This window comes from Triturus cristatus, chromosome 7, assembly GCF_964204655.1.
Source record: "Triturus cristatus chromosome 7, aTriCri1.1, whole genome shotgun sequence".
In the NCBI taxonomy this organism is placed as follows: domain Eukaryota; kingdom Metazoa; phylum Chordata; class Amphibia; order Caudata; family Salamandridae; genus Triturus; species Triturus cristatus.
In genome coordinates, this window is record NC_140590.1 from 1127188482 (window position 1) to 1127476839 (window position 288358).

Here is a 288358-nt window from a genome sequence, read left to right on the forward strand (position 1 = left end):
TCTCAACATGCCCTCCAGACACACATGCAGTTTTTACACATGCCCCCTGACACACATGCAGTCTTTACACATGCCCCCGACACACACGCAGTCTTCATGCATGCCCCCTGACACATGCAATCTTCACACATGCCCCCTGATACACCTGCAGTCTTCACACATGCCCCCCTGACACACATGCAGTCTTCACTCATGCCCCCTAACACATATGCAGTCTTCACACATGCACCCTCTTGATTTGAGCATGCTGAGCATTTCAGATCTCACACTCCATACTGTCAGCAGAGTAACACACAATGAGAGCAAACCCTGCAGAATGCGAAGAAGGCCCACTTAGTCTCCCATATCGCACAGATAATCATTGGCCTTGGCTGAATGAGGGCCACTGAAGGATCTGGAGGCTCCTGGAAGCTGTGCCCTTTGTACACTCCAGTCTCTTACACACATTTACACATGCTCCTCACAACTGCTGTTTCTGCAGATGTCCCACACACTTTCCCACATTATCTCCATACATACCCTAAGCACCACTACCTACACTGCCTCTACTCGTGCTTCTCTCTGTATACCCTTGTCACACACCCTTGTACTGCCTCTACCTGCCCCTAACTCCTTAAACACACTGCCTCTATACCTCCCTCATACTGCATGCACCTGCCCCTCACACACCTGTTCACACTGCCTCTACACCTCCCTCACACTGCATGCACCTGCCCATTGCACACCTGCTCACACTGCCTCTACACCTCCCTCACACTGCATGCACCTGCCCCTCGCACACCTGCTCACACTGCCTCCACATCTCCCTCACACTGCATGTACCTGCCCTCGCACACCAGCTCACACTGCCTTTACATCTCCCTCACACTGCATGCAACTGCCCTCACACACCTGCCACAAACAGCCTTTATGTTTCCCTCACACTGCATGCACCTGCCCCTCGCACACCTGCCACAAACTGCCTCTACGTTTCCCTCACACTGCATGCACCTGCCCCTCGCACACTGCCTCTACACCTGCTCACACTCCATGCACCGGCCCCTAACACTGCCGCTACACGTCCCTCATACTCCTCACTCTGTACGCACCTTCAACTCACACTCTTACTCATAATACCTCTACACGTCCCTCATGCCCCTGCACATTCTGCCATGGCAAGCACCAGAAGCTTGCAAGCTCGGGTGACATTACCCCTCAACACTGCTCGCAGACTCTGGGTTATGGTAAAGCCTGTTCACATCAATCTGTACAGATAGAAGGGCGCAAACATAAAGTCATCTCCAGACAGAGGGGCGCTTCTGAGAAGAAGAAGGGAGCGCTGCTGCGAGCAGTCACGGTAGCCTCTGCTGCCCACCCACAGCTGTGTGCCCCACACTGCCCGCCGCCCCGCAGCCAACCCTGCCCCAGGATTTACCTGCACACTGTGATCAGGTTCTTCCACTCCACTGTCGCATTCCTGCTGATGCTCTTTTTGCGGAAGAAGCTGAGGCTCAGGGAAGCCATCTCGGACCGCAGCCTTTGTTTCTGGCGCTGGTGCGCTACCTCCTCCCTGGCTGGTGGAAGGGCGTGATACCTCAGCGCTGAGAGGCAATGGCTAGCACGAGGCGGGGGCTGGAGTGGTTCACTGGTGTTTGGAGGAGCCCCTGCCGAGCACTGCTTTGTGCGGGCTCCCACCCGCAGGGCAACACAGACAGGTTCTTCTCTGATGCTCCCCCTACACACCAGCTAATCCCCGGGACTTGTCAGGTGTCCCTCCTCAGCACTCAAGTGCTTTTTTTACTGTTATTACATCCAAGCAGCAGGGTTGAAACACAGTTTTGAGTGAGCTACCTTTCAACAGCATTAGTGATGCACTAACCGCTCAACACATTCAATGTCTACCATAAGCAGCCCAGGATCCTACTGCGGACAGGTCATCTTCGCTATACTGATCAGTTGGCAGTTATTGAGTACTGTGCTTGCTCTGCAAGGGTCCAAATACTGAGGTTGCTTTTTCATTCTGGGATTGCCCCCGGGACATGGCCCGCCTGGGGGCCTCATTAAAATGAAGCACGGGAGTCTGCACTTCATTTAAAAAAAATGTTTAGTGGGATTCGCAACCCCCAACGTCAATTCTGCCGAAACTATTTAAAAAATCTATATTTTTGGCCCTAGGGGTCCTTGTGGGACCCCCTGAGCAGGCCTAGGGGGTCAGGGTGTTTCTACCCTGCTTCATTTTCTTCTTTTTTAACTTCTTTTTCACTGTTTTCTTGTAACTCAGGTCTACTTCCTGGTTTGGAGTGTTAGCAGCCAATCAGAGAGAAGCTTGTGCCTGGGAGGGTTCGTGAACCCTCCACGGTGCTCAGATATATAAATGTTTTCTTTCTTTAATTTTTCAGCAACTACTCAACGGATCTACACCATTTAACAAAAAGGGCTCTTTCTGAACGAAGGACTAACTTTTCGCCAAATTTGGTGTAATTCTGTTTAGCAGTTTGGGCTCTAGCTTTGTCTAAAGTATCCTATGGAAATTTACATTGGGAAAACGTGTTTTGGGACCCCCTTTTTTCTCGGCCCCCACTTGAAGAATCACCCCAAAACGTTCAAGACAGGAGCTGACCGGAACGCTACACTAGTTTTGAAAAATTCGCAAAGCTTCGTGAAACGACGCAAAAGTTATTTGGGAAAAAAAAACGCTTTTTGAATAGCAACAAGGTCCTAATTAAAACTACCTACTGGTGACTGCCAGTAGGTACTATATATAAATATATATATATATTCACTTAAAATACCATAGGTTTCACACATTTTATAGTTAGCTGGACATTTCCCTCATAAAAAAACTATGAAATTCCCCCGTTATAGTTAGTGCAGGCAACTATAACTCACGCGACCGCAATCCTCTGCTGATGACGTCAGATATTACATCACTGTATTTAGACACCTATTTACCCATGTCTTCTTCCATTAATCTTTAGCTATACATATATTACAAATATTTATTTTTCAGAAAGACACATATGTAATCAGTGATGTAATATCTGACGTCATCAGCAGAGGATTGCGGTCGCGTGAGTTATAGTTGCCTGCACTAACTATAACGGGGGAATTTCATTGTTTTTTTACGAGGGAAATGTCCAGCTAACTATAACATGTGTGAAACCTATGGTTTTTCAAGTGAATTTGCAAGGTTTTTTAAATGCTAATTCCTAACTATAACGTGTGTGAAACCTATGGTTTTTTAAGTGAATTTGTACGGTTTTTTAAATGCTAAGTTATTTATTTATTATTATTATTTTTTTTTCAGGTTTTTCACCGTGTGCGCTTCGCGCACTGTGCGTGCGCTGTGGGCGCTCGGTGCGCTTCGCGCACCGAGCACCCACAATGCGTTGTGCGTGCCGTGCGCACACGGTGCGCGTACCCCGCGCTTTTTGTCAAAAAAATAAATGTTTTTTTCACCCTTGGGGGTCCTTCAGTGACCCCCTGACACAGGCTAGGGGGTCAGGAACTGTCCACCCTACCCCCTTTTCACATTCTCCACCTTTGTTTTTCACTGCCTCAGACTGCGAGAGACAAAATGGCGGCCGACACTTCCTGATTTCGATCGATTCGAATGTTTACTGACATCTAACAACCAATCAGAATTGCGCTCGCGCCCGTCACTGTGCGCGCACCTTGCGCGCACGGTGCGCGCCTATAGATATATATGTACTTTTAACTGAAATTTTCTCAGGAACTACTGAACAGATTGACTCCAGATATTCAAAAGGCACATCCCTGACCTGAGGACTACCTCTCTGCCAAATTTCAAGTAATTCTGTTCAGCCGTTCGGGCTGTACCTTGGACTAAAGGTCCCTATGGAAAAATGCATGGGGAAAACGCGTTTAGGGACCCCCTTTTTTCTCGGCCCCCGCTTGACTAATCACCCCGAGACTTTCAGGGTAGGAGCGGAGCAGAGCGCCCCACCTATTTTGAAAAATTCGCGAGGATTCGTCAACCGGCGCCAAAGTTATTCAAAATAGAATTTTCAGATTTCCTATGGAAACACGGTCCTAACTATAACTATCTACTGGCGACCGCCTAGTAGATAATATATATATATATATATATATATATATATATATATATATAGTACTATAGTATTTATATGTATTACCTACGGGGGACTCGGGGTCATCCGTAAGTAGTTATAGTTAGGACATAGAGCCTGATTATAAGTTTGGCTGTTTTACCACCATACTGCCACCGCTGCAGTCTCCTGCCCGCCGTATCAGGATGTTCTTGCTGGGCCAGCAGCTGTGTTTTTGATGGCAGGGAATATTTTTTCATATGTGTTGATGTATTTGGGTATATTTTGGTTGCACAAGTGTTAAATGTACACAAATGCATGACATATGAAAAAATACCTACTACCACTACTTTCCTATTGCTGTGGTCCGGATCATATGTGCCCAGTCCAGTCAATGGATACATACTGAAAAACTGACTTACCTGGACTTCGGCACCAACAGGGTCATTTTCTTTGGGGTGAAGATGCTGCTGTGAAAGGGAGCCCTGGAGGAAGGGAGCCGTGTGGGAGAATGAAGAGAAGAAAATGAAATGGGTGAGTATGCACCCCAATTCCTTCGATTCTGCCAACTCAAAGCAGGCAGTCTTCCTGCCATGGTCGGCTCGACAGAAAACCAACTCGTAATTCCGATGGTGGTGAGCTTGTCAAAACCACCCTCAAACAGCTGCTTTCACCCTACCGCCGGCAAGGCAGACGATGAATGGCTGGTGGTGGCAGCAGTGCTCTGGCAGTCCTTCGTTCTACAAACCGCCAACATCTTAATATGGGGGCAGACCGCCAACTAGGTAGCGGGGTTTCTGGGTTCAATGGCAGTTCCCTTACAGTCAAACTCAAAATGAGACCCTTAGTTTCCATAAGAAAAGCGCTTTTTGACTTGCCTATATATTTAGTGCCATTTGATGAATATTCACGATTTGTTTTTAAAGTCCACCAGTGATTCTCGTTGGGTATGGTAAGTTTGGGGGTGATCTGTCAAGCGGAGGCTGAGAGAAAGTAGGGGTCACAAAAGTGCACTTCACATGTTAATTCCAATAGGTATTTTGACCACGACTACAACCCAAACCACTGAACGGAATTACACCAACTTTGGCAGAAAGGTATCTCTTGGTCAATAAGGGGCCTTTTTGTTTTTTTGTGTAAATCTGTTCAGTAGATTACTTGAAAGGAAACCAAATTTGTATCTCTAGGGAAGCGACCGCTCAGCGAATCCCCCTATCTCGTGCAGAGATCTGATTGGGTGCCACCACTTCCATCAGAAAGTGCTGGCAGCCATCTTAGGACTCGTAATTAGCCAAGTCCCAAGCAAAGAGCTTACAAAAAGAGAAGGGGCTGGGTAGGAATACCCATATACCCTAGGTCTGATGCTGGGGCCCGTCAGGAATAAATAACTTCATTTCTTTACATTTTTGCAGTGAAACTTGTGATAGATTCATGAATTAACAGGATAGTGCTCCGGGCAGGCCAGTTCCTGGTAGTTAGTGGCAATGCAAAATTAAAAGGAGGGGGGCAAATGGGGGCCTCCTCCTAAGGCTCCTTTGTGCCCCAGAGGCCACCATCTCCGCTGTTTTTTTTATAACAAGTACACTGGCTAGATGCGGCCCATGTGGGTGGCTACTGTACGTGTATGCACCCCTTTTATTCTTCCATGTAGGCTGTTTGCTGTGCATATGAATATACTCCTTTCTCTCCCGTGAATGGCATCAGTGTGCGTGCTTTGCTTGTAATCCTTTCTCCCAAAGGAAGTTTTAGCTGTGCTAGCCATTTTTTTTCCTCCCAAGTAAGTTGTTACTGTGTGTGCCCATGAATTCCTTTCTCTCTCACAAAATGAGGCTTCATATTACCTTCATTGCACTGACGCACAACGGTGATTGGCAGTGTAGCTAAGGACCCAGCACAGCCTCTCTTGCAGACCCATACTGTGAGGGAGCACAGGGCCTGGGGACGGAGAAACAACATTTTTGGAAATAGTCTCTGATTGAGAACGGTGCCTCATCTCATGCTGTTACCCCAGATAGCCTACAGGCTGAAGCTTCTGCCTCCAGATACAAAGAGAAGGATCTTATGCTGTAAGGTAGGACATTTATCGCTTTTCTTTTCTGTGCTCCACCTTTGTTAACACATAGACAAAGGCATGTTACAAGTCAACATGCAAAAAGATAAAGAAGGGAACTCCTTTAAGAACAGTGCATCCCACTGGAGTCTTTCAGAGGCAGGTAAGTGGGGTTGTAAAATTCTTTCCCATAGGCTACACAAGGACCTTCCCAGAAAGACCCGTTTTTGTTATTTGTTTCTTGGAGTCCTTAGTAAAAAATTGGTGATGGCACCACAGACATCCATACTTTGTTCATGCCCAGGAAACATTTCTTACTTCCAACTTCATTCAGACTGTCTAAGAATGCAGAGCCTGCTCATCTCCCATAAGACACCGACAGCTGAGGCTCCAGTCTGCAGTGTCCAGTGTCTAACTTCACCCCTCCCCCACCAAACTGTGCAAGTTAAGAGGGTTCATGGGGCTCATAATAATGGTGCATTTGAGATAGTGAAGCTCATTTACATTCAGCGCACATTACAGACTGAATGGTCTTTGGTGCCTTAGCAAAATGTTTTAGTATGACAAAACAGGTCACGTTCTATCACTTCAGAAGAGCAGAGATTATAGGATACTGGAGATAATAAATGGTGGGTAGCCGCAGCGCTTGCAAGATGTTTTATGGCCTTGAGGCACTGAACACAGAAGGTTTTATTGTCATCAATTTCAAATCTAGTCAGTTCATTGGCTTCCGAAGCTTACTTGGCTTTTTGGGATTAGTCCTGAAACTGTAGATTGGACATGGGTTTGGGCACCCAATCCGCAACCCAATGACATGCCTCCTGATCTAAGAAGGCTTCAGAAAAGTAGCCACTGCAAATGGCACGGGTGTTTGTGCTAATACAATGTATTCATCTGATTCTGTAAATGTTCTGCTTTGAGCTATTTTTAGCAAAAGGGCCTTTGTGTTGATGTCTAGTTTCCCAAGTGAAAGATCGGAACATACACATAGTTTCAGATTTTTGAGGTAGGATTAAAAGGAGACTCTCTGGGGAATTGAAGGCTGTAACTCCACTACAGGTCAGGCGGGAGACGAGGATGGGCAGACGCAGACTGCCCCTCCTAATGAGATTCAGGATGGCTGCCTTCATGACTGCAAATGGAATTGTCAGCGACAGGTAGGACACGCACTGCAGTGGGAGGGTTCCATCCAGCGGCTAAATTGTAAGAAACAATAGAAGTACAGACGTACTTTCACACAGGATGCTGTACAAACACACACCTACATGCCGTCGAAGCAAATTCACAATTATTTTCCTGCCATTAAAATTGCCCATACCTGCAAAAACAGGAGGACTGTGGCAGCTACTTTTCCTGATAAGGAAAGGGAAATTTCACTACATTTACATTTCAAATGTCTTCCAGGCTGCGCTTCAGAACCAGCATTTGTGTAGTGATGCCCCTCACAGCAGGGCAGTCTCCAGACTGGATTGCTCACAATAGAGGCACAAAGAGGTGTGGCGGCTCTGCACTGAAGTGTAATTAAGGTAGACAAAGGCTTGGGGGCGTGGCCGGCCGAGCAGCAAGATGGACGCTCTTTGAGAGTCTCTGCTGGCCGCAAAATAATTCTTCACAATCCTAATAAACTGGGAGCCTAAAACTGCCCTGGATGTAAAGCTTACATCAGCAACAAAGGCCGGAACCGGCTGCGGCACGTATAATTGAGGAGCAACTGCACAATTGTCTGTAATCAGAGCGCAACCCCCGACCGGCCTACGCAGTCAGAAGAAATAGGCAGATGCGTTGCCGCTATGACGCCAAATTCGAAAGGGTAAATTTGCCAACAAGGGATTTTGTTTAGAGCGAACAAATTATTTGAAAATTTCAGAGAACTAAATCAATGAGGGTGTTAAGATAAAGTAACACCACTATGGAATCAATCGACTGATCTAAACATCAGTAATTAATAATAACAACACACACGGGGGTTCTTTCTGTGATTTAAACACAATGATCTTTATATTTTCATCAAGAATAAAAAGGAGTACAAATGAAACATAGGTTAGAGCAATATTCCATGAAAACAGGGGACGAGATTAAGTCCACATTTCATCAAACAAACACATCTATTCCTACTTAGTTTGAACAGAGACAGAACTCTTTGTTGAGCATATGGTCTACTGTACATAACAAATAAACTGGAAGTAGATGGTAAAGTCGACGTTTCGCCAAATGCTGAAATAAGCAGAGATAACCCATGCTCTTCTGTACCCGGCAAAACTAAAAATAATGCACAAGGGTTCAGTGCACCATTTTAAAGACGCAAAATCATCCATGAAGTACGCAAAACATGTTGGGGGCCAGAAGAAAGTGACCAGAGCAGCTGTGGCTGCATCACCTGATGTCAGAATTAGTGATAATGACTGAATCGTGTAGCCTGGCACCGCCAGGTATTGCTAAATTGTCACTAACTTGCTATAAATCTAATTCTGCTATTGCTCAGTTGCAAATATCTCTAAAATGTTAGAATAATGTATAGTCGGCCACTAGCCGGTACTGCCATTTACATTTTGCGTTGTTATATTGCAGGTAGGCTCTCAAACACCTGTGCAGCCACCCCGCTGCAATGCGGGGTTGTACGCTGGTGCATCTATACCTCAAGGGAGATCTCCCATTGAAGTTCGCAGGGCCCTTGATTGGGGATCCTACTTTAGTTTAAAAGATGGGGGGTCGTATACTCAACCTGTTTGGGGGGTTGTTGTTTGCAGACGTAGGGATGGTAATGTTAATAAAGTTATACAGGACAGTAAGAAAATGATAATTAAATCTAGAGTAGGAATCCAGTAGAGGATAAATACAAGCTTGAATTTTACACTGGGTTCACCGTTTCATATACCACTAGGTCACATCAACAAGAATCGTTATTGTAACTACCCAGAGACAATAGGCACACTAGATTCTTCACCTAATGCTAAAGCCGCTCATCCATGACGACCCTTAATCTACTTACTTGGAACATCAGAGGAGTAAATAACCACGGTAAAATCAGACTGGTACCCGCTTACGTGACAAGACACAACATAGATATATGCTTTATACAAGAAACGCACTTAAGCAGCATTACGCAAACTAAGCTAGATAACAAGTGCTGGAGCTCAATCAACTCTTCTATCTATTCTAACTTTGCTAGAGGGATGTCCATATTGATCCGACTTGGCAAATATTGGACACATACAGACCCAGAGGGCAGATATGTGGTCCTGGGTGGGAGGCTACGTGTGACAAAAGTTACACTCACTGCTATATATGGCCCAAATGTTGCCTCGCCAGATTTCTTTCAAACTGTGTGGGCTAAAATCACCCTGGTAGGACATGACACAGTCATATGGGGCAGAGACTTCAACGCTCTAATAGATAACCATATGGACAGGAGGGGAGGGGCTCGCAGACTACACCCAAGATCTAACGAGACACTTAACGCCATAATAACAGAGGGACATTTATTAGATATTTAGAGACTCAGGCATCCGGATACATCTAAGGGCACATGTATATCAGCACATCATAATGCCTGGTCATGCTTAGACTACTGGTTGGTGTCACCAGACATAGCAGCTTGGACGACAGAGGTCAGACACCTATCCCGAACCTTGTCGGATCACGCTCCTGTCTTGTTGCGACTGACCATGCGCGAGGGTCTCCCTAAGGATAATAATTGGAGATTCCCTTCTCATGCGCTAACTGATACCATCTTCAGGGAACAAATCATAGGGGATATAGAAGATTATTTCGACACAAACGCAGGAACGGTGCAATTCCAAGCTCCTTTATGGGAGGCCTTCAAGCGGTTATACGAGGGCAGTGTATTTCCAGACAGGCTGGGATATTGAAATCAATTAGGCTGACCATCCAAAAACTAGAATCTAACATAAGAATGCTGGAACTACAGTATTACAGAACGGGAGAACTAAAACTCCTGAGAGACATTAGGGAGCTAATTTCTGAATACAAAGAGGAGGCACCCAGAGAGGTGAAATTTTGGGGGAAATATGCACAGGCTAGATGATATGGCGAGGGAGACAGACCCAGTAAAACTCTAGCTCATATGCTGTGCCCACCTGGTAATGCTATGTTCATATCCGAGATACTGGATGATAACCACAATGAGGTCAGAGGCCCGCAAAAATTTGAGACCAAGTTACAAAATTCGACACCACATTATATTCCTCCGCCTCACGTACAATACCGGTGGAGGTGCTGACCTATTTAGATTCAATTGAGCTTCTGTGGTTGAGCAAGCGGCACTGGGCCTACCTGGATGAGCCTTACACTGTACAAGATGTAAAACAAGTAATAAACAGCCTGCCCTCGGATAAAGCCCCGGGGTCGGACAGCCTCACAGCTGCATTCTATAAAAGCTACGTAGACCTGTTAGCCCCCCAGCTCCTGACGCTGTAGGGACAAGTGCAGGAAACTAGGATTCTACCCCCCACAATTAGAGAAGCAATCATATTATTACTACTCAAGCCAAGGAAACCGCCCAATGAAAGAGCCTCATATCACCCTCTATCTTTAATTAATACCAATACCAAAATGTATGCTAAATTATTGGCAAACAGAATGCAGCCCCTACCTCCCTGGATCTTCAGTCCCGATCAATCGGGCTTCATCCCAGGTAGATCTACAGATCACAATCTACGCACCTTTTTCTCAGTACTGCATTATTTAAATCCCCAAACACAAGCCTTGGTGGTGCTTTTAGATGCCACCAAGGCCTTTGACTCGCTAGAGTGGCAATATATTTTTACTATATTAGCAAGATTAGGATTTAGCCCAACATACATTAACCAGATCAAATTACTGTATACAAGTCCCTCTGCTAGACTTAGATTAAATGGATTGGTCGCTTCGAAGATACCAATCACCCGAGGTACACAACAGGGCTGCCCCTTGTCCCCCCTGTTGTTTGCAACCGCTATGGAGCAATTAGCTGCTAGATTGACGCAGCACCACGAGGACAGGGGACTGGGTTTCTCCACCAGGGGAATCATCGTATCACTATACTCAGATGATATCACAATGTTTATTATTGACCTGCAGACAATTTAAACCCAGTGCTGTGGAAAATCCTAAAATTTGGGGGACTAGCAGGTATACAAATAAATTGGACAAAGTCGGTTCTATTCACACTCACGAGAAACACCAAGCCCTGTCAAACGGAGTACCCTCTGAAATGGGCTGAAGGACCTGTTTGATATTTGGGAATATGGCTGAGCAGCGATATTCAAGAACAGTGTGTCATGAACTATGGCAGGGCAGTGACATGGCTAGAGGGCTTACTTGGAATAGACTACCTTTGTCTTTGGCCGGCCGTATAGCAATAGCTAAAATTGTTATTTTGCCTACATTTTTATATCTATTTATAAATATTCCACTTACACTAACACAGGCTTTCTTCAAGACACTTTAGTCCCTATTAACGTCATTGATCTGAGTTGGAAAACAAGCTTGGGTCTCATGTGAACTACTGATGCTTCCCCTGACACAGGGAGGTCTGAAGGCATCAACCATTCCGTCATATACATAGTGCGCCCAAGCTCAGTTCCTCCATTATTGGGTCCACCCTGTACCGTTTCAGCCTAATTTTGCAGTTGAGCAAGATAAAGCTGCACCCACGCCACTATCAGTTGCTATATGCCAGCCATATAGAAGACCACATAATTAGATTGACACAGTTGAGTCACTAAGATGGGGCTGGGAAGGTCTGGGAAACAGAGCCAAATTAGAGGTCCTATATGCACCCTTTATACCGGTGGTGCATAACCGATGTATCCCCCCAGTGGAGGACCAGTAAGTGTGGTGCTGGGGTGTGGGCTAGGGATAAACACACATTTGCAGATCTATATCCTGAGAATACATTTCACCCCTTACTGGCAAAACAAGAATAGTTATTTCTATATCATCTAATATACAAGGCCTGCCAACAAGCAAACACCACCTTCCTAAGGCCCCCACCTCAGCTACATGCACTTGAACATTTGCTGACTGGCCCAACTCCACTCAAACTTATCACAAGATTTTATAGCAACATGCAAAACACTGCTCTGGTACTGTTTCCAAAAGCACTGATGGAATGGAACATTGAAATAAATCCTCCAAACTCAGAAGAGCAGTGGAAGTTCTGCTGCTCCCAACTACATGTGCTCTCTCTCAATTACAGGCTAAAGCTAATAAATTTTAAGTTCCTACATAGATTCTGTAGGACACCGATGGAGCTAAACTGCATGGGACTTAGGCCTGATGCTAGCTGTTGGAGATGCAGGGCTGAGTCGGTGTCTTTTCTGCATCTGGCCTGGATTTGCCCACCTGTAGCAAAATACTGGGTTGATATCTACGGCATGATTGGGGAATCACTAGGAACTCTAATAGACCCTACACCTTTCACAGGCTTACTGGGATACGTGAAATATACTCCGGTGAGCACACGGAAACTACATGTAATGCTCCTACTCCTGGCAAGGAGACGAGTGGCTATGCACTGGGGGAAGACCAAGGCACCATCGATTAAAGCCTGGTTGCAGGACATTGCCTACTGCCAGACCCAACATGCCCTATATTGGGAACTTATGCCCCCTGCCTCAAGGCCAAAAGATATATTGGGTCCAATCCTGGAATGGATATGCACATAACAAACTGAAGATACTGATAGTACTGGTCCTGATATGGTGGAGTCAAGTACCTAAATTATCATTACTCTACACAAAAGGTCCTAAAATGCAAAATACACAAATGTTGCTTTTGTTGTGGTAGTTAAATAAAGCAAAATGTGTAAAAGCATAATCGTATAGACATGTATAATGTAAAGTGCAATAAAACTCGCTGGCTCGATCTCTTCTTCGACTTTCTGTCCTGTAAGTTAGTTGTTCTGTTGTTGTAAAGTTGTATCACATGCAGGTCACCTACTGACATTGATCAATATGTATGTTATCATTGTGTGTGCAAAAATGTGAATAAACAAATGTAAAACAAACTAAAGGTAGACAAATGCTTGGTTTCACCTAATCAATCAATCAAGAAATATGTAAATTGCACTACTCACCCTTGAGATGCTGGGGGGAGGGGTGATGCTACTGCTCGAATAGCCAGGTCTTGAGTAGCCTCCTGAAGGTTACTAGGTCCTGGGTCTGCCGTAGGAGGATGGGGAGGGTGTTCCAGGTTTTGGCGGCGAGGTGGGAGAACGATCTGCCGCTGGTGGTCGCTCTTTGGATGCGGGGGACGGTGGTGAGGGCAAGGTCGGCGGAGCGGAGCTGGCGGTTAGGGGTGTAGAAGGTGAGTCGTCTGTTGAGGTATGCTGGTCAGGTGTTGTGGAGTGCCTTGTGTGCGTGGGTGAGGAGCTTGAAGGTGATCCTCTTGTTGACAGGAAGCCAGTGCAGGTCTATCAGCTGGGGTGCAATGTGGAAGTGGCGAGGGATGTCAAGGATCAGGTGTGCAGAGGCGTTCTGTATGCGTTGTAGTCATTTCAGGAGTTTATCCGAGGCTCCTGCATAGAGGGCGTTTCTGTAGTCCAGCCTGCTGCTGACGAGGGCCTGGGTGACCGTTCTTCTTGTTTCGGTGGGGATCCACATGTAGATCTTGCAGAGCATGCAGAGGGTGTTGAAGCAGGAGGATGAGACGGCGTTGACTTGCTTGGCCATGGAGAGTGTTGAGTCGAGGATAAACCCCAGGTTGCGTGCCTGGTCGGTGGGTCTTGGTGCTGCTCCCAGTGCGGTCAGCCACCAGGAGTCGTCCCAGGCTGAGGGGGTGGGGCCGAGGATGAGGACCTCCGTTTTGTCCGAGTTCACCTTCAGGGCCCCATTCAACCTGCAGCTCCACCCCTACTCACCTACAGCATCTTCAAAAAGGACAGTGCTTCAGAAGTTTAACCAGCAGCCATTTGCTAACAAAAGTGTTCATTAAATTTGTAAAGGGAGCCGTTTCATCGCCCCCTCACTCATACCAGTATTTGCATTCCCTGCCCTCCAGCCATTGTAATGCAGGTAATACACTTCCACTCTTTGGGAAGCTATTCTCATCTTCCATCTCGTGCCAATGCAAATCAGAGGTATTTAAATGTATCCAACTCTGCTGTATAATTAATACTCTGATTCGAACCTGTGGATGAAAGGAAGGATGTCTTTTTCAATGTGTACATTATTTCCAAGGTATTTTCTCGAAATATGCATCCAGCCATTATCTTTCACTTTTCAATTTCAGCCCTTGAGCTCATAAACTGACCTGGCTGGATCATTTGTCTAGCAGTAGTGTAGCAACAAAGAGATGGTTTTACCTGCTTCTAGTACCTATTAAAAATTTCTGATATAGCACAATCTTCACAAGTAAATAATGTTGCTTCTTTATACATCCTTGCATCCTCAAACAGCATGCTGTCTCAAAAATATTCACTACAGTCCTTGAATCCGGCATTTAAAAACTTCCTTTGATTAAAATTCTGTTTGCCGCCTCTCCTTTTTTATTCTCTCTTTCAAATGTCTCTCTTCATCCCTTCCAGGCTCTGCATGCCTCCTCTGTCTCAGGACAACCTACTATGACAAATGCATGTTTGACTATTCTCTATTTCATCAAATTCCTCCCAACTCATTTACACGATCACAATCTTCCCTCCTTCTGCTGAAAGTCATACCTCTGCAACCTAATCATAATTAATCTCTTCTAACTCCTGCATTTAATCCCATCAACCATGTGCCACAGACCCATACAGCCATCACATACCTAATCACCGACCTATACAGCCACTCACACACACATACTCTCAAATGTTACAGAATACTGTTAGGAAATACATTTTTTTTTAAACCTTTGAAATTCCGTTGAAAAACAATGTTTACAGGGACATTATGGATAGGAAATAACATTTAACAATGCTTCAAAATTCACTTATAAAATCAAAGATTACAGTGTTGTTATAGTTAGAAAATAGAATTTAAAAAACCTTAGAAATTCAGTAAAAGAAAAAAGTTACTGGGACTTTATACTTAGGCTCAGATGTTACACGCAAAACACCATGGATATTCAGCATTTATAGTTACCTGAGCTAACTATAACGTATGCCCCCGCACTGCACTTCTTATGATCTCGCCTAGTACATCACTCATGACATGATCAGTGACATCACTGATGACATCTCAAATGACATCACTGCTGGCATCATCTAGTGAGTGTAAGTGTTTTGTTAACATTTCTGAAACTTAAAGATAAATACTAATCTACCCTATACGTTAAATTACTATACTCTCTCTACTACTGATGAGTAATACTATTTCTAAAGTGTCATCTGAGTGGCTGTGTGACTGTATCACTGTGTGAGTGGATGTCTGAGTGGCTGTATAGGCATGTGAGTGGGTGTGTACCTGGCTGCATGGCTCTGTCAGTTGATGTGTGAGTGGTATCCATTGTTGTTTTAAAATATGTTCCTACAGTGATGCTACATTTCCTAGGGTGTCCTTATGAGAAAAACAGTTGGAACACAGCGGCCTCAGCCACGTGTGTTCTGACATTGCAAGGGTCCCAAAACGCGTTTTTCCCATGCATTTTCCCATAGGACCTTTAGACACAGCTACAGCCCGAACGGCTGAACAGAATTACTAGAAATTTGGCAGAGAGGTAGTCCTCAGGTCAAGGAAGTGCCTTTTGTAGGTTTGGTGTAAATCTGTTCAGTAGATTCTGAGAAAATAGCCTTTAAATCAATATATATATCTGAGCCAGCTTACGGTGCGCTTACGGTGCGCTTACCGTACGCGTACGGTGGCGTGCGCGAGCGCGATTCTGATTGGCTCTTAGATCTTAGTAAACATTCGAATCGGCCGAAACCAGGAAGCGGCGGCCGCCATTTCCTCTCTCGCACTGAGAGTGTGGATTAAAAAACCACGGACAAAAACATGTAAAGGGGCTGTTTGGACAGCTCCAAAGCACCTAGCCATGATGAGGGAGTCCCCAAAGATCTCCCAAGGCCAAAAACGGAATTTTAATTTTTTCGCTAATTTCGCCGATTACGCTTACCGTACGCGTACGGTAAAAAAATATTTTAAAAAAAAAATTATCCACTCTCCCCACCCCGTGTGCAAATGGTGCCCGAAGGGCACCAATTGTGCATGGCTTATAACTTGTGCTAAAAATTAAAATATTACCTTTCAAAACGAAGTGCATCATATGTCCTCCATGTGCGCACGGTGCGCGAAGCGCATCGTGCGTACATGGCCCATCTAGCGTAACGTGGGCACGCGGTGCGCGTAGCGCACCGCGTGCCCACCGTGCGTGCACGGCACTAACTGCGTAAAGTGGGCGCACGGTGCGCGAAGCGCACCGCGTGCTCACCGTGCGCGCACGGAACGAACTGCGTTAAGTGGGCGTGCACGCCACGAATGGCGTAAAGTAACTTAGCACTTAAAAAACCGTACTAATTCACTGAAAAAACCATAGGTTTCACACACGTTATAGTTAGGAATTAGCATTTAAAAAACCTTGCAAATTCACTGAAAAAACCATAGGTTTCACACATGTTATAGTTAGCGGAAATTTTACTGATAAAAAACCAATGAAATTCCCCCGTTATAGTTAGTGCAGGCAACTATAACTCACACGACCGCAATCTTCTGCTGATGACATATGTGTCTTTATGAAAAAAAAATATTTGTAATATATGTATAGCTAAAAATTTATGGAAGAAGACATGGGCAAATAAGTGTCTAAATACAGTATTAGCATCAGCAGAGGATTGCGGTCGCGTGAGTTATAGTTGCCTGCACTAACTATAACGGGGGAATTTCATTGGTTTTTTATCAGTAAAATTTCCGCTAACTATAACATGTGTGAAACCTATGGTTTTTTCAGTGAATATATATATATTCACTGAAAAAACCATAGGTTTCACACATGTTATAGTTAGGAATTAGCATTTAAAAAACCTTGCAAATTCAGTGAAAAAACCATAGGTTTCACACACGTTATAGTTAGGAATTAGCATTTAAAAAACCTTGCAAATTCAGTGAAAAAACCATAGGTTTCACACACGTTATAGTTAGCTGGACATTTCACTCGTAAAAAAACAATGAAATTTCCCCGTTATAGTTAGTTAAGCTAACTATAACTCGCGCGCCCGCAATGCACTGCTGATGACGTCACATATTACATCACTCATGACATGGTCAGTGACATCACTCATGACATCACTGATGACATCTCAAATGACATCACTGATGACATCACTGATGACATCATCCAGTGAATGTGTGTTTTTCTGAAAATTAAATATGTTTTATATATCTCAAGGTCGATGGAAGAATAAATGAGTATATAAGTGTCTAAATGGATGATTTGTTTTTGAAAAATTGATTGTATTACTGACTGATTAAGTGTATCTTATTGAATACATGGCTAAGTGAGCAATGTTTAAATGTGTAAATACCTGTATCAGTCTCTCACTTTGTGTATAAGTGGCTGCATGGGTTGGTGAGCAGCAACATGAGTGTCTATATAGGTTATTAGTTGGTTTTTTGAGTATCAGTATGAGTGTCTGAGTGTCTGTATGGTTCAGTGGGGGGTATTACGTAGTGCATAAGTGCATGAATGAGTGACTCACTGTTTGTATGTGTTGAAGACAGCATATGTGCAGGACTGTATGGGTGGAAGAGTGTGTGTATGGGTGTGTTAGTGAGTGAATGGCTGTCTCAATAGTGTCTCTATGAGTAACTACATATGTTTTAAACTAGTATATGTGACTATTGGTGTATATAAGTGAGTGTATGTGAGAGTGAGAGATGAAAGAGTTCCTGTATGAATAAGTATGTGTTTCTATAAGTGATTGTTTAAAAGACTAAGTATGTGTAAGTTTCCGTAGAAGTAAGTGTGGTGGTGTGTGTATAACTGTATATGCATGTAAATGGATGTTTGATTCTTTATTAGCATGAGTAACTATGTGTGTGAGTAACTCTATGGATGAGTGGCATTGTGTTACAGGATGTATAGGTGTATGAGTACATATGATGTGTGAGTACACGAATGAGTGACTGTACAGGACTGTTGGTGAATAAGTGGATGTTTATGTGGATCTTAGAATTATTGAAGAGGTTGTTGTAATTGGTATTGGTATGTCCATTTTTTTGAAAATTTCAGTCTCTATCTTTGAATGTGTGTATCAAAGGTTATATTAGGGTGAGAGGAGGTCTGCCACTCTATCACATGGATGATGTCATCAGTGATGTCATCAGTGATGTCATTTGAGATGTCATCAGTGATGTCATGAGTGATGTCACTGACCATGTCATGAGTGATGTAATATGTGACGTCATCAGCAGTGCATTGCGGGCGCGCGAGTTATAGTTAGCTTAACTAACTATAACGGGGAAATTTCATTGGTTTTTTACGAGTGAAATGTCCAGCTAACTATAACGTGTGTGAAACCTATGGTTTTTTCACTGAATTTGCAAGGTTTTTTAAATGCTAATTCCTAACTATAACGTGTGTGAAACCTATGGTTTTTTCACTGAATTTGCAAGGTTTTTTAAATGCTAATTCCTAACTATAACATGTGTGAAACCTATGGTTTTTTCAGTGAATATATATATACTTAACATTTCTTTGTATGAAACATTCCACTCCACCGACACTCTAAAATATGTTCTTTTAGCAGAGTGTTTAAGCATAGGATTATCATAGTGCAATTCATACTGAGCTAGAAAATGACTAAAGCCTTTCACAAACGTATTACAATTTTGGATTTGTAAAATACCATCCAATCCAATCTGGAATGAAAAAATGAAGTCCCTGACATGTGTTCCGCACTTAGAACTTGTCACAAAGACATAGCTTTGTCCAGCCACCCATTATAAGTCACCCAGCAGAAGTCGAACCAATACCGATTCAAGCCTAGAGTGCTGAGTAATTTATGCAAAAAAAACAGAAGTAGGGAGATCTGAGTAGTTCCCAAGTTTTAGTTGGCAATCACCAACAGTCTAAAACCACTCACTCAAATGCCTCTTTTTTTAGTATATAACTTTTAACAAAGTTTACTAAATAATACATTAAATAATATTTTAGTGAGGATGATTAAAAAAATATTTAAAATTCATCTTTACTAATGAAATTCATATAAGTAATTATGTTAAATATTTAATACTTATTTAATTTGATGGATTAGTTTGAGGTCAAAATAATTTTACTATTTCCAGGATAAAAAAACAAATTTTACATAAACTTTCACTAATATCAATTACAATTTTTTATATAATATAATTCAATTATTTCCCCTATAATTTCCCATAGTGATATCTGCAACTCAGTGGCAGAGATTCCCACCAGTAGCTGAAAATGTATTAGTAGTAAATTTACACTTTTAAATTCAGTCATAAAAGTCGTCATCGCCTCATTTGAGAGGGTGAAAAATGTAAGTCTACACGTAGGTGTAAATCTCCACCCTGAAATAGTGATAAAACAAATGTGGAAAGTTACCCATGGGTGTAGAAGCAAATATATATACATGAGTTTATACCCTATTACTACACTAGCTACCGATGAGATGTAATTGCAGAGAGTCATGGTGTGATCTGTTAGATCATTGAATTACTATAGCATTCATGCTGGGTTCCTCTAAAATCTTGTAGAAATTCTATGTTGATAGAGGAACTTTGACTAGAATGCAAAATGGCCTCTGACTAGCTGATCGTTACCTCTGAACTCCTACCCCCTCTCACCTTCCAACTGATCACGGCAACTTCTGGAGCATTTTTGAGCAGTGGTGCGATGCTGGAATGCAGGGGAGTGAAGCTGGAGGGTCAGTGGCTTTTTTGAAGTTGCTTTGAGATCCACGGACCGTCTCAACAGTGCTGGCTGGAGACGCCTTATGGCATTGACTGTTGTTGCTACAGTGCCCCTGGAGAGATGATGAGACAGGCTTGCCTTGCGACTGCTGCTGGGCAGGTCTCGCCAATAGCCGGTAGAGGGTCAAAGACCTCCAAGGCAAGACTCCCAAATGCAATAGCCACAGTTGCTGGACCGACCTCTGCCGGGACTACCAAACCCAGCATGCACCCTGAGAATTCTAAGGAGGCTGGTAGGGAATTGAGGAACAAGAAGAGAGGGGATAAATCCATCGCAATTATTGGCAAGAGATCGACTCAAGAGAATAGTTTGGCGACCACTGTGGAAGGCCAACCAGAAATTTCCAAAACTTTTCCAATAAAACTCCCCAGGTCCCTAAAAAATCAGGACATGGTTACTGCACCCCCTTACCAGTCACAGCATCTCTTTCCACCGATGTGCCGGAGGTGGCGCCTGAGACTGTGGTGCCTGAGAATGTGGCAGACTCTTTCGGAAATCCAAAATTAGGCGAGGAGGGAAATTTTGCCGCCACCCCAATAGTGGATACAGGGGAGAAACTGCAGCCCAATCAGAATTTGCCCATCTCTGGAACACTTGAGACTGTTGATCTCGAGGGCCACGGATCTCCCCTTCCTCTTAACTAACTAAAGCGGGCTCAATCTTGTTAGGCTGTGGTTCTCTGGGGGACCCTAGGCAGCTGGCCTCACCTGATCTTATGGGGGGGAGAGAAATTGTTCTCTCTAACTGATGAATCTGACTCCTCATTGCCCAAATTTGGCTCCTCATCTTCCACGCTGTCCATTTCATGTAGCAGTAGCTTGCTGAATGAATCGTTTGTCTTAGCTAGCCAAAGAAGAGATCGGGAGGATCGAAAAGCAAGAAAAAATCTACAAGTTTAAAAAAGAAACAGATGGCAAATGACAAAAAAAAATCAAGTAAAAAAACGCAAAGATTCTCCAAGGTAAGAGACCCACAGGCTCAGATGGGATTATTCTGCCGTCCAACTCCTCGACAATTCAGAACGGGGCACGGAAGATGCCCCCCCCCGGATCAGCCTGGAACTACAGCAGCACTGGAGCCCCCCTCCCTGATTTTGGCCACGATCAAGCAAATGTAGGGGGAGAACCGGACGGCTAACCGAAGGACTCGACGGGCTTCTAAGAAACTGCAGGGTGCAGTCAGGAAAATAAGCAAAACCTGTACTGAGATCTCTGACAGGATGACAAGCGTGGAGGCAAGAACGGAAACCCTCAAACTGGAGGTTGCAGAACAAAAAAGTTTGAGTGCCTCCCAAGACCCCAAGCCTATGAAGATGATGTGGAAGCTGGAGGAGCATGAGAACAGACAAAGGAGAAACAATATGAAAATATTAGGTATTCCAGAAGGGGCAGAGGGAGAAAATCCCAGGGACTATGTAATCAAACTCCTAAGGGGGGCATTTCCTGAACTCACGGGTTGTACTGGGAAAAGGAAATACAGAGGGTACACCGATTCTCCTCACCCTCAAGAAGTAGTTGACAGTAATGCATACCCTGGGGCTATATTGGTCAATTTGGAAACTTTTAAAACAAAGCATCTTTGATCTTGCACGTCTTATTCTAAAAGGTAGTTTGAGGGAGTGTCCTTCTTTGCACGGCCAGACTTCGCCCACGCTATAGTGGAGCGAAGATGGCGGCTAAGACAGATGTTCGATCCTTTTCAGAAGTTGGGTGCTGAAGTGTTTTTACAAAACCCTGCGAGATTGAAAGTGATCGTTAAGGGACGCACCCGTAGCTTTTTTTCTGATCTTATGGGAGTAGTGTTTTAAAAAACACAATACAAAGGTGGTTAATTGGAATTAAAACGTGAGCAAAAACTGTGAGAGATGCATTAATGATGGAAAGGTGGGGAGAAATGAAAAGGGGGGAGGGAAAAACACTGAAGAAAATGTAGGGGACTGGAAGGAGGGGGAAAAATACAGGTTTGGGTCTCATACAATTTCTTTTTTTTAAAGGGGAGAAAGAGAGGGGGAAATATATTTAGTTGATGTGCCAAAACATGGTGTTTTTCGAAGGGGGCTGGTGGTGGGGGCTTGGGAGAGCAAGATCCGCTCTGTCAGATGGCCTCATTCAGGCTAGGCATGGTTGCTCATCGGAGGGGTGTGGGTAGAGGTAAGGAGGTGATGGGGGTCGTGTGTCAAGGAGGGGAAGGGAGGGTAGGCAGGGGTTCTGAAACCCTACACGATCAGGGCGAAAAGGGAGAGAATTTGAGAGACTGGGTGATGGTCCCGCTAATGCAATACTGAAGGAGTGGTGCCAAGGATGCAGTGTAAAATAAGGCAATGAGTGATAATCAAACGACTTGAATTGCTTCAATTAATATATGTGGCTTAAACAATCCCAAAAAAAGAACTAGAACTTCCCTAGGCCTGAAAATCCTGAGGGCGGACATTGTTTGCCTACAGGAGACACATATTGAAGCTTTATAGAGGGATACTCTAAATTCCCTGGGCTATAGACTCATAGCTGGCACCTCAAAAGGCGTTCATGCGGGGGTGTGGCAGTTCTGGTCCGAGGTAGTTGGCTTAAGTTTACTCAAATAGGGGCTGATACTAAAGGGAGATGGGTAGCTGCAGTTTGCCTCTCTCCATATGGAGGTACATTTACGCTGTGCTCAGTTTTCAGCAGTATACTTGATGATCCCTCCATTATCAATTAGGTATCTAAAGAGCTAGTGCACCGCCCTTTACCTATAGTGATATGTGGTGGCTTTAATATCAATCTCCCAGGAAATTCCAATATAGGGGGGCAGTTATTGTATACCGGGAGGACACCAAAGGTGTTTCAAACCCTTAAAGGGGTGTGTAAAGATCATGGTCTGGTAGATGTGTGGCATAAAAAGAATCAGATGGGCATGGGTATACTTATTTTTTGGCTCCACATTTCCCACATGCTCGCCTTGATTATTTCTTTGTGTCCAACAAGTTCATCATGTCCTGTCAAATTGTTTGATATCCACGGTTCCTCTCTGATCACAATCCCCTTGTATGAGAATTGCACGGAATAGGAGGGAAACCACCAAGTTTGTGGAGCTTAGAGCGTGCCCTCCTTACTAATGAGGATTATTGTACACATATTACATTGGTAGGTGGATCCCAATATTCTTTGAAGAGAATAATGGTAGAGCCTCCTTGTGTACTGTCTGGGATACATCCAATGCCTGCCTAAGGGGGGAAACGTTAAGGTTCTTATTGAAGAAAGGGAAGCAGGATAGACAGTTGATGCAAGCTAAACAAGATAACCTAGTAGCAGCAGAGGGAAATTTAGTAAAAGCAATTCAACAAGCGGGAGATATAAGGGAAGCTCAAACAAAGGTAACATTCGCAAGGGCAGAACTAGATGGGATATTCACAAATAAGGCAGCAGAAAGGTACGTTACCAGGAAGGAAAGAACTTATGAGTGTAGTGAGCAGGTTTAACACCATCTGGCAGTAAGAGCAAGTCAGAGGTGTACAAAGAGCGAGATAATTGAAATTCGCGATCCTGTTCTTGGGGGTGTCAATGATGCCAAATAAATCAGAGAGGAATTTCAAGTATATTATCAAACCTTGTATACAGAAGAAAACACGGATTTTCCTAGGCAAATTGAAGAGTTTCTCGAAACAGCGCCCGTAAACAAATTATCTTTTATACAAGCAAGGAAATCTAGAAGAGGAGCTATTATGGGTAGAGATCTTACTGCAATCTCCAGTCTCCTTTCGGGTAAAGCTGCTGGTGTGGATGCAATCCCTTTAGATTTTTATAAATGCTTTGCCCCCCAGATGAAAGCTCTGATGCTTGCACATTTTACCATATATTTAATGAAGCCCCACCACCAGACTCCTGGTCAGTGGCCAAAATAGCTGTTTTTTAAGAAAGATAAGCCACCAGCCAAACTTGGTTCATACCCACCAATAACACTGAAAAATGAAGACTCAAAAATGTATTCTAAGGTGTTAGCAGTACGCCTAGCTCAGGGGATAAAAAAATCTGATCATAAACCAACAGCATGGTTTTATCGCAGGAAGAGACACACCGCTCACATTTGGCGAGTGATTGCACTATTTGATGCCGTGGCAGTGTCAGGAGACCCTAGGGCTCTAATTTTGCTAGATGCTGAAAAAGCATTTGAGAGGGTCTCCTGGCAGTTCTTATGGCATGTAATGTACTCAAGGGACTTTGGTCCAATATTCATTCATGGAATTAAGGCCTTATATTTTAAGCCTTCTGCTGAAGTCTTTACCTTAAGAAGTATGACAGGACCAGTGATGATCACTCGTGATCCCGACAGGGGTCTCCTTGTTCTCCATTCCTGTTCGCACTATAATCGACCTATTTTTAAGAAAAATAGCACAAAGTATTGCTATTACTCCAATAATTATGCATGGTTATCAAAATCTTGGCATATGCAGATGATGTGGCAGTTTTGTCTTATAACCCAGAAGCTACTATAGAGGCAATAGAGACAGAATCATCTGTATTTGGGGCTATCTCCGGTTTCTCGCTAAACAAGGAGAACACACATATTATCATCAATGACAATATTGTTTTGATCGATAAAAGAGAAGTTAAAAAAAGCACTTTATTTAGGTGTTTTTATCTTTTCGGATGTGGAGACTATTGTGAATTTAAATCTAGAACCTCTGTTAGAGAAAACCATGAAAGGGTTAGCAAGGTTAAATAATGTTCACCTTACAATGATAGGCTGCTGTACCCTTATAAAGATGATTATTTTTCCTTCAATGTTGTACTTTTTTAGAGCAATTCCTTTAGATTTCCCTAATGAATGTCTTACAAGCTTTGATGTTGTGTTTACTAGATTTTTATGGGCCTACTCTAAGCCAAGAAGAGCGCTGAGGTATCTCTTGCTTCCAAAAGAGAGAGGTGGGTGGACTCTCCCAAATCTTAAACTAAATTATTGGGCCTCAATGCTGCAATATAACCAGATTTTATTAATGAGACCTTCTCTAATGACTTCCAAAATCTAACCCCTTCCATACAAGAACTATTGCTAGGGAAAGAGGCTTGGGGTGCTTGTTGAGGCGAGTTGAATATAGTTACTACAAAAATGTATGATTTAAGTGTCTTCTGAATGCGTATAAAGATTGGGTCGGTTTACAGAACTACTGGGTTTGGGGAGACTGAACTTTATACTCCAGTTTTGAATAATTCAAACCTACCTGAAATTTTCAACGACGGCTATATGCAAGTTTGGTCCTTGGCAGGTATGGATAAACTAGGTACCCTTTTATCTCATTTCAGCCTTGTCTTGTTTGACGAGCTAAAGTTAAAGTTTGGTATTAACAACAAAGAGTTTTTTTAATTACCTACAAGTTAGGGCATTACCTTTAACAGATAGTAGGGGGGTCCCAGTGGTTTTGAAAAAAATCTTTGGGTTGATAGTTTGATAACACAGATTTCAATTCGTATTGGGACAATTTATTAGTGATTGAATAATTAAATGAAAGACGATCTTGATAGACAGTGTTTTAAGTGGCAGAATAAAGTGACAATCTCTGAAAATGAATTTGCAAAGGCTCTTAGCTTATCCCAAACTGTTTTAGTGTCAGCCAATCTACAAGTGCAGTTTTTAAAACCTGTTTTATGCTATATTAAACACCTGCAAGAATCGCAAAGTGGGGTTCGGGGCAGGGAACCAATTGTCCTCGCTGTTCCACTTTTTGTACTGATATTGTTCATATAGATTTGCAACCTGTCCCTCTCTAAATTCTGTTAAGAATGAAATACAAAATTGTTTGGTTGGAAAACTGGATATTAAAGTCTCATTGACTCCAAAACTAATCCTATTAGGGGTTTTCGAAGAAAAACAGACCCCTGATATAGACTATTTTCTTGCTGTTGCAATGACAATTTTTAGACTTCTAATTGCCACATCGTGGCTTGATCCACAGCCTCCTCAGTTTCAACACTGGCTTACCCACCTATTATCCATCTCCAATATGGAAAAGGCGATTTGTTGTAGGAAAGGATCCAAAGCAAGAAAAAAAGGACAGCTAATAAATAAGGGCACCCTTATCTAGGTTGGATAATTGAAGGCGTGTGTAAGGACAGGGTTGATTGCGAAATCTTATTCATTTTAAGCCCCGTCTTTACTGCTCGCTGCACTCAGCACTTAAAATAACAGTTTGATGTTTACATCTGTTTTATCTGGATTTATGTAATGAGGAATTTTTACAGGATGTTTATCGCTGACCATTTTACTCCAGTATCTCACTTGTACTACTACTATGATGATTATTATGTGAAGTTCTTCTGATCTTATTTATTCCCTGATCGTGGAAGGTGGGGTGGGTGGGATGGGGGGTGGTAAGGGAATATTGCAATGGTGGAAAATGCTCAATAAAGATGTATTTAAAAAAAAAAGAAATTCTATGATGATTGCCAAATCAGGCAGGCAAAGTGAAGAGGCAGGATCACTTAAAAGGCACCTAAAAAGTCCTGTTTTAGTTCCTAATAAAGGTTAGACTTAAATTACTAAGCCCTCTCCATCATGCACAAGTACAAAGGCAGAAAGAAATGGTTTACATAAGATGTGTTTTATCTGCATGCTAATCAGACCACTCATGCAAGCTACCTTTTAGAGTCATTTAGACCCCTGCAATTGGCCTGCCACCGTATCAGGTAGAAGACTCTGGCCTCCACTTTCCTAACAGAGGACCTTGTCACATGTGAAATGCTTTTTCTATATGGTTGATAATGTTACATGAGTCAAAGACCTAGATGCATGTTGACATGGTCCATGATTTTGCACGAAATGGATTAAAGTGTGTAACAATAGTGATGTTCTTAACGTTTAGGCATTCAGTAACTTGGACTTCTTAGCTTCTGGTCAATTATGTTTAGTGCTCAAGTGGCGAAAGGTATTCCCAGATGTGGGTCCCTTGCTCGCTGAGCCACTGGAATCAAGCTAGCATGGCTGATGAGGGGTGAAACCCCAAAACTGGCCCCAGGATACTTGTTTCCGGTGCAGGGATGACCTGGCCTGGCAGTTCAGGCTTGACTGTTCCCATGAGGAACAGGTTCAAGACTGATTTGCATATAGCTGGGTCCAAGCTAGGGTGGTATAGTGATCAAAAGAGTGATGGATTAAACCCAGATCTCTTGACTGGGAATGAGTGGTTGAAAAGTTTCAGCACTCCGTCCATCACATCTTGTTGGGTTTGCTATGTTTGCTCTGCTCGCTGTGCCACTGGAATCAAGCTAGCCTGGATAATGACCTTAACCTGATTCAAATCTGTGACAGCCCCACTCACATCTTTGGTTCGATCCTGGACCTAATCATTGCTAAACCCAATTCCATTCAACAGGAATCGTTTGTCCCTAATGACTGGACTGGTCATCACTACATCTCCTTCCGCATCATTCAACTTTGGACTAAGAAAAGATCTCAACCAAAGAAGCTTAGGCATTGAAAACGATCTGCCTGAAATGCAAACCTGATGAAATTATATTCCTTAGCACTAAGACCTTTCCTCTACCTATTGACATGACTGAGGTACATGACCTCAATGAGCATTGCAACAATTCCATATTTACCATTCTAGATTCTATTGCCCCCTTAAAACTAAAAAGAAGGTCAACCAAAGACTACAACCCTTGGTTCAACAACAGTTTAAATACCCATAGACGCAATCTGAGACTAGCCAAATGATCCTGGAGAGGCTCTCCATCCCTTGAACAACTTATGCTCCAGAGAGCTAGGAGGAGCACTTACAATAATCATATCAGAATACAAAAGCGAAAGGGAACTTCTTCAGAAGCCAACTATATAATGCCAGAAACAGGCCCCAAAAACTTTTTGAATTAATCAAACTCCAATCAAACAATCTTCCAATCTTTTGCCAACGGTCTCCAGTACACAGCCTAATTGTGATGATTTTGCCTCCTTCTTCCATGAAAAGATTAATAAGATTGAAACTTATCTCCAGACAGAGATGAACCTACTGACATTCCCATCCTGTATCATTCCCTCATCCCCTCTTCCCCCACAACCTCTACCTCCACCAGGGTTCAACCCCAAAAATAGGGATTTCTGGAGTGAATTCACACCCTTTGATGAAATCACAATACTCAACATGCTTACAAGACTGAAACCTTCAAACCACTTCAGTGACCCTTTACCCTCAAGTTTCTTCAGTGAGATGAAGAAGCCCTTAGTCTCACTCTGGACCAAGATAGTAAATGCCTCCCTACTGTGTGATTCCAGATTGATTAAAGTCAGGGCAGGTTACACCCATTCTTAAAAAACCCACTGCGGATCACAATTACCTTAATTACCTCCATCCAACCACTAACATTCCAACTCTGTCAAAGCTCCTAGAGAAATGTGTCCATGTCCAAATATATAGCTAATTAATCAATTCCAGCTTCTAGATCCATTCCAATCTGGTTTTCGTCGGCCATGGCACTGAAAAGTCCCTTACTGACATAATGGATGACGCCGTAAAATTCTTCTTTATCTCTCCACCTAAACAGGCTCCTAGTATTGTCGAATACATGAAACACCTAACGGATCTCAACTGTATACCACACATCATTGACTCCACATGATTTCTTGGAATAATACTTAAGACCTTGAACATACAGGAGCACATCAGGTCTGCCACCAAAGGAGCGAGCTTCCAAATGAGCATCCTAAGAAAGATAAAACCCTTCCTCCCCCGGATGACTTCAAGTCTGCTGTTCAGTTCCAGGTTGGAGTATGGTAGTGCAACTCTTTGTGGTCTACCTAGCTACAAGTTGGCACTGCTTACTGCCTCTTTAAATTCAGCTGCAAGGCTTATCACAGGGTCCAAAAAAAATACTCACATCACGCAGGCTCTGAAATACCTAAACTGGCTTCAATTTGAGGCTAGGATACATCTTAACATTGCTTGCATGACCCAGAAAGGCCTTCACCTTAACACTCCTTTGTACCTCTCCCGAAAAGTGGAACTCTCTGGTGGTTGCAGATCTTCTAGGAGTTCCAACACCTTGCTGCTCAAACCACAAAAATGCAAAAGAAAGAAAACCTGTAACCAAGCCTTCTCTGGTATTGCCCTGAGAATCTGGAATTCCTTGTCTCCAGAAACTAGACTGAAACCGTCAACGGGGTCTTTAAAAAAAAAATGGAAAGCACTACTGATGAATACTTTCGGAACTTGAAATGTATCTACTTCGCCCTTGGGACCTTGTTATGATGCTTCCTCCTCACACTTGGTTTTCCTCCTTTTATGGACATTGTCTCCCAGACAGGCGCTGCTACATCCTGTTTCATTCCTGAATGTATGGTTGTTTCAACAATCTTATTGCTTATTGCTATTATATGCTCATGTTTATTGTCTTGCAGTGTTGCAATTTATCGGTCCTCTTGTGTACTCCTGTATCTTGAATACTATGTTGTTGTTCTGACCAACTTGTCTCCCTCTCTTTTGTCCCTGATCTTTTGTAAAGAGCTCTTATACCCTCTTGGGTCATGTGCGCACTATATAAAACTCTATGAGTAAATGAATGAACAAATGAATAAGTATGGGAAACCATGCTGGAGTATCGAAATTTGAACCTTACGACCGGATGAGCAACCACATTGGCCACTGACCATTATGGTGTGATGAATGAATGAATGAATGAATGAATGAATGAATGAATGAATGAATGGATGGATGAATGAATGAAATGGCATTTGTATAGCACATGGCTACCCAGGAGCATCCCAGCACTGAACAGGGAATAGAGGAAACAGAACCCTAAGGAAAGAGCAAGGTCTTTAGCTGTTTTCGGAAGGCAAGATGGTTAGATTTCCTGTGAAGATACAGCGTTAGAGTGTTCCAGAGCTTGGCGGCATTATACGAAAAAATCCGACCCCCACTTTAGGTTTTCTTGAGCCTGGGGACCACTATTAGATGGAGCTCGTCAGAGCGCAATTTTCTGTTTGCCTTATAGGGGTGAATCATGGCTGAATTGATCGGTTGCCTATTCCCTTGCAGGGACTTATCGACAACGCAGAGGGCCTCAAAGCTTATTCTCTCCTGCACCGGAAGCCAATGGAGGTAGTGTAGCAAGGGCTTTGCTGAACAGCGATTGGGGACTCCCATCAGCAGTCCAGCTGCACAATCTGGTAAGTCTGAAGTTTCATGACCACTGAGTTTGGGGAGCTTAAATATAGAGCGTTGCCAAAATCTATCCTTGAGAGTATTAGTGTTTGGACTAGCAGTTTTTTTGCTTGAAAGGGTAGGAGGGGAAGCACTTTGAGGGACATTCTGAGCAGTCCATAGCATGTAGCAGCAGTCTTCCTAGCTTGAGCTTTGAAGGTGAGGTTCTGGTCTACCCAGATGCCCAGGCTCTTTATCTGAGTGAAAAGTCTTTCCTCCAGCTCCTTTCCAATTTTTTACAATGCCGTTTTAGAGCGCGTAGTTCAAAGGAGAACCAAGGAGAACCATGGGGACTCTTTAGGTCCACCTATCTTTTGGATCAATATTTTGGGGAGCACCAAGTTCAGTGATTCCTCTATCCAGTTACAAAAGCTTTCATTGGCTCCGACTGGGTTAGGGTCGGGATTTAGTCTGGTCTTTCCCAGTTCTTGAGCCCAAATGTCTAGGGGGAGCTGAGACCAAGGACGAATTATGGTACGTATAGATTGGGTTTGTGATGTGATAGTTAGGGGGGACCAGAGAAAGGAGATTAGGAAATGATCCGACCATGGGAGGAGGATGTGATCTTTCCCTTTTAAGTCCCCTAGATGAGAGAAAATGGGGTCAAGGAGGCGCCCTTTGACATGATTCACTTGCGTGATCTTCTGTGGGAGTTTAAAGGCTGTGAGGTCTTGCACTAGTTTGGATGCGGTGAGTGCTGAGGGGTCGTCAAAGTGCAAATTAAAATCTCCAAGGAGAGAAAAATTTGCAGCAGTACTGGCAAGATTAACAACTGCTTATAGCAAATTTTTACATAATAGGCCCATTAACCCAGGAGGGCGGTAGATGAGAATGCCTGAAAAGGAAAGGTGGGTGAGAATTCTATTGAAAAGTGGGCATTCTCGCAGTCTAAGAGTGGGCTGCCTAGCAGGCGACAGATTAAATGGTCTTTATAGATAATAGCGATACCACCGCCCTTGCCTGTCATTCTGTCCACCCCCTGCATTGAGTACCCCGGGGAAGTGCTTGGACGATGTCCAGCTCCGAGCTGGAATTAAGCCAGGTTTCAGTAAGAAACAAGATTTCTGGGTTTGAGTCTTTTAGGAACATCGAGATCTCTGTTGTGTGTTTGGGCAGAGATCTGCAATTAAGCAGGAATCATTTATACAATTTTCTGGACAGTGAGGGGGAGGTGGTGGCAGGAGAGAATTCATATCTGCAGTGAAGGCACCTCTCAGGAAACTTATCGGGCGAGATGGAGTGGGCACATATTGCCCCTGGAGTGCTATTTAGCTGTTTAAGCTGCAGGCTAGTGTCAGTAAAGATCTTGGGAAGAAGACATAGGGGTTCTGGCCCCTGGGCCCGTTCGGGCGCAGATGGGCGCAGACGGGCTCGGCTTAGGAGCACCACTGACGCGCCAGCAGCGCGCCCGCTGTGTGGTTGCGTCATCTGGTGCCTTTATGGGTGCTGCCCGTGAATCGGTTTCAGCAACTAGAGCACTGACCCGGCGTCTAAAGTGCATGTGCAAATTGGAATAGGGGTGCCCCACTACCCCTGAGCATTGAACACAGCTCCCCAAGGTTCACAACAACACGGTAAAATCAATTTAAAAACTGTTAATGCTGTTAGCAACAGGAATTATTTAAAAACAGGTCGAAGTGGCAGGTAGAACCACTCTGGCTTCCATGAGTGTTCTGCCTCTAATTAGCGCTGCGCGGTCGCGTCATCTGGCGCCCTTATGGGTGTTGGGCGTGCGTCAGGTTCAGCAACATGAGCTCTGACCCGGCGTCTAAAATGCGTGTGCAAATTGGAAAAGGGGTGCCCCACTACCCCTGAGCATTGAACACAGTTCCCCAGGTTCACAACAACATGGTAAAATCAATTTAAAAACTGTTAAAACTGTTAGAAGCAGGAATTATTTAAAAACAGGGCAAAGCGGCAGGTTGAACCACTCTGGCTTCCGCGAGTGTTCTGCCTCTAATTAGCGCAAGGAGCATTGCAAAGACTATAAAAGAAGAGACCCCAAAGGAGGGGCAGCAACATACTCTCTTTTTTGCCTTTTTGTGAGGGGACTTTATGCTTTTTCTGTGATTATGAACCCTCCTCTTGGCTCTTACCTATTGTACTACCTTTGCTGATGCTGCTGCTCTTAGCAGACTGATTAAAATTCTTCTTTGCTGAAAGCCGATTTTCTATGCCCCTTGCCAATGATCTTGCCTGCTGAACTCTCTTGAACTGTCTGGTGAGTTACCAGTTTTTGCCCCATTACCCTCATTTTGCCCATGCTCATGGACTCACCCTTTGTGGACTTTAAGTTGATCCCTTTGTCTCTTGTCATAGAACCTTTGAATGATTGTTGGAGGAAACCATCCTTCTTCCTTTCGATGGTGGTAGGAGTCTGTAACTTGTAACCATCCACTGCTGGATTAGAACGTTGTGTGGTTTTGTACTATATGCAGTAAGATCCTTGACTGAAATTGAGAATGGTACCTATATTAATTGATTTTGGATCATTAATACAATAACCACATTTTCATAAATTGCCTAAGTCTGTTATTGTATCCTGATGGTCTTTCTTTAAACTGTGCTATTTGAACTTAGACTCTAAATGTGTAATAAGGAGAATAATAGATTGTTTTTTGGAGATCGAGGTCTGCTGCTTTTATTTTGTATTGAGACTGCAGAACTCTTAGCGTGTTTATAATGCTGGTTAGACTGAACTTCTTCAAGAGGTTGGGTTTCCCCATCGTAATACTCTATTTCTATAGCATGGTCTTGAGTGTAGTGCATTTGAACCATATCTTGAACTTGTGAGTTGACTACTAATTAACTGTCCTCATTGAGTAGCCAGTGTTTTTTGGACATTCTATTTCCCACCCCTCACTTTCTGCGGAAAAAGATTAATCTATGGTAAAATGCAGTGACGCAAGTTGTCTAATCGTAAAGGGCCCAGTATGGTTAGGGTAAGGAGTACGTTTGTAAAAACGTTTTCGCTGGATCAGCAGTGAAAAAAATTGTTTACTAGTGGAGTTTGCACCACTGTGACTGGTGGCCTGTGGTGAACTGACCTAGTGGTTTCCCAAACTCTAAATGTGACAGGGCACAATGAGGTGGCGAGCAGTGCCCAATTCTGCCAGCCTCTAAATGGCTCCCTTAGATATTCTCCTTATGACGTAGTGGACGTGGTAAGTAAACAAAGGTTGTCCCTTGAAGTGTAAGATTCAAGGTCTTGGGTATTCTCAATCCAGCCCTGAGCTAGAATCTAACAGCTGCTCTTCCAAAAACTCCTGCACACCGAATTGTTCCAGCAAGCCTTGATCTGAGAATAAGCATTACAGGGCAGGGAAACAAGGGAACCAAAGGCAAAGATCTTCCATAAATTCTTGAACAATGAGACATGACACATCTGTTCCTCAAGCCAGATGTGCTTCAGAAAACAATCATCTAATAATTATAGTGTCACCCTCCAGCCTCACTCTAACAGCATTCAAACAGCAGCACACATGTTGATGGTACCAGACAACTCATCTGATTTTTGGGCCGGCCTATATCCATGGCTTCTCACTCGTCACTTAAGCCTCATACATTTTAACTTTCAGCTCATTGATTCAACCCCAAAAGTTGTATAAGACAACACATTACCAGGGCAGCATTTATGTCCAAATATAAACTCTGTAACAAATCTTGTAAGGAAGTTCATAAACGTATACAATATCTAAAGTTTCACCTCATTAGTACCTCTTTGGCACCCAAATATAGAAATAAGCAGCAGAAAGGTGGTTGGTCAACCATTGCGATGGGTCTTCCATTGCGTGACAACACATGTCACTGCGCTTTTTGTAACTTTGATCTGTCAAACATAAACATAGGGCCCGATTCACAGAACTAAATTAAGACAAAATCCTAAACTTACTACCATTTTGGTATTCGCAGAAGGCCATCTGTGAATACCAAAATGAGTAAGTTTAGGATTTTGTCTTAAGTCAGTTCAATGAATCAGGCCAAAATCACACAAATCAAGTAACATTGTCTACAACCAAATGTTTTGCAGTGGTTTGAATATAACTTATGGCATATACAAAAACACATTAAATAGTTGACTATGTTAGTAATATATTTTAAGAGTAATACCAGATGAATTTATGTCACTCTTTGTCATGCACATTATCAACAATTCATTTCCCAGTATAATTTTTATTTTCGCTGTTCAGTACTAATATTAAATTAGAAATGTTTCATTTGATTATGAAAGTATAGCAAGACACATATCATATCCAATTAGTAGACTATTCAGCACTCTGTATATGCTTTTTTTCCTACTGAATGGTTGATGATAAGTGGCCTCACACCTCCTTGCAGGCATACATATAACAGTCTCCCTTGCAACCTATTAGTGAAGCTCGTTCTCCTGTACTACCTTGCTTCTCATTGAAACCCATGGTATGTATTTCACGTAGCGATCAAGTGCAGGCTTGGAAGACCATCAGGAAAAACAATCCCAGGCATAGTTAACGCCTTCGCTGCTAGGCCTTTTCCCCTCCTGTGCTAAGCCTTTTTTGGGCTATTTGGGGTAGTGCGCGCTTAGGCCCCTGTAACTTTTTGACCACAGTAGGTATCCACGCCAAATTTGCGTCCTTTTCTTCCAACATCATGGGGATTCTAAAGATACCTTGGGTGTGTGGATTCACCTAGAGGGTTCCCAGAAATTAGTCAAAATACAGCAAAATTTTGTTTTTTTTGTGAAAAATTGGGAAAAGTGGCTGCAAATGAAAGCATCTGGGTTTTTCTCTACAAATGATATCAAAAAAGGGTTTGTGGGGCTGAAATCACCATTTCTCCAGCTTTTAGGGAATGAAAGATTTTTGTCAGAAATCCAACATTTTTTACACAGTTTTGACATTTTTCTGGGACATACGCTATTTTTGCTATTTTTTGTGCTTTCAACCTCCTTCCAGATAATGGTAGAAATGGGTAGAAAAGCAATAATGGATCCTTGAAAGCTATACATTTTTGAAGTTAGACAAAATTCTGAATTAAGCAAGGGGTCATTTGTATAGATCCATCAAGGTTTCTTTATAGAAACTAACAGGTAAATATAGGAAAAATTAAACCTTTGTTGAAAAAAGCAGCCTTTTGAGTCAACGTTTTCACCTGTAACTTCTTCTAATTATGACATCTCTTTGAAATCAATGTACCGTTACATCCGGTGGACCTTCCTGGTTGTGGGGATATATAGGACTTGTAGGTTCACCAAGAGCCCAACGAACCCAGAGTAAAAAACTGAGCAGCATTTTGTAATGTTTTTTTTTTTGTTCCGGGTATATAGCAAATATTGTGGGAAAATGTATACATGGAAAAATCGGTATGAAAGACACCTATGTATTTCTGAAATGGGAACAAATTACAGAGTTTAGAAACAGTGCATATTTGCACATTTTCGAAATTGGGAATACTAATACTTGCATGACAATTATCGGTCATTTTTCAAAATGACTTTTTTTTACACAATGTCTTTCATTTGGAAGGTCGAAATGCAACAAAAATCAATAGGTAATAACAGTTGCTTTACAAATCTGAACTACCCTAAGTCTCCCGATAAAAATGGTACCTCACTTGTGTGGGTAGGCATAGTGCCCACGGCAGGAAGTGGCTCAAAACCTAAGGTGAACACACCACATTTTCACACTGAAAATTTACAAATTTTTTGCGAAGAGTCTAGCTGTAGTTCTTGAACCCTAGGCCTGCCGGCACCTAGGGAAACCTAGCAAACCTATACATTTTTAAAACTAGACACCCAGGGGAATCCAGGATGGGGTGATTTGACTGCCTCCCACCATGGTCTGTTACCCAGAATCCCTTGCAAAGGTAAAAAAGTGACAAAAAAAACACATTTTCCCCACATTTCTGTGATGGAAAGTTCTGGAATCTGCGTGGATCCACAAATTTCCACCCACCCCGCGTTCCCCAAAGTCCTACGAGAAAAATGGTACCTCACTTGTGCGGGTCGGCCTAGTGCCCATGACAGGAAACGGCGCAAAACGCAACGTGGTCACACCTCAATTTTGCAGTGAAAACTGACCCTTTTTTGGCAAAGTGACTAGCTGCAGTTTTTGAACCCTAGCCCTGCCGGCACCTGGGGAAACCTAGCAAACCTATACATTTTTGAAAACTAGACACCCAGGGGAATCCAGGATGGGGTGACTTGACTGCCTCCCACCATGGTCTGTTACCCAGAATCCCTTGCAAATGTAAAGAATTGACAAAAAAAACACATTTTCCCCACATTTCTGTGATGGAAAGTTCTGGAATCTGCGTGGATCCACAAATTTCCACCCACCCCACGTTCCCCAAAGTCCTACGAGAAAAATGGTACCTCACTTGTGCGGGTCGGCCTAGTGCCCATGACAAGAAACGGCGCAAAACGCAACGTGGTCACACCTCAATTTTGCAGTGAAAAATGACCCTTTTTTGGCAAAGTGACTAGCTGTAGTTTTTGAACCCTACCAAACCCACACATTTCTGAAAACTAGACACCCGGCGGCTTTCAGGGAGGTATGGCTTGCGTGGATCTCCAAACGTTTCCTTAAACAGAATCCCCTGCAAACACCAAAATGTGTGAAAAAAGTGATTTTTTCAGCTAAAATTGAGGTTTGCAGGGGATTCTGGGTATGGAAACGTTGGGGGATCCACGCAAGCCATACCTCCCTGGAAGTCGCCGGGTGTCTACTTTTCATAAATGCATGAGTTTGGTAGGTTTCCCTAGATGGCCGCCGAGCACCGGGCCAAAAAGCCAAGTGACCCCCCTTGCAAAACCAGGTGGTTTTGCGATAGGCCATTTTGATGTCGCCTCACTACATTTTGGGCCCTTGCCTGCCGCGGGTACTTGGGCCTCCCACACAAGTGATGCACCATTTTTACCGGGAGACCTGGGGAAATGCTGGGTGGCGGTAAATTTGTGTGAGCCCGGTGATGCCACAACTTTCCCACACCAAAATGTGTGAAAAAAGTGATTTTTTTCAGCTAAAATTGTGGTTTGCTGGGGATTCTGGGTAAGGAAACGTTGAGGGATCCACGCAAGCCATACCTCCCTGGAAGCCGCCGGGTGTCTAGTTTTCAGAAATGTGTGGGTTTGGTAGGTTTCCCTAGATGGCCGCTGAGCACCGGGCCAAAAACCAAAGTGACCCCCCTTGCAAAACCAGATTAACTATTGTTCCTACAGCGTGAGAATTTTGGAATAATATTGCAATGAAAATGTGGCAGACATTTTGAGGTTTGCAGGACATTGGGGATAAAAAAACTTTTTGAATTCACAAGAGAGACATCACCATGAACTCCCATGGGTTTTCGACAATATCTACAGTTGGTGGGTTATTCTTACATGGAAAGTGTACCTTGGCAGAGAAACTAAAGACAAAGATTCCTGCACGACCATCTATTCCTCAAACACACACACATACTGGTTGGATTTGGCACGAGGGCGAGTCATGGTTCAGAGTATCCAATTTTATTAACAAGAGATTTCCCAAAAATGAAATGCACTGTCAATAATTAAATTCACAAAAAACCAAACCAATGACTCGCAGCTCGTGAACTGTAAAGCCACGTCAAGGCACCAACCACTTTACAGGCCAATCACACACCTTTCATACGTGATACAAACAAGACCATTCGCACCACCAGGCACAAAAGCAACACATTACATAATTCACAAAAAGGGACAAGGTACACCCTGCTTCAGAAAGACAAATATTACTGCACAGACATCTAATCCGCAAGCACACACACATACTGGTTGGATTTGGCACAAGGGTGAGTGATGGTTCAGTAGATACAATTGTATTAGCAAGTTATTTCACAAAAATGAAATGCACTGGTAATAATTGAAAGGGAGAGAAACTGAACCATTGACTCCCAGCTCGTGAGCTGTAAAGCCACGACAAGGCACCAACCTTTTTACAGGCCATTCATACACCTTTCATACGTGTGAGACATACAAAACCATTCACACCGCCAGCCGCAGGCCCATCACATAACAAAACTCACACCAGCACACAGCGCCATTCAAGGGCCCATCACTTTCACACGCCCACAATCCTGACACAGCAACTACACAGGCTGATGGATTGCGTGGAGTGGCACTCAGATAGCAGTGTGTGTAGTGACCAGCAGAAAGTCACTACTCACACACAGCCAGCAGAGCGCCAGTCCACACACACCGCTAGCAGTGCACCAGTCCACGCACACTGCTAGCCAAACACCAGTCCACGCACACCGCTAGCCAAGCGCCAGTCCAGGCACACCGCTAGCCAATCGCCAGTCCAGGCACACCGGCAGCCAATCGCCAATCCACGCACACCACCAGCCAAGCTCCAGTCCACGGACACCACCAGCCAAGCACCAGTCCGCACACATCACCAGTCCACGCACACCACCAGCCAAGTACCAGTCCACGCACACCACCAGCCAAGCACCATTTCACGCACACTGCCAGCCAAGCTCCAGTCCACGCACACCACCAGCCAAGCACCAGTCCACGCACACCGCCAGTCCATGAACACCGCCAGTCCACGCACACCGCCAGCCAAGCACCATTCCACGCACACCACCAACCAAGTGCCAGTCCACACACACCAACAGCCAAGCACCAGCCTACACACACCGCCATCACATTTAGGATTTTTTTAGAAAAAAACTAAAACACAAACAAATCGCAAATAGATACAAATCTGCAAACACAAAAACAGCAACTAAATACATTGCACTAACACCAACCTTGAAACAGAATCAAATTATCCAAAGAATACAGACCAGGCAGTTCACTTTACCACTCATGAATGCTCCCAAAAATTATTTCGCGTGTGGTACGCTCTAAAACAAGCAGGGACACACAGTGCAGGTTGAGAAGGACAGTCGGGGCAGTACATACGACTCTCCTTCCGCGTACCTCTTCGCCAACAGACTCTACATCTCCTACTGGGAAAATCTTTTGAGGGTGTGGGAGGAATGTGATCAGGAAAGTGGCGATCTTTCAATCTAGCAACATCCTCCACCACTCCAACTCTAGGAACACTTGCCTGTTCCACTACAACAAGGCTGCCTATTACAGACTCCTGAAAATTAACAAAAGTCATCTTTGACTCAGGGCAAGAATCCTGGAACACAACAAAAGCATTAAACATTGCCAAGTGGAAAAGATGGATAGCCAACTTCTCGTACCAAATGTAAGCCTTACGAAGAGCAGTGTAAGGTTCCAACCTCTGATCTACTCTGTCAACACCACCCATGTGCCTATTATAGTCTAAAATGCACACAGGTTTGCGTGCTTCAGCGACCTGACCCCAAACAGTCACAGGTGCAGTGCTTTCATCATGGATGGTAGTCAGCATGTAGACATCTCTCCTGTCTGAAAACTTCACAGCAAGAAGCTCCTGGCAACGCTACGCACTGCACTGTCCCCGCACAAGCTTTTGACAAACAAGTTCTTTCGGGAAACCTTTACGGTTAGAGCGGATTGTGCCACAAGCAAGAGTGTCCACTTTGGCCAATTCCCTGAACAACCGCACACCAGTGTAGAAGTTATCTACATATAAATGGTGGCCTTTGTTAAAAAATCCTCTACCAAGTTCCCAAACAATTTTCTCAGTCACTCCAAAAGTGGACGGACAACCAGGGAGGTTAATCCTGGATTCCTTACCGGTGTACACCCTGAAATTAGAGACATATCCAGTCCTACTGTCACACAGCATATACAGCTTTATTCCATAGCGTGCCCTCTTACTAGGAATGTATTGCCTAAAAATCAAGCGGCCCTTGAACAACACCAAAGACTCATCCACTGCAATTTCTTTCCCAGGAGCAAAAATCTTAGAAAAGTGATCAAGGACAGGCCTAATCTTAAAAAGACGGTCACACTCAGTGTGATCCCGTGGCAACGCTAAACCATTATCAACAAAATGCATCATCCGAAGCAGAAGCAAATACCTGTCACGACTCATGACTGCCGGAAAAATAGACGTTGCCATCAAGGGACTGCTAGACCAATATGTAGACATTGATGGCTTCCTTAGCAAGCCCATCAACAAAGTTAAACCCAAGAACTTCTTCATCTCTTCAAGATTTGTGGGAGTCCACCGGGTAGCTCTAAAGTGTGGCTTAAGACTGACACTGTTGTCCCTCAAAAACTGTTCGGCATACAAATTAGTCTGCTCAACAATCTCTGCCAAAAACACATCCTCCATAAACAACTGAAAAAAATTTACCGGCAAAATGTTTTCAGTATTCACTCTAGACCCTGGAACACCAGTAAACTCTGACAATGCCGGCTGCACCATGCCAGGGGCAACCCAGAGGTCATCACTTTCAAAGGGAAGCCTTGCAGCCCCAGCCTGCAGCCCAGATGCCTCTTGCCTCACTACACCAACGGGAAGCTTTGCAGCCCCAGGCTGCAGCCCAGATGCATCTTGCCGCACTATCGGCACATCAGTCTCCTCCTCTAACACAGGCACTTCATCCGCACTAAGAGTATCTTCATCATCCGATGACTCCATACGGAGAGAAAACTCACTGCCAGAATCGTCCCCTGCCTCCTCTCCCTCAGATGCAGAGTCAGTCTCTGAACCATGGTCAGAGGAAGACTCAAACAGCAAACCAACAACCTGCTGAGCAGTAATCCTGCGGCTAGCCATTATACTTACTAAGATAGAAGACTGCACAAACAAGTCAACAACAACCAACAATGTGCAAACCAAGTAAGTAAAGAAATGTGTACCTTTATCACAAAGATCAATGTACTCAAAAACTATACAATTCAATTACAAGAGACAGCTGCACTCACCAGAAACCAACTCTGCAGTGACACAGCAAAAAACAACGATATCCAACTAGAAAGAAGAAAAAAAAACAAATTACTCACAAGACAACAAAATACACATCGAGCACCAATGCAAAAAGTTTTTGACACTCAAAAACCAAACATACTGCTATTATTACACCATTTGCAAAATAAAATTCATGCAGAGAAATCAAACACATTTACATTGTACAAAAAAAAGTCTCTTACCAAACTACACAAACAGCAGAACCACCAGTAACAAAACGGTAAACTGAAAAGAGCAAAAGCCTTCACCTAGAACAAAAAAGTAAAAATAAAAACATTACAATTGCAATTCACAAAAAATATAACAATAAACATTATAACATGCTATGTTACTACCCAAATGGTCAATCGGGTTGTGTGCCAGGTGGGGCAGAAAACAGCAGGAAAAAAAAGGCTACTCTGTCCCAGGGCGGGTGGGCCAAATACACATTATAAAAATTTCACCCTGGAAGCGACCCTTGCCCAAGGGGTCACTTCCATTTTTATTTACACTAATTCCCTGGTGTCTAGTGGGCTTTTCTGCCAACCCCTGGGACCAGAAACGGCTACACAAAAGACCGATCTGCCCCCAGGGGGGGCAGAAAAGTCTTGAAAAATATTTGGGCCCCCAGGAAGCGACCCTTGCCCAAGGGGCAGCTTCCTTTACTCAAAAAAACACATCCCTGGTGTCTAGTGGGCTTTTCTGCCCCCCCGGGAGTGGATACAGCAATAAAATGAAACCGATCTGCCCCCAGAGGGGGCAGAAAAGTCTGACTAAAAAAATGGGGGCCCAGGAAGCGACCCTTGCCCAAGGGGTCGCTTCCTACAACAAACACACACATCCTTGGTGTCTAGTGGGCTTTTCTGCCCCCCCTGGGAGCAGATGCGGCAAAAAAACGAAACCGATCTGCCCCCAGAGGGGGCAGAAAAGTCTTTTCACAGTAATGGGGGCCCAGGAAGCGACCCTTGCCCAAGGGGTCACTTCCTATAGCAACAAACACATCCCTGGTGTCTAGTGGGCTTTTCTGCCCCCCCTGGGAGCAGATGCGGCAAAAAAACAAAACCGATCTGCCCCCAGAGGGGGCAGAAAAGTCTGACTAAACAAATGGGGGCCCAGGAAGCGACCCTTGCCCAAGGGGTCGCTTCCTACAACAAACACACACATCCCTGGTGTCTAGTGGGCTTTTCTGCCCCCCCTGGGAGCAGATGCAGCAAAAAAACTAAACCGATCTGCCCCCAGAGGGGGCAGAAAAGTCTTTACATTGTAATGGGGGCCCAGAAAGCGACCCTTGCCGAAGGGGTCGCTTCCTTTTCAACTAAAAGCATCCCTGGTGCCTAGTGGTGGCATTCCTGCTGCACGATCGCGACGCTGTGCGCGATCGTGCTGCAGGAATGCACTGTATTGAGACATCAGGGGAGAGGAAATACTCTTTCCTCCCCCCAATGCCTCAATCACAAAGAAAATCCCCCCCGCGGCCCCACCGGAGCACAAAACTCACCGCTCCTTGCTGGGACGCCTGGAATCCCAGCGCTTCCTGATGACGTCGGCGCGCGCTGTGTGCGCTGACGTCATGGGGAAGCGTGGGGGGGCTCGGGGGTGGCAGCAGAAACTCTTCCGCTGCCATCCCCCTCTGTGGGGGCACGATCGATGCCCCAGGGGGGGAGCGCCAGCGCTTCCCCCAGGGGCTGTGCTCATGACGGAGCGGTTCCGTCATAAGCACAGCCCAACCGATGCTCATGACGGAACCGCTCCGTCATGAGCATCGAAGCGGTTAAAAGACTCACTTTTGTACGAGAAAGGCTTGCAAACTAAATTACGAATCTACGCAGAAACAAAATTGTTCGATCAAATAAAAACAGGCGTTACAATTTTATGAGTTTCTACTCAACATCGCTGAGAAAGAAATTCACATGCATTATATAATTAGCAGTTTGGCCCCAGGGAGTTTACACAGTCAAGACTTTTCTTATGATATATGATTTCATTAAAGAAGCAGAAATTGCTTTCAGAGCTCCATGTGTTAAAACAAATTCATTTTTTGCACTCAGTTATTTTGGATTCTTTTTTCGGTTGTTATTGTAGGGTGCAAAATCTATTATGCCGTTTCCTATTAATGTTGACATTTTATTCTTGTTTCAATGAATACTATTGACACTTTCATTCCTCTCACATTCTCCATTTTCTTTAACAGTGAGAAGTCCCAGCACCTCTGTCAAGAAATGGCAAGCTGTCAACCTCCTCTTCGCCTTCTTGAAATTCTTGAAGGTTCCCAGGATTTTTCATGGAACTACTTTCTGGGCATGCATTGTTGCACTTCGAAGGGTTCCTTGATTCCTGCTGTCTACAAAGTTTATAGTTTGAGTCAATGTACTCCTTGTTGACTGCCTAAAATCATTGCAATATCACAAGGCTTCCAAATAAAGCAAATAATATGAATCATGATATATGACCTCTAAATACAGAAACTAAAGAAGATGATAAAAAAATCTATAATTCCGCCCACACTAGACTTACATTGCTCAGTAAACCATTTCCTAATACTACACATATTTAGGGCACATACATTCATCTATCTCATTTATTACTGCTAAACCTGACAACCTTTGGTGCGGCATCCCCCTAACCTTTTGCCTTCTCCCCTCCTGCTTTCTAAAATTAGTTTTGTTAGCATTAGGAGTCCGGACACTTTACCACTGCTAACCAGTGCTAAAGTGGTTGTGCTCTCTCCTTTAAATATGGCAAACTTATCTTACATCCAATTGGCACATTTTATTTACGTATAAGTCCCTAGTTAAGCAGTACTACATGAACCCATGGTGTATAAATTAAATTTAAACTGCCAATTTGACCTGTTAAGATAAACCTGTTGGCAGAAGTAAACATCCCTTTTTGTATATATTGTCACCCTTTTGGTAGGCCCTAAACAGCCCATAGGGAAGGGTGCATTGTATTTAAAAGGTAGGGACATGTTTTTTTCAGTTTTACAGTTCCTGGTAGTGAAAATCCCAAACCTCACTCCTAAGATAATAACTGGTTACCTTATTGCATTTAATATGTGCTACCCTTTGATTGGGAACAGGTAGAAATATCATGTTTGGTCTCAAAATAATTGTAATTTAAAATATCCTCTTTAATGGTAAAGGGTGATTTCAAGTCACAATTCTGAATATGCCAATTTTAGAAAGTTGGCATTTTCTTGTCCCAATCTTTTGGTGCTTGCACATTGCTGTGTCACATGATTGTAAATAGTTGGAAGTTGGCCTTTGTACATCCTTCTCTCACAGTGAGACAAAGGGGGACTTGGTGTTGGCAGGATGGGTGATCCTGCCAGGAAGCGTGGGGCATAGCTGTTCCCTGCCACACTTACATTTCAATCCGCTGCCTCCAGCCCAATCACACAGAAACTTGACACCAGCCTTTTTCACCCTGGACCACTTGGAGCCTGGCCAGTGGAAGGAAGGACATTTCCAGAACCAGATATAGCAGATAGCCTAGAGGTTTCTCCCACTTCAAATGATGGCAAATATTGGACCCTCAAAGCAACTCTTCAGTATACTCCTGGACCTGCTGACATTACAGAAGAAGCACTGCGTTGTTCCGAAGAAGACTGTCCTGCTGCTTGAGGCCTGCCTTGTTTCCAAGAGGGACTGCTATCGGACGTGGTGCTGGGAGGAATGAAAAAAAAGAAAAAATTACTTACCTGAAATGGCCGGCTGCCGCCTCTCCTCCATCCTCGTCCTCTTCCTTTTTTCTGTCCTGGCCGACTGCAGGAAGCACGCAGGCTCCCCTGAGCAAATCACAACTCTGCAATGCAGCGTTGTGATTGATGTGAGTGCCGTGGTTCAGATCTCAGATGGGGATATGGAGCCTGTGCATGTTTCTCACCAGGCTGTAATGCAGCCTGGTGGGGAACATGCAAAGTGAGCATGAACTGTTTGGTCGGCCCAAGCGGCCCGGCCAAACAGTTCCTGCACACTTAGAGATTGCACACTACTCCTCGCCCTGTGCTGGCCAGCTGCGGCCTGCCACTGACTGCAATAAGAAAAACAAAATGATAATAGCGATTAGTTATTATCATTTTATTTTTTCTTTTGAGCAGTGGGCGAGGCTCTTCTGCCTTAATGGAGGAGCCGCTACTGCTTGTTTACCAGAGAACTGCCCTGCTGCTTGACACCTGCCCTGCTCTCTGTGAAGGAAGACTGGACCTGCTTCCTACATCCCAGGGTACCTGAGGGACTCCAAGGGTCAGTTGGCTCACCTCCTGCTCTGAGCATCAGGAACACAGCATGCTTTGGAGGCCTCCCTGCAACTTCCCAGTTGTCCCGCCATAAGTGGACCTGCCTGGAACTGCAATTGGACCTTCCTGATCACTGCTAGCCTCTGCTAAAGTGAGCATTTGATCCCCAAGAGGTGCCACCCCAGCTCCTGGATGCATGGCTGGCATCCAAGTGCACTCCTTTACAAGAAAAGGAGAAACCCTGAAGTTCTGGAGCTGTTACGCCATCTTTAAGAAGGTAAATTTGTTCAGTGGGACTAACCTGCTCCCTATATTTGGCCCATGATCTATTGTGGTTGGCCTGTACGTGTGACTTTACCCTAATCTACCACAACCAAATGACCACAAATGGTGCTTTGTTCTGTTAGTCTGTTTCATATCTCTTTCTCTATTGATTGGATTTTTGTTGTTTTGGTGTCATTGTATTTATTCAAATTGACTCTAATTTGATATGACAGTTTTTCTTGTGTTGTATTTTCACTTTATAGCTGTTTCTGAGCCACATAAATACGTAAAACAGTGTCTCAAAGTTAAGCCTGACTGATTTTGTGCTAAGCTCCTGGAACATTAAGCACAGATTAATTTATTGAGTTTTGTAGTTGCAACTGGAATAGTAGGTTTTGTGTCCTTGATTTATGCACTTTTACCAATGTTTGTATGACTGGAGCCATATTAGTAAATCTCATCTCTTTGATTTGTGTATTTTCTTCAATTTTAGTTGGAATGGAGTCAGAATTGTACATCTAACCCTGTAGTTATGCATTATCTGTGCACTTCACCACTGCTGAGCAGTGCTAAAGTGCTTCTGCTCTCTGCTTAAAAAATTTTAGATTGCGGATAACCAATGGACATATTATTTTTCCTTATAAGTCCCTAGTAAAGTGCCACGACCTGTGCTCATGGGCCTGTAACTTAAATTCTACTAATGGGCCTGCAGCACTGATTGTGCCACCCACTATTTAAGTTGCCTTCTAAACATGTCTCAGGCCTGCAACTGAAGCCTGTATGTGTGTAGTTTAAACTGCCCTTCGACCTGGGAAAAGCAAGCCTTTTAGCAGGCACAAATCAACCTTTTAGGACAAGTACTTTTCAGTTTTACATGCCCTGGTTGTGAAAAACTCTTACATTCGTTTTTCACTATTGCAAGGCCTACCTCTCTCATAGGAGAAAATTGAAGTTACCTTATTACATTTTAGAAGTGTCATTTTCAAATTGGAACAGATTACCACTTCATATTTAGTGTCTCCGGAATTGCAATGGAAAAACCTTATGGTGAAGTTGGATTTTATGTTACAATTTTGAAAATGCCACTTTTAGATAGTCAACATTTTCTTGCCTTAGCCATTGGCACCTGCAGCCTGTCTCTAGGTCACATCACTGGGTGTAGTTGACAGTTGTGCTTTGTTTCTTCCCACTATATTGCCAGATACAATGGGATGTTGAAGTGTGACTGGATGAGCTATCACTAGCAGGATGGGAGGTAGGAGCTGAGCCCAGCAACACTTACACTTCAATAGGCTGTGCCCTGTCTCCACACAAAGGGCTGCATACCCCCTGTAGTTAGTCTGAAGCGAGGGCCAGGAAGTCTCTCAAAGCTTCTTACCACGTCAAAGGCACAGCTAGGCTAGGGTATACATACTGGACCTCAGACAACATCTCTTCAATACATTTCTGGACCTGTGGATACTCTGCCAGGAATAAAAACTGCTGTTTTGCTTAGAGACCTGCCAATATACTAGACGGCAGACCTCTTGCCCTGGTGAGAAGAGATGGACCTGCATCTCTTGAATCCAGAGTGACTCCAAGGGCTAGCTGGCTGGCCTCCTGATCTGATGTCTCAGGGACACAAAAGACAACTGGCAACCTTGCACCTGCATCTAGACTCTACCATCTGCAAGTCTACCCATCCAAGTGGTTCCATTGCAGTTCTGCACCCTTGGAAGTGGGTTTAAGGTGCTCTACCAGCATCTGAGGATCCAATGGAACTGATGCATTTCCTCTGCTGCACGGCGCAAACCTGAGTGGAACTAATGTATCTCCGCTACTGCATGGATTGGACCAGTCACAAAGAACTGCATCGCAGCCCATCGGAATCGCTAATGTGCAACACATTCTCAGTGATCACATCCCTCGTCAACAAGAGGCTTCTCGATGATGCCGGACTCTGCATCGCAGACTCGCAGCTCCTCGGAACCGACCCATTGCCCCAACTGCGCACCCAATGCCGGACCAGCCATACCAACCATTGGTATTTTCCCTGGGAGGCTGGAGTGATTAAAGCCAGTTTTATAAGGGTAGAGGCTGTTTTTACTGGGGGCCAGGATTACAGCAGTGCTGCAATATCAGTTGAGTAACAGAATCAGCAGGTGAGATTAATCTACTCTCTTTCATTTCCAGTCACCTGGCGACAGCAAGCACTTCTCACGTGGGCTCAATTGGTGGCAGTCTGGCTGTAGTATTTTGCCACTAGCTCAAGGTAAGAGGGATCCTTCCTAGTCGGACTAAGCCTGGGAAAGGGGCAGCAGCTACTCATATGTTCGAAAACAGATTGTGTATTAAGAAACATAATCCTCCTGGTTTTTTCAAAAGTCTAAAAGGCACCCATATCCTTGTGGAGAAAAAACATGTTTAAAAAGTACAGAATGCTCCCACCCTTAAACCTACAGCACGTTTAACCGTAGACAATCTAGCTGGCAAAGGGTTATGGGTGTTGTTTTCCAGAAAGTCTATAAAAATCATAGATTGCGAGGATGTATGCGTGGCCCAGTGTGGATAATGTCAAGCAGTCTCACAAACCTACTGATGCTCTAATAAAGTTGGGTTGAGTTCACTTTGTATAAAAACTGCAGAAAAATTAATAAAGACTATAAAAATAAACCATTAACATAAAAACAAGAGAAAAATGTATACCCATTTAGTGGCTAATTTGTACAAAGTGAAACCAGAAAACTCAGATAAATTACACCTTCTCCACTTAAACTGTGTGATCTTAGGCAAATGCTTTATTTCACCAAAACTCCTTGTTCTTTATTATCACATATGAAATCCCTTTCAAATATGTGAGTTTGATTTAATACCCAATTATATGGTTACTAAATAATCTGAGCCAAGTACAGAGTTTACATGACAACAGTCTAGCCTTGTTTGTTAGTTCACTAATGGCTCATATATAAAAACTATCATATTTAATAAGTACTTCTTGCCACAGTGCGATAATGTGACAAACTAATGTCAGAGATTCCACATGTTAACTAAGTGCACTTTTTCTGAATTTTGAAGAGACTTTATAATTTTTTATATGATGATTGTTGTATGGTTTGCACAGCAAAGTGCATGGGCTCGAAGAGCCATGCCAGAATCTTGCTCTGCTCTGGCTTGGCTCTCCCTGTTAATTTGATGGCTCACCCACCTCTATCCATAATGGTCTTCCCAGCCTTTGTTGCACCCCCCTACACATGTAAAGGATTATGCGTCCTTCTCCAGGCTCAAGGGACATTTTATCTCCTCGCTGTGGTAGGGGCTTAGAGCGAATGCAGGAATGGAAAGGTTGCCTAGGCTGTTGAGATTAGAAAGAGGTTTTACTTTTTTGTTCTCTTTTCTAAACTTCCAGGGATCCCTGGGAAGAGTTAGAGGAAAGTGCACCAATTTAACAGCAGATTGTCCCATTCGTTGGTCATCTTTCTGGGGTAATGAAGCATGTTTTAGAATATGACACTTGGCTGGACCATACTATAAGGCTCTATTACCTCCTCAGTCTACTTTCCTCAGGAATACGATTATATCATTTTGGGTGGTGCCTTCTGCTCAATTGCCATTTGGTAATTTTCTCTGTGGTAGCATTCTTGTTTGAAAGAGTCCTCTCTTGGTGCCTTGATTCTTGTCTCAGAGTGTACTTGTCCGTCTCTGTGGGTGCTTCTTGGTGGTGGTGTTTGCATTATTTAGCCATTGACTCTGAAATCAGTCTGTGTGCTGGGTCTGTGTGCTATCTCATTGTTGTACTTTCTTCCAGGCACTGCCTCGCCATGAGTTTAGGTAGGGCTTCCTGTTTCAGAGGTGTGTCGGCTTGTGCTCAACTCATGCAGCCACTGTGGGATACAATCGAATATATAATGAAACATGTGTTGTAGAATTAAACATTTTTGCAATTTTCCCAAAGTTTTCTTGGGGAGAGAATCATCCCAACCCCTCCTTGTAGTAGTCAGACTCTCAAGTTGTTCTCACTCGCTGCACACTGTATGGGGTCTGGTCTTGCAAACTTTGTCTGGCCTGCTTTGGGTTCCCCGTCTGGCCCAGTGAAAACCACATCCCTGATGCTAGACTTCACAACGCAAGCCCCGTCAATGGGGTCCTCGATGACAGTGCAGGCCCTCGCATTGCAGCCTCGCCGCATCTCTTAATTGAATCATCGCTAAGGCTCTGCAATCCATCGACGCAGATCCTTGCAATGCTCCGCAAACCAGGATGTAAGGTACCTTGTTCAATGAGCATAACTGTGTCCCTTTAGCAGACCCATGCTCCATCATGGTCAGCCTGGACCTGTTACTTTGTCCTGGTCTAGCGTTACCAGATATTCACAGTTGGCGTTTTGTGATTTTTGGTACTATTTTCACTAAGATCTTTAAAATTGCATATCTCTGATTCTACTGTTCGTAGTTTTTGTCTTTTAGGTATTGTTTTATTCATTAAAGAAAGTTCCATTTTGTGTGTGGTGTTTTCACTTTATTACTGTCTGCAGCATTGCACAATTACTTTACACAGTACCTCAAAGTTAAGCCTAACTGATCCGTGCTAAGCTACCAGAGGGATGAGCACAGGTTAATTTGGGCTTGTGCCTCGCCCTGACAAGGGTTGTGGTTGGTGCATTACCAGGGCTCACACCCTAGTCAACCAACAACCCTATTTCTTTCATTGTCCAATTTTAGTTGAGTTGAAGTTAGAATTTTAACTTTCACGCTCAAAGAATGCACTCATCCCAATGTTTGTCACACTGTAGTTAGAATCGTAAATCTCACTCATTTCATGTATGTATTTTCCTTTATTTTAGTTGGATTGGAGTTAGAATTGTAAATCTCACCCACTTTATTTTATGCACATTCTCATTTTTGGACTGGAGTAAGAATAGTGCATTTCACACATTTTAATGATGTGCTTGCCCCAATTTTAGCTGGTTTGGAATTTGAATACTAAAGTTCGCCCCTTGAGCTGTGCACTTTCCCCACTATTTGTAAATTGTAGTTAGAATAATAAATCTCAGCATTTCATTATGCTCTTTCACCAGTTATAGGAAGATTCAGGTTAGAATAGTGAATCAGTCACCCATTTATATAGTTTCCTTAATGTTTGAATGAATAGAGTTATAGCACAAAATCTCACCCTCTTTTATTTACGCTTTTTCCCAAATTTGAGTTGTGTTAGAGTAAGAATATAGTAAATCTCATCCCCTCTGGTTAATGCACTTTCCTTAATGTGTGGGAGATGGGAGACTGCTCAGTAAATACTTGCCTTTTATTTACTTTCTCAGTTTATTGTTAGGCTTTTGGGAGAATAGTAAATCTCATCCCTTTTATTCGTGTACTTCCCAAATGTTAAAATATTTGTACATTTATTTTAACATTTCATAGTATTAACTGGAGCTATTTTTGTACACTATATTTTTGTAGCAGATCATTTGGTTAAGTATATTGTTAATTTTTTAATACAATGTTATTGTAGTAGAAAAAATTGGTAGCAGGTATTTTTATTATTACTGTATTTTTAGGATTTATATTTTTGTAGCAGTTATTTTTGTAATTTACATTATAGGCATGGAAATTCAATGTTTTGGCTGTGTATATTTTTACGTAGATATTGTTGCACCTCAGTTTTTGTGATCGACATTGTGACATGCAACCTGATTGAAGTCTATGAAACAGGTATAGTGAGAGCTCCTTGTTTCCTTATTTGATGGTGAGTTAATAAGGAGCAAGAATAAAATGTAATATAGGCTTCCACACCTTCAAAAGAGACGTATGTGGTAAGACGGTAAAAAAGCATTAAATTATCCCCCTTAAACCATCCTTGCCTGTTATTAAAAATACACATGTAAAACACTTTGCATCCACATCTAGTTGGGCGACTAAATGATAGTTTTCCAGCCAGGCATGTTTACCCTTTTTAAAATCAGGATGTAGAACTGAGCGCCTCTATGATTCAGGAATTGCACATTTCTCAATGTAAGAGCTGTATATAATGGTCAGCGGTTGAAACCAAAAATGAGAATCTTAAACAGGGCTGCCATGTATCCTTTTTGGATAAGGGTACCACTTGCTCAACCTTTCACTTTGAGCTAATCCACTCTGAGAGGAAACTTTCTCAATTTGCGACTTCGCAGGACGCGGCTTTACCAATTTTTGCAACAAACTAGAGTTGCACACTATGCTACTCAAACGCTCGAATGCTTGTGTAGAAACCCCCATATCACTGCTCCATACAGAGCTTTGGCTCGGTACACTTCTAGTGCTAAAGTCAGTGATGGAGTATAAGACTGCCTGTGGTATCTCAGGATTGATTTTGACCTGTGACAGAGGGTCAGGTGGCTCTTTTCCAGTTGTTGCTCCCAGCCAAGTGTGCTGCTTAGTCTTATCCCCAGATAATCAAAGTTTTTCACGCGCTCTAAAGGTTCCAGTGCAATACTAACCTCTCTCGATTTGCCCATAGCTTTCCTAAACACCATGAATTTGGTTTTGGCAACATTAAGTTCCAAACTCCTGCTCTTACAGAAGTCTAAAAACGTATCCACTAAAATTTGCAAGCCCATTGGGGTTGTGGAAATCGGTAAAGAATCGTCTGCAAAGACCAAGATTGGGACTTTCTTGCCGTTCATGACAGGAGAGTCATTCCTACAATCCAATTGGCTACTAGCCACATCGTTAATAAACAAAGAAAATAGTGTTGGAGCAAGCACGCACCCCTGACGCATCCTACGCTGTATGGGTATTTTGTCAATTAATTCGCCACTTGTTCCCCATCTAACCTGGGCATAGTTGTCCTCGTGGAGTCTGGCTATCAAAGTCACCAGGTCCCTAAATCAAGCATTATTTTCCACAGCATTTCGTGTGGCACTAGGTCGAACGCAGCTCTTAGGTCGACAAATGCTATGTAGAGTTTTTGTTTTTTCAGTAGCACATATTTCCAGGTTAACAGGATGAATCCGAAATCCTGATCCCACGTACTAATTCTGGAACAGAAACCTGCTTGATAAGGGGACAGTATCACCTTCTCATCCATCCAGTTTAGGAGTTTATCCAAGACTTGACGTGCAAAGATCTTTTGCATGTTATCTATCAAACTGATGGAAGGGGACAGAAGCATCACCCTTTTTTTCTATGGTGATTATCTCTTCTCCCCTCCAGGTTGGTGGAATAGCCCCGCCAGCCGTTAAACAGTTTGTTAGGAGGTTTATATATGGAGCACATACCATTGGGTCTGATTTATATAGATCTCCTGGCACCTTTACTGCCTTGAGTCTGTTCATAGCTGACATGGTCTCCTCCGGGCTAAAAGCTAATGCTGTACCAGTCGTGGGTATGATAAAAGAGTGTTAAAAGTGATTTGTTTGGTTCTTATGTTGTGTGTGCAATCAGCATCTGGGTTCCTAGAGTATAGTGTGGTAAAATTCTCAACCCAGACCTCTGGCTGGATGTGATAGCTAGGGGTTTTTGTGCTTTCCATCTTACCCTTTGCAAGGATGTGCCAGAACAAGCGAGTATCTTTACATCTGACTGCTAGTACCAAGTCCTGCCAGTTTTTGTCTGCAAAATCACGTTTTGCTTTTCTGAGCGCAGTTTTGTAGTTATTGCGTGCCTGCCATACCCCAGACTGACTACGGTCTTTGATTGCTAGCTGCAGGGCTGCCTTTGCTGATTTGCATTCACCATCAAACCATCTGGTGTCCATTTTGCTAGCCGGCCTGCTACCAGAGCTATTTTTGGTGAATACAGTGTGTAATGCTCCGTATAATTAATTGTGCACAGATAATATTGAGGTTGACCCCGGGGGGTATACACAATACAAGCTGCTGCACAATCCAGACAGGAGGTGTGCAAATAATCCATAGATCCTAGCATAAAAAGTGCGGATCTGCCAGGACTTTGGGCCAGGTGACTCTTCTGCGGTTGTTAGTTACGAGAGGTTTGTCCGCCCTGGTTAGACAGCTGGGTAGCTGCCTGAAAAAATGCAGGACCCTTAATTTTTAGCAGCAAGGGGTTGTGATCGCTGTCAAATCTCGGAGCAATTAGCATGTCCTCAACTAATGCCCAAATTCTAATGTCAACAAGGATGTAATCAACAACACTTGTACTGGCACCCTGTTTAAAAGTGGTTTGCCTACTCATGTCTGATACGGTCCTCCTATTGCATGCCCTCAAGCTCCTTCCTACAACCAATGATGCAGTCGGCAGGGACACGGCGGATGATCGATAACGACTTTTGATGGTTGCCACATTGGGTATATCCCCGATCTCATTCTCCTCTTCCAATAAGATACTTAGTAAGGGGGAGGGTTCAAAAATGGCATTAAAGTCTCCCGCAACTATGATCTTAGACTTGCTTTGGTATGCCCCCGCCAGATCATCTAGGTGTGTTAATACTGCGGACTCATCATTATAAGGTTCAGACCTAGCATAGATATTAAATGGTTAGGTTTAAAACTGTTGGAAAGGTAAACTGGATCCCCAATATATCTTGAGATTTTATTGTCAGCTACAGTAATCCTCACTAAAATTATCTGCCACCCCCAATAACGCCGGACTGGCAGTAGTGGGCACCGGGCTTTCCCCCGGTAGGCCACAAGGGTGGGGGCCGGTTTTAGGCCCGGGGGGGCTGTTTATGTTACCAGGCCAGCAATATTGGCCCCCTGTAACAAAATCAGCCGAAATCGGCCGTAGCAAACAGCTCGGCCGCACCCCCTGCTCACCCCCAGGGGAGCCAGCTGAGCAGTTTGCCAGGGCCGGTTTTGGCTCCCAGTCCGGCCCTGCACCCCACTGGCTCTTCCCATTTTTGGGGGGATTTTGCTTCCACACTGTAAGTCATGTAGCCATTTATGTGTACCTTATCCAGTGCCCAAGTCTCCTGAAAGATACAAATATCATTAGAACCTATAAAGGAGTGCCATTCTGGATCTTGTAGTTTTGAATATATCCCCGCCAGGTTCTAGGAGATTATGTTTAGGCTGTTGTTTGCCTCATTACTAGGTATAAGTAGGCATCTATGGATCTCTGTAGCGGTAGGCTGCATGATGTCAGTTTTGAATTGGTTGATCCGGTACAGGGGGAAATTGGCAATGGGCACACAACCTTAACTACACCAGGTATACTAATAGATGATACATATATTTTCACTTTGAGATGCAAGTTCGCAGTGGGTGACTTAACAGAATAGCTAGCTTCTAGAGCTTTTATGCTTAAGGGTGCACATAAGAGAGGAGTAAAATTATTAATGTTACTGAGTCAATCCACATCTTGCAATGGGGATGAAGCCCCCGCCCATAGAGTGGAACACTGCAATAAGTCAGATCCTGATCAGCAGTACTTAAATCTAATGTGAGAATTGTTTAAAGGGTTTGTCCTAATGTCTAGTGCCACTAAGTCGTCCACCATTCTTGCTTCTTTTAGGGATAATTCCATCACGTCAAACATAGAATTCTTGGGGAACTCCTTCGGGCACAAAGAATATCTTCTCTGCCGATCGAAAGTTTGTCTGATCCAATGAGTGGTTTTATTCATAAGGGAATCTTCAGATTCAAACGTTACATGAGGCGGTAGTATTGGTACCTTTATCATGACAACTTTATTTCTCAGGTCAGTAGGCCTGTTTCTGAAATTGGTGCGGACCTTAAGATTCCACCCTCTACTGGTAGAAGTGTGCAGGGGGTTAGCAGTCAACAGGGAATATGATGACTGTATCTGATGGTAATTAAGCAAACTAGAACTGTTCAGGGAGCTTGGATTGTACTGAGAGTACAAGTGATACTGAGGGTTAGACTGGTTACATAGGGATCTGCTATTCCTGCTTCCTACCTCCTTTGCACCATGTATCCCCTGTTGGTAGTGAGCAAGGGGGGGGGATACAGACTGTTGTGTGTGTTGAGTGGTTTGTGTACACTGGCTGTTTAAAGTGATGGATGAATATATATTTTTTACGCACTTTAATTTACTTATTGTAAGGACCAATTTAGAGATGGACATTTTTTATTCTCCCACTTCAGTTTTTAATTCATTAATTAGAGTTGTACATTCCCTGTTTGTTTGGGGCAGGAACTGGGATTGTGTGATCCCCATGGGAGGATTAGGAGGGGAGAGGCAGAGGATACCATATCATCTATGATCCCATCGGTTATGTCCACTAGTGGTGAGAATCGATTACTGCAATGGACAACGTCTGTTAGGGTGCAGAAAGGTTATTGAAAAGCACTCACACATTACATATATAGGCTTCATCTAGATAAGCCATCTTAAGTGTTATAAGGAGATATGCACTTTAGACCCTCTCAAATGTATTCTGCAGGGAAAGGGCTATTGATATCTGTAAGGTTCTTTGGTGAGCCAGATCAAGTGAGACAATGTTCAGAGACTAATCCTAAGTGATTGTCCAGGAACAAATCTCACTAGGGTTGGTTGGATGAGGCTTGGTATAATCTTCCTGAGACTATTTGACAGTACCTTCATCCAGATTTTCATATCAAGGTTTAGAAACTGGATTTCTGATTGGCAGAGGTATGCACCTTATCCAAACAGGAACTACAATCCTAGTCAAGGTAAATAAGATGCACACTAACTGTTAACCTGTGCTCACCCTCTGGTAGCTTGGCACAGAGCAGTCAGGCTAAACTTAAGAGGCAATGTGTAAAGTATTTGTGCAACACACAAATACAGTAACACAATGAAAACAAAAAAAGACTCCACACTGGTTTAGGAGTCTCAGCACTATAGGATATGGAGAGTTTTGTGCTCATTATTTATTAAAGAACCAGGTTTTGAGAAGTTTTCTGAAGGTAAGTAAGTCTGGTGCAGACTTGATATGCAGAGGGAGGGAGTTCCAAGGTTTTTCAACCCCTACTATGAAACTTCCGCCACCCCAAGAAGACAGCCTAAAGGTAGGAGCGACGATCTTCAAGGCAGTGCTAGAAGGTAACCGTTTTACTGGCTGATACCAACTGAAACTTTCTTTGAGGAATTTGGAGCCTGAATCTTGTAAGGCCCTATAGGTGATACAAAAGGCCTTAAATTACATCCTATGTTTTACTAGGAGCCAATGAAGCTCCTGTAAGGCGTGTTTGACTGACTGGGCTTTAGGAATTCCCAGTAACAGTCTTGCTGCTGCATTTTGGATAACCCGAAGCTTGTTGACTTATTGAGAACATGTAATCCGTTACCGTAATCTAGTTTGGCTAAAATGAGAGCTGTTATTACAATTGCTCAAAGAGTGGTGGGGATAAATGGCAGGATTTTTTTGTAATTATCTTGAGAGTGTAAAAAGATATTGATGTGGTTGCACTCACTTGATCATGGTAAGTAGTTTTGTTGTCAATGAGGGTGCTTAGGTTCTTAACTTTTGTAGCAGGAACAGGTAAAGCTCTGAACTCGGGAGGCCAGCAAGAAGGTGACCAGAAGGAAGTATCCTTCCTGAAAAGCAATACCTCTGTCTTTAAGACAGTTGTGATCTATACAATCAGTAATGGCTAACATGTAGGTATTACATTTCAGGTGTCGCTCAGTGGATCATCAAACGCCACAACTATCTGGTTGTCATCAGTGTACTAGGTCAGGGAAACAACAAATGATTTAATCAAGGCTGCAAAGGGAGTCACATATATGTTAAAAAGTGTTGGACTGGGGGGACATGGTCTCGCCGAGCAGCAAGATGGGCGCTCGTTGAGTGTGCTCTGCCGGCCGAGACAGAATCTGAATAAAATCCTGTCACATATGCGTTGAAAACCGGAGATTGATATACTGCGTGAAGTGCACATTGACCATGGGACCTGGTGGGTCCAAGAACATTTGCACCGGCGGTCCCGGATGGGATGTGGGGTGCTGCGGAGGAGCGAGCTTAGGCATGGTCTGCGTGAGGGCCGAAGCCCCACTGCTGGAGTTGCTGTTTTGGCTGGGGTGGAGCGGCGCAGTGTCGATCACACAATGGAGCCCTGGGAAGGTGCTCAATATCCTGGTGGACATCGCAGCTACCAACAAGTAAGGAGTGGAAGCGGGGGTCGGCCTGCAGTGGCCTCCCCTCGATCAGCTGTGGGTCTAACCCAGGCGTGCCCGGGCAGGCTGTGGGGCCTGTCCTGCACAGGAAGGTTGTTGGGTGTTGAGTCGAGAACTGAGGCCCCCGTGACTCCCAAACACTTGCTGTGGCAGCTGAACACTGGGACGCCCATACAGGGGCCCGCGGCAGTGGTGTTTGTCGACCGATCCCCTGTGATCCCCGGGGCCCAAAACTGGAGAATGGCCGCGCAGGGAGCGGGGGGCCTATAGACCAGCTGTTGGCACCGCCGGTGCTGGCCTAGCTGGAGCCTAGCACCCGAGATCTGCAAAAACTAATGTGCTGTGGGACAGCGTGAGGCACTTACCAGGTGTCCTGTCGCCCCGAAGGTAGACGCGGCTGGAAAGAAGCAGCGGGGTGTGCGACTCTGCTACATCACATTCAACTGGGGGGCATGAGCATGAGCCTGCGGCTACGGGGCCTGATGGCCATCCCCTGTGATCCTTGAGGCCCTTGCCTTGCGCCCGGTGACTGCCGATGACAACGTGCTGGGGAATAGCGTGCCCCACCTAACGAGTAAATTGCTGCCCTGATGGTGGAAATACGGCATAGACGTTGCCGGGCGCAAGCCCTGTCCCTATTGAAAAGTACAGATCGCACACAGTACATGAGGCTGAGGTGGTGCGGGCGACAAAGACCTCATCGTCCTGCTGGGCAGACGGAGGGTGGCCCTCCCCTTATCATGGACGACAGTGCCTCCTGGGCACCACGCGCCTTGTGCACGCGGTGCTGCATCAGTCGGGTGACTGAAGTCGGGTGTGCAGCTGTGTTGGTCAGGTGCGGGCGCAGTGTGTCCCCCCCCTGGAGGGCCAGAAGGAAGCGATGCGCTACATCGCCGGGGTGTGTGACTGGTGACATCCGCAGCCTCACCCCCGGCGGGCGAAGACCCTATCAGAACCATAAAATGGGGGAAAATGATGCAAAACAACCCAAACTGACCTTGGAGAGCAAGCGGCAAACTCGACAGCTGGAAACCGATCCAGACACAGAAACTGATCAGGCGACGCCAGAGGCAACAGGTGGTCTAGAAAACATTGATACCAAACTCTACGTTCTCACTGCCCAACTAGACCAGGTTAAAAAACAGGTGGCTAGGCACAAACTGCGGCTATATCAACTCAAAAACCAGCAGGAGGAGGCACACGAATTCCAAGTTGAAACAAAGGAACACTTGCTCAATATGGACAAAGTGCTTACTGCTATCAGAGACAAGAATGAAGATTTGGAGGCAAGTTCCCGTAGGAACAACGTACGTATTATAGGAATCCCTGAGACCACAGTCACAGGAAAGATGGAGCTATTTGTGGAAGAACTTCTAAAAGACATCTTTGGCTCTGAGCTGTCTCAAATGTTCATAGTTGAGCGTGCCCATTGCTCGCAGGGGCGGTAATCCTAGGCCGATCCTGGGAAAAATCTTGAACTACATGGATAGAGACGCTATTCTCAGGGGTTCCAGAAAACGCGGCCAGATCTCCTACAAAGGGAACAATATTTCCTTTTACCCGGACTTTACACCTGGGTTCCAGGCGGCCCGCTGTGAGATATCTTCAGTCCAAGCGGTTGCTACAACAAGCTGGCATAACATATGCTCTGCTGTATCCTGCCAAGTTAAAGGTCAAGCACGACAACAACACACACTTCTTCACGGACGCAAAATCAGCCTTGAAATATGCCAAACACGTTGGGGGTACCAAGAAATTACCATCTGGGACTAGCAAAAAGCAACCTATGTACCATGCCTAAGTGATAATGACTGATCTTTAGCGCTGAATGTAACTTTGTAATGGCTGCGCACCGGGTGCACCGGGTCCATTTCCATACTACTGAAATAATATTGTACTTTCTCCGTTGGAGTGGGACACTGCCACACTTCGCATTGTAAACGTTGTATTGCATTGGTTTATCATAGTTCTCAGCCAACCAGTTTCTCAACTGGGCAGTTCGCTGGTGCCTCCACCCCCCGAGGGAGAACTCCCAAATGTTCTACTGCTTTGTTTTGGTGTTTAACTTCACTTATGACTGCTTTGTTATGTGAATTTGTGGGTAGGTTTATCATTCTCAACCTGCTTGGGGGGTTTGAGTGGGTGGGGATGGGACTATGGGGAAGGGATTTCATAGTTTTGCAGTAAAAAAGGCAGCAATAGATGTGCTTAGACCACTTGCACCACACCATTGATGACACAACTGTGTACGAGATACATGACAAGGCGAGCCACTGACTGCTTCGAGAGACAAGGGGACGGGGGAGATTCTAACACCGTACTGCTCTTACGCTCTGGACACACACTCACCCACAGCATGACTTTGTATAACTGTCTTACTTGGAACATACGTGGGCTTAACGATAATCGGAAGGTTAGACTAGTACAAGCATATTTAACCAGATATAAAGAAGACATATGCTTTCTTCAGGAAACGCCCCTTTCGAGCGCTGTGGGCGCCAGGCTCCAACATAGGTACTGGGGTTCTATGCATCTGGTGACGTACTCCAGTTACGCCAGGGGCACTGCGATTCTTATTCGTAGGGGCATGCAGTGGACTCAGATGCTATTGGACCCAGAGGGCAGATATATAGAACGGAAGGCATGCTTGGTGCGGTGCGGTTGGTGCTGGTGTACGGCCCCAATTCGGACTCGCCTGACTTTTTAAATGAACTTTGGGGTGGGTAGCACAAATAGGATGTGCAACCGTATTGTGGGGTGGGGTCTTATTTCCATTCTGGACGACGTCCTTGACCGAAGGGGTGCATCTCGTAGACTGCATCCCAACGCCACCACTGCATTGAACACTATAATACAAGAGGGCGGACTAGTGGACATATGGCGACAATGGCATTCAGACGAGATGGAGGGCACCTGTGTAACAACACAACACTTGGCCTGGTTACGCATTGACTTTTGGCTTTTGTCCAGGGACGCCGCCTCATGGACCACAGACATTAAACACCTCCCCAGAACCCTCTCAGACCATGCACCCTGCCTCCTTTGAATACTAATTACAGCTACACCTGCCCAAGCATTTAAATGGAAACTTCCACCCAGAGCACTGGTGGACGCTGCGTTTAAAGAGGAAATAAGAAGAGACATTCTAGAGTACTTCTTACAGAATGTGGGCGCAGTATCATCCCCATCATCCCTATGGGAGACATTCAAGGTGGTCATCCACAGTAGATGCATAGCCAGGCAAACTGGTGTCCTCAAAGCACTTAGGCAAACATTGGGTAATCTAGAAACGCAAATCAGTACGCTTAAAACAGAATACATTCAATCTGGTGACCCAGTGCTCTTGGCTCAATTCAGAAATAAATTAGATGAGTATACGGAGGAGGCGCAGAGAGAGGTTTGTTTTCTGGGCAAGCACACACAGGCTAGAAGATATGGCGAGGGCGACAGGCCTGGGAAAACACTAGCATCACTGCTTAAACCTCCCCGCACCATAGACTATATTACAGAATTTAAAGATGATACGCAAAGGGCTAACAGAGGCCCACAGGAGATAATGGACCACATCACACAGTTTTACTCTGATCTATACACAACATAACACAACACACTGGCCTGCCCGAACATATCCTGTCATACTTTGAGTCAATCGAGCTGTTGTGGTTGGTCAGAGCACACAGAATGTACCTAGACGAACCCTACACGGAGGAAGATATAATCCAGGGTATCAATAGTCTGCCACCTGACAAGGCCCCCAGGCTGGACAGGCTCCCTGCCTCCTTCTATAAATGCTACGTATCGATCCTTGCACCCCACCGTCTGGCTATGTACCAAGAATCCCTTGAAAACGGCAGACTCCCTTCCACACTTTGGGAAGCGAAAATACTGTTATTACTCAAACCGGACAAGGATCCAACTCACTGTGACTCGTATCGACCGCTTTGCCTAATAAACACAGATAACAAAATATACGGGAAGCTCCTGGCCAACAGAGTTCAGCTGCTAATGCTGCTCATAGCCAGGGCCGACCAATCAGGCTTCATCCCGGGGAGGTCGATCACACATAACCTGCACACATCCTTCACTATACTACACTACTTAGACCCCCGGTACCCAGTGGTGGCGGCACTACTCGATGCCCCCAAGACGTTCGATTCATTGGAGTGGGCATTCCTTTTTGCGGTGCAGACTAGAATGGGTTTCAGACCCCCGTTCAGACAACAAATTAAATTATTATACACTGACCCGTCAGCGCATCTGTGTGTGATGGTCAGATATCTGAACCATTTGCCATCACCCGTGGAACCTGACAGGGGTGCCCCTTTTCCCCACTACTCTTCACGATCGCGATGGAGCGCCATGCAGCACGGTTGAGGCAGCATCATGAGGCTAGGGGACTGGGGTTCTCCACCCGCGGAATAATAATATCACAATATGCGGATGATATTACTCTGTACATTAATGACCACCAGGTAAACTTGCTCCCGGTCTTCTGGGAAATTACACACTTTGGTGGCTTGTCAGGTATCTGGATCAATTGGAAGAAATCTACGTTGTTTTCGTTGTCAAACGGCGCCACTCCTTTTAAACTTGATTACCCGCTCCGCTGGGCAGACAGCCCTGTTAAATATTTGGGCATCTGGCTTAGCAGAGATACCCAAGAACTCCGGAACTTTAACCTGGGCTGTGCCGTAACCTGGCTCAAGGGCAATGTCAAATTATGGGCCTCTCTGCCGCTGTCTCTCACGTGACGGATAGCAATCACCAAAATTGTGGTCCTTCCCAAGTTTTTATATATTTTTGTAAACGTCCCACTCATATTCACCCAGGCATTCTCAGCACTATGTGCTCGTTGATGATTTCTTTGGTCTGGGCGGGCGGCCCAGCCATAATTGCCTAGGAAACACTCACACTTCCACAGAACCAAGGAGGACTGGGTGCGTAGGATTTTTCCCTATACACATACTGTGCATAAGCGCAATTCCTTTACTATTGGGCTCCTCCGATCCCCTTTCAGCAACATGTGGCGGTGGAACTAGACATAGCTGCACCTACACCTCTACCTGTAGCACTATACTGGCCATACAGATGCCCTCGTCATGCTATTGACACCACTGAAACGCTAAGATGGGCTTGGAATGGTTTGTGTGACAGAGCCTACATAGAAATATTGTACGCCCCATCAATACTCTTGGCTAGGAACCCACAGATGCCTCCGTTAGATGACAAAGGCACAATAGACAGAGAGCGGAGGCTAGGCATCACCAGCTATGCAGATTTATATCAGGAGGAGGGGTTTATGGGGCTGCAGGCTACCACTGACACACACCCCCAACTTTTGGGACACTCTGCTGTACCACCGAATATGTGCCACTTGCCAACAGCTGCATGCCACGTTTCCGAGACCTCCCCCCATTCTGCTTTAGAAAACATCCTCACCACTTCCTCAGCGGGTAAACTCTTCAGTAGGATCTACACATCCATGCAGGCCCACAGCCCAATACACACGCCACACTGCAGGTAACAGTGGAACACCGATAATGCCCTCTGGTCACAGAGGAGCAGTGGCGCTTCTGTTGTGCACAGCTGGAGCAACTCTCCCCAAATTATAAGCTCAGACTAATTCATTTCAAGTTCTTAAACCGATTCTACTGAATGCCAACACGGCTATTTCGCATGGGCGCCAAACCTACTGCGGAATGCTGGAGATGCCACTCAGACCAAGCTACATTCTTACACTTATCGTGGGACTTCCCACAGATAGCTCTATTCTGGAGAGCGGTGCTCCAAACAATTAGTGAAATACTCATGACACATATAGAGCCCAGGGCTGTAGCGGGGCTTTTGGGACACGTCAAGGATGCCCCGGTAGAGATCCGTAGATTACTGGCTATGCTGTTGCTGTTGGCTAAGCGCAGAATTGCTATGAGATGGGGCAGACTGAGGCCTCCTTTGATTAAAGATTGGATTCTTGATATCACATTTTGTCAGGAACAACTTACTGCTTTCTGGAAGATGGTGTCCGCCGCGTCTCGACCCAAAGACGTTTGGGGCCCTTTCCTCACATGGTTGAGAGCGAGTGAACCGAACATCCACAACCCATCCACACCACCCAATAATACAGAATAAATCCCACAGGTTATACATGTGCTCGTCATGTAATAAGATAGAACACAGCTGTCATGTATACAACCCACGGCTTGTTTGATGTATGTGCTACATGGAATACGAACTGCCGTAAAGAGTGTGCATGGCCCTCCCCCTATGTAAAAACTGTGTACCGTAAGTTGTTGTAATGGTAATAATCAATACCATCAATATGTAACTATGTCGACTATGTGTGTGCTGAAATGCCAATAAAAATACAATTTTAAAAAAAACAGAGTTGGACTAAGGGAGGGCCCCTGGGATACTCCACATGGCAGCGTAAAAGCTTTTGACTCCACTTCCTCAAGATAAGCTGTTTGCTCCCTCCCTGTTAGGAAAGAGCAGAGAGGGAGAGAGGTCTGGTCCCTTCACCCCGATATTATTAAGGCGATCATCCAATGAACTGTGGTTGACTGTATCAAAGGCAGCAGACAGATCCAGCAAAATAAGCATGGACTGGCCACCTTTGTCCAAGGTCTGTCCTATTTCCTCCATAGCCTTTATCAGCACAGTTTCTGTACTGTGGCAGCTCCTAAAACAACATTATGTATGTGTGTGTGTGTGTGTGGATATAGGCCATCAATTGCTTATTTAAACCTTTTTTGATTAGTTTGGCAGCAAAAGTCTGGATATGAGCCAATAGTTGTTTAGGTCACCGGGGGTCAAGGCTAGGTTTCTTTAAGAGGGAAAGAATAGATGCCTTTTTCACATCGTGTTAGGAACTGCCTTGTCAAGATCATTTTATTGAAAATTGCAGTGAGATGGTGAGCAATAACATCTGGAGCCAATTGCTCAATGAGGAGGAGCAAGGATCATGTGTGGGCCTGATTTAGTACCTTTAATTAGAGTAATGACTTGGTCATTCCTCTAAGGTGGAATTTACTCCCTTAAAGCAGAAGGAGACTGAAATGACGAGAACTTATTAAAAGTTAGTTCCACTTTATTATGAAAATTGGAAGACAGATTATTGCAGAAGGAAGGATTAACTTCTAAGGAATTGCTAGAAGGTGCTTTAGTGAGCTTCTTTACTGTCAAGAAAAGGTCTCTAATGACATTTTTGGCTGTCTCTATTTCCTGGGTAAAACTGAGGGTTTTCTATTCTCTATCAAGACTTTATAGACTGCAATCTCCGTTTTATAATTAGTTTTTTCACAGTGATTGCAGCCTATCCTTCAAAGCCTTTCATATTTCCTACATTTCAGTTTTTTTCTTTCAGTCTTTCGGAAAACCATGGGGCTGATGGTTTACAGCAGTAGGATGAGATAGTTTTCACAGATAATAATTTAATTAATAAATCATGACCAAAACTGGAAAAATTCAATAATTAGAAGTCGAGTTATGAATTTTTAAGAATAAAAGTGTTTTTAGCTCTTAGAAGCAATAAGCGCTTATGTAGGTAATCTAGTCATGCTTGACTGGGAAAAACTCAAGAGTTGAGGACACCTGTAATGAAGAACAGGATGGCTGCCAGACCCATACTGGGCCCCGCTGAGCAAAGTACCTTAATACTTGTTGTAGCACGAGATGCATTGATAATCCCCTTGCAGTGGGGGTGTTGTGCCAGCTTTCTTCACGCAGCTCCATCGATGCGTCGGGTGAATTGAGTGAAGCGCTGGTTCCAAGTGTGACAGTTCTGAAGACAATGTACTGGGTCAATCCATGCTGGAGGGGCGATTCGCGGATCTTCTCTACGCAGTGGCAACAATGTAATAGTTACGAAGCGGTGCTTACGGGTGTGATGCAGCAGTTCCGAGGGCGATACACCGATTCTACTCCCTCAACAGGGTCAATACGCCGGTTCTGTTACAAGCAGGCTGGAAATACATTGATTTATCTGGTGCAAGTATATGGGCCAACTTCCAGTGAATGAGGCACAGGAGCAGGGGTAGAGACTTTGATATCCCTCCCATATTGTCTCAAGCAACCAGAGGCAAACCAACAAGCCCTTGGAGATCACTTTGGCTGCAAGGAAGAGTCCAGCTCTCCCGCAGCAGGGACAGAGAGCAGGAGGCAGCAGGGCAGAACAGCAGAAAGGCAGATCTTCCACACTTCCACAACAGAAGTCCAGCAGAGTGACATTCCTTGTAGCAACACAGTATTCCTTCTAACAGAGGCTCTTTCCAGGTCCTGAAATATCTAAGTTGGTGGGGTCAGAGACACAGTACTTATACCCAGTTGTGTCTTTGAAGTGGGGATGAATTCTAAGCAGGGTCTTTGAAGTGCACAAGCCCCTTTATTCCTAGCCCTGGCTCCAGACAACCTGTGGGGGGTAATCAGTCCTTTTGTGTGGTGACAGAACACTGCCTATTCAGCTATAAGTGTTAGACCCTCCTACCAAGAAAGAGTCATCAGAATGCATATGAGTGCTCAGACACATCTAACATTCCTGTGTTTGTAGCTGTCTAGAAGGAATGCACAAAGTGTAGCTGTCATCCAACCCAAACGTTTATTGGAAACAGGCTGCAGGCACATAGAGGTGTAAGAGCAGAGAAATGTCCACTTTCTAAAAGTTGCACTTCTAAAACAAAATCTTAAACCCAGCTTCACTAGTAAATAGGATTTGTCATTACTATTCCACAGATATAAAACATGACACAGCACTCCATTCTACTTAGGAATTAAAAGTGTATTAAGGAATTCCCTTTTTTAATCTATGAGAGGAGTAGGCTTCACAGTAGTGAAAAACAAATGCAGCTTAGGGGTGACTTGTGTGTAATAAAAGGGGAGTTTACGGCTTGACAAGAGGTTTTCAATGCCAAGTCGAAGTGGCAGCAGACTGCACACATAAGCCTTGCAATGACAGGCCTGAGACAGGTTTGAAAGGTTAAGTAGGTGGGTGACATAACCAGTACTGCAAGACCACTAGTAGAATTTAGATTACAGGCCCTGGGTATACAGTATACCACTTTACAAGTGGCTTGTAAGTAAACTACATATCTCAGTCATGTATACACCAATGTCACCATGTTTAGGAGAGAAGCATGTGCACATTAGCACTGCTTAGCAGTGGTAACATGCTCAGAATCATAAGGCAAACAAAAAGAGTCACCAAAAAGAGGAGGTAAGCAGGAAGAAAATCTGGGGGAAGACCACCCTAAGGCTGACAAGTCTAAAACCGTTCAATCAATGAAACTAATAAATGTCACAGAGCAAGTGGTCCTTGCCTGGATTTGGTAGAACTGAAATAAGTGCTGTATTGTAGTGGTTCTCCCACCTGTGGTCAAGGGACTCCTGTGAGTCTGCAAAGCATACTCAGTGGGTCCGCGGCTGCCTTTACAATAAAATAATAATAACAGACTAGTAGAATGTCTATAAATAGAGAAGCAAAATGTAAAACTGAAAATTTTAAACCATTCTGAGAATCTGAAGGAATTTGAGATTGGAGGCTAAAATAAGTTAGTATCCTCAGAGTGATTTATGGGACCAGTGCAAGTGCATGAAAAGAATATAGTACGGAAAATGAGTGGCTTCAATTGAATTAAGAGAACTGTGAGAAAGTAAGTTACTGCCTGAGAGGGGTGAAACATTACTAAAGCAGCAACCGCAATCCTTGTCATGGTGATGTCACAAGCAAACACCATATTAACCTGTGCACAACCCTCTGGTAGCTTGGCACAGAGAGTTAGGCTTAACTTATAGGCAATGTCTAAAGTATTTATGCCGTAAATCACATAGTAATAAGTTGAAACACAACACAAAAAAATCCCACCCCGATTTATAAAAATAGAGTACAAATTATTAAAGAATTTAAGACCAAAAAACAAAAATCCAATCAGTAGAATTGGAAATAAGCAATTTTAAAGATTTAAGTGGAAACAGCACCAAAAAGCACAGAGCGCCGACTGTGGTTATCTGGTCATGCCAGACCGGGACATAGTCTCAAGGTCAGGCTGACCATAATGGAACACGAGCTGGTACAGGGAACAAGTTAGGTCTGCTGAAAAAGGGTACCTTCAGTCCTTGTTGAGTAGTGCTGGAAGGTCCCACATCAAGGTTGTGTCGCCCAGAGGGAGCATTGTAAGGTCATTGTAAGGCCTTGGTCCGGAGATGCGTTATGGGCAGCTGTGAGGCTGCGATGCGAGGTCCTGTGTCATCGATGAGGATAGCATCTTGCAAAGCAGTTCCCGGAAGCTGTGAGGCTTCCAATGCAAAGTCCTGCATACCAGCTGGTTCTGAAGAAATTGTAGGCTTGTGATGTGGAGACCTAAGTTGTTGTCAAGGATGGCATCGATGAGGGAATTGCAATGCAAAGACATGCATTGAGGAAGCATCATTCAACAGCAGTATCAAGGAGGCTATGGGCTGCAATGCGAAGTCCTGCATCGGGAATGCATCACGCAGTAGTTCGGATGTGGAGTTATGTAAGGGGATGTGTCGCGTTGCTGTTCCGATATAGAATTTAGGAGACAGTGCGTCACATTGCATTGGTTCTGCAGGGATTACAGTTGGGCTGGCATAGCACCGTCAGGCCCAATTCTAAGGGTCCAGGACTGCGGTGGCATATCGTGCAAGGACAGGACTCACAGCTGGTAGAGTCCAGGTACTTGGTTCCAAGTTACTGTCCTGTCGATGGGGCCCTGATCAGGAGGCCATCCAACCAGCCCTTGGAGTCACTCAGGTGGTCCTGGGTTGAAGATGCAGGAACAGTTCTTCTCATTCAGTCAGGAGGCCAGCAGGGCAGAACAACAGGGTGGCAGAGTGGCAATACGTTTTGCAGCAAAGCAGCACAGCAATCCTTCTTTTGGTTCTTCCAAAGGTCAAGATGGCGTCTCTGGATTCTAACAATTAATCAGTGGGGGGGGGGGGGGGGTACCCAGGTTCCAGTGATGATCAATTGGGGGTCTTAAGAAGTCAATAGGTTAAGAAACAGTGCTGTATTGAAAAGGAGGATAACGTGGCAATAGTTCCACACTCTTCAAGGCCTCATATAGGACAATATAGGACAATTACAGATTGTTTATTGTCCAGTATTTTATTCTCCAGGAAAGCCATCTTCTTATGGAGCATTGTTGGAAGGGGAGTCAGACATGTCAGAAGCATTTACATATTTCATTATATTCCCACTGAATAGGCTTCAGTATTTTAGATTGTAGGCATTGTCAATAAAGATAAGAAGTGCTCTCTTCAAATGTATTATCTTGACAATCAGACAAATATGTCTTGGCAAACCTTTTAACAATCTCTGAAGTGTGCACGTGCAGTGTCCCCAGGTCATCATAAATGGATGGAATTGCCACTTGTGCCTCAATCTTAATGAGCTGTTGCAAAATATGTCTGCTTGATTTTTCTCCATGTATATAATTGCAACACAATCATTTTGATAACCCATTTTGCCTTTGTCATGATGGAGCAGTAAAGGCAAGGTTTGCGTCTTCCACTTCTCTTCTATATGTGCACCTGGCCAACAGAGATATTGACATGACAAATGAACAACTTGAAGTAATGTTATTTGAGATTGACTTTCATAGACTGGAAATTGACAATTTCACACTCACCTCCCCTCTGGTTCAGTCCATATCCAACATGCATCAGGTTCCTTTGTGTATGCTGTTGACCTTTTGAAGTGTAATCAGGGCAGGGTACAGCTCATCAGCAGCCTTCCTGTTAGGAAACCCTCTCCCATCACACCCAAGATTTGTTTGTCTAGATGTATGGAAGCAATAGACAACCCACAGCAAGCAGGCCCATTCACAGTCATGTGAACCAGGACAATAGCAGAAAGGCACAGTTTGTTGGGCAGGAAAATGCAAATGTTCTAAAAGTGCCATTTTCAAAACTGTAACTTAAAATCTGACCTTATCATTAAAGAGGATTTTAAGTTACAATTCATTTGAGCAGAAACATCATCTTTTAATTTGCTCACAATCCATTTGAAGTTAGCACTTTTTAAGAGTAATAAGGCTACCTCGTGTTATATCCTCACAGCAGGTGAAAAACAGCTTATGTAGCTTTTCACTGCCAGGACATTTAAGTTTTAATCTACATGTCCTACTTTTTAAATACCGTCAACCTTGCCCTAAGATCCTTTAGAGTCTAAATTAGAGATGACATAAGAATTAAAAAAGAAAGTTTTAGGCTTGGCAAAGAATTATTTTGCCAGGTAGAAATAGCACATTTAAAACTGGACTACAGGCCTGAGATGTGTTTTACAGGACTACTTTGAAGAATTGCACAAGGAATGTTACTTTCAACTGGTAGATTTTCTTTAGAGGCTCTGGGTACACATGATACCATTTGCTAGGGACTTACAAGTAAATTAAATGTGCCAGTTAGGTTTGGTCTCATTTTACATTTTTTTAAGGGAAGAGTACAAGCACTTTAGCCCTAGTGAGCAGGGGTAAAATGTACACAACCCAAAATTCCAACAAAAAAGAGTTAATTCAGCAAAGTAAGGGGGTGAAAGCAAAGCGTTTGGGGGAATACCAAACAAGGATGTCAGGTCTAACAGCGTGAGAACAGGAGATAGGTTTCTCTCTAAAGTCAAATGGCTATGCTCAAACCCTATAGCAATAGTGTCATGTAATGGCTTTATATCCCCCTTATTGGAGATGAAGGGAGGAAAAAGGCAAGTATGTCCCTCGTCAACACGACTTTTATTGTAGCACTTGAACTGCTTGCTACAGCGATTTGGCACAGTTAAGAAAATAAAGGAATATTAAGGCCTGGGGGGGACAGAAAGCAAATTTTTTTATACAGATGTGACATTGTCCAAACCAAAACACTCAATCGTGGCTCTCAAAAAAATAATCTCAGACTTGTCCTTTTTTTCCGGTTACCATGTCGGTTGGGAAAAGTGTGAGGCGTTACCAGTGCCACCCAATTTTAACTGTTGCATTGTTAGGACACTTCCAATTTACATGGAGTGAGACCAACATGAAATATCTTGGTTTGTCGCTAATAGAGCGATACAGAATGCACTGCAGCATATTTTCAACCAGTTATTTAATAAACTACATAGACATATAAGAGGTATTCTCTGCTTTTGGGGTAAGAATCAAACTAATAAAAAATAACATTATGCTACAGCTGAATTATAGTTTTGCTATGTTACCACACCAGCAACTAAATTATGGAAAATACTTCTGTGGGAAGGCAGACAACCTAGTCTTAAATTACCTAAACTACCCACCTCCACGGCATGTGGAGGTTCCAGATGACCACACTTATTATCTCACTGGCTCTCCTTCCAATTGGCCTACCTTCAGTAGCCCTTACATGTTACAATCAAAAAACGAAATGGGTCAAAATCGAATATGATATAGTTGGTAAATATAGGGGTTTGAATTGGCATATACTAAAGGAGATATTTATTGATATGTCACACTGCGCAGCAGATCACCTTGCTGCGCTGTGCTGCATGACAGGGAAAGGGCAGAAGTCCACTGTATTCATGCCTTTTTCTAGCGCAGGCACACAATGTGCTGCCTAGCACCAATGCAGGCACTCTTCCACATTGGTGCAAGGGCCCTGCGTTTTAACCCCTTGCGTGCGCATGACGGAACCACGCCATCATGAGCCAGGGGCGGCGTGTGCTCATGAAGCCGTGGTCCCGGAATGCTGTGGCCGCTCCGCCCACGCGTCGCTGATTCCCCGCCTGTGCGGGCGAAATAAAGAGTGGGCGGAGTCATGACGGAACCACGCCGTCATGAGCACAGCTCGCCCGTGACTCATGACGGCGTGGTTCCGTCACGCGCATTTCGGCGCCGCGCTCACCCCGCACCTCCCCAGCGCCGCGGCGGAATTTGCGCCGCTGCGAAGGGGTTAAGCAGGATTGTTTTTGTGCAAACAGGGAAAAAAACAAGGAGAAACAAACATATTTCTTCTCACTATGCCTCATCTGGGAAGGAGCAGCATTTTAGCGCATTCCCAGGTCTACCAGTAATGGGAAATCTGTGAATGCGTCAAAATCTATGGCCCACGCACCGGTGCACAGACAGAATATCGAATTTTAAATGTCGACATACACAAATATTGAGTTGGAAATGTTGTGATGCAGAAATATCGAAACCAAGAATATCGTGGTCAAGTATATCGACTTGGAGTTATGAAATATCGTTTTTGAAAATATCGACGCCAATAATATGTATGTATTTAGTATGTATTTTAAAAGTATGTGAACTTTTTTTGTATAAGTATTGCTTTTGTTTTTTAATATATGTGTTAAATTTTAAGTAGTTATTATTTTTATAAACTGTAGTGTTTTTAGTTCTGTAGCGGTTTGTGGATTTATAGAGGAATAGGGTGGGAAGTAATTTATTTATAATAAATTAATTATTACGTTTTATTTATTAGTATTTATTTAATTTAGATTGTGAAGTGTTAATTGTGGGGATTAATTTATTATTAATGAATTATTAATTGGTTGTTAATTATTATTAATTGATTAATTGGTAATTATGTTAATTGTGTCATTTTTTTAGGAGCAGGTTGTGGGTTTATAGGGGAATTGGGTGGGAAGTAATTTAAATATCCAGTAAACTGCCCCTCTTTCCGCAGTGACTGATTTCCTGTTTCCTGTTTTCTGTTTCCTGTGAACTCTCTGGTGGAAGCAGTCGTGGCGCCGGGTGCTGGAGTTTGAATTGGAGGCGGAGGTGCCTAGCGAAGCTGAGCTAAGCAGAGCCGAAATCGGCATCCGGCGCCCGGAGTACCCGGAGATCTGAACCCGGAGTGTGAGGCGTGAAGCAAGCCGGGCTCGGTGTGCGCTGCATGCCTCCTGCTATCTCCACGCACGTTAGGCATGCCAGGCATCCCTGCAAGTCCGGCACCTGTAGCGGGCTGTCACGAAAAGAGCATGCCCGGGTGACCGCGGAGGCAGCTAAGTTAGACCGAGTACGGTTTGCGATCCCCCCAGGAGTCCCCCACTTGCCTGCCAGCTACAAGGCCCCCCCGACTCTTGCTCCTGCATTCTGGCAGCTGCTTAGAAGACGGGGCCAATCCAGTGATTCCCCATTGTTCCAACCGAAGCCAGCACCTTCCTGTAACATAAGTAGCCTAAGGCTCAAGGCTTAAGATCAAGGCTCCAAGTCCCCGGTGAGTGTGTGTACTCAATACTACAGCTTGCTCCAGTCGCCCAGACTGTCCCAGGGCGGGGAGGTATTTGATCAGCGAGTGCCTCTGAGGCACTACAGGGGCACCGCCGCATATTGCCACATTTTGCCGCAACCGAAAAGACCTGAAGAGACCTGTTTCCCTCTCAATTAATCACTTTCTATCCCCGGGCCAGGAAGCAGCTAAGGCAGATAGTAGCTGTCCTCCACCCTTTCCTCCTGGTGGAGCGTAACACCGTTCACAGCCAAGTGCATTCAACCCTGCAAAGAGGTCAGGGAAAACTAGGAAATTGCATACTAAACCCCTACCCAAAAACTACAAGGCGAAAGTCCTTGTGCGACAACTTGGACATGGCGGAAGCCCCACCCTTGGACACACCTTAGACCAATGTGACACACGCCCAGCTATCATTAATTTCTCTTCTGATCCCCCTGACATTTCTGCTCCACATACACCGTTGGGGTCGTTATCCTCTGTCTGTCCCAATCTTCCTGATCGAAAATCTAGTACGACAGACTCTGTGGCTACCCTCCCCAAAAGGGGGACATTGAGGGACTTCTTAAAAAATGCTGCAGCATCAAAAAAGTCAGGTCTAACCTCAAATACCTCGTATTGTACTGTGCTGGAAACTACCCAGGCACCCCAGCCTTCAGACTGGAACTTAAAACAAGTAGAGGCCATGATTCACGATGGCCCCTACAGGTTGGGCCTTGGTCCACCTCAATCTGCATCCTCATTAAGAATGCCAACGATGGAGGAATACTCTGCTCTAAACGCTTTTGAGTGCTGTTCACCACCACCATCACAGGGATCAGATGTGTTCCACCACGAGCAGCTATCAGCTAACGTAGAGACAACTTTAGTCTTGCTCCTAAACACTTCTTTAAGGGAGGATGACCAGCCCTTAATCAACACAAGCTCGCCACCACCTTTAACACCACATGTACAGATCACGACCACGGATACGGACAAGCAGGTTGGGAGCAAACCAGCATTAATCGCCCACACTGAACAACAAATAGGGTCAACTCTACACAACGTCCAACTATCACCTACAAAAATTATACCGGACACATTCGACCAGTGTAACAACAAGGGCTGCTCAATTGGCACCCTGATCATCAAAAACTCATTTGACCTATCCTTTTTCGTAATAAGCCACCTGCCCTTGAGAGCTGCTGTTTGAATAATGAGAACATTCTTTTGTCTCAACTTTTGCAAACCCTCCAATCAAAAGTCTCAGCCTTAAATTATCATTCTGACAAACTGGACTTGCAGATGGATCTTTTAAACACAGTTGCCATGTTCACAGCTGGGATTAACCAAAAACTAGAGGGTCTTAACACTCTGATCACAAAAGCACAATCTAAAACACACTTAGTACAGGGGGTATGCTGTTGCTCTACGATAATCGACAGCCTCTCCTCGTTACCCGAATTTCTCTTGTCAGTTTCAACCGAAGTCAAGAAACTCCCGTTATCAGGGCAGACCCGTATTCCATCTCAGGATCATCATACACCCGTGGTATCTGACTTAGCCGCTCAAAAGTCAAACAGGAACTAAGGCCTCAATAGCAACAAAGCTATATTAGAAAGTTCAATGACAGTCAAACAAACACCCTCTGGCGCCGTCAATCCTACAATTGAATCTTAAAACGTTAACACAACAAGCCCCTTAATCTGCCAATCTTCAACAGCTAATGTGAATCCAAACATCTTAAAAGCAGACTAAGCAATCCCACTAAAGAGCACATCCTCAACTGGCAACAAGGCACCCGAGTGTTCCGGCACGGTTGCCGGCAGAGTAGTCAACGTGGTACAAACCCACAGGATGAGCAAGCGGGGAAAAAAAAAGACTTTGGAAAAATCTCAACAGACAAGTAGCTGAAATCCGAAACACAATAAACCATTACTTTAAAAAAAATAATTCCACTTTATCACTGGGCTCGATAAGTACAACTGGTGCCATTACCAGCCAGTCTGCAGCTCAACAATCAACCCTGTATAAAAATAAAAAATCAACAAATGACCTACAACTTGCATCAAACACTTGGTCCAAGCGAATTGAAGTTCTTAAGCCTACTCCCCAAACAACGCCAAAGAAAGGCCAACCTCCATCTAACGTGGAGTTTGAAGTAGACCAGGTGCGACTGTCATTCACAAACCATAATGGCTACTTCCGGCGTAAGTACATCTACCCTAATAACAGCAGGCAAGCTGAGATCAGGGAAGAATTCGGAGGGTTTAGCTCACACTGCAGGTAACCTCAGCCACGATGTAGAGGAAAGGCTTCTATCAATTCCAACTATGATACCGATCCTGCCACCAAGTGTAAAACCACCTGTAATAAAGCAACTCAAAACCCTTTCAGCAGTAAAACCATCTTTAATAAAGTGACTCTAAACCCTCCTAGCGATCATACAGGCCTCTTGCAAAGATCCTTTGGAAACCAATGGAGACCAGACAACACCGCAAAGTCACCAGAGCCCACCGTCGCTCCCATAGAGAGCCACTTGCCCAACGAAGGGACACAGACCAAACCGTTGTTAGTCCCGGAGTACATTTCCCAAGGCCCGCACAACATTTTAAATCGTGGGAACATTCTTAGACCCTTTAAATCAATTCCAGAATTAAGCAAACTGAATTGGATTTAAACCTAGTAACATCAACCGATCAATCAACACAACTTTGATAACCCTGGCAACCGAAGCAATAAAGGAACTGGTACAATCACAGACATAGCAATTTAACAGCTGGGGTATAAACTTAGTAATACCCAGCGACCACCGGTACGCTTCAATCCTAGCTAGCACTTCGGCTCCTTCTATTCAATCAGCAAATTCACCATTTTCGATATTAAGATCGACTCGAAGTAGCTCTCCAACAGAGCGTGGTGAGCTGGCCACAGAGAGACAATCCACTGTAAAGCCCGATTGGGCCTGGCTGTCAGGGGCCCTGTTCCGAGGCTATCAAGATTGAAATATTATTCACTCTAGTCTGTCAAGATGCTCCTGGAACATCAATGGCCTTTACATGAAACTTCAACAGTCTAGACAGTCTAGAATTCCGGAAAAATATAACATCATACTTCTCCAGGAAACCTGGTCTGTAACAAGTTCCCCTATAGAAGGTTATCTTGAATTTAGGTCATCAGCAACGAGAGTGCACAAGCACGGCCGGCAACGAGGCGGCCTTTCGATCTATGTTGCCTGTAAATTATCCTTGAATATCAATGTGTTAGAATTTATTGAAGATTGCCTCACCGGTATTAGAATCGGTAGCTCCTTTTCACTTAGTTCAACGAGTTACCCATGGCCCAGGGAAGGACAATGGGGGGGTACCCCCGGGGGAAATAGCAAGATCATGGACTGGAGGTTTAAGAACAGATATGCTCCCCTGTCTGACCTTGATGCTTGTGACTGACTATACCCAGCACTCACAATTTCACAGCCATGTAATGAAGGGCAATGTTCACTTAGTCAGGTTAATAGTCCACAATCATCCCTCACAAAAAAGGAGAGTAAAAGAAATGTCTTTAATATAGCCTCATGGAATGTGGCTGGTATCAGACATAAGTTGAGTGATACCAATTGGTTAAAGACATGGCAGGATAAGGAAATAGCATGTTTCCAGGAAACATTGGCCACGGAACATGTATTTATAAATGGCTACCGATCCTTCCAGACCCAGGCAATCCCATCCATCACAGGGAGGGCAAAGGGGGAAATCTTGACCCTAATAAGGAACGATGTACAGATAAAGGTAAAGACAAAATCATATCCCAATCAAAATTTTCAGATTTTGACACTGGAGATATACCAGGAAGGGGTATTGGTTCTGATAAATTTTTATAATAACAGATTTGGACCAAAGATGCATACGAGGGAAGTCGACAAAGCAATCTCAGAGATTATGAGTAAAAGCAAGACTTCTAATGTTGACATAATATGGTTAGGTGACTTTAACATTCACCCCTGTAATTACAAAAATGTGCCAGTATGCGGGGTAGAGGACATGATGGGGAATCCTATATATCACTTCTTACATAGCGAATATGGTAACGGTCTAAATAGGCTAATGGCCTCATTAAACCTAGAAATAATCTTTGATCCAGATCCTAAAACAGATAGTCTCCTAAGTTCCTTTTTACGTAATGGGGCAGAATCCACGATATATTACATACTTATGACCATGCTATGGTTTCTATGGAGCTCAGGGTATGAACATCTGAGGGACAACCTCGTAGAAACATTGAAACGCCAATTGTGTCCAGGAAAAACGGGATACGGCTTAAATGGGCCCATATCAATGCAACAAAGCTCGTCCCTGAACCTATATGTAACACACAAGATGACATCCAATTATGTCTAGACCTGGAAGCAGAGGCAGGGACAGTGGTCCCAGCCTTTTGTAATATCCTAACAAAAATAAAATCGGCCATAACTAAAATTAAAACCTCAAATAGTGGGAAAGGCAGGGGCTGGTTTAATTCCCCTTGCACAAAAGCTAGAAAGGCACTGCTGTCTGCCTTAAAAGTGAAGCCTAGGAACTATGATCATATAAGAACGCTCTGGGCTTCATACAAAATGGCAAGGAAAATACGAGAAAAAGAAATTAGGGATGACCTATGGGCTGATTTGGAAAAAGCAGCCTGTTCTGGGAACAGCTGTGAATTCTGGAAAATAGTTAATGCACCTTATTTTAAAACCCCTACTGACCCTACTACGGATGGAAACGTTGATGAGGAGTCGTGGGTCACTCATTATGAGAACATTTTCTCCTCAAATCTTGATATTAATAACCACCATGTGACCACCGAGGATACGTCTTATGTTCCAATATCTTTCTCACTAAGGGCCTCATGTAGGTAGCTAAATACCGGTCGGTAACGGCCGAAATTCGGTAAATATCCCGTTACCGACCGGTATTTAGCTATTTGGGTTGTAGGAGGCATCATTCAGGATTCGGTAAATTACCGAATCGGTAAATTACCGAATCGGTAAATACCGAATCCCGAATGTAGGGAGCACTCTAAAGAGTGCAAATTAGAATTAAGAATTCGTTATTTACCACCAAATACAGGTTGGTGATAAATAACGAATACCTTGCAAAACGCAATATTTTGCAGATGCAAGAGTGCCATGTGGCAGACATACATGCCCTTAGGGCATGTATGTGCGCCACATGTGCACACATGCAAGAATCAGGGGTGCAACAGGGTGTCAATGTGACACCCTGCCACCCTTGTATATGCTCCCCCCATTACCGAATCGGTATTTACCGAATCGGTAATGGTGACTGGCTTCCCATTGATTCCTATGGGCCTTCAGGCCCATAGGAATCAATGGGAAGGTATGCCCCATTACCGAATCGGTAAATACCGATTCATATTTACCGAATTTTTCCGATTCAGTAAAATTTACCGAATCATTACCTACATCACATTTACCGATTCATAAATACCGAATCGGTAAAATTCGGTATTTATGAATCGGTAAATGTGTTGCCACCTACATAGGGCCCTAAATGAAGTAAAGATGGCACTGAACTCATGTAGTGCAGGAAAGGCCCCAGGTCCGGATGGAGTTCCAATCGATTTCTTCCAAACTAACCCCGACCTGTGGATCCCACTCTTAACTAATGTCCTAAATAGCATAGCTTTGATAGGCCCACCCCCTCATGGCCTTCGGCGGTTATTGTACTGTCCCTAAAAATTACAGACCAATAACCCTGCTGGATACAACATCAGAGCTTATGGGCCGTCTCCTCCTCTCTAGATTAGAGAGCTGGGCCTCAGCAAATAAGATCTTGATCCAGGCACAGTATGGCTTCCAGCAGGGGAGGGGCACTGTGGATCAATGCTTGAATTTAGCATTGACCAGTGAAAAATACACCAGTATGAAAGATGGCAAACTATATATCGCGTTCATGGACCTGAGCGCTGCTTTCGACTGCGTGGCCCATGATAAATAATGGGACATAATGGAGATGATGGGGGTTGAACCCGCTATTTTAAATTTCATTAGGCAATCGTATGTAAATGCAATGGCCCCAGTGCATTACACTAAATCGGGAGATTGTACACGTCTTTTTTAAAATTTCCAAAGGAGTAAGACAGGGCTGCGTACTGGCCCCATTTCTCTTCTCCCTATATACAAATGGAGTGGAGAAGGCGCTCACAGTGGCTACTAGAGACATTCCCCTCTATGAAAACCAAATGCTACCGATACTGTCCTATGCAGATGATGCGGTCATGGGCAAAACTGATGGAAGGAAGGAGGTTGGTGATGGAGAGGGGTATCACTGCTGTAAATTCTTTTGCAAAGAAATTGGGCTCCAAACCCCTATTGCCAATAAAAAACATATATCAGGCTAGAGTAAAAGCACCCGTGACCTATGGAGCTGGGGTGTGGGGTACGGTCGCACCTACACCACTACAAATTATTGAAAATAAATTCTTCAAATCTGTAGTGGGTCTTCCTCTCTCCTTTACAAATGTGATCTTACATACAGAACTGACCATCCCTCACATATCAGATTCTATACAACTAGCCCCACTTCTCCTATGGCATTCTATTTGGAGGAGAGATAAATTACCTTTGACCCAAATGATAATCAAGAGCTGCATAGAGATGGATAAATGGAAAAGATCTAAGTGGCTAAGTTATGTGGAGAGAGTCTTAAAAGAGATAGGCCTTCACAAACTTTTTAAAGATCCTCTGGTCTGTAAGAGGGTGTCCAAGCAAGTTATTGCCATGTTTATGTTGATGGCTGAATATAGGCGTAGGGAATACTATACAGAGAAACATGTAGCACAGGTTTATTACCTTAACCCACCACTAATGGTGCGAGATTTCTCCTACCTAGTCAACATAAACAGTGCGCAACATAGATTCATATTGTTAAGATTCCGCACCAATTTGATTCCTCTAATGCTTGGTTATCCTGAAAAAACGTATAAACACTCACATCTAAGCATGTGCCAGTGTGATAATGTGTCACCTCAAACTGAACTGCATTTGGTTTTATTCTGCGGGCTCTACGAGAGTGAAAGGAAGGTCTATCTAAAACCAATCTGAAAGAAAATGGGTTTTAAGCAGTGTCGGGTAGCACTATTCTTTTTAAAAACACTGCCCGAACATTTGATTTGATTCTCTGTAGCAACATTCTTATGGGCCTGCATGAGGAAAAGGAAGGGGAAGACATGCAGCCCATTGAGTTTGTCTAGCAATCTCAATGTAACCTGACCTGCGAAATGAAATGTTTTATCTATTTTTATCTTTTATGTATTCTCATCTCAGTCTAGGATTGCGAAGAAATATTTGGAATTGTAAATGATAATTTTTTGTAATAATATCTTTTTATAGATGTATTTACATGTGCTTTTATAGTTATTTTTTAATATGACCGAATAAAGATGATGATGATGAATCGGTAGCTCAAACCCAGCCAGACAATTGCTCTTGCTTAACATTTACGTTGCAACTCACTCCAGCGAGAAAAAGTCAAATTCGACCGACTGATTGAAATTACGTCCAACCTGATAAGAGACCATGGTACAGCCCCATGCTTAATCTCTGGAGACTGTAATACTAAGCTATATTCAGGCATTCCAGCGGAGTCAATTAAATACTCCCTGCCGCACCATCGTATCTAGCGCCCCCTTTTAAACCAGTAGGCATTAGACCGAGCAAACTGGGCGAATATGCTGTCTTACAACTTAACAGTCTGGGTTACACCGTATTGAATGGGAGGTTTTCTATGGATTCTCCACCAGCCTGGAAATGAACTAATGGTCACTCCTACTCATTTCTTGATTACACGCTAGGAAACTTCGAAATGCTCCCATTAATAGAGAACTTCCATATTGCATCACTGGGCGTTAGCGATCACCGCTCTCAAATAATACGACTATGCTTCAATGTTGCCCATCACTCGGCAGTCACTCACATTACAATCGGCACATGCACAGAGAACCTTAAAAGATTGAAATGGACTGATCATCTAACCCCCGCAATAATGGAAAAATGCAGAACTCTCCTAGGCGAATGGTTCACAGCGGAAGTTGTCCCAATTAAAGTATGGCAGCTTCTTGTTCAACAATCACTGAGCCAATTTCCGTCTTCAGTACATACATTTCCAATGCCTGAACAAACAACTATTACAGCTGAGACAAAACAACTAAAGACAAAACCCAATTCTGCACTACGTCTCGCTAGGAAACGTCAGGGAGATGTTCATGCATTTTCCAACTACAAGCAAGCTCAGAAAGCATTTAGAATATCCATTAACAGGGATAAACAAAAAGCAGGCGACCAGTTCTGGTTGAAATTAGTCCATGCCAGTAAAAACTCCAATCCTAAACCTTTTTGGTCACAGGTGAACAGGACAACATTGGGCGGAACTGGCCAATGCAGTGCAAATATAAGTAAAGCTGAATGGGACCTTTTTTTAACAGAGCACTTTAAAGACCACAACAATAGAAGGGATCAATTGAATATCATCTCACCATTGGAAACAACGAGTAATGGCACATTAACCCCACATGATAAACCTGACACTCCATTTTAATTATCAATACCGTGGAAACTGCGATTCAGCAAGACTCTCTGTTTTCAAAGTCCCGGCTCGTCTATGAAGACATGAGACAAAATATCGCTCGCTGTATCAGTAACGTCTGACGGGGCTCCAGGTCCTAACGGGCTTCCGCAGGCACTGTTTAAAGCCAATCCCGTGCTTTAGTCTGAGCATCCGGCCCCTCTATTTTTGCATTGCCGATACACTTATACCAGAATAGTGAAAAGGAGCAATAATTCACCCTATTTTTAAAGGAGGCAGAAGAGCCGATCCAAAAAACTACAGGATGATAGCACTCCTAGATGTAGACTCCAAATACTATGCCAGCCTCCTGTTTTAAGATCTGTCATCCTGGGCGTTAAAAACTCAGCGGCTGCCATTTTATCAGACTGGCTTTGTGGCCAAATCAGGCACCACTAGCAACCTATTGGCCCTATCCGTACTCACCATGAAAGCAGCATCCTCAAAAATGTCACTACACTGCTGCTTCGTTGATTTTAAAGCGGCCTTTGACCGGGTGCCCAGGGACCTGTTATGGCACAAATTACAAAGATGGAGAATTCCAAGTGATCTGTTAAAATCTATAATTCAACTCCATTCAAACACTTGGATTCACATCAAGCTGGGTGAGGGGTCACACGTTTCAAGAAAAATACAAACTTCCTGTGGGGTCAAACAAGGGTGTGTGTTGGCCCCCCTCCTATTCAACCTTTTCATTTATGATTTATCCCATCCATTAGACAAAGTCAACTCTCATCACCCCCAACTTGGTGGATCCCGAATTAGTAATTTGCTTTATGCCGACGATCTTGTTTTATTTAGCCATACGAGGGTCGGTTTACAGAGACTCCTTGACCAGCTGCTTTCTTTTACATCAAGTAATGCTCTGGAACTAAATCTTTCAAAAACAAAAGCTAACACCTTTGGGAATTGGAAGCAGCAAAATGGTGGATGGTTCTTCAATGGTAAAAAAATTGAAACTATGACATCGTACAAATATTTGGGCATTTATATGGATTCCAAGGGCTCCTTTCTAAAACAGAAAGAAGTGGTTGGTCAAAGCAAAAGCATTGTCTCTCAAAGCAGCATCAATGAAACTTTCCACACAGCTACTTGGCCCTAGCTTATCTCCCCTCCTGACAGTCATGAAGGCAAAGGTTACAAATGATCTAACCTACGGTCAAGAAATTATGTTGGGGGGCAATTCTTTAATGCTGAATAAAATAACAACTAGAATTTTTAAACGAGCCTGGCACCTCCCGAAATCAGTATCACCAGCTCAGATCAGGCTCGAGTTAGGCCTTTTGAACCATGAGGGTGTTGGAGAAGGCGCATTCATCAAGTTGTGTCATAGATTGCGCAACTCAAGGGAAGGAAGCCTGGAGGCCGTGTTGTGGCAAGAAACATCAGTCGGCCAATCCAGTCAAAAACATTCACGTTACCTTGATTACTCCTTGAGACTGCTTGACGTCATGGATTACTGTGGTACTAATCCGCCCCAGCAGGCACTAAAACTGCCTATTAAAAGAAGTGTTTGACTCTGGTCTTTCCATCGGGACAGGGCACAATTATCTAAAAGAAAACACACCTGGTTCATAATCGCGGAGCTCAAACCTAGATCAGAGGCCCCCTATCTTTCAAGTACATATGCAGCCGTCTGGAAGAAAAGATTTATGGTACTGAGGATGGGCAAATGGCCCTTTTTAAAACATCTGCCAACATGGCGCAGCTCAAATGATGATATTAAATGTAGGGGCTGCGGTCATCACTCAGAAACAATTGAGCACGTGGTGTGTGTTTGCCCCGCATTTTTTACTGACAGAAGGAGGTTGATGCGGGGCGAAGGGATCAAACACTGAGTTCGATCATGCCGGCAAGCTATCATAGCAGCAATGAATCCCAACAATACGATGCTTAACGTCAGGTTCACGAAATTAGTCATCAAAACTGCAAAAAAACGTACATCTGCAGGTTTACAAAAATAATCGTCATAATTTGTACATCTATGACCAAACCGGGACTCACGTGTTCTTTATTATATCTCGAGACACTTATCGATGGTGCGTTCGTTTGTTTTACTGAAGGTTAGGGCCGGGTTGCACACCCATCAACAAGGTTATTATGTTTTAAGCGTATTTTTAGCTTGTTTCTTGCTTAATTTTTGAAAATATTTTGTACCACTGTATCCTTTTAATACTTTTAACTTGTTTCTGTTGCATTTAAGATGAATTGTGTTTTCTTGCTAATTTTTATTCTAATTGTCATGATTTTAAGTAATCAAACAATAAACAATACTCCATTTTACAATAATTTAATTATAATACACTTATTAATATTTGTTATTTCTTAATATTTATTTAATTTATATGTGATGCTGTTAATTGTGGGAATTAATGTATTATTAATTATTTATTAATTGCTTTATAATTATTAATAATTCGTTAATTGGTAATTAATTATGTTAATTGTGTTATATTTTAGGAGCGGGTGGTGGGGTTTATAGGGGATTAGGGTGGAAAGTAATGTATTTATAATTAGTTAATAATTATTTGTTAATTAATGCTAATTAATTAATTAAAATTTAAATATGGCAATTGTGTAATTAATATTAGATGTGAGTTGTGGGGGTTATAGTGGTAAAGGGTGTGAAGTAAAATCTTTTAAATTAATTAATACGTTGTTGGCAATTGATATTAATGTAAAATTAGTTATGGAAATTGTGTAATGATTTTTAGGTGTGGGTTGTGGTGTTTATTGGGGTAGAGGGTGGTAAGTAATTTATGTTTAATTAATTAATAATTAGTTGATCATTAATATTAATTCATCAATTCATAAATATTTATGGTAATTGTTTATTTTTATTTTGTTTGTAGGATTTGGTTTTATAGGGATAATGTTTAGGGACTAAATACATTTTTATCTGTTTTATTTTGTATTTTACTTAATATATTTCTTCAATTGATAAGTAATTATGCTAGGGTAGGAAATAAAAAAGATTACATTTATGTAATAATTGATGTTTTTGAATATAAATTATTTCTATCAAAAATAGTTATTTGTCTGTAAATTATTTTAAAACAAATCTTCCTAGGTATTTGTTAGATCTTTTTAACAATATAATATGTTTTTATCTTTCGTAAATTTGTAATATTTTATATATGTTTTCTTTTTTTCTTTTTTAGAATCTTTTGTGTTGTAGTTGACATTTTGTTTGTTCTTTTGCACCCTGTTGGTTGGTGCAAAAGCGACGCAACTACATGGTAAATATGGCCCATAGAACTTCTGAAAGTCTGAAAAGCCAAATCCTGTTCTGAAAGCAATGGTCTATGCATGCGACAACGTACAGAGGGGATCATACAGGCACAATGGACACATTTGTATGGGCCACTCAGAGCAGTTAGGGAAAGACTCTAAATCCCACAGAATTTTAAAGAAAGCTCACGTAATAAATGGAGACAGACTCAAGACATTTGTAGAAATGCATTCTGATGTTGGTCTCCTTTGGGTCCAGTTCTAGAACTTTTAGTTTCCAAGGCAGAGCATGAGAAAACCTTTTGGCCCAAACCTGTAACCCTCCAAGAATCCCCATTTCTAAAATACACACATAAATAGGCAGTCTACAGAATCGATAAAATAATAGGAGATCTCACATTCTCATGACTTATAGTCGAACAGTTGGTAGTCTCATAGAATTATGTTTGAAGATTCGGAAGAGAACTGGTTTGACATACAGCAGTCGCACGAGGAAAACCCACAAGAAGCCCAACTGCAGTTCAAATATTACAACATTCTCAATAGGTGGCACAGGTCCCCAAAGAAATTGGGAGCAGCAGACCTTTGTAACAACACAAGATGTTGAAGACTGTGATATAGTACGCATGCTATGTAAATGTTCATCACTGGAAAGGTATTGGCAAGATATATGGTACATAATTAAACAATCCCTAGCTATAGCTTTACATTAGCTACTGTATGATGCTTCTTCGTACCCTGAAATCCCGCCACGAAGAAGTAAATGGTTTGGGACGGCACTTGCAATGGCCAAAATGTGCATATTAAGGCTGTGGAAGTCGGATCATTATCCAACAGCTGAGACCTGGTTAGAAAAGATGGACAGCATGGCATCATATGTGCAGATAATCTCCTGGATGAAGGACCAGAGCGATAAATTCAAGGGATTTGGGCAGATTTTCTGACCACTTGTGAAACAAATGATAAACTACTGCAGATCCAGAAGTCTTGACAAAGGGATGTTGATTACATGTAGTATTTTACTCTCTTTCTATTATTTGCCATTTCACCTTTTCAAATGTTTTGACATACTTGTTGAAGAATCTTCTTGATCCAGTGGATTACCAACCTCAAGTACTAAACTACCATATACTCACCTGGGCCCATAAACACACACTCATTCATATAGGCTAGTAGATACCGCTGGGGTCAATTTATTGTACTAATACCTCTAGGACGAATTTATCTAATAATTTCTTACTAAACCTCTTGATCCAATATACTTTCCTCTGGTCAATGGAACTTTTAGTTAACTGAATAGGTGAAAATTACATACAATCAACCCTATTTAAATAACCACAGATTCAGGAGAGTTTTAAAAGTTTATCTAGTAAATTCATGTGAGCCAAGAACCAAAAATACAGTTAGAACACCATCTTCTCCATGGAGAGGAAGGGAATGAAATGCTATTAGAATAATTGTTAAACAAAATTATTACGATGACAGAACCTGAATAGGGAGGAAACAGAGAGAGAAGTACAATGACATACTACACAGAATTATAGTTAACTAGAATGGTGTGTAAACCAACCCCTTGGCCAAGGAAATGGAAAGGGTCCCCTGGGACAGATCAGTTGACAAAGGCTCAGGACAGGATTCAGGGACAGGATAGATGACCTCTTCTAGATACGACATCTGCGTCGCACCCCTCTCTGACACTAACTTCCTCCTCGATTCTTCCACGATCTTCTGCTATTGTGTGCCTCCTCGATTCTTCTGCGATCTTCTTCTAATTAAATGGCTCAAAAGTTCTAAGTCTGAGATTGGATCTTATTCAGTATTCTTCTTAATTCTTGGACAGCATCTCAGTCTCTCAGCATTCTCCGTCTCGCTGTGGTGGTCTGACTAACTAAACTACCTCAATTATACCCTTCTAATGGCATGTACCACCCCTAAATGTTTAACATTTATGAAACGTCTAACTCTGATTGGACAGGAAAAGGGGAGATGATCATCACACCATGCTAAGTTTAACATTTTTCTTTAAGCTCATTGTTCTATGTTCCCGCCCCTTAATTTGCTTTCCCATGCTTTATTTCCCACCCGAGTTTACATTTTTATCGATCAAAATTATACATTTTAATAACTTCTCCATTCAGCGACCAGGAAGATGATTCTGTTCACAGGACAAACAGAGCTCGTGCCCTTGGATGAGTTTCTATTAATTCGTCATGGTTCCTGGCAGGTTACAAATACGCATGCGGGGCATGGACATCTGTCATCCTTTGAGGCCCACAATACGAACTAATAAAGAAGTCAGAATGAGATATATTAAATTCAAAATAAATTGATTTCACTGTATACCACCTTTCTCTACTCTAACTCCCTTTACTTATATAAATCTTTCGCATTAGCATTTTAGTAAAATTGCAGGGTTTAGTTTCAGCATAAGCATGCGCATTAACATGTGAGTACCAAGCGGCCATTTTAAAAGCGATTGCGCAGCTGCAAAGATTTCCCTCCAGAGCATAGGTACGTGATTACTACGTAGATGTAGTTGACGAATGCGCAGTAAAGATTCCTGCGCTAGCAGGCATTTTAATCACTCTCTGGTTACTTGTTAGTACGACACATAGGCAAGCTTCCCCTAAGCTTAAGTGTACAAATGTTATCGTGCATTATTAGTTTTTAATGAACACAATTATTACAGTATTACGAGCTATGTGAAAAGACTGCTTCCGAGCAAGTCTCTTTTATACGAGAACTTGCTCCATCATCCTTACTAGTTGGCTTCTGGGATAGTCAGATTGACTCATTAGGCAGGAAGGGGCCAGGGACCACCTTAATATTTAAAAGGTTTAAACAGATACATATAAGGAGGCTTAAAATCTGGGAAGGTGTAGGGACAAAAGATTACCTGCTACGTTGCAGGAGTTGAAATTATCCTCCACTGTAACCTTGCAATTTAGACATGTTTTTAGATGAAATATGAATGTGGTATAGTGTAAGACTTTGGGTTATTAGTTGAGTGGGTGAGAGCCCCACTCAAGTAATAAACATAATCTTTTACAGTGTGAACCACAAAAGTCACTAAATGTACCTGTGCTTAACCCTCTGATAGTATGGCAAAAAGCATTCAGGCTTGACATAGAGGCAATGTGTAGAATATTTATGCAGCACACAAACAGTAATAAAGTGAAAACGCAGCAGAGGGAAAATCCCAAACCAATTTAGAAAATGAAGACAATTTTTATAAAGAAAATGACATTAAATCGTTCAAAATCCAATCAGTAGAACCAGAGATATAAGCTTTTAAAGTTTCTGGTGAAAATAGCCCCAAGAAACATAAAGTGCCACTTGTGATCATCTGGTTGCGCTGGACGTGTGAAAAGTCACACATTCAGGTAAAATGCAATGAAGCATGGGTCACATTGGGGGACCAGGTTAGTCCCTCTGGAAAGTTACCTTCTTAAGTTCAAGCAAAGAGTTCTAGTCCATTGCGAGGAGCCCAAAACCAATGGCCTATCACCTGGCAGTCAGGAGGAGTACACTCGGATGCAAGCCAAGGGTCCAGGACCCCAGGAAGGCACTTCTTGGAGATCAGGACTCTCTTCTGCAAAGGACATCAGCCAGGCTCAAGCAGGCCCAGTCAGTTCCAGTTGCTGCTGGTCAGCTGGGGAGGCCTCTGTTGTGTCACTGTAGCTCAAACTGTAGGTCAGCCAACAGAAATTTGAAGTCACTTCTGGGAACCTTGAGTTCAAGACAATCAAACAAAAAGGGAATTTCCAATACCCCCTTGTGACCTTGGGTATCTAATACTAGAAGGGGAAGCTGCTGACAAGGGGAACATTTACATACATATGAACAACATAAAATTAAACTCAGGATGCCCAATTAGTCGCATCTAGAGTCAAAATAAGTCATTCAAATCCAAGTTGTTTTTTTTTTTAAAAGGGGGTAATGAAGCCAGTGATTTCTTTTTTTAAATATAATAATGGCACCAATAGATTAAATCATAAAGAAAACTGTATTTATAAATAAAACAGCACAAGTTTGATATAAAATAATATCTGAATACACAGTGACAGTCCACTATACATGTTGTATTTTGCATTCTATGATTTCATTTGTCAATGTATAGTCACCCACTCTCCAAAGTATCAATATCAAATGTCCTTCCATCATGAAGAATACAATCAATGTAGATGATGGAATCAAAAGTTGGAACAGAGAAGTGGGCTTAGCGTTGATGTTTAGGTCTCAAGTGGTATCAATCTGCAAGATCATCCTCAGAACCAGTTTGATTTAAGCAGATAATCCCATAAAAGCTGATCAAAATTCCAAACACAAGAATGTTATAAAGAAGAAAAAATGGCATGTCTCAAGCATCAAAGTCTATTATGAAGAAATAGGAAACACCATCATTGAAAAATAAACCAATTCATTACAAATGCCACCAAGAGCAAACTTAGGAGCATATTTACCACTAAAGTGGCGCATCATGGCATTAAGCCAAGAAGGCTACACCACGCTCTGTCACTTTAGAAACGCAGGGCTGCACTGTATTTACAACAATACGATGCAGCCCTGCATTTCTCCCTGCGCTGGAGCTAGTTTCAGCTGCCTAGCACCAACGCAGACACCCTGGCACCATAGTGCAAGGGTGCCTGCATTGAGGTAAATGATTGTTTATGTGCAGGAAGGGACACCTCCCTGCAAATAAACAATCAATGGTGTTTTGCTGTTTTTATCTGTGCTGCACAACGCAGCACACAAAGAAACAGCAAAAACGAGGAGAAATAAATAATTTCTCCATGTTGCGCCATGCTAAGACCAGGTTTTCCCTAGAATTAATTTTGGAGCTGCTCCATATTCACCCCACCCTTGTAAATATGGGGTATAGTCAAAATCCATGGGTGTTGCGGTGGCACGTCCAACACAACGCCCATTGCCCATCCCTTTCACTCGAAGTATATCATGAAAAGGTGCCTTATTTACAAGGCAGCATTAAGCCACGTTAAGTGTCTGAACGCTGCATTCTAAATATGGCAAAGCCCGTATCGCCACCATGACGTCAAATAAAGTGACGTTCTGGTGGTGATAGGGGCTTGTAAATATGCCGCTTAGACTCTTAAGAAAACGTAAGAAAAACAGAGTCAAAAAGTTAGTGCAGTAGTCCTTTTAAATATTCTGAAGTAAGTCCTGTATGGCAATGTGTGTCGAAACTATGGTATCTCAGCTCTAGATTAGATTCCATTGTGACTGACTTTATGATTATGTTTTTCTTTGAGCATTTTTGCATTAGCGATGTGTTTTGGTTGATTCATTCAGGCGAAGTTATCTCATGCTCTCATAAAGATTAATTCCTATATATAATGCGGCCCAACAATATCTTTCAACATAGGATGTTGTTTGTAGCTCAAACCACTATTAATCATTTGAATTGACAGTGATTTACTCAACTGTGCAGAGCCCAGGGCAATTTCAGAGTCAGTAACCACTAGCGTCGGTCAAAAAATGAAGGTGACCAGGGCAAAAAGGATGGCTTTCCTGTAACTGTTCCACAAAAAGCGTAAATGGCATGTTGTAAAGTCACCTGTTACTTTAAAATGCAGTTTATGAAAAATCATTGCTAGTAACAATGGTTGTTAGTTATGTTGACAGTTGTATTGCTTTGTTTTTATTTAGAAATCTGTTTATTGAGTTTTAGATGGTATACAGCACATCATGGAGCAGAATAACATACAGCTATAGATAACGTTTAGTGAAACATTCATATCCGTGTACAATTCACTGCAGCAATGGGTACATCTCTTAAGTCCCTTCCACACTGAAGGCCCCCATGGCCAGGACCTCAACTGCTGAACCGCTGTATATTCTGAAGTCTTACCCTATGTGGGGAACTATAAGGTAAAGGCATTACTGCTGTGTGACAGTTGTATTGCATTGTTGATATTATTAATTAATTTAAGTAAAAGTCCACATAATTTTGGCAGCAAGTTAGTCAGATGATATATTTTGTACCACACAATTCATTTTGTAATATTGCTCATACAGATGAGCAAACAAGCCCAAAGAGGTGACTATTATTTGGATAGCAAAGTGCATAATACATAAATGAATTACATTGCAAATAACAATCAGCTTCATTCTCACTGGCAACTGTGTAGCAGTCTTGTGATCCCATCTGTGATTATGTAACTAAGGCATTTAACCAGGTCTCACAAACATCAATAGCTTACACTCATACACATACATGCATGCATCGAAGAACATATATGTGCCAGAGAATACCCCCCACACACATAAATATGAAGCAACAGTAACCAGCAGTAGAACTGCAAGGTCCAGGACGGTATGCATGTGCTACCTCAATTCAGTGTCTCTGACAGGAGTAGATGTTTTTTGCTCAGGGAAAAGTGGTTCACCATCAAAGTATTCAATCACCTGGAAATGGGGATATCATAAACTGAACCACCCTTTTAACATTGATGACTACAGGCCCTCCATGTCTCGGTCAAGGCAATGCTTTCTAGGTGCAGTAGCTCTTTCTTATTTGACGCTCCTGTCGGTAACTTTGTAAAGCAGCAACAACCCTGCAGGTGGCTTCTGTACTTGTTCCTAAGCCCATCTGCTGGATGCGGGAACTCCTCTGCCATGGTGACCACCCCAACAGTCACTGTGGCCGCAATGTGTGCAGCAATGCAGGTGATAGTCATGATCAGTTAGGATCCTGCTGTGACAGCCCCAATGGTCACCGTGGCCTGCTGTTGGAGCATGGGGGTCACAGACATGGGCGACAGCCCCAATGAGATCAGTGCTAGGGAGCGACAGCTCACAATGTCATGGCAGCCTTGCCAGGGTTGCTGAATCCTTAAAGAGTAGATGGCTCTCTTCCAACACCGGTCCAAACTGGAATGGGTGCCTCGCACACTGCTCACTGGGTTTATCATTACAAATACCAACCATACTAAACATAATAAAGCTACTCCTCTCTGATCAGGAATTCTCACTTAAAAGTATAGAAAAGAAATTCCCAATTCTGGCCTATGGGAAGAGTAGGCCTCACAGCAGAGAAAATCAAATGTAGCTGTTTGTCATTGCTAGGACATATACAACTTAAATGTACATGTCCTGCCTTTTAGTTACACAGCACCCTGCCTATAGGGTCATTTAGGGCCTACCTTAGGGGTGACGTATGTGCAATAAAAGGGAATTCAAGGCTTGACAAGTAGTTTTAAATTCCAAGTCTCAGTAGCAGTAAACTGCCCTGCAATGGCCTGCGTGCATTTAAAAGGCTATGTGTGTGGGTGACACAACCAGCGCTACAGGGCCACTGGTAGAATTTAGATTACAGGCTCTGGGTACATGTAAACTAAATATGCCAATCAGGTATACACCAATGTCAACATGTTTAGGAAAGAAGCACATGCACTTTAGCACTGGTTAGCAGTGGAAAAGTACTCAGAGTTCTAAATCCAACAAGAATATTTCAGCAAAAAAAAGGAGGACGGCAAAATATTTGGGGTAGCCTTGCCAGGGGGTCTAAAAAATGGAATACTGGACCGTGTTCTTGAGGAAAGTTCCGGAAAAGATATTAGTCTGACAGGTCAACATATAGGATGTTTTAATGGCTGTTTGTGTGACTGTTTTATGGTCTGGTTGACTGCTTTTACTGTTGATCTCCCTAATATTATCATAGACATTTTCAAAACTGCCACAATTTGCAGATGGGAGACCCTCTTTTAGCTATCTGATTCACTAATGGGGGAGGACATTTATTTTGGTGCCCAGCCTATTTTATCACCCAGTCCAACTTTGCCGGTGTCTATAAGAAGCCAAAATCCATACATTTGGAAGGTAAAGGCAGCTTGAAACATGAAACAAAGTCTGTTGATGAGCTGCAATAATTACCTTTTTCACCCCTCCTTGCCTCCCACCATTTTAGATTGCATTAGGTGAATTGCCAGTATTGAGGAGTATTTAATGTTCTTAGTGTACTAAATGCTGCAATAGGAGGTATGCTGTTTTCAAGTGAGGATAGATGTAAATTGGAACAGTTGAATGTGTATACGAATAATTATTAAAATAATAACAGTGATATATGTTGAAATGGGTGCAGTGCCAAGGATGTGTGCTGTAGCAGAGATTCCGAGTTTCAGAATTAAAGAACTCTGGTCTTAAGATTGAAATCTGTTTGGCTCAGATGATAGGAGGGCATGTGTGTGTACACGCGCGCACAGGGGTCTGTGTGTGCATGTATATGTGTGTGTGCCTTTCTTCTGTGATAACAGGATGTAGGCACCAGTAGTGCAGGAGAAGGGGCATTTTAAGTCAGACTATGTACTGCCACAGCTTCGGGTAGCATTGTGTGCTGGCACAACTCTCTAGTGTCCCCATAGCAATTAAATATGATTTCTTTAGAATTATGGAAAAAGAACAAGGACGTCATGGAAGAAACCAGTGGGTACCTTTTCTAAGAAAGTAACACATGAACAGACTGATTGCATAATGAAATTATTAAAAATAAAAAAATCCAGAATTTAATAATAAATAAAAAAGCAAACATTTTTCAGGTACATGTAACAACACTTACAAGTCAAAAAAACAGGTAGGGTATAAACAGGCTCTGATATGCTACATCCATATCTAAAATATATGAAAGTCTAAGGTGGAACAGAAATATATGATTGAAGTATGACTGTTGCTGAGAAGTGATTCCTTGCCATGTGGGTCATTTTAAGTCAGAGTAACCTCAAAATAAGTGGGTTGCCTAACCAAAACAAATGAGGGTGAGCCCACCCTTTTAACATTGATGACTATGTCTCGGTCAAGGCATGATCTATTAGCTGCTGCATAATCTATTTACCTGAACCCCAAAATTGAATGGCAACCTGCTTCACGTCTATGGTAACTCATCATAGTCTGTTATAAGTAGAGTCTCTACTTTGCCCAGAAGATTGTAGTGTCCGACTTTTTTTCAAACCAGGTGCTATTGTTCCCAGCCATGGGGGTTCTGGCCTTTTATTCCTGATGTCTCGGGCCCGATCCACTGTGGGTGCCAACTAAGTTGGCCAAGTACCACTCTTTCAGCACTTACCTCTCAGTGATAGCACAGGTGGAGCACTCCAAGGCTCTTCAGGGGCAGGTACTGGGCACTGGGTACCGCACCTACACCCACGTACCACGCACGCAACATGGGATTCATCCTGGACTCCTCCCTCACGATGACCAAGCAAGTCAACGCCATCTCGTCCGCATGCTTCAACACCCAGCAAATGCTCCAAAAGATCTTCCGGTGGATCCCCACCGAAACCAGAAAGACTGTCACCCAAGCCCTCGTCACCAGCCGTCTGGACTACGGGAACGCCCTATACGCAGGAACCACAGCCAAACTCTAGAAACGTCTCCAGCGCATACAGAACGCCTCCGCACGGCTCATCCTCGACATCCCTCGCAACAGCCACATATCTGCCCACCTGAGGAACCTGCACTGGCTCCCCGTCAACAAGAGGATCACATTCAGGCTGCTCACCCACGCACACAAAGCACTCCACAACATGGGCCCAGAATACCTCAACAACCGCCTCTCGTTCTACACCCCCACCCGCCAGCTCCGCTCCGCCAGCCTCGCCCTCACCACCGTCCCACGGATTCAGAGAACCCCCACCGGAGGAAGATCGTTCTCCTACCTGGCAGCCAAGACATGGAACTCCCTGCCCGCACACCTACGACTGACCCAGGACCATCTCACTTTCAGAAAACACCTCAAGACCTGGCTTTTCGAGCAGTAGCAGCACCCCCCCTCCCTTCAGCGCCTTGAGACCCTCACGGGTGAGTAGCGCGCTCTATAAATGTGATTGATTGATTGATTGATTGATTGATTGATTGATAGGTGCAGGGTTTGTGAGAGTGCATATCTCAAAACTCCCTCAATGAACCACATGAGTAGATTGTCAAGTCCAAAACTGATCATTAATCTAAGAAGCAGTATTTATTGCACACACTAAACACACCACACTAAATAACGCACACAGTTGTCCTTTAAGGCTAGCACTCTAGCCCTTCTCAGGGCTGTGCTTTCCACCAGCAGGTCCTCTCCCCCCAATGCTATATTCTGCGTCCCTGGAGAATTCTAAGAGGTGATACCAGGGATTGCCCACACTAGAGATGTGCATTAAAGTCTGACTTTGGCCTTGAAAGTTTCTCAAGTCTCACATGGGCGTATAGCCCTCCTTCTACCTTCCCAACCACAGCTTACAGAAGAGTCCAGAAACCAGGGGGCTTTTCTTCTCCACACTCCGCGTTGAGCAGCTCATACTGTGCCCTTTGGGCTCAACATACTGGAGCGATTGCAGAAGGCAATGCTTTCTAGGTGCAGTAGCTCTTTCTTATTTGCCGCTCCTGTCGGTAAGTTTGTGAAGCAGCAACAACCCTGCAGGTGGCTTCTGTACTTGTTCCTAAGCCCATCTGCTGGATGCGGGAACTCCTCTGCCATGGTGACCGCCCCAACAGTCACTGTGGCCGCAATGTGTGCTGCAATGCAGGTGATAGTCATGATCAGTTAGGATCCTGCTGTGACAACCCCAATGGTCACCGTGGCCTGCTGTTGGAGCATGGGGGTCACAGACATGGGCGACAGCCCCAATGAGATCAGTGCTATGGAGCGACAGCTCACAATGTCATGGCAGCCTTGCCAGGGTTGCTGAATACTGAAAGAGTAGATGGCTCTCTTGCAACACCGGTCCAAACTGGAATGGGTGCCTCGCACACTGCTCACTGGGTTTATCATTACAAATACCAACCATACTAAACATAATAAAGCTACTCCTCTCTGATCAGGAATTCTCACTTAAAAGTATAGAAAAGAAATTTCCAATTCTGGCCTATGGGAAGAGTAGGCCTCACAGCAGACAAAAACAAATTCAGCTGTTTGTCATTGCTAGGACATATACAACTTAAAAGTACATGTCCTGCCTTTTAGTTACACAGCACCCTGCCTATAGGGTCATTTAGGGCCTACCTTAGGGGTGACGTATGTGCAATAAAAGGGAATTCAAGGCTTGACAAGTAGTTTTAAATTCCAAGTCTCAGTAGCAGTAAACTGCCCTGCAATGGCCTGTGTGCATTTAAAAGGCTACTTGTGTGGGTGACACAACCAGCGCTACAGGGCCACTGGCAGAATTTAGATTACAGGCTCTGGGTATATGTAAACTAAATATGCCAATCAGGTATACACCAATGTCAACATGTTTAGGAAAGAAGCACATGCACTTTAGCACTGGTTAGCAGTGGAAAAGTACTCAGAGTTCTAAATCCAACAAGAATATTTCAGCAAAAAAAAGGAGGACGGCAAAATATTTGGGGTAGCCTTGGCAGGGGGACTAAAAAATGGAATGCTGGACCGTGTTCTTGAGGAATGTTCCGGAAAACATATTAGTCTGACAGGTCAACATATAGGATGTTTTTATGGCTGTTTGTGTGACTGTTTTAGGGTCTGTTTGACTGCTTTTACTGTTGATCTCCCTAATATTACCATAGACATTTTCAAAACTGCCCCAATTTGCAGATGGGAGACCCTCTTTTAGCTATCTGATTCACTAATGGGGGAGGACATTTATTTTGGTGCCCAGCCTATTTTATCACCCAGTCCAACTTTGCCGGTGTCTATAAGAAGCCAAATTTTATACATTTTGAAGGTAAAGGCAGCTTGAAACATGAAACAAAGTCTGTTGATGAGCTGCAAATACTTACCTTTTTCACCCCTCCTTGCCTCCCACCAGTTTAGATTGCATTAGGTGGATTGCCAGTATTGAGGAGTATTTAATGTTCATAGGTGCACATTCATCAACAAATCCAATAGCGATTCCTTAATAGCGAAAAATAAGGAATCGTTATTAAGGAATCGCTTTTCAGGATGCATCAACAGATTCGGCAAAAATTAGCGATTCCCTAAAAATCGCTAATATTTTCCGAAACAACAATAGCGACTACAGCAAACACCGAAGTAGCTATTTGCGATATCGGTATTTCCGAAATCGCTAATACCGATTCCGGTCATAGCGAAATCGGTATTAGCGAAATCGGTAATTGCGATTTCGCAAAAAACGGGTCGCTCTGGGAACGGTCTAATGACATCACAACCAGAAAGTACAGCAGCCCCACCCTCATTCACTCGGCAGAGGAGCAAACAGGAGCAGGAACTGGAGACAGCCTGAGCCCAGTGATACACCACTGACAGGACTACCACTCTAACCAACCAGGATGGAGAAAGATGCACCAGCCAGCGCTGAATCTGCAAGAAAGAGAAAGCGCAAGTTCTCCGACCGGGAACTGGAGCACCTGATCGGGGGGGTGAGCAGCAAACACGATCGGCTGTTCGAGAAGCTGTCCCTAAAGGTGCCAGAGGGTGAAAAGCGTCGCATATGGCTGCGCATCAGAGAGAGGGTCAATTCGGTGGGTGTGACGCCCCGCAACATTGACGATTTAAAAAAGAGGTGGTACGACCTCAGGAAGCGGGCAAAGGAGAGGATCGCTGAAAGGCTCCGGGAGGCTGCTAGAACAGGAGGGGGACCATCTACAGTGCCAGAAAACACTGCCCTGGAGGAGCTGGTAGAAGGGACCATCGAGCCAGAGGCCGTCGTGGGAGTCACACAGATGGACACCTCCGGCGCAGCCACAAGTGCCCAAGGTAAGATGCATGTCTGTGCCCATACTCAGCATTGCGTACAACCATTCCCAATCCCCCAGCACGATCACAGTGTGCATGCAGAATTGGCCCACACATCCTCACTCATAACAATAGTGCATCATGGGAGTCGTAGTGATGTCAGTCCGGTGTGCATGTACAGGGAGAAAAAATATACCTTAGTCAAGACATCTGTAGAAGCTAGTAATAGACTTCAGTTCAGTGAATCATAGTAGGACATGTCTGTAGTAAAATACACCTTAGTAGTAACAATCCCACTAACCATGCACTGTTTCACACACAGATGCATCTCCTGGCGACTCCGACGACAGCGGCTGGCTTATCATATCAGAGACACCAGCCGAATCGGACGTCGATACTCCGGCAGAGCCGCACTCACCACCTCCACCGCCACCTCCACCATCTGCTGATGCGCCAACTGCAACGAGACAGCGGAGACGCAGGTCACAAGTCCCACCCATGCAGGTGATGGATGCATGTCAGACACCTGCCACACCATCGGGCCACAGTCCAGCATTCGTCCCACCGCCTGCAGCACCATCTGCACGTGTCCGACTCCCACTGCGCCGCAGGTCTCTGCGCAGTACACCATATGTAGGCCAAGATGCAAGATGCAAGCTCCCCAAATGGTGGCATTGAAGAACAGATGCTGCGGGTCCAGCGCCTACAGGGGAGACACATGGCTACCATCAACAGTCACATAGCGCGCCTAGCAAAAGAAATGCGCACCCTGACTGCGGCAGTGAGGGACATGACCACTGTGGTGGCAGAGTGTAATGGGAACCTGAGGGAGGACATACAGGAACTCACCCATGCCATGAAAGCAGGGCATGACAGCGAGAGAAGGAGGCACCGGTAGAACTTTCTCCGGTCCGCAGCCTCTACAAAGGCCATCACTAGGCTGTGCAACAGCAGAGCTGTTTTGTCACGCCGCTCGGTGTCACTGCAGGTGGACCTGGGCCATTATTGCGGTGATGTTGCCAAGACCTTAGGCCAGGGGACCGCTGCAGTGGAACACCTGCAGAGCGGTACTTTCAGTGCCAGCGCATTGGGAGGGGAGGACGGCAGTGAGGCTGCCTCAAGTGTGAGCAGTGTTTCCGTGGCATAGGCCAGCACCAGGAGGCACAGTTCACGTAGCTCAACAGCCACAGGGACAGGCCGTGGTGAGGTAGAGGAGACACCTGAAAGGAGGCTGGGCGTTTGTGGCAAGCGCCACTAGACTGACTGACGGCCATCCATGACACTTGCACACCCGTGACTACAACGGGCATGTTTTGTTACACTTGTTTTGGGGAGCTCTTATTTTGTATCATGTCTGCCCGCACATGCCTCAGTGCTCCTGTGCATTAAACAGTGGCACCACAAATGCAATCGTCATGGTTCATTCTTACCTGGATCAGAAATGATGTTGCGTGATGTATGTGCGCCTCCTTTGCCCCTCAGCTGTGTAAGGGACGTGTGCCTGTCGGTGTTGTGCGGGTGGTTGGTCATCCCGGTATACGTCATTCCTGTCCACCTCTATGGGTATCCCCCTTCTGGTGGCGATGTTGTGCAGCATGGCAGATACAGCTACAATCCTGCAGCAGGTGTCAGGTTTGTATTGCATGGCACCGCCAGTCTTGTGTAAGATTCTACAGCGAGTCTTCAGAATCCCAAAGGTCCTCTCTATTACGTTCCTGGTGCTTATGTGGGCCGCGTTGTATCGTTGCTCTTGTCGTGTTGCTGGATTGATGTAGGGGGGGAGTATATATTCCCGCAGGGCGTATGCACTGTCACCTAAGAGATGGAAGCAAAGGATTAGCAACGGTGATGTATATACATGTGTGATGCTCATGTTTGGAAGAGGTATGTATACGTGCCAAGCAGAAGTCCCTCTCCAAATTCTCCGTTCAGTAGGTGCCTGTGGATGCCACTGTGACGGAATATGTAGGAGTCGTGTGGGCTCCCCGGAAACTGGGCCACTAGGTCCGTGATTATGTGCTTGGCATCACACACAACCTGCACGTTGATTGAGTGGTATGACTTCCGGTTCCGGAATATGTACTCATTGGCAGAGGGTGGACAGATGGGAACATGCGTGCAGTCGATGCATCCAATGACATGGGGGAAATGGGCCACCTGGTAGAATGCCTGTTTGTTGCGGTCCAACTGCCGTGGGGTTGTGGGGAAGCTGATGTGAGTGTGTATCATTGTCAGCATGGCATCTATGAATTTGTGGAAGAAGCGTGAGAGTGCGCTTTGCGATACGCCTCCGGCTACGGCGATGACCCCCTGGAAACTTCCTGAGGCCAGTAGGTGCAGGCTGCATAGGACCTGGACGTGCGCAGGAATTGCATTTGTCCGATGGGTCTGGTGCTGCAGTAGTGGTTGGAGGTCTGCAATTAGGCGCATGATCATGGCACGATTCAGTCGGTACTGGTCGTACACCTCATCCTCATTCTGTCCTAGCAATGTGATACGCACTCTGAAGACTCTCTCCTGGACCCTTCTCCTGCGCTGTCCTGCTGCATTGATTCGCATCCTCCTTGCTAGCACGTAGAGGGCTGCCATTTTGTGCAAGCCAACAGGGTCTCCAGGGCCACTTTTAAGGGCTTACTGATTGGTACCATCTGTGGCACATGTGTATTTTTTTTACACAACATTTTTTTTTTGTAACTTTACCTCCAGGTTCTGATTTCCCTTAATCTGCTCATGCAAAATAGCGAATTTTGGGATTTTCGCTATTTGATGCATCGAGTAGCGATTCGTTATTAGCCATTGGCACTTGCCGGTAGCTAATAGTGATTTCGGTGATAGCGAGTTCGGTAGTTAGCGATTCTTTATTAGCGATTCTTTATTTTGCGGGTTGGGTATTAGCGATTCTTTAATTTTACGGATTCTTACTTTGCGATTCCTTATTTTATCCCGAGTCGTGTTGATGCATTGGGATTCGGTTTTTGACACTCGCTAACGGCTGATTTTACCGATTCGGTATTTTACCGACTGGATTTTTGCTTGATGCATGTGCCAGTTAGTGTACTAAATGCTGCAATAGGACGTATGCTGTTTTCAAGTGAGGATAGATGTAAATTGGAACCGTTGAATGTGTATACAAATAATTATTAAAATATTAACAGTGATATATGTTGAAATGGGTGCAGTGCCAAGGATGTGTGCTGTAGCAGAGACGCTGAGTTTCAGAATTAAGGAACTCTGGTCTTAAGAAGATTGAAATCTGTTTGGCTCAGCTGATAGGAGGGTGTGTGTGTGTACACGTGCGCACAGGGGCCTGTGCGTGCATGTATATGTGTGTGTGCCTTTCTTCTGTGATAACAGGATGTAGGCACCAGTAGTGCAGGAGAAGGGGCATTTTAAGTCAGACAATGTACTGCCACAGCTTCGGGTAGTATTGTGTGCTGGCACAACTCTCTAGTGTCCCCTTAGCAATTAAAGATGATTTCTTTAGAATTATGGAAAAGGAACAAGGATGTCATGGAAGAAACCAGTGGGTACCTTTTCTAAGAAAGTAACACATGAACAGACTGATTGCATAATGAAATTATTAAAAATAACAAAATCCAGAATTTAATAATAAATAAAAAAGCAAACATTTTTCAGGTACATGTAACAACGCTTACAAGTCAAAAAAACAGGTAGAGTATAAACATGCTCTGATATGCTACATAAATATCTAAAATATATGAAAATATAAGGTAGAACAGAAATATATGATTAAAGTATGACTGTTGCTGAGAAGTGATTCCTTGTCATGTGGGTCATATTAAGTCAGAGTAACCACAAAAGAAGTGGGTTGCCTAACCAAAACAAATGAGGGAGAGCCCAAGATTGGGTTCAGATCCTACATACTACAGGTCACGTGGGACCCTTCAAATCAATGAGAACATCCTTAGTGGAAGAGGATGCATCCTCGAGAGAGAGAGAGAAGATGGCGGCCGGCGGAAAAGCCTGGTCGGGAGCTCCGAGCTCCCCAGGCAAAATCACAATTGACACGAATGGAAAATAAAATGAGCACCCACTACGCAAAAAAGGAGTAAGAATGCAATGACAATGCAATGAGGCTGAGGCAGAGGTAATCGCTCGCTTACCAGGGACAGGACATGGAGAGCAGAGCGATGGCTACGAGCAGAGGGGATGAAGCTGCAGCGAGATTCTGCACCGACTGGGTGGCCCACCTGGAGTGTGGGTGGAAGCGGCTGTGGCTTGCCACAGCAACCTGAGGACCGCCGCTGGGGCAGGACGACAGCTGCTGGCGTGTTGGGCAGAGAAGCACCAAGGCTCTCTGAAATGTGGAAAGATGGTGCCGAGGTCAGCATGGCAGCAGGGGGGCGGTGGAATGGCCACATGAGCAGGGTAAGTGATGTTGAGGGGGCACAGCAGTATCCCGACCTCCCCATGACATAAGTAAAGGCAGCAGGGAGGGAGACCTCAGGGATAAAATTGAATCCCTTGTAACCCAAGTTAGAAGAAATAATCCAGGAGTCCTAAATGTACCCGAAGGCTTGGAAGGAGACGATATCAAAAAATTTACGATCACTCTACTAGAAGAGAGCCTCCCCTGGTTGAAATCAGTTGCCCTAGCTGAGGATATACAAAGGATACATTGAGATCCATTCGGGAAGGGTAAAGTGTGAAAGAACCCTAGGAAAATCCTGATTAACTTTAAGACTTATGTTCTCAAGGAAGACATCTTGAATGAAGCCCTCAAGGCTGGTATCTACACTAAGGATGACTGGTTATGCAGAATCCGGTCAGACATTTCTAAGGTGACCCAAGAGAAGCAGTGGGAGCTAGGCCAGTTGATGCAACAACTAAGATCCGTCGGAGCAACTGTTCAGATGTGCTTCCCTGCATCGCTAAAAATCATGTGGAAGAACAAAATGTACAATATAAAAGGGAAAACAACCTTTACAGCAAGGTAAATACATCACATGCCTTTGGCTTGCATTTTTTAGCATTAACATTTTTATCGCATTTACAACGCATGTCGACACCACTTATTTAAGGTAAGTTGGGGGGGTCTCTCCCCACAAATACATTGTTTTTAAATCTAAAAATAATACGTGGTATTGGCATGCAATGTAAATGCATGATCGCGGTAAAAACATGCCTGCAAAAAAATGCAAGGCTAAGGCATGCGATGTATTTACCAGTGTTGTACCGTCGTACAACCAATATAGAAGAACTGGGGTGCTTCATCGTGCAAATGCAATCGCAACAAAGTGAGTACAGCTGAGGCCTGTGAGCAAAGAGCTCAAAAAGGCAGAATGTACCGCCCAGAGAAGATAAAAGGGCCGCTCCTCCCGGGGGGGGGGGGAGGAGAGGAAGAAAAAGATGTAGTTCACAAATAAAACCGCAAAAAATGTGCACTGGTTGGGGGAGCATAAGAGGAATCCCCCACCCAAAAAAAGTCCTAGTTGCGCAAAATTGAGTAGGTGGGGACCCAGTGAGCACCAGGGAATGCAGAGGCCCACGTAAAAAAAATCTAATGCTAGTTAATATTCTCTCATGGAATGTGAATGGCATTAGAATCAAGAGTCAGTGAAATAATAATACTACAGGAAACACAACTTCTAAAGAACGAATGGGTTGACATCATTAAAAACAAAGATGGGTGGATACCTCAATGTGCACAAATCAAGACTCCTTTCAAGGAGGTGGCGATTCTCTTCAAAACATCACAGAGCAAGAATAGAAACTATAGAGATGGACACGAAAGGGAGATGGGCAATAGCGAAAGTTAGAATACATAATAAATGATATACTATAGTGGGGTACTATGGCCCCAATGTTGATGATACCGCACCACTACTGAAAGTTTAACCCCTTCAGTGCCCATGACGAGATAGTCTCGTCATGGAGCGCGGTTGCGCTGTGCCCATGACGAGACTATCTCGTCATGAACCCCGCCCGCTAATTCAACGCCCGGCACAGGGCGGAGAAAGGGCGGGGCACAGAAGGGGTTAAACAGAGCTACTAGAAATTCTGGCCCCTATAATTATGGGAGGAGATTTCAATATAGTTATAAACCCTAGAAAAGATAGACTTCCCATCAGAAAGACACCTAATCTTCTTAGAATGAGGGAATGGATTATACTTTATAGCAAGGACTTGGGGCTAGCAGACGTCTGGGAGGCGAAGGGAGACAAGGTCCACCTTTTCAAATTTCAAAATAAAACACATGGGCATGCCTTCAGAATAGACTTAGCTTGATTAAGAATACACAGAAGGTGGAGCACCTACCGGCGCATCTGTCTGACCACTCCGCATTGCTGTTACAAATCCAGTCTTAAGTCTTGGGGTATATATAAGCACAAGAATACAAAGAGCAAAACTAGTCAACTAGAAAAAGAAAAATAACTTTAGAAATGGAAATTGGGAAATGGATGAACTCACAAGGAATAGCTAGGTTGGAGGAGGAAAGTAAAGTAAAGAAAGAGGCTTTATCAGACACCTTAGAGGCCCTAATAAAATGCAATTGGGAAGCAAGTAGAGTGTCCCACTATGAATATGGGGAGGGCTGTGAAAAGATGCTCGCTTTGAAAACCAAAAAGGATCAGACACGGAACTCATATGGAATTCATCAATCAATACGATCTACTTCTTTTCCAAGAAACATGGCAGACAAATTTCTTACCAATAGTAGGATTCAAAGAACATCTAACCCCGGCTAAGAGAAGAGCAAAAGGAGGACTCTCCACCTTTGTTTCGACCGACATCCCATGGCACGTTGCCATCATAGATCTTGACTCAACCTGGATGTTATGTATTAAAATAGTTGTGTCGCCCTCTTACAGCTTGTTAATATTGAATGTTTATATGCATCCCGCATCTAAACAAAAGAGGTCAAGAGTTGAGAAATTATGTGCTTCACTAGCTACTCTCAAACTTGCTCACCCGCATGCTAATATCATATTGTCGGGAGACTTCAATATGAACCTACTATATGGAAGGGATAAAAGTTTAATAGGCCGCCTTAAAACCATCAAACAACGTGATTCACATGGCAATAGATGTGCGGCACTTTTGGAAGAACTCTCAATGTGGGTGCTAAACACACACAAGGTCTGCCCAACAATCCTCCAGTCTGTACAAGGGTCACACAAAAAACAGGCTCACTCATCGACTACACCTTTACGAATCACCATATTTTACCACAAATCTCGAATTTTCAAATACAAGATAGACAAGAAAGTGATCACTTACCACAAACCTTCAAACCACTCATAAATATGCCACGATCAATAACAAATAAGGTGATGTCTTCACAATCTCAATGTTTTAACTTAAAACGCCTCATCTGGAAAAAGGAAACTATTGGTGATATAATGGTTATATGCACCACCCTCTTGGAGAGTTTCGAAAATGAATCATCATGTATAGAGGCCTGGGAATCCTTCGCTTTCAAATTAGACAAAGAATTCTCAAGACAGGGCACTGCGAACAAAGTAGGATGCTCATCTGGGGCAGCATGGTTCACAAACAGCCTAAGGAAACAAAAAAAACAACTGAATACATACTTAAGACATTTAAGAGCCTGTAGTCAAGAATCCTCCCAAGACACCTTATCCTTAATAGCAAAAACCAGAAAGGACCTCAAAAGGAACATCAAGGTGGCCAAGCGTGATCACAAAGAACTCATGTGGGCGAAACCCCTCCAAGCCAGCAAGAAAGGAGACTCCAGACTCTTTTGGGGTACAAATAACCAGCTGTCAAATGGCCAGAACCAACACTTCAACTCGGATATAATGGAGGACAGCTGGAGAGCCCACATTGATCAAACGTATAATGCAACCTCCACCCCAGGTCCCACAATCTATGGAATGCAACCTGGGAATAGAGACCTCCAAGCAGGAACAGCTGTGGATTCACCTAAGCAATGCTCACAGGAACGTGTTAACCAGTTTTTGCAAGATCAGGTCCATAAGACCATAAACAATCGAAGGTCTGAGGGAGCCTCGGGGCCCAATGGTCTGCCAAATGCCCTATTTCGGCAGGACCCATCATTTTGGAGCGGTATTCTCACCCCGCTTTTTACACATGCTCTTGCAACTGGCTCAATTCCAGACTCATGGCGAGGAAGCATCAGAAACCCCACATACAAACCAGGCCCTCGCTCCGACCCTTCCAACTACTGAATGATAGCACTAATTGATGTTGAGGCTAAAATATATGCATCAAATCTGTTGCGAGACCTAGAGGATTGGGTTGATCAAATAAGCTTGATGCCAAACACACAAACGGGATTTCTGGCAGGAATGGGCAGACTTACAAACATCTCCGCGGTAACTCTTCTAGCCAATCAAGCCTATGCAAAATCCTGCACGTTGTATGCATGCTTTATCGACCTCAAAGCAGCATTTGACAACGTTCCGAGGGCAACGTTATGGGCTAAAATGCAAAGTTGGGTGGCACCCACCAAATAATTGGAGGCCATAATCAACTTGTACTCTCACACGTGGGTCCAAATAAAGAAAGGTGACGGGCGCACTATAACCAAAAAGATTCAAACATCCAATGGACTAAAACAGGGGTGCGTTCTTGCTCCCTGCCTATTTAACATCTATACTGCAGACCTTGAGAAGTACCTCCAACTCACACAAACTGACCCTCCAAAACTGGGCAAAACATCGATACCTAGTCTCCAATACGCGAATGACATAGTCCTCCTAGCCCAAACACCTATAGCCCTACAGGGATCGATATCTCAATTAGGTGCCTATATTTCTTCCGCCCAACTTTCAATCAATCATCAAAAAACTAAGGTGCTATGCTTTTCAAAACATTATAAAAACAGGAAAAAAGGTAAATGTACCTGGAAGCTAGATGCGAAACCAGGTGGACTCGTATAAATACCTGGGGTTTCATCTTGACCATAATCTTAATTTTTAAATTACAACTGGATCATGGAAAAACAAAATCGAAACAACTCCTCTTCGCCTTTAAAACTGTTCAAAAGAAGCTAACAAGTTGCTCAACAGGACATCTCCTTAAAGTAATCGCTGCTAAAATCCTCCCCTCTATATCCTACGGGTCGCAAATCTTGAACACAAAATATGCCACTGTCCTAAATCTAGCACAATCCAGTCTTTTTAAGAGACTGTTTTCAATTCCCCAATATATCTCTCAGGCTCAAATTCGATTGGAATACGTTCTCAAAAATCAGATACCTTCTAGACAAGGGGCAATGGCTAAATATTACTGGCGGATGAGGGAGGCTGAAGACAACATTCTGGCCCACTTCTGCTGGGAAGAGATAGAAAAACAAGCCAGGCTAAAGAATTACATTTTTTCCATTTTAAAAGAATCTCTCCTGGCCTTACAGCTCGAGGAGGCATGTCTCACAATCACTACATATCCCGTATTCAAAACCACACCGAATAACGCAATTAAGCGGGTTTCGTTGCTAAAGGACAAAACCACCTTTGCCAAGAAAAGTCACGCATGGGGAGTGATACAATCGTATCAGTCGCTGAAGCCCCAAAGCGAACTTATCAGAACACTTTCCACAGCACAATAAGCACTACCTGACGTTGCTGTGGCTGGGTTCTTTCCCTACGAAAGACCTAACTCCAAAATGGAAATTTAGCTGGCCGACCAAAGAATGCCGCATCTGCGGACAAGGAGAAGAGTCACTGCTACACCTTCTATGCATTTTCCCCTCATTACTACAAATCAGAAAAACACTGCTCCGTGAGTTATTGAGGAAGGCACAAATAAGGACATGTAGAGGGGCAAGTTTAGAATGTCTCGGAGGCTTGTCAATTGAACTACCTTGTAGAGCTATAACCTTCTGGAAAATGGCGCCAAAAGAACTGGACAAAAAAATACAAACAAACTATCTGTAGAAGTCCAGAACAGAACTGCCTGCTCAAATTTTCAAATGCACAGCTATCTTTTATTTTATTGTTCGTAAATTTTTACAATAATATTTTATTGTACAATCTGATACTTTTAAATCTAATCATCAACAACTGTTCAAGTATTTGATTGTGTCATGTATGTACTTCTTGTATTGTTAAGAATTCCTAACTTAATTTACAATGTATTATGGTGGTTCGCATACCCTTTTATGATTTTTAATGAAATCAAATAAAAGTATTATGACAGACAAGGAACAAGATAATGAGAAATCAGGTTGAGAACCAACCTGCACCCAGGGCTGAAGATTCCGTGATTGAGAAATCATTCATTAACTTCTTTGAAGATCTCTATACTGAGAAGATAGCCCTCCCAACCCTGACACAGGAACAAAGGGATGATCTCAACGGAGAAATCACAATGGGTGAGGTGGCCGAGACAATCAGAAATCTAAAAAAAGGGTAAGGCCACAGGCCCTGATTCACTCCCTAATGAGGTATATGCCACATTAAGGGAAGTCTTGGCCCCCCCACTGACGGAGCAATTAAACAACATTTTCCTAGCAAGACAGGACCTCCCGGACTCATGGAATGAAGCAATAATTAGCATATTGCTGAAACCTTGGAAAGGTCCAGAAAATGTGACTTGTACAGACCCATATCACTTTTGAAAAGTGACTACAAGATTCACACACAGATCATGGCCAAAAGATTGGGACGGGTAGCCGGGCATTTAATACATATAAATCAGAAAGGCTTCATCAGAGGGAGACAGATCCAAGAGCTGACGCATCAATTGATCGGTGCGACTGATGTAGCAATGCACAAGAATCTCCCCCACTCGCTCATCACCTATGACGCAGCCAACGCATTTGATAAAGTTAGCTGGCCATTTCTGAACGCAGTATTAAGGAAATATAGGGGAAATCTTCCAGGGAGCCATAAAACCACTATACAAAAATCCAACAGCTAGGGTCCTGGTCAATGGCAGTCTGACTGAGAAGATAATCAAGAGAGGAACTAGGCAGGGCTCCCCCCTCTCCCCCCTGCTCTTTAACTTATATATCGAACCAGTGGTGAGCGTGTTTAGGAGTAACCAAGAGATTGCCTACTTCAACTACCGAGGGTGAGAACAAAAACTGGCCCTTCACGCAGATGATTCAATGATATTCACCAATAATCTGAAATGGTCACTACCGGCAAGGAAACACTTGATCAATTTGGGAAGGTCTCAGGCTAGCTGGTCAACCTATCAAAGTCTGAAATCATGGAGTGGAATAGTCACACCAATAACCCATTAGTAAAAGAAAAAATACGGTGTTTGGGTGTGGAAATAGTAAATTATATTAATAAAACAGCTCATATAATTTTCAACAAAATACTGGGTGAAGTCAGGAAACTCCTTAAGGTCTGGGGGGGGCTCTTATTAACTTTTATGGAGCATTCAAATATATTGAAAATAAGAATCTTACCTAAATGTTTACATATATTTAGCTCCATACCACTGGAATTGAAAAAGGAGTGGATAAAAAAGTTGCATGGGGTGCTGAGCAGATTTATATGGGCCTCGAAGAGGACAAGGATAGCTTGGAGGAAAATGAGAAGGAGAAAGGAGCAAGGAGGGTTAGCAAGCCCAGATGTATTACAGTATTGTAGAGCATTTCAATGTAAGAGTATGAGGGTTTTGTTAAATGAATTTGAAACCTATCCCTCATATTTACAAGCAATGGTTAAAGACGAAGGTAGTCATTCCTTGAATACATTGGGACATCCAAAGTACTTTAAAAAGGTATAACTGAAAATCTTATGGTCATCTTCTAGATTATGGTATCAAATAAGAAGAACTTGAAAAATAACTTATTATAGTGAAGTCGCCCCAATGTGGGATTCCCCAGGAACTCCTGAATGCCTGAAGGATAGGCTTGCCATCCCGCTGAGGAAAGAAGGAATAACCAGATGATGCCAACTTATAAAGGGAAATACTCTAATATACTGCTGCCACCCACTCCCCGCTTTAGCTAAGCGGTTGGATGGGCGTGTGTACCTAAGCTACTAGCCAGGGACAGATGTGGTACAGTACCTGACTTTTGCAGGTTCTACCAATGAATCTACTTAACGGTGGCAGACAGTGTCGAACGCTGCGGAGAGGTCTAGGAGGATGAGGGCCGCTGTTTCCCTGTTGTCAAGCAGGGCTTGGATGTCGTCAGTGGCTGCAATGAGGGCGGTCTCGGTGCTGTGGTTGGCTCGGAAGCCGGACTGCGAGTGGTCGAGGGATCCGTTCGTCTCGAGGAAGGCGGCAAGCTGTCTGTTGACGGTCTTCTCGATGACTTTGGCCGGAAACGGGAGGAGCGAGATGGGGCGGTAGTTCTCATACACCTTAACTTCTCTGATGCCTTTGACACAGTACATCCTTTGACCCTCCAATATCCCCTTTATGAAGCTTTCTTTCACTCCAACAACATACAAATTGTCTCCACCTCACCTTTCATCATAATATTCTACTCCGCTGTTCAGCTTTTACCTTGGGCCAATCCCATATCTCAATAAATCTTTAGGACAAACCTTCTATAATTATGTATATGATACAGAGATACTGGCAAAACTGAAACCACATTCAGATGTTGGCTGCACCGTGCTTAGATCCATTGAATCAATGATCATAAGCTATGTCAGAACAAATAGCCACAAAGCAAAGGTCACAACCTTATGGTGACCTTCCCAGCTGAGGAGCACTTAAGACAGAATTGCTGTGATGGGCAGCCCATTATCAATGACTGCAGATTGCGACCGAGCTGGTGGATGCATCACTGCTGAAAGATCTATGGTTTCCCACCTTAAAATGGGGCTTGGAAACTTTGAATTTGGCAGGGTGAGTCCCAACAAGTTACACAGGAGTTCCTATTCTGCCGCTATCGAAGCACAGGATGTTCTTTAGGATTAACTCATTGCATGTCCACATATATACAGATTACAGAGACACTAAATCCAGCTTGGTTTATTCAATTGGCCTCAGTCGCAGAAGTATTTCTCTTCGGAAGAGGAACATCAAGGTTTTCAGCATGGCATTAACAAAGAAGGATAACTTTTGCAGGCTGCATAGCATTCATGGATATCCTTTGGGTGTACTCTCACAATATTGACATTGTTGATTATTGTCTCATGGTGCTCAAGATAATATTAATAGAATTATTGCAATGTCTATAATAAAGTTGTACACAGTGTAATACTGATTTTCTTTATAGTAAGCGTGCCCTATTCAAAAAGGTACTTTTGCTCATTGGAGTAAGCTTACAGCTAAATTAAATTTTTTATGACAGTCAAGAATCCAGAAAGGGACTATTGGCAGGAGTAAATTCATTTTCAAGGGCACATTTCTGCATCACAAGTACACAGAAATCTGTAGTCATAAATCACACTCAAGGGTAGGAAGTGGGCATTCCAAGGCACAGTTTGCCTTAAAAGTGTGTGAGTACCCACAAACGTATTCCTTCTTTTATAGCAACTTTTACAGGATCTACGTTTTTCATTAATCCCACATCTTCTCCTGTGAAATCCCAGACCTCCGCCTTTACTGCCTTTTTCAACTCTTGGGGCAGTTCTTCAGGGTTAAATACAGCAAATGCCTCGGTAATCTCAGGTTCCATATTAGCCATAGTCATTTTATACAGTACTTCTTCATCTGGAGTTTCAAATGCTATACCATCTGGAGTACAAAATATAGTGCAATTCATCTTGCACAGTAAATCTCTCCCTAACAAATTTACAGGGCTTGAATCGCACACGACAAAGCGGTGCATTTCAGAAAATTTCCCTATGTTAACTTTTACTGGATCAGTGAGATACGTTTTTATCTGTCTGTTGGATACTCCAACTACTTGGATTGTTTCGTCGGAGAGAGGAAGATTTTTACCATCAGCTGACCTAACAGTTGAGCGAGTAGCACCAGTATCAACTAGGAAAGTAATGTTTTCGTCATTTACCTTTCCATCCACGAATGGGCCTGTCTGGTCTACTTCTAGAGTTGCGCCAAGTACGCACTCCTCTTCCTCCCCTCGGCACCATCAATAACCTTCTTCTAAATCACTCTCTTTGTGTTGTAGCCAATACTGCGTAACAGAACTAGCACGCTGCAGCTTAGTTACCTGTTCTTCATTGTAGAATCCTGTCTCATTACTGTATTTCTGATGATTTACGCTCTGTGGAAAAGGCGGTTTTGGCGCCTGATTCTTTTGGGGAACAACCTGCTGCTGTTGCTGCGGTTGACAACTCACCTCTTTCTGCACCTGCGGATTCAATGATGCATTATCACAATTAGCATTTGGGGGAAATGTACACTCGGATTACCAATGTCCCATTCTTCCGCAATTATGACGTGGCCATTTCTTTTTGGCTTCATCTATATTGAATTGTCCTTTCCCTTTTCCATTATTAAATGTTTGTTTCATACCTGTACCAGTCGCTTGTTCAATTAATTGAACTTCCTGTCTTTCTGCTACCTTTACCTGAGCCCACATGGCTTTTTCTTTTAGTTTACGCTGCTTTGCTTCAATTTCATCACTAAAATATTTTGCATGTCTAAGTACTTCGTCTATCTTTTTGTTCTGCCAATCAACTGTATGCTATTTAATCATTTTGCTTACTTCAAGTCATAATCCATACACAAATCTATATACAAAATTACTCAAATCCTTTTCACTCAAGTTTTCATCACCACTATACTGCTTAAAGGCAAGAATCAGCCTTTCATAGTAAGCATGTACCGATTCTTTTGCTTCTTGATGAGTTCTATCAATGTTTACCCAATCAGTTTCTTTAGGAGGTACTTTATTTTCCCAAAAGGTAATTACTTGTTCAGATTTTCTCATTACTTCTGGATCAGGGGCACCTGTTTTTGGATCTCTAGGGTATTCTTGTGTAGGCCAGCTAATCATTACTTTGCACTCTGTGCACAAATCTGCAGGTACTATTATGTCAAAAAGACTGTTCAAATCAATCCATAGGACTTTTGATAATTTCACAAACCTGTCTACTTGCCTATACCACTCAACTGGCTTTTCGCGCAGTCGAGGAAAATCATTGGTAAATGACAAAATATCTTGTCTAGTCCAGGGGACATGTACATAGCCTCCACCTGGAATCTCTCTCATGGGACATTCAGTCACTACCTTTTCCTTTTCTCTTACTGGGTAAGCTGCAAACATTGTGTCTGTTGCATCATCTAGTTTTCAAAACCATCTACTCTTCCATTTGTCTACATCGCCCCATTTTCTCAGTAATATGATTAAATCTTTAATCTGAATCATTCATCCTGTCGTGTTTAAGTTTTCAATGTCTTTTTCAGAAAAATCTACTCTATATGGTTTTTGTAATGACTTTAGCTTTTCAAAATCAATCCCCATTTCATTTGCCACCTCTTCTAGCCTTTCATGTAAATTTCTGGCTCTCCATGTTATGCTTTTAAATAGAAACAATTATTCTTCATCCTGATAGCGCTTTAATTTTTCTGTAGGAATATTCCCTACTATTAATTCCTCTAATACTATTTTTAATTTGGACACATCCAAAGGTCTAGGCTCAGTATCTTTTTGTTGTAAACTTCTTAGCCAATCACTTAATTCATCAGACGTAGGACCTACAGGAATCATCTAATTTCGTGTTTGTTCTATTCCTTTTGGTGATCCTGGTACTGACTCTGTCATCATTATTTCTCTATTTACTAAACTCTGATTTACTGTCAAATTTTTGGGAGTACTTTGTTCAGAAATTCCCACCGTTTGTCCTCACAAATTATCTCTTGTATCTCATCTTTGTATTTCATTTTCTCTGTTTCTATTATAAGGAATCATCAGACAATGCTCACTATCCGTCTGTTTATCAAAAAATGGCATTACAGGTCCTATTGTTACTGGAACAGTTACTGCTTCCATATGTTTAGTTAATTCTCTAATCTTCTCAGTCAATTCTAAAGTGGTTCTAGCCAATTCAGCTGAATTTTGATTACGCATTTTACTAACTTTAGTATTTTCTGTTTCTCTAAAAGGATTATTTCTTCCTGCCTCATGAGGTACTGTTTCAAATTTTATATTCGGTGGTGATTCTTTTATTGGGGCACTCGGTGTCAATGTGGAATTTGGTTGATATGGGGGTGGATTTTTATAAAACATGTCCTCAAGCACATCATCATCCATCTCATGCACACCATACTTATGACCTTCTGATCCTGTATTATTTCTCTTTTCTGTACATTTTCTACTAGTAGTTTCTTCCACATTTCTTATAGGAAACAACCCATCAGTCATATTCGCACTTCGCCATCTCTTCATTCTATCATCATGATTCTCTTGTCCATACGATTTTCCAAACACATATCTATACCTTCCGCCACTTCGCTGTTGTTCCCTGTCATAAGTCTCATCTTCCCATTCTGTCAATGCTTCAAACTGTGTCGGTCTAGGTCTCGGTTCTAATTTCATCATTCTTTCTCTCAGATTTCTCAAAACCGCTAAATTAAATGAACCATGTTCCGGAAATGCCAAAACTCCATCATCTTTTGTATACTTCGCCCAATTGTCTAACCAAATACATGTATGATAACCATATTTCGTAATCATAAAAGATGCAGGTGATTTCGCTGGAGGGAGCAACTGTCCCCCTCTAGTCACAATCGGTTTGTCCTTTTTAAATATGTTCTTGATTTTACCGAACCAGGACCTTTTCTCCTTTTCGGTGGATCGTAATACATCATTTTACTCTTCTCTGTATCACTAGTTTTCTTCTATGACTATTTTGTTTGTTCTATCCAATCGTAGCGCGACTCACACTAATGCACCAATCCTGAGCGTTTATGTCACTTTTGCAACCTCCAATCCCAGCGCGACTCTCACTAACGCACCAATCCGGGGCGCCTACGTCACCCTGTAATTTTCCACTCCGAGCGCGACTCTCACTAACGCACCAATCTGGAGCGTCTACGTCTCTTACTGACTGACCAATCTCAGCGTGGTCTTTCTGACGTCAGCTTTTCTCGCTGCTGCTGCTTCTGCCCCTGCTGACCGCTCCTTTACAAAATTTATCGGTAAACTCTTTACATTCACTTTTTACTAAATTCTGTTAGTAACGACATAAAAGCGCAACCATTGTCTGTTTCGCTAACAAAGGATAGTCCTGACCTTTCTCACAAGAATTCAAGAATTCCGTCTTTCCCAAGAACAGCATTTACCTCTGCCCTACGACGGAATTATTACATTCGCTGATAAAGTAGCACTTCCCTCTACCTTACCCTTCTAGCAAGCATTAGCTAACTGTTTCTCCAGAAATAAAACACCTGTTGGAGACCCAATGCTCCTGAGAATTAAAACCAGAGTTTCACAATTAACCTGAATGCTATTTCATTTACACACATTCATACGGAAAATGTAGTTCATTCACACAGAATCCTGTCTTTCCCGAGAGCAGCGCTTACCTCTGCCCTACTACAGAATTATTTCATTTGTTAATAAAGTAGCACTTCCCTCTACTTTATCCTCCTAACAAGCTTATGGAACACCTATTACCTTTCCAGTGATAAGCGTAATCAGAGTTCCTTTTGGACTCCTTGTATTTAAGACCAAAATTTCACAGATGACCTTTCGCTACCATACATTTCTTTCAAACAGAAAGTGTCCCTAATGGCAACACACGACGATGTTACCAATCGAACCCAGACAATGCGTTGTGCAACTTCAATCGTTACGCGTTTTCCCCGTGTACCTACAGGGCAACAACAACAATTCCGTCTTTCCCGAGAGCAGCGCTTACCTCTGCCCTACTATGGAATCGTTACAAACTTCAGACTTCCTACATCCCAGAAGTCGTCAAACAACATGGAATGCAACGTGAATCAACATAGAGTGTTAATACATAAACCAATACTTATCCACAATCAATAATCAATAAGCAATCTACAAGCAATAATCACCAAACCAATGCAATAAAACCATCATTCTGCTACCAGAAAAGCTGATCCAGCGCAAACAACAATTCGGGGAAAAAGTGAGAGCACACCTATCCTCCATACGTCGCAGACCCGCCGTCACACTAACTCATTCACTTACGCATTCATTGGTGGGGCCCATAACACCAACACTCATATGTTTCTCTTTCACAGGTCTGCACACAGGAGGGGGGATGATGCGCCGGACATGTGGGTGGAGTGCCTTATAACCTATAGGGTAAGAAAAGTTATCTTACATCATATACATTAACATTCCCCACCTATAGATTCCTAATCCTAAACATCAAGGCACTCCGCCAACTTGGTCGATCGGACCAAATAGTTGGATTGGTTGATGGTGATTTAGAACCAGCTAAAACACATTTAAGACTCAGAATCCTCTATTCTCTTTCCAAAAGAACCACAAACTCATAATTCTGCTTATCAATATTTGTTTATCTAAATTATCATTAAATTAGCATTTGTCTCTTCAAATTTTAGAATTTCTAGATCAATTTATTTAAATCACAGAACACCATATTTACCTATTCTGGCTATCTGGGGTTTTCTCTAATTCATTGGCTCAGCATAACCGAATTTTGTTGTTAAATTTTCAAAGGCTCAGGCCAGATCTCAGAGTCCGAAAGTCCTTTGCTCAGCACGTTACAGTCTCAAAGATCATGAAAGGACCAGAAATCGTGCCAGCATCGGTCATCGAAAAGGTCTTGAATAACGTAGCGATCATCTCCCTCTCATCTTTTTTTTTTCTTCCTCCCTATTCTACTACTCTTTTATAGTAAATTTCGGGATAACATGAAACATTTTTGGGCGGAGAGAGTCTGTGATTGGTCAGGGGAAAAACATCCGATTTGTAGAGTCCAGGTTCACATGGATTTTGCTGATTTATTTTCAGTTGTGACCAAATCCTGATAGTTGCAATATTTAGACTTCTAGTTTAATGAGACCATTGTTCATTTATACCACTTTCTATCTTCTGGGGTCGTTGGCAGTCCACCAATAACCTATCCTTGACAGGAACGGCGGGTACTGAGGTCGTTAGGAAGTTCACGGTACCATCCGATTCTGCGCACTAGGCTTCGCGCATCGCGAGATGGAGGCCACTTCTGAATCCGTACTCTGCCGCCATCTTTTGTTACGCCAAGATGTCAACTTAAGTGAAACAAACACAAAAGAATAATTAATACCAAGAAATGATGCTGCTAATGTTATACCCTCACTAATCCCTTTATGTATTAGTATTTTCCTAGCATATAGCAACGTTTAAAGCAGTATATTCACCTTTACTGTCCCCCATGAAGGTGCAAACGTCACAAAAGCAGCATAAAGCATGCAATATCTAATTATCACATATACTACTGTTAATATGCGTTCGTAGTTTAGTTACTAAAGTTATTTTGCCATGCAAATAGCAAGTTCCCACATGTAGGTAGGTTGGTTAATATTAATATATCACAGCACACAATTAGTATTATAATGAATAGGTTATTAAATTAATACTTTCATGCAGAATAGAGGAGGTATACAAAATTTTGCACTACCTGCTCCATCAGCCTCATTGTATTTCTTCTTCCCCATACTTCTGTCTCAGTGCCCTTTCGTTTTTCCAACTTTTCTATTTTTCACAATTCTCTCCATTCCTATTGTTTTCTCAACATTCCTTTCCTCTCTTTCTCTTGTTTATCGTCCACAATCAATGGCTATCTTGTTTCCATCCCCTCTTCAGTCAGTTTGTCTCTCTCCATCTGAAGTTCTCTGCTAAGCCCCATGTATCCTCCTACTCATCCTTTTCACCAGCGTAGACTCTCTTCCTATCTTCACTCTTGCCCTCTATATTCCTTACTGTTTTAATATCTCCTCATTTTTCTCACAATCTCATCTTCTACCACTCACTATATCGCTCACTCTCCACCTGTCCTCTCTTTATCTTCATTACTCTCAAACTCCGCCTGTGGTATCCTGGTTACATGTAACCTAGTAACAGGATGCCACATGTCTCTCCTCTCTAGCTTCAAAGCACTAGCCCTCTTTTCACTCATACGCTACTCTTCTCCCCTGACTCTCATTGATCGCCTTTCTCTTTCTTGAACTTTCTCATCTTCCTCTCCCTTCCCATGCTCCCTGCTAGAGTTCCCATTTTCTTTCTCCGTGCCCTCTCTTCTCTCTCAGCCTCTCCCTCTCCCTCTCCTCTGTCCGCCATTTTCTTTCTTTGCTCTCATGATAAATCTCTCTCTCCCCGCTGAACCGCTTCTGTCTCGACCTTGTCCCACCTTTGCTATTAGCCTAGGGTAGAGAAGGTGTGCCAACAAACAGTAATCCAAAACAGTTTATTTTTGTAAACTCAGCTTAAGCCAGGAACATCCAAGCCCTTAGGATCTGAATTTATAATGATGGAATTATTTCTTAGTCTGCAAAGCTAATACCATGTGCTAATTCGTAAAAAAGGACTCACAAGCATCTTCTTGCTATAACGTTGCGCCCCATCACCGCTCAAAGGCATACCTTGGGGCCCCTGACACGCCACCTAAAACCAACAGATATTTCATGAGAACTGATTGTTCACAATATGTTCAAACCCCGGTTTTGCTTCTCATTAGTGAATCTAGTAGAGACAATTCCTTTTGCAAGGGCACGCACTCTGAGGTGAAGAGACCGGTCATGGAGAAGGGGCCTGGCTCAGTGTGCCCCGCTGCACTGGCACCTGCTCTTTTGAGCAGTGAGGCTTTGAGAGACTGCTAAGGCACAAACATGGCCACGCAGAGCATCAGCTCTGGGTTGGTACTCACGGGCAGAACTCTACCATGCTCTGGTAAAAGCTGTCAGTCCGCACAATTTTCAAGTATGATGTGACCTGCCAGACTGCAACCGGTGGAGAGGGTGTGCGAAATGAAATTCCTCGGGATCATGAAGGGGAGGTAAAGGGTGTGGTAACAAAAGAGGCCTGTAAGAGGTGGGCAAGAAAGATGACATTTTCTTCAGGTTGAATGGAAAAAAGTAATAGTTGTTATTATCTCTGTTATTGATTAATAATCTCATCATTCCTTTCACCTACGTTCTGTTATTTCTTACTCCATATGGAGTCACTCTTTCTTAAAATCCCTCCTGCCCATTGCAATGGCAGCGCATTGCCCTGTCGAGCCTGGGACCCCACTGACAAACATGCAACACAATTGTTACCAGCCCCGTCTGGTGACAAACACATCACTGAATTGCTGCCAATAACTGCATGTTTGACTCAGGTGGGCGTATATTTTATTTTATTTATTTATTTACTCATTTGTAGGACACAACGAATCATCCCCAGGGGGATCTCTCGGCGCCTGAGAGAGGAGCACGCTATTGGAGAGGAATCATTACAATAACCAGGGCTTAAGAAGCTTTTTGAAATGGCGGAAATTGGTAGAAGCGCGGATCTCATCTAGCAAGGTATTCCAAAGAGTGGGGGCTAGGTACGAAAATGCCCGTCCACCCATCCTAGCTTTCCTGATTCTCCGTACACAGAGCAGATTACGGCTGCTGGATCTCAACAGTCGTGTGGGTTGATACCGTTCGATCTTCTTCATCAGGTAGACTGGCCCCATCCCATGAAGGGATTTAAAAAACAGACATAGCAGTTTAAAAATGGACCTCTTTTTGATGGGGAGCCAATGCAATTTGCGCAGGAGGGATAAAGAGGAGGTCCGTGCCAGCTTGTTAAGGGCAAGACGGGCTGCCGTGTTTTGGACCACTTGTAATTTAGAGGCCAAATCCTCCCTCATCCCGACCAGCAGTGAGTTGCCATAATCCAGTCGACTGACCAAGAGCGACTGGATAAGAGTCTCTCTGGCCATAAGCAGAATCCACGGAAAGATTCTTCTGAGCATCTGCATGGTTCCAAAGCAGGTGCCTGCCACGACTTTACCTGCTCTTCCATTGATAAATTGATATAAATTTTTATGCCCAGATTCTTGGCCCATCCTCTAGGGGCGGGCGCGTCTCCTAGCTCTGGTGGCCACCAATCTGGGGTCCACATCTCCTCCGCTTTACCGAATAGCACTATCTCAGTCTTAGAGGAGTTGAGCTGGAGAAAGTTCTTGTTCATCCACCTCGCTATGCTGGTCATACAGTGTCTAAATTTAAGTTTGGTGACCGTAGGACTCTTCTCAATAGGGACTATCACCTGGGTGTCATCAGCATAGGATATGGTTTCAAACCCACAATTCCTAATAATTGAGGATAGGGGGGCCACATATATGTTAAACAAGGTGGGGCTCAAAACCGAGCCCTGTGGTACCCCCTTATCCACACTAGTGGTTTGAGAGACAAAGGACCCCAACTGGACACATTGTGGTCCGTCCACCAGGAAGCTCTGGATCCATTTGAAGGCTCCGCCCCTGACACCAATCTCTCGCAACTGGTCCAAAAGGATCTGATGAGAGATGGTGTCAAAGGCAGCCAACAGATCCAACAGCACCAACATGACAGGGATGTCCCTATCCAGGGACATCCTTAGAGTGTCTGTAACCTCTGACAGTGCCGCCTCGGTGCTGTGTAAGGCACGGAAGCCCAACTGGGAAGTATCCAATATGTTATTCTGCTCCAAATAGTGGGAGAGATGCCGATTGACTAATGCCTCCATGATTTATGCACAACAAGGAAGAAGAGAGATGGGTCTAAAATTCTGAAGATAGGTGGGGTCAGCTAGAACCATTTTGTGCTCTTAGTCCCCAGTACTATGGGGCATATGTAAAAAGAAGTGGTGGAGCGTGTCGTTAGCCTCCTTGGCTTAACAAGATGCTCCGCCACTTCTCAAACGCAGGTGTGCACCATATTTACAAGAAAATGGTGCAGCCCTGTGCTTTCCCCTGTGCTGGTGCTAAGTTTAGCAGCCTAGTGACAACCCAGGCACCCTTGCACCATAGTGCAAGGGTGTCTGCGTTCAGGGGAAGATTGTTTATGTACAGGAAGGTCCCCCTTCCCGCACATAAACAATATTTGTAAGCAGCTTTGTAACTTCTATGTGTGCTGCTTAATGCACCACACACAGAAGTTGCAAAACATTTTTTTTTTTTAAAGATTGTTTATGTGCAGGAAGGGGGACCTTTCTGTACATAAACAATCATTATCCACAATGCAGCACACATGAAAACAGCAAAAACAAGGAGAAATTAACAATTTCTCCTCATTGCGCCAGGGTAAGACCAGGTTTTCCCTGGTCTTAATTCTGGCGCTGCCTCCTGTTTACGCCTCCCTTGTAAATAGGAGGCAGAGTTAGAATTAATGGGTGTTGTGGTGGAACGCCCACAGCAACACCCATTGCCCTACCCTTTCATGCTAAGCATAGCGTTTAAGGGGGCCTTATTTACAACGCAGCATTAAGTTAAAGGTGCCTTTTAAATAAGGTGAGACCCTATCGCCATCACAACGTCACTGAGAGTGACATTGTTATGTTCCCCGAGAGTGACATTGTGATGGCGATAAGGGATTGAAATATACACCTATTCTTCTTGTCCTGGTCAGGTAACATTGTGAGTGCTTGCCACTCTACTCCCAACTTGCTGGAACCCCAGTTTATGTCATGGACATTGGCTCAGCTGGGCTGGCAAACTTGGCTATTACCAGTACGGACATGCACTTGTGCATCCATTCTGATGTCCCAGCACCCCTATGGCAGGCAAAGCATCAGGATTAATAAAGGTGGTCTGCGTGCAAGGGTAAGACTACATGCGTGCACCAATTTTGTCTCTGTGTTCTTTTTGCAGGTACCCCTTGTGAGCATCATATTGGTGATAGGCTGGGTAGTCTGATACTCACTCTGATCCATGTTTCCTGGCCCCTTCAGAACCTTCTAGGGTCATGCAAAAGTGTTCTCCCAATCCGCAGAGGCACAAAGAGAACTGAGGCCTCTTCAGTAGACATGCGCATGTCAGTGTAGGGCTGCATCTTGTCACTTCTTTCACTGCACATGAAGCACCAACAACACACCCACAGTCTCCCGAGTCGAGATGTAGGGGCAGGGCTGCATGTGCACAGGCGAAGTGGCCACTGGTTTAAGTAAGCATCCTGTTACCTGGCTTTGGATGAGCGCGACAGAACCTCCCTCATCCCCCTGCAGGAACCAACAGTAACCGGATAACAAGCACTCTGAATCAATCAATCAATCCATCAATAAATCAATTCATCTTTATTTGGGGACAAAAGTATCCACAAAACTACAAATATACACAATAAAAACACATAAAACATATGAATTAATAATACAATTCATAAAAAGAAATAGTTACATTTCATATCAGATCAACCATGCATGGGACAATACTGCAGGATTATATATTCAAGTTTAGTCAGTATTCATTGAAATACGTGCTGGCACAGCAGTTCTCAGGAAAGCACCTGTGTGAGCAATTACTTCATCATCATTGAGTTGAAGCAGCATACTAAATGCTATCTTAAAGTCTGTAATGCTGCACCTCTTTACTAAGGGGAGCAAACTAACCTTTTTGTACATGGAATAAAAACCACAGAAAAATAAAAAGTGCAGTGAGGGTTGACCCGAACTCCCATTACACAGACAAGGCAAGGAATTAAGATTGGCTTGAAAGCCTGAGGGGAAGCATAACAAATACTTGAGAGTGCCAGCTCTATAGTGGAACAGTGAGCTACGCCCCCAGTGGCCCTATGGTTTAGTAAGGTTCACTGCAGAATCAATGAGCGGTGTGTTTTTCAGTGTCAACTCACACACTAGCCCTGTATGATATCCCAAATCCAAGAATGAGAGACAAATAGCCCAGCCCCTGCAATGTCTCAAAACAATGGAGGGAGGCCGCAGAATCACCTCATCCATTGCATGGGCATCAACAACCGTTTCTGGCCTTAAAGAAGCTGATTCCACCACTGCACTACGATGGCAAGTATGGATTGTGCACCTCAAAAATATTTTAAACCCACTATAGAGACTGATGGTAAGGTGAACCTGTTGCTGATACTGCATTATACAGGGAAGGAAATCTTCTAACTCTTCTAAAACTGCCCCAATACTGCTGACAAACACAATTACTAGTGTTGGAGTCTGCCCTGGATGAGCATTTCAAACCCCAGCTCAACCCAGACTTGGATTGCTTTAATGAGATGGGCACAACATAATGCTGATTGTTGGTCTCTATGCAGGCTCAGTGAAAAAGTGAGCACCTGCAACAATGTAACCCATAAAAGGAGGTAAGAGCACAACTAATACAAGGATGCTGGCCTGCCTTAGTATGCAGGCCACTACTCAGCCGGCCGGACATGTCACTGGACACCATACTGACCCTTTTGAGTTTACATGAGTTATCACCTGAACATGTAGAGCAGATGAAGTCAGCATTTCTAAACTCGCAACCATGGAAACACAAGAGGAACAGTGCCCATTAAGACAGGGAAGATTAAAGTAATCAGCAGCAACAGACCGACCAAGGGCAAAACAGGCAACACAAAAGATGCCTCTGTCAGGGAAAAATCCTTTAAGCAGTGCAAATCATTTAATCACCACATCTGCAACAAAAGGAGTACAAAAAGGTTTATTTCATATGCCAGGCTAGTACAGCTGGGAGAGTGACGTGCTATAAGAAAAGCACAAGTCAGTCTCAACTTACACACACTTCGAGTCTAATCTTATAATACTAATTTTGGCTATCTTCCATAACTCTAATACAATCTGAGCAATAGAAAAAGCTTCCTGCTTTTCCGTTATGTCCCACCTAGATTACATACATCTCCTGCAGCTTATCCCTGTGTTCGTGACTTCTCACGCCACACTTACATACTACAATTAGAACATTCTTGCTGCTCTGAATTTCATGTTACATATTCAAGACAGAAAGTTTCTCAGCCAGAATACAATGGGAAGAAAAAACACTTAAGTCAGACGCATTTAGACCTTTTTTTGAAAGCAGGCTGTAGGTTATTTCCAGATACAAATGTGCAACTTAACATGCACGTTTAACCACACATTTAAACCATATTATACTGATTTTCTTTCTTTACATGAAAAAGATTCTCAGTTTGGGGGCAAGTGACAGGTAAAACAGAATAATGAACACAATAATAAGGGCCAGAATCTGAATTAGGGTTTTGATTCCTTTCACCCCCACCAATGAATTAATCCATGGCTACTTTAAGATGGTATCTCATCTTGCAGTGGAATGACTTTGCTCAATTTATGCAAAAGAAACAATTGATGGAAGGAATGTTGAACAATGCAAACATTCACTCCCACTCACAAATATCTGGGGTTAATCCATTGCTCTTTTGCTCGCAAGGCTACCCCAATTTTGACCCAGCCATATGCAAATCACTCTTGACCCTGTTCCTAATGGGAACAGTCCAGCCCAAACTGCCAAACCAGGTTCTCCCTGGACTGGAAACAAGCACACTGGGACCAGTTTTGGGGCATCACCCCTAATCAGCCAGGCTAGCTTGAATCCAGTGATACTGTGAGCACGGGACCCACCTCTGGGCATTCCCTTCCACTTAGGGTGACAAAAGCAAAAAAATAAGTTAATGGATGGAATGTTGAACAATGCAAACATCCACCCCTAGTTACAAAGATCTGGGTTTAATCCATTGTTCTTTTTTTCACCAGCCCACCTGAGTTTGGACCCAGCTATATGCAAACCAGTCTTGACCCTGTTCCTCATGGGAACAGTCCAGCCCGAACTGCAAAGCCAGGTCCTCCCTGGACTGGAAACAAACACCCTGGACCAGTTTCGGGGCATCACCCTTCATCAGTCAGGCTAGCTAAAAAACAATGACATGTGATGCTACCTGAGTGATTGCCAGTGGCTGAGATTAACTTGTACATTCCATCTATCACATTGTTGTTTTTGCATTTGACGCCCTAAGTGCACCAAGTATGCCCAGATGTGGGTCCCAGACTCACTGTGCCACTGGATCCAAGCTATACGTGGTCGAAGAACCTGAACTCGGGTGAAACTGGTCCTAATTTGCTTGTGTACAAGTTCTGGGAGGACCTGGCCTGGCAGTTTGGGCTGGACTGTTCCCATTATGAGTAGTATTAAGACTGATGTGCATATGGCTGAGTCAAAACTGAGGTGGCATGGTGCACAAAAAACAAGGGTTTGGAGTGCAGCCCGAGTGATTACCATAGGGTCAGATTAATTTGAGCATTCTATCCATCAAAGTTTTGCATTTGAAGTCCTAAGTACGCTGAGTATGGCCTGACGTGGGTTCCGGAGTTTACTGTGCCACTGGAACCAAGATATACCTGGCTGAAGAGCCCAAACTAGGGTGAAACCAGTCCTAGGTTGCTTGTGTTCTGGTTCAGGGAGGACTTGGCCTGGCAGTTTGGCCTGGACTGTTCCCATGAGAAGCAGGGTCAACATTGATTTGATATGGCTGGTTCAAAACTGAGATTGCATGTTGGGCAAAAAAACTATGGATTGGGATGCGGCCCCAGTGATTGCCAGTGGCTGAGATTAATTTGAGAATTCCAACCCTCACCTTGCTGTTTTTTATATAAAGAAGGTACTGGTTGGGCAGAAAACATAATTGATAGACAAAAGCTAATCAATTACTCGTGGCCTGGCAACTAATTCTCCCTGAAAGTCAGTAAGTAATTAAAAAGAAAAAAACTTAAAACGTCTATTATGTATCAAAAATAATCCATAATCTACCAAATGTTAGATTTTAGTCATTTCTTGCATAGTGAAGTAATCAGTGAGAGTGAAGGAGCATAAAGAGTCAGCAAATAGTAATATTAACAAAGAAATATTGTGGCTGAGACTGAACCCCGGTGTTTGAGAAGATCTCCAAACTCACTTCAGGTTTGACCACCATACGGTGAGGCCAATAATCCCTTATCAAATTGGCAACTTTAAATTTTACACTTGTAAACAAATTGATCCTGGAATGGGATAGAACTTTATCCTGCATCTGCCTCTGACGGGCTCATCCACATTGAAGAATATCCTTTATCCATTGTCTGAAATAGGTTCATAATACTAAGCCATATATCTATTTTTTGTATGTTGGAATGTTTTTAGATAAAGTCAATTCCACTGTTATTAAGCAACAGACTTCAGACACCTTAACAGAAAAGAAGGAGATACACTGTATGTCACCACCTTCCTATAAATAATCAAGGGACACAAGTTGATAAAGACAAAAAATACTAATGAACCTTTTGGTCTGAGATGATTGACCAATCCTAGTCTGGGCACAAACAGAAATTAAATATAGCACAATGAAATATGTACATGATCAAGTTTGAATCCTAAAACTCAATATGGAAGTGCACTACATGAGGGAAACATCTTCGAAAATGTTTTAGTTGACACAATAATAATGATCAGTATTCAATTTAAGCTGATGAGAATATTTACATTATTGAATGTTGATATGTGAGAGTTAAAGTACAAACAGAACCATCACTTTTAACCTCTCGCACTTCATCATACAATTGTTTGGTTTTGAGAAAGTCTAGCAAATCCCCATTCTATTTTTTACTTACAAGAAATCTGAATATTAATTTGGGAGAGATGACCCAACTATCCTAATCACATACAACATTTTTAGGTTAAAATAAGGTTCACAAATAAAATTAGTTGTGAACCTAAGACACAAGCAGCAGGTGCTTAAATGTGTAATAGGTTCCAAATACAATTAAAGTCAAGAGCTAAGCACAATAAAATTCCCAAAGAGATTCAGAAAAATCATGAGATATTTAGCAATTGAATAAAATAGTATACAGGGAACTGGAAATATGGATGTTTAAAGTTCTTACAAAAAAAAGTGCCAGATAAAGATCATGGTGGTGGTTGATTGAGTATATCTTAATCAAAAGAAAGTGAACTTACAAGTTTTCATGTACCAGTGATCTTCCCGAAACCCTCAACCAATATTTGCCACTTGTGGCAACATCCAGTTTCACACCTAGGTTTTCTCTGGGTTTCGCATCTAGGTAGTCGCTTCCCAAGGTGAGTACTGCCTCTTTTTGAGGGAATATACTGGTGTGATCTGCGTGGTGAAAAATGCTAAAATTACCTCCTGTATCTAAAAAATCTAATTTAATGAGGGTGTGGTAAAGAGGAGTAACATTAAAAAGTGAGTTGGTGATGTTGTTCAGATGTGTAAATTGTCCTTAGCAGCACACATGTACAGTTCAACATTTTTTGGCCATTACTGCCCATATGGGTCTAAGCCTTCGTCAGGAAAGATTTCTGACTTTGACAGATCCCTTGATATGACTAAGTTGACGCATACATGTCTTCTCACCAATCCATTTATCATGAGTATCGAAGGCTTGCACTCAGCCTATCATTTGTTGAGAAAAAAAGAGAATTGTTAAAAACCTGTTGTGGCTTATTTTCATTTTACACATAGCATGTGGCCTCGAAAAAGCAAGCCAACTTTAATTTGTATAAGATTATCGTCTCGGGTCAAACATATTACTGAGTTTCATCTCATGTAAGGGGCCATTTATTATTGACCATCGTATGTTCTGTGAGGTACTTGCAAATGATAGTGAAGAAGAACTGTAAAAAAAAATCCTGTTTAGGATGTGACGGGCTTTGTTATATGGTGTGGGAGGAAGGGGGGAAAATTAGGCAAATAAGTTCCTTAACTACTCGTCAAGCATCTGGTAAAATAGTATATGCATTCGGCAGAGAAATCATATACATTTTTTCCAGAAAATAATTAATTGTAATGGCTATGTAATAGAAGTAAAAAATGTTACCTCTTCATGATTCTCTATTCACCTCATTAGTCATAGATGAGTTGAGGGCGTTGTGATTATCTGAAAAAATATAAAACCACAGATGCTCTGTTTCGCTTAGTGTCTTACAGCCTCTATAATTATGTTTTCACCTTTTGGAGAGCTTTTTTTGGCTGCTGAAATGTTAAAACTTCTTTTTTGTTTCTGCATAAAATGTAAAGTAAAATAAAAGGGGGTGCCTTCATTCAGTTGGTATATTTTTGTCTGTTCTGGTGATGAGGTTCATCTCGGGGGTGAGGTTCATTATGCTTTATTGAGGCTCCCACTGAGAGCTGGCCTTGGGATGATCATGATGTCCCTCTGTGTGGTAGATTGAGACCTATGCCTGAATTCAGGCTGAGCTTGATGACGCAGAGATCAGATAAGCCTTGTATAAGCCTGGGATGGTCTCACTGGTCAAAACCCTTACCTTTGGACTTTGTCACTTTTTTGGGTCTCTGGTGCTTCCAGCAGGGCAAGGCGGAATGTTAAAGCCGACTTAGTTAGATGCATCAAGTATCACTAAAACTATCAATTTGGACAGGTAGTTGGATACCAAAATCTCTGAGCAGGAAATAACTGGATTCTATAGTAACCGATGTCTGTTCGCTCTATGGTAGGTTACCGTCTTGCCCAAGTTCTGCTATCAGACTAAGTCAGTATTTTGGTTCCAAAAATCATCTAGTGCAGTAAGCCTGAATACTGCTGTTGTGGAGACCCAGGTCCTAATGCCCTGCCTTTTTTGCAGCGCAATAACTCTCACACTCTTGATGGGGTTGTCTTAACACCTTGTCCAAGTTTTTCAGGGGGTCCAACATTTTACATTGCATGCAGTCCATCTCAGAGCTCCTATACTTGCAAAGAAAGCTCTATGCCCTGGATCCATCTCTAGCAAGGGTTCCCACAGGGTCTAGGGCAGTTCAGTACCAATGGCCATAAGATGGAGCCCATCTTCAGCTTTTTGTGTTGCCAAAGCAGTACAGGTGCCAGCCAACAGATCCTCAACCTTGGAGAACACTTCCCGTCTCTGGATTCAAGTGACAAGCAGGAGACTCCTCTGGCTTCTTGTGAGTTGGATCAGGCAGGAGTATTCCTTTTTTGGTGGTTTCTTTCAGGTCCAGAGGTGTTCTGAGGAGCTGGTGGAGGGATGCCATTTTTATTCAGTGCACTACCCAGTGAATTGTGACTTTCTAGTCGAGTTAATGCAGACAGTCCACCCAATTCCACTCAATTTTTCAAAATGTCCTGTCTTAAATGACTGAAAACCTTTTCAGGGACCTTTATCCAACTTAGCAATACTCAGGCATTCCACTTAGGAGCTCCAAGTCCCTTCCAAATCCAGCCCTACAAAAATGAAGAAAGATCCTCTCTTCCTGATCTGGGAGCAGGTTCCTTTCCTGCTGTAGGAAGAGATGAATATTGGAGATAACTCTTTGGAGGAAATACTTCCGTCATTTGAACCTCCCAATGGGATCTTAGGCTTTCATTATAAGTCAGGCAGAGGGATGTCCCGCCTGGGATCACAACTGACCCAGTATTCTCACTCCCATTTTTGAAAGAATATGTTAACATAGACCCAATTTTAGCAGCCAGTAATTGTGGCTGGTGGAATCCTATAAGCCATGCGTCTGTCTCTGCCCAAGGCCCGAGGTTTTTTTATTAGTAAAGAGGGGGTAGGGTGGAGGGGCATGTAATGCTCAGAGCAGATAGTCAATGTGAGTGTTAAACCCTCAGAACTAGAAAAACTGTGCAGAATTCCACCTCGTAAGACTGGGTCAGCAAAGTTATTAACAATACGATTTATTAACTCGTAATTGCACAGTTCTGGTTGGGTGTTAGTCTACAGTAAAATTAATTTCACTTGCTGAGTTTGCACCCTAGCTGTACTGTGCAACTCCTAATGAGGGTCCTAATGTCAAAAGTAGGATTCACTCTAGACCTTTGTGTAACTCTTTCTGTTTATTCACAAATCACAGGTAAGTGGTCAGTGATTGTCCCTCTCTAGTCAGCTTTTCTTCAGAATCTTGTTGATTGTTTTTGGAAAGAGCATATTTTTATTCCTAATCAGAATGCTAATTATTGACACTGCGTGCATTAAAGCTGATAGCATTTGCTCACTAGGCTTACTGACAGCACAAAGTTAAATTTCTAATGTAGTTATCGAAAATCTACCTTCACTATTGACCTAGGTTTTGGTTGAGGAATGAAAGAGAAATCAGTCCCAAGTTTTTAGCATTATCGTGGCCAAAATTAGAAAAGTAGACTTTTATTCCTTACTAGGAGCCCATATAAAATGAGAGGAAACAATGTATTTTGCAGCTGTATGATAAAATGGTGCACTCTTCTGTTTTTTATCAGGCAGGTTCCACTTACATACACCTGTATCAATTAAGGGCCATATTACTAGTTTGGCAGTCTGTGGACTGCTGTACCGCTAGTGGCATTCCGATTTCGTCGAGCTCAATGGTCCGACCGATGTATTACAAATTTGCCGGGTAGCATTTGCAAAGACCAAGGCTGAACTGCTGACACCGTCAGCACAACACCGACTGCCAGGGTTTTGGCCGGGGGGAAGCTGCTGTTATAGGGTGGTACAGAGGAGCTTCACCACCGTCCATATTGCAAGTTGGCTTTCCGACCTGCACACCGCAGCTGTGGGACCGTCAGCTTCTAGTTGGCGGAAGTGAAGGATTTTGGGCGCACACTCACCTCTCTCCTGTTCCTTCAGGCGGGGTTAAACATAGATCCCTCACCCCAAAGAATATGACCCTGTTTGCGGTGATTTAGAGGTAAGTCCTTTTTGTGCCATATAACCATTGCCTAATCTGCCAACATAAGGGCTGGTTTCCGGCTATCGATCATATGTGTACATTCAACACACCTGCAGTCGACATGTACACACATGAATAGATAGATATGAAAAACCATTGCCCACTACTGCAACACCACCACAGCAACACCACGGACCTTGCTGTCAACTCGTAATATGGCAATCTAAAGACCACCAGCACTGCTGCGAGCGGTCGGACTGCCAAAGTCATAATAAGCCCTGCGCATCTAACTCTATAATTTATACAGTAAGTCAAGGGGTGATTCAGCTATTGTATAAGAATATATTTTTTTATGTGCAGAGCACATTTCCCTGACACATCTTACTGCAATTGCTACATTGCAAAACTACAGCAGTGAACCCGGAGCCGTACTTTTCAGTTAATGATGTAGGTAGAGTAGACGTAGCCTGCAACCTTCATGTGACATTAAACTTTCACACCACTGGTATATTTACTGTACCAACCTACCATGTCCTTACTGGAAAGTTAAATATGCCAATTGAGTGAAGCAATTTCACATTATGGTATAGGGACAAAATGCACACAGTGGCACTGACAGTGTCAAAGTATACAGAGGCAAAACTCCAGCAAAAATCAATTGATACAAAAGTGGAAAACCTAATAGTAGTAGTAAGTAGAAAATGTGATATTGCTGCACAATTGACCTCAGATTCCCATACTGAGTTCTCAACAAAACTTAGGGGCTGATTAACTGTTGCAAGGTCTGGGTACTCGGTCAGAAATGTGACGGAGTACCCTGTCCACCAAGCCCTTGGCTGTCTACCTCATTTAGAGAAGGGCAGATCTTAAGCTTTCGATCAACAAAAACCTGTGTGATCTGTTGACGGAAAACTTCCTCCAGCCTGACAGAGTATGGTCCATTAGGGAAGGGACATTACACCCCCCCCCCCCCTATTTATGGTGGGCAGCGTAATGTCTTCTTTTCCTGTCCTTCATTGCCAGAAATAATCAAGCTGTCAGGAACAGAAAAAAATTACCCCACACCCTTGGAGAAAACTTCTAGGGTGTAGGGTTCATAATTTCTTTGTTTTTCAGAAACAAATCCCAAAACCAGAGTTTGTTTCTGAAAAACAAAACAGAAAGTTAAAAGATTGGTGAGCGATAATCAAAAATGATGACAGATATCCACCACTCTTTTTGTAACTTGAAGGGAACCGCCTTGACAAAATGTATGGGAGGAATGTACATAGATCACCAATGGCTGGTGGTAATCTTTAACTGTAGTGGAGAGTAGTCCATCAGGGTGGTGGAAGAAATGTCCTTCACCACACTGACTGCCGGGACTACCATCCACCAATCTGTACCTCAGGGCAATAGCTTGCAATTGAAAGATATTATAAACTAAATATCCTGAACAGTAAATTGCATCAAAGAACGTGTAGGCCGTGTGCTAAGTTTATCCTTGACAAAGCATTTCTGAAATTGCTACTTATTTCTGTAAGTAATCCAGGTCTGAAATCTGATGATTTGTATGTAATTGACCTGCATGTCATTTTCTAAACATAATCAGCATTTTTCACCTCTTCTGAAATTGGCGGAGAATCAGACAACATTTAAATGAATTCCATTGTAAGAAGGTCATTGTTACCCCCAAAATTGTTGAGAATGTAGCACATTATGAAAAGTGAACGTTTGCAAATATTATACCAAATGCGAAAAGTCCACTGAAAAATTATAATTTAATTAAATTTTTTTAAATGCAGGATTTTTCCATTTTGTAAAATAGGCATCACATTGTATTCGATTAATGAGATAAATAAAGAACAACATTAATGAGCAAAGCATCTTTGAGTGAAAATACGATGTAGACCGGCAGTCCAAAAATAATTTGAAAAATCTGGGTGCACAGCATCAGCCTCTTCTACTCAGAGAATGTTTTTTTTCCTGGAGGTTGGTGAAACTTTAGTATGCCAAAAATATGTACATGTTTACCTTAATAATAATAATCTTCTGAATGTACACAAGGAGGTGCCAGTAATAAATATATTCATTTTTGTATGGCCAAAATCTTCATATGAGAAACGCAAACTAATTGGGAGATAGGAAGGTTTTTATATCCAAAACCTGTTTACTTTTGCCCATTGAATGAGGTACTTCCTCAGAAATATACTGTTTTCTTACAATTATTGCCCCCAAGGTATGAGGTAATGTAGTTAGCTGGGATATGTCAAGGTATCATGTCAGTATTGACAATGTACACCTTGTACTAAGATAATTCACTACATTTCGCAAGAATCCACATACAAATGTAAACTTCTTGAGGGTTAGAATATAAATAACAGCAGTTGTCCCGAAATATTTTCACTTTTTGAAAGTGGGTCCTTACAACTGTATGTTTATAGTAACTCAGAATACAGGAAGCGTCATTTTTGTATATATGCTTTGAGAAGTTAAACCCTTCCTGTATTATATTCCTGTAATTCTATGTAATACACTGTTAATGCCCATCTATATAAACCAGAATATACTAATATGTTTTTAATCAAATATGGGTCTTATTCATAGTAGTGTGAAGCTTTTTGTGACATTTAATGGATTATCATTGATCAAGTAGCAGCAGTGTTTTATTCATTAGGGTCGGGGGTGCGTGAATTGCCATTTATTTTTCACTATGGAGCGCCGCAGCTGCCAGCCTGCCTGAGCCAGGAGAAAAGTGGGAGTGCACTCTGCTGCTGTGACTGACTGGACGCTCCAAAGTACGCATGTCCGTTTGGCCGGCCGTCTTAAGCCAGTCAAACAGACATGCCCGCTTCTATTTGTCCAACACAGCTGTGTTGCACACCTGGGTTAGAGGAAAGCCACAGGCTCCCTATGCCTGAGCGAGCATCAGGTCAGCCCGCTCTGGCCAATCCAGGTGTCTCTCTTATACTAGCATGCAAGCAGCGTCTGAAATGGGTGGGGAGCCTGTGCTGAGGTCAAAGGAATGATGGGAGGTTAGATGAGAGCTAGAGAGGAGGGGTGAGGTAGAGTTAGTGCAGGTAAGTCTTTATTTATTTATTTATTTGTATTCCCCTAACCCAACCCCTATCCCATCAGCCACCCCATCACTTTAGATTGGTGGTGGCGCCCCCGTGTAGTAGGCCCTGAAGCCAGAAGTCTCAGGATTGCTCAATTTCTAGAGCAGCAGCCTCGCTTTTGATCTTGGTGAGTGAAAGCAGAATTCATAAGCACAGTGAGCCTGGTACTGTATGAATGATATCTGCTCCTCAAGGACATCCAGTCCTTACTCGGGGAGAAGATCCAGACACCTGCTCATTAGATAAGTTTTTACTGAGAGTAACAAGTGTGAAAGCTGAACATATTTAGGAAATATTTTCCACATTGTAATTTAGAAAGGGACTTTAGAAAATGCATATCAGATCAAAAGTTAGAAAAATGTGCCTTCATTAAATGTATAAAAAGTGAAAATTCTGCTTATTTCTGCAGAAAGCTTTCATTTCTATCCTTCTCTCACAGCTAGGTTTCAATATTTACTTTATTTTCCTCTATCCCTTTAAGAAAATAAATGTATTTTTGAATAATAATGATTTAACGTTATAACTGAACTGTAGAACTTGACATCTTTGAGAAATGTGCTGTTTCCTGCAAAAAATGCATTCCTTTCTTCCTCACACCATATGACTTCATTGTATTTTAGATTGTTACCTCTGCCACATGCTTATAATAAACTTATTATTGAAAGAAAAGGCTTGCTGTAGTTTAAATTTTGTGATCTAACCAGGACATACCAGGTTTTAATGTTTCATTTCACAGAGCAGTTCATTGCTACAAGATGGGACACCAAACAGCTGATAGAGTAGGTTTGCAAAAGGTTCTCATGAGAACCTTTCTAGATGTATCTTCTTGTAATACGCCGTAGCTACATGTGAATAACTTTCTTCTTGACATGGCCATCAGAAGATCTTTCCTCATTGGGTAAAGATGACATATTCACCTGTGTTTTTGCTACATGTTTTGCGTTTTCTATATAGTACGTGTTCCTAACTAAAGAGCCAAGTCAATCTATGACCCCCCTACCCTGTTATGTCCCTCAACACTTTATTGTGCCATTCCGAATTGCCAATTGCAACTGCTAACAGGGATTTGTTTTAGTGTCCTTGGGCTTAGTGAGGAGACGTTCTATATTGTGATCATAGCTATTGCTGTGGTTCTTTCCTTTTACCTTCTTAACAAATGATACTGCAGCTGTTTGGGTAACTCAGCTGAGTTTCCAGAACAACTCTTTATGAGGATTTCAATCTTTTTGTAGTTAGTCTTTTGCTCCAAAAATTACTTGCTATTTTCAATAGGATACTATAGATTAGAATTGGGACTAAATTCTAAATGAAACACGCTGTTATTTTCTATGCTTGTTCTAACTAAACATTTTGAATATTTCTGTAAATGGATTTATTTGACTAATCTAAATACAATTAACACAAATACCAACTAATCTCTTAAAGCAAAAACAAAAAATGTGAAAATTCACCAAACGTCTCTTTATTGACTGAACATCAAATGCTAAAAATTATGTCTATTTTGTATGATGCTCCATTCTAATACTGTGGCAACGATTCACCAAATTGGAAATGAATGGAAAATTTGAGTTTTTTTTGGTAAGTTTTAAAGTGTTTTTAAAGTGTCGCTACTTGTGAAAGTTTTATGAGATTTCCGCACTTGCACAAGTTTCTGTCACATGATTAAGCTCCATTAGCTTGCATTGATAGAAAATACATATACACTGGCTTCATTTTTATCTCTATGCTCCACCTGGCCATTTCCTAGTTAGAGCCTTGGTCAGAGTAAGGAGCAGGCCATCCGCGCCTTGGTATGATGATGATCTGCGACTGCTAAGACAGCTCTGTAGGCAGGCCGAAAGAAAATGGAGGAAGGGGTTAATTGCCAGGGACAAGATGGCGCTGAGGTCTGCACAGAGCAGGTACAAGCTGCTCATCATGGATCATAAAGCTAGTTATTATGCCAACTCCATAGTGCACGCCCCAAACGGGGCTAGGGAACTGTTCAGAATTGTGAAATCCTTATCGGCCCCAAGCTGCCTTGAAAATAAAGTTGTACCATCAAAGAGGCTATGTGACGAGATTGCCACCTATTTCAAGGACAAGGTGACGAAGATAACCGATCTCTTCAGGGGTACTGACAGAGCGGCTGAGGAATCTGGTAAGGAGATGGCCCTTGAGAGACTAGGTAGGGCTTGTTCTCTGACCATCTTCCCACCTTTCTCGGAAGTGTCGTTTGTGAAAACGGCACATAGCATATCGTCTGGCTCTCCTCTTGACCCTCTGCCCCAGAGAGCTTGGAAGTTATATGGCCATCCGACCTTCCCCTGGTTGCGCCAGATCTGCAATCAGTCGCTGGAAGAGGGCCTGGTCCCGGATAGCTGGAAACAGGCTGTTGTCTCCCCCCTCATTAAAAAACCAACTCTGGACCCAACTGTTCCTGCCAGTTTTCGGCCTATCTCTCTCCTCCCGTTCCCTATCAAAATCTTAGAGAAGGCGGTGAGCAGGTCCCTCTCGAACTACCTAGAGGCCAATTCTCTGTTGGACAAGGACCAGTTTGGCTTCCGCCCATGCCATGGAACCGAGTCAGCATTAGTCACCATGCTGGACTCGATGCGTGTGCGGGCTGACACAGGGAGCACCGCCGTCCTGGTGCTCCTGGGTTTGTCAGCCGCGTTCGATACCGTAACTCATAAAATTCTGCTGGGACGGTTGATGGAGTTTGGGGTGGGAGGTCAGGCATTACAGTGGCTTCGCTGCTATCTAGCGGGAAGACACCAAATGGTGACTATGGGTCCCTTTGCCTCAGAGAATACCCCCTGGACTGTGGAGTTCCACAGGGTTCCAGCATCAGCCCCATCCTGTTCAATATATATTTGCAGCCGCTATTTTCTATCATCAAGGCGTTCGGGGTGGAGCTGATTAATTATGCAGACGACACTCAACTGGCCTTCTCTCTGGAGGGTAAACAGGCAGTTCCTCTGGAGCAGTTCCAAAGCTGCATGAGGCAGACCACGGACTGGCTACAGAGAAACTGCCTGCAGTTCAATGGAGACAAAACCGAGCTGCTGTTCGATGCGCCAACGAAACAGATTCAACATCTACCAGTGGATTTTAGGCTCGCTCCGGACGCGGCCCCACTGATACCAGCTGGCACAGCACGGAATCTCGGGGTTCTATTCGATAATAATCTCCAGCTGGACTCACAGGCGAGTAAAACATCCAGCACCTGTTTTGGTTTGCTGCGACTTCTACGCCGTATTCTTCCGCTGCTGCCTGCCGACTCTCGTAACACGGTCGTCAGGAGCACCATACTTAGCAGATTGGATTATTTTAACTTGCTGTATCTCGGAGCCCCCCAATACACTCTGCAGGGGCTACAGAGAGTTCAGTCAGCCGCTGCCAAGTTGGCACTTGGTCGCAAGTTCGACTCGTCCTCCACTCAGGCACTAAGAGAACTACACTGGTTGCCTGTCAGAGAGAGGGTCCTTTTCAAGTCCCTCTGCCTGGTTCATAAGGCAATCCACGGAATAGGTCCGGTCCCACTCCAGGAAAGATTCTCAAGGTACTCCCCCATAAGGCAGCTGCGGTCATCCAAGGCCAACTTGTTGGCACAGCCCAGGTTCAAACGGGCAAGGCTGGGGGGGAGGGCCTTTAGTGTGGTTGGAGCCCGAAGCTGGAACGCGCTCCCACCTGAACTTAGGCAGACGCAGTCGCTGATGGAATTCAGAAAGAGCCTTAAGACCTGGCTCTTTCCAGCAGCATGATGTCCCCGATTTTGCCCCCCTCAGCGTTAAAACATCTCGTTTGGTCAGAGCGCCTGGATACCCGTAGGGTCACAGTTCTTATGCGCTATATAAATACTCATACAATACAGTTGAAATGGCAATTGTCTCTGATCTTTTATGGTGCTGCCTGCTACTTTGCATGAAACTCTAATTAAACTTTAGGCTTACCGACTTTTTCTGTTTTATTTTTAACAATTTAGTACACTATAGTTGAGGAGCATTAAAAACATGCAGAACACTTGTCAGGGGAGTCCTGACACAAATCACTTGCCCAGGAAAAAGGGCTTATTCTGAGTCAGTCAGAAAAAATAAACTAGGAACATGATGGTACACGGTAAAACACCCGTGCATTTTCTTGAGCATGATGGATAGTTTTCAAGATTATCAAAAAATACATTATAACCGGGTCAGAGAAGGAGCCCCAGATCATTGTAAGAAGAACATCACCCACACTAGTAATATTGGTTGTGGTCTCCTATACAATTCTGCACCCAGATTTGGTAAAATCACAGATATTGTCTGCCTTGATAGAGAGTTATAGAAAGAGTTTGACAATTTGCAATACCATATGTTTAAAAACAGGGAGATTGGAATATTGGAAATCCAGCAACAGTTTGTACCTTGTATATTGGAAGTGGTGATCATGTAGATGCTTTCAATGAGGTAGACAAGAATAAGAATAGGATGATGTGCCCTAAAGAATCCCTAAACTTCAGTCACTTACATGTGTCAGTTTAAACTAAGTTAAGGACACAGCTCCTTGTTGTGCCCAGCGAAATTCCCATGGGAATTATATGTACCAAGATTGCAGATGAAATTCGAACCTGCAGATTCATCATGATCATAATATCAACCACCAAATATAGTCAAGGTAAGTGTAGAGTTATTAATATTAACTATCACCCCTTATAAAAATAATTTGGTAGTCAATATTACAGGCAGATGATCAGGGAGCAAGTGACCAACAAAAAAACCAAAGATGAATTGATGGGTAGATGAATGAGGAGGTAGTTCAAATTAAAGTTTGGAAGTTATGCAGAGTAAAAGGCAGAATTGAGCAACAAAGTGTATAGATTACTAAAGGATCAGGGGAGAGTATGGGTAGGTGTGTTTGGATAGACATAGAGGAGGCTAACTAGACATTAGGGAAAGTACCATCTGGTAAATGCTAAAGGTGAGCAATCCTTCCTGGTTTGAATGGGTCAGGCAGAAAACCCTGTGATTATGACAAAAGGAGCAAGAGTGGTTTATTTTCAGTCACTGTACCGGAAGGTTTATGAACGCCAGTACAAAGGGAAGGAGGGGGCTTGAGCATCTTTCGTGTGGTTAAAGAAGACCCTATGAGGACATTTGTTGTATGGATGTCTTGGACGATGGGGAAGTTATTAGCACAAAGATGTCTATTTGGGACAGATAGGGTTGGATTATATTGAAAATAATGGACTATGGGGAGAATGGCACTGTCGTAGGTCGGGTGGAGTTTAGGGAAGAAGAAGTTGAGTAGAGATGATCAGAGAGTATGCTGGAGAGGTGAATGAAGATTAATAATGTAGGTAGGACTTTTGCCGCATTTCAGAAACTAAAACAGTGAAAAGGAGGATAGAAAGCAAAGAACAAAAAAAACAGAGCATTTGGGTCGTGGTGCAGAGCCTGAAGGACAATTACATCCAGGTATGACATTTTGGTGGTTGGCTTGTGGAGCAGGAGGTGTGGGTCAGGGTAAATAGGTTGTAGGCATATGATCAGTTGGTTTTAAGGAACCCCCTGGTAAGGGAGAAACAGGTGATTGCTAACAGTGGTAGGTCCATTAAAAGGGGATAGGGACAGATAGGAAATGAGAGTGACTAAAAAAGTAAGATAATAAGAAAAAAGAAGGGGTGGAGAAAGAAGAAAATACATAAATAGTGTTGGGGGAAGTCCAAGAATGAAAAAAAGGAATGGGAATGGTTGGCTGATGTTAAGAAGAAATTGTCTTATGTATGGACGATGATACCTTTGAGGTCTCATTTAACATCAAACACAAAAGAGGAAATATGGAAAGAGCAGTTCATAGATATTTACAAGCTGTTGCGCAGAGAGTTTCAAGCAAAATAAGAGTCAAAGGCAGATAAAAGAAAATTGATGAAGAGACAAATCTCCCAGTGGCATTAGAAACATACACTCCTACATTTTTGACATCCTCAAGTCTGTATTGTGACCGTCATCCAGAGCATGGTGTATTTAATTATGAGGATTCCATTAGAAAGGCACGTCAGATTTTTCGGGTATGGCTGGGTTCAGGTACAGTGAAGAGCTTAGCAGGAGATTGACAGTAAACAATGACATTGCGTTTTGGGAGGGAGATAGTAAATTTAGGCTGCGGTGGTGGACTTTTAATAGACCCGTGCCAGTGGTTCATATAATGAGTGACTTTTCATTCCCTTGTCTTCCCATTCTGGGGTGTCCCAGCAAGTTTGGGGTGCAAAAATGTGCACTGGGACAGCTGCCAGCAGGCGGGGCATGCCTGTTTTTTTAATACGGGCCAGAGCATCAATGAATTTTGGAAGTTTAGGCACAAGTGAGCAAAATGTGGTGGAATGCATCCTGTGGTTTAATGATTCTTACAATTTTGCCTTGGGAAAGTAGAGAAGGGCACAGCAGCTAATTGAAGGAAAGGGCAACTACTCCAGTTATCACATATGAACCATGTAAGTAGCTAACTGTGCATCCATATATGAAAGCAAAAAGAATTTGGAATGGTGCTTTAAGTAGAGTTTTTGTTTGGGGTACCCAGGTTTAAGGGAAATACTTTTGGCAAAAAGTGCTCACCCAGAGGTACTGAGTAACAAATTATTCAAAGAAGTGGGAAAGGTGAAAGTTGTGGGCACTTTTATTGCTGGTATCTGCCTAATCTGATTATGTCACCTTTGGGGGTAATCCCCTAAAATAGAGTGAAGGTAGTTTCTCCTTGTTCATCATTTGTCTTGACTAGGGTGGAAATTTGGTTAATAATGTAATTGCTCCCGAAGACACACCAGCTCATTATTCTAATGTCGGTGATGCCAGTCACTTGGTTATGGATACTGGAGTGTGATGGGGCTGAAAAAAAGATGTGAAGTCAGCTTTTCATGCGTTACAGGTTCACTAAAGTGATTACTGCTTGTTAGGCGTCCACTTTGATGGGGTTCTATATATGTAAACAAAGTTTTATCCATGAGTTGTTCTGTATCATGTTCTTTCTATGAGTTTTTTGGCTCCTTATTGTAGTGGGTTTTTATATTGTAGACACATTTTCAACTCATTATGGCCAAGATTTAGAAAGGTTTTGCATCAGGTTTGAGTTGCGTTTCTAACACAACCCTGATGCAAAACTGTTTTGGGGATTTACAAACCAACACAAATTGCTGTTTGTGTTGCTTTGTAAGGAGGAGTAACTTAAAAAGTGCTGCTTTGCCTTGTTTTGCACCATTGAGGTTTCTCTTAGGTGGTATATGGGCATTCTGCGCTGGTACTAGGGAGAGGGGATGAGAGTGGTATATCTCTGTAGATATGGTGCTCTCCTGCTCCCTCCTTGTCATGCAACACAGCACATGAGCTTTGGGTGCTGCACTGTGTTGAGTGACACCTTTGTAATTCTGGACCTACATATTACCTTGACAAATTCATTTTTGTAGTTTGGGTTGGCTCAGTATAATGTTTAATTCTCATGGTATTATGTCACAATTAATGGGAATGGCCAAGTCAATATTTGAACTTTTTGGGAGTTCAGTTGAACATAGTGAAAATGGAGGCAAGATTGCCACAAGAGAAAGTGCAGGTATGTATTCAACTGTTGGTGGAGGTGTTAGTATGAGGAAGTTGCATTTAAGTAAAATTAAAGTATCCTTACATTTTTAGTATTATTGTCCTGTAGTGCTTTTGGTGAAGGGAGGCAGAACATGTTGTAAGAGAGAGGGTTTTTTCATTGCTGAAGCTGTTTTGATGCATCACAAGAGATGATAAGGTGTGAAGGAGAGGGCTGTTTGGAGAGTATGGATGTCAGACCATGTTGAGGGGGACTCGATGTAGACAGGAGATAATGGGCCTTAACAGTGTATATTAAGGTATGTGTCAATGATGTACAGAGGACTTCCTACTATGGCTTTGTAACCAGGCCAAAACAAAACAATCCGCACTTCAGCATCTGAGTAGTAAGAGCGAGCAGTCATACATAACATACACAATGAATTTCCATGTCCAGTCCAGTGCTTATATTTTCAAGAAAGAAAGTACTTCAATCACACAGATGTAACAAATACTACACAATCTAATCAGACAGGTCAGTGTCCTTGAGTGTGATTCTTCATCAAGGCACTTCACCATCCTTGCTCTCTCTACTACTCTCCCTGCAGGGCCCCTGGCTCTGACCCCCCCCCCCCACCCTTCCGAAATTGTGACTATATTGTGGGCTGTCTCCAATCTGTAGCACCCACAATGGAGGCACAAAGAGGCATGAGACTTCTGCACCTGGCTGTTAACTGCCTATCTGTGGGAATAATCAAGAACAGACAAAACGGCAGGCCTCCCCTAGACACTTCCTCACCTCTGACAGTAGAAACTGCAGCTCCACTCCTCACTCCTGCTATCCACCAAATAACAGCGATCAAGAAGACTAATTAGTAGTTTGTTGTTTACAAAAGGCATCATAGAATTTCTAATGATAATCCTACAGAAATGCACTCAATACCCTTACACTGTTTGGGCAGACAGTCCTCAGCCTCCATCTCCTGCTATGCCAGGCTTGGGCCACCCACAATGGATCCCACTTGCCTTCATTGTTCAGGCTCCCTCAAACATGCATACATTCTACACATGTACACATGCTGGACACATGCATGGAATGTCAGCACAAAAATACACATAATATTAGAACTTTACACCATTGGCAAGTTGTCCTCCCTCTCAGTGACACAAATAAAAAGGTCACAGTGTCAATCTTTTCTCTAAAGAAAATGCAGGATTAGTCTTGAAGATAACTTTAATTTGTGAATACATTTACCTGTTCAATTTACGCTTACACTATTGAGTACTTCACTACTTTTGCCTATTGATTGAAAAAATCTGTGTGTAAAGTTACCCAAAAGTGAAGACTTACTTGTCTACACCCTCTCAGTTTAGGTACTGGAGTCAGAATAATCATAATTTACAACTACATGCAACTTACAACTGTATTTAACATCTACTGGAATCTCCGCATTCATGACAAAGACTCTGAGTGTGCAGATTCTTTGTGGTTGTGAATAGGAGATCGCTGCACATTGAGTGGAATCTCCACTCAGGGGGCAGAGACCTCAGCATGACAGTGAATAACTGACCTCTCCACAGCAGTTAATAGGAAAATGATATGCACCTGAAAGACGTCACACACATTCCATAACAAAAACATGAATACTGCCCACACCATAGGTTCTACTTTTTCCCTCTTCAATTTTGAGATTGTGCAGCCACCACTGCATCTCTGAAAAGCCACAATACTGCCTGTGTTGAGAAGGAAGAGAAAGTCCACTGAGGAAAAGACAGACCTTGCAGTTAAACTTTTAGTTACAACCTACAAGCAATTACATGGGCTGTTTCCTTAGTCACTAATGGAACCCCAGGGCAATCTATGGCCGGAAGTAAATAAATCAGGCAATACATAAAGAGGGAGAGCAAGAGTATAGGGGGACATTAGGAAAAAATACTAGATGAGAGGAGGAGTGTGAAGGAGCTGGCTAAAGGTCTTCCAGAGAGCCAACTGGTGCCTGTCTCCGTGTCACCGCTTTGAGAGGACGTCTTTTCCACCATACACTCAAACCTGCTATCTGGGCTGCCACTTCAAGTCAATACAAATGTGGTGCCGGGAAAGAGCATAACCCCACCATAGCTGGCAAGTTTCAATATTTTCTTTGAATTATGGAACTTGTAGTCCTGGGATTTTATGGGTTTATAACAAGTCCCAGAATTTTAAGGAAAAAAACAGGCACTGGCCTATCTAGTCACCCATGAACCTGGAAAACCTGGCATCTCTGATTCTCTTTATCACTACAAAAACAAACCTTCAAACACTCATCCATATCTGCCTTTCCTTCACGCCTGTATTGCTAGCTGTACATCACATGTATACTCCTTCTAAACACCCTGTAACATAAGCTATAAACATTTGTATATGTTGTGTTAATGTTTACTTTACTACTATTTTTCATACAGCTCGATTGAATGCCTCTGATGGAGCAGAAGTCAATGTCACTATGACAGGGCAACGCACAGTGTAAGTCTAAAAATGCAAACCACCTACACAGATAGATATGTCCCTCTTTAAACATGTTGTCTGACACACTTTAGAGGATTGCTGTGATATGTTTTTGGTATCCAAATCAAAAATATCAAAATGGGGTTTGCTATGCCTTTTAATAACATCCTGTAGAGGATTGTTGTGACATGTTTTTGTAGCCAAATCAGAAACGTCAATATGTGTTTTGCCATGTCTTTTAATAACAGACTATGGAGGATTGTTCTGACTTGTTTTTTAGTATCCAAATCAGAAATCTTAAAATGACTAGTGAAATTTTTTTATAATTTACAATGACTTCCTCTATGCATGTCTCCCTCCTCTGTCAGCTCCTGTCATGAAGCATCCCCTGGTGTCAACCAACAAAACATCCTAAACTAAGGCACTAGGTAACATCCTGGCAGCAGTATTCAGGCCCTTTACCATCCGTCTGTCCGGTAAGTCTGGGAACATATGATCTTACCTTCTACATATCATCAATTGTACTTTCATTAACTCTTTTGTCTCTTATTTTGTGAGTATAATAAATGACTACTGATTAAGTTAATTGAAGTGGATAAGCTCATGTATGTCTCTCTAATGTATCTGAATTTGTGGTCATGATGCCTTCTATAGATTAACAATACCAATTGAACCTGCATCATATCTGTATAGTTTCTGGAAATGGACATACTTAGTTAATAGAATCTAGCAGAAGCCAGGTTTAGCAGTTGACCTAACAAAGCTCGGTAAAACAGTCATCTCTGTGACTGGGCATGTGAGTTTACATTGTTGATATATACTAAGCTCATCCATGGATCATGGATCAACCGTCAATGCATACATTTTATTAGTCTCTCATGATACTATTTTTATTCTTTAATTGCAGAACACATTTTTATTATAGTAGTGTGTTGAACATCTTAGATAAAATGATGTGATGTTCTTCATCTGTTGGAATTTTCTTTCAGGTAGTGGGGACATTGAGTTGGACAATGATGTTGAACCTTCTACAAGTAGAGGACAGCAGTCAATCTGAAGAGGAAGAGGACCTGTAGGAATAGGAGGGCATTGTTGTCCCAACACATAAAACCTTAAAGGCCACTTCACGGTCAGGCAGCAGTGCTATTCCAAATTTTTAGCTGAGGATTGCCAGTCCCTGTCCATTAGTCAAGCAGCCACAGATGCTACATATGCCTACACAGCAATCACCTCCACACATCCCTCACATCACAGGTTTCCATGTACAATCTCCAACACTCTCCTTCCATGAAGCTACATCTCCTGGTTCACTCAAAATCATCTGAGGGATACTTCAACCCTGCTAAGGAGAACGTACCCCTATTCATGAATCTCCTCCCCACAGTTCCTTAGGTGCCACTCCTCTCCATGTTGGTCAACCTGCTGGCCATTTGAGAAAGCCATGTATGCTAGGGAGGGGGGTGCAATGGCCTAATGCCAGCCACTGGGTGGATCAGTATTTCTAGCAAAGCAATGTGTGGCAGAATATTCATGCGATGGGTCTATTCTGAGTGAGGTTGGAGACTCACATATAGGATCCTTCAGATGATTGAAAAGCAGACCTGTGCCTTGCATAATGTTGTGAAATGGTAGCAAGACCATCTAAGATTTGAAGCAAGATACTATGCCATGGCCATAAAGATGGTAGATGCAACCAGCAAAAAATGCCAGTTAATCTTTACAGTAAATGTATGCAGGAGAATTTACACCGAGACCACCCAGAACTTGAGCAGTCTCAACAATTCTCACCACCAGCATTGTGTTGGTAGAGTAATATAAAAAAGCCAAAGCGACAAGTATATTCATTTCGTAGTCTCACCATTTTTATAACACATCCATGTAAACTTTTTGACACCACAAACCTGTGTCCTGCATTCATCTGTGTTGAATATTTTCTGTAATAACTTGCCCCACAGGATAGTGGTATGCATGTTATCTTTTTTTATTAATTTTCAAAAGGTAAGTCATTTTAAAATTGGACTTATATATATGTAGCTTCCTACTAGCCAAGGTACTCACCAGCAATCACACTACACACAGTGAGAACTCAATATTCTAAGCCTGCCTTCAACTCATCTCTTCAATGCTTATGTCATAGTACTATGGTGTACAGTGGGAACCAAAAAAGTTCCAGCATTCTTTTATTCACATCTAACTAAATCAGTATATGAATAAATACATGAATCAACACACACATATAGAGGCAACCATAATTCTTCAATTATGTGTCGTGGCACCTGAATCACACGTCCTGATCGGGTCACTAAAAACCAGGATCTGGCAGTGAAAGTGTCAGGTATCTGTACAGGTGAGGTGGAAACATCAGCAGACACAAAGTCATCAACAGTTTGTCTGCACCCAGTCTCTACATTGACATTGATGTTTGATGCATGATGCGTCACATGTCGAAAATGAGAGGAATTATGCTCGGCAGTTGCCATGTGTCCTTTGGTGTTAGTGATGGTAAAAGGCTCAGCCTCAAAAGGAGCATCAGAGTTCCTTTTTCTGTGTTGCCTGCAAGCAATCAAATCTCCTTTGGCACAGGTAACATATTTTTTATGATTCGTCTGTCAGCATATGTTTTCATCTGTTTGTGACCAAAGCTCGTATTATGAATGTCTTTCTTATTCTTGGATCTGTGTTTAGTTCATTGGGGCAGCTTGGTCATCATGGCTCATCCAGACATGAGAGTTGCCGGGCTTCCCCCGTCGTTGAGTGTGCTACCGACTGATAAGCGCAAAGAGTAGTGTTCAAAATAAGTTTGAGTTTGAGCTTCTCCACTGCAGCATGCTAAACAGCTTTCTTTAGAGTACTCATGAACAGTTCCATCAGACCGTTGGCCTGGGGCCAAAGAGGAGTGCTTATTTGATGCTTTATATTAAGGTGATTTAGAAAGTCTTTGAATTCTCAACTATTAAAAGGTGGGCCATTGTCAGATTTTAAGATTGTAGGTACACCCAATGTCGCCAAGTTGCCATCTAATTTTTGATTAACCTTTTCATGTGTACTGGATGAAAGGTCTTTTACCAATAGAAAACAAACGTATTCATCAACAATGACTAGAAGATGGTTTTCATTCTCAAGAGGATCAAAGAAATCAATAGCAATTCTCTCCCAAGCATGATGTGCCAATTCTGAAGTGTTTAGAGGGTGCTGAATAACTTGAATGAAAGACAGTTGCATATATGACAAGTTTGCAATACTATTTTAACCCTTTTATTGAGGTAAGGAAACAAGACAGGGTCATGAAGAGCTATCTTGTTGGGAACTATTCCTTGATGTCCCTCATGTGCGATGTGGATCACGTGTTGTAGGCTCTGGGGAATAACAAATTGTGTAACTCACAGTATGAGGCCTTCCTGAGTCACTGAAAGTTTATCTCTTTCAAATTTGAACTTCATTAGTGAGAGGTCTAAAGTGTTGGTTCCCAACTTGATGAGCAATTATGTCTTTTAACTTCAAACATGCACTATCTAGGGTTATGGCAGTGACAATTTGTTCTAAAGACATGGCAGTTGGTTGGCTCGATTTCACAATAAAATTGTTGTAACCGTCTGCTGCCTTAGATGGGGTACCAGCGCACAAAAATGGCACTCTTGGAACCTCAAACCCCAATGTTCAATTTGAGGAGGCATTTTGGCTTTGGGATTTCCAAATATTGTCAACAGTGCTTGATGATAAGCCACTACTGGGAAAGGCTTTCCATACAAGACTACATGGAAATATTCACAAACCCAAACCACTGCCAATCTTTATTTCTCAGGGTGCGAGTAAACACATTCAGTTTGTGACAGGCTTTTACTGGTATACGCCACGATATGTATCCTGGCATTTGGCTTTCTGTTGTGCTATACAAGGATTGCACGTTACTCAAAAGGGCTAGCATTAACTACAACCTCTGTATGAAGTTTGGAATCAAAGTAGGCCATTTCACTTCCACTCTCAATAGATTGCTTCATTTTTTGGAAGCTCTTCTCACATTCACGTTACTAAAGAAAAGACACATTCTTTTTCGTACATTGACCATAGCAAAGTCTTGTATTTATCTAGAACAGTAACTGGTCCTTCCAAGATATGATCTTAACATAAAAATGTCTTATGGAGGATTTGCAGTAGACAAAACTTGCACTTTAGCTGGATCAGGTTTCATGTTCCTGTCAGAAAAGACATGTGCTAAGAATTTCAAGAATTTCTTGTGGAATTCACATTTGTCAGCATTCAAAGTTAACCCTGAATCGTTCAGCCAACAGCATACTTGCATCAGAGCTTTGTCATACTCTTTCTGTGTGGCTCCACAAACCAATATGACATCAGTATAGTTAAATCCATTTACTACAGGCTGTATGCTATGTTGAATGATGTCTTGGAAAAGTTCTGCAGCAGAGGATACACCAAAACTCAACCACTTACAGCGTAACAGACTAATATGCTTAGAAAATATCATAAAGTACTTGGATTTTTCTTTGAGTTCCAATTAGTGATATCCTTTATTTAAGTCGAGTCAAGAGAAGAACTTGGCACCATTCTAAAGAGCTATAAGCAAATTATGGACCATTATGTCTCTCTAACTCAAATGTGCCTTGCTGGCCTAAGGCATACAACTCCTTCACTGTCATTTTTAGGCACTACTACAATGGGAGATACACATGGTGTTGGACCAGTGGAGTGGTCAATGATGTAATGTTTAGGCAACACATTATGTTCCTTTTAAGCAGCTTCTCGCAGGTGAAAAGCAATTTGTCTGTGTCTTTGAAAACAGAACAAACATCCTTATTTATATGTAACTTTACTGTCGTTGTTTAGAGTTTTCCGAACTCACGAAATAATGAAGGAAATCGGTTTACAATTTCATGATGAGCATTCATATGGTAGTTCACTGATATCAGTCCCATAGCAGCAGCAATGTTGAAACTCCGCAAACAGGCATTTGAAGCTGTTCCTTGAAGTACACGAATAGGTGCATATACCACATACTCATGTTTTATTGTGACTGCAAATGAACCTTGACTCCTTAAGGGCATTGGAGAAGCCCATGTGCATACTTTAGTTTTTGATTTTGTAATTTTTTGAAACAGACAATTCTTGATATTTCTCTTCAGGCATTATATTTATCGATGCACTGCTGTCAATTATGAATGAAATTGAACACACATTTATCTTTAGTGTGATCTTTGCACAATGTTGGAATATTTTTGGTGCTTTTCCGGGTAGATTTTTTTCACTTTGGATTTTTCCTCACATTCAACTAGTACCACGTGTGCATGCATTTTTGAAGTAAACATCAACATTGCACAGTTTTCATTGTCACTTTCACTGGAAACTGATGCTGAGAAACTCTTTGTTGATGATTTAGAAGATGATTAACTTTGTTTGGTGTCGATGTGCCTCAGTTGATGTGACTGCTTGGCTTGTGGGAACACGGCAAAAACCTCAGCAGTAATGTTCGGTCAGCCATTTTGTCTTCTTGCTGTCATGCACTTTTCTCTTCACCTTGTAAGTTATCATGAAATGGTTCGCTTTGCCACAGCCAATGCATATCTGACCAATGGTGGGACATTTACCTTTGTGTGGAAATGACAGTCCACATCTTTTCTGTAGAGACACCACCTTGTGTCCCACGGTTGTACCTTGGCTTACTTTTCACGTTCATGACTGACGCACTGTGGGCGCCTCCGGCCTCCATGTCAGTCGATTGATGGTGAAGATGCTCCACAGCTTGAGCAGCCTTGAGGGCTTGTTCCAAGCTCATATATATTTTCAGAATTTGTCGTCTAAAGAAATCTGACAGTCATCCATAGATCGCACAGAGGCGGTAAGCTTCCTCATCAGTAAATTAATAGAATTTACAGTGCTTCACCAGAACATCCAGTCTCTCAAAAAACGTATTGATGCTTTTGCTTGGTTTCTGGCATTTGTGACTAAATATTTATCTTTCATAATCTCCATTTGGCACTGAATTAAACTTGATATTCAAGGCTGTTTTGATTTGATCATGTGTCACTTCACCTTCTTGTGGTATCTTTTTGATGGCTTCTTTCACTTGTTCACAAGCCGTGTTCCTCAGATACTTTAAAATATATGTATCATCTTTTTTATCAATTGCATCTATGAAATCTTCAAAAGTCTCTATCCATGCAATGCATCTGTCAACAACATTGTGCTTTTTGGCAGTATCAAATGCAGTTGGCGGTTTTAAGAATGTGGCAGCCGTATATACATTGGTGGACAGTAGTGGTCTCTCAGGCATTTCTTGTGGAATTTGATCAGGCAGAGCTTCTTAAGTGCCTTGTGATATGCTGGTTTCGAGATCAGCCTTAATGACTTTTGGGGCTGGTATCTCGCCCTGGCTCTCCAATGGAGCTCTCTATTTGATGGCTGTCTACAGAGTTGTTCTGTGTGAAATGCGGCAGCTTTGGTAGTGGGCTGCACAGCTGTCAAACAAAACCCCTTTGACCCTCTTCTGTGGTCTCTGCAGCACGTTGTGGAACAATTATTTTTTAATGGTTTTGGTAAGTAGATAAATCTTTGTGTACTACAAGTCCATGAAAGCAGATAACATTGGTCGGCTTTGTGCTTAAGTGTTTCTTCACAAACACCTGGTTAATCTTTGCTTCATAGCACATGAATTTCAGTTTAATTCATGCTGTGCGCTGCTTTTGTAACCTGGTTGCATCTGCTTTAAACGTTGTTACAGCATATGTCATTAATTTGCGTAATGGGGCAGTACATTTTATTTGAGGCTGTATCATTCAGTTCATGACCGGTGACATGTAGAATTTCAATGTCACTTTCTTTATCTTCAAGCATTTTTATGCAGGCTGGTATTGCACTGAGACTCCAGCAGTGGCAGTGCTGATCCTGCACTTTGACTGTGGCACACATAGCATGCATAAGCAGTTTGCTGGACCACAGCAAACACTCTGGAAGAGTGCTTTCAATGTTCGGGATTTGTACCCCCTATCTCTTCGCCAGTTGTAGCTTCCTACCAGCCCAGGCACTCACCAATAACCACACCACACATGGAGAGTAGTTCCACATGTCTTTATTCTGCTACATGAAAATCAGACCTCAACATTCTAAGCCTGCCTTCAACTCATCTCTCCGACGCTTATGTCACAGACCTACGGTGTACAGTGGGAACCAAAACAGTTCCAGCTTTCTTTTATTTACAGGACACTTCAAAGCATCTTCTGTTTGATTTTTTTCATTTTCTATGGCTGACATATAATGAATTATAAATTATGATTTGTAAATACTAGAAATGGCTTTTTGCTAGAGTCGACATGATAGGAAATAGATTCTTCAACCCATAAGGTGGTTGGAGAGAAACCGATGGACGATTTCTGCTCGAGTAGGGTGAGGGAGGGTTATGGAAAGAGAACAACGGGTTGAGATGTCTGTAGGACGATTTAGATTTAATGAGAAATCGGACCTGTTCGTGTGTGCTTGTTGTAGATTTTTGGGGTTACAGAGAAGTTTGAGAGTGGGGGTGTTAGGGATAGCATTGCTTTGGTGAAATGAGGAAACTTAGTTGTAATGGTTGTTGTCAAGGATTTGTAAGTGCAGACCTGTTCTATTACAGTGGCTTTTTACATTTACTTGCACCAGTCTGATACTCATGATTTCGACAATCATCAACCTTTACAGTCTTCAGTGTCGTTTTTTACTAGACATCACCGAAGAAGTGTCTCATTATTGCCAAGACAACATGAAAAAGCAAGCTTAACACTCACAACCAAACATATTTCTGCCAATGCTTAAACAGAAACCTGGTTTTGATCTATTTTTGCTGCCGTTCTAATGGAGCATTCATGCCCTGATTAATTGAGAGATTGAACAGGTTGTCAAATTGATTATATTTTGGAACAGCTGTAAAAAACCGACTCAAAAGGCTGTCCAAGTGGGCAATTTGTATCTTCAGGGAAGTTGATAAATGTGCATCTCAAGAATACACTTTCTTGAAAAACATCTGAAATTTCTCTTTAAACAATCAGAGAGGTAATGTTGTCTTATAAAATACAACATTCAAAACAAATTACTTCAACACATTTTGAAAAACAAGTCATTTACTTGTTTAAATAGGGCAATTAGTTGAGGCTTTATAGTTGGGTCTCAGAAAAGATCAAACATTTATAGGAGAGATGCAGTTAAGCTCCAGCCCGAAAAACATTTATCACAGTTTCTGCTACTCCTGTGTCTAGAGTATACTTTGCCTAGTATATTGTTTATTTTATTTTTTTAGCAGAAATTCACAAATCCAATTTATTGAGCACATGTTCAAGCCTTCTAAAACAGGTAGTAACGTGCTATTATATTGTTGTTTTTCACAAATGTAATCATGTGTTGCACTTCACTATAAGAACTGCATCAACATCAACCAATTTGTAAGCCATTTATCTATAATTTTATTAAAACTGGCCCTTTTCTCAGTGGGGTTATTTATTGTAGTAGAATCATTTGTTGGTAAATTTAGAGACCATCTTTTAATTATTTTCAGCAAATGCAGAAACATATGTTAATATTGATAATGAACAATAAAACAGAAAACAAAAAAGCACCTTACATCATTATATGTAGTTTATGACTGGTTACCTTCAGTATTGTGATTTGAAATTGACCTAGAAGACATTTACCCATTGTATCAGGAAGCAGAGCTACTGATCCTGGAACAAAATAAGCTAAAGTAATACCTGTCTTCAGAACATGTTTTGCTCTTCGGTTTTTAGGTAATCAAGCTTGAATTGAGTAAAATGCGACCCGTCACTTTAATTCTCGCCAGTCCCTCGAGCCCCTAACATTGAATATATGGTGGGGATGGAAACCAGGGTCAGACTTACTAATATTTGGTGCAATGCATTTAGACAACTTGCTGTGCCGCGTCAAATGGAGAGTGCAGGAATGTGGCATATCTACGAAGGTATGGTGCATGCCTCCTCTCCCTCTGCTCTGGTGCACTTGTGGCTGCCATGTGCAAACACAGGCACCCTTGCTCCATGATGCAATGGTGCCTGCGTTATAGCCAGGATTGTTTTTGTGACAACTTTCTGACAAAAACAATCTTCAGAGGCTTTTTCCTTTTTTCTCTTTCTATGTGTTACGCCAACCCTGAAAGGAAGTACCATTTTGATGCATTTCCAGGTTTACTAGCGTTACCAAATCTGGGAAAGCACCAAAACCATGGGTGGATGCGTGGGAACACCTATGCTCCACCCGTGGAACGCCATCCCAGGGCAGAGTAACACAAGGCAGAATCTCGTGCTGCCCTGCGTTACTCCAGATTTACAATGCCATGCAGAGCCACGCAAGGTGGCTCAGAGTGGCATAGTAAATCTCACTTAAGGGTTTGAGTTGCCCTTGCGTCACCTTGCGTGACAAAGGGGAAATGCAAGCCCTTGATAAATCTGGCTCCATGTGCCCAGTCAAACTGTTACATGTGTTGCCTATGAGTATACGCTGTTGCTGTTGTTTGCTGCACTACTGTGTGTAGATGTCCCTAACTAACCTGAAGGCACCACTCTTGTTAGTCAGTACGTCCAGAATGTGCAAAAGGAGTGCTATAGCACCAGGGCTCTCTGAGGCTCAGCATGCACATCATGTGTCACTTCGTTAAAAGTAGGCTGGTTGTTCTGAAATCATTGAACAAATAAAAATGTCATATGAGCCGTCTGCTGCTAAGTCCAGCAAATAGCAAACACCAATTTAAGTGTTCAAATAGTGGCTCATGACACATCAGACAACATTTTGGTGTGAAATATCACTGCTGAATCTGTTGCTTGAATATTTTAAAATAAATATTCATGATGATGTATTTGTGCAGATAATGTGGCATTCAGCAGTTTTAAGTATGCATGAGAAGGTTGTTTGGGAGATCATTTCCCAGAAACAATTACAAATTTTTCACTCTCAAGCTGTATTATATTACACCAATTCAAAATGGCCATGGGTTTTGATGAGAAAGCTGAGTAATATACAATATGTGGCTTGGGCGTGACCCGGGTAAGAATTCCGGGTAACGCGGTTTGAAAGTACTGGGGAACTCCAATTGCAATGTGACGGAGCACAAAGCAGAGGTGTCCGCGAGGACGGTAAGAGGGACTTAGAACATATGAGAGGTGCGGGCTCCCTCTGAGAGAGCGAGCACCCAGGTCCTTTACGGCATGTGAATCCCCGTCTTGGGGTTGCTGCTTTGGAGTGGGTCAAGAGTATCTGGCACTACCTACCGATATTCAGTACGGGGTGTAGTCGATATAAGGGCCCCCTAAGGAGGGGGGCGTATCCTTGATACTCAGTGCAATAGAAGAATGGGTGAGAGAAGGGCTACTGACTGCTATGTGGCGTGAATGGCATGGCCATGAGAGTTGAATAATGTGGTTTCTCTACAAAAAATTTAAATGTATACACCTGCAGGTTGATGCACAGCGTCCCCGGCTTTCAGTGGGGATGCATGACTAAAAGGTGCGGGATCCTCATAATGGTGTGTTGCGGGTACGAGAGATGATAGCAATCACCTGGTAAATATGCTACTTTGTGGGGATGACATATACTGAATTTTGAGCGCATTTGAAAGCTGTTGCTTTTTAAGTGTTATTTGTGGTTGGCATGTTCTTCCTTTTATTTTGTCAATAACCACAGGTTAAGCGTGAAGTACCAGTAAGGTGAAGACTGGTCCCCCTAGCCCTGATGAAGTTGCCGCAAATAGATTGGCAACGAAACATGTTGGCTTTTCTCTTTTAAAATGGCCAAATACATGCCATTTTTTTATCTGAGGGTACTCACGGCACCGAATAAAGTATGCATGTTTGCAAGTGAGTTACACCTTATTTTGGCTTGGAGAAGCAAATTCCTCTCTTTCGTTTCACGATGGGGCCCAGTGGATATTGAATGACACAAGCACTTACAGCGCATCTGTATACACATCACAGTTTTTCTATTGTTTCCATTCTTTTCTTTTCTTCACCTCAAAAATTTGGACACTTTTTGTTCCTTTATGGTTATGAAAGTCGCCAATGATGATAACGTGGGCAAACTGGTGAGTACCAATCAGCAGCTCCCCTGGTGATGCTTACGTGAGGTACTTTCTGACCTTTCACAAATGTTTTCGTTTTCTTCTTGCTGTTCACAAGATGAATTGATACATGGTGTATTGACAAATATTAAGAACTGAACATCTGGGCCGGGAGGTGAATGGCATTTAGACCATCCCATGAGCAGAGAGAATGTGTTAATTACTCCTGTTATCTGGCAATAAAATTGTGTTCATAATTAATCAGGTTTTTGTGGTTCTCTAGATTGCCTAGAACAAGCCCTGACTCCACAGCACCAGCTCCCATAGGACCTTCTTATTCTCATTTGTTTGTGGATCTACTTGCTGAGGATGCCCGTCCCATCCTGGACCCCCACCTTCTACCTCTTGGGAGACAGAAGGATGCCAATATACCCCTGCACTTGCGGCCAATGGGGGCATATGCAGCCGGCAGGCGGCCACATCACAAATTTCTGATATTGTGTGGATGCCCTGGTCCCTTGGGAGCACCTGCCTACAGAGAAGAAAATTACCTTTTTAACCTTTGTGCTGAAATATAGTGTGTCCTGGATCGCCTCTAGCTACCAGCATATTTTTTCTTGGTTTTTCGGTTGTGATACTTCCCAGTTACCTTATAGTCCTGAGTATCTTCACACTCTTACAAGTGTCTCCACACCCTCCAAGTGCTCATGACTGGGCGGATGTAAAAACTGTGCATTGCACCTCAAAGCCAAGTGACCAGTGACAGCTCCTTCATTCTGGCTGTCACTGTTCACAGTAAGTCTTCCCCCTGCTCTTTTTTGCTCTCTCTCAGCATGCCTCTTCATGTTGACATTTGAACATTGTTGGACCCGGCCTCGTGGCGTGGTCCTTAACCCCCCTGGACTGTGGCCGTTCCCCGCCCCGGCCTTCACGGGCCACCCGTCTGAACTGCTACAAGGCCCTTCACCTGGAACTGCACGTGGTCGCATGCTCCTCATGGCTCCGCCATCTTGTTGGCATCTACGTCACCCCGTACACCAGCCGGCGCGACCCCGCTCAACCCGGCCTCGACCCCAGCGAAGCCCCGACCTCGAGGCACCACGGACTGGCCAGGGGGTGCCGCAGGAACCATTCATCGCCCCCGGCGGAGGACGGTCTCGTTGGGACCCCCAACTGTCCTCCCCTCTCGAGGTGTGATCGCCCTGCAAACTCCCATGGGCCTGGCGCCTCTCCTGCTGGGCGTCTGGCCACCTCCACCCGGCCACTCCGCCCCCTCGGGCGCAAGGGTCCGGACATCAAAGGGCTCCAGACCTATATCTGGGGCGACCCCACCACAGCTCGGCAGTTGTATCCCGGAGTCGAGAGCCCTGCTGATCGAATCGCGGCTGACCCTACGGAGAAGAACTCTTGTCAGAACCATCACGAGCCCTGCTGACTGCGTCGCGGCTCCCTCTTGTGAACCTTTCCTGAACCACCTGGAACATCGGAGCCCTGCAGACACCGTCGCGGCCCCCACCTCGCTGAGACCTTCCTCGGAGCCCTGCTGACGACGTCGCGGCTCCAGCTGAGCAGAAACCATCTTGAGAGCCCTGCTGATTGAATCGCGGCTCTCCACGAACTGTACGCCAGAGCCCTGCTGACGCCGTCGCGGCTCGACCCCTCCGAGATCGGAGGCCCTCCAGCTTGAGGATACGAACTGGGCCCCAGGTACCCTCGTACCACATTCCTGCCAAAGACTGTCCCGCTACCCCTACCCTTCTACAGAGACATTGAGACTTTTGGTGGATCCCTCGATCCCTTCGTGTAAATATTGAACTCGTAACCTTTTATTGATGATAAAGAATTGCTTGTCTTGAGACAACCTCCTTGAGTCCGGTGTGGTGGTGTTACTGTGCTAGTACGTGATAGGAGAAGGATCTCTCAGGAGACTTCTCGGCAGCGCTCGGCTACTTCGTGCAGTGCGAGGGCCCCCCTTGGTGGTCTCACCGACTCCTCGGGGTCTGCCTTCCAACATTTGGTGGCCAGCGACGGGATCCGAGCCGAACACAGTACGTACCAGCCAGTACCCACTAGCTACCCATCCAAACGAATAGCATCATGAGCAGCCAGGAAAACAACGCGACAATGGAGTTCCAGCCCGAACGGCTGGAAGAATATACGCACAAAGAATTAAAACAGTTCTGCAGAGACAAAGGCATTGCAACCACCAGCCTCGGTACCAAGGAAGAGATGCAGAAAGCTCTGAGGACATGGCTGGAGGCCGGGGCAGGCCCCTCCCAGGAAGAAGGGCCCTTGCCCCTGACGGAGACCACAGCAACCGCACTGACCCCGGCAACCGGAGGACGAAAGAGCCTAGAAACCGGCCTCTCCGAAGAAGAAATACGAGAGCGGGAAAAGGTCCGGAGCCACGAGCTAGAGCTCGCCCGACTGCGACTGGACGGCGAACTCCAGCTGGCAGAAAAGAAACTGGCCCTCGAGCAGCTACGCCTTCAAGAAGAGATAGAGGAGAAGAGACGACACCGGGAGTTGGAGGAAAAGAAGCTCACCCTTGAGCACGAGCGCAGCCTCAAGGAGCTCGAGATCAAGGCCAAGAACGGAGGGACCAACACCCCCAGTACGAGAGACACTCTACCGCCTGCCGAGGCCAAAGTACATATCCCGAAGGAGGTCGTCAAGGAGTATTACAAGAATGACGATATCCAACAATGGTTCAAGGCCTATGAGGTGGCCATGACCTCCCATCGAGTGCCCCGAAAAGACTGGGGCGCAGGCCTGTGGGGGCGATTCCTGAGTGAAGGGCGGGACACGCTGCTCCAGCTACCGGAGGAAGTGATGACCTCCTACGATCACATGAAGTAGGCCCTGCTCACCCGCTACGGGCTAACAGCGGAGATGTACCGCCAGCGGTTCCGAGACTGCAAGAAAATCCCGGGTACCACATGGGTGGAATATGTGGACTTTTTTAGTCGGGCCCTAGAAGGGTGGATCAAAGGCAGCAAAGTAACCACCTACGGGCAGCTGGTCGACCTCATCGTGTGGGAACATCTTTCCAACAATTGCTTCGTGGAGCTGAGACAGCACCTCCTCGACAGCAAAATGACCGACCCGCGGAAACTGGCCGTCGAGGCCGATCGATGGGTCAACTCCCGGGTCCCCCGGAGCTCAATGGGGGAGTACCAGAGGAACCCCAACGGACCCCCACGCCAGCGCGGTGGGGGGGGAGGGCCGAACAGGAACCGAGACCCTCCCGCTGGGGCCCCCAGGAGCCCCCCTCGAGGGCCACCGCAGCCACATCTCTCCCCGAGCCTAGCACGAAGGGTGGGCCCGGCCCGACCCGGACCACGGCCACCAGTGACCTGCTATGGCTGCCAACAAACCGGACACTTTGCCAGCGACCCGGCCTGCCCTCTGAACCGAAGAAACGGGGCCGGCGGGCCCCCGCCCCGGCAGCTGACAGCCGCCGCCTTGGGGGGAGGAGAAGAGGAAGAAGAGGCCCTCGACCAAGAAAACACGGAGTGGGAGCCGGCAGCCATGTCCCTGGTCTGCCTGGGTAGCCGGGAGATGGTACCCTGCACCCCCATCCCAACCAACACCCAGAAGTACCGGCAGCAGGTCACGGTCAACGGACAACGGGCCGAAGCCCTTCGCGACACCGGCGCCAGTATCACCGCTGTCCGCTGCCACCTGGTGACCCCTGAACAGATTCTACCGAATGTGCTGTGCCCTGTCCGGACGGCCGACAACAGTGAAAGCCTATGCCAGATGGCCCTGGTCCCCTTCGAGTGGGGAGGGGTGACGGGCCTGCTGAAGGTGACAGTGCGCGACGACGCCCCGGTCGACTGCCTCCTGGGGAACGACTTGGAGAGTTCCCCCTGGGCTCAAGTAGAACGACGAGAGCACCTCCGAATGTTGGGACTGGCTGATTGGGCCTGCGCCATCACCCGGTCCATGACCGCCCAGGCCCCCCGCTCATCCTCGACCTCCGGGACAGCCCGACCCGAGGGGCTCACACCCCCCCCCGCCAGCAGCGAGGAGGAGGCGGACACCGACCCTGGGTCCAGCGAATCCTCCCCCGAAGAGATGACTTCTCCGAGCGCCCTACCAGGGCTGACGCAATGGCCACCCGAAGGGGGCCCCACCCGAGAGCAGTTCCAGCAAGAGCAACAGTCCTGTCCCTCTCTCGAAGGGGTCCGGCAGCAGGCGACCGCGCAAGCCAACGGTGACCAGACCGGCACCCACTGGATCTACTGGGCCGAGGGCCTGTTGTACAGCGAACAGAAAGTAGCAGAACTCGGGGCCAGCCGCGTGTTGGTGGTCCCCCTCCGCTTCCGGGAGTTTCTTCTCAACCTGGCCCATGATGTGCCCCTCGCCGGACACTTGGGGCAAGACAAAACGTACAGTCGTCTGGTGACCCACTTCTACTGGCCCCGGATGCGGAGAGATGTGGACAACCACTGCCGGTCCTGCCAGACCTGCCAAGCCAGCGGAAAGACGGGGGGTCGGGTCAAGGCCCCCCTCCAGCCCTTTCCCGCCGTCAGCACCCCGTTTGAACGGGTCGGGATCGACATTGTGGGACCCCTGGACCCCCAAACCGCCCTGGGCCACCGCTTCATCCTGGTCCTCGTGGACCACGCCACCAGGTACCCAGAGGCGGTCCCGCTCAGAACCATAACGGCCCCTGTGGTAGGCCGGGCCTTGATGGGGATCTTCTCCCGAGTGGGATTCCCCAGCAAAGTAGTGAGCGACCGCGGCACGAACTTTATCTCCAGGTACATGCGGTCCCTGTGGCAACAGTGCGGGGTCACATACAAGTTCACGACCCCATATCACCCTCAGGGGAACGGACTGGTTGAGCGATTCAACCGAACATTGAAAGGGATGATCCAGGGCCTGGAAGAACCACTCAGGAGGAAATGGGATGTCCTGCTGCCCTGCCTCCTGTTCGCCTATCGGGAGGTCCCGCAGAAGTCCCTGGGGTTCAGCCCATTTGAACTATTGTATGGACACCCGGTCCGCGGACCGCTCAGTCTGGTCAAGGAGGGCTGGGAGATGAAGCCCCGAGGCGCCCCTCCTGACGTCTACCGATACCTCCTGACCCTCCGAAACCAGACCCGCAAGTTCCGAGCCCTCGCCGAAGCCAACCTCGAGGCCAGCCAGGAGGACATGAAGCGGTGGTACGATCGCAACACTTCTACTGTAGAATTCGAGCCAGGTCAGAAAGTATGGGTCATGGCCCCGGTCGAACCCGGCGCCCTCCAGGACAAGTGGACCGGGCCCTTCAAGGTGGTGGAGAAGAAAAGTCCCGTCACCTACTTGGTCGATCTGGAGTCCCCCCGGAACCCCCTCCGGGTCCTACATGCTAACAGGCTAAAACCCCACTTCGCCCGGACCGAACTGAGCCTGCTGCTGGCGACCGACGAGGGGGGCGAGGACGACTCCGAGCCCCTGCCCGACCTCTTGCAATCCGACATTCACGATGGATCGATCGAAGGGGTCCAACTCGCCTCGTCCCTGACCCCGGAACAGCGCAACGACTGCCAGCGATTACTGCGGGACTACGCAGCCCTCTTCTCTCTCACCCCGGGGGTGACCCACTGGTGCGTCCACGACGTCGACACCGGGGAGAACCCCCCCATACGACACAGAGCCTACCGGGTGCCTGACCGAGTGCGGGCCTGCATCCAGGCCGAAGTAGCGAAGATGCTGGCCCTGGGGGTCATCGAGCCTTCCGACAGCCCGTGGGCCAGCCCTGTCGTCCTGGTGCCCAAGGCCGCAGCTCCCGGCCACCCCCCGGAGTTGCGATTCTGCGTGGACTACCGAGCCCTGAATGTAGTAACCAAGACGGACGCACACCCGATACCCCGGGCCGACGAACTCATCGACCGCCTAGGGGCCGCTCGCTACCTGAGCACGCTGGACCTCACCGCCGGGTACTGGCAAATCCAGCTCACCCCCGGCGCCCAAGAAAGATCCGCCTTTTCGACTCCGGATGGGCATTACCACTTTCGGGTGATGCCCTTCGGAATGAAGAACGCCCCGGCCACCTTCCAGCGACTGGTGAACAAAGTTTTGGCCGGGCTTGAGGCCTTCAGCGCGGCCTACTTAGATGACATTGCCGTGTACAGCAACCACTGGGCCGAGCACCTCCTCCACCTAAAGGCCGTCCTGGCCGCCCTCCAGCGGGCCGGGCTCACAATCAAGGCCAGCAAATGCCAAATCGGCCACGGATCCGTGACCTACCTGGGCCATCAAGTGGGGAGCGGGCAGGTGGCCCCCCTCCAAGCAAAGATAGATGCCATCCAGACCTGGGAACCCCCCACTACCCAGACCGCTGTCCGGGCCTTCCTGGGCCTCACCGGATACTACCGATGGTTTATCAGGGACTATGGGAGCATTGTCGGCCCCCTCACAGAGTTAACGTCCAAAAAGCAGCCCAAGAAGGTACACTGGACACCCCGCTGCCAAACAGCCTTCGACACCCTCAAAACGGCCATGTGTACTGCTCCGGTGCTGCAGGCCCCGGACTACCAGAAGGAGTTCGTGGTACAGACGGACGCCTCCGAGTATGGGATCGGGGCCGTTCTCTCCCAAACTGACGAAAAGGGGCTCGACCGACCAGTGGCCTTCATCAGCCGGCGACTACTGCCCCGGGAGCAACGCTGGAGCACTATTGAGCGCGAGGCCTTCGCTGTGGTGTGGGCCCTCAAGAAGCTCCGGCCCTACCTCTTTGGCGCCCACTTCCGGGTCCAGACCGACCACCGGCCCTTGCAATGGTTAATGCGAATGCGGGGCGAGAACCCCAAACTGCTGCGATGGTCCATCTCGCTACAAGGGATGGACTTTGACGTCGAACACCGGCCCGGCAATGACCACGCCAACGCCGACGGCCTGTCCCGCTTCTTCCGCCTTGACGAGGAGAATCCCCAAGGAGATGGGTGACTCTCCATGCCTTCGGCTGGGGGGGACGCCTGTTGGACCCGGCCTCGTGGCGTGGTCCTTAACCCCCCTGGACTGTGGCCGTTCCCCGCCCCGGCCTTCACGGGCCACCCGTCTGAACTGCTACAAGGCCCTTCACCTGGAACTGCACGTGGTCGCATGCTCCTCATGGCTCCGCCATCTTGTTGGCATCTACGTCACCCCGTACACCAGCCGGCGCGACCCCGCTCAACCCGGCCTCGACCCCAGCGAAGCCCCGACCTCGAGGCACCACGGACTGGCCAGGGGGTGCCGCAGGAACCATTCATCGCCCCCGGCGGAGGACGGTCTCGTTGGGACCCCCAACTGTCCTCCCCTCTCGAGGTGTGATCGCCCTGCAAACTCCCATGGGCCTGGCGCCTCTCCTGCTGGGCGTCTGGCCACCTCCACCCGGCCACTCCGCCCCCTCGGGCGCAAGGGTCCGGACATCAAAGGGCTCCAGACCTATATCTGGGGCGACCCCACCACAGCTCGGCAGTTGTATCCCGGAGTCGAGAGCCCTGCTGATCGAATCGCGGCTGACCCTACGGAGAAGAACTCTTGTCAGAACCATCACGAGCCCTGCTGACTGCGTCGCGGCTCCCTCTTGTGAACCTTTCCTGAACCACCTGGAACATCGGAGCCCTGCAGACGCCGTCGCGGCCCCCACCTCGCTGAGACCTTCCTCGGAGCCCTGCTGACGACGTCGCGGCTCCAGCTGAGCAGAAACCATCTTGAGAGCCCTGCTGATTGAATCGCGGCTCTCCACGAACTGTACGCCAGAGCCCTGCTGACGCCGTCGCGGCTCGACCCCTCCGAGATCGGAGGCCCTCCAGCTTGAGGATACGAACTGGGCCCCAGGTACCCTCGTACCACATTCCTGCCAAAGACTGTCCCGCTACCCCTACCCTTCTACAGAGACATTGAGACTTTTGGTGGATCCCTCGATCCCTTCGTGTAAATATTGAACTCGTAACCTTTTATTGATGATAAAGAATTGCTTGTCTTGAGACAACCTCCTTGAGTCCGGTGTGGTGGTGTTACTGTGCTAGTACGTGATAGGAGAAGGATCTCTCAGGAGACTTCTCGGCAGCGCTCGGCTACTTCGTGCAGTGCGAGGGCCCCCCTTGGTGGTCTCACCGACTCCTCGGGGTCTGCCTTCCAACAAACATTTTATTTCTTTTCAACACTCTATCTATACATTGGTGTAGTACAATATTTATCTAAACATGAATACAATTGATGTATTGCATCTGCCTTTGAAATGTAACTTATGTTGTAATGCTTACAATTGAACAATGAGACAAAGAAACAATCCCCCACACTTACACCTCATTCATATAACCCACAGCCATATCACTAGCATACTGCATACTACCATACCATGCCCCAGAACAACACTGCATGCACAGATGGATCAAAACCGGGGTGCTAACATCAACCCTCATTTGCTGTGCTAATATCTGGGGTGTCACACTCTCTGACCGACGTACGTTTCAGTGGACAATATCTATAGTCTCCATCTTCATCAGGACCTGTTATTTGTATTATTTATAATGGGTGAAGATTGGGGAATCTGTAGGGGCTATGCCTGTAGTTCTGCTACAAAATACTCCAGACGGAGTGTTTAAAAACGAGTAAGGCCTCCAAGTGTTCTATCTCCTTTGTAGAGTACCGAGTTCATCAAATCTGGAGTCTTCACTCGTCCTTGATAAGAATCTTAATACATTTCCATGGTAGTCTTCAAATGGTACTACTGTTTAGCTCTTTCGGAGCAAATACTTTGTGTAGGGTAACTCAATAATCTGTCAATATTAATCCAAATAGTACTTTGTAGTAATGTATGCTATGGTAGAGAATGTAATCGTAGAATGTAGAGTGTGCTGTCATTCTGTATTCGATGTTAACTAGGGAACGTTAAGGGCAGATTGGAGAGAGACGAGGATGTGTTAACAGCTGTACCAGATTGCTGGCGGAGGTTACCAGTAAACATCTTTTCTACCTCAAGAGTCTAACCGAGTAGTTACTACATACTCCTTATGGGGAATAATTCTCACAGCTTCGAAAGGCCCTCTGTTCTTGGACTAATAGCCACCTGGCTGATATTTGTAGTAACTTTCGACCACTATTGACAGAGTTTCATCCATATTCATTTAGACAGACACGCTAGCAAAACGGTTACTGCTACTCCTTCATTTTAAAGCATTTTATAGGGTCAATACCCCTGCGGGACATGTTCCTTCTGTCCCCTGATGTCAGTTTCCAAACAGATTGACCTAGGTCTGGCCAGACCTTGGCACCAGAGAAAACATACGAACTGCAAAACAAGAAATTGTATATACCGTATCACTTGTCATTGCGATAAGAGATAAGGGGGGATGACAACGAGACACGTGAAAATCCGAATAGGGGAGCACATGAGCACCATAAGTTGTAGGAAAACCAATACAAAACTATTGAATCACTTCTCTGAAAAGAACCATATCCCTGACAATCTCAGATGGACAATCATTGAATCCAACCCCAGCTGGACAAATAGCACACTATTCAGGCAGGAACAATGCTGGGTGTTTCGATTGAAGAGCAATTCAGGGGGCCTAAACAATGAGATACCCTGGGAAGAACTGATGAACTAGCACCTCTGGGCACCCTCCCATATCCAGCTGCCCCTCACTAAAGGTATCACTCCCGGCAACAGGGACACTGTTTTTCATCCAGGGTCCACCTATTATTCCTCTTGACCCCCCACACACGGTGCATCACAAAAACAGATTCTAATTAGTGACATATCACATCCACGATGATAAAACACCCTAATCTGGGACAGTAGCCTTTTAACTGACAACACGCACTCCCCAGTTGGAGCGACCTCAGGCTCCACTGCCCGCCGGTGACATCCAGGGGCCAGCCCATAATAGGCACCCCACCGGTTATTTTGACCCCTGAGGGCACTTAGTATTGGTGGCAGTATGAAGGTCCCCAAGTCTTGCCTCTATTTTTCATAGCCGCCAATATAGACTATCAATTGGCATATGGCCGCTCCTAGTATACCCAATCCTATGTACAACAATAGACTCCCACATGGTACTTGGTTTACCCTAGAGAACGATGTACCTCACACTGCTGACCACTTACACGAGCTGTCATTACATAGCGACGGCATTTTCCACCCTTGGCCGCCACTATCACAGGGGGTTGCAGGAACACGCGTGGTATCCACACTAATGTATCCCCGACATATCTCGCCACCATGTGCACCATGCCTACTCTTGTGCCATATCATAGACTTCCACCTACAAGATGAGATGCCTTCTATTACGGAGATTGTCAAGGGACACAGAGTTCCCTTGACAACACTGATGACACATTACACCAGTTGCCGTTAAGTATTTTGCAACGAGCAAGGTCACCATCCTAACATGGCCGCCATGTTAGCAGGTTAATGCAGGGCCACACATGTTGTCCATACGTACTGCCCCATGACCCACCATGCCCCTCTGAGCGTCATTTCTGCTCTGGCACCGACTCGCATCTATATCCTGACGACCGGGCTCCGTTCACACTGCCGGCGATCCACGAGCGGCCGGGCAGGTAATTGGTTTCCTCAGAGGAGAGTGGCTGTGAGTACCTTCCTGTGTTTCTTGACAATATCCCAGGTAAAGAATGCTTTGACGAAACGGGTGCCAAGGTCATCACGAGCTCACCAGTTTGTAATGTTTAAATCCATCCACAGATATTCATCATTATTACCGCAGTGATTGCCGGCGAGGTTAACCATTCTGAATAGAGGGGTATGCGGTTTTGTTTGCTTACAAGTGATGTGTGTGTCAGACCGTGTGTTGTTTTTTCACCACTTGATACACTTGTGACATTTAGGTTTACACATGATAAGGCTAATGGACTGACACACGCACCATGGCAGCGATGCCTTGATTTTACTGATAGAGTTTGGTTATCACCCTCTAAACCGTGGGGTTCCCGATTAAGATATATATGCATGCATAATACCGGTCACCTCTGGCTATGCGCTGACAGTTTCTGGTGACTCTTCACCTGTGCTTGTATTACTCCACAGGTAGCAATAATGTGCAGCATTCTGTCACACATGAATACATGGCAGTATGTTGACAAGGGCATATTACATTCAGCATGCCCACGACAATGTCCAAGGATTTGAATGGCAATTTTCACCTCATTCTAGTACAAGTGATTGCCTCTAGTAACATGTGACTCACATGTTTGTTTGTGTTTGTGTGTCTCTCTTTCTTTTATTTCATCACCAGGTTGGGTAATGGAACTCGATTCAGACGTTCCAATTAGCACCTAGATGCATTGAAACCTGACTATAGGTAAAGTAGGAATATAGGGTGTCTCCTCCCTGATTCCTAGTTTTATTTTCACTTATTTTCACCTCACGGTCCTGATGAAGCGCTGTTGGATCCATCAGGGACCAACTTGAAGCGCAAAACATGTTGACCTAACTTCACTTTTTTACTCACTTTCATGGATTTGAGAGCAGCAGGAAGACACTCATCCCTCCGCTACATTTGTTTTAAGGAGGTGCTCCACATCTCTTGCCTTTTAACCTTAACTTCCAGACCCCTGAATAAAACTTGGGACTGGGCACCGCAAAGGTAAATTTAACTCACCCACTCCCTTCTCCAGGCCCGCACACCCACATGTACAACTGTGGCGTCTCCTTAAAAGATCTCCAATAAAAAGCCTTCTAGCTGGGCCCGTGGAGGACAGCAGCGCCACCCCCACGAGGAGCAACGCCTGATGATGAAGCATGACACTCGCAAGAGTGTTTGAGGGCACTATGTCTAGAAGGAGGAATTCCCCCACCTTCATGCAAACCCAACTTTACTGAGAGATCACTTCCACACTTTTTCCCAACCACAATAGGTTGTCTTTCTCTTCTTTAGGAACAGTTACCCTTCTAAGAGTACAAAGATTTTGAAGTTGCCAGGAGCCTGGAGCCCTAAATATTTTTCAGCCATGCTCAAGCGACCACTTCAAGATATATTTGGTTCCTGGTTGCGGGCTCCAGCAACCATTGCCACCCTCCAGTGGGCTTCTAATCAATTCCCAAATAACTCTTGAGCTTCTTGCAGCCTCCTTACAGCATCTGGCACACCAGCTTTTTCCCCTTTAGTAGCAGCTTTGCTGCAAGTTTCTGGAATTGTTCTCCTATCCAGGGCCCATGATATCCTGATTTGTGGTGATCATCAGATGCATTCTACTCTCAGGAAACTCCACTACAGAACACTCACCTTACCTACACTCCCCAGTTACAGTAGGAGGGAAGGCATGTAAAAAAAAGAAAAAAGAAATGTACCTCCTTGCTGCTTCTCTCCTCCTTCGCTGCTGCATCTCTCCTCCATCTTCTTGCCGCATCTCTCCCAGCCAGAAAGTACTCAGGCTCCCCTGACCAATCACAATGCTGAAATGCAGCCTTGTGATTGGTCTGAGCAACGTGGTTCAGTGCTCAGCCAGAGAATGGGAGCCTGGGCATGTTCTCCAGTCAGGTTGTAATGCAGCCTGCATGGAGAACATGCAAAGTATGCTCACCACTTCTGCTGCTCCTCTGTCATTGGAGCAGTCCCACCTTGCAAAGCTGCACCAGCAGGAACAAATAAAATAATAATCTTAAGTTAATATCATTTTATTTTTCCTTTATTTCACTGCTGCAAAGCAGTGGGGCTACGCTCCTCCGTCTAAGCGGAGGAGCCGTCACTGCCCACCCACTCAGGCTTCTTTGACTTGCACGGTACCATCTCAATAAAAAGAATGTGCAGTACATTCTCTTCATTCATCACAAAAGGACTATTCCAACAGAGGTCCAGGAGGGCCCTTCTTTAGGGTTTCCAGCAAGACCATCCTTCACTTGACTTGAGTGGAACAAAGGCAGTTGCTGTGAGCAGCCCTGGCGAGAGTCTACAAAAGTCAAGAGTAAACATCTGGAGTGAGCTGCATCCTTGCCAGGCATGAGGCAAGTGTTCTTCCCCGATCCAATGAAGTGGTACCACATCTTCCCTACCTTCTTTGAAGTTAATAAAAACAACTATCCCACTGATTTTCCCACTTGTGTGCTGCATTCTGGGTAGAATTTAAAATGGCATCCCTAACCAAAATTAATAATATAGTACATGAACAATGGTTCTTAGACAAGTGGGCAAAACATATTTTTTAAAAAATAAATGCAGTCACCAATGAAAATTAATTTCAAGCTTAAATGTAATCATAAGGCATACATCATAAAAAGATTTAGAAAGAAAATAATACAGTTAGTTTCATTGCTTGCAATTGGGAAAAAGAAGAAGATATTCTCAGTGCTCAATTGATCACATGTGAATTAAGTTTGAGACTACCAGAGTATGATTATATGCAGAATTGGACTATGGGCCATACAATAATTGAATTATGATAGAGGATCGATCATAACCAAAATCCTCCACAGTGTTTCAAAGAGATTTAGTCAGTCCAATTACCATTTGCATGGAAAACGGTTTGAACCTGGAGTCTTTTACAGGGTCATCATCGGAACAATAAAATATTGTGCATGAACAGAGCTTCAAAATGGGTCAGGTTGTCCCACAGTTTCAGAAGCCTCACAAGATACGAAGGGAAACAGACTGCAGCAGGGGCGGCTCCTCTGTTATGGCAGAGGAGCACCGCCCAACTGCTGAAAGGCAGCAAATGAATAATAAAATGATAATAAAACTAGTTTATTATCATATTATTTTTCACTCTCTTGACCGAGTCTGCCGAGTCCACCGAGTCTAGGGATAGGTGGGTCCATGCTCTGCATCACCAGCATCCAGGCCCTGGGAGGAGAAGTGATAGATGCACTTTAAGTGTGCATGTCGGTGTCGCCGGCCATTTTAGGTCGGCCAAACCAACATGCACACTTACATTTCTCCAGCCCAGCTGTCTTGCACAGGTGGGAAAAAAGGCACAGGCTCCCTTTTCCTAAATGAGTGGCATTTCCGCCCGCTTAGACCAATCCCGACACTTCACTCAATGATGAGAGCAGCGTCTGGATTGAGTGAGGAGGAGAGCAGAGGAGCACCAAGGTGGCTGGAGAAGAGAAGCATTGAGGAGGTGTTCGGGAGCAGCAGGTAAGTCCTTTTTTTAATAATTATTATTTCTCCCAGTCCCCCCCACTCTGTCCTCTGAAGGATTAGTGGCAGCAGGCCCCACTGGACTGCAGTAAATTTTGGAACATTGTGAGTATTTGACTATGAGTGGATTGAAGTGTCTAGATGGTAGCCATCATGTTAAGTAAAAAAAACATCCCCTAAGTCAATCTGGATACAGTCATGAGAAGGATTCTTCAAAAAGTCCAAAGAGTGGTGCAGTAATAGTCAGATTACATGTTGCAATCCAAAAGTGAGGTGTTTCTCCCTCTGAGTCAACATCTGCCCGCCCTGGCCTGCCTGTGCCCTTGAAAACCTTTCAAAAGGATGCCCTGCTGGGAGGCAGAGACAGATGTCTAAGCTCTGCCATTTGCTGTCTCCTGCGAGCATATTTCTTCTAGATAAGCAAGCAGTTACAGGATAGCCGTAGAGATGTCAACCCCACCTCTCCTTCCATAACGAAATTGGTATTCTCCATGAAATTTGTACTATATTTTCATGGGGTTTTTGATCTGCCAGTTGGGCAGCAGAACAATTAAATCACTTTACTAGGTACTGGCCAGCTCAAAGGAAGAAGAATTAATTTTAAGGACTGGCCAAAAGAAATATGCTGAGAAAAATATGCCAAATTATGAAGTATGTTACGGAATCTTGGTATATCAAAATTCGCCTGATATTGGGACTCTGGCCCTCGGTTTACAGTTTTATCTTGCTTTAATATATGAAGTTCACAGTGAAAACTTACAAGATGCACTTTCTCTAAAAGGTATGTTGCAGTTACGTTTGGTCTGTCATGTGCATATTCTCCGCTATGGTGGAGAAGCGTCACCCCACTGCTTTTGAGCAGTGCAAAGGAAAGGAAAAATAAAAAAATAATAACTGAGTTATTATCATTTCATGTTTCCTTTGCAGGCTGGCGGGTCGGCGGGGATGCTCTGCTCTTGGAGCAGGGCAGTGGTGGAGTGGTTTGCCCACTCCTAAGTGCACAATGACTCTTTGGTCATCCTCTAGGGCCACCCAAACCAGTCATGCGCACTTTCCCCATTCTCCATGCAGGCTGCATTACAGCCTGCATGGAGCACAAGCCCTGACCCCCATTCCATGGTTGAGCATCGAACCCGGATGCTCAAAATCATACACCACACTACATTGCAGCAATGTGATTGGCTAGGGGAGCCTGGGTGCTTACCAAACACAATGCTGCATTGCAGCGTTGTGTTTGTTCATGGGAGCCTGGCTGTGTTCTTCCAGGCTCCCTGTCCCACAAGGACAGCAGGAGTAAGGAGAAGAGACGCGAGACTCGGCGGCAAGGTAAGTATGTAATTTTATTTTAATTGTTTTGTTTTACATAGAGCTACCCTATCCCCCCCACGCACTGCTGGAGCGGGTAGTACAAAATTTTGTATACCCCCCCCATTTCTGCATGTCTATATTAATCCGAATAATCTATTAATTGTAATATTATTAATCTGTTTGAAGTGATAATTTACCAATTATATTAACAAAGAATTACACGTGGGATTTGCATTTTGCATGGCTAAACTAATTGTATACTAATATATGTACGCATACTAATGGTGGAAAATTAGAATATTGCATGATATATGTTGCTTTTGTGACGTAATTGTAAATTGCACCAGATGACATCACTGGGTGAATATGAACGCTTTGAATGTTGCTATCATGCTAGATAATTACTTACACATAGGGGAATTAGTGAGGGTTTAACATTTTATTAGCCATTTCAATGTTTTATTTACGTTTTGTGTTTGTTTTACTTAAGTTGCCCATTTGGGCATAAGAAAAGATGGCTGACTGAGACACACGACGTGACTGCTATCGTTTCACGAGGTTTTGGGCGAAGTGCGCCTGCGCCACCGCCAGCAACAGTGGCCTCGTCCTGACCCCAGGCAAGATGTACCCACCAAGGACACCCTGGGAGCTTCACCAAAATCACGAAACAAAGGACTGTCTTTAAAACCGGAACCAGCAAGTGTCTTAACCTAACGGACTATGTGAGAACTTTACCGAATGACCCCAAACCAGCCAATCAGGACTTTCTAAAACTGATTTTTGTTACATTTTGACGTTAGTTTCATTATAAAAGTGGGTAGACAAAGCGAATAGAAATTCCTGAGCGAACTTTCATTTTCCTGACGTTATGCTGACGGAGAGGACGCTGGACAGTTGTTATCCTGAATCTTTGAAAGACTGAATTGCTGCCTGACTTTGATGAATTAAAGACTTTTCCACGACTTGATTGACTTAGAGGACGACTAATAGCCATATTAGGTAAATATGATGTTCGGTGATTTGGTTTATGACTTATTGAAATTGAAATTGATTAGATAAACGAAAATTATTATTCTAACAAACAAATGTGTCGGGTGATTTATTTTAAAAAATTAGAATAAGATTAAATGTAGATTGAAGAATTGAGTCACCAAATATCCAAAACCAACTAACTGATCTGTCGACTAAATGAGGGGAATGTCTCGAGGGTCTGAGTTTAATAAAAGTACTATTATATTATTAATCTGTTTGAAGTGCAAATAAGGTGTGGCCCCCACCCCGCCACAGTGAGTCATGTCAGCCACCACTGCATGTGCACACATGCCAGACTGAGTCAGACAAGAGTGTTCCATGCTCAGCCTGCAGATTTGCACATGTGGGCTCTAGTATCAAGAAACTTCAGCTCAGAGCTCTTTACTGGAGTCATCCGCACCAGCCGCCTTTGTTTTAAAAAGTACCTACTGAAGGTTACAGCTCAAAACCTTTTTATTAGTAACATTAGAGTGGATTAGACACATTAGGAGGTCCAATGCCAAAGCAGAGGTTTGAAAGCAAACAAATTGGGTTTTTCACAGGAAGAACACATTTTCTCACAAACTGTTATGAGCTATAAGTAGAATGGGAGCCTGATGAAATAGATGGATCGAAATCAAACCCTCCCCTCACCTGCAAGTGGTCTAGTTTTGGAGGGAAGGCAAAGGCTGCGTGGGTGTTTGGGGCTTTAATGGAGAAATGAGTGTAGACTCTTGCAGCACTAGTATCTCACATGTTCACCAGAGGAAGCATGTCATATTTCATGTCTTTCTCTGCCTAATCATACTTTGCAAGTGTGTAGACATGATCCTGAAACCTGGTGTGTAACAGACAAGGGACTCATTTTCACAGGGTAGTTAGTGGAGCTCTACTTATCCACACTGACACTCACTCAATGCTGGGCTCGTTCATGGTTTTTACTAATGCTCATGTAGCGCCTTAGCTCTGAAAACTTCACACCATATAGCACTGAACCACCCACTGCTCCAAACCGGAAGCAGGTCACTGACTCATATTCCAGAAAACGTAAAGCATTTTTCCTGACAAGGTGGGAAATCTCATCCCTTACCTCAGGCTGAGCAGGACTGTATTTTCTTGCTAAAACAGGGAAAGGAAGCGGTGCTCAATGTGATCCAGTTAAAACCCCACAACCTGAGAGGCTCTGAGGAGAGCAGACGAACAAAGCGCGCACTCTGTTGACTGCGCCATCACCTTCAGGGGGTGGGGTTCGGTGTACAAAATATTTACTAAATATCAGCGAATAGACTATTTCATAGCCTAATGTCATTTACGATAACTTCAACCAACCAGTTCTGGCTTTAAACTTAGCAGCACTCTGCATGCTGAGATTTTCGACCCTATACAGACGCCATTAAAAGAGAAACTACAGGGGGCGTGGCTTGACCGCCGAAGTGTCATGGCGGATCCTGTTTGAGCTCCGCTACGTCGCGGGACTCGGAACCTTATTTCCTCCTGTATTCGAGCAGATTTTCTCTCCGTGGGGACTGTCCTGTTGTTAGGATGCTGCGGTGAGTCCGCTGGCTGCTTTTGTTTGCCGCAATCCACTGCTTCAACGGTTTTCACCGTAGCGGAGTTTCTCTCTCCTCAGAGATGCGAGCGGCCGCCATTTTGATGCGTTTCCTCACGGCGCTCGCATCCCCCTCACGAATTGATATCAACTTAGGCTGTCTTCTGCTATGTAACTATTCTTTGCCCCTAATATGAGCTACTCCAAATACGGGGCATGATTACTGGCATTTCAGCGTTCTCTGCTACAACAATGCATTGCCTTGCCATATGTTGCGGATTATGTGCTTCTCCTCTCCTGCGCTGGACAGCTTGACCTACTATCCCTAATTTCCTCTACTTCTGTGAGGTGATTTCTACATACCGCTGCTGGGCTACTTTCAACTTCGATATGGCTCTATTGGTTTCTATGACTGTGTCCATCCTGGGATAGATTTTACCTTGCAGGAATTGCGGACTACATCCATATTCAACTAGTTCTTATTGATTTGACGCAATATCCCTGTTGGTGTGGTGTGTCCTCGTTGCTCCAGTACTGTGCCGTCAAGCTCTTTCATCTCCTTGGTGATTTTTATACCCTTGGGTGTCCGCCTTTCTGTTTCTAAAAAGATGGCTAGTGATCCCCATGTGTCCAGGCCATCGGTCTCTGGTACGAAACCGAAAAGGCACAAAAACGATCCACCTTCACCAATCCTTTCATCACAGAACCCTGTTCTGGACTCCATTCTGGATGAGGTCCGTGGCCTTCAGCCTTTCATGTCCGCTACCAACGACAGGCTCAAACAAATTGAGGAACGATGGATGGTTATGGAAAGTAAGGTATTAGACCTTGAGCAACGGGTTAGTAACATTCAAGATGTCTCTGTAAAGATTCCTTCCCTCGAGCAAGAAATTCTCAAACTAAAACTCCACACAGAGGATCTTGAAAATCGAAATCGTAGAAATAACCTACGCCTTTTTGGCCTGCCGGAAAATGTTGAAGGGGTTGACCTTGTCTCATTCCTACAAAAATTTCTGCCTGAGCTTCTTGATCTTCAGTCCACATCCAATCCCCTCACCATTCAAAGAGCGCACCGGTTGGGTCGCCTTCAACCATCATCCAACAAACCTCGAGGGATCATAATGTTGTTCCTGGAATTCACAGAGCTTATGCAGGTTTTGAAGGCTGTGAGAATCAAGCGTCGTCTTATTTGGTCTGGCCATAACATTTATATATCTCAAGATGTCTCTACTGCTACTAACGCCAGACGCAAGGAATTCCTCGCTCTTCGACCTCAGCTTCATCAGCTTAATATTCAATATGGAATTCTTCATCCCTGCCTTTGCAAGATAACTCATGAGGGTCGCACACGTTCCTTTGAGGATCCGGAGAAGCTCAAACTTTTTCTTCATAATTTCTCCTCACATGGCATGGCTACTGGTTCTTAAACTTTGGTCATAATGTTGGAATTGTTTCTTTTTTAACTGTTCTGGTTGACTTATTTGTTTCACCCCATTGAGTTTCTGTCTCTCTGTTTGCCTATTGGGCCCATCGCCCATTTATTATTCTCTGCGTCTGTTTTCTATGTATCCGCGTCCTTCGGTGTCACTTCGTTCTCCGCTCTCAGGTTTTCCTTCTCGTTACAGGTCTGGATGTCTTTCCTTGATCTGTTTACTTTTCTCTATTTCTCCCTTTTGCTTTTCTCTCCTCCTTCTCTCCTTCTCTCTTTCCTTTCTTTTCCTTCTCTCTATTTCCTCTCAGTCTCACCCTTGTTTTCATGTATAGACTTGTCTCTTAAGATTTGGTCATTTTTCTTACTCATTGTAAAATGTCCTTCCTATTTTTATCTTGTCTATTCTGCAGTTTTGTGGCCCTATTACTGTTCGTTCCCCTGCATCCAGAAGTATGGTTAATGTCGTCTCGTGGAATGTTCGTGGTCTGGGTCACCCCGTCAAGCGTCAGAAGGTACTGTCTCACCTTGCTAAACTTAACGCCCAAGTTGCTTTTTTACAGGAAACCCACTGCAATGATAAAGAATCACTTAAGCTTAAACGCCAATGGGTAAATCAGATTGTCTTCTCTCCTGCTATTGATCGTCATGGTGGTGTCGCTATTTTATTTCACAGGTCTATTAATGCACAGATTATATCATCTGAGTGTGACCCAAATGGTCGGTGGGTACTTGTTGAGGTTCTCATTAATAAAAGACAAGTGACTTTCTTCAATATTTACGGGCCTGTCAAGCCAGACACTGAATTTTGGCAATCTATAAAATTGAAACTACTGTCGATTTCCACTTCTGACATTGTGGTTGGGGGTGATTTTAACAATTGGTTGGACCCGTTCACTGATAGGCAATCCAAGTGCAAATTCAAACCTGACAAAACCCACAAATCATTTCAAACAGCCATCTCTTCTCGCCCACTTTTTGATACCTGGAAAACATGTAACCCTGATTCCTCCGAATTTACTTTCTTCTCACCTGTACATCACACCAGGTCCCGTATTGATTATATTCTTGTATCCAAACCACTGTTACCATGTCTACAATCCTCTGATATTGGGTCTATCTTTATATCAGATCATGCCCCTGTCTCCACTCATATTGACTTATCTCTTACTACTTGCAAACAGGGCAGATGGCGGTTCAATAATTTCCTTTTATCAGACCCTACTTTTATTTCAGAAGCGACCTCTTTTATTAAGGAATTTTTTTCTTTCAATCATTCTTCAGATACCTCCCTACATAACAATTGGGATGCTTTTAAAGCATCTTTCAGAGCCTTTACCATTGCCTACTCCTCCAAGAAGAAGAAGCTGCTACACATTAAATATAAAGACACTTTAGCCCACATAAAATCATTAGAACACACGTATTATTCCTCCAAATCTCCCTTATCACTTCAAGACTTAATCAATGCTAAATCCACCCTGAATAAAATAGTAACAAACGATGATTGTAATGTTCTCCTCAAGATTAAGTCAAAATATCACGGGGGCCAAAATAAAGCTGGGAAATTGCTAGCAAATTATCTAAAAATCAAATCGGAACGTAAAGCCATTGGCCCCATTCACTCAGAAATGGATGATTCTCTCCTCTCGTCCGACGCTGATATTGCTGCCACATTTCAATCATATTACAATCTCTTATACACGGACACTACCAAGCCCTCTGAAGAAGATTTCGCCTCTTTTTTCCGAGATATACCTAAACCCAAACTTTCCCAAGATAATTTCCAATCCCTTGAAGAAGATATTTCCCTAGCAGAATTAATTGATGCTCTCAAAGCTTTGAAGAAAGCAAAAGCACCTGGCCCTGATGGCTTTTCAATTGAACTGTTTTCTGCTTTCTCTTCAATCTTTGCGCCTAAATTATTAGAACTTTTCAACTCTTTTATATCTAGTTCCCATGCTGAAGGTTCCTTTTTGGAAGCCCTTATCATTGTGATTCCCAAACCTGACAAAGATCCCTCCTATTGTAAAAACTTCCGTCCCATTTCACTCATTAATTACGATTGTAAAAGTTTTGCAAAAATATTGGCCTCTCGCTTAGAAAAAATTGTCCCTTTGCTCATAAATCCAGACCAAGTTGGTTTTGTTAAAGGCCGTTTAGCCTCGGATAATGCCAGAATGTTTTCCAATGTCCTTGCTCTTAGCAAAAACTATCCTTCCCCCCTAGCTGCTGTATCCCTGGACGCTGAAAAGGCCTTTGACCGTGTCAATTGGGAATTTTTAATTCATACTTTGAGATGGTTTGGTTTTGGGCCGAAGTTTATTTCATATGTTAAATTGTTATACACCAACCCTAAAGCATGTATTTTTGTCAATGGTCTTTTTTCCCCTTATTTTTCCCTTCAAAGAGGTACTCGTCAGGGCTGCCCTCTCTCACCATTACTTTTCCTGTTTTGTTTGGAACCATTTTTGGAACGTATCAGAAATAACCCTCTCATTAATGGTTTTCATTTTAAATCTCACCAAATTAAGTTGTCTGCATATGCTGATGATGTTCTTATTTATATGTCTAACCCAGTTTCTTCCCTACCCCCCTTTCTGAAGGAAATCGCTTCATATGCTAAGGTTTCAGGCTACAAATTAAACTTCTCTAAAACGGAGATTTTACCCTTAAATCCCTCATGTTATCAATATATGTTTGAATCATCTAGTTTCACATGGTGTCCTCAAAAAATTAAGTATCTCGGCATTTGGTTTTCCTCTAATATTCGTGATACATTATCTAATAATTTCTCTGCCTTAAAACTTAAAATCAGTAATTTGTTAAATCTCTGGTCCCCCTTGTTCCTTTCTTGGTGGGGTAGACTTGATACAATTAAAATGATGATTGTCCCTCAGATAATGTTTATTCTATCTATGTTACGTTTTAAAATTCCTAAATATTATTTCTCCCAGATTAATTCGTTATGCTCCAAATTTATATGGAATAACAAACATGCACGTATCTCTTTGTCTAAATTGATTCGACCTAAGAAAGAAGGGGGGGTGCGATTTCCTGATTTTATTTTATACCATAATGCATTTTTGATTCGTCAATTTTTTGCCTTATCCAAAGACTATGGGGTCCTTCCTCAACCTCCGTGGGTTAAAGTTGAATGCTCATTGTTAAATGGCTTTTCAATACGAGATGTTGTTTACATGTCTAACTGTACTTTTATTTCCAAATATCCTATTTTGAAAAATTCTCAAATTTTGTTAAACTCATTGTTTTGTAAGGAATTGAATCCCTATCAATCCTTTCTAGCGTCATCAATTTGGTTTAACACGTTCATCAAATTTCGCCACAAATCTTTCTACTACAAACAATGGAAAGAAAAGGGCATTATTTATGTACATCAACTGATTGTTAATAATGTGCTTCTCTCTTTCCCTCAATTGCAAGAATCTTTTCACCTCCCTGACTCTGACTGTATCCAGCAATATGATACTTTAGCTCCAATACTTCAGGGGTGCCTCCAGAAATTCCTCGCGCTTCCACTACCTTCTTCCCCTCCTCCTGTCCCCTCACTATTTCAAATTTCTCTTGATGTTACTCCTAGTGCTTCCTTTGTCTACAAATCTTTATCTACTCCTATCTGTACACGGATTAAATCTAAGGTGGAACTGGAGTGGGAGCATGACCTCTCTGTGTCCCTATCGGTATCTCAATGGGATAAGTCTTGGCAGAAATTATTTAAGACCTCCAAAGCTGCTCATATCACACAGTCCTTATTTTTTATTTATAATAGAGTCGTTATCACTCCCCTTGTGTTACATACATTTAACCACTCTGTTACATCAACTTGTTGGTCCTGTTCTAATGCTGAAGGTTCTTTAGCACTTTTATTATTCTACTGTCCTAAGGTTTTTACTTTTTGGAATGATATATGGTCAAAATGTTCTTTGATTTTTTCTTACAATGTACACCTTAATATTCAGAATGTATTTTTAGGCACTGTGTCACCGGACTTTGATCTAATGCCTCCTGTTTCACCATTACTGAATTTGTTTCTTGCTGCTGCTTTTAAAGTTATACTCTCTTGTTGGAAGGACAACTCAAAATTGTCCTTTTTTCATTGGTGGAATTACATATGTGATGAACACAGAATTGCCTCTATTCCTCAATCCTCTATTCATTTACAAATTAAATCTGACCTTCTCTGGCTACCTTTTACTTCTTTTCTGTCATCAACACCATAATTTCTATCTTCTCCTATTATTTCTTTATTTTTCTTTACTTCTCTGTCTTCTCCCCTTCTCCTTTCATTTCTCTCTTTTTCCTTCCTCTTCTTGTCTCTTTTTCCTCTTCTCTTTTATATGAAAATTATTTACCTACTTTAAATATACTTTCTTTCTTTTTTTGTTTTCTCTATCTTCCTTATTCACCTAGATTATATTCATTGCGTTAATGTATATCACCCTTGTTTTTATCTCCTGTTTTACTGATTTTTGTAAAATTCTTTATTCTTTGCAATATTGTTATTACTTGGCTCAGTTCATTTTCTGTAATTCTGTGCATTGCTATCTTCAATAAAAATTATTTAACAAAAAAAAAAAAAAAAAACCCCACAACCTGCAGGTTCACCTTCATACCTCACAAACCCTTTCTTCAGATAGAGGAGGCATAAGTTTATTTCCAGCATTCTCACCTACATGTGTTTATGAGGCCCTGCTCTGTCATCATCAGCGACATTAGTCGCACGCTTAGCAAGACTGCAGTCAGGCCTCATGAAATGAAGTGCGCGCTGGAGGGCATATGCCTGACTGAAGATAGCACTCAGCCGAGGTGTCGCTAGCAAGGACAATGTGAGGAATGCAGGACTACATAAAACTGTCACGGCAAGGTTCATTGTCCCAGTCTGACTCCTCAGAGCCCTATGTGCCACTCAGTGAGAAGTTCCAACCACGGGTTTGCCCTATTCACTCACTCATGAACCTCCCTACTCACCTCAGCATGCGAATGAGCGCTGATGCCGGTGTTCACTGCATACCTCAGGGTCCAGAACTCAGGCAGGTCCAGGCAGTGCTTAATTTGAGCCGATAGTTGCCGGGAGGACCACCCGCACTCAGTGGCGGCTCCTCTGCTAAGGCAGAGGAGTGCTGCCTACCGCTTTTTGGAGTGAACAACATAAAATGATAATCGCTTGCGTTATTCTCATTTTATTTTGTCCTACTTAAGCCCACAGCTTTGCGTGAGTGAGGCAGGGGCAGAGAAGGAGTGGCTGCACCATCCTAAAGTGCCCGATGACCATTTCGACAACCCTCTCAGGTCACCCAAAACAGTCTTAAGCACTTCGCATGTTCTCCATGCAGGCTGCATTACAGCTTATGTGGAGAACATGCCCAGACCTCCAGTCGGTGGCTGAGCGCCAAAACACGGTGCTTAGATCAATCACAACGCTGCTAAGCTAGTGTTGTGATTGGCTGACTGGGAGCCTGGGTGTGCTTCCTGTGGCCAAGCGAGGAAGGACTATGGAGGAGAGGTGCTGCAAGGAAGCAGCAAGAAGGGAAGTTTTTAATTTTTAATGTAACATTTTTATAGCTGCTTCCACTGTGTCCTCCCCCTCCCGTGTCTCCCCCCACCTAGTGCATCCTCTCCCCTCCCCACCCGCTCCCTACCTCCGATCTGTGCGAACCACCACTGTCCGCACTAATTTTTGAGGACCAACACTTACTCTTCCTCATTACACATTTCCCGAGTGGAGGAGAAGTATAAATACACAAAGTCAAATGAAGGAGTAATAGAACGACACGACACAAAAATCGTCACAAAGGAAGAAAGCAGAAACCCACAAGAGTGAGTTTAAGGGTTAGGGAAAGACAGCCAGTGGATTAAAGAGGCCTGAGGTGGATTCAGGGCTACGCAGCCTTGGTATTCTCTGCATTGACATTTAATTGAGACAGACGTTGGCTAATGACCAGTGCTTTGGGCATCAGCACTCATTCTTGTACATATTAAATGCTGGGGGGCATATTTTTTGCAATCTTTTTACACAACAGAACACAGCAAGCCACTGTGCTGTGCTGCGTCGGGTAAAAGGGAAAGAGCAGGAATGTGCCATATTTAACATCGCGTTGCGCATTCCTGTCCTTTCCCAGTGCTTTTGGCTGCCTAGCGCCAATGCAGGCCCCCTTGCATCATGTTGCAAGGGTGTCCGCGTTGTAGGCAGGATTGTTTTTGTCCACAAACGGACACCTTTTGGCACAAAAACAATCCTGAGAGGCATTTTCCTCCTTCTATTGGGCTGCAGAATGCAACACTCATACAAAGAGGAAAAAACAAGAAGAAGTAGAGATATTTCTCCTCTTTATGCCTCACCTGGGCAGATGTAGCATTTTGATGCATTCCCAGGTCTACCACTAATAGTAAATCTGGAAATGTGCCAAAATTCATGTGTGGATGCGTGGGAACAACCAAGCTCCAATCGTGGAACACCTCCCTTGAGCAGAATACCGCATGGCAGTGCTGGAGCAGAGTTTTCTGTTAGAAAATTCTGGGGCTTTTGAAGCTCTGGCATGTTTATGCGTTTTATTAATTTATTAATAATTAACAACTAATTATTTGTCTTGTGCAAGTGTGTTTCACTAATCAACCTGTTTGTCCTAACACAAGAGAAGGTTACATGAGGGTTAGCATGCGTGTGCTGTTTATGTATTCACCATAACGTGTAGGTTTTCATGTTTAAACGTTGCTATGTGCTATTTATTTTGAGCACAAAACGCTGTCTGAATTAATGCTCTATATGTCGCAAAGCTAGATAAATGCATACACATAGGGGTGTTAGTGGGGTTAACACTGTTTAATCATTATGATGTAGTAATCTTTATTTTGTCTCTTTAATTAAAGATGGTCTATTGTGGCCTATGGAGGCCTTCATGAAAATAACTGAGAATAATTTGAAGCCTGGCTGAGCTCTGGTGCAGGCGAAATCTGTGATGTGACAAGGGAGACCCCTGCTGGAATTCGGTTACAGACAACTGACCGTAGTCCTTATATGGAAATTTCCGGGAGGACATCAGCAAGTTTGGAGGATCTCCAAAAGAAATGATTTGTCCTTGGTAAACAAAGAGCCTCAGAAAGAACTCTGTGCTAAAGCCGGTTTGCCGAGGGAAATGAACTTTAATAGTTTCTAATCTTTGGTTCCTGTTCCGAGGTTTGCGTATTATGACTTTTCCTGAGCGGAGATTTCAAGATGTTGCAGAGTTACATCCCTTCCTTCTCGTTCTGCTCAGTGCTACAATTTTACTTGTTGGATTCATGTGGGTTTACATTGTATTTTGCATTATAAAATGTTAGCTTAGGGAGGGCTCTCCCCACACTTTCTTTCGTCGCCTTGCTGCGTGAACTTGCGTTGTTGAGGACTGATGCTGAGGACCTTATCCTGAAAAGACTTTTGAGAGACTGGTCCTGACCCGTTCTGACACTAGTTAGAATAGGTAACTATGAGAAATGATTTATTCTGATTTACTCTGACTAATTTTAGATAAAGCAATATAACTTTTAAACATGGTGTTGGTTGTTTCTTTTCTTGTCGTTTATTGAAGACTTTATGATTATTGTTTATAGATTGTTTATATTATGTTAGGCAACCACTAAACTGGTCCTATCGCCTAGATATAGATGCAGGGTGCTTTAGGAGTTTTCTTCCCACAGGTTTGCTGCTGATAGAGTATTGGAGCGTATGTTAGTGAAATGGGCCCTAGCGTATGATGAATGTATGTGCGTGTAACTGTGAAATTACTCTATCTGTGGTAGTGGGCATATTACTGATACCCTGATCTGTATCAATTTCTCTGGTAGCAGAGGATGGTTTAGATGGTTGTCTTGATCTGATAAGATAAGATTGCTTGTAAATTAGCTTATTGATTATTGATCTATTTTGATGTTTTTGGTATATGTACTAATACTAAATGTTGGAGTCGTAATGTTGAGTTATATGTAGTGCTTCTGGAACTTGGAAGCTGGAAGCAGTTCCGTAGTAGGGCAGAGGAAGGTATGCTGCTCTCGGGAAAGACGGGATTGTAAGGAATTACGTGTGACAATTGAAGTTGCGCGTTCACATTGTCTGGGTTCGGAATCAGTGACATTGTATGTTACTATTAGAAAATTTCTGGTATATAAGGAGTGTGTATCGTAGTGAAGGTTATCTGTGAAACTCTGGTCTTAAGTCCCAGGGATCCGTAAGGATTGCTGTTAAAGCTTATTGCGGGAGGAGTAATAGGTATTCTCTGAGCTTGTTTGCAGAACTGAGCAGAGGTAAGCTGCTTAGTTGTTGAGAGATATAATTCTGTACAGAGGCAGATTGTGCGCTGTTCTCAAGAAACAGGATTTTGTGTGTATGTACTATATTTTTCTCGTATGAATGTGCGTGAATGCATATACATTTATTGATTGTAAGACTCTTTTGGATACGTCCTAGAGGAAACAGTTATGAGATGTATGTAAAATTGTTGACTCTTGAGAAATAGACTCTCTTTTTACTATTCTGTGGTTAGCGAAGCAGACAATGGAGATGTTTTCATGTTGTAACTAATAGATTTTGTAAAAAATTTTGACACACGAAGTCGACTGAGAGTTTTTGTAAAGGAGGGGTAGACGAGTGACAGAGACAGGAGACAGAGACTGCAGCGGTTACTGACGTCAGAAGGTTCGCGCACTGATTGGATAGTGATTCAGAATAGGGTTCGCGCTAGGATTGGTGCGTTAGTGTGAGTCGCGCAGGGATTGGAAGAGCTGCTTAGTGACGTAGACGCTCCAGGACTGGTGCGTTAGCGAGAATTGAGTTTTCAACCTAAAAAGTAGAGAGTTTAATAAGAGTAAGCTAAGATGTATTATCAAGAAGAGAAAAAGAAAAAGACGTTCTTTGGAAAGGTTAAGAAGTGGTTTAGCAAGGATAAAGAGGTTAAGACAAGAGAGGGTGAGTTGCTACCTCCAGCGAAAACACCTGCATCCTTCATGGTTGCGAAATATGGATTACATACCTGTATATGGTTGCAAAATTGGGTCAGGTATACTAAAGAAGATGGTGTTTTAGCATTCCCAGAACATGGTTCATTTAATCTGGCCGTGTTGAGAAATTTACGGGAAAAGATGTTATGCTTAGACCCGAAGCCGAGACCTACACAGTTCGAGGCTTTAGTGGAATGGGAAGAAGAAGTATTAAATCGAGAAAGACAGAGAACTGGAGGTCAGTACAGGTATATGTTTGGGAGGAGACATGATCGTGAGACACATCAGGATCGAATGAAAAGATGGCGAGATGCTACCATGTCAGATGGATTATATCCTATGAGAACAGTTGAAGCTTCTGCTCCTTCAGAAGAAAGGGTTTCTGAGTCAGATAGGAGAAGATATGGAGAGTTTGAGGATGAGGTATTGAATGATATGATGTACAAGAGACCACCTCCATATAGATCAGAATCGGAAGAGAGTACACCAGTTGTTTCTCCGATAAGAGATACAGTTGAGAAAGAAAAAATGACATCTGAATCAAGGAATAATAGTTCTTTCAGAGAGGAAAATGCCAGAAATGCCAGACAATTAGCAAAGACGACAACAGAACTGACTGAGAAAATTAGAGAGTTAACGATGAATATGGAAGCTGTTACAGTGCCTGTTACTATAGGTCCGGTAATTCCTATGTTTGACGGACAGAGAGCAAGTGAAAATGGGCTGGTAGTTCCATATATTGCAAATAATTCAGCTGGTCCTTCAGGAGATTCAGGTAAAAGAACAGGGAGAAATGACCTGAGACAAACAAGACATGACACAGGTAGTGAATTCATGGATGTTAGTGATTCCAGTAGTTTGGGGATGCCAATTTTAGAACCGCAGAAAAAAATAGTTTCAGCGAGAAAAACTGCGGAAATAACAGTTGATGACCTAAATGACTGGATGAAGGTTCTTCAGAAAAAGGATAAAGATTCACAAGTTGTTGATGTGGTTAAATTACGTATAGAATTAGAAGAGCTTGTGACAGGAACGGTTCCGACAGAAATCCTGAAAAGTCATCATGATGGTGAATTATTGTTCATGTGCAAGAGCATAACATGGAGAGCAAGAAATACTCATGATAGACTAAGAGCGATAGCAAATGAGCAAGGAGTTGACATTGATAAAGTAAAGGCTTTACAGAAAACGTACAGGATGGATTTCACAGAGAAGGACATAGAGAATTTGAATAATTCTGGTAGAACAGGACAGATTAAAGAAATGGTGGCATTATTGCGTAGATGGGGTGATGTGGAAAAGTGGAAGGATAGGTGGTATAAGAAAAGGGATGAATGTGAAGATAGAACAACTTACTCAGCATTTCCAGTGAGAGAAAAAGAGAAACCAGTGGAGCAGTTTCCCATGAGAGAAATACCTGGAGGAGGATATGTACATGTTCCATGGACCAGACAGGATATTTTATCATTTACGAATGATTTTCCTCGATTGAGAGAAAAGCCCGTCGAGTGGTATAGGCAGGTAGACAGGTTTGTGAAATTGTCAAAAGTGCTGTGGGTTGACCTGAATAGTCTGTTTGATATAATTGTTCCAGCAGACTTGTGGACTGAGTGTAAAATAGTTGTGAGTTGGCCTAGTGAGGAATATCCAAGAGATCCGAGAACAGGGGCACCAGATCCAGAAGTGATGAGGAAGTACGATCAGGTGATGGTATACCTGAAGAGTAAAGTTCCTCCAAAAGAGACAGACTGGGTTAAAATAGATCGAACACAACAGGAAGCAAAAGAATCAGTTCATTCTTTTTACGAAAGGCTGATACTGGCTTTTAAACAATTCAGTGGAGATGAACATCTGGGTGACAAAGATTTGAGTCATTTTGTATACAGATTTGTATATGGTCTAAGACCTGAAATTGGTGAGAGAATTCGTGACCACACAGTGGATTGGCAGAGTAAGAAAGTAGATGAGATTCTGAGACATGCAAAATATTTCAGTGATGAAATTGAAGCAAAACAAAGAAAGTTGAAAGAAAAAGCAATGTGGGCACAGGTGAAAGTTGCAGAAAGACAGGAAGCACAGTTGGTGGAACAGGCAAATAATCCAGGAAATAATACAGGGAATAGACCAAGGTTTGCAGGAAAAGGAAGGGGAAGTCTTGAGGAAGCAAAGAAAAAGTTCCCGTGTCACAACTGTGGCCAACTGGGACATTGGAGGTCGGAATGTCCTAATCCACCATTAAATGAGGGTAAATCCTTAAATCAACAGGTGCAGAATGAAGGGAATAACCAGCAGCAACAGCAACAACAGCAGAAAGTTGTGAGACAGCAGCAGAGTCAAGAGCCAAAACCACCTTTACCGCAGAATAGAGGGGTACAAAAGTACAGTCAGGATTCGGGATTCTTCAATGATGAGCAGGTAAACAAACCAAGACGTACTAACAAGGTACAGCAGTACTTGTTAAAGAGTGAAGGGAGTGAGTCTGAAGGTGATTATTGACGGTGCCGAGGAGAGGAAGAAGAGTGCATACTTGGTGCAACTCTAGAAATAGACCAGGCAGGACCATTTGTGGATGGGAAAATTAATGAAGAGGGTGTTACTTTTTTAGTAGACACAGGTGCGACAAGATCAACTGTCAGGTCAACAGATGTTAGAAATCTTCCTCTCTCGGATGAAGCAATCCAAGTAGTTGGTGTAGCCAATACACAAATCAGAACACGTCTTACTGAACCAGTGAAAGTACAGATAGGGAAATTTTCAGACATGCACAGATTTATTGTCTGTGACACAAGCCCAGTGAACCTGTTAGGAAGGGACTTATTATGCAAGATGAACTGCACAATTTTCTGTACACCAGATGGAATAGCTTTTGAGACACCAGATGATGATGTTTTCTACCGGATGACTTTAGAAAATAGAGAAAGTGAATTAATTGGTACATTTCCAGTGTTCAATCCGGAGGATCTGCCTCAAGTGCTGAGAGACACAGTGAAAAGAGCAGTTTGGGATTTTACAGGAGAGGATGTGGGATTGATGAATAATGTAGATCCAGTGAAAATTGCAGTGAAAGAGGGAATTGCATATCCTAACATTCCTCAGTACAAAATGACACCAGAGATAATTGAAGGGATAACTCCTATAATTGAGAAAATGATTCAGCAAGGAGTCCTGAGAGAACTATTGAGTAGCCCGTGTAATTCACCGATAATGGGACTGAAAAAGCCTAATGGCAAGTTCAGGATCGTGCAGGACCTGAGAAAGGTTAATCAGATTGTGGTGGCATGTTGTCCCATCGTGCCAAATCCATCGGTGATTCTGTATCAAATTCCACATGATGCTGAGTGGTATACAGTGATTGATTTGTGTCATGCATTCTTTTCAATTCCATTGCATCATGACAGCCAGCCAATTTTTGCATTTAGGTTTGGCCAGCGTATTTTAGCATGGTGTCGTATCCCACAGGGGTATACGGAGAGTCCTTCGATATTCAATCAGTTATTGAAAAGGTCGTTGGAAAGTCTGATCATGCCTGAAAGCTCAGTGCTAGTACAATACATTGATGACCTACTGGTGGCATCAAAGACACGTGAAGCTTGTGAAGTGGATACCATAGCTTTACTGAATCATCTGGCAGATGGAGGGTTAAAAGTATCCCCAGCCAAATTACAATTTTGCAAGAAAGAGGTGCATTATCTTGGACATAATATTGAGAAAGGTCTGAGAAAAGTGACTACTGACAGGATCAAAATAATCAGAGAAATGAAAGCTCCAAAAACCCAGAGAGAAGTGAGAATGTTCCTGGGTATGGTGGGATATTGTCGTCAGTGGATAATTAATTTTTCCCTGATAGCAAAGCCATTGATTAAATTGACAAAAAGTGACATGACAGATCCATTGGATCTGGATGCAGAACAATTGGCAGCATTTGAGGAGCTCAAAACAAAAATGTGTGAAGCTCCAGCTCTGGGTATGCCAGACTATGAAAAAGAATTTGAACTGTACTGCAGTGAGAGAAATGGATGTGCACTTTCAGTGTTAATCCAGAAACATGGGCAATTGAGAAGGCCTATTGCGTACTTCTCATCGACACTTGACCCTGTAGCTGTGGGTTTACCAGGTTGTCTAAAATCTGTGGCTGCAACATGCAGAAGCCTGGAACAGAGTGAGGGAATCATAATGGGGTATCCTGTAAGGGTATTCGTACCTCACAATGTGGCGATTCTTTTGACAAGAAGCAGAACTCAGCATATGTCAAATAGTCGGTTGACTAAGTATGAGAAAGTGATTTTGGGAGCATCAAATGTGACTCTTGAAAGATGTACAAATGTGAATCCAGCGACACTTTTGCCGGATATTGAGAATGTGGGTATAAAGATGGAAGATGATCATGATTGTTTGGATGTGCTTGAGTACTGTACGAAACCAAGACCAGATATCAAGGATGTTCCCTTGCCTGAGAATGATCATGTGCTGTTTGTGGATGGATCATGCCTGAGAAATGATAATGGTGTGCTATGTGCAGCATATGCAGTGTGCAAAGTTTCAGAAGTTATGGAAGCATCACCATTGAAAGGAGTAAAATCTGCGCAAGTTGCTGAATTAGTGGCATTGACAAGAGCTTGTGAAATTGGGAAAGATTTGAGAACAACTGTGTTGACTGATAGTCAGTATGGGTTTGGAGTGGTGCATGATTTTGGCCAACTGTGGCTACAAAGAGGTTTCTTGACATCGGGTGGAACTCCGATAAAGAATGCTGAGCTGATTGGAAAATTGCTTGAGGCGATACAGCTGCCTAAGGAGTTAGCAGTTGTAAAATGTGCAGCACATGTTTCAGGAGAGGATTTTATCACTGTTGGCAATAGATATGCTAACGATGTGGCACAGTATTGTGCAAAACTAAACCAATCAATTAACAGGGAAAGAGAAAAAAAGGAAATGTCTTTCCCTTCTGTGATGTTTACTAATGTCCTAGAAACGTGGGATGAAGTGAAACAGTTACAAGATGAGGCAGGAGAAGAAGAGAAACGAGATTGGGTTAAGGCAGGATGTGCTCCAAGAGAAACAGACCATGTTTGGGTCTACAGAGATGGCAGACCAGTGATGCCAAACTCAATTTTGTCGTCAATGGCAAGGATGTATCATGGCCAGGGACATCTGGGGAGGGACGCGATGATTAGGTCCTTTAAACAGACCTGGTACAATGCAAAGTTTAGGACAATTGCGGAAAGCATCTGTCAAAGGTGTTTAATTTGTCAGCAGTTTAACACTGGGAAAAAGACAGTGGTGAGTTTAGGGACAATTGGCAGAGAAGGAGGTCCTTTCACAAGGATGCAAATTGATTTCATTGAAATGCCCCAAGTGAACAGACTGAGGTATGTCCTAGTGGTAGTCTGTTTGTTTTCAAGGTGGGTGGAAGCTTACCCGACAAGGAGGAATGATGGATTAACAGTGGCAAAATTACTGTTGAGGGAGTTGATTCCTAGGTTTGGGTTTCCAGTTACAGTTGAATCTGACAGAGGTAGACACTTTCAAAATGAACTCATTGGTTTGATTTGTGAAGCATTAAAAATACAGCAGAAGCTACATTGTGCATACCGACCAGAGGCTTCTGGTGTGGTTGAGCAGATTAATGGCACAATCAAAAACAGAATTGGAAAAATGTGCTTAGCCACTGGCATGAAATGGCCAGATGTTCTGCCTCTAGTCTTGATGACTATGAGATCTACTCCAGACAGAACTACAGGATTGAGTCCGCATGAAATCATTATGGGACGTGCAATGCGCCATGCATTCGTGCCTGTGAATAAGTTGATGACAATAACTGATGACATGATTTTGGATTACTGTAAAGGCCTGGCTGACGCAGTTCATTCTGTGTTTCACCAGGTTGGAGAAGAAGCTACCACACTTGAGAAGAAGCAAGCCCATGATCTAAGTCCAGGAGACTGGGTGAGGATTAAGGTGCACAGAAGAAGAAATTGCTTGATTCCAAGGTGGGGAAGGCCGAGACAAGTTATTCTGACTACAACGACTGCAGTAAAGTGTGCTGGAGTGAGACACTGGGTACATGCAAGTCATACTCTGAGAATTCCAAGTCCGAGAGAGGGAACTGGTGAAGAGTATTATGAAGAGTCAGATTCCAGTGATGGTGAAGATCCTGAAGATACAGAATCAGTGAGAAAAGAAGCAGAGAAAGCTTCAAGAGATTCACTGCGAGTATCAGAAGGAAGATCAGATTCTGATTCTGTGAAAGAGCCTGAAGTTTCGAATAGCAGTGGAGGAAAAAGAAAAGAAAAGAGAAAACACATTGAGACTACTCCTGAATCAGAAGAGGAGGAGATTGAAGAGCCACTTGAGATTATTCTTGAAGAAACAGGGTCAGAAGAAGATAGAGAGGGACAGATTGCGGAAGACCCCCGAGGAGGTGTAGGGAACATTGATGAGGAGCTAGGTAAAGGGACAAATAGACAGCAAGAAGATTGCGTGTCGGAGACCCGAGGAGGGATAGAAGTAGGGGAGTCTCAAATAGTGGTGAAAGAATCTGTGAAAGAAAAGAAAACTGCTAAAAAACGAAAGCAAAAGGCAATTGAAACAGAATCGGATGATGAGAATGAACAAACAGAAGGTCGAGTTCTGAGAAAGAGAACTTCGATTGGAGAAAGGAGTGTTAAAGAAAAGCCGAAAAAGGTTGTGAAAGGAGATCGTTGGCCTAACAACAGAGTGAAAAGACTGAGATACAGGATAATAAAAGCAAATACATCGGAAGCTGAACAAGTGAATGAGGTATCCAGTCAAACTTCAAAGGCTGAAGAAGAAGAATCAAAGAGAACAAAAGAACCAGTAGAAATAAAAAGAGTTAAAAGACCCAACCAAAAGTACAGATCACCGGAATGGTCTTATGTGACACTGTCTGAAGAAGGAAAAGAAGAAACAGTGACTCAAGATAATCCGGAAGTGGTCTTGAGAGAAGTGGTTGAGGAAGATACTGGTGAAATACTGAAAGTACTCTTGACTGACATCGGAGAAGAGTCAGATACTGAGGATTCGAGTGTTGGAAATCTGATACAATTTGATGTTGAAGAAATTGGAGTGAAAAATGATGAGTATCCAAACTGAGTAAAAAAAAAAAGGATTCACTTGGACTGAGTGAACAGAGAGTTCTTTGAAGAAGCTGAAGAGTTTGGAACAAACGTTGGAGATTTGAAAAGTTCTAATTACAGTAGTGGAGTAGTAGAAGTTAAAGCAGAATGGCTAACATAGAGAATAATCAAAATAGATGTGCCTTCTTTAAAAGGTGGTGCAAGATGTGCTGCTGTTGTACTGGATTATTAATGCTTCTATGGGGTGTTTTAGTTTTATTAGTTACTTTTAAGGTTGAATTTGGGATGGACACAGAAAACATGACTAATATGGAGAAGAATTCACAAAAAGTAGTTCCAATTAGAAGTAGTAGTTACATACATAAAGATAGGTCAATTAACAATTTTTCTAGTAATGTTTTTTCTAAACTGTTATATGAATATGTGAAGACAATGGAAGTAAGGGATTGCTATGTCTGCATGCAATTACCTGCATCTGTTTCAGAAGGTGTTACTTAACATCATTTACCAGCTACATATGGTATTTCTTGTAGTATTTTAAGTAGTGTTTTCTATTTGTTAGGGAAAATAGATTATAACATGTCTAACAGAGATAGTATTTTTGGGCACTTGCCAATGAACAAAGAGCTGAATCCAGCTAAAGAAGCCAACACTTTTGGTGAGATTTTTATTGAAGAAAAAGGACTAACATTAGATTACATTTTTAAGAATAATTTAACTTGCAGTTTGAAAAAAGAGGAAAAAGCATTCCTGGATATGGTAGAGGAAAGGAGAGTGAACATGCATGAGAAAGCAGGGAAATATGAAGTGAGTGAGACAATTTGGGACATTGAAATGGGGAAAAAGTTGAGAAATGGGGCTAGTCCAACTTTGGCTCTAGATGCACCGCAGAAGGGTAAACTATGCATTACCAGAAGGAAATCCCAATATGATACATATTTTGTGGGGACTAGTGAGTGCCATGATACATACTTCGTTGCGACTGGTTGGGGTTTCAGAGGTGGAGAAGATACTATTTTTCCAGGAGTGTACTATGTGTGTGGGAACAAGGCTTATTACAAGTTGCCTGATCATTGGTATGGCACATGTTATGTGGGTTTGGTTTTTCCTAAGATTTTTCATACAGATAAAATAAGTGATGTAGAAGATATTAACATATTAAAACGTTTTAAGAGAGAAACTTGGTCTGAAATTGTGGGTGACATTTTTGGGGTTTTGATTCCAGCAGTGGGAATTTCTTTAAATGCTTATGGAATTCGGAAATTGTCCACAGTGGTTGATCGTTTATCGACAAATACCGCAGGAGGATTTCTTTTGGTAAATACGGAGTTAAGTGCCGTACGTGCCATGTCCATGCAAAATCGACTTGCCCTTGATATTCTTTTGGCTAAGGAGGGTGGAGTTTGTGGAATTTTGAAAGTTCAACATTGTTGCACTTACATTCCTGATGAAAGTAAAGACCTGAAGGTCTATATCAAAAATATTACTGATTTGCATGAAGATTTAGTACCACTTGAAACTGGGAGTTTATGGACTAAACTAGCTAATAAGATGATAGCTGTTAAAGATTTTATTGCAAAAATAGGTAGTACTATCGTAGGTAGAATATTGTTTCCTTTGTCTTGTATAATTGTTGCTGTGCTGATACTGAGATTAGTGTGTGTGTGTTGTAAAAACAGGAGAGGGAAAGAGAAATTGAAAATTGAAAAGAAAAATAAGAATTCGAAAAATTCGAAAAGAGAACCAGAAGAGATTGAATTAGAGGAATTGAGGGAGAGTGTTTATTTAGAGACTAAGAGAGATGATGAAAGAGTGACTGGTGTTTAATGTTGTGTAAGGGGAAAAGACATTTCTGATTTCTCCTAAAATGGGACTAAATTTTCACTAATTTTTTTTTGGGGTTTATTTGGTGATAAAATCACCAAAGGGGGGATTGCTGGAGCAGAGTTTTCTGTTAGAAAATTCTGGGGCTTTTGAAGCTCTGGCATGTTTATGCGTTTTATTAATTTATTAATAATTAACAACTAATTATTTGTCTTGTGCAAGTGTGTTTCACTAATCAACCTGTTTGTCCTAACACAAGAGAAGGTTACATGAGGGTTAGCATGCGTGTGCTGTTTATGTATTCACCATAACGTGTAGGTTTTCATGTTTAAACGTTGCTATGTGCTATTTATTTTGAGCACAAAACGCTGTCTGAATTAATGCTCTATATGTCGCAAAGCTAGATAAATGCATACACATAGGGGTGTTAGTGGGGTTAACACTGTTTAATCATTATGATGTAGTAATCTTTATTTTGTCTCTTTAATTAAAGATGGTCTATTGTGGCCTATGGAGGCCTTCATGAAAATAACTGAGAATAATTTGAAGCCTGGCTGAGCTCTGGTGCAGGCGAAATCTGTGATGTGACAAGGGAGACCCCTGCTGGAATTCGGTTACAGACAACTGACCGTAGTCCTTATATGGAAATTTCCGGGAGGACATCAGCAAGTTTGGAGGATCTCCAAAAGAAATGATTTGTCCTTGGTAAACAAAGAGCCTCAGAAAGAACTCTGTGCTAAAGCCGGTTTGCCGAGGGAAATGAACTGTAATAGTTTCTAATCTTTGGTTCCTGTTCCGAGGTTTGCGTATTATGACTTTTCCTGAGCGGAGATTTTAAGATGTTGCAGAGTTACATCCCTTCCTTCTCGTTCTGCTCAGTGCTACAATTTTACTTGTTGGATTCATGTGGGTTTTCATTGTATTTTGCATTATAAAATGTTAGCTTAGGGAGGGCTCTCCCCACACTTTCTTTCGTCGCCTTGCTGCGTGAACTTGCGTTGTTGAGGACTGATGCTGAGGACCTTATCCTGAAAAGACTTTTGAGAGACTGGTCCTGACCCGTTCTGACACTAGTTAGAATAGGTAACTATGAGAAATGATTTATTCTGATTTACTCTGACTAATTTTAGATAAAGCAATATAACTTTTAAACATGGTGTTGGTTGTTTCTTTTCTTGTCGTTTATTGAAGACTTTATGATTATTGTTTATAGATTGTTTATATTATGTTAGGCAACCACTAAACTGGTCCTATCGCCTAGATATAGATGCAGGGTGCTTTAGGAGTTTTCTTCCCACAGGTTTGCTGCTGATAGAGTATTGGAGCGTATGTTAGTGAAATGGGCCCTAGCGTATGATGAATGTATGTGCGTGTAACTGTGAAATTACTCTATCTGTGGTAGTGGGCATATTACTGATACCCTGATCTGTATCAGCAGCGATGTGTGCAACTCCAGATTTATCAAGCCACGCACCGTGGCCTTGCATGGCTTGATACACTTCACTTAGGTTTTGCGTAACCCTTGCACCCCCTTGCATTTCGCAAGGCTGACGCAAAACCTTGAAACTCTGGCCCCCAGTGCGGGGTAATTAGATGAGGCCAATCGCAACCAAGATCCACTTGTTCCCCACCACCAAAGCCAGGGCTTTTCAATAGCTTGGCAAATCTTTCCTTTGAAAACAAGTTTTAAAACCAGATGGGGATGAATTAAGTTAAGCAATAGAATCTAAAGGGCAATCAAACTCCTATCCTAGCATCTCCATAGTATCTTCAGATACAGGCGGCATACCTGTTTTCTTTGGATTTGCCTATCAATCTCTGGACATGCACCTACAGCACAGTCAAATACTGTAGGGTGGACGCAAGACACTAAGAGAAAAGACATGAAAATGATACTGGTAATGGCAGAAGCGTTTGGTGGCAAATCACATTGGAGGGACACACAAAAAAACACATAACAAATACACGTAAACATATACACAATAATATACACATTAATATAAATATAAACATAAAAATATCACTTACCTTACACTGCCGCTTGATGTTCTGCAGCACGTCCTCATTGTTCTACAGCACGTCCTCCGAGCACAAAGCCCACAGCCAACTCCCTCATCCAATCAAGATGTTGTTCTCATGCTGTTAAGCGGCATGAGTATAGAATCTTCATTGGTTTAAGTGTGCTGGCTCCACGTTCCAAAAGGCACTGTGAGTCTGTGGCTGCTCTCCAACCCAGCAGTCCAACGCAGCCAGGTTGGAGAGGTTTGAATTGCACATGTCAGTTTGGCCATATCATGGTAGCAGGCCAAACCAACATATTCAATTCAAATTTAAGTGGTCACTACATACTGCTGCCAATCATTGGTAGCAGTGATGCACTGGCCCGACGCTGCCTTTGCCAGCAGAAAGCGTCAAAAATAAAATGGTAATAAAATCATTTTATTTTTTACACTTTCTTCCCAGGAGTGAGGGAAGGGGGCAGTGCTCCTCCGCTCCCATGGAGGGTTCCTGCTGGGTAATGGGAACAAACAAACTGCCTTTGCAGAAAGTGCCCTAATGGAATCACCATAGCTCACTTCATTGCAGGACATCTGATGAGCAACACATTTGATTTAGAAAACAATATCTTGGTGAAGCTTTCATGTAATGCTTTATAACACAATCTTATTATTTTAAGTACAGTAAATGACACGAGGCACCATTGGCCAAATCAACGGCACTCACTTTATCGACATCAGAAAGATGGAAGGCTGAGTCTGCTCCCTCGCATTCAAATCAATGAACATATTAGTTTACCAAATTAAATTGTTTTGATCTCCATGCACGGTTTGGTGAGGTAGGCAGTGGTGGTCTTAAAGTTCATCCTATTGTGAAGCTGAAGTAGGAAACAATGAAATAGCATTCAATGTATAAAACTTTCAAATGGAAATATGTGTAGCAAACAACAAAAGTTATGTCTTGGTGCTAATCAAGAATGTATTTACAGAAAGAGAGACAGCGGGAGCTTCACTCAGAACAATTATTTTCAGACTATTTAACGAAGGATGAGAGCTGCCTCCCTACAGCAGGACTCAATGCAGACCAGTAAAAGGCAATCGGCTTTTCTTGCCATCAAGGGTTAGAACCGAAAGTCCGCATTTATGTTGATAAAACAGAGTGAAATCTTTCAAGCAGTTTAGCAAAGTCAATATGGGGGCAGAGGATAAACAGTCTCCTCTGAAACAAGAGCTGGCTGTGCCTCCTTGAACAAGGCATCTGTCCGGGAGTCCTTTCTAGTGATATCTTGTAAATTCTAAGATCCATTCCCTAAAAGGGTCAGCTGATGCCCAGAGCAGTGTGTATTTGTGTTTCATTTGCTGGACGTGGAATGAGAAGGATGTTTTGGATACCATCAGACAGCACTCGTCTTTTGTCAGCAGTGAAGTTATCGCCTAGACGTCAGACACAGGAAGGGTCTACCTGAGGTTTGTTCAAAGATGCTTTGTGCCCCTTTTTAACTGGTTAATTGAGAAGAGAGATAGAATCACATTTAGCATCAGTCAAAGGCACCGGAGGTGAGTAACAGATTGTGCATGTACAGCATGAGGGCAAACCCTGCAGGTTTCTAGATGAGTGAAAGAGGAGACTTGCAGGGGCTAGCAGTAGAGATAATGATATGGTTTGGTAAGACAATGCAGAGACAAAAGGGTGGATTCTCCCACTACTTCAAGGAGAGGGCACTGGGGAGTTCAGAGAAGCATTTTCTTTAGGTTCAAGTGAATCACAACAGAATGAGTGGCAAGGATGCAACCGTCCCTAGCCAGCATGCAGAGACCACAGGGAAACTTGCTATAGGTCTGTGGACCCATTTCTGTGTGGTGTTAGGAGTGTCAAGGGGAGGGCCAAGGGGTGAAGTCCCATTCAATATCACTGAGACAACATTCTCATAATCTCCAAGTAAACCCCCACCGGGTGTACATTACACTTCCATATGATGCCTCCTGGGGGTGGCGTCTACACGATGTCCCCCCAGGCAGCCCTTAGGTGGGTGGCAGAATCCAGCCCTCATTCAGGTGCAGTCATTGGTTGGGGTTATGTGGGAAGTGGGGGCTTAGATGTTTGCTAGGGTTTCGGTGTTTTTAGTGCATCATTCTGACAGGGTGGCCTGAGGCAGGTGGTAAACAATTTAGCTTGCCCTCCCTCCCTCTCTAGGTTATCCATTTATTATTTATGTTTCTCTTAGGAGGTCTCCTTTAGTGGCGCTCTAGTTCTCACTTGGACAGGTGGCAGAAATTGAGGAGCTCGAGACATGCAGGAAGGGTTGGGAGCATTGCAGAGTAGGTTCTGGTAGAGGGAGTGCTGGAGCAGAGTTTTCTGTTGAAAATTTATTGGGTTTTTAAGCTCCAGTTTTGTCTATATGTCGAGACTTAAAATACTAATTTGTAATCATTAATTATTTATTTCTGTGTGAAAATTCTGACTAATCAACGCAATTAACAAGAGAAATTACACGTGGGAATGCATATATGTTGCTTAATAATAATGTGCAGGTTTAATTAAATGAATGTTGCTAAGTGCTGTTTGTTTAAAAGCACAAAACGCTTTTGAAATAATGTGTATTAATGCTTTACTGTGTTGCAAAAGGCTAGATAATTACATACACATAAGGGTATTAGTGGGGTTAACACTGTTTAATCACTATGCTGTGGTAACGTTGTTTTTGTCTCTTTTAATTAAGATGGTCCGTTTTGGCCTGTGATAAAATGGCTGCCGTTTAAAGCCTGTGCTCGAGTGAAAATGAGATGACGAGAGGCCTTGTTGAAAGTCACCTGACTATGGCTTTTGCTGGAGTTTTGAAAGTTTCCGTGATGACAGTGACTCCAGGCAAGAGTCCAAATAACCTTGGAGGACAAGAGAGCCACAATGAACTTTGTGATTACAGTGGTGGTTCCGAGGAAATGTGTACGCGAAAGTAACATTTGCAAAACTCGAGTTTCCTTCTTCCGTCTTTTTATTTTTGTGATTTTTCTGAGCGGAGATTTTCCAAATGTAGCGATGCTACATCCTTTCCTGCTCGCTCTGCTCAGCGGTTCAACGGATATTCAGAACATTTTATGTTGCTTTAATTTGTAAGATTTGCTATAAGTATTGTTAGCCTAGAGAGGGTCTAAGGCCACTTCTTCCCAAACCTGCGTTGGTGAGGATCGATGCTGTGAGGACGGCGACTCGGGAGACTTCTACTGAGAGACCTGTCCTGACCCATTCATGACATTTAGCTAGAATAGGTAATTATGAGAATAATGATTTGCTTTGATTGAATTCCTTCAACTAATTTTAGATAAAGTACCATTATTTTTAAATACAGTGTTATTGGTTATTTCTTGTCGTTTATTGAATACTTTATTATGATTATTGTTGTTTATATCATGACTCAGGACAGAATCAATTCGGTCGCATTGGCCTCACTGTAGATACAGGGTGTGATAGGAGTTTTCTCTCTCCACAGGTTTAGTACTGATAGAGTAATCGAGCATATGTTAGTAAAATGGGCCCAAGTGTGTGATGAGTGTGTGTGCGTGTATCTGTGAAATTACTCTATCCGTGGAAGTAGGGAGAATTTGTATGCCCTGATCTGCAACAGGAGCACAGGGGGGCAATGGCTGAGGCATGAGTGAAGTTCAGTGGATGAAAGAAAGGGGAATAGTGATGATTTTATCTTGTAAGAATGGTTTGGGGTTTTTATTGTTGGGGCTTAAGGGTGGGGGGTTGTTACTGTATTAGTGAGGCGATGAATTTTAATTCTAAAATGTTGCGCTGCATACCTGTCCTAATTAAGTGGGCTTTTACTCTCACTGGGCCTGGTTATTGCCATCTCAGCCGATTCATTCTACATAGCAATTCCCTCCTAAATTGGTTGTCAGCACAGAAAGACTCAACAAGGAAGCGTGCTGGTGTGAAAAGGGACCATGGGAGATAGAAACAGGGGCTGCTGACTGAGCGAACACTCCTGCCAGAGAGTAGCCGCACAAGATATTGGAACTTTGCAGGTAAAGCTTCAGGCTCTGCTATCAATGAGACAGGGTCAATGATTCTGTGGGACAGGCAAGGGTGTTGGACATTTGCTGTCTCTTTGTAGTTCCCGCACCAGTGCACCAAATACACCCAGTTGTAACGGGAGGAATCCCCAGATGAAGCGAACCCACTCTCAGCCAGAGAGAATGTAAACCCAATAACAGTTCTTCAGGCCTGTCCCTCCCTCGCGCCACATGCTGCCGTTCCATGCCGTGCTTGCGCCTGCCGGGAAGAAGGACGGAAAGAAGATGCCAACCTTCAGCCAGATGGGCTGGTGTTTGTATGTCCCCCTGCAGGGGGCCAATATAGTGTGGCGTGTCGGTGTCGGTGTCGACAGGTTCGGCCCTGCAACTGCTCCCGTATACAAGCTAGGTGTGGCCTGGTGCCTCCACAGCCTGCAGGCAGTCTTTGCACCTTTTACACAGTCTTCCCGCTACTGAACCTACCTCAGTTGGTAAGTCAGGGCATGTCCGGCATGCAGCAGATCATGGAGTCGTGAGGGGTTGTAGAGTGAATGTAGCACTTAGGCAGGCTGCACCGTGCTGGGTGCATCCTCTGACTACACAGGCTTTAAAGACATCTTAAGACATTCCTTGTTAGGACAAGAGATTCAATGCCAGCTAGCCTATTAACAACAAAGTTGTGTGAAACTTGGTCCCTGAAGCCTCCCTGAAGGAAGGTGGATAGGGTGGATGTGACTAAGCCAGAGAAGTAGGAGGTAAGTGGAATTCATTGTAGGAATTGAGGACAATGGAGGATAATTCAATCATTGTAATCATTTACTTTGCACATTTTGTGAATTGGTGTTCTCGTTCAAGATTACAAAGCGCAGGGGTCACTAAGGATTGAAAAGCTTCAAACCCCGATCTCAAATGCTAATGCAAAGGGAAAATACCCGGAGAGCTATAGGGACCACAGGGATTGATGTAGGTGTAATCAGCATAGTTCGAGGAATCGAAAATACTTGATGAAGTCTGCAGAAGAGGAAAAGGGGAGAGTATCAGCCTTATCACCTCCAAACATGCTAAGTATCCCCCAAGAGGGAATATGGTACTCACCCAGTCAATCGGTCAGCCCGACTCTAGAGTTTACACAGGCACCCTAGCACCATGATGCAAGGGTGCCTGCGTTATAGCCAGGATTGTCTATTGCAGGAAGGGACACCTTCCTGCACAAAAACAAACCCTATGAGGCTGTTTCCTCTTTGTATCTGTGCTGCAGAATGCAGCTAGGGTAAAAAGAAGAAAAAATTAGGAGAAATAAACATATTTCTCCTTGTTATGCCGCTCCTGAAAAGGAACACCATTTTGATGTATTCCCAGTTTTACTAGTGCTAGCAAATCTGGAAATGCACCAAAACCATGGGTGGATGCGTGGAAACACATAAGCTCCACCTATAGCATGCCTTCCCAAGGCAGAGTAATACAAGCCAGACACTGGTGCTGCCCTGCTTTACTACAGATTCATTATGCCAAGCATAGTCATTCAAGGTGGCTCTGCAGGGCACAGTAAATCTCACTAAAGGGTTTGTGTTGCCCTTGCATCACCATGCATGACACAGGGGCAATGCAAGCCCTTTATAAAACTGTCTCAATGCGCCTATTAAAACTGTTACGAGTGTTGCCTGTGTCGTATACGCTGTCGTTGTTGGGTGCTGCTCACTGCATTCAGATGTCCTGACCTAACCTGAAGTCACTAACTACTCTTAGTCAGTCTGTTGAGGATGTGCAGAATGAGTGATGTAACACCAGGGCTCTCTGAGGCTCAGCATGCACATCATGTGCCACTTAGTTAAATGTTGGCTGGTTGCTTTCAAAACAATGAACAAGTAAAAAGTTCATATCAGTCCAGTAAAGAGCAAACACCAATTTAAGTGTTCAAATAGTGGCTTATAACACACCAGACAACATGTTGCTGTGAAATCTCACTGCTGATTCTGTTGCTTGAATAATTTAAAAGAAATACTCATGATTATGTATTTGAGCAAATAATGTGGCATACAGCACTATTACGTATGTGTGAGAAATTTATTTGAGAGATCATTTCTCAGAAGGAATTAGAAATTTCCTTTGAAATGGGCCTCGGAGAATAACCAGGGTGCAAATTATGTAGTCTAAATAAAATTCACAGGAGGGACTAACCCGAAAAAACTCTTCTGCTCCCATATTATGTGAGGTTCTATGTGACAATTTGCACTCGTGGATGCTCAAAACTTAAATCCAACAATACACCTACTGCAAAAACATACATAGCCTTTTACTTTTCAAAGGTACTGTGATGGCTTTATCAAGGGATTCCCAATCAATTTAAGAGGCCAAAACATTTGGCAATTTATATCACATTAGAAAATTCAACCTATTGGCTTAATCATAACACGATAGTTTTAGAGCGTTTTATATTATCACCTCGTGCAGAAGCATATAGCTCATTCTCATTACTCCAACCGCACTGGGTCCTCCTACGATTAGAGTAAGCTACACTGCATCTACTAATTTTTTTTTTTTAGTCATCATTCTTAAATAAGCAGATTGTCTTAAAGCGGGTACAGGCTTTTTCCTGTCTCCCACAGAGGAAGATCACGGCACGATCTGTTACTTTACCACCTCCAAGGTTCCTGAAGTGCCAGCCGCAAGACTACTGCGCAAGAAAAGAGGAGGAGCGTAGTAACCTTCCCAAGGGTCAGTCTCTTTCCCGTAATCTCATTTATTTCTTTATCATTGGACCATTTTAAGGCGTTATATTATAAAACTTGTTGACCCAAGCCACCCAAAATCTGGTTCTTTTTCTCGATAGACTGCCATGATCCAAATAATTAACTCTTTTACCTGAGGCAACCCATTCCATAAATGCTGGTGGCTGAGGAGATACCCATTTCAAACAAATGTCTCTCCTTGCCAAAATAATTTAAGATAAATAATAGAGAGGCTTGAAGTTTAGAGAGCTTACAGCTGACACTCTCCTCTGGGAGAACTCCAATGATAACCGCAACAGAGCGTACCTCAATTACTTGCCCCAGAACCTCTGACATCATTTTAACAACGTCTTGCCAGAAGCCCTGGCTCTGGGGACACAGCCAAACATATGCAGGCAACCTGCATTCAAAGAGGCACACTGCAAGCAGACCTTCGCACCTTCACCTCCCTGCTTTGAATGCCTCTTTGGAGTCCAGTATGCTCTGTGGAGTGTAAACAGATGATTTGTCCAGAGAGGGTCAGCTTTAACAACACTCCACAAGGTGCACATTGATACTTGCCATAAAAGTGGTATGTTGGTCGAGGGCAGGTGTCTTCTCCAGGGTTCCTCCATTGGAGTTGGTAGAGGCCCCCCTTTTACTAGCACCAAACAACAGGAAAAGAACCTGTCCAATTACGTTTTAGAGGGTCATCAATAGGATTCCAGAATAATAAAAGACAGTCCGGAACAGACAGTAGCAGTTAATCAATCACTTTAGTTTTTATATATATTTTGAATAGACTAGATGCAGAGTAGAGTAAAAAATATTTTCTCATATTCAATTATATAGATACAAAATCAATATCAGCAAATAGTACAAACAAATAAGAGAAACATATAACATTAGTATCAACAACACATGTTATCAAGATGCAAGGTCCCACATAATCAGTCACGCAAAATATAATTCAATCATACTAGCAGCCATTCACATTCACACATTGACAATTGAAACTATCTAGAACAGCATCAGTGAGAATCATAAGCCACATGATGGTAGGATGGAAAGATTACATAAACCATCCATGAGTTGTCAGGTGGAGAGATCAGACAACCTGACAACTTAGGCGCCAACGCGCGTTTCGGTGTCTAGCCCCAGCCGGGGCCACACCTTCATCAGGGCAAAGATGGTCAAACAGCACAGAGACCAAAAGACAAACCTAAGATCGTAAAAAGATATATAGTCAACAATACAGCAATTTGCTACAACATTGATTGGTTTGACATTGAATTAATAATTAAAAAGCAAGTGTCGGAACCTGAAACATAAAAATCTATAACAAATTTCTTTTTAGTTAATAAAAGAAAACGGCCAAACGGCCCAATAAAATATGGAATGGGGTGCACCCAAAGATTAGAAGGTCAGATACCAAGAAATAGAACATCACAAAGGGTCCGATCATATTTCCTGAGAACAGGATTCAATTCCAAGGTTAGGCCATCCAAAGCAATAAAGAACCCATTGTGATAAGCTTGAGATCTATATAAAGATGAGACAGAATTGCCATGAAGAACGCAGGATATAAGACCTTTTATGTGAGCTTCACCAGTGAGTGAGTGAAGATACATGCAAAGCCTTAAGTAGGCAAAAAGACAGAGGATCAATACCTATCGGGGGAGAGTCGAGGAGTTATTATGTATATATCTTGATATCGTCTTGAAGGTAGGCAGGGAGCGACAAGCTCGTTACGCTCCACCGGAAGGAAAACTAAGTGAAATGAAATAAATAAAATCATACACAAAAGAAAAACTACCCTTAGGTTTAATTTGAGTATGGGACAGAACAATATCCAAATCGTTAAGTAAGGTTTAAAGAAGCAAAGTTGGGCGGGCCACAAAGCGCTCAAGAATAACATTCAAACCTCCCAAAAATGGATTTATCGTGAAGAATATCCAAAGTTTCTTCCAAGGGTCAACGACTCTATGTCGAGTCTGCAAATAATTGCAACGTGAAGGATAGGGCTAGTATGAAGATGCAAGAAGCACAGATTTTCTAATGCGGCCGGCAATGGTTTCTCAGGATGGAAACTTCCTCGTTGGGTAGTAAACAGCGTCCGTCCAAACTCCGGAACCTGCAACTAAACAGGAAAAACTATCGATGCTAACCCATAAAGATAACCCGCAGGCTCAAACTAATTGCAAGTTTAAGAGAGAGAGCATGACCGTGGCACACAAGCTGAGAGCAACAAAACCTTCAAGCAGGGCAAGATAGGTAGAATCGAAAGTGCAAAGTACGTTTGAGACGAGAAAGCGGTACATTTATGTCGTGGTGAACAAATACGATATTTAAATACTGGCTCGCCGTGAGTATGTTGAACATATAGCACTCCGTGCTGTTGGTACATCGATATATGTCTCAGAACTACGGGGCGGGAAAGAGGGGGGGAGGGGGGTAGAGGGAATAGGGGTCAGGGTATGCTCGGGGGAAAAAAACCTACCCGGCGGGCTTCTGATCAGGATCGTTTTCCGGCGTGCTTCGCTCGTTAAGTCCAACGGCCGAAGGAAACTGGCTGGCATACGTTTGTGGGGGGCGGGACAATTTAGCGAGTGATCGTCAGAGTCCAGAGCCAAATCATACAGAGGATGAAAATGAAGAAAGGACTAAAAACGGGGGACAAAAGTGGAATCCCTGTGAAAGATATGGAGGCCATAATGTGTAGACCGGGTAAATGACTGATAAGGTGTGGAGCAAGGAAAAAAGGGAGAGAACGAAGTATGTTTGACAAGAGAAGGATCAAGACAGTCCACTCGCGGCTGGATGGATCAACATATTTAGAACCGGAAATCCGATCAAACTTACTTACTTGTTCCCAAAAAATATTTTTAATTTAAAAAAGAAATAAAGACATTAATAAACATAATGATCCAAATAAGAATAAGAAAATATATAAAATAGAAAGAGAAAGTGAAAAACATCATGGATATAAATGAAACTGAGGTAGGACTAAAAGCGTCATAGTATGATCAGATGGCATAGAATAAAGGGTTCTAAGAGAGGGGAGTATTTTCTTTTTTTCTTTCTTTTCTTCTTGCTTTTCTTGTCTTGTTTTCACCACCCACGCGTGACGTCTATATCAAGTTGCTAGGCTATGGTTCAACAGGAACACACACAGAAGTATCCAGAGTGAAAAGGTTAAAATTTAGGTAATGGCATTCTCCCATGGGCAAAGTTCATTAAGGCCTTTTTTAACTGAGTTAAGGAGATATATCCAGAACACCTCTCTTTTTTTGCGAATCAGGTTGGGGTCTTTTCCAGGGCTGATACGAATTTTTTCCAAGATCGACCATTTAAGGTCATTCTCAGAATGTTTGAAGTTCTGCCAATGGGAAACAAGGGGTGCCGTGAGTTTCTTGATTCGAATATTTGACTTGTGTTCCCCGATTCGAGTTCTACACTCATGTCCTGTTTCTCCCACATAGATCAATTTGCATGGGCAGATGATTATGTAGATAATGTTAGACGTGCGACAGTTTGTCATACTCGAAAGAGAGACAGTCCGATCGGGGGTGTAGATGGTATCGCCCACGATGGCATTCGGGCAAGCATGACACGTACCACAGCGGTGGTTACCTTGTATCGGCCTCATTCCATGAATGGATGTTTGGCGCAATGGGGCTACCTTCTCACATTTTCCTCTCACTAGGTGGTTTCTCAAATTTGTGTTTCTTTTAAATGCAAAAAGAGGGTTGGGAAGTATGTGGTCATCATTTCCCAAGTTGAGGAGGTGCCAACAAGAATTAATGGTTTGTCTTAGTTTGTGGTTCACGTTGGAGTGTTTAGTGATACAAACTAGTTTATCCGTAGGTTTCTTTTCATTCAATGAAAACATAGCTTCTCGATTGCAATATCTGGCCCTCTTGAAGGAGTCCTTGACCAGCTTGCGGGGATATCCTCGATTCAGGAGTTTTTCCTTAAGGAGATCTGCTTGTGTCAGAAAATCCTTCATGTTGGTACAGTTTCTCCGTATACGGAGAAATTGACTGAATGGGATACTGTCCCTTTGGCAGCGAGGATGATAGCTGCCGTACTGTAGAAGAGTGTTTCTTTCAGTGGGTTTGGTGAATAGGGAAACAAAAAGTTCATCCTGATTGTTTTCTATCCAAACATCCAGAAATTTGAGCTTGCAATCACTGGAGTGGGCCGTGAATTTTAAATTGATGTCTGCAGCATTAAGCCAGTCAATGTATTCATCTAGGGAGGTATGATCCCCCTTCCAGATAAAGAAGATGTCATCTATAAAGCGGACCCATGACCGAACATTCTCGTAGAAAGGGGCCATATCATTGAAGATGTTAATTTGTTCGAAGTGTCCCATGTATAGGCATGCTATGCTTGGGACACAGGAGGCCCCCATACTGACTCCCTGGATTTGTTGAAAGTAGGTGTTATTGAACTCAAAGTAGTTCTGGCTGAGGACTATCTTGAGACATTCCATGATAAAGGGGGCGTTGGTGATCCCTGGGTCCGCCGATAGAATCTCTTGTAACACGGCAAGTGCTCCTTCCTGTGGGATGTTGGTGTATAGAGATTCCAGGTCTAATGTCACCAGCAATTCCCTATCAGCCTGGTAATGGATGCCCTCAACTTTAGAGATAAAGTGGCCCGTGTCTTTGATGAAAGAGGGAAGTTTAAGGAATCGGTCAATATATTGGGACAAAGGTTCCGTGGCGGATCCGATAGTGGATACAATTAGTCTAAGAGGAGGGTCAAGAACGTTCTTATGTATCTTGGGAACCCCATAAATGATGGACATGCGGGTATAAGTAGGCATCAGAAATTCCGCTTCCTTAGGGCAAATGTATCCCATATCGACCGCGTTTTCCACCAGGGTTAGGATCCGCTGTTTCAGAACGGGTTCTGGGTTCTTCCCTATACGTTTGTAGAATCTGGTCATATAAAGAAGCTGGTTAATTTTTTGGATGTATGAGGGAGTGTCAAAAATGACAATGCCACCTCCCTTGTCACAGGGCTTGATGGTAAGCAGCTTATTCTCTTTGAGAGATCTGAGAGTGGTATTTTCCAACTTTGAAAGATTGTCAGAAGGTTATATATTTAATGATTTTTTTGTATTTTGATGGTTACAGCCCTCTCAAATATACCGACCTCTGGTCCTACAGATTCTAGTGTGGGGGTGAATTCGGAAGGGGGTCTCAATCCAGAAAGGTTTTCATTACCTTCAAGGGAGGGTCTGGATAGAAAAAACTTTTTAAGGCGAATCTTTCGAAAAAACAAGTGAAGATCTTTCATAAATTCAAACTTGTTGAAGTTAACAATGGGGACAAAGGAAAGGCCCCTTCGACAGAAGCGGGATGGCTTCAGGGTTAACAACAGATGACGTTAGGTCAAACACAGGGATCGAGGTTATGTTTTCCAGTACTGCTGATGTCGGGTCTGGATGTACATCTGAGGTTGTCCTTGACCCTGATGGTATTTCCTCTGTTGTGGGGTCCGGATTCTGGACCGGAAGTTCCCCCGGCGGTTGCCTAAAAAACGATTCGGCATGGAGGATCTGTCAAACGATTCCGATCTGGTCTGGTGATTGGGGTTATAGTTAGGGTCAAAATTAATTGGGCCCTCTTCTTCAGAGTCTGTAGTGTCAGACAACGTAGTAATACGTCTATTGCCCCAATGTGGGGCAGCCCCGTGCTGACCATGGTCAGGGGGAGAAGTATAGAACGTCTCAGTCAGGTATGGATATGCGCGTTCTTGTGAAAATAGTCTAACGTCTTTTCTCAGTTTCTCTGTTTTCCATTTGAGAAGGTATTCAGAGAATTAATCTAGTTCATGACACATTTCTTACCCTTTTACTAGCAACCAAAACCATTTAGAAACTTCTTTACATTGATAGAGAGGGCCTAGGAGAATATTCTCACATTCTTCGTTTCCATCCCCATCTTTACCCAGATTAGGGGCCCATCTGGATAGTTGATAAAATTTGAACCTGGACAGTCTTTGGTTCGTGATGTTACTTAGAAAGTCCCATGAGAATAGCTTGTTGTTTAGCAATAGTTGACATCATTTCTCAATCCCTTCTTCCAACAATGAGCCGACAAACTATCCTTAAGGCACAAAGGTGTACCAGGGGAGTTCCAAATGGGGGCACCAAAGCCATAGTACGGGATCTTTAGAATCTTTCTAATCTGATACCAGAGCTCACAGGCAAATCTCAAGACCTTTAATTTAACTTTTGTTTTAAATTTACAATGGCAAACTTGAAAAAAAAGCTGTCGCCACCCTGAGGGAAATTTTTTGCCATGGCTTGGAGAAAGGTAGGGAAACAGGAAGATCCAAACAAGAGAGATCTTACATTCTTTAGCTGAAACGCCCAGAGGTAAAAGCAAAAGTCGGAGCTTGCTATACCACCTTCTAACTTTGAGCTTTGCATCTTCTTCCAGGCGATCCACATCCCTTTTTTAGACTAGAAAAACCTAGATACATCACCTTGCAGTGTAATGTTTTGGGATTAAAACATAGAGGAATTGCATCAAAGATAAATGTAAATGTTGGCAGTATAGACATTTTAACCAGGTTGGAGCAGCCCAAAATGGAAAGTGTAAGACTACCCCAGGATCTTAATAGTGTTCCTGCCACTTTCATTTTTAGTTCAAGTTTTACCTGGGCTAGCTTGGTAATGTCATGTGTGATCTGTACTCGTAAGTATCTGATTTGTTGTCCCGTCAGTGAGATATTAGATTGCGTATTTCAGGACATAATTTCTGTTTTTTGGTGATTAATTAGATAGCCGGAACCCTCCCAAAATCCATTAGAAGTCGCTCCAGCATAGGCAAATCTGTGGTGCTTTCCCTTGTGAAGATCATCAAGTCAGCTGCATAGAGGGCTACTTTTTCCACCCATTCATTCCATTCAAATGGTGAAAAGATTTGGCTAGCCCTGATACTACATGCCAGAGGCTCAATGTATTGGTCAAAAAGTAATGGGGAGAGGGAACAACCCTGTCTTGTTCCACGCTCCAGCTTGATTAAGTTAGTTAGGTTCCCATTAACCACTATCTTCGCTGTAGGGGTCTTATAGATGTTGCTAATAGACCTGCCAATCGTATCCCCTAACCCAGAAGTGTAAATCATGTATTGTAGAAAAGGGCCAGCTCACCCTATCAAAGGCTTTGGCCGCATCAAGTGCAAGGATAGTAAGAGGTAGTTTATTAGCTGAGGCTATATCAATTACGCCAATCAACTCATGAGTTGGATCATGAAGTTGATGACCCTTGAGAAATCCCTTCTGGTCCGCCTGAATCAAAGAGCCCCTCACAGGATTCAACCTACCCGCTAAAATTTGTGCATAGATTGTATAATCACAATTCAGCAAATAAATTGGCCTGTAGGACTCACTTTTTAGGGTCTTTATTAGGTTTAAAAATTAGACTGACAGCTGCCTCGTCCCATGACTTAGGAATCGGAAGATCATCGGAGAAGATGCTGTCAAACAATTTTGCCAAGACCGGGGATATTTCCCCAGCAAGAGAAATATAAAGCTCAATGGGAATACCATCTATCCCCGTGGCGCTACCTCTTTTTAGATTCTTCATTAAAGCCTTAAGTTCTTCTAGGGAGATGTTTGGATTCAACCATTGAGCTTGATCATCAGCGAGTGAGGGCAGTGTTATTCAATCAACATAATCTTTGATCTGGATGTCAGAGACTTCTTGATCCTCAGTATATAGGTCTTGAAAAAAGGTCTCAAATGCATCTATTTTAGTACTCTCCAACCAGACGCCCCCAGATTTAGCATTGGCAATCTCTTTAATTATATTCCTTGTTTGGTTGATGCAAGACTTCCAGGCAAAGAGCTTCTCCACATCCTTCTCCATATTCATAATTAGCTAATTTACTAGCCTCCCACTTTCTCCTAGTAAGGTTATCCAGATAATCTGCTAACGCCTGTCTTTTAATTATAACTTCATTGTTACCCTCCCTCTGCTCCTGACTGCCTTGTTGTGTAATTCTCTCACTCAGAGCTCTGGAGATGTCTTCTTCCAGTTTTTATTTATTGTAGCTCTAATTTCCTTATGCATTTTTGCAGCAAGACTGATAACTCTGTCTCTTATAAATGCCTTATAGGCATCCCATATTAAATGCAATGGGGCAGAGGAGTCATTCATTTCAAAGAAAGGCAAGGTGTCACTCTTCAACTGTGTTATCACTGATAAATCCGAAAGTTGGGATCTATCAAAGGTCCACCTTCCATTAGTGGGACCGCTCTCTATTTGTAGCTCCATAAGCACAGCAGAGTGATCTGAAAGATGCTCCAGGATATGTGCCACCGCTTTAACGCTATTAGTCAGCCTAGCGTCTGCTAAGAAAAAATAAATTCTGGAAAAGTGCCCATGTTTTTTATTGAGGAAAGTAAAACTTGGGGGACCACTTATTGCCAAATATCTTTAAGTCCTAGATCTTCCATCAAGACTCCGATAAAAGATCTCATTTTAGTAGGTCCTACTCCCACCCCTTTAGATCTATCAAGAGTGAAATTCATGAGGATATTAAAATCACCTAACATGATGACTGGAAAATTAGATTGTAACAGGTGAATATAAATGGAGTTTAAAGGGGCTTCATCATCTATGTTTGGTCCATAATACCCCACTAAAACAAACCATTCATTCTGAATCTTGATGAAAGCAATAATCCATCACCCCTTAACATCCACCTTAAAGGACCCTAGGGTTGCCTTTGCCGATTTTTTAACAATAAGAGCCACTCCTTTTGTGCAACATGTTTGGGTTGTATGAAGAGAATGTTCAATCCATTTCTGATTGGCCCGAGCGGGCTCCTACTCATCAAAGGTTAGATGTGTTTCTTGTAAACAACAAAGCCCCAGGGCCGGACGGGCTATCTTTCGATCTTATTTAACACGAACTGGGCACCCCTTTTATGTAATGTTTTTAACAACTTAACAAACACCTTTATCCCAAGTACCTGGTCCACCGGCATTATCGTGCCCATTTTTAAAAAAGGAGATCGATCTAATCCTAGCTGTTACAGACCGATCTCCCTAATTGATAATACCATAAAAATAATAGGAAGGGTCGTGTTTAACAAAATTAGGACATGGGCCGAAAAGGAACAAATTTTAAATCCATGCCAGCTGGGTTTTAGGAGCAAACTGGGAACAACCGAACAGTGTCTTAACCTAAATCTTATTATTGGCAAGTACACGATAGCACAGAAGTCGCCTATCTATTTGGCTTTTATGGACCTCACCTCAGCGTTCGATTTTGTCAACAGGGTACGCTTGTGGTCGGTCCTTTTAAACTATGGGTTGGACGAGGCTCTGGTTCTCTTTTTGGCACATTTGCACAGGGACTTGAAGGCACAGGTAAAGATTAGTAATGATGGGGAGGTCTCAGGGGACATCGTTATTGGTAGAGGGGTCAGACAGGGATGTGTACTGGCCCCTCTACTATTTATTCTTTACATAAATGAATTACATAATGCCCTATCAGAAATCACTAATGACCTACCAAAAAAATAATGGAAATGTACTTCCCGCACTTTTATATGCGGAAGATGCGGGCCTCATGGGCTGCACCCCGAACGCACTGTGCACTTTAGTTGGGGGCTTCGTATCTTTTATGGCAGACCTAGACCTCTGCACCAATTTTAATAAATCTTTTATAATGACTTGTGACCCAAAAGAACACTGTATTAATTCAATAACCTCAGGCCATGAATGCCTACTACGCACTCACATTTTTTCCTATTTGGGCTTAGTATTTTCTGACACTGGATCTTGGGCAGCTCATGCTGCCCATAGCAGAAGTAAGTTTTTAAAAGCAACTAACTCTATTTTGAGCCTTCCTCAACCTAAACAGGCAGAGGTAATTTTACCTTTAATGAAGATTTATAAATCGCAGTGTATCCCCACATATGGCGCTGAAGTCGGGGGTTTTATAAATTGCAGTGGGATCCAAAGAGAGGAAAATTGATTTTGCAGGAAACTTCTAGGGCCCCAAATTTCCTCCCCGAACTATTTATGTCATAGGAACTAAATTTGCATTATATAGAAGATTTCATTAGGTCACGCCCAGCTATATTTTGGCTAAAAATATGGCTAAACCCAGCAGCAACCCTAACAAGGGAGATCATTGTAGACTGCCTTAACTGCGACAAGGGAGGATCCATACCCTAGCTTTTCGCTGTTAGAAAAGGCCTAACCAGCGTGAACCTTAAACGTATCTTCTTAAACCCATTAGCATTAGAGGGTATGAATAAAAGAGCCCTCATGGGTGTATTGTACGAATCTTACAACAACGAAAGACATGCCACAGAGCGTCTAAAGCCTTCAGTCGCTAGGTACATGTCCCTACTGGAGTTAAATAGCCCTCAAACGCATATGCCATCTAAATACCTTTTGAAGAGCATTGGACGCTGGGAGAGGAGCCTGCTTTTTCGCCTTAGGGACGGCACTTTAAAATACTCACTTTGCTTCCCTCTGGGATTTAACATTAATCTTAAGCAAATGCCCTGTCCATAAGGCGCCGGCAGCAACCAAACGGTAGTACACTTCTTATTCTTTTGCAATTTTTACGGAAAGTACACAAAACAATACTTGATTCCGTATTTTAAGGCATTTGTTAACATTGATTATAGAACAGCACATCTTGAGATTCTTAGACTCGAAAGCGACAATTTGATTTTTCGTGAGGTTGGTTATACCTCTGAAGTGTAGGGGTTTCCTATTGACACTAGCCCATGATATTATTCCCCTAGCAGGACCCCTAGGCCAGAACAAGACTTGGGACAGAATTGTTCCTCACTTTCACTGGCCACACATGTCTAAAGACACAAAGGAATTTTGTCGCTCCTGTTTAACCTGCCAAGCCAGTGGCAAAGCAGGTGGCACTACAAAGGCCCCCCTGATACCACTACCTGTGGGGGGGGTGCCCTTTGAAAGGGTAGGGGTTGACATTGTTGGTCCCATGGATCCCCAAACAGAATCTGGGCACAGATTTATACTGCTGGTAGTGGATCATGCCACCAGGTATCCAGAAGCAATTCCCCTAAGGACCACTACAGCACCTGTGGTAGCAAGAGCTCTCTTGAGTGTGTTCTCAAGAGTAGGCTTTCCTAAGGAGGTAGTATCTGACAGGAGTGCAAACTTCATGTCTAGTTTCTTGACTGCTATGTGGAAGGGGTGTGGAGTGAACCACAAGTTCACCACACCCTATCACCTACAATGCAATGTTTTAGTTGAACGGGTCAACAAAACCTTAAAGGGCATGATCAAAGGACTCCCAGAGAAGCTTAGGCGAAAATGGGGCCTGCTCTTGCCCTGCCTTTTATGTGCATACAAGGAGGTGCCTCAGAAGGGGGTTGGCTACAGCCCATTTGAACTTCTGTTTGGTTACCCTGTCAGGGGTCCATTGTGTTTGGTGAAGGAAGGATGGGAGTTACCTCTCAAGCCCCCAAAGCAAGACATAGTGGACTATGTACTTGGTCTCCGCTCCAGGATGGCTGAGTACATGAAAAAGGCAAACAAAAACCTTGAGGCTAGCCAGAAACTGCAAAAAGCCTGGCATGACCAAAAGGCTGTACTGACTGTTTACGAGCCAGGACAGAAAGTGTGGGTGTTGGAGCCCGTGGTCCCAGCAGCTCTCCAGAACAAATGGAGTGGACCCCACGCTATTGTTGAACAGAAGGGAGAGGTTAATTATTTAGTCGACCTAAGAACTCCCAGGAGTCTCCATAGGGTGCCCCATGTCAACAGGCTAAAGCCATATGTGGACAGGGCTGACATGGGCTTGCTCATGGCAACTGATGAGGGACAGGAGGAAGAGAGTGACCCACTCCCTGACCTCCTCTCACAGAACCCTGATGATGGGTAAGTTGATGGTGTAGCCTGGGCAGGCAGCCTCACTGCCCAGCAACAAACTGATTGCAGACAGGTGCTCAATCAGTTCAGACACATGTTCTCACTGACTCCAAGTCAGACTACCCGGTGCACTCATGAAGTGGACACTGGGGACAGTCTGCATATTAAAAATAAGATGTATAGGCAACCTGACCATGTCAGGGACTGTATCAGGACAGAAGTTCAGAAAACGTTGGATTTAGGTGTTATTGAACCCTCAGATAGCCCTTGGGCTAGTCCAGTGGTCCTTGTGCCAAAACCTCACACCAGTGGTGGAAAAAGAGACTAGAGGGGTGTGTGTTAACCTAAATACATATATTTTAAATATATACCTGGTGTGGTTGTCCTTTCATTTAATCATTCAATAGATTATAAACTGGTAAAACAAGCTGCTTTACATTCCTTCAAGACTTAGCCTGAAGGCTGCTCTCCATAGCTACCACTAGGATAGCTTTCAATAATGGTTGTCTTTAACCTATCACCATAAGGGGTTGTTTGGACTGATACAAGGTGCCCACTAGAACTAGTGGACAGCATATATCAGGCCACCTTCTCACATGTACCTTGAAAAAGGATCTGAGAGACGGGGTTATTCTGACTTTAGGGTGCTTCGTTTTGTTGTTGTGCCGAGAGTATTGAAGAAGAGTTTTGAGGTTTTAAAAAAAGATCACCACCCGTTTTCCTGCCAGGCTTTTTGGTCACAGTTTTTCCAAAAATGGGAGCAGATGGAATCGTAGTAGGACCCCGCAATGTAAATAATTGTATTTCATAGTGCGTATCTGCTAGGGGCAAAGAGAAAACGGTAGAGCCATCTGAAAGATGCGATGAGCCACAGAGATATCGGCGAGAGTGGAGCGGTAATCTGCAGGAAGACTCAGTCACCATCGAGCTCGTAGCGCGGGGCACCCTGCAGGGGCTGATCCTGCTGGGAGTGCCCAGGAAGGAAATCCTCGAAGCGGCACACCTGTCCAGGCAAACAGCATCTGCAGCCTGAAGGAGACTCCCCCCGGCAATGCGCATAGCCAATCTGTGTCCCCCAGCCAGCTCCATCGCGCACCCGGACCCCCATAGCCAATAGGCCATGCAGGAACAGAACCCCTTGAGGCAGAGAGAGCAGCCACCGCGACACCCTCACCACCACCTAGCCGGCCAGAGAAAAGATTGCACAGAATGCTGGTGATAAGCGGGTCAGCAGGGCAGCGGGACTGAGGGAGACTGCAGGGCTCGAAGTATTTAGGAAAGGCTCAGGGAGTTTAGGAAAGACATATCCGGAGGGGGTGAGACGGAGGTCGCGGGCAGACTATCCCACTGCCATGTTCCCCTTAACCAGTCGGGCCATTTACTACTCTTGATTAATCTTTTTAAGATGATAAGAGGGATGATCTTCTAGAAACGATCAAGTCTTAACAAGGCTTTCTCAATCTGACCCTTTGCACATACTCTGAATATTTAGACAGTTCATTGAATTAACATTGACACAAATAAAATTCACACACCAAAATGTAGCATAAACTGTTGTATTAGTGATCCAAAATCCATAATGGTTAATAACCTTTTCAACAATTTCAGTTAGTAAAACAATCGCTTTCATTAAAGCTTTCAGCATTTATTCAAGAAAGTCAAGCTTCAGAATGCAGAGCTGCAGAGCCCGACTACCATTAGGTAGAAGGATAGTTCTCCAAACCTAACAGGAAACTACTACTGTAATCCAGGGATGGGAAATTAAAACATCTAAAGGCACTGTTTATCAGTTGGATTGAAAGAGAGAGAAAGTCTATCTCAAGTTCAGTTCTGGTTCGGCAAGGCAAAGCCCAGTCCATCTGCTTCCGAATGTAGCATAGAACCATAAATCCAAAAAGTATTTAGCAAATGCTCAAAGAATCAGTCAGCATAAAAAAGCAAAGTGCGTCTGCCATTCACACTGGAAAAAGCAATGAGGTTGCAGTGAGCGGTGCACAAACAAAATAATTTGAGTGTGCTGAGCTGTGCTGTGCTGTGCCCCTCCCCTGGGGTTCATCCTTTCTAATATTTCATGCAGATGTTCAAGTCAGGTGGTGTCACGCCACAGTCGAAAGACCATGACCAGTTCAGGATGTAAAATTAAGTCATCAGCAAAATGGAAACTTGACTGTAAAATCTCATGTATTCCATGAGAACAGAAAAGTACAAGTCCATATCTACTTCTGAAAAGAAACATAATAGTAACATGCATCCTATGGTAGCATAACTTTTCAGGGTTTCATGAGAACCGAATTACATATTTTTCATTAGAATTTTCACTTTGCAAATATGAAGAATAACAATTTCTAATATCACTAGCCCATTGTTTAAGCTCAGAACAAATTTAGTCACCCTAGCATGAAGCATTGCTCAATTTCACATTCACATTATTATTTTCACAAATATCATTAAAATCATTTTAAATCAAATTAATTTAATAAATCAGGGTTAATATTTTGATACCTACACATTATTCATGCCTACTGCAAATTTCCACTACCACGTGTAAATGACATGTATTTATATATTTACATTTTTTATGTTATTTCAATATTTTCATAATCTTTGGCACTTCTAATATCATCACCTAAAAGTTCAAGCGTATAGCACTCATTTTAGCAACAATACCACCACATTTTACAAATGTTGTTTACCCATCGCACTCCATTATGGCACTGGCCTGCAATCTTTTACTCAACATATTATATGTAAATGCAGGTATACTTATCCTTATTTCATTTACAGTGCTTCTGCTACTCTAAGCTCCTTTTTCAATGATTTTCTATCCAATGCATACAACATGTAAAGTCTCTAAATTTGTGTTTGTCATTTGCTCATTGAAAAAGAAAATTCAAGATTCATGCCCTATCAATATCTTCTCTCAGAAATAAGTAAAGCATCTTTGTTTGGTTTTCTAGATTGCCTAGCAACAAGCCCTGACACCACAGCACCAGCTTCCCTAGGACCTTCTATCCTCAGGCATTTATGAGTCTACTTGCTGAGGATGCCCTTACAATCTTGGACACCCACCTTCTACCTTTTGGGAGACAGAGGGATGACAATCTATCTGTGCACTTGGGGCCAGGTGGGGGCATACTGCAGCTGGCAGGCGGCCACATCATACATTTCTGATACTGTGTGGATGCCCTGGTTCTTTGGGAGCACCTGCCTACAGAGAAGCAGATTAAGCTTTTAACATTTGGGCTGAAATATCGTGTGTCCTGGATCTCCTATAGCTGCAGCAATATTTTTTCCTGTTCCATTTGTGACATTGCCCAGCGACCCTGTAGGCTTGAGTACCTGCACACTCTCACCAGTGTCTCTGCACCTTCCTAGTGCTCATGACTGGGAGGATGTAAAAACTGTGCATTGCACCTCAGAGTAGTACACACAAAAAGAAGGGGTGAGGGTACGGACTCACCTACCCCGAACCCCCTGTCAATACTTAGTACACCAGAAGGAGTAGGGAGCAATAAAATCTCTATGTCTCGTGATGGCCCATGCTGTGGGTGCTAATACTGCCCTCACTCACACAAATGTGTGACATGCTTCATCATAGGGCTGCTTACAATACACCCCGGCGTAACCACGCACGGGGTGGAGCAATAGGGTGGGGGAAGACAACACAACACAGAGAGAAACAATTTATTTCACAGTGACTGGGAACGGCGGTAGTGAAAGTGCAGTGTGATGTGAGTTAAAACTAGCTTGGAAGAGTCACTGCGCCTAAGACTTTATTCCTGGACTCTCCGGTCAGGGTTAAAAACAGGGTTCTGAGCTAGTTTTAACTCGCATCACACTGCACTTTCACGAGACATAGAGATTTCATTGCTCCTCAGAGCCAAGCTCCTTCATTCTGCCTGTCACTGTTCACAGTAAGTCATCCCCCTCTCTCAGCATGCATCTTTAGTTAAAGCTTAGGAAGTGGAAGATGGCACGTGGCATTTCTATTACTATGGGAGACCCTAGTTAACGGGCTATGCTACCAAGGCATTTGGGGTCTCGAGGAGAATTTGGGTGAAATAGACCAGATCCCAGTGGGTTGCAGGTTCCTTCCACATGGTCCCAGATCTCTAATGGGATATAGAAGAGAAAAAATCTTGTGTCCTTGCCGTGTCTGTCCTCCCTCATCATTGCATCTCTCCTCCGTCTTCTTGCTGTATCTCTCCCAGCCAGGAACAGGAAGCACCCAGGCTCCACTGACCAATCATAACACTGCAATGCAGCATTGTGATTGGTCTGAGTGCCATGGTTCAATGGTTTAGACAGGGAATAGGAGCATGTGTTGCAGCCTGTGTGGAGAACATGAAAAGTGTGCATGACTTTTCCTGGGCCCGAAAGTTTCAGCCAAAGAGTCATTGCGTACTTACAGGGTATGCTTACCACTCCCCCTGCTCCTCTGCCATCAGAGCAGTCCCGTCCCATGCTGCAAAGCTGCCACAGGAAGGAACAAGTAAAATGATAATATCATCAAGTTATTATCATTTTGCTTTTCCTTTATTTCACTGCTGCAAAGTAGTGAGGCGATGCTCATCCACCTAAGCAGAGGAGTCGCTACTGCCCAGTCACTCAGGCTTCTTTGACTTGCACAGTAAGTGTCTCAAGAAAAAGAATGTGCAGCACCTTCTCTTCATTCATCACAAAAAAAAATTCCAGCAGACATCCAGGGGGCCCTTCTTTAGGATCTCCAGCAAGACCATCCTTCACTGGACCTTCGAGGGATACAGGCTGTTGTTGTGAGCAGCCCTTGTGAGGGTCTACAAAAGTCAGGAGTAAGCATCTGGAGTGGGCTGCATCCTTGCCAGGCACCAGACAAGTGTTCTTCACCCATTCAATGAGGTGGTACGACATCTTCCCTCCCTTCTTTGAACATCCGGCTGATTTTCCCACTTTTGTGCTGCATACAGGGTAGAATTTAAAATGGCATCCCAACCCAAAAGTAATAATATAGTACATGAACAATAGTTCCTGGAGGTGTGTGCTAAACATATTTAAAAACAATAAATGCAGTCAGCTATGAAAATTAATGTAAGGCTTCAATGTAATCATGAGCCATACATCCCAAAAGGTTTTAGGAAGAAAACAATACAGGTAGTTTCATTGCTTGCAATTGGGAAAAATAAGATATTCTCAGTGCTCAATTGATGACATGTGAATTAAGTTTGAGACTTCCTGAGTATTATTATATGCAGAATCGGATACTGGACCATACAATCAATAAAAATGATAGAGGATCAATCGTAACACAAATTTTCCCACACGGTTTCAAAGAGATTTAGTCAGTCCAATATCAATTTGCATGGACAGCGTTTTGACCCTGGAGTCTTTTACAGGGTCATCATTTGGACAATAAATTATTGAGCATGAACAGAGCTTCAAAATGGGTCAGGTTGACCCACAGTTTCAGAAGGCTCACTAGATATGAAGGAAAACAGACTGCAACGGGGGCGGCTCCTCCGTTATGGCCAAGTAGCGTCACCCCACTGAAAAGCAGCAAAAGAGAAATAAAATGATAATAAAACTATTTTATCATCATTTTATTTTTCACTTACTCTGCCAAGTCTACTGAGTCTAGAGAGGAGTGGGTCCATGCTCTGCATCAACAGCAGCAAGGCCAAGGGAGGAAGAGTGGTTCACTTTAAGTGTGCCTGTCAGTTTCGCTGGCCGTCTTACGATGGCTGAACCAAAATGCGCACTTACATTTCTCCAAACCAGCTGTCTTGCACAGGTGGGAGAAAAGGCACAGGCTCCTTGTTCCTAACTGAGTGGCATTTCAGCCCGCTCAGTCCAATCCCGGTGCTTCTCTCAATGATGAGAGCAGCGCTAGATTGGTGAGGAGGGGAGCAGAGGAGCACCAAGGTGGCTGGAGCAGAGAAACATCAAAGAGGTGTTCGGTATCGGGAGGTAAGTTATTTTTTATCATTATTATTATTTCCCACAATCCCACCACTGGAATGCAGTGAATCTTGAAACGTTGTGAGTATTTGACTATGAGTGGATTGAAGTGGCTAGATGGTAGCCATCTTGTTAAGTAAAAAAACATCCCCAAGGTCAATCTGGGTACATTCATCAGAAGGATACTTCAAAAAGCCCAAAGAGCGGTGCAGCAATAGTCAGATTCCAAATTCAATCAAAAAGTGAGGCGTTTCTTCCTCTCAGTCAACATCTGCCCGCCCTGGCCTGCCTGTGCCCTTGAAAACCTTTCAAAGCAATGCCCATCTGGGAGGCAGGGACAGACGTCCAAGCTCTGCCATTTGCTATCTCCTGGGAGCATGTTTCCTCTAGATGAGCAAGCAGTTACAGGATAGCTGTAGAGATGTGATCCCACCTCTCCATAACAAAATTGTTATTCTCCATGAAATGTGGTCTTCATTTTCATGGGGCCGTCAATCTGCTAGTTGGGCAGCAGAACAATTAACTCTCTCTACTAGGCACTGGGCAGCTCAAAGGACGAATCCTTTCAAAGACTGGCCAAGAGAAACTTGCTGAGAGAAATATGCCAAATTACAAAGCATGATAAGGAATCCTGGTATGTCAAAAATAGCCTGATATTTGGACTTTGGCGCTAGGGTTACAGTTTTATCTGACTTTAGTATATGAAGTTCACAGTGGAAACTTACAAGATGCACTTTTTCCAAGAGGGACGTTCGGTCTGTCATGAACACAGATTCTAGACTGAGTCAGACAACAGCCTTCCGTGCTCAGCCTGCAGATGTGCACACATGTGTGCTCTAGTCTCAAGCAACATCTGCTCAGAGCTCTTTACTGCAGTCATCCAAAAATTCTGTCTTTTTAAAAAAAATTACCTACTGAAGGTTACAGCTTGATAGAGCGTCACGTTATGCTGAAGTTTGTAGGGGTGCATCATATTCACCATTAGTCAGCACCCACATATTAATCGATGTAGGTTAAGTGTGTCATAGAAATATATTACTAGAATCGTTTAACGTATGTGTGATTAGAAATATAATCATGTTTACATGACAAGTAATGCTGTAGATGATTGTGAATGTATTTTAGTAAATGCATAATGTTTGATATTCACGTAATGCAATGTGTTAGTTTAAACATGTGCCATGTTAAAGTTGCACGTGCAAGTTTGCTTATTTACGTATAAAGAGTAATGAACTAATGTTTAGAGCGTGATTTAGGAGTGTGTTTAACAGTGTAAAGGCCTGATCGCATATACGTTTAAAGAGAAAGGCCTGTTCATTTTCTTATGTTAGCTAAACATTGTTGGCCGAAAAATGATTTCCCTTGGTAAAGGCTTTGGGTTACAGGATGATGGAAAACCTTAGAGAAGAGAAACGTTTTTCGTTCCCATGTTTCTGTTGCAGGTGCAAGGACATTTAAGTCGTTAGTGAGACTAGGTCTTTGTTTTAGGAGTTAGGATGGTACGAGAAGCCAACAGGGGATTACATTGGAATGTGCGGATGATACTTTCAGCGGAGAAGGTGCCTGGGACCTAAGGTCAAGCTAACCGTCGTTGGATGAACTACAAGTTTCACTGGAAAAGTACTGGAAGAAGACCTGGCTGAAGAGGTGTGCCGAAGGGCGTGTTCTATGTTTTTGGGATTTTGTATTAGGGACAGTGCCCCGTGGGTTGAGCAGTTGAGGTTTAGATGGGAAGCTAGAAGGAGCATCTTAGAACGAGCTCTGACTAAGTGAATGTACTTCTTAGGAAGTCTTCACTTCTGACACCTTTTTATTCTCCTGCCTGGGGAAGGTAAATGCTAAGTAGGGATGTCACCTTAGAGATAGAGTAGGGAAAGACTAACTGATTTTCTTCTAGACTAATGATCCCTAATGTTATTTCTTTGCCCATTTATCTTCTTCACCTTGTGCTAAGGTGTCTATGTGCAGTTATTTTTGGTTGTTATAAAATCCTATACATTTTAGATTCAGAGTCAGTGGTCCTTCCTAAATGATATTTGATTTGGTTAATTATGTATTGAGATTTGAATTTTCTCCCCTCTACACTATTTAGCAGATAAAAAGATCCTGGCGACCTGAGAGGATTCTTGGAGATATCCAGGTAGGCAAGAATCCGGTCCTATCAAGCTCAAAACTATTTTATTAGTAACATTACAGTGGTTTTTAATACATTAGCAGGTCCCATGCCAAAGCAGAGGTTCAAGAGCAAAAAATGGGTGTTTTCACAGGAAGAACACATTTTCTCACAAAATGTCATTATCTATAAGTAGAATGGGAGCCTGATAAAACATAGATGGATCTAAATCAAACAGTCCCCTCACCTGCACGTGGTCTAGTTTCGGAGGGAAGGCAAAGGCTGCGTTGGTGTTTGGGGCTTTAATGGAGAAATTAGTGTAGACTCTTGCAGCACTAGTATCTCACATGTTCACCAGAGGAAGCATGTCATATTTCATGTCTTTCTGTGCTTAATCATACTTTGCAAGTGTGTAGACATGATCCTGAAACCTGGTGTGTCACAGACAAGGGACTCATTTTCACAGGGTAGTCAGTGGAGCTGTAATTATCCACACTGACACTCACTCAATGCTGGGCTCGTTCATGGTTTTTACTAACGCTCATGTAGCGCCTTAGCTCTGAAAACTTCACCCCATATAGCACTGAACCACCCACTGCTCCAAACCGGAAGCAGGTCACTGACTCATATTCCAGAAAACGTAATGCATTTTCCCTGACAAGGTGGGAAATCTCATCCCTTACCTCAGGCTGAGCAGGGCTGTATTTTCTTGCTAAAACAGGGAAAGGAAGCGGTGCTCAATGTGATCCAGTTAAAACCCCACAACCTGCAGGTTCACCTTCATACCTCACAAACCCTTTCTTCAGATAGAGGGGGCATAAGTTTATTTCCAGCATTCTCACCTACATGTGTTTATGAGGCCCTGCTCTGTCACCATCATTGACATTAGTCACACGGTTAGCAAGGACAATGTGAGGAATGTAGGACTACATAAAACTGTCACGGCAAGGTTCATTGTCCCAGTCTGACTCCTCAGAGCCATATGTGCCACTCAGTGAGAAGTTCCAACCACGGGTTTGCCCTATTCACTCACTCATGAACCTCCCTACTCACCTCAGCATGCGAATGAGCGCTGATGCCAGTGTTGACTGCATACCTCAGGGTCCAGAACTCAGGCAGGCGCAGGCAGTGCTTAATTTTTGAAGACCAGCACTTACTTTTTCTCATTAAACATTTCCTGAGTGCAAGAGAAACATAAACACACAAAGTCAAAAGAAGAAGTAAGAGAAACTCGCAAAAACCGTAACAAAGGAAGAAAGTAGGAACCTACAAGAGTGAGTTAAAGGGTCAGCGAGTGAGAGGCAGTCGATTAAGGAGGTCTGGCATGGATTCAAGACTACGCAGCCTTGGCATTTTGTGCATTGACATTTAATTGAGACACCATGGTCTGCTGAGCGGCGCTTTGGGCACCAGCACTTATTCTTTTACAAATTAAATACTGGGGGGCATATTTATCAATCTTTCACGCAGCACAACACAGCAAGCCACTTTGCCGGGCTGCCCTGTGTGAAAGGGAAAGAGCAGGAATGAACCATTTTTAACCTTATATGGTGCATTCCTGTCCTTCCTAGTGCTGGTGCTCTTTTGGCTGCCTAGCACCAATGCAGGCCCCCTTGTGTCATGTTGAAAGGGTGTCTGCACTGTTGGCAGGATTGTTTTTGTGCAGGAAGGGGCACCTTTTCGCACAAAAACAATCCTGGGAGGCATTTCCTCTTTCTATGTGTGCTGCAGAATACAACACTCATACAAAGAGGAGAGAATTAGCAGAAATAAAGATATTTCTCCTCTTTATGCCTCACCTGGGAAGATGTAGCATTTTGATGCATTCCCAGGTCTGCCACTAATAGTGAATCTGAGAATGAGCCAAAATCCATGGGTGGATGTGTGGGAACACGCATGCTCCAATCATGGAGCACCTCCCTCGGCCAGAGTACTTCATGGCAGTGATTTGCGCTGCTTTGCATTACTCCAGATTGGCAAACCTCAGTGAAATTTATCAAGCCTCGCAAGGCGTGGTTTAATACATTTCACTTAAGTTTTGTGTCACCCTTACGCCCCCTTGCATGGCGCAAGGGCAGCGCAAAACCTTGATTAAATTAGCCCCCAGGACAGCAGAATTCGATGAGGCCCATCACAAGCAAGATCCACTTGTTCCCCACTAGCACAGACAAGGCTTTTCAATGAAATAAGTTAAGCAATAACATCTGAAGGGCAATTAACTTCCTATCCAAGTATCTCCATAGTATGTTCTGATGCAGGCGGTATCCCTGTTTTCTTCAGGTTTGCCTTTTAATTTCAGGATTGGTGCCTACACCACAGTCAAATCCTGTAGGGTGGACATGAGACACTCTAAGAGAACAGACACGAAAATGACACTGATAATGGGAACAAAGAAACTGCTTTTGCAGAAGTGCTCTCAGTTCATTACCATGGCACATTGCAGGACATCTGATGAGCCACACATTTGATTATAGAAAACTATCTCTTGGTGAAGCTTTCATGTAGTGCTTTATAACACAATATTATCATTTTAAGTACAGTAAATGACATGAGGTGCCATTGGCCAAATCAACAGCACTCACTTTATCGACATCGGATTGAAGGAAGGGCGAGTCAGCTCACCAGTATTCAAATCTAAGAACATATTAGTCTACCAAATTATTTTTTTTCATCTCCATGCACGGTTTGGTGAGGTAGACAGTGGATGTTTTAAAGTTCATCTTATTTTGAAGCTGAAGTAGGTAAAAAAATGAAATAGCATTACATTTATATCACGTCCAAATGAAAATATGTGAAGCAGACAACAAACGTTATCTCTTGGTGATGAGCAGGAATGCATTAGCAGAAAGAGAGATAATGGAAGCTACACTCAGGACAATTATTTTCAGACTATTTAACGAAGGATGAGAGCTGCCTCCCTACAGCAGGATTCAATGCAGACCAGTAAAAGACAATCGGCTTTTCTTGCCATCAAGGGTTTGAACCGAAAGTCTGCATTTTTGTTGAAAAAACAGAGTGAAATCTTTCAAGCAGTTTAGCAAAGTCAATATGGGGGCAGAGGATAAACAGTTTCCTCTGAAACAAAAGCTGGCTGTGCCTCCTTGGACAAGGCATTTGTTCGAGTGTCCTTTCTAGTGTGTAGTATCTTGGTATAGTGTTGTTCTTGCCATTCACTGCTCCACCAGTGGAACACTGTGGAGATGATGTAATGTGGAATGTTCATCTAAGAATTACACAGTTGGAGAAGGGCTGAGCGCCTTGGTGGCTGCTCCTGGTGGGGCTGATTTACAACTAATCTACTGCTGAATACTACTGAACCTACGTCTTGTAACCAACTTGAATAAATCTACTTAAAACTACATTCCTGATGTGGACCTGATTACTACATAGTGATATCTTGTAAATTCTAAAATCCATTGCCTAAAATGGTCAGCTGATGCCCAGAGGAGTGTGTATTTGTGTCACGATTGCTGGACGTGGAATGAGAAGGATGTTTTGGATACCATCAGACAACACTCGTCTTTTGCCAGCGGTGAAGTTATCGCCTAGACGTCAGACACAGGAAACCTGAGGTTTGTTCAAAGATGCTTTGTGCCCCTTTTTAACTAGTTAACTAGTTAATTGAGAAGAGAGATAGAATCACATTTAGCATCAGTCAAAGGCACCGGAGGTGAGTAACAGATTGTGCATGTACAGCATGAGGGCAAACCCTGCAGGTTTCTAGATGAGTAACAAGGAGAATTGCAGGGGCTAGCAGTAGAGATAATGATATGGTTTGGTCAGACAATGAATAGATAACAGGGTGGATTTTCTCACTACTGCAAGAAGGGCACTGGGGAGTTCAGAGAAGCATTTTCATTAGGTTCAAGTGAATCACAACAGAATGAGTGGCAAGGATGCAAACGTACCTAGCCAGCATGCAGAGACCACAGGGAAACTTGCTATAGGTCTGTGGTCTGGTGTTAGGAGTGTCAAGAAGCGGGCCAAGGGGTGAAGTCCCATTCAATATCACTAAGACAACATTCTCATTATCTCCAAGTAAACCCCCACCGGGTGTACACTTCCAAATGCGGACTCCTGGGGGGGACATCCACAGGACAGCCTCGGGTAGAATCCAGCCCTTTTTCAGGTGCAGTCATTGGTTGGGGTTATGTGGAAAATGGGGCTTAGATGTTCGTTAGGGTTTTGGTGTTTTTTAGAGCATCATACTGAGTGGGTGGCCTGAGGTAGGTGGTAAACAATTTAACTTGCCCTCCCTCCCTCTCTAGGTTATCCAATTATTATTTATGTTTCTCTTAGGAGGTCTCCTTTACTGGCGCTCTAGTTCTCACTTGGACAGGTGGCAGAAATTGAGGAGCTTGAGACACGCAGTAAGTGTTGGGGGCATTGCAGAGTTGGTTCTGACAGAGGGAACACAGGGGGGCAATGGCTGAGGCATGAGTGAAGTTCAGTGGATGAAAGAAACGGGATGGTGAGGATTGTATGTTGTAAGACTGGTTTGGGGTTTTTATTGTTGGGAAGGCTTAATGGTGGGGGGTGTTAGGAGATGTTATTGTATTAGTAAGGCAATGAATTTTAATTGTAAAATGTTGAGCTGCATACTTGTCCTAATAAAGCAGCCTTTTACTCTCACTGGGCCTGGTTATTGCCAACTCAGCCGATTCATTCTATATTGCACTTCCCTCCTAAGTTGGTTGAGAGATCCCAACAAGGAAGTGTGCTGTTGTGATAAGTGACCATGGGAGATAGAAGCAGAGGCTGCTGACTGCGCGAACACTCCTGCCTGAGAGTAGCCGAACAAGATATTTGAACTTTGCAGGTAAAGCTGCAGGCTCACCTATCAATGAGATAGGGTCATGGGTTCTATGGGACAGGCAAGGGTGTTGGACATCTGCTGTCTCTTTGTAGTTCCCGCTTCAGTGCTCCAAATACACCCAATTGTAACAGGAGGAATCCCCAGATGAAGCGAACCCACTCTCAGCCAGAGAGAATGTAAACCCAATAACAGTTCTTCAGGCCTGCCCCTCCCTCGCGCCACATGCGGCCGTTCCATGCCATGCTTGTGCCTGCCGGGAAGAAGGACGGAAAGAAGATGCCAACCTTCATCCAGATGGGCTGGTGTTTGTATGTCCCCCTGCAGGGGGCCAATATAGTGTGGCGTGGCGGTGTCGACAGGTTCAGCCCTGCAACGGCTCCCATATACAAGAGGAGCTAGGTGTGGCCTGGTGCCTCCACAGCCTGCAGGCAGTCTTTGCGCCCTTTACTCAGTTGGTAAGTCAGGGCAGGTCCGGCATGCCGCAGATCATGGAGTTGTGAGGGGTTGTAGAGTGAATGTAGCACTTAGGCATGCTGCACCGTGCTGGGTGCGTCGGGGTGCAAGAGGCTTTAAAGACATCTAAAGACATTTATTGTTAGGACAAGAGATGCAATGCCAGCTAGCCTATTAACAACAACGTTGTGTGAAGCTTGGTATGTGAAGCATCCCTGAAGGAAGGTGGATACGGCAGATGTGACTAAGGCACAGTGGGAGGAGGTAAGTGGAATTCAATGTAGGAATTGAGGACAATGGACGATAATCCAACAATTGTAATCATTTACTTTGCACATTTTGTGAATTGGTGTTCTCGAACAAGATTAAAAGGTGCAGGGGTTGCTAAGGATTGATAAACTTCAATCCCTGCTCCATACTGCTAGTGGTCTTCGACAAAATGCTAATGCATAGGGAAAAAACCCAGTGAGCTACCTCAGGGATTGTCAGCAATGGGGTGACCAAGGTGTAATCAACATAATCAGAGGAATCGAAAATACTTGATGAACTCTTTAGAAGAGGAAGAGGGGGAGAGTATCAGCCTTATCACCTCCAAACATGCTAAGTATTTCCCAAGAGGGAAAAGGGGACTCACCCAGTCAATCGGTCAGCCCAACTCTAGAGCTCACACCTGCTGCAAAATTGGCTGGCTCAATTAGGGAATTAGTTGGTAAATATTTTGAACAAGGAAGTGAAGAAAATACTTTTTCACCATTAGTCATACAAGTCCAGGATAATGACGATGTACACTCTGCTTCTTTAATTAATACAATGGATGGCCTTCAACCCTCTCAAACTGACTCTACTGCAGGGGTTTAAGAATCTCACTTATCTTAATCCCCTTTGCTTACTGCATTCCCCAAGGCAGTTTAAAATCTCAAGACAGAATAGGTAAAGTGAACCAAGAACGTAGAGGGCAGACTGACACCTCGCCCCATCCCCCTCCAAGTTGGGCATCTGAATAAGTGACCTATGGAAAGTTGGGAGGTTTGCCAAGGTGAATGGTGCAAAAGTGCCAAGTTAGGAAAGTCAAAATTCAATATTAAATCTAGAAACCTCATCCGTCAATTCTTCATCTATGTTGAGTGTACTGTTCCTTTTGCAAAAAAAACTCTACAGGGTATTTTTTTAAACAATAGGTTCCTTAGAGCAAAAGGAAACAAAAAATATTGCCCAGGCTAAAAATAAAAATTAATACCAATTGAGCTGAGGGCTTAGTTTAAATGTGACCTCCTTAAGAGGGGATCTGAAGAAATTGCAAAGAGTGACTCTTGCAAAATAAAAGATGTAAATAAAGATAACAAACACAGATATTACATTTTGAGATTAGGCAAGGAACATTGAAAATGGAGACCCCTAAACAGTTTCAATTATTTACAGGCCTTTCATTTTTGCCCCTCCCTTCAAGCAATTGCCTCAAAGGATACTAAGCAAGTAGGGTTTGTCTCCAATATTGAAGAGAAAGAAATGTCACCATTAGAGCTTCACTCTCTTGTTGTAAAAACATTAACTCAGAAATCCAGAAAAGAATTAATGACCCAAGGGCTAAGATTAGTATTAGGCGAAGAGCTGGCCAAAGGTAAAGAGAAAATATTTTTAAATAACCATGCAGGGCTTACCTATAACCAAATCATGCTGTCTCAAAGGGTGGCGTGTGGGGAATTTAAATGTGTGTGGTAGGGAATAGTAGGAGTAACATACAAGTAGCCATTCCACCAACTCACAAGTTTATGGAAAACACAACTGTGTGTATAGAAAATCATTATGCGTGTGTGGTCTCAAGTTGGGAAGAGGGAAACAGAAGTATGAGTGAAATGGAATAGGATGAAAGGATAAGAGACAATGTAAATGCCTCTTCATGGAATGTACAAGTTCTAAATAGACTATTGGCAACTAAAGGTTTTAACAATGTGCTAAATGAAAATATGATAATCTGTTCACAGGAGACCTAGCAGACAGTGTAGCTTTGATCTATGATGGCTTTGCATAAATGAATATTTATTCTAAATTGTTGGGTACTGGGCATCTGTCAGGTGGACTAAACAGCCTGATTTTTGCCAAGTATGCACAAGAGATAAAACAGTGAAACACTAAAAACGCTAAACGCTAAACACAAAATGAGTGCTTGCATTCATTTTATATTAACTTGCATTCATGAATGTTTATGGATTATTAGAGGAAAAACAATAAAATTAGAAACAAATTCAATTATTTGAAGATGACCTAAGCTGTATCTGTACTATGTATGCAGAAACACTGGGAATATTAATGGGTAATTGTATCCTTCACTTGAATTCAAATGAAGAAGATTTTGTACAGGTGGATATGCTGGTGTAAATAACATCCTACTGGCTGTATTTCCAAAATGTGCCAGAACAAAGATGGACAGACAAAAGCAGAAGCACTTGTTAGACAGAGGAGGTATATGTCTCAATGGTCATTTTGCAGCAGACTCCCCAGTCTTGCAAACATTCACACAACAGAATCAGAATGGCTCTATAGACTACATATTATATGGAACTTTGATCTCTTTAAGAATTTTCAGGTAGCTAAGAAAAGTAGCTGTGGCCACTGGCCTTTAAGAGTTGTACTTAATTTGAAAAGGCTAAAAAGAAAACAGGTACTGCCAGAACTGCAACTCAAATTGATGATAAACATCGAGGTTTGCTGAGTTATAGCGAGCATAGTAAATTGCTTGAAAATCTTCTCTAGTAAGCGAATTGGTATTGGGGATCGAGGACCGAAGTGGTCTAATACATTATTAAAATGGTGTCATGATCAATGTTGGTTAGTAAAAAGGAAGATGAGACAGCTAGACAAAAAACTGGTAAACATTGAAACTTTCTTACACACATAAATTGTTGTAAAGTAAAGGTGGAATATACCGCCCAAATCAAAAGAAATAAGGAAAACTATTATAAGGCAAATTGGGAGGAAATTATTAAAGCAATATCCTCTAAAGATATGCATACATTTTGGAGGTTAGTGCAGAAAGGGAGCAGGAAAGATTCAAATGTACACAGTTGTATGGTCCTTGAACAACACTGGATAAGCTTTCTGAGCAACATTTATGAGGGCATATATATTGGTACTCGGAGGTGAGAGGACATAGTAGAGGAGGTTCTGTAGGCTTATTTAACCACAAGCTCCTTAAGAAGGTAATCTCCACTGTAATTTTATCTATAGCTGCTGGCCCAGAGAATTTACTTGCTATAAAAATTAAAGGTAGCATTGATTGGTACTTTAAAATGCTTGGTCCAGCGTTCAAATTCTTTACAATAACAGGAAAGTATATGGATAGCTGGAAATGGGCAATCATCAAGCCTGTATTTAAGAAACATGTTCCTACTGACCCGAAAAGTTATTTTCGGAAGAGTCTGATTGATGTTGGGGCCGAAATCAATGACAAAGCTCTCCTCTATACATGAGGATTGGATTTATGTAAATAATCTTATTCCTGTAGAGCGGGTAGTTCAAAGAAGGCCATGGGACAGTGGATCACTGCTTAAGTCCCTGGGGTATGGTCAAGAAATCAGTGGGATTTATTCTGCTATGGTCTTGACTTCTGCTCAGCTGTTGATTTCCAAATAGGGAGACCTTTTCGTGTAAGCTGAAAGCTGTGAAAATACTGAAGGATCTATTAATTTTAAAGGCATTACATAGAGGTAATTGGGTTAGAAAGGAATGGGGGAAAGGCAAACACGGTTCCTTTTGTGTAAACTTGCAATCAAGAATGGGCTTTGTAAAGGGAGAGTCTTGTTGCCCACTCTTTTTGCAGTATACCTGCAGACCTCCCTGAAATAATTCAGAGTCACACTACTTCTCCCTCAAATTTGGAGGTCAATATGTTTCATGTTTACTGTACAGTGGTGGCCTCACCCTACTAGAAGTGATGCAAGTAGAGCTGCAAAAAACATGTATGACATTCAGTAACTATTGTAAGGACAATCACGTAGTCATCAATATGGAAAAGACAAAAATATTGACACTAGGGAATAAAAGCAAACCCTATACATGATCAATTCGGAACCAAGTAGTGGATGAAGTCTCCATGTATAGATAATTAGGCATGACCTTTGACAATAGGCTATCATGGATAATGCACTTGGACACTTTGAAATTTGTGCATCTTCCATGATAGGAGGGCTAAAGAAATTCAAAAGGGACTCTGGGGGATCTTCTTTACAATCGGTGCTGACAGCTTTGAATTAATGATCCCACCACAAATGCCTTATGGGATGGAGGTACTTTGCTTAAGGACAACAGTTAACTGGAAAAAGGCAGAAGGGCATTTTCTCAAAAACCTACTTAGCCTTCCTAATTGTTCAGTAGTCCAAGCAATAAGACTAGAAGTTACTTTTAAGCCAGGAACTATACAGCCATAAATCAGTGTATGTGATTCTGGAATAAACAATTAAATTACCAATCTCTAAAAATCTCAAGGTACTGTATTGAAGAAATAATGGGCGGTGAACTGAAATAGACTAGGCAAGAAAGGGAACATCAAGTTCTGATTGCAAGAGACCTCAAATTGGAATTAAACAGCACCGTTTTGGTGGAATAAAGGGCCAGGGATCTTGTGTAAGTGTTATCAAAGAAATCAGACTTTTTGGGCAGGAGTCAACGGGGTTCCCCTATCTACTGAATAATTCAATGTATACAGCTTTACTACGATGTAGGATTAGGTTAAATCCTTTTCATGCCTGTGGAAACACACGAGGCAGTTGTATGATGAGGGAAACTGCTCATGTGGTCTTAGAGTAAGAGATTGTATTGTGCATTTACTATGTGATTGTTGGCATTTTTTTGTTTTAAGGTATCATCTTTTGAAAATTATTATAATTAAATATTGTATTAAGATTCGATATGAAGCAATAAGGTTTTTATACAACGTGCCGTTTTTCGATGGGACCTACGCAATGAGTATATTTGTAATGTTTTATCTACTAGGGAAACAGTTAATGGATTTTTGAGGTAAATGGTTTTTAGTGAGAGTGTATAATTATATTGAGAGTAACGTGTAAATGTTTTAAAGACTATAGTCTAAATAAACATATTTATATACTACTATTTGCTAAAGTTCTCTGCCAGCCTCACACATGTCGATCTGCATCTGCAGGGGCTTGAGTTTTGATTCTTTCTTTATTTTTCTATTTTCCTGTTAGCGTTTTTTTGAGTGACATATTCAGAGACTATGAAGTACGATCAGATGGACCAGGAACGGTGTTCACCCCTAAACTGCTGGGCCTCCGTAGTGCTGAGCCTTTTTTGGTTATTTGGGGTAGTTAGTGTTTACGCCTCCATAACGTTTTATCCTCATAAGTTATCCACACCAAATTTGCATCCTTTTTATCCAACATTCTGGGGATTCTAAAGGTTCCCAAGGTTTGTGGATCCCTGGGAGGGGACCGAGAAAATAGCCAACGTATAGTTAAATTGCGAGTTTTTGGGGAAAAATACGAAACAAGGAAAGTTACTTTTATCACTTTAGCCCATATAAAAATTGCCTATATTGCAATACCTATCGGTCTATCAAAGCTCAGCATGACACTGTGCCATACAAAATGCATTAGCTATGGTTTGTCAAAAGTATATGAATGCCCATGTCACATGTTGGAAATTCACTACTTATACTAAGCAAATAGACATGTAAATTAGGTGCACAAATCAAACGTTGTGGTAATGTCATGTAAGCAAGCAAGGACATCAGAGGTGTCAAAAGGACAAAGGTATGTGAGAGTGCCAAACCTACAAACGGCTGAAAATGTGCCTGAGAATCTGATCATGTTTGTAACTTTACACATAAAGTGAGTGCAAAGAACATAGAGATGTTAAGAACATTCTAAAATACGTATCATAGTAATCTACTGCCTAAACATGACAGACAGCATGTTAAAAGTGTACTGTGTCTCAGGACATGGACAATATGTGGAATGACACATAAAACCTGAAGATACATCTGTATACCAATGGCCAGCAGTATTTGACATATTGGTCTAAACTGTAACAAAGGTGTATGAGGTTGCCATCATACATAACACACATGGGTGGAATGTCTCAGCAACAATCTGCAAAATCATTTACTGTTGTATTTGTGTACTTTTAGTTGACTAAGTATATGGGGGCAGATTTACAATGAAAGTGACTCAGCGCATTCTGCAAGCCATTTGGCTGCGCCGCACAGAGTCACTTTTAAAGCACAGGGATGTGACATATTTACAACAATATGTTGCATCTCTGTGCTTCCCCCTGTGCTGGCGCACAAACTGCAGCCCTGCACGGGCACCCTTGCATCATGGTGCAAGGATGCATGTGTCGTCGTGCATGCATGCGTCGTGTGGGGATTGTTTTTGTGCAGGAAGAGGCCTTGATATGTCAGGCGAAAGGGTTATACTCACCCCTGTGGTTTGCAAAATAATCCTCATCTGTGTTATAGTGCACATCTGTGTAAAAACAAATGTCCGGAGGGCTATGGGCAACTACATCCAGAGGAACGCACTACCTTTACAATGCAGTAATTACAACGCAACATCCTTTACATCCCATGCCATTACAACGCAGCCATTACAACACATGTCACTACAATGCATGCCATTACAATGCATGCCACTTCAACGCATGCCATTGCAACAAATTATAAGGTAAGTAAAGGGAAATAGTAATTTTTACCCCTACACTATCCAGCACTTTCCCTACTGTTGCAGTCACTGGAGAGGGAATAGTAGTTTTTACCCCTACACTATCCAACACTTACCCTACTGTTGCACTCACTGGAGTGGGAATAGTAATTTTTAGCCCTACACTATCCAACACTTACACTACTGTTGCCCTAAAAGTATTATGCATTGTAATGGTATGCGTTGTAATGGTATGCGTTGTAATGGAATGCGTTGTAAGTGTAGTTTCTAAAAATGCGTTGTGATGGCATGCGTTGTAAAATCATACATTGTAATTGATGTTGCGATGTAAAAACCGCGCTGTAAAGGCATGGCTTGGAAAAGCTTGCGTTGTAACGTGTCCTATTCTTCCTAAGAATCAATCAGCTAGGGAGGGGATCCGCGCTCTGCATTGACTCCCCATTAGGAAGCGCATCTCCTTCAAAGTCCTTAGTACGGTCTATAAGGCCTTGCACAGCGAAGGCTCGCCACAGCTGAAAGCCATGTTCCAATGGTACACCATCAGGAGGACCCTGAGATCCTCTTACCAGAGAGAACTGATCTCTCCTAAATTCCGCAGGGTAGGATGGAGCGGACGCTCCTTCTCTGTGGCAGCCAGAAACCTCTGGAATACCCAGACCCCCCTGTCTCTAATGCAGAATTTTTTCTGGTGTTTAGAAAGCTGCTGAAGACATTTCTTTTTTCATCATAGTTGGCAGATCTGGGTCTTTCTTTTTCTCTCCATCCACCTAGCGCCTTGACACCCATGGGTATTAGTGCGCTTTATACATTTGTATCCTATCCTATCCAATCCTGATAGCCATATATCTCCATCTACTTGTGCTGCTGAATGCAGCGCATATTGAAAGAGGAAGTAACGAGGATAAATACATTTAAAACTCCTTGTATTGCCTCTCAAGGGAAGTTGTGTAAGTCTGGAGCATTCCCTGGTTTAACAGGTCTGGTAAGTCTGGAAATGTGTCTAAAACCATGGGAGATGATTGGGCATTGAACATCTACCTGGTGCAGAGTAAGGCTATACAGCGAGTTGTGATGCATTTAAAAAAAGAAAAAATTATCACAAGAAATCAGCATTGTGATATTCAAGAAAAAGTCCTGAACACCCTCCACTGTTCCTCCAGGTTAGGCTCTACTAGGACACATCTCTATGTCACAAATTTCCCAAAGTAACTGGCAAATTGCTAAAGGCTATACGGTGGCTCTATATCAAGCAGTGCTAGTGCGTACTGGTCATCCTCCTGAAGGGAGGACATGCATGACCAATGACAACCTCCTCAAATTACATAGGGTGTGCCTGTGCGATACAAAGCCACATCGGTCCTCATGCACCAGCTGTGGCTGGTGCTCCAGCAGACAAGACACCAATTTTACTGAGGATATTTACATCTACATTGAGCATCGGAAGGGGGCGGTAGCATGTCACCTCTGTAGCATTCTTTTCTGGTTTAGGCAACATGACAATGAGACTTCCCTTATAGAGGCTGGTAGCAGCCCACTCAGTAGGCCTCATTGTAGACCTCTAATAGTCGGTCCGCCAACCCTCCCGTCTTACGCTGGTACAGCTCAGCCAGCACGCCATCCTTTAGGGCTGTAGCTCTCTCAAGAGCCCGTATCACTACCAATATTTCCTCTCTGGTTATGGGTGAGTCCAAACTATCCTAATCTTCCCTCGAAAATGTGGTAATTTGCAGACCAGCTAAGTATGCATCTCCTGTCAACCCCATGCAGTCGGATGGAGCCATGTAAACCTTATGTAGATGCCTTGTGAATACCTCTGTTATACCCTGCTGTGTACATACCACCTACCCCAAAGCATTCCAATCTCCCACCACAGGGGGGCACCATGTTTCACTGCAAAGGAGCAGGGTAAGCATCCTTCTAGCCTTATCCCCTTCCATGTGGAGGCGTTGTCTATAACTGGTGAGGACAAACTTATCCAGTTGATCCCACGTTTCTAACAAATCTCGTCAACACTCCTTCGACTCAGACAACCACAGCAACTGCTCAACTATACTCTCCTCCAGGACACTAAGTTTCTTTTCCAGGTCCTCTAGTTACCTGGATAGTTGTTGCTTCACACCATATGACACCTTCAGACACTCTCCACATAAAACAACCTTCATAGTATTCTATTCTGTGGCTCTCGGTGCCGTACTGCTCCAGTTCTCATCAAAATAATGATCCAGTACCTCAACCATTGCATGTGCAAAGACCGGGTCCAACAGCTCTTTGACACTCAGCCTCCATAGCAGCACTCTGGGTGCCTCTCTGCCCACCCAAAATGAAACCAATAGGGAGGAATGATCGGATAGATAGTGCACCACATAAGAAACATCAACTACAAACTGGATCAGGGCACCAGACAGCAAGCAATAGCCAAAGCGGCAATGCATAACCATTGCAGGCACAAAGCGATAATAGGTTTTATCCTGAGGGAAATTAACTCTTCACACATCTTGCAACCCAAGCCCTCCCATAACCTCTCACAGTGCACTCAACATTGTGGGTTTGTGTCATCCAGTGGGGAGAGACAGTCCAAGTTACCATCCAGCACACAATTCAGATCACCAGCCAATAGTACCTCTGGATCAATGTGGGTCGTGGCCACACCCTATACTGACCCAAAGAAGTCAGCATCATCCATGGTAGGGACATACACCTTCACTAAACAAATGTCTCTAAGCACCTAGCGCACCTGGGACAATCACATATCTCCTTTTGGGATCTAGTTGCACACCTTTAGCCAAAAAGAAGGTTTCAGGCGTGACCTACATCATTGCCCTTCTAGCAGAGCAGAAGGAGGAGATCACAAAAATGTAACCTCGCCACTTCCATCTCAACTGTTTGATGCAATCCCCGATGTGTGCGTTTCCTGCAAGAATGCCACTGAAACCCTATAGCACCTAAGGTAGGAATGAACTCTGTGTATTTTGACGGAATGTTCTAAACCTTGAACTTTCCATACCAAAAACTCCCAGGAAGTGGTCATAGTGCCAGTTGAAAATGCATGCCCAGGTCCCTTAGCCTACTATTCATACACCTCCCTCCCCCCCACTCATGCAGCGTACCATTCGTCTTAACTGTGTACTATATGACCAACTTCATTCAGCAACACACCCAACATCCCTCAACAAAAATGGCCCAGGCCAATACTTAACTCCCACCACCCTATCCCCCCTTAGAGGCCTCAGACTCAACTTCTCTAACTGCATTTAGCAGAGAGCCTAGCATCCCACAAGGGTGGCCAGGCCAGAGGCACTCAAGCCACCCCAACAGTACTGCAGCCCTCCGTGGCCTCCCACCAGTGAAAATTCTGTGAACCACATATATAAAGCAAAAGGAGCAATAAGAAAATATGTGAATATTAACTAATATCCCCACAGCAGAATATTTATGAAACTAAGTCCAAGGAGCACTCTCCGATACAGTCTCCATCAACACAAGAAACAGAGATGCAAAGAGAAATATGTGTTAAGGTACAGAAAAATACAAAAAATTCAAAACTGCAGATCCATTGCTTCCCAATGATCACACTAGCCCAGATTAGTACAATCGCTCAGATAGTCACGGACCCCACTATGGGCCTTAAATGATTCACAAGTGTTTGGCACACAATATGAATCCTCTAAAGTTCCACCAGGATTTTCCCAGTTGTTGGGCACAGGACTGTAATCAAGGAATCTGCTGCATGTCCGCATGATCTTGTCCGTTGGCTAGCGCCACTACCTACTGTCTTGGGGTTCGACGGTGGCCTCCGTGGAACTCCACCCAGCATATCTAGCCAGTCATTTGCTTCCTCAGTGGTGACAAAGAAATACATTTTATCTCTCATGTTGTACTCTCAGCTTCACAGGGAACATAAGGCTGTAGTGAAAGTCACGCTTGCACAGCGGATATTTAGTTGGCATAAGGTCCATACGGAGTTCCTGCACCCTTTGCGAGTAGGGTGGAAAAATTGTGATATTCCTGCCTTCAAACTGGGGGCCACATCGACTCGGACATGTTGCAATATCACATTTCGATAACTAAAGTTATGTATTCGGGCAAAGATGGCACGAGGCACCCCCCGGCCCGGAGCAGGCACCAAAACATGATGCGCATGCTCTATAGTGAAGAATTTAGAGAGTTGCCGTGGCTTCAGGGCAGTTGTGATTCAATCTTCTAGGAACACCTCTGCAGATTGCCCCTCCTTTCGTTCAGGCCGGCCCTCAAAAACAGAGGTTGTTTCTTCGGGAGCACCCCTCTTCATCTTCAATCCTGTCCTCCATTCATACTGAGAGCGATTGGAGCTCAGTCACTGTCTTTTTCAGTGCTGCCACTTCCTGCTGGAGTTCCGTAAAATGCCCTTCAGCCTGAGAGACCCTCTTTCATATGTTACGAAAGTGCCCATGGAGCAGGCCCACCTCAATGGACACTGTGTCAATTCTTATGTTATGTTATTGAAACTTGCATAGTGCGCGTATACTCGTAGGTGTCTTGGCACTTTCAGAATCATGAATATACTGTGCTGAGGTATAGTTAGTTTCTGAAAGGCCAGGTCTTAAGTTCTTTTCTGAATACAAGAAGGGTGGGAATAGTCCTAAGATATAATGGGAGAAAGTTCCACAGCCTGGTTGTACTATAGCAGAAACTCCTACCTCCCCAATTTGCTTTTCTGATTCTAATGGCGGTAACCAGGCTGGCATTGGCAGATTGGAGCGATCTACTTGGAGAGTACCAACTAAAAGTAATCCAAAGAAATCTTGGACCATCTCTGTGCAGCGCCTTATAAGCAACGCAGAGCGCCTTAACTATAATTCGCTGGCACACCGGGAACAGCTGAAGATCCCGAATGCCTGTCGCTATCGGCTGATATTTGGGAACATCCAGGATCAGCCTGGCGGCCTCATTCTGCACCGCCTGAAGCTTCCTAAGTAGTCTGACGTGAAGTTTAATTTACAAGCCGTTACAATAGTCCAGCTTGGATAAGACTAGAGAGGACACACCCATCTTCCTGGTGTTTCTGGGAATAGAGGGGAGGATTTTCCTCAGAGTTTTAATGGTGTAGAAAGAGGAGGATGCTAACTTAGACACCTGGGTCTCGTAGTTAAGTTTTTCGGCCATGATAAAGCCAAGACTTTTGGCTTTATCATGGACGAGGTTGTCCCAGGTTGTCCGGCCACCAGGCAGAAGACTTAGCTGGAAAGAGGTTGCCAAACAGTAGCACCTCTGTTTTGCTTGAATTCAGTTTCAAGCAGTGCCTGCTCATCCAGCAGCTCAGGGCAGTCATACAATTATGTAGTCTTAGGGAATGGTTGATGTCCTTATCGACCGCCAGGAGATCACCAACTGGGTGTCATAAGCATAGGATGTTGGCTTCAGGTTAAAACCTCCAATCAATGGGGCAAGTTCAGAGACATAGATATTAAAAAGCGTCAGGCTCAGCGAAGAGCCCTGAGGGACCCCACAAGGCAGAGTAAACGGTGAAGATTTAAACTGACCTAGATGAACTGTTTGGGATCTCCCTGATAAAAAGGAAGTTAGCAGAGTAAGAGCATTTCCTCTAATCCCTATATCATTCAGACGTGGATCAGTAGGCCATGGTCCACCGTATCAAATGCCGCAGACAGGTCCAACAAGATAAGAGCCGCTGACCCTCCACTGTCTAATGTTCTTCGTATTTTTTCTGTGGTTTTTATCAAATCAGTCTCAGTGCTGTGATTTGCTCTAAACCCAAACTGACTGAGATCTAAAAGCTGATTCTCAGAAATAAAATTGGATAGTTCTACATTAATTATTTTCTCTACGATTTTTGTCAAGTCAAGTCAAATGGTCTTTATTCGGATAAAAATATCCATTTTGCAGGCAGCAGAAGTCTCGAAATGGGACGGTAGTTAGCAGGATCGCTAATGTCAAGGTTTGGATTTTTAATAGGGGGAAGATACAGGCCTGTTTCCAAATTCTAGGAAATGATCCTTGCACAAACATCTGATTAAATACTGATGACAGATGGGTAGTAATGTAATAATTTGCTAGCTGTAGAATCTTAGTGGGGCAAGAGTCATTCGGGGAACCAGATTTGGCAGCTGACAGAAGCATAGCTACTTGATTTGTGGATGTAAGAGCACATTGTGTGGGCAACATATCATTGGTTGCTTCTTGGTCTTTTTGATCAGTATTACCTTTGGTTTTATCTATGTTCAACACTCCGTCCATCACTTCCTTTGGTTTTTGCTTTGTTCGCCATAAGTTGGCAGGGTATGCTCAGACGTGAGTCCCTTGCTCACTTTGCCACTGGATTCAAGCAAGCCTGGCTGAAGACGGCTGAAATGCCAGAAACCGGTCCTAGGAAGCTTGTTTCCGGTCCAGGGAAGACATGGCTTGGCAGTTCGGGATGGACTGTTCCCATGAGGCACAGGGTCAGACTGATTTGCATATGGCCATGTCTGAACTGGGGTGGCAGAGTGGGCTAAAGAACGGTGATGGATTAAACCCAGATCAGATGACTGGGGGTGAGTGCTTGCAATGTTCAACACTCCGTCCATCACTTCCTTTGGTTTTTGCTTTGTTCGCCATAAGTTGGCAGGGTATGCTCAGACGTGAGTCCCTTGCTCACTTTGCCACTGGATTCAAGCAAGCCTGGCTGCAGACGGCTGAAATGCCAGAAACCGGTCCTAGGAAGCTTGTTTCCGGTCCAGGGAAGACATGGCTTGGCAGTTCGGGATGGACTGTTCCCATGAGGCACAGGGTCAGACTGATTTGCATATGGCCATGTCTGAACTGGGGTGGCAGAGTGGGCTAAAGAACGGTGATGGATTAAACCCAGATCAGATGACTGGGGGTGAGTGCTTGCAATGTTCAACACTCCGTCCATCACTTCCTTTGGTTTTTGCTTTGTTCGCCATAAGTTGGCAGGGTATGCTCAGACGTGAATCCCTTGCTCACTTTGCCACTGGATTCAAGCAAGCCTGGCTGAAGACGGCTGAAATGCCAGAAACTGGTCCTAGGAAGCTTGTTTCCGGTCCAGGGAAGACATGGCTTGGCAGTTCGGGATGGACTGTTCCCATGAGGCACAGGGTCAGACTGATTTGCATATGGCCATGTCTGAACTGGGGTGGCAGAGTGGGCTAAAGAACGGTGATGGATTAAACCCAGATCAGATGACTGGGGGTGAGTGCTTGCAATGTTCAACACTCCGTCCATCACTTCCTTTGGTTTTTGCTTTGTTCGCCATAAGTTGGCAGGGTATGCTCAGACGTGAGTCCCTTGCTCACTTTGCCACTGGATTCAAGCAAGCCTGGCTGAAGACGGCTGACATGCCAGAAAACGGTCCTAGGAAGCTTGTTTCCGGTCCAGGGAAGACATGGCTTGGCAGTTCGGGATGGACTGTTCCCATGAGGCACAGGGTGAGACTGATTTGCATATGGCCATGTCTGAACTGGGGTGGCAGAGTGGGCTAAAGAACGGTGACGGATTAAACCCAGATCAGATGACTGGGGGTGAGTGCGCTGCAATGTTCAACACTCCGTCCATCACTTCCTTTGGTTTTTGCTTTGTTCGCCACAAGTTGGCAGGGTATGCTCAGACGTGAGTCCCTTGCTCACTTTGCCACTGGATTCAAGCAAGCCTGGCTGAAGACGGCTGAAATGCCAGAAACCGGTCCTAGGAAGCTTGTTTCCGGTCCAGGGAAGACATGGCTTGGCAGTTCGGGATGGACTGTTCCCATGAGGCACAGGGTCAGACTGATTTGCATATGGCCATGTCTGAACTGGGGTGGCAGAGTGGGCTAAAGAACGGTGATGGATTAAACCCAGATCAGATGACTGGGGGTGAGTGCTTGCAATGTTCAACACTCCGTCCATCACTTCCTTTGGTTTTTGCTTTGTTCGCCATAAGTTGGCAGGGAATGCTCAGACGTTAGTCCCTTGCTCACTTTGCCACTGGATTCAAGCAAGCCTGGCTGAAGACGGCTGAAATGCCAGAAACCGGTCCTAGGAAGCTTGTTTCCGGTCCAGGGAAGACATGGCTTGGCAGTTCGGGATGGACTGTTCCCATGAGGCACAGGGTCAGACTGATTTGCATATGGCCATGTCTGAACTGGGGTGGCAGAGTGGGCTAAAGAACGGTGATGGATTAAACCCAGATCAGATGACTGGGGGTGAGTGCTTGCAATGTTCAACACTCCGTCCATCACTTCCTTTGGTTTTTGCTTTGTTCGCCATAAGTTGGCAGGGTATGCTCAGACGTGAGTCCCTTGCTCACTTTGCCACTGGATTCAAGCAAGCCTGGCTGAAGACGGCTGACATGCCAGAAAACGGTCCTAGGAAGCTTGTTTCCGGTCCAGGGAAGACATGGCTTGGCAGTTCGGGATGGACTGTTCCCATGAGGCACAGGGTGAGACTGATTTGCATATGGCCATGTCTGAACTGGGGTGGCAGAGTGGGCTAAAGAACGGTGACGGATTAAACCCAGATCAGATGACTGGGGGTGAGTGCGCTGCAATGTTCAACACTCCGTCCATCACTTCCTTTGGTTTTTGCTTTGTTCGCCATAAGTTGGCAGGGCATGCTCAGACGTGAGTCCCTTGCTCACTTTGCCACTGGATTCAAGCAAGCCTGGCTGAAGACGGCTGAAATGCCAGAAACCGGTCCTAGGAAGCTTGTTTCCGGTCCAGGGAAGACATGGCTTGGCAGTTCGGGATGGACTGTTCCCATGAGGCACAGGGTCAGACTGATTTGCATATGGCCATGTCTGAACTGGGGTGGCAGAGTGGGCTAAAGAACGGTGATGGATTAAACCCAGATCAGATGACTGGGGGTGAGTGCTTGCAATGTTCAACACTCCGTCCATCACTTCCTTTGGTTTTTGCTTTGTTCGCCATAAGTTGGCAGGGAATGCTCAGACGTTAGTCCCTTGCTCACTTTGCCACTGGATTCAAGCAAGCCTGGCTGAAGACGGCTGAAATGCCAGAAACCGGTCCTAGGAAGCGTGTTTCCGGTCCAGGGAAGACATGGCTTGGCAGTTCGGGATGGACTGTTCCCATGAGGCACAGGGTCAGACTGATTTGCATATGGCCATGTCTGAACTGGGGTGGCAGAGTGGGCTAAAGAACGGTGATGGATTAAACCCAGATCAGATGACTGGGGGTGAGTGCTTGCAATGTTCAACACTCCGTCCATCACTTCCTTTGGTTTTTGCTTTGTTCGCCATAAGTTGGCAGGGTATGCTCAGACGTGAGTCCCTTGCTCACTTTGCCACTGGATTCAAGCAAGCCTGGCTGAAGACGACTGAAATGCCAGAAACCGGTCCTAGGAAGCTTGTTTCCGGTCCAGGGAAGACATGGCTTGGCAGTTCGGGATGGACTGTTCCCATGAGGCACAGGGTCAGACTGATTTGCATATGGCCATGTCTGAACTGGGGTGGCAGAGTGGGCTAAAGAACGGTGATGGATTAAACCCAGATCAGATGACTGGGGGTGAGTGCTTGCAATGTTCAACACTCCGTCCATCACTTCCTTTGATTTTTGCTTTGTTCGCCATAAGTTGGCAGGGTATGCTCAGACGTGAGTCCCTTGCTCACTTTGCCACTGGATTCAAGCAAGCCTGGCTGAAGACGGCTGAAATGCCAGAAACCGGTCATAGGAAGCTTGTTTCCGGTCCAGGGAAGACATGGCTTGGCAGTTCGGGATGGACTGTTCCCATGAGGCACAGGGTCAGACTGATTTGCATATGGCCATGTCTGAACTGGGGTGGCAGAGTGGGCTAAAGAACGGTGATGGATTAAACCGAGATCAGATGACTGGTGGTGAGTGCTTGCAATGTTCAACACTCCGTCCATCACTTCCTTTGGTTTTTGCTTTGTTTGCCATAAGTTGGCAGGGTATGCTCAGACGTGAGTCCCTTGCTCACTTTGCCACTGGAATCAAGCAAGCCTGGCTGAAGACGGCTGACATGCCAGAAACCGGACCTAGGAAGCTTGTTTCCGTTCCAGGGAAGACATGGCTTGGCAGTTTGGGATGGACTGTTCCCATGAGGCACAGGGTCAGACTGATTTGCATATTACCATGTCTGAACTGGGGTGGCAGAGTGGGCTAAAGAACGGTGATGGATTAAACCCAGATCAGATGACTGGGGGTGAGTGCTTGCAATGTTCAACACTCCGTCCATCACTTCCTTTGGTTTTTGCTTTGTTCGCCATAAGTTGGCAGGGTATGCTCAGACGTGAGTCCCTTGCTCACTTTGCTACTGGATTCAAGCAAACATGGCTGAAAACGGCTGAAATGCCAGAAACCGGTCCTAGGAAGCTTGTTTCCGGTCCAGGGAAGACATGGCTTGGCAGTTCGGGATGGACTGTTCCCATGAGGCACAGGGTCAGACTGATTTGCATATGGCCATGTCTGATTACTGGGGTGGCAGAGTGGGCTAAAGAACGGTGATGGATTAAACCCAGATCAGATGACTGGGGGTGAGTGCTTGCAATGTTCAACACTCCGTCCATCACTTCCTTTGGTTTTTGCTTTGTTCGCCATAAGTTGGCAGGGTATGCTCAGACGTGAGTCCCTTGCTCACTTTGCCACTGGATTCAAGTAAGCCTGGCTGAAGACAGCTGAAATGCCAGAAACCGGTCCTAGGAAGCTTGTTTCCAGTCTAGGGAAGACATGGCTTGGCAGTTCGGGATGGACTGCTCCCATGAGGCACAGAGTCAGACTGATTTGCATATGGCCATGTCTGAACTGGGGTGGCAGAGTGGGCTAAAGAACGGTGATGGATTAAACCCAGATCAGATGACTGGGGGTGAGTGCTTGCAATGTTCAACACTCCGTCCATCACTTCCTTTGGTTTTTGCTTTGTTCGCCATAAGTTGTCAGGGTATGCTCAGACGTGAGTCCCTTGCTCACTTTGCCACTGGATTCAAGCAAGCCTGGCTGAAGACGGCTGAAATTCCAGAAACTGATCCTAGGAAGCTTGTTTCCGGTCCAGGGAAGACATGGCTTGGCAGTTTGGGATAGACTGTTCCCATGAGGCACAGGGTCAGACTGATGTGCATATGGCCATGTCTGAACTGGGGTGGCAGAGTGGGCTAAAGAACGGTGATGGATTAAACCCAGATCAGATGACTGGGGGTGAGTGCTTGCAATGTTCAACACTCCGTCCATCACTTCCTTTGGTTTTTGCTTTGTTCGCCATAAGTTGGCAGGGTATGCTCAGACGTGAGTCCCTTGCTCACTTTGCCACTGGATTCAAGCAAGCCTGGCTGAAGACGGCTGAAATGCCAGAAACCGGTCCTAGGAAGCTTGTTTCCGGTCCAGGGAAGACATGGCTTGGCAGTTCGGGATGGACTGTTCCCATGAGGCACAGGGTCAGACTGATTTGCATATGGCCATGTCTGAACTGGGGTGGCAGAGTGGGCTAAAGAACGGTGATGGATTAAACCCAGATCAGATGACTGGGGGTGAGTGCTTGCAATGTTCAACACTCCGTCCATCACTTCCTTTGGTTTTTGCTTTGTTCGCCATAAGTTGGCAGGGTATGCTCAGACGTGAGTCCCTTGCTCACTTTGCCACTGGATTCAAGCAAGCCTGGCTGAAGACGGCTGACATGCCAGAAAACGGTCCTAGGAAGCTTGTTTCCGGTCCAGGGAAGACATGGCTTGGCAGTTCGGGATGGACTGTTCCCATGAGGCACAGGGTGAGACTGATTTGCATATGGCCATGTCTGAACTGGGGTGGCAGAGTGGGCTAAAGAACGGTGACGGATTAAACCCAGATCAGATGACTGGGGGTGAGTGCGCTGCAATGTTCAACACTCCGTCCATCACTTCCTTTGGTTTTTGCTTTGTTCGCCATAAGTTGGCAGGGTATGCTCAGACGTGAGTCCCTTGCTCACTTTGCCACTGGATTCAAGCAAGCCTGGCTGAAGACGGCTGAAATGCCAGAAACCGGTCCTAGGAAGCTTGTTTCCGGTCCAGGGAAGACATGGCTTGGCAGTTCGGGATGGACTGTTCCCATGAGGCACAGGGTCAGACTGATTTGCATATGGCCATGTCTGAACTGGGGTGGCAGAGTGGGCTAAAGAACGGTGATGGATTAAACCCAGATCAGATGACTGGGGGTGAGTGCTTGCAATGTTCAACACTCCGTCCATCACTTCCTTTGGTTTTTGCTTTGTTCGCCATAAGTTGGCAGGGAATGCTCAGACGTTAGTCCCTTGCTCACTTTGCCACTGGATTCAAGCAAGCCTGGCTGAAGACGGCTGAAATGCCAGAAACCGGTCCTAGGAAGCTTGTTTCCGGTCCAGGGAAGACATGGCTTGGCAGTTCGGGATGGACTGTTCCCATGAGGCACAGGGTCAGACTGATTTGCATATGGCCATGTCTGAACTGGGGTGGCAGAGTGGGCTAAAGAACGGTGATGGATTAAACCCAGATCAGATGACTGGGGGTGAGTGCTTGCAATGTTCAACACTCCGTCCATCACTTCCTTTGGTTTTTGCTTTGTTCGCCATAAGTTGGCAGGGTATGCTCAGACGTGAGTCCCTTGCTCACTTTGCCACTGGATTCAAGCAAGCCTGGCTGAAGACGGCTGAAATGCCAGAAACCGGTCCTAGGAAGCTTGTTTCCGGTCCAGGGAAGACATGGCTTGGCAGTTCGGGATGGACTGTTCCCATGAGGCACAGGGTCAGACTGATTTGCATATGGATATGTCTGAACTGGGGTGGCAGAGTGAGCTAAAGAACGGTGATGGATTAAACCCAGATCAGATGACTGGGGGTGAGTGCTTGCAATGTTCAACACTCCGTCCATCACTTCCTTTGATTTTTGCTTTGTTCGCCATAAGTTGGCAGGGTATGCTCAGACGTGAGTCCCTTGCTCACTTTGCCACTGGATTCAAGCAAGCCTGGCTGAAGACGGCTGAAATGCCAGAAACCGGTCATAGGAAGCTTGTTTCCGGTCCAGGGAAGACATGGCTTGGCAGTTCGGGATGGACTGTTCCCATGAGGCACAGGGTCAGACTGATTTGCATATGGCCATGTCTGAACTGGGGTGGCAGAGTGGGCTAAAGAACGGTGATGGATTAAACCGAGATCAGATGACTGGTGGTGAGTGCTTGCAATGTTCAACACTCCGTCCATCACTTCCTTTGGTTTTTGCTTTGTTCGCCATAAGTTGGCAGGGTATGCTCAGACGTGAGTCCCTTGCTCACTTTGCCACTGGAATCAAGCAAGCCTGGCTGAAGACGGCTGACATGCCAGAAACCGGACCTAGGAAGCTTGTTTCCGTTCCAGGGAAGACATGGCTTGGCAGTTTGGGATGGACTGTTCCCATGAGGCACAGGGTCAGACTGATTTGCATATTACCATGTCTGAACTGGGGTGGCAGAGTGGGCTAAAGAACGGTGATGGATTAAACCCAGATCAGATGACTGGGGGTGAGTGCTTGCAATGTTCAACACTCCGTCCATCACTTCCTTTGGTTTTTGCATTGTTCGCCATAAGTTGGCAGGGTATGCTCAGACGTGAGTCCCTTGCTCACTTTGCTACTGGATTCAAGCAAACATGGCTGAAAACGGCTGAAATGCCAGAAACCGGTCCTAGGAAGCTTGTTTCCGGTCCAGGGAAGACATGGCTTGGCAGTTCGGGATGGACTGTTCCCATGAGGCACAGGGTCAGACTGATTTGCATATGGCCATGTCTGATTACTGGGGTGGCAGAGTGGGCTAAAGAACGGTGATGGATTAAACCCAGATCAGATGACTGGGGGTGAGTGCTTGCAATGTTCAACACTCCGTCCATCACTTCCTTTGGTTTTTGCTTTGTTCGCCATAAGTTGGCAGGGTATGCTCAGACGTGAGTCCCTTGCTCACTTTGCCACTGGATTCAAGTAAGCCTGGCTGAAGACAGCTGAAATGCCAGAAACCGGTCCTAGGAAGCTTGTTTCCAGTCCAGGGAAGACATGGCTTGGCAGTTCGGGATGGACTGCTCCCATGAGGCACAGGGTCAGACTGATTTGCATATGGCCATGTCTGAACTGGGGTGGCAGAGTGGGCTAAAGAACGGTGATGGATTAAACCCAGATCAGATGACTGGGGGTGAGTGCTTGCAATGTTCAACACTCCGTCCATCACTTCCTTTGGTTTTTGCTTTGTTCGCCATAAGTTGTCAGGGTATGCTCAGACGTGAGTCCCTTGCTCACTTTGCCACTGGATTCAAGCAAGCCTGGCTGAAGATGGCTGAAATGCCAGGAACCGGTCCTAGGAAGCTTGTTTCCAGTCCAGGGAAGACATGGCTTGGCAGTTCTGGATGGACTGCTCCCATGAGGCACAGGGTCAGACTGATTTGCATATGGCCATGTCTGAACTGGGGTGGCAGAGTGGGCTAAAGAACGGTGATGGATTAAACCCAGATCAGATGACTGGGGGTGAGTGCTTGCAATGTTCAACACTCCGTCCATCACTTCCTTTGGTTTTTGCTTTGTTCGCCATAAGTTGGCAGGGTATGCTCAGACGTGAGTCCCTTGCTCACTTTGCCACTGGATTCAAGCAAGCCTGGCTGAAGACGGCTGAAATGCCAGAAACTGATCCTAGGAAGCTTGTTTCCGGTCCAGGGAAGACATGGCTTGGCAGTTTGGGATAGACTGTTCCCATGAGGCACAGGGTCAGACTGATTTGCATATGGCCATGTCTGAACTGGGGTGGCAGAGTGGGCTAAAGAACGGTGATGGATTAAACCCAGATCAGATGACTGGGGGTGAGTGCTTGCAATGTTCAACACTCCGTCCATCACTTCCTTTGGTTTTTGCTTTGTTCGCCATAAGTTGGCAGGGTATGCTCAGACGTGAGTCCCTTGCTCACTTTGCCACTGGATTCAAGCAAGCCTGGCTGAAGACGGCTGAAATGCCAGAAACCGGTCCTAGGAAGCTTGTTTCTGGTCCAGGGAAGACATGGCTTGGCAGTTCGGGATGGACTGTTCCCATGAGGCACAGGGTCAGACTGATTTGCATATGGCCATGTCTGAACTGGGGTGGCAGAGTGGGCTAAAGAACGGTGATGGATTAAACCCAGATATGATGACTGGGGGTGAGTGCTTGCAATGTTCAATACTCCGTCCATCACTTCCTTTGGTTTTTGCTTTGTTCGCCATAAGTTGGCAGGGTATGCTCAGACATGAGTCCCTTGCTCACTTTGCCACTGGATTCAAGCAAGCCTGGCTGAAGACGGCTGAAATGCCAGAAACCGGTCCTAGGAAGCTTGTTTCCGGTCCAGGGAAGACATGGCTTGGCAGTTCGGGATGGACTGTTCCCATGAGGCACAGGGTCAGACTGATTTGCATATGGCCTTGTCTGAACTGGGGTGGCAGAGTGGGCTAAAGAACGGTGATGGATTAAACCCAGATCAGATGACTGGGGGTGAGAGCGCTGCAATGTTCAACACTCCGTCCATCACTTCCTTTGGTTTTTGCTTTGTTCGCCATAAGTTGGCAGGGTATGCTCAGACGTGAGTCCCTTGCTCACTTTGCCACTGGATTCAAGCAAGCCTGGCTGAAGATGGCTGAAATGCCAGAAACCAGTCCTAGGAAGCTTGTTTCCGGTCCAGGGAAGACATGGCTCGGCAGTTCGGGATGGACTGTTCCCATGAGGCACAGGGTCAGACTGATTTTCATATGGCCATGTCTGAACTGGGGTGGCAGAGTGGGCTAAAGAACGGTGATGGATTAAACCGAGATCAGATGACTGGGGGTGAGTGCTTGCAATGTTCAACACTCCGTCCATCACTTCCTTTGGTTTTTGCTTTGTTCGCCATAAGTTGGCAGGGTATGCTCAGACGTGAGTCCCTTGCTCACTTTACCACTGGATTCAAGCAAGCCTGGCTGAAGACGGCTGAAATGCCAGAAACCGGTCCTAGGAAGCTTGTTTCAGGTCCAGGGAAGATATGGCTTGGCAGTTCGGGATGGACTGTTCCCATGAGGCACAGGGTCAGACTGATTTGCATATGGCCATGTCTGAACTGGGGTGGCAGAGTGGGCTAAAGAACGGTGATGGATTAAACCCAGATCAGATGCCTGGGGGTGAGTGCTTGCAATGTTCAACACTCCGTCCATCACTTCCTTTGGTTTTTGCTTTGTTCGCCATAAGTTGGCAGGGTATGCTCAGACGTGAGTCCCTTGCTCACTTTGCCACTGGATTCAAGCAAGCCTGGCTGAAGACAGCTGAAATGCCAGAAACCGGTCCTAGGAAGCTTGTTTCCAGTCCAGGGAAGACATGGCTTGGCAGTTCGGGATGGACTGTTCCCATGAGGCACAGGGTCAGACTGATTTGCATATGGCCATGTCTGAACTGGGGTGGCAGAGTGGGCTAAAGAACGGTGATAGATTAAACCCAGATCAGATGACTGGGGGTGAGTGCTTGCAATGTTCAACACTCCGTCCATCACTTCCTTTGGTTTTTGCTTTGTTCGCCATAAGTTGGCAGGGTATGCTCAGACGTGAGTCCCTTGCTCACTTTGCCACTGGATTCAAGCAAGCCTGGCTGAAGACGGCTGAAATGCCAGAAACCGGTCCTAAGAAGCTTGTTTCCAGTCCAGGGAAGACATGGCTTGGCAGTTCGGGATGGACTGTTCCCATGAGGCACAGGGTCAGACTGATTTGCATATGGCCATGTCTGAACTGGGGTGGCAGAGTGGGCTAAAGAACGGTGATGGATTAAACCCAGATCAGATGACTGGGGGTGAGTGCTTGCAATGTTCAACACTCCGTCCATCACTTCCTTTGGTTTTTGCTTTGTTCGCCATAAGTTGGCAGGGTATGCTCAGGCGTGAGTCCCTTGCTCACTTTGCCACTGGATTCAAGCAAGCCTGGCTGAAGACGGCTGAAATGCCAGAAACCGGTCCTAGGAAGCTTGTTTCCGGTCCAGGGAAGACATGGCTTGGCAGTTCGGGATGGACTGTTCCCATGAGGCACAGGGTCAGACTGATTTGCATATGGCCATGTCTGAACGGGGGTGGCAGAGTGGGCTAAAGAACGGTGATGGATTAAACCCAGATCAGATGACTGGGGGTGAGTGCTTGCAATGTTCAACACTCCGTCCATCACTTCCTTTGGTTTTTGCTTTGTTCGCCATAAGTTGGCAGGGTCTGCTCAGACGTGAGTCCCTTGCTCACTTTGCCACTGGATTCAAGCAAGCCTGGCTGAAGACGGCTGAAATGCCAGAAACCGGTCCTAGGAAGCTTGTTTCCGGTCCAGGGAAGACATGGCTTGGCAGTTCGGGATGGACTGTTCCCATGAGGCACAGGGTCAGACTGATTTGCATATGGCCATGTCTGAACAGGGGTGGCAGAGTGGGCTAAAGAACGGTGATGGATTAAACCCAGATCAGATGACTGGGGGTGAGTGCTTGCAATGTTCAACACTCCGTCCATCACTTCCTTTGGTTTTTGCTTTGTTCGCCATAAGTTGGCAGGGTATGCTCAGACGTGAGTCCCTTGCTCACTTTGCCACTGGATTCAAGCAAGCCTGGCTGAAGACGGCTGAAATGCCAGAAACCGGTCCTAGGAAGCTTGTTTCCGGTCCAGGGAAGACATGGCTTGGCAGTTCGGGATGGACTGTTCCAATGAGGCACAGGGTCAGACTGATTTGCATATGGCAATGTCTTAACTGGGGTGGCAGAGTGGGCTAAAGAACGGTGATGGATTAAACCCAGATCAGATGACTGGGGGTGAGTGCTTGCAATGTTCAACACTCCGTCCATCACTTTCTTTGGTTTTTGCTTTTTTCATTGATGACCATCTTTTTATAGTTTGTAAGAATAGTTTATAACAGTGTTTTACAGATTCATCATAATGTTTGCACCAGTTCCTTTCTTGCCACCTGCATGCCTGTTTTTCCTTTTTTTTTAATAGAGGCGAGAGCAAGTCGTGTTATTTACAATAAAAAGCAGCAAACATGAGGAAATAAAGACATAAAAAAATACATACAGGGGTACAATAAAGAAAAAAGAATACAAACACAAAAGATAAGAAAAAAAGGAGGAAAAAAAAGGATAAAAAGCATCTGACATAATTGATTATCCTTTATACAACCTATTAGGCAGAAGAAAAAGACCCCTGGGGAGATGAACCAAGGAGTAGAAAGGACTAAGCATATAATTGTTTGTCAACAGTAGAAAATCATTGCTTTGACCATTCCTCTAATGGGAGCCAGATGTTACAAGCGCGCTCCCGCCTCCTTCTTCCCCTTAATAAGGGCACTGAAGACTCCAAATTGTGAAGAGCTAGAATCCTAGCTCTCCAATTGAAAAATTGTGGGGGCTTTGGGGCTTAACCATTGGGAGGTAATGCACAGCTAAATCATAGACATTGCTACAAACAGAAAAGCAGAGACATATGTCGTTCTTTCAGGTATCTCAGTATCTACACACCCCATTATTACCAACTCTGCAGAAATAATGACTGGAATATTGAGCGTCGAATTTATAAAGCACTCAACATCGTGCAAAAGTTCCCTCAGATTTGGACAAGAGTGAAACATGTGTATATCATCTGCTGCTTGAAGACCACAACTGGCACAGGAGTCGCCCTTCCGGGCCCCCCACTTTGCGATTTTTGCCGGTGTATAGTATAGGTCAAACATTGCCATATAGCTTTGGGTCCGTAAGCTGCCAGAAACTAACACGTAACTTGCAAGGTCTAATGCTGTCCTTATATCCACCCCGGTCTTGCTCAATTTAGTCTCCCACTTAGAGTTTTGAAGATCAATATCATCCGGAAGATCAGATACTAGATGTTGATAGATTGTCCCTATTGTAGCCCTTCTTTGAATTAATTCAAATATAGTGACCTTTTCAAACACTGCAGGGGTTTCATGTAGGTGTTTATCGATGAAGCTTCTAATCTGAAGGTATTTGAAAAAGTCATGAGTGTTCATATGAAACTTGTCCCTTAAAGAGGAAAAAGAGGCCATTTGCCCTCCGGAACTTAGATCGCCTATATACTTCAGGCCTAATAGCTGCCATCTAAAAATAACCTGATCCTGAAAAATAGAAGGCAGAAGCCGGGCAGCTTTGAAAAGCGTATAGAGGTTGATATTCAGAATTGACCATTTGTGGTGAATTTTCTGCCAGACTGAGAACATGGTAACAATAACTTTGAACCTTGTTTTCGTAAAATAACTTGGCTCAAGAATACAAGTTAGAATACCCTTGGCGGCCTCCCCCAAACCTATCTCATAGATTGAAGGTCTATTAGAAAGTGGAACCTCTGCCCTATCTCCCAGCAGTGGTAGGCCTAGATGTTGGAGCATAGCAGACCAGTAATATAATAAAAGATTGGGGACCACCCAACCCCCACGATCCCTAGGAAGACACATCCACTTAGCTGCCCTTCGTGAGCGGCGATACCCCCCAGAGAAACCTATAACAAATCCTTTCCGCCTTAACAAGACTCATTTGCGAGAGCTCTAGGGGGATAGTTCTAAAAAAATAGAGAAACTTTGGGAGGACCAGCATCTTAAGTACGTTGCAGCGGCCGTATAAAGAAAGATGCAGATGTTCTAACCTTTCAAGCTTAGTATTCACAGATTCTACCACTGGGAGAATATTCAGGTTGGGATGTTATCTCCAGAGGCAGTAATTTTAACCCCTAGATATGTTGCTTCTAGGACCACAGGAGCGGCAGAAGGACACATGGCGATTGATTGAACGACCTGCGTTTTTGAAACATTCAACTTATAACCTGATAGACGGCCGAATTGTTCAGCAAGAGTTTTTAAAGCTGAGAAGGCTGAGCTAACATCACTGGTTAAGACAACAATATCGTCTGCATAGGCTAATGTCTTATATTCAGTAGTATCAATCCTAATCGGCCGGATATTTAGATCCATTTCGATTTTACTGAGAAAAGGGTCAATGTATAAGGCAAAAAGCATGGGTGAACAAGGACACCCCTGCCTTGTGCCCCTGCTGATGCCGAAAGGCCCTGACTCCTGGCCAGAAATGTGGAGTGTTGCAGCTGGAGAGATATACAATGCCTTAACAGCCTGAATAAATTCAGCGCTGAAGCCCTTCCAGCAAAGCACTGCCCATAGGAACCCCCAGGAGACCCTGTCAAACGCCTTCGCGGCGTCCAACAGGATCACCCGAGGGGAGAGCAGGTAGCCTGGGCCCAGTCCAATAGGGCAATGACCCGCCGAACATGGTTGGCCGTGTCCCTGCCCGGGATAAACCCATGTTGACATAAGGAGACTAGCGGGGTGATGACCGCGGCTAGTCTAGAAGATAACATTTTTGAATACATTTTACTATCAGTATTAATCAAAGAAATAGGTCGAAAAGATGAGGGGTTTAGTTCGGGCTTGTCTTTTTTCTTAAAGAGGACAATAGTGGTTTGGCGCCATGAATTCGGAATGACCCCCATCTGTGCTGCCCTAAAAATTGATAAGATGTTCTGGCGGATCTCTACGCGAAATACCCTATAGAATTCTAAAGGAATGGCGTCAAGACCAGCGGAGTTACCATTAGCCAAAGATTTTATTGCCAACTCGACCTCCTCCCAGGTAATTGGGGCAGAGAGAGCCTCATTCTGCCCCGTTGTGCATGCCTGTTTTTCCAATCTTAAGGCCTCAGAAAACCAAGGGGCCGATAGTATGCCTCTGTATTTGTTCACAGAAATAGTGGGAGCTATCTTTGCAAAGGTAGATTCAAGCCATGTTGTGTAGTTAACGGCTGAGAATTGGCTTCCACTATTAAGTCAGGTTGACTTTGTGTCAGCTGACTTGCTAATACTGCGGGATCAATTTTATGCCAGAGTCTACTAAGTACCTTAGTACCTTAGTATTCTGTCAAGATGTCAGCCATGGTAAGGGCCCCCGGTTCCACAGGAGGGGCCTGCTTGGCTTGCTCCCCCATGGCACCTTCTAAAGGCATTGGGGGGCATAATTGTCCATTTTTGTGGCCTGCATGGCCTTGACGGACTTATCTTTTGCCATTTGTGCCCCTCAATAATGTGCTCCTGCACAACCTAACTCGGGGCCCAGAGGAAGTCCACTCCAGAGCCCCAAGGATAGGAATTAACCACTGGCCATCACCCTGAGTTTAGTCACTCAATGGGCAACAGTCAGAGCCCAGTAAATGAAATGGGGACTCACAGGTTCCTGCTCCCCATTGACAGAGCACCATCCAGCAGCTGGTGCACAACCCACACTTCAGTGTAACCTGGGGGGGGGGGGGGCTCTACTCAGATGGCAGAAGGGCATTCTTCTTCCCCCACTACAATAATGCAGGCAATTACCTCATCCAGCTCTCCCCACCTTCTGGGGCCTTCATCGATAGTGGGAGGCCTGGAAACCCCAAGGCAGCACAGTCCACAATGCAGGGCAATCCAGCAGGCATCACCCCTCACAGCCTTTACCTGCTGCAAGCCCCATTCAAAACGCCAGTCGCTGATGTCTGGCACTTCAGTCACAGCCCTGTCCTCAGAGACGATGCGGCAACCTCGGCTGATGCGGCGCAAGTCTGGAGTTTTGAATCAGTGCTCACTGAGCCATGTTATGAACATTTACAAAGTCCCCCGGGCCCCCCAATCTATTTCCTTCACGAGCGTGGCTCAGCGGGATCAGCAGCGTCCCTTGGGCCTTCTTCCATGGGCTGTCATCAGCAGTTGTGGCATAGCACTACTCCACCGCAGGCCCAAAACACCTTAGGTCTGATCCTCCACATGAGAGCTGTACTGTAGCCGCACCTCGTCTCACACCAGCCAGGGGTCGCATTGATGTAGGCTCAAGGGGAAGACCGTAGATCTCAGGCACCCCCCGGCCACGAGTCCACACGGGTACATGAACTAGCAAGGCCCAGAGCGTGGCCTGCTCCTACTACCTCCTCAGAAGGGCCCCAGCGACTCCGGGGTACGGGTGCCAAAATCATCACCAGGACGGTGAGGGTGAGTGCCTAGAGTGCCAGCAGTGGTCCCAGGATTATGACGGATGTGGATATAGTCGGCTGGGGCTCTAGAAAGTGAGCCAAGGTGGCCATCTTGCTTGGACGCACCCCCGAAAGTACAGTGTTAGCAGGATACAGGGTATTGCACTGCTCACCTACTGGTGTGGTAGGTTAGATGGTTAGCACCAATGCACTCCTGAGATCCATTTATATATGTTATATGTGTGCTGATAAATGCAGCCCAGGGAGAATTATTGTACATAAAAATGAATATATTGAACTGATCATGGTATTTTTACAACTGTTTCCTAGATGTTTAAAGTAAGGGTGGGGCGTGGACTCCGCGTTTTCAGCAGACTTTATGGAGTTTTGCTACTCCGCACTCCAGTGCGGAGTTTGGCAAAAAACCCTGACTCCGCCGAGTGGTGGAGTTTACTGCTGCCCCCTGCCCACCCCTAATTGATGGCATGCAGGAAGGAGGATAAATTAATGGCTAGATGGATGGCAGGTAGCACTATCCTGAATGTGAATACGGCTTGATGAACATGAACTGGGATAGCTGGATGAAAGGCGGATAGACAGCATGGAAATGATTGAATGAACAGGAGAGATAGATAATAAACATTGTGAATACATGACTGGAAAAATGGGTGCGCTGTTGGCGAGAAGTTTGTAAGGAGACAAGCAAACACCGTGTATTAACATTCTTTTGGAATTTAAAACTTAAAAGCCCAGTTTTAACAAGGAAAATTGATTTTATTGTGTGCAATTATTAGCAAAGGACCATTGTACATTAGGGGCCTCATGTAGGTAAATAAAATTTACCGATTCTTAAATACCGTCCCGTACCGATTCAGTATTTAAGAATCGGTAAGTTATATATAGGTAACAAGTCGGTAACATTCACCAAATCGGTAACATTCGGTATTTTCCGAATCGGAATTTACCGATTCGGTAAATACCACGGTGGTATTTACCGAATCGGTAAGTTCGGAGGTGGTATTTACCGAATCGGTAAATACCGAATCGGAAAATACCGAATCGGAAAAACGAAATCACATGACTGTTTGAAACAGACAATCCTGTGCAACCAAACCCCACCCAAGTAGGAAGTGGCCACACCCAGGCAGGTGCACTCAATCAACAGACTCAGGAGAGGCTTGGAGTGCAGAGGAGAGGCAGGGAGCCAGTGGCTGATTGTTGAGACCAAACTACACTACGTCCAGCCAGAGGACAGGAGGGGAAAGGAGGCGCAAGGGGAAATTCAGCCCCAAGGAACTCCAGGTGCTAGTGGAGGAGGTGGTGAAGCAGCACCAGAAGCTTTTTGGGAGGCAATCCCTGCAAGTGGCAGAGTGTGAGAAGCGCACCATTTGGCTGGCAATCCTGGCGCAGGTAAATGCCGTGGGAGTGACCCACAGGGACATTGACGTTCTGAAAAAACGCTGGTACGACCTGCGCATCGTGACTAAGAGGAAGATGGGGGACATCCAGAAGGAGGCCAGCCGGACAGGAGGTGGAACTAACAGGGCACCTGCCCTCACTGAACTGGAGGAGCTGGTGCAGTCGACAATCGAGCCCGAGAGTGTCGTGGGCCTTGGGGATGCCGACAGATCTGCCAGAGCCGCCACCCAACAAGGTAAGAGGAATGCACAGCAATGTATCCCCCCTACCCCTATCCCACATCCCCCAATGTGAAATGAGTATCCCACTCCAGTCCATGTGTTACTGCAGACAGGCAATGCATTATGGGAGATGTAGTCAGGGATCCCCCACCATGAACAGAATAGCACAGAACAATGATGCATGGTACAGACATTAGCCTAAAGCAGACAGAGGACAATGTGAGAGTGTTACAACAATGTATTGTCTTGCATGCAATGCATGCCTTCAGGTACACTGAGCTGATGTTGCATTTCTGTCCACAGACGTAACATCGCGCAGGACTGCAGATGGCACAGGAGAGGGGGCACACCGTCAATCCAGTTCAGCCACGGGCAGCACAAGTTCTGGCCAGAGAGCGTTGCCACTGCCACCATCCCCAGTACCTGAGCCTGCATCCCCAGTACCTGAGCCTGCATCCCCAGTACCTGAGCCAGCATCCCCAGTACCTGAGCCAGCATCACCACTCATGCTGGAGTCACCAGCCACATCACCGCCTGCAATGGTGAGGTCGAGGAGGCGTGCTGCTGCCAGGCTGCGCGTGTTGCACACATCATCTGATGACAGCAGGGGCCCGGAGCCAAATACTATGCCTCAGGATGGGAGACATACCACTGTGCCCTCCACCTCACAGGGAGAAGACACGGGTGCAGGACGGCGCCGCAGGTCGCGTGAGCAAAGTCCACCACCAATCCATCTCAGCCATGGGGTCTTTGGGGGCCTTGAGGCCAACATGTTAAAACAACAGCGCCTGCAAACAAAGGCAGTCATTTCAATACAGCGGCATGTGCGGGGACTCAGAACAACATTCAGACACATGGACAGGAACATCGGTGCAATGGCGGTGGGGATTTCTGAAATGGCAACGGGCCTGCGGGACGTGTCACAGTCCATGCAGCTGTTGTGCAGCAAGTTGGACGCAGAGAGAGCTGCAAGGCGCCGGGAACGGCAGAGGGGAGACAGGCACACCAGGGCACTCAACCGCCTGGCAACTGCAACATCACTTCTCTGCCGGCGCTCAGTGAACATGCAGGAGGGCCTGACACACTGCAGCAGCGACGTCACTAGGGGGATGGTGCAGGTCACCAGTGCCCTGGAGGTCCTATTGACCAGTCAGGCGGCCACAAGTGGTGCAGGGGATGCTGCAGAAAGCATGGACACCAGCAGCAGGAGCAGCATCACACCCCCCATCCCAGAAACACGCAGGAGCAGCAGGCGGCATGGGGCTGGCACCAGTGAGGAGGCTGAATCCGTGCCATCCCACAATGTAGCGCGTGGCCGCAAACTTTGATGCCGCACCGCGTAGCAACAGACTATTGGGTGACGTAACCCTGGTCTTCACATTTGTGAATGAGCAATGTTACCTGAATTGCATAATCTTGGTTTCGTGGCGTAGTGACGCTTTATTAAACTACTACATGACAACCAACAACTGCCTGTGTCCCCTTACTTACTCAGAAATAGTTGCATGTGATCTCTGCCCGTCTCACTCTCCCATCTGTTGCTGTTGGCACTCCATCTGCGTTGGCCTCTGGCTGTCCTGAATCATCCTCATTGTCCTCAAAATCTGTGAGTTCCACCTCTGTACCTCTCTTCGTGGCAAGGTTGTGCAGCATTGCACAAGTGGCGATGATCTTGCAACAGATGATGGGTGTGTACTGGTGTGCGCCTCCGCTCTTGTGGAGGCAGCGGAACCTGCTTTTCAATAGTCCAAACGTGCGCTCCACCACGTTGCGAGTAGATTTGTGTGCCACGTTGTAGCGTCTCTCACTGTGGGTTGATGGGTGTAGGTAGGGAGTGAGGATGAATGAGCGCACGGCATATGCACTGTCGCCTGGGTGAGTGAAAGGGAACCATCAGTCACATGCCTCAATACACTTTGATTTGCTAGTTTCATGGTGCGTCACTGTTACTTACCTAGCAGGTATCCCTCTACAAATTCTCCGGCAAGCAGTCGTGTGTAGATCCCACTGTTCTGGAAGATGTAGGAATCGTGGGTGCTCCCAGGAAACTTGGCAACAATGTCAGTGATGATGTTCCCTGCATCGCAGATAACCTTCACATTGATGGAGTGGGTGCACTTTCTGTTTCTGTAGATGTGCTCAGTGGCAGCTGGTGGGCAGATTGGGATGTGTGTGCCATCAATACAGCCAATTACATGGGGGAACTGTGCCATGCGATAAAAGTCAGTTTTAGTTTTCTGCAGTTCAGCCTGTGTGTTTGGGAAGCTGATGTAGTGGTGCATTCTCTGCATCATGGCATCCAGGAACTTCCTGAAGAAACGGGACAGGCAACTCTGGGATACACCGCCCACCGCAGCTATCACCCCCTGGTAACTGCCAGATGCGAGGAGATGTAGGCTGCAGAGTACCTGCACATGTGGTGGTATGGCATGCGCCCTTGGTGTTGGGTGGTCCAGGAGTGGGTGCAGGTCCCTTATCAGGTCCATGATGGTTTGGAGGTGTAGCCTGTACCTTTCATGTATCTCATCCTCAGTCAGTTGGAATAGTGTGATGCGCTGTCTGTAAATGCGTTCCTCCCGTCTCCAAATCCTCGGTCCTGCTGCCTGTAGACGTAGACACCTTGCAATGACATACAGAGCGGCCATGTTGTCCACGCTGATGCATTTTGGGATTTCTTTTATGCACTGTTGATGATTACCACCTGCTATCAATCTGTGTTAATTACCGACTCTTAATTACCGAATTTCATCGATTTCTAAAATATCGAATTTACCTACATGTCTTTTTCCGTTTTACCACTTCATATTTACCACTTCATATTTACCGAATCGGTAAACATGTATTCGGTAAATATGAATCGGTATTTTAGAACTCGGTAAATATGAATCGGTATTTACCGCTTCATATTTACCGATTTTAGGTTTTTGGCCTCCTACATCTCACTTGACTAAATACCGGTCGGTAACGGGAAATTTACCGATTTTCGGCAGTTACCGACCGGTATTTGGCTACCTACATGAGGCCCTAGGTGTATTTCAAGCATACATAATGTATACATTAGAGCATGACTGTGCAATATAGACATATTACATGCATATGATACTCAACATTGTTAATAAAAAAACATGTATTCACTGCTCAGCAAACGGTGTCTGTTGCACATGTGTGCGGTACGCATCTCTGTGCACAGCGTGCACTCTGCATGGTGTGAATGTAGCCTGTGGAACTGTGTGCTATGACAGCTTTTAACTGTGCACCTCCTGCAGTGTGCAGTGCACTGCATTTATAGTGCACATGTCATCTCTTAGCAGAGCTGCACCTGTTCCGTTCACTCAGCCTTATGCAGCATGAGTAACTTTATAGCACAGGTGGTTCAGGCACTTGCTCCGAGAGACCCATCTTCGCTTCTTGCTTCCAGAGTGCAGCTGTGCCACCTCCACCTTCCTTTTCCTGCCCTCTCCTTCGCATCACTGCAGATGTCCCGTACACTGAAACTACGTTTCCCCACATTTTTCCATGGCTGGTGATGATGTCATTCTCAGCGTGCCTTTGCAGGGCTTACCATAATGAAGAATTCACGCCCAGGAGGAGTCTGTGTCCTCGAGTCGATTCCGGGCTAGTAGCAGATAAGACTTGGCAAGGGCCACAGACAGCACAGGTAAGTGGCAGACTGCCATATAATATTTACACTCTCTGCGTCTGGGTTGGGGACGGTGCACAGAAGAATGCAGACAGAGCTGGTGTTGTTGTTGTGATAGCTGTATCTGCATGAGGAAGCAAGGAGTGAACTTTCAGGCAGGCAGTGCCAAAACAGTACAGTTCTGCCCTAACCTGTAACTGTGGGAAATATGCAAACAGTATACACACTACACACATATTTAAACAGGGAACACAGACGACCAATACAACTCCGTCAGCTCTCGGAACTCTGCGGAATTTGCAGAGTTTTTCTGTAACTCCGCGAAGTGAAACTCCTTGAGCTCTGCAAGCCCCGCCCAGTCTTAGTTTAATGTCAGATTACAATGTATTTGCCTGAGGCAAAATTATTGTAGTGTTCCACATCAAAGTCTTGCAAAAAGAAGCCACCCACCCTCCATGTATAGAATGGCTACCTGACGCGGAGCAAGTCATCAGCAATTTGTACTGCATTGTGTAACTCCAGGTGAGTAATGCAATGCAGAAGCACACTAGCTGTACTTGCTTACCTTGTCACCGCGTACATATGCTTGTGACCAACTTTGCCCCATTGCATGATGCTAGACCAACACCAAAAGTGTACAAATTTAGACCATGTCTAAAATTGCCTATTGACACATCGTCACAATTGATGCTTACTGTTATAAGTGATATGGTTGTTACCATATTGTAACAAACTTCATGGCTTCCACCCTGTGATAGCAAACCGTGGTTTGCTTCGTTGAAGTGAGAAGAGGAAAACCTCGTCTCGCTTCAATAAAGGAAGGAGAATTGCTTTTGGGCAAGGGAAGCTGCATGTTATGTGCTCCTGTTGCCCAAAAGCAATGCCGGCTTCCGCAGGAGTCGGGGAGCCGGTGGGACCGTGGGGACATTGGGGCTCCCCCCACGGTTCCCATCAGAGAGGCAAGACCCTGGGGGATGGGGTTCCCCGGGGCCAGAAGAGGCCAGGGAGGGGGGCCACGCGACCCCCTTCCCCTTTAAAAATGTTTTACATGAAAATGAACGTTTAAAAGAAAAAAAAAAGATTTGGAGTCACGAACCCCCTGTCCACCCCCACAAACAAATGTGATAGCAACCTTCCGAAATCTGGAACGTAACAAATCGGCTGATGTCGCATGTTAGTTTGGACAAATGAGAATCATAGTCATCTGTGAATGTACATATAAAACATTTTATTTATACAAAACAACAACATAAAAGTAGGCACAGCCATGGCGTGTCATCTCTTGACAATCTGTGAATCACAGCCTGCAAGACAAAAAGTAAGATAAGATTGTGTGTTATGCGCCCATCAAAAGAGAGAGAGAACGAGAGAAAGAGTGAGAGAGAGAGTAAGAGAGAGAGAAAGAGTGAGAGAGAGGAAGATAGACCAAAAGAGAGAAAGAGTGAGAGAGAGGAAGAGAGAGAGAAAGAGTGTGAGAGAGAAACAGAGAAAGAGAGAAAGTTTGAGAGAGAGGAAGAGAGAGAAAGAGAGAAAGAGTGAGAGAGAAAGGAAGAAAGAAAAAGAAAAAGAGAGAAAGTGTGAGAGAGAGAAAGGAAGAGATGGAGAGGGAGAGGGAGTGCCGACACTGCGGACAAAATCCTCACAGCTCACCTTTCCGCCACCGGTGTGTCTCTAACCACGTGCCAGGATATACTCTAGCCGCTCAGCACTTACGGTGCCCCTACCTCAGTGCACCGAAAGCCACCATCCCGTGGTGGTGTGCCTGTGCTGGCCACAGTGCATACGGTGCCAGCAAGTTTGAAATGAAATGGAAACGGCGTAGAACACGTGCGCCCGGTCTTTTTTATTGGCAGGGTCACGTGTCTTGTAACGCCTGTGCTTGATGGGTGTGGTGTGGGTGTAAACCAGCAGTGAGGGAGTGGCTGTGGTGTACTGACAACTAGACCTGTGACCAGCAGATCACTGCAATGAAAACTTGGGCCATGTAGCGTTGTTGTCCCTCCCTGTAAGCGTAAGTGGAGTGGGCTGGCCTGGCGTATGCCAGTCCTGCGTGAGGCTGTGAACAATGACTCTGGAGCTCTGGGCGTGGTTCCGTCCTGTGCTGTATGAGGAATCAACTGATGCAGGGGTCCCTGTTGTAGTGCTGCCGCCAACCGGGCTGCAAGCGCCAATGTGTCACCCTGTGACCCAAGTCCCACAACATGGCCAACATGGAAGGTAGGGGGAATCACTGACCCTACATTTATCCATACTTCCTCACATGAAAGATCGTGCACATGACATATCTGTGTGGATATGAATGTTTATTGCACATTCAGTGGAGTGTTGCAACTGTAGCAATACAGGGCCATGCAAAGTCCAAATTTCAGTTTTTTGGCACTTGGATGGCAGCCAATTAGAGCCAAGCTCGTGCTCGGGGGTTAGGCTCCGCCAACATATGTACTTATCCAATCACTCCGCCAATTCCGAAGCACTTATAAATTCTCTAAACACTCTCCTTGCAGTCCTCTAATGATACAGTCTCTACCTATGTACTTATACAATGACCGAGACAAAGTTACATAACCAAAGTTTTCCCAACTGCCAGAGGTAACATGGTTGCGAGCGCTGTCCACAGCACAATGTAATGTGGTAGGGCCCAGAAGCAGCATCATGCATACATAATGAACACATGGACACAGTTAGATAGATAGTGGAACTGGGTATGAGCACATGCGCTCAGGCCCTTTTTATTACCAGGGTCACATGTCCAGTGACGTCTATGCTGGGTGCGTGTGGGGTGAGTGTAAGCCAGCCCTCAGGGAATGGTTGGTGCTAGCAACAAGTACAACAGTAATCATCGGATCACACACAGAGATTCAATCATAAAGGGTCCATGACTTGTGCTGCACTAAGGTAGGGGCACCAGATGTGAAATAATACACAAAAGATTCTATCGTAAAGGGTTCATGACTTGTGGTGCACTGAGGTAGGGGCATCAGAAGCATTCCGCGTGTGCACAGCTAGCGATGATGCGTGGTCCGGGAGGGCCGCACTGGTAGCAATGTCTGTTGCCTACTGGACTGAGTCATCTGCAATCACAACTCGATCTGAATTGTGAGCACTGCTGCCCACAATGTAGATCGAAGGCAGTAGTCAGCACAGACATCGAGGAATGCTTTTTGTCACTTCCTCTTGACAAAATCCGAGGGCATAGAGTACAATTCTGTCTGCAACTAATAAATCATGTCTCAATGTAAATTGTGAGCTCTGCTGACTGCAGTGTGGGCATATGGAAAAAAAGATGAAATATGTATGGACTACATTGTCGAAATATGTAGGTTTCAGGGACGTTATAGTTAGTTGCCTACTAGACTGTGAAATTAATGAATCAAGACTGAATTTGAATTGTGAGCCCGGCTGACCACAGTGTAGGCCAGAGGCAGCGGTCAGCAAAGGCCCACAGCCATGTGGTGTTGACTTTAGTTGCACAGATTGGGAGCATTTGGTCTTCTTAATTGATTATACTCTCTTACACAATTTGCATCAGTAATAATCTTGAATTGTGAGCCCTGCTGACCGCAGTGTAGGCCAGAGGCAGCGGTCAGGAAGGGTCCACAGCCACGTGGCGTTGACTTGAGCTGCACAGAGTTAGTGGCACCTGAAGCACTCAGCGTGTGCGCAGCTAGCGATGATGCGTGGTCCGGGCGGGCTGCAGTGGTAGCAATGTCTGTTGCCAACTGGATTGGGTCTTCTGCAATCGTGACTCTATCTGAACTGTCAGTCCTGCTGACCGCAGTGTAGGCCTGAGGCAGTGGTCAGCAAGGGCCAACGGTCACGTGGCATTCACTTGAGCTACACAGTTAGTAGTACCAGAACCACTAAGTGTGTGCGCAGCCAGCAATGATGCGTGGGCCGGGCGAGCCGCACTGGGACCAATGTCTGTTGCCTACTGGACTGCGACATCTGCAATCGCGACTCGATCTGAATTGTGAGCCCTGCTGTCTGCAGTGTAGATCGAAGGCAGTATTCAGCACAGACATCGAGGAATGCTTTATGTCACTTTCTCTTGACAAAATCCGAGGACATAGAGTACAATTCTGTCTGCAATTAATAACTTGTGTCTCAATGTAAATTGTGAGCTCTGCTGACCGCAGTGTAGACTGCCATTCAGTGTTCCTTTGGACTTGCAAGATGAATTTGGTCATTGTACTAAAGCTATAACTGATATAAACCAAGTTCTTGAAGCAAGGATAGTAAAAGGATATTGTTTGGATACACTTGGAGGACATTGACTTTTATTTTGGTGCACCTTCTCTTTTGTACATGGTTTACGTTATAGTTAGTTGCCTACTGGACTATGAAGTTAATGAATCAAGATTGAATTTTAATTGTGAGCCCTGCTGACTGCAGTGTAGGCTGGAGGCAGCAGTCAGGAAGGGCCCACAGTCACGTGGTGTTGACTTGAACTGCACAGTTAGTGTTACCTGAAGCACTCAGCGTGTGCGGAGCCTGTGATCATGTGTGGTCCGGGTGGGCCGCACTGGTAGCAGAGTATTTTGTCTAATGAATTCTGCCTTAATAAGGCTATATGGTGATGACTTGTGGTGCACTGAGTTAGTGGCACCTGAAGCACTCAGCGTGTGCGCAGCCTGCGATGATGTGCGGTCCAGGCGGACCGGACTGGTAAGAATGTCTTTTGTCTAATGAATTCTGCCTCAGTAAGGCCACGTGGCAGTGACTTGTAGTGCACTGAGTTAGTGGCTTCTGAAGCACTCAGCGTGTGCGCAGCCTGCGATGATGCGTGGTCCGGGCGGGTCATACTGGTAGCAATGTCTTTTGTCTAATGAATTTTGCCTTAATAAGGCTACGTGGCGATGAAATGTGGTGCACTAAGTTAGTGGCACCTGAAGCAGTCATCGTGTGCGCAGCCTGCAATGATGCGTGGTCCGGGCAGTCCGCAATGGGAGCAATGTCTGTTGCCTACTGGACTGCGTAATCTGGAATCGCGACTCGACCTGAATTGTGAGCCCTGCTGTCCGCAGTGTACATCGAAGGTAGTAGTCGGTACAGACATAACTCTGTTGTGCTGTGCAGCTGGGTTCGCAGGGGGCCTGTGTATAGGATGCCAGCGGTCATGGCGGCGGCCTCGTGGCAGGGTGAGGGCCATCGCTGTGGCAGACACGTTGGCCTTCCCAGAAGTAAACCACTCCCAGAGCCCCAGCCTATTTATTCACACTCCTACGCTGGAGTGGCGTACGTTGGACCAGCCCACTCTGCTTCCGCTTCCAGGGGGGACGACACAGCTACATGACCGAGATCTTCCCCACTGCCTGAGGTAACATGGTTGTGTCCACTGTCCACAACACTACAAGCTCCAGTAGTATATATACACATGGAGAGGTCTGTGCTCCGCCTAGTGACGTCTGTTTAGCACATTACCACTACACTTGGCATTGTGTGCATTGTTATTGATGGGTGACTAGCGTCCTTCACACATACTTGGTTGCCACATCTCCCAACATTCAGTTATTGTGTGGCTGAGGGGCCATGCCGTTTTGGGAAGGTTCGCTGTCCTGTTCTGTGCTGCCTCAGTGGTAGTAGGGGAGGTGATCTGGGGGGAGGTCCTGGGGGTGGTGGCGGTGAGTGTTGTGGTCTTCTTGGGTGACGGAACTGTATGATCAGTAGCTCTATGACACGTGTTAGTCTTCAGATGTGGCTCTGGGCTGGACTCCCTTTCATACTGTAGGTAGTCATCTTGCTTTACACCAGTCCAAGGCAGATGTTAAATTCTTACTGCTAACGCGGCTTTTCGCCTGTTTTTGGATCGCAGATTTAGCTTGTCGTTGAAAACATCGGGAAGTGGTGTTTTTGTGTTATTTTTGCACAGGAATGCCTACTCTGCATATCAGTAGCGTTAGTTGTCGCTCTCATTTGTGGCGATTTTTTTTGCGGAAGCTATCGCTGGAAAACTGGCGATATCGGCAGTTTTCACCAGGTTGAGAATGGGATGATAATTTAAAATCCCAGAAAAAAACACAGGTTTAATGAACATTATAATTCGAAATTAGCATATAAAAAAGCTTTGAAATTCACTGAAAAAACCATAGGTTTCAGGCACGTTATAGTTAGAAATTAGCATTTAAAAACCTTAGAAATTCACTGAAAAAAACATAGGTTTCAGGGACGTTATAGTTAGTTGGACATTCTTCTCGTACAAAACCATAGAAATTCCCCTGTTATAGTTAGCTCAACTAACTATAACTCGCGCACCCGCAGTGCACTGCTGATGACGTCACACATTACATCATTCCTGACATGGTCAGTGACATCACTGATGACATCTCAAATGACATCACTGATGACATCATCCACGTGAAAATCTGATGCACCTCTTCCCACTCTAATATAACCTTTGATACACTCACTGTAAAATATAGACTACCATTTTCAAAACCATTTACACACCAATACCAGTTACTATATACGTACTCACTGATTCCTAGGTCTACACACATCCACTTATTCACCCATACAATGACACATACATTCAGTCACTCATCAATACAACACTATCATACGCACTCATACACCTATACATGCACTCACACACCACTACTCATCCAGAGTTACTCACACATGTAGTCAGTCATGCAAATAATCAATCACACTTTCATTTACTGACCTATACAGTTATACACACACCACATCACTTATTCAAACAGAAACATTGAGACATCCATTCACTCACCAACAGACCCATACACACACTCACCCACCCATACATCTGTTTCCACATGCACTCTTGAACCCATACACACAGTGAATCAACCACTCGAACATCTATGCATAGAGTCACACATCTTCCACCCACCCACACACACACTCAGGCACCCATACATATACTCAGTCAACCAATCGATAACCCATATAGACACTCATGTAGCTACTGAGCAACTCATGCAGCAGCTTATACAACAACAGACAGACTAATACAGACATTCACACGGTTTATTCACTAACCCATGAATTCAGTACGACACATGTAATCACTCACTTAAACAGTCAGTCACGCACCTACTAAATCCTCCATCCAGACACTTATACACCCATTCTTAAATACACCTTGGCATATATATAATACATATTTACACTTTAAATAAAAACAGTCACTGGATGATTTCATCAGTGTTGTCATTTGAGATGTCATCAGTGATGTCATCAGTGATGTCACTGACCATGTCATGAATGATGTAATCTGTGACGTCATCAACAGTGCATTGCGGGTGCGCGAGTTATAGTTAGCTGAACTAACTATAACGGGGGAATTTCTGTGGTTTTGTACGAGAAGAATGTCCAACTAACTATAACGCCCATGAAACCTATGGTTTTTTCAGTGAAAATATATATAAATATGGGTACAAAAACGTTTCATCATTGTCCTTACGTCCATGTGAAGCACATTTAAATAAGCCAACAGCTATTAATTGTTCTTTCAAAAGCTGCTAACTGAAATTATAAATCAGCGCTTGTCACAAAAAGTAAATTAGCATTGTAATAGCATTATGAAAGCATAGTTGTTTGAAAGAAGTGAGGTAACTTCTTGTATGACAATCTGTCTTCACGTTTTATTTTTTGTAAAGTCACATGTTTATTTAAACACAATGTAAACAAAGCCACGGTACTCGTGAACAAGGGACTTGGTCCCGAAACGTGTCGAGTTGCCGTTCTCTGCTTAAAATAAACTGCTGCTTGAAAGCCTTTTGATGTCCGCGGTTGCTGTTATTCGGAGAAGAAACAGCGTTTGCTTGATATATATATATATATATATATATATATATATATATGTTGAGAATTACATGTATAGATAGTGTATGTTTAGGATGTAGTTCCTGTTTGCATTGTACTGATCTATGTGTATTATAGGGCTGGGGGGTTGATGTTTAAATTGTCATGTGTGTATAGTACTTAAGATAGTTTAAAATAAGTTAAGATAATTTAGGCTAGTGTTAGGTTAGTTGGTGTATGCTAGGTAGGTGTAGGTAGTTTAAATAGTTTTTATATTTTTTAAATATTTTCCTGCTTTTACTAGTTCATCATCAATTCATATGTAAGAGTTTGTACCATGGTATAAGTTGAGTTGAGGACATGATGTAGCAAATGACCCGCGGTCTTTGAAGGCACATGTAGCTTTGTCAGAGGCCTTTGGACAATTGTAAGTCTACCTCACACTTGAATAATGTGTGCACCTTTGTCCATACTTTAGATACTGTAAGTGGTGCTCAGTTGGATGATTTTACACACAACACACGTCTCCTACTGGTGCACCCTGTGTGTAAGTAATATGGCACATATAGTTAGGATAGTTTTGTCACTACAGATTGCCAATCTCTGGCTGTGCTGGATCACACACTGGTGCTTGCACTACCGCACACACTCGTATACCATTGATCAAGGGGGGGGTCATTGTTGTCAACAGGTTACTAATTGTGAATATAGTCACACTTGTCTGGAGAATGTTCATCATCATTGGCATTAACTACTTGCTAAGTGTGGCACATCATGCAGCTCACTTTTGTCAACTTCTTTCAAAGCCTCCTGCCCAGATATTTCCCATTTGCACTTCCCCTGGGGAGGTGTTTCATTCTTTCTGGTTCTGTGGTCTGGCCCTTATAGTAAAAATGTATGTACAATATACAATGTGTGGTTGCACTCACACTGAACACATATTAGGCCTCTCAGGTGCAGAGCAACACATTGTCCTTACGTATCTCAGTGTAGCATTTGTGACCATTTATCAGTTGACACAGTTCCCCAACATGGAGTCCTTGAATTTCTTGATTACTGACATTCAAGGTATTGCATTGGCCTTTTGCATATTTGTGTGGCACAGATATGATGCTAATTCCTGAGGAATGTGTACCTGAGGATCTGTCTCTTAATATTACAACCAAGCAGGGTTCTGTGCTGTAGAATCTCAACAGTGTGAGCAGTGAGGTACTCATATTTGGATTATACCATTGTCAGGTTCACTGAATGAAATTTATGTGGATTAGTGGAACAGTGTTATGACCTCACATTCCTCACACATGTCCATTTATAGGTGGTAATTATTTGTGTGAATAGAAACAGATTCTCACTGTGTGTCATTCAAGTTACTGCAGCGTGTTGTTACACTCTGACGTTCCATTGGGAGACAACACATTGCTTATAATACCATTGCAGTGGATGTACTTGGTGTAGGTGCATATCTAAAGGCAGCAAGTGCAATTCACTTTAGCTCACTCTTCTCGAGATGCAAACAAGGGGGTTAGGGTTTTACACTTCCACCAAGAAATATGTAGTCCTTTCAGCAAAAAACATACTATACTCTTTGTGGTTTAGAAAAGAATGGTGTATAAGTGTTATTTTTAGTCAAGATTTTAGGTCCCTCACAATGCTTTTTTAGGAGTCCCATTGTAGACTTTTGGCCAACACCAACAGTTATTGAAAGCTTAGATGACCAGACAGATTTCATTTGGGAGACATGTCAAGTGACATGTGGAGCTGAGGAGTATTTCAGTGACGAGGTACAAGGTGTCATTAGGGAAGGTAGGGTTGTTTCAAAGTCAACAAGTAGATATGATCAATAGTTGTACAAACAAACAGTACGGTACTGGGTGACAAAGGAGGTGGCATGATGTTACACACAGGATCACGAAGAAACTGGCCAGGAGGCACTGGCAACATTTATCTGGCTCTTCTGATGGGTGCTGTGCCTCCCTGCAGTTTTTGGTGTTTGTATTTGAGACATCTGAGGCGCACACACATCAAAGGCAGAAGATGTGTCTCCCCTGTTCCCACCAGCATTTGACTGTGCCAGTAAGTCAGCCTGGAAATCCCTAGCAGGGTCTGGTGGCTTGCCAACAAAGCAACAATATCGCTATTGAGGGCACCCATTGTCGTCATGTAGGAGCCCTACTTACGCTCCAGGGATTCCATGATGCTACTGATGGTGCCCAGCTGCATGACAACTTCAGTGTTGCCACATGTAGAGGGCTGTTGTTGGTTCTTCTACATCATGACACCAGCAATGTCAGTTAGGTACTCACTCATCAATCCCATTGAGCCAAGAGTAGGTGTCTGTATTAGACTTTGTTACACCTTTATTAGGGCTCAGACACCTACGGACTCCTTCTAAGGTGCCCACTATGGTCTCCATCCCTGCCCGCACCTCATCAACAATTCTTTGCTGGACCTACCACTCACCGTTTAAATTCAACTTGGCGGTCCTTGGTGTCCTCAGCTGGGATTGTACAGCATGTCCTAGCTGCAACATCATCTACCTATGCCACAACGAGAGAAGATTCAAAGGAATCCAGGAGTTTTTGGAAGGTGTCATCATCCATGAGGGCAGGATGGCATCACCAATGGGTCATCAAGGACAGGCTGCTCCACTGGAGGTGTTGTTTGTTCCTCTAGAAAGAGATAGAAATATGTCAATCATGATCCATGGTAGATGTACACATAGATGATTTGGTAACACTGATTTTGTATTCACTTTCAAATCCAAAGGGATATGTGGAAGATTTGTTATTGCAAGTAAATGAGGCCATGTTACACTATTGATGCATTTCACATAGCATTACCTCTACATTGTTCACACAGCCTCTGTACAAACAAGGGGGCCTATTTGTGTAATGACACACAATGCAACATAGCTTGGCAGCTTTCAGGCCTGCCCTGTATGGGAGAGTGAGTGCAGGTAAGGGCCCTCGTTGACATGATATGTTGCTTTTCTGGTTTATGCCTAGACTGGTGTGACATTAGCTTATTTACACCACTGCTGAGACCATTGCACCATGGCACCAGGATGGCTGCATTCCCTCTAGACATCAGTTAGAGCCCTAGCAATGACCAAGTAATGTTATTATGTTATGTAGTACATGTAACCCTACACTATGCCTTTTACACTGTACAACACCCCTCAATCTGGCTTGCTGACTGTCTTGCATGTCATCTGGGCAAAATTGTGGCTTAGGGTCATATTTGACACACATCCATACAACTCTACATAGCAAGCATCCTTGCTACACAGCAGGAATGTGTAACGGTATGTATCTACCATACTTTGCTTATTTATGTGGAGTCCTAGCACACACACAGTCATTTCCAGAGTCCACAACAGTAAACAATGAGAAGCATCTCAAGCTCACTCCATTTTCTCAGAAACCGAGAAGGTAATCTGCAGAGCCCTCCAAATGTCTTCACTCAGCATAACTCAATTGTACGTGTACTTGTCTCCTCTGGCTATCATCATTCAGACCCAGGGACTCAACTTCATCTCACACGCTGATGACACCCAGATCATATATTGACTCTCAGAAGAGACCAACACCACCAACATTTGCTACATTCTGCCATTGAGCAACATGCCTACCTATATGTGAAAGTAATGGCTCATACTGAACCTCACCAGATAGTAATGAGGATATTCAGCAACATGTACCTACCCTGTTTGCCCACAAGACTAGGTCCAAACACCTCACTCTCCAACCATCCCAGACACCTGCCACTCATCCTGGACACCTATCCCACCCTGAGACATCACAATTCCCTGTTTCACCTCCACCGGCTTTCACATATCTTGCATAGTCAGACTTTTCTTCTTATGGCTCCCTCTTGACACCTATGAGACCACCGCTCAGGGCCTCATGACATGCACGGCATCTCTGCACAGCTGCTACACAAGTGGCAAGCTATCAAACACAGCTGTGCCAGACTATAACTCAGCCTACCTTGCGACACACACATCACACCTCACCTCCTTGAGATACAATGGCTCTCCAGCCAGACTCACTGCTAGTTCAATATGCTCAGCCATGCCTACAAGGCACTTACTACCAGAGGCCCACCTAGCTCACACACCATCTACACTTCTATCAAACAATCATGGAATTCAGCTATGCATCATTTTCATTCACCCCCCACCCACTTTATCCATTTGAGAAAAAACAGGAGGTAGGGTGGTCTCTTACATGGCAAGCAACACCTATAAAAACTCACCCAACAGATCAGGACAGCTGCATGCAATATGATTTGGTGCTACTGACTGTACACCTAACTCTTCATGTGATCCTACTTGGAGAGCATGCCCATACTCAGCACCTGGAGACCCTCTTGGGTGAGAATTATTCCACTGGAAACCACATTACTTTACATTACATTTCACGTTTGCCTGCCTAGCCCCAAGACAAGCGCACTTGCTTCATAGTGCAAGGAGCCTGCATTGCCACTGACATATCTGCAAAGTTTTCAAGGTCTTTGCATGTTGTGCTGCTTCAGTCTAGGTTTTTTCCTATGTATTATGAGACTTGAAGTTGTGGTCAATCATGTTGTGGATTGCATTGTAAGCCCCAGGATTTACAGGACATCATGGACTGGAGCAACAAATCACACATAGACCAGAGAAATTTGACAGGGCTGGACAGTAATAAATGTGACTGGACAATCAAATCACAGTTATGTTGGGATGAGTTAATATGTGACACATATCTGTCACTTGCGCATAGCGCAGAGCAGTGTATCACAGTGTCTTAGTGAGCTGCATGACAGTTATAACCATATGTTCCCTTGTTTTCCCTTACCCTGTAGTTTCTAATGGTCCACAACCGCAAATGCACTGTCTCTGCAACCAACTCTTTTGGGAGGAGTGACTCCACCTGCTCCTCCAATGGGCGTATCTCCTCCTGAACATAATGTTCTCCTCCAGTTCTCAAGGCTGCCCTAAGGTTCCTGGCCATTTTCTCATTGGTCAGGCGCTTGTAGTAATGCCACCTATTCTTGAAATCCAGCACTGTCCTTTTTGTTGGCCTACACTGCTGATTTTATCTACTATGGATTGCCAAATGCCTTCCTTATTTCCTAAGGGTAATTTGGAGGTGGCAAAGAGAAAGTGTTAATTCTTTGTCACCCAGCTTTTAATATTTGGCTCTCCTCCTCATTGAAATTGGTCTTCCTCTTCCTCTGAGCTGCTGTCCGGTCATCTTGACTGGGGTTGGTACTACAGATTCAAATGCATACTTTTTTTAAACTTCCCACCATGCAATCCATTCCTGCATGAAGCAAAGCTGATTTGCGGCACATAAACGTGCTTTACAACATGCAAATCAGCCTTGCATCAGCTAGGGAGCTGTTGTGTTACAACACTTTGCGTCATTCTCATCGATGCATCTGGAATTTCTGTTGCACCTTAGGTACTTGCGACATGGTGCGCTGTACCATAAATACGGTGCATCCATGTCACAAGAAAGTGTTGCAACGCAGCACAAGTGTTTCTGCCACAATGCAGCGATGCATCAATTCTCATAAATATGCCCCATAGGTCTTTAACACATCTTTGGCATTTTTCAAATAGATAGCCTATTTTTCCTATTTTTGTGTTTTCAACCTACTACCAGTTTGTGGTAGAAACCAGTATGAAACCCATGGGTGATCCAGGTAAGTGGTATGTATTGCTGAAAAGTGTATAACTTTCTGAATTCATCAAGCGATCTTATGAGTTGATCTCTCTCTAACGAAACTAAGGGCCCGATTACGATGCGGGCTCAAATGGCTCTGACTGTCGGTCAGAGCCCTTCAGACCATATCATAATCGGCTGGTCAGATTCCTTTCTGTCCGAGCCATTTTGATGGGGTCGTTCAGAAGGGAATCCAAATCGGATTTCCGAATGGCCTCCGACAGGCTCGGAGAGCCCGAACGTCATTAGGAAAGCCTTCAGTAATCCCTCAGCTGGCTCTTTCCAGCCGAGAGATTACGATGGCAGATTCCGACAGCCTTTCTGTGCCGGCCTTTCGAACCCAGAAAGGCTTTGGCAATCTGTCTTTGGGGGCCCCCTGCTGGGCACCCATGGGTACAAGGCCACCAAATGGTGGCCTAAGGGACACCTATGGTGCCCCCTTGTTGATCCCTGCACCCGGTGGCAGGCACCTTGAGGTGCCTACCACCGGGTGGAGGGATGAACTGCACCTCTGCTCTTTACAGTGAGAGCATGTATTCTGTTCAGAATGCATGTTCTCATTGTAAAATATAGGATTGTGACCATACAGGGTTCAGTCGCATCCTACTTGTTGGGCTGGAACCGCCGTCAGGAGGTCGTTTGGTTCCAGCTCCTAAACGATGTCAGGCAGACTCCGGTCCAACAGACATCGTAATCGGGCCCATTGTGTTGAAATATAGAAATATTGAAAACGAGTAGGAAAAAACAGCCAATTGTGACAATGTTTTCATCTATAGTTTTTTGTCACAATGAACAATTTACAAAAGCAATGTACCATTATGTTCACTAGACCATTTTGGTTGTGGAGATATATAGGGTTTATAGTTTCTCCAAGAACCCGAGGTACCCAGAGTTAACAATAGACCAATTCATATGGTGAAATATGTAGAGTGAAAAATAGGTATCAAGATAACCTATGTATTTCTAAAATAGGCACGTGATATAGAATTTAGGAGCAGTGGTTATTTGTTCATCTCTGAATTTGTGGGTACCCATAGGAGCATATGATTTAGAGGGTATTTTCAAAATGTCTTATTTCTTACACACTGGTTTACATTTGGAAGGCACAAATACAGAAATATAATCCAATTGGTAATAACAAATATATTACTATTCTATGCTCCCACGTGTCTTCTGATAAAAAACGATACCTCACTTGTGTGGGTAGGCATAGTGCTTCCGAAAGGAAACCGCCCAAAACGCAACATGGATACATCACATTTTTGCACTCAAAACTGACCTGCTTTTGGGCCTTAGCGCGGCCAGCACCTAGGACATCCTAGAAAACTTGTGCATTTTTAAAAACTAGACACCTCAGAGAATCTAGGATGGGGGACTTGCATGGTTCTCACCGGAGTGCTTCACCCAAAATCCCTTGTAATCCTCAAACTTTACCTAAAAAAACATATTTTCCTCACATTTCTGTGAAAGAAAGTACTGGAGGCTGCAGAGAGCCACAAACTTCCTTCCACCCAGCATTCCCCTAAGTCTTCCGATAAAAACATTACCTCACATGTGTGGGTAGGCCTAGTGCCCGCTACAGGAAATGGACCAAAGCAACATGGAGACATCAGATTTTTCCACTCAAAACTGACCCATTTTTTGCAAAATAGGTAGCTGTGGATTTTAGGGCCCTAGCTCGGCTGGCACCTAGGGAGACCTAGGAAACCTGTACATTTTTTAAAACTAACACCTAGTGAAATCCAGGATGGGTTGACTTGCGTAGCTCTCACCAGATTGTTTTACTCAGAATCCATTGCAAACCTCAAACTTTGGCTTAAAACATGTTTCCTCACATTTCTGTGATGGAATGTTTTGTAATCTGCACTTTCGTACGTCACTGGTGTGGATTTGCCTATTGCCCGTGAAAGGAAATGGTCCAAACACAACAAGGATACATCACATTTTTCCACTAAAAACTGACCCATTTTTTGCAAAGTAGATAGTTGTGGATTTTGGATCGTAGCTCAGCTGGTACCTAGGGAAACCTAGGAAACCTGTAAATTTTTTCAAACTAGACACCTTGGGGAATCCACGATGGGGTGACTTGCGTGGCTCCCATCAGGTTGTTTTGTCCAGAATCCCTTGCAAGCCTCAAATGTTGACTAAAGAACACATTTTCCGCACATTTCTGTGATGGAAAGTTCTGGAATCTGCAGGAAGCAACAAACTTCCTTCCACCCAAAATTCCCCTAAGTCTTTTGATAACAGTGGTACTTCACTTATATGGGAAGTCCTAGTGCCCATGGCTGGAAACAGCCCAAAACGCAACATGGATACATCACATTTTTGCACTCGAACCAGACCAGTTGTTTGCAAGTGGTAGCTGTGGATTTTAGGTCCTAGCTCAGCCTGCACCTAGGGAAACCTAGCAAAACTGCACATTTTTAAATGCTAGAATCCAGGATGGCATGACTTGGATCTCATTGTTTTTTTTTTACCCACAATGCCCTGCATAACCTCAAACTTCGCCTGAAATCATTCATTTTCCTGTGATGGAAACTTCCAGAACCCACAGAAATCCACAAAATTCCTGCCACCCAATACTACCCTCAAAGAACGAATACAGGAGCATATTAGAGCCATCAAAAAGAATAATGCCAATTACCCTTTGGCATTACATTACAATGCCGAACACAAAACAACTGAATCATTGCAGATTCGATTCCATGCTATAGACAAATTGATAGATGATCCCCGGGGTGGCAACAAAGTTTTGGCCCTGAGGAAACTGGAGGCAAAATGGCTCATCAAACTGAGGTCTGTCGATCATGGAATTAACGTAGATAGGGAGTTGCATGTTTTCTTAAAGGACTAAATGCATCACTGTTAATTAAACATTGTCTTATGCATTCATTTATTGTAATAACACTGACTTCATGTGAATTGCCTGTCTAATTATGACGTCAGTTTTTCTGGTTCATTGTTCGTAGAGGTCTGTATTACACTCTCTTAATTGAGACTGGTTTAATGACTTACTAGTTTGGTGACTTTCTAGATTCTGGTGGTCTACTTAACCAGTTAGTAGTAACCAATATATGTTTCTTGGTTTTCTATTGATTTATCTTTAACCTGATATGTTTACTTTATCTAAGATAATTACTAGCCATGTAATAAACATATAAGTGGGCAGTCACCCATGAAACATGTAATAATTCTTTTCATGTGGTGGTTTTTCACGTTTCCTCTTCTGATGTTCTTTATCTCTTCTCTCATCCAATTTATGGATTACGCAGGACATAAATCCTACTTATATCTGCTTTCTGTTAACTCATATGCTTACACTACTCTCATCTCTTCGCTTGACACACTTTTTATTTATATTGCTCCTAGTCTATGTCTTAGTTGACGTTTCTTGCACAGACTTTATTCGTCGGTACTTGCCTCACATTATTATATTGGTCTTGGGCGATTTGTTTTAATACAATATTTTTTGTATGTTTCATAGTTAACGTTACCACACGTTATTCCCAGAAAACTTTTAGGGACAGCAACACTATATTGCTACTACTGTTGTATTGCTTTATGGTGCCATTTACTTCTAGTTATTGTGTTTGACTCACTTAATTTAATCAACGCGGGATCTATATACATTTGGTGTACCGCGTAATGTGGCTTGTCTAATACATTTGAGCTGTAACCATTTTATCATTAGCTTTCGATTTACTTCACATTCTAGACGTGTTAACTATATATCACACGTCAGTGTCATAGAACATAAGAGATGAGGGTGCTCTATTACTGGATTGATTTATTTATGTTGGTGCTTACAGCTCCGATCTAACTCTTTAAAGATGGCGCTTGCTGCACCAACTAGCATAGTCCCTTTTTTATGGTTCACCATCATTGATGACGTTGCAAGTGGGGGCACCTTTTTCCTGATACTTTATTTCAAGATGGTGACCACGCGCACTTTCTGTGACTCATTTTCGGCGTTACCAGGCGCTTTGTTTAAACGGATCACTACTATCCGGTAAGATTACCTGATGCACATTGGCGACCTTTCATGTGTTTTTTTCGTCTTAGGACTCTTAGGGTGTCCCCTTGTTGTATGATTGATTATTCGACAATATTTTAACATTAGATGAGATTGACAGTGTTCCCAGTTAACTTTTCTTCTTTTTATGTCTTTACATTTATCGTTTCTTTGCGTTACCACACGCTTGGGATGTTATGAGTGTCTTTGAATTCTGTATCAGTACTATGACCATCTTGCATCGTGGGACTAGTGGTTCTTTTCAATCAAGGCTATAATCCATACTTATAGATTTGTCTCAGTATATTTACACGTCCGTGTACGATTTATTCAATGGTTGGTGTCTGTTTGTTTAGACGGTCATTATATATATATACAAAAGATTTTTGTTCAGGTTTCACAACTACTCCACACCAGATTGCGGTGTGCTGTACACCTGCTACATAGTGGATTGGACTATACCTATCGCAACCACGACTCATAGCTTTTCTTGGTGAGTGACATTACCTATATAGGCATGCTTATTATCGTCACCATAACTTTTGCTATTTAGCGCTATAATTGGTTTAGATAGTAGTTTGTTAAGCACTTCATCTACTTGATTTAACCTATTTTACTTAACAATTTGAAGTGCTTAGTGAGTGCGTATTATTAGAGCATCTTTGTATTATGTTTTTATTTTCACAACTTTTGGATTTAGACACTCATTATTCCCACCCAGGTTTCTGTACCAATTGACACCTCATTGTGGTGTTTTCGCCGTTAAATTGTTTGGACTGGTTACGATACAACCTGCATATCAATTCAAGTATTATCTTGGTAAGTGTTCTATTCGTACGAATATTCTTTCATTTATATAACATTGGGGTGCTTATTGGACTTGGCCTATATGCCTGATATAGTACGTTACATTTCTCTTGTTTAGCTAATTTCATCACGTGTTTACTAGTATCCATATATATTACCACTCATTGGACCACGGAGTTGGTCTATTTGAATTGATGCCTACCTGGACTTATAAATTGGATTTGTGGACCATCCGACTATATTGTGAGGTGGGTTTAGGTAGACATCTATTTATATGTGTGTCAGCAGTCAGTTATAGACTGTCAGCTTTATTTATTATTTATAATTAGTCTCCTTACCGCTATGACGACTAGCATATCACTACTTCCATTCTACACACCTATATCTAAACATATATTGTCTCGTCAATATCTTTCAACTCCCTTGATAGTTTTGGGCATTTTCGTGGTTTAACCTGATTACACTTTCTTCCTTTCAATCCCACTCAGGTTTGGTCATGGTGGTGTTTCTAGTTGATTGGGTCCTTTTCTTCTCTTTCCCTTTGTTCTTTTTCATTGGGACTATGCTTCATTTAATTAGAGAAGCTCTATTTTACTTGTGTATGTTGATACTTGGATTCCAACCATCATCACAGGATAACTCTGTCTTCCATCTTTCTTAATGTTTCAAAATGTGTTTCCTATTTGTTTATATATATATGTATTCCTTGTCAACAGCCTTGAAAAAGTCACTGTACAAATATAAGTACAGACGAAACAAGTGTCGGCTGCTTTGGCTGCTTTGGATTTTTGACGTTGGTCTGGAAACTGATCCACAATCAATAAAGAAGAATACAATTTTGGAAAAACTTGTCAACTTCTGTATCCTGTTCGGTTAATTTTATTTGTGAATCGTTCAGAGACTATAACAATTTGGTCATTCATCGTAAAGAATTGGTATTTAGACTTATTTGATAGACTCCTAGCTTTACCTTACAAGAAGGGTGTGCTTCAAAGCTGATTCTTTTCTCACCCAATACTACCCTATTTGTGCCACTAAAAGTGCTGCCGAGCTTGTGTTGCTAGGCCTAGTGCCTGCGACAGAAATGGTCAAACCAAGGTCAATGAGAGCCCTTACGTGGGGACTCCTGTTGCCCTGCTGGACTGCTGTTTTTGCTGAACTCCTGCTTTGCTATGCTGTCCTGCTATCCACTGCCCTCTTGCCTGGGTGAGGGTATTGGACCTGCATCACTTGAACACAGAGTGGCTCAAAAGGATAGCCTACTGGCCTCCTGTTCTGAAGACTCAGGGAAATAAACACTTCCAACCAACCTGCTTCTGCACCTAAACTCTGCCATCTGAGAGTCTGCCCTGCCAAGTGGTGCCATCCCATTCCTGGACACTTGGAATTGGGTCTAAGGTGCTGCTCCAGTGGAACTGATACATCCTCTGGTGAGCGACGCATCCCCAAGCAGAATGGATGCATCTCCACGGCTAAGTGGGGCATCTTCAAGCAGAACTGAGGCATCATTGCTATTGTGTGGATTGGACCAGTTGCAAAACACTCACTTCACCGCGGTCTCCATCATCTAGGTACTATGCGTTGCCTTCGGAACCGCTGACGTGCAACACTTTACCCGGTGCAAACTCCTCATCAATGGCAGCCTTGCCAATGACACCGGACTCTGCATCACAGCTTCATCGCCCATCAGACCCAATGAATCGCTCCTGCTGTCCCTCACATCCTTAACATCGGACTTTGCATCGCAAGCTCTGTTGACTTGATCCTCGACGTCGTTTGATCTTGTTTTATTTATTAAATGAAGCTCTATTTTTCTACCTAGGTGTGGAATCTTTTTGTGTAGTGTTTTCACTGTTGTACTGTTTGAAGTGTTGCACAAATATTTTACACATTGCCTGTAAGTGAAGCCTGACTGCTCTGTGCCAAGCTACCAGAGAGTGAACATAGGTTAATTTAATGTTTGCCTGCTTCTTACCCTGAGTAGGATTGTGGTTGCTGCTTGACTAGGGCTCATACCCCAGTCAACCTACAACCCAATTTCTAACAATATGGGAAAGTGGGAAAAAGAACATTTGGTTCGACAATTAGAGTTCCAGCTTGCCTAAAAATAAAATGTTTGTATTACAAAGCAAAGGTGGCAACCAAAGTTAAACATTTTAAAATTCAGGCCTTCATTAGCTGTAAGCAACCTAAATTTGAATAAACATAATTTCTCTCTACAAACAGCATTTGCACGCATATGTGCTAATATTTTGCCAATGCAAATGTTTAATATCTAAAAACTGCTCCATCCTTAAGGCAGAGGCACAAGGATTTGCTGAAGTTGCCAGCTCTGCCGGTGACTTGTACTGCCACCCCTACTTATTTCTGTATTGTAGATTGCAACCCCTCTCGGGGGAAAAAACATCTTGCCACTTTCAGTATTAATTTTGAATGTTTTTTAATACGGGAGTGTTAATCGAACACCATTCTTTAATTGACCCAATTACTCAGGTGGTATATTTTCTTATGAACAAACTCCCATCCCACCTGGTATCTAATAGTCAAACTTTGGCAACCAGCCTTGTTACCAATCTCCTGTTTAAATTCAATTTTCTCTCATTAGACATAAGCCACCTTCTATAACACATTCAAAACACATCCACAGATAGCCAATATAAATCATAAAAACAGGGGAAAAATGAAACATGCAACTCATTGGACTGACATTTCTCTAGCCCTACCTTTGCATCCAAAACAATCACCTAACACACAACAAAAGGGCAAGCACTGAAAGCTCGCTGGAAGAGGGAGATAAAAAACTGCCTGTATGCCCAGGCAAAAATAGATAGCAATCAATATACTCCTGCAAAACTAACTAAGGCAAATATTGCCTGCACTGATAACCTTCCAAATGAAAGAAATAAGTTTGTGTTCACTTCAAATAGCTCCATAAATTTCTTCAAATATTCTGAAAACATTACCCTGCAACAACATACAATAAACCACATACTTCAAACAAGACCACACAAAACAAATATCTTTCACAATATGCCACATACACAAATAGCCACAATATTAAATATATACCAGATACAGTTAGTCACAATAACACATGAGCTCATGATTTTCTCAAATAATCTGTCTGGAACTTCTCATGGCATTAGTATTCTCAGTAACTGGTTCATCTTGGTCCATTCACATTACACCTCTTACAACATCAGTGCTTGGGTAATATGTGTATCAGAAAGGGCAAGGCAGTGTTTAATTTGAGCCGGTGGATTCAGGGGGTCAGAACCAGTACTTAATTGTACCAGCGCTTGTGGCAGTCTGCCAAAAGGTGGCACTGTCTGGCTAATTTAGAGATAACCACAACAACAGTCAATTATTGATTCAATATACATTAGAAATTACTATTACCAGCTGCCTTAGCCTTTCATATAGCTTTTGGGGCCTGAAATAGTCTGAATTGTCACATTTGTAGGTGTGTTATGGTTAATAGTTGTGTTGTTACTACCATTGGAAGTATGGCTGGGGCAATGTGTGATGTAAGCTGTAGTGGCCTCCTGACAAGAGCCCTGAAACTAATTTGCTTACAAATTAAGCACTGCAGGGCATTGTCTTAGAGTTCCGTATCCCTCTCTCCTTAGTTCATAAAAGGTGGTGTTTGCTTCACCATTTGCTTACGACTTCCACAGGAGACAATAAGCCTAGTCACCTGTCTATTCAGAGCACTGGTCTCAGTTTGGAAAAGGACTGACTGTGCTCCAACTAGAGAAACTGATTTGCGAAACTGAACATTCAGGAAGTGATTACATTTCCATCCTTCCCCCCTTCCCGAGCTCCCCACCAACAGCTCTTCACGTTGCTGCCTTTCCCAATAAATCCAGTCCTCTTCTTCTGGGCAAACCTTTTCCACTCATTCAGGCACCTGCAAGACTTTACACAAATTGGTTACACATGTAGTGAGTGGGGGTCCTCACAGGTGGGAGAGTGACAGACATTTAGTCCCTTATTCACATTTTTCTGTACTCACAGCTCTCACATCTCTCACATCAGACATTATAGACTTATAGGGCTTCCTCTGGCCTGTTGTATCCAGACTCCTACAGTAGTGACTGATTCCATCTACAACGATAGGGGAATGACACTCTGATCCTTCCCACTGCCACAAGTGTGTATACCATAATGATGGGCGAGGAGAGCACTGCTCTACAGTTGCCTAAAAAACATTTAAAAAATAATGAATACAATATACCCTTTTTTTGAGTAAACAAGTACAAAATATCTAGCCTGGATGCTTTTAAATGTGTGATGTGCAAGGTTATAGGAGAGAAGGGGTCTCTATCTAGCAGCTACCTCAGTCGAGAGAGATTCAAAAGTCCTGGCTTCTATATTATAACAGTAAACTAAATTTGAATTTTGTAATCTAGATAGAATATAAATGTATGAGTTTGTTAGTGATTATAGAATTGGAGGAGCCACCCAGAAGGGGTTCCCATGCAGTTGCCAAAAATGCAGTGTGCTTAGGAGAGAAATTGTTTCAGTCAGAGAGACACAAAATAGAAAGTGCTGTTCAACAGAGGCTATGTTGCTATTATTGATATCTTTCACAAGCTTTTCTATTGCTTTTTCGCAGCCTTCTTTTCACATCTGAGAACACTCTGGGCCATTTCTTCAAATTCAACCCTTGTCAATAGACTTTTTTAGCAGCCTGAGAGGAAAAAGGGGTTTACAACAGCCTAAATCTCCAAGTACAGTGTGATCATTATGATCACACAAAAAAAGTCTGAGTCAGTAACTTGAAGTTAAGAGATTTACTACAAACTCAAAGCAAGACTAATATAAATCAACTAAAAAATATACTAAAGAAATACAAAATTATCAAAGGAAGACAAGCTTCTAACGATATTAGTCCTCAACAGCAGAGAGCAGATACAAATCTCGGTTGTAGCAATACAAAATATAAGGAAAAGGACTTGATGACTGGATGAATGATTTCGGTTTGTCTCCTCATACATGGAAATGAATTGCAGCATCTCACAACCCTACACTAACCTAAGGATAGGGAAAACGTTATTGAATGAAGGAAGCAATAAAGGTGTCAGTATCATAACCTCCGTAGATCTTTAGGTAAAGAATCATGTATAGCATTAAGCCACACAATCAGAGATATCAAGGGAGGTTTGTACCTCTTCAAGCCTAAAGGAACTCTGGCTAACCCCAAGGTGGGTTCACTAATTATCATACACAAAGAACATTCGAGAAAACATAACCTCATACATATCTCAATATCTTTCAGTTCCCAGGAAAGAACTTGCCTCTTTAAACATTGTTCCCATATTCCAGTCTCCACTTCCAAAGGATCCTTGAGTTCCTCCCTTCATCCAATAATACCAACTGGTAACTGTAGCACTCCCTTTCATCTTCATTAAAATTATTTGACCGTGTCAGTTCTTCTTCACTTCGGTCTGCACCTGCAGAGGAGAAAATATGCAGAAAAAACAACTTTCACGTTAGAATTAAATATTTCAACTGTAATATTAAGGCTAACAATTATGCTAATTTAAAATTTCTCTTTTGACTGGATATTAGTTGTACAGTCTACATATATTCCAATAAATAAAAACTTCAATATAAAATAAACCATATTATACTGTACTCTTATATGGAGCACCATAATTAACACATGTATTATTAAATGAAAACAACAACAGGTTACAATATATAAGTAAGCGTTGAACACACGTATGATTCATTTTCACTAATTCCTGGCAATTCCCAATAAATACATTCTTCAATATAAAACAAACCATCTTATTCTGTACTCTTATATGGTGCACTACAACTGATACATTTATTATTAAACGAAAACGACAACAGGTTGCAATTTATGAGTAAGCGTTGAAACCACGTAAGATTCGTTTTCACTAAGTCCAGGCACATGCAATGCATTGCTTGCATTTTAGAGCACCACCTTACAATCTAAACCTATAGAAGACATTTCTGAAAAGAAAAACATTAATATTCATACACATATATTGCAAAAACCACGATACATGCACTTGATATATATTTAGTGTACCAAATCTTATTGGTCTTATTACTTTTTTTTTTTTTTTAACTTTATTTATCTTTTATAACCAAATTAACAATAAGATCTCATCAGTGGTTACATTAGTCTTTGGTGTGCAATGTACATTTCAATGTCAACACATCTGCCTCCAATTACAATATACATTCCTGGCTCTGTGACGAAGTCCCCCTTGCCTTTGCGGCGGTACTCGGACCTGCCATTTCCTTCCAGCTTCGCTTGTGCATCTTAGTCCCCACCATTGTTGTTACCGGCAGCCAACCGCTACACACCTGCTCCTGTACCCCTTGACTGCGACATTTCCCCCACTCTATACCTGTCCAGGGGGGGCAGGATGATACCTCCAACAACACAATGCCGGCTCGGCATAGCAGTGCTCCCACCACATGAACTAACCTACCCCTGTGGGCAAAATCCCTAAGCTGGAGTGAGAGGAAGAGGCAGTGGGAAGGGTCTCGATATATGTTCTGTAGGGACCCCATATATCTTTAGGGCGCGCAATGCTTGGAAGTAGACTCGAATAAATCTTGCTGTTTAAGCTGCAAAAGGCCAAATCAGTGAGCCATTCCTGTGTCGTAGGAACCGCCCCGCTCCCCCATCTACGGGCAATCCCTCACTTTGCCAACAGGAAACCTATGGATGCTAACCTCCGCGCTGCCTTGGGAAAGTTGACCGTGTAACCCAGCAATGCCACCTCTGGGGTAGGAACCTAGAGAGCCCAAGCATCTCCCCCAGAATTTTGTGTATCTGTACCCAATACGAGTGTATGCATGGACATGACCAAGTCATATGAGCAAAATCAGCGTGTGGGGCGCCGCATTTCCAGCAGGTGTGCGGCCTCTTCGGGTCAATAGTGTGTAATCTTGCCAGTGTCATGTAGCTTCTGTGGAAAAACTTATAATGTAAAAGCTTATGGTGACTATTTAATGAAACCTTTTGGGTGACCCTGCAGCAGGCGGACCATTGTTCATCCGCAATGGGACGACCCAGGTCAGCCTCCCATTCCAAACGCAGTTTATCGTCTATGCAGGGAACTTGTGCTTTACACAGTTTGTACAGTTTGGAAATTAAATGCGCCCCTGTTTCCTTTTCAATGATGAGAGTCAGCGGCTCGAAGGAGGCCGGCTCCAATGGGAATCCCCCTATCTCAGATCTTGCTGTTAAATAAAGCCGGCTGAGAATGAATTTGTCCATAAAAGTGGCGTCCCTGAAACGTGCCTCCTCCGAGACCGAGAATATGTGCCCGCCCGGGTACAAATGACCCATCTTTGTGATTTCAAACTTCGTCAATGTGCGTTGTACGAGTGTCTCACCGGTGACGGGAAGCCATCTTGCATTTGGTAACGGGAGAGAAGAGGAATATAAAGTGGATTGACCCATGTAGCGTAGGAGCCTGTACCAAGCCCAGCTAGTGGTCGACACCGTTTGTATGTCCACCGCTGCCAAGCGGTCAGGAAGCACAAAGTCAGCTTCCGGGCGCAAAAAAGGAATCCGCGCGTCAGGGTGGTACCATGCATAGGCATGGGAACATTGTGCGATCAGATAATATAGATAAAAATCTGGTATTCCTAGTCCGCTTCTATCGTATGGGAGAGTGAGTATCTGCCACCGGACCCGGGGCTGCTTACCTCCCCAGACCAATCTTACCAAATAGGGCTAGTAACGTGGCGAAAAAACTTTTTGTGAGGGGTATGGGGATATTATTTAAAAAAACTAAAAATTTGGGGAGCACTATCATTTTTATAATAGCGATTCTACCAGCCATGGATAAAGGGAGCCGTAACCATTTGTCCACCTGAGACTCGAGCTTCGTAATTGCGCAGCCATAATTAAGTCGTATAATCTGGTCTTGGCTCAGGTTTATGTGTATGCCCAGATACCTTACCCAGTCTGTACACCATTCTAGCGGAAACTCACATTGCCAAGGGGAGGTGCAGCCGGTCAATTTATACCCAGCCCAGAGTGCCGTCTAAAGCGAAGTATTTCCCGTATAAGCGGGGCAAGGTTTAGATGTGGCTCTCTAACATACAGTATAGTATCATCAGCATATAATGAAACCAAAATGGGACCTGTCCTGAATTGCAGCCCTCTGTGGAGATGTCACTCCTGAAAATGCCTAATTAAGGGGTCCATGGCGAGAATGAACAGGAGCGGGGAAAGCGGACAACCCTGGCGGGTGCCATGGGTAGGAGCAAACGGGCGTGACAATGTGCCATTAATACGGAGTCTCGCCGTGGGCCGACTGTATAATAGCCTCGTGGTGGCAATAAAGCCGGCTGGCATGCCCATTCGCTGCATTATGGATAAGAAGAAGGGCCATTTGAGCGTATCGAATGCTTTTTCTGTGTCAAGCACTATTGCCGCTGCTGGTGTAGCGGGGTTTATTCTATGCAATACTGAGAACAAAGTCTGCAAATTCAATGAGGTCGAGCTGTGGGGGACAAAGCCTGATTGAGCCAGTGAAATAATAAACTCCATCAATTGCGAGAGTCTGTTGGCCACTATTTTGGCGAGGATCTTGTAGTCAATGTTCAGTAGCGAAAGGAGTCTGTATGACCCACACAGCGCTGGGTCTTTATTAGGCTTTGGAAGTACAATAACGACCGCTTCGCTCAAAGTGGGCGGAAGGGTTTCCCGCTCCAAGGCCTCGGCATACACCTCAATAAGTTTCGGAGCTAACAAATCCGAAAAGGCCTTGTAAAACTCGCCCATCAGGCCATCAAGGCCCGGCGCAGAGGAGCCCCGAAGCACCTTAATCGCCCCTCGCACCTCGGTCACCGTTATGGGCTCCGCCATAAACTCCTGCATGCCTTTCTCTAAAAACACTAGCGCGATTTCAGATAAGTAGCCCTCACGTGCCGTGGTGTCACTATTATGTCTAGTCGTGTACAAAGCCGAGAAGTAGGCCAGAAATTCATCCTTGATCTCCGAGGGTGTCGTGCGAAGCGATCTGTCCTGGCCACGGATTTCAGTGACGCACGCCTTTCTGTACGGCAGTCTCAGAGCCTGAGCTAAGGTGCGACCCGGGCGGTCGCCCTCCCCATATCTACGGGCGGCTTGGTATTTACCCAGATAAAGGATCTCTCTATCTGCCGTCTCCCTGTACTCAGAGAGGAGGCCCAACCTCCTGGCCGACATAGAGCCATGAGGAGCGTGAAGCGCCTCTGCATCCAGCAGCGTTAGCTTAGACTCCAACTGTGTCAATGTTGTACGCAACGCCTTAAGGACCCCTGCATGTTTGGCTATACAAATGCCCCGAATGTAGGCCTTAAACCCCTCCCACAACATAGCCCAGGAGTCCACCGAACCGGTGTTAATCTCAAAATATTCCTCAATTGCCTCAGTGACCTCGTGACGGAAAAGGTTGTCCAATAGCACGCGTCTGGGGAAGCGCCATTGTCTCTCGAAACCCTCTGGGCGCGGTACATGCAGACAAAGTAACACAGGAGAGTAGTCAGAGTACGTCCTAGGGACGGTCTTCAATGTCCGGTACCAGGGGGACACACCTGGATAGAGCAGCCAGTAGTCAATCCTAGTCCAAGTCTTGTATTGGCTCGACAAGTGTGTGTAGTAAGTGGTGTTTGGGTTACGCCTGCGCCAAATGTCAATAAGGGAGAAGTGGTCACTGAGTTCACGGAGTGCGCGCCGCGCTCTGGGCTTAGTGTCCGCCGTAATCGAGGTACTGTCCAGGCCCACATCTGGCAAAAGATTGAAATCCCCACCAATCAGGAGCAAAGCCGGCCCTAGTTTAGAAAGTTGAGCGTTTAGCGCGTGGAAGTACTCCGGGGAGTCAGTCTTGGGGGCATAGACACACACCAAGATGACCCCGTGGCCCATCATCACCCCCCTTACTATGACATATCGTCCCTCTCTATCACCAATTACCTGATGGCAGTGAAACGGGACTCTTTTATGGATTAATACTGCTGTGCCTCTGGCATAATTGCTAAAATTGGCGAAGTACCTGTGTGCCCCCCAGCTCGCCGCAAACCGTACTGTGTCTGTAGTGCGTAAGTGTGTCTCCTGGATAAAGGCAACGTCCACATTATGCCGATCCAAATAGTGCACCACCTGCCTGCATTTCTGCTGATTATTAAGGCCCCTGACATTCCAAGACATCAGCGACAAGTCCAAGGGGCATTCATTTAAGCCTATCCGAGCCATCCAGAATCATGAAGAAACCGACGAAAGCAAGTGTCATCACTACACCCATATTCCACCCAATGCGTCACACCCAAATAAATGCTTCTGAGATCAAAACTACCTACCCCATCCCCCCACCCATCCTTACCTCAAAATATTTAAGTCAAACCCCATCCTGCAAATCAAAAGAAACACACCATACATTTTTGCCATGGGCTAACATAATTAACAATAGAAACGTTTGAACCAGCATAAATCCCCGAGGTTTCCACCAGAGGGGGTGGCAACGCTCCGACAGCACCCCAGCAGTATATAGCGTACTTTATCAAAATATCCTGAGTCCCCAACCTGTGAACAAAGCCGCAAATCAGGCCCATACTGTGTACCACCTCAACCCACCCCGGAGCCAGAAAACAGGTCCAAGCTAGCCGCGGAGCCACTGTGAGGGGGAGACACGACACTCCCACCGCTCCGCGGGGGCTCTTGTTAGGTTTGTATGTGCGGCAGAAGTCCTGAACATCTGTACGATTGTCAAAGAACCGCACCCGGCCCTCAATATCAACCCGCAACCGTGCAGGGTATAGCATGCCGTACTTAAGGCCGAGATTGCGGAGTGCCGCCTTAACCCCTGTAAACTTACGCCGGGCTTCCTGTACCATCGCTGTAAAATCAGGGTAAAATGCAATTTTTGAGCCGTGCCATGTTGTATCTCCCCACTCTCTGGCTAGACGTAAGGCAGTGTCCTGGTCTCGGAAGTTCATGATGCGGGCTATAAGAGGGCGAGGAGGGAGTCCAGGATTAGGACGCGGCCCCAGGGAGCAGTGCGCCCTCTCCACCACAAAGCCCGGCGTGAACGAGTCCCTCCCAAAAATGTCCACAAGTAACTTTTCAACAAATACATCCAGATGACCCGTTGCTGTGGACTCCGGAACCCCAAGAATGCGTACATTATTGCGACGACTGCGCGCTTCAAGGTCCTCGTTTTTAATGGCCACATCTTTTAGTATGCGCTCCATTCTGTCTAGACGCTTAGTTGTTTGCGCAGCACCATCCTCAACGT